Raw genomic sequence first — 247074 nt, 5'->3', positions numbered from 1 at the left:
CCATTAGGACTATAATTTTATGTTACCAAAAATAAATTATAGCCAGGCGCTGGTGGCTCATGGCTGTACTCCTAGCTACGCAGAAGGCTGAGATCTGGAGATCTGGGGATGGAAGTTCAAAGCCAGCCCAGGCAGGAAAATCTGTGAGACTCTTATCTCCAATTAATCACAGACAAAGCTGAAGTGGCACTATGGCTCAAGTGTAGAACAAAAAGGAGCTCAGGGCCAGCACCCAAGCCCAGAGGTCAAGCCCCAAGACAGGCATAAAAAAAAAATTATAGAACACACAGTTTACATGTATCATTGTATTTACTCTCAAGTTAGGCCTAGTTCACAAAAGGACATTGAATCTTCAAAGAGACAACTTCATTGTCCATATTTTAAAAAATAGTGTAGCTCTAAAATCCATATTCCAAACTTTTGACTTCTGCACATCCAATAAGTTACCAAATTCTATAAATTCAACTTCTGAAATACTGAAAAATCAGAATCTATGGTTCCCATGGCACCTGGTTTATGATATTAGCACAGCAGGTAATCATAACCCGGTGATTTCATGAAAGAGTCCTCAAATCAGGCAATATACTATGATACTATGATTTTTCCTGTTTATATCTCCAGTTCCTTGGAAATGGTAGTCACTAAATTAATAATTCCTTTATCCATTTCTCTATGAAGAAATATTGGTGATTATCTGCAAAATGGAGAAAATAGTGAAATGAACTTCTGTGCCTCTAACACTAAGCTTAAACAGTTGTTCCCACCTGATTGATTTCATTTTATGTAGAGTACTCCTACCTATTATCGCCAATTCATACCTACACACCAGGTATTTTATTTTATTTTTTATTGTGAACATACTGTACAGAGGGGTTACAATTACATGGGCAAGATAATGAGTACATTTCTTATCAAGCATTGCAGCCTCCTCCTTTGTTTACCCTTCACATCCCTTCCCAGCCTCCCCCTGCTCCCCCCTCAATCCTCCCCCCCCCCCACCAAAGTTGTAAAGTTCGTTTTCGACATGACAACTTGTACTTCTCATTGTTGCAACGGGTCCACCTGTATCCTTATTTAAACAACTTGTTTTTCCCTTTCCCCTCCACAAATTATACCGACATCAAATACAGTGAAAGCAGGGGTTATATTGTGGGGGAGGGACATACAAAGCAACAAAGAAATAATCTTATAAATGCGTTAGAAACAAATGCATAAAAAAACATTTATGGTATTCACTAAATTAATAATTCTTTTATCTATTTCTCTATGAAGAAATATTGGTAATTATCTGCAAAATGGAGAAAATAGTAAAAATGAACTGTGCATCTAACACTAAGCTTAAACAGTTATTCCACCTGATTGAATTCATTTTATTTAGAGTTCTCCTACCTATTACTGCCAATTCATACCCACACACCAGGTATTTTAAATCAAATGCAAATAACGGTCAATTTATCCAGAAATAATTCATTATATATTGCTAAAACACAGAAATTTTCTTCTTTTTTTTTAATCTTTCAGTATTGAGAATTGGACTCAGGATCTTCCCTTTGCTAGGCAGGTACCCTACCACTTGATCCATGCCTTTTTGCTGTTGTTATTTCGTTAGTATCTTGCACTTTTGCTGGAGCCAGCCTCTGACCTCCATCCTCATACGTCCACCTTTCGAGTAGCTGGAGTTACAGATATGCATCACCACACTTAGCCTAATATTCTTCTGGTTTTTTTTTTGTTTGTTTTTAGCATATGCACAATACCTAAGAACAGTTATCTAAAATTTCTTACCAACAAATAGGATTCAGATTTACCCCAGATATCTCCCAAATATTCTTATACAATTTCTTTACTCCAACCAGGATATTTTACAACTTATTTATCATATTTAGCTATTTTCTGTTTTTTAACTAATGGTTCTTGAATGGATACATGTGTGAACAAAATTCGACCTCTTTCATTTTTTCCCATAGTTCAAATTCTTCTAATTTTACAAAAACCCATTTATCTGATGCCACAACCTGCTCAAAATCTTATCTAATATCTTAGTAGTCTTTCCCAGTGAGAAGCTGATGGCTCATGCCTATCATCCTAGCTACTAAGAAGACTTAAGTTTAACTCACAGTTCAAAGCCAACCAGAGCAGAAAAGTCCATGACACTCTTATACCCAATTAACCAGCAAAAAGCTAGAAGTGGTGGTGTGGTTCAAAGTGGTAGAGCACCAGCCTACAGTGAAAAAATCAAGTAAGTGAGCAAGGCCCTAAGTTCAAGTCCCAGTAACAGCATACATAAAAAGTAATCTTTCCTTTTCTATAGCAGTTTTCATAAATGTTTCTTGCACTTTTTACAATAATTTTGTAGTTAAAATTTTGTGAATTTCCAGCTTCTTGTGTGCATCTATTGGCACCAAGCATAAGGCCTTGCTCATATTGGAAACCTTGCTCATATTATTTCTAACTGAATAGAAATAATAGGTATAAACATCCATAATAATCAAGATAAACATAAGTCTCCTATGTCTCCCTCAGCTATAGTCCAAGGACCATTGCAGAGCTTGGCCTCTTGTTAGATGCGTGTCACAGGGCAAGTTATATACTTAGGTGTCATAAAGCTTTTTAGTTCCTTTGCTTCCTAAAATAATTTTGAGAATCTGTGTTCCCCTCCCCACAAATCACAAGTTGATAACTAAGCTTTCTTTTTTTTTTTTTTTTTGCCAGTCCTGGGCCTGAACTCTGGGCCTGGGCACTGTCCCTTAGCTCTTCAGCTCAAGGCAAGTGCTCTACCACTTGAGCCACAGCTCCACTTCTGGCTTTTTCTGCTTATGTGGTGCTGAGGAATTGAACCCAGAGCCTCATGCATGCAAGGCAAGCGCTCTACCACTGAGCCACCTTCCCAGCCCGATAACTAAAGCTTTTTCATCCCATGTTCAAATACTTATAAAATGAATTTGATATTTTTTTATGTATAATAAATATACATATTTGAAAGAAAAATGGTTATGTCACATTTGTGAGCGTCTCCAAATGAAACTAAAAAAACAATGTCTTATATCGTCATTATATGAGTAAATATTATGCCAATTGGAAATTTTACCTTGTTCCTTTTTTTTCTCCTTAAACTCATATTTCCATTCACTTCTACAACAAAAATTTGTCTTATTGTATTTCTAGGCATATGTCTCTATTTGTTCATTCAGTATATTTCTCTACAAAACTATATGCACAAATTAAGTTTTTTTTAAATTCCTCTAACCATAAGGCCCATGAGTTTTAAAAAACATATATAGAATTATTTCTATTACACAATTGGTGAAAACTATATTTGAAAAATGTATGAAAATATTTGAAAAATAAAGTAGTTACATAAAACCTTTTAGAAAGATACTTCTTGGAGATGGGAGAAATAATTTTTCAATTCATTCGTGCATTTGTGAATAAGCATTGCTTTTATTAGAGAAAGACAAAGGTAAGTATCTTATTTTTTTTTCATTTACTTTTAAAAACTATGAAGCCTCAAAAGCTTTTTTCATTTAAATGTGCATTTTTTTTTCCCAAGGCATTGTCACACAATCCTTTTGTTTCTTCTGAGTTATATACCAAAAATCCCACTGGGATCTATCATCAAGCATTAATTTTAATGATTTATTGGCTGACAATTCCATTAGATCCTCCAGCAATTTTGTTGAAGGCAAACAATAGGAACCCACTTGTGTTGCAAAAGGTCTTGTTATGTGGTGATTAGGGTCATTTGTTTTTCCAAACCAATACCTTTATTTTGGCTTACCCTTTTGTGACCAGGAAGTTTCTCTCCCCTGGGGCAATGCACCAAAAGCAGATTAGCAGCTGAGGAAGAGGATTGTGTTTCTTTTTTAAATGAGAGGAGGGTTAGGGGAAAAGAAAAGGCTGGTAAAGAGAATGCACCTGCCTGGGAGACTGTGGTCTCAAGGAGATGAAATTGTAAGAAGCCCAGGAAAAGTCTCTTTGATGTCTTTACAGCTGACTGGGCCCACAGAATCCTGACAATTCTTCAGGTGTCCCCAGTGAGACACATATCCTAGTGTGCCTAAATTTACCATATCCCAGTCTCCACATCTGCAATTGGATTGTTTGGTGGATGGAATTAAATTGCATGCCACATGTAGAGCACCTAGCATTATCAGATGTATAGTAGGTGTTCAGAATAGGTTATATTCCTTCTCCACTTTTCCGTCTTGACATTATTTTTCTATACAAGTACAATTGATTGTCTTTTTTATGTCTAAAGAGCTTGTTTTTTAAAAGGTTATATGACTTAGCCAAGATACACGAAATCAATAAATGTGAGTTCAAAAATTTAATCAGGAAATGGTTTCATGTATTTTTTTGAGCTTTCAGATATTTTTTGAAGAATAAAAACATAACTAATATAGCAAACATACTTCCAGCACTCCAAATTAACAAGGATTAGCAGGTCATATTATTTGCAATCTCTCTTTTGATCAATGCAAGAATATAGTATTACAGATAAATAGTCAAGATCAGCCACTGTCTCTAGTCATACCCCTTCTTTCTCCCAAATCAACCTCTAGTCTGGCTTTGTTTGTTTTGTAATATCATGTTTAATGTTCATCTGTGGTACCATCAGTATATATCATTCTGCTACTTGTTTTTATTCACCAGTTTGACTCAATATTATAGCTTTAGACCTCTTTTTATCTCAACACCCAAAGTGTTGAGCTTTTTTATTGCAAGACATTGATTCCAGGAGACACCTCAGATACGCAAATCCACAGATGCCTGTTTCTTTTACAAACTGGCAGAGTATTTGCATATGAGCTAGGCAAGACATCTTCCTCTGTGTTGTACATCATTTCTGGATTACTTGTAATACTTAAATGCTATTTCAACAGTTATTAGGCTGCCCTGTAGTGGAAATACTGAAAGGAAAACTCTGTGGCTGGATATGTGGCTCAAGTGACAGAGCATTAGCCATGAGCAGGACAGCCAAACAAATGTCAGGCCATGAGTTCAAGCCCCAGAACCAAAAATAATCAAAAAAGAAGGAAGTTCTGTGCTCAATACAGCAACAATTTTAATCCCAATTTTTTTTCAATGTTCCGTTGATTGAATTGTCACATGTGGGAACTGTGAATACACAGTGCTGGCTACACATTTATTTATATTATCACAGCAGATTGAAAAAAAGGCCCAAGTTTCTTTCTCTTCAAGCTTTATTAAGAATGTGCAGTTTGGGTTGGAAGAGCCTAACTCAAGTGGTAAAGCACTTGCCTAGCAAACACAAGACCTTCCATTCAATCCCCAAAACAACAAAAAGTGAGAAAGAGGAGGAGAAAGAGGAAGAGGAGGGGGAAGAAAAAGAAAAAAATAATTGGCCATGTGTGGTGGCATACATATCCCTGCTACTCACAAGGTAGAGATTAGAAGATCCTGATTAAAAGCCACCCCTGGCAAAAGTAAGAGACCCTATCTCAAAAACAAGCCTAGTGTTGGTACTAGCTAATCAGGACACATTAGGTAGAAGGATTGAGACTGAAAGCCACCCCTGACAAAGTTAGCAAGGTTAGCCATAAAAGCTGAGAACTAGGGGTATGATTCAAGTGATGTGTGTGTGTGTGTGTGTGTGTGTGTGTGTGTGTGTCTGTGATTTTTACCATGTGTGAGGCCCTGGGCTTAATCCCCAGTACTAACAAGAAAAAGAATATATAGGGCTGGGAAGGTGGCTCAGTGGTAGAGTGCTTGCTGGCATGCATGAGGCCCTGGGTTCTATTCCTCAGCACCACATAAGCAGAAAAAGCTGGAAGTGGTGCTGTAGCTCAAGTGGTAGAGCCCTAGCCTTGAGCTGAAGAGCTGAGGGACAAGCACCCAGGCCCAGAGTTCAGGCCCCATGACCAGCAAAATAATAATAATGATAATAATAATAATATATAATTTGTCTTTACACATAATAAAATCTTCACAATGCATTAAAAATCCTGAGACTATCATAATGGGATCCTATATTTACATGAGTGTATACTTACCTATACTTACCTGAGTGTACGCTCTGAAAATTTAAAAAAATCTGAAGAGAGCAAGAAAGCTTTTCTTTTTTCCTTATTTATTCCCTTCAAGTGAATTGAAGATGTCTTGAAATGCTAAAGCAGATTACATAAAAATACTCTGAGGAAAAAACCATCCCTTTTAGGGAAAAAAAAAAACCCTCAGTACTGTATATTACTCCATGAGACCATTACTTGTGTAGATGGAAGTATTGGCTTTTTAAAATGGTAAATGATTTGAAAAAATTCACTTGTGACAATGAAGTCTAGCTTCGGGGCAGACCTTTACTCAGGTTTCAGCCTTCCCTGAATATTTCCTCTGACAAATATGTACTTAGGCCAAGTATGACATTTTTCCTGATTACTTACTGTTTGACATCTTTTTCTTCTCCTCTGAAGAAGCTAAATTTAGATACATTTTTAATTCTGTGTTTTAATACTGAGACAAAAGCCTCCTCTGCTCTTTGATATTTAAGAGGCTAATTTGGCAGTGCCTTTTCCTATTAGTTCACTTGCCAAATATAGCAGCAGACATGGTGTTTGATCAAAACTAGTTAATTAAACATTCTTTTCCCTCCATTAATATTTCAGTCACTCACTGTTAAAGCACAAATAGTATTGTCTAAAAAGCAATTCAAAACAAAAGCCATAAGCATACTGCCAATCTTATAGTGTAATATTCAGCCATTTTATTATTAAGTACTATAAGCCAATGAAAAATGTCAAACACTTGTTATTCCAAATGCAACTTTGACATCATAGGCTGATAAAAATTTTTCAGAACTATAGAAGCTGAGAGAGGCCAAGAGACCCACTTTGGTAGAGCCACTTCAGACTTGGAAGACAGATCCTGTCTGAGTTAATTATGTTCATGGAATCCAGGTACCATGTGCTGTCTCCCACATCTATACTTATGGTCCAAGTATGCCCTGCCTGGCTCCTCTCAGCCTGGCTTACATTTGTACTTAGAGCTGACCCAATATTAACAGCCATCAAATTCTGAAGTGTTTAGATGATTTGTATTGCTCATGGATTAATGGGCTTGTCAAAATGGAACCTACATAAAGGAAATGTATTTTTGACTTATTTTCTAGGTGGAATGATTTAGGAGTGAGAACCATTTGGGGTGATTAGACGTACATTTGGAAGTTGTATAGGAGTGTTTCTCCATGAAGTTTGCTCAGAAGCAGAAGACAGTAACTGAAATTACCATTCATTTAAGTAGTCACTTTTTCGATTATGTCTCTTCCTCAATAAATTTCTCTGCTCCATTAACTGCTAATGCAATTAGCATTTGCAAATTCAAATATAATACAAATGTAAAAGGTCTCCATTCTGAGGGTCTTTTGAAAAACAAAGTAGGAAATAATTAACAAACACTAACTTTTGTTAAGAGCCTTGACATTGTTTCAAGTGCTATAGGTAGGATTTTATATCTTTGCAATAACCTCATGGAGAAGATAATTTATTATTCGATTTTATAGTGAGGAAAGTGAAGGATCAGAAAGGTTAAGCAACTTGCCAAAGGTCACATTCCAGGCACTCTGACTGACGCCTCAATGCTTGAATCAACAGACCTTAGATGTGTTCTGCCCATTGCACATAGATTGTTGTACAGATGTTAGATGAGGATTCGCCATTAACTTATATAATCATTGGGAAACAGTTTTTAATCACAGAGCAGCAAGATTGCCTTCTTCCAGCTACTTCTTATAAGTCAGTGAATGGAGGGTCTGGAATCCTGAGAGAAACTCTAACTGGAAGTTGTCAGCCTCATTCCTGATTTTTACTGCAGCTAATGTTTAGTTCTCACCAGATGTAACCTATAGTGACTGCTCTAAATCCCATTGGAAGGTTTCTGCCTTAACTGCTGAACTGTTTCAGAGGTCTGAGAAGATTTCAGGGATAAAGATATATTCTTGTAGGCCTGTGCACATGCCTCCCTTTCCCTCCCCCCCTCCATTCTCTCTCCATCCCCACACACTTCCTCTTACATTGTCCCTCCCTCACCCCAACCCACTTTTCCACACCCACACTCTCCATTCCACATCCACTCCTCCCCACCCCACCCCACCACCTGTCAGTCCTTTGAGAACCAGACAAGGGTCTTGTCCACCACCAAACATCAGTATCCCACCTATTCACAGTTCCTTCCCAGTGTATCTTGGAGAATGGAACACTAATGACTTTGATAGCACCCAATGGCAGCTTCTCTTCTTCATTGGAGATGTGGGCTTGCTCTATTCACCATAGAGGTGGTTAAGTTCTCACGCCACCCCATGAAATGGAAAGACTAAAGTACTCCTGGCATAGATGGGCTTCATTTCCCTGGCTTTATCCTAATGGTGCCTTGAAAATGAAGCTTTCCTAAAGCTTGCTGATTCAGATCCTCCTAATGACGACCTATTTTTTTGAAGACTGTTTAGGATCCCTGAACAGTAGTGAATGGATCAAAAGTCACTAGTTTACTCACTAGTCTGCTTAATACTAGGAAGCACTCAAGTAGTACAAGGCATAGCAATATAATAGAACGCCCTTCACAAGCTTCAAGAGTAGAATAAAATCAAGACCTGCAGCCACACCCAACAAGGCCATGAATTCCTGGTCCTAGCCTCTCTCTCTTCTAACTTGGCTTCTACACATTCACCCTTCTCTCCCCATCCCTACCATTCAAGCTGTCCCAGTATTGAACACAATGTACGTGTTTCCATTATAGGGCTTGGGGCTTTTTTTCCCTCTCTATAAATCTTCCCCCTAAATCTTCACATAGCTCCTCCCATCTTCAAGATCTTTGTCAGCACCCTGTTTAAAGAGCACCTCACCCCAGGTCGCAGTCACATTAACTTCTCTCTGCATCTTCCCAGTGCCTGTCACTATCTGCACAGACATGCGCTTCCACTGGCACGTAGCTATACAAGGGATTCTTGACCCTATGATCCTCTGTGTTATCTCAAGTGCCTGGAGCAGCACCTACTACCTAGTAGGTGCTGTCTAGTTACAGTGTTGAGGATGGAACCCAGGGCCTTGCACGTACTAGGGTAAATGTTATACCACATGCCCTGTCAAATACCTATTTATTAGATGGGTAGATGATTAAATACTAACTTATTATTACTTGGATATACAAGTAAATTGCAGGTGGTAGAAGAAGGAAGAGACAAAAGGGAAAAATATTTTAAAGAAATCAGATCTAAACTAGGAGATTCATGTTAAAGTAATGCTTCATTATTTATAGATGTGACCAACCTTTGCTTAACTGTGTTTCCTTTCAATTTTCCATCAACCAATTAGAGTTTTTAAAAAGCCTAAATACATCAATGCAGATGCTATCCAAGCAAGAAAATCCTTTGAAAATGAAGAATAATTAGCCTTTCCTAGGCTTTATCTGTTGTATAAATAGCACTCTTGGCACTGGAGTCCAAACAAGTATTGAGAAATTCATAGCTAATTAGCTGTTGACTAACTCTGGCTAGTAACAATTTGTCCAAACCTCAGTCTCCCAAGCTCAGGAGGGTCTAAATGAATCAGCTCAGAATTCAAAGGCCTCCGACTCAAAGGCCTCCTGGGATCAGCAATTGAAGCCACTGAGGAAGTGGAGCAGAGGAGGACTTTGACAAATTGGAGCCTACCACCCCCAACACGCACCACGCTTCAGTGTGGGCCTGACATGGCCAGCTTTCCCCTTCTTTTTCAAGAAAAGTCAGAAATCATGCTTTTTATGTGAAACAGCCTGATTTTTAAATGTTGGCAACTAATTGAGATATTTTTAAAATACCACAGGGGCCAAATAAAACATGTCTACAGGCTGAACTTGGCTCATAGACCCCAGTCCTGGCTTTCCAACATTCCTTCCAACTTTTCAAATGCCTCTAGTCTGTGGATTTTCTTTTTAAAAAGTTGACACAAAACCTAGATAAACATTTCAAAAATGAAGATTAGAATAGAAACCATTTTGGGGTCAAAAGAAAATATTGTTTCAAGTAAAATAAATTAATATTCACTGCATACTTGAATTTTGACCAATATACTATAATATAGTTGTTTATTATTTAATTAAGCAGAAAGTGAGAAGATATTTAGAGAGAGGAGTATGCTAACTATAATGGTTTAAGGTCAGATGAAGAAATTACATAAGACATTTCTCTAGGTATGAGATTGCTGTGATTTATGTTTCATGCAAAACCTAAAATCATTCCGATCATTAACAGCAGAGTCCTCATTGTGACCCTTGAGACCATCTTAATCTCACTGGATCCAATTTTCAGTTCATTACAAAAGGGATAGTTGAAGAGCCAGCGATAGTAGTTCATGCCTATAATCCCAACCACTCAGGCATAGATTGTGAAAATCACTGTTTAAGACTAGTCTGGGAAAAATGTTAATGAGACTCTCAGCTCAATCAACAGTCTGAACATGGTGGCTAACATCTGTAATCACTGCTGTATAGGAAGCCCATGGTCTGAGGATGGTCCTGGGCAAAAACATGAGGCCCTATCTGAAAAATAGCTAAAGCAAATAAGGACTGGTGATAGCACACGTGGTAGAAAGCCTACCTAGCAGACACGAGGCCCTGACTTCAATCCCCAGGCTCATCGAGAAAAGAGAGCAAAGATGAATACCAATTAATACCAGGAATTTTTTTTATCTCCTTTACAAAAAGAACTATAATTACAGAAATGCCCGCTCACCCAACAAACATATTAAATGCATTAACTATTAGCAGATCAGTTTCTGGGGCAAACAAAGTAAGCAGTTTCATATGAACATTCCTCTGATAGGATGGGGCTGGCTTACAATTTTATGATAATGTTAAACTCATTATTGAAGTCAATTGTTTCCACATTACCAAAACATACTAATGGAATAATTTTTGTAAGCTTCATTACTGGGTAGACCATTGTAAAACACTAAATCCCTGAAAATAACAACCTAAAATAGTAACAACCTTTGATTTTAAGCTTCAAGGTTAATCCTGTGATTTTTTTTGGTCTCTTATTCAAGATATTAAGATATAAATACAGAAACAATTGCACTTAAAACAGCATGAAAAGAATAAGAGATTCTTTTATTTGTTATAAGAAATAAACTTAACAAAAAGGTATAAAGCTTGTATAAAAACATATAAAAACTAGAATCATTGTAAAGAAATTAAAGAAAGCCAGGCACTGGTGGCTCACGCCTGTAATCCTAGCTACTCAGGAGGCTGAGATCTGAGGATCACGGTTCAAAGCCAGCCCTGGCAGAAAAGTCCGTGAGACTGTTATCTCCAATAAACCACCAGAAAACCAGAAGTGGCATTGTAGCTCAAGTGCTAGAGCACTTGCCTTGAGCTGAAAAGCTGAGGGACAGCACCCAGGCCCAGAGTTCAAGCCCCACGACAGAAAAAAAAAGACCTAAATAGACGTAAAGACTGTGTTCAAGGAGAAAATATTTAATACATGGTTAAATTTATGTTTAATGTATCTACTTTGTGATTTTATATATATATACACATTGAACTACCATGCAGCTAAGTGAAATTTTTCAGCAACCTTCTTTGCAGAAAAAATAAAGCCAATCTTCAAGTGTATATGTAATTGCACGAGACCTTGACCAATCTGATAAAACAAAATAAATGGGTAGACTCATACCTCCCAATATGGAACCTTACTACGAAGCTATAATTATTGGAAGTGACTGACATAAGGATACAAATCAATGGAACAGATTCAAGAAATGAACCAAGGTACATTTACCATCAACTGATGAACATGAGTGTCAAGTCTATTCAATGGGGAAAGAGCATCTTCAACAAATGGTACTGGGACAATGGGATATTCATATGAAAAGGATAAACTAGAAGCTCAACATCCTATCATGAACAAAGAACAAACTCAAAATGGATGAATTATCTAAGAGTAAGAGCTAAAGTATAAAACTCTTACAAGAAAATACAGAAGTGAATTTTGATATTAGGTTACCAGGTGAATACCTCAGCAAAGTCAGTAAGTGTGATGGTATTCTTCCACGCTTACAGAAATTAAGGACTTCTCTACCTCAAAGACGTGATAAAATATTTGAGGCTAGCATGTTAGTTCACGCCTACAATCCCAGCACTCAGGACACAGGACACTAACACAGAACAATCACAGCCTGGGTTACACAGTGAGTGCCATGCCAGTCTGAGCTCCCAGACTCTGTATTAAAAACATAAACAAGCAAACAAAGCAGTACTTACATCAGGATGACAGAGGCTCAAGTCTATAACTAGCCACTCAGGAAGCTGAGATTTAGAGGATCACAGATTAAAACCAACCCACGTAGAAAAATCCGGTAAACTTCATCCCTAAGATTGGAGGTGTGGCTCAAGTGGTAGAGTGCCAGCCATAAGCAAGAAAGCTGAATGACAGTAAAGGCCCTGAGTTCACTACAATACTAGCGCGCACACGCACACACACACACACATAAACACACACTACATAAATGCTATACACTGTAAGAGGTGTTGTTTGAGTCTCAAATTTCGGTTTTCATCTCCATTGTCTCAGCATTTATAGTATGGTGCATATGCATTGACGAGCAAAATCATGGAAGAAAATAAGACCTAGCACAAAGAGGCATGAAAAGTGATGACGAGACTAATAACAAGGTGGCTTCGTGGATGAGGTAACACCTGGGGCCTGGGAAGGTAGCAGGATTTGGACAGGTATACTTCGTAGGAGAAATACTCTAGCTGGGTGTGGGAGTGAGGGTGGGCAGTGGGGAGCAAAGTACAAGTAGAACATGATGGTGAGAAGCACCTATTGCATTTAGGATGTATCAAGTGCACCCGTGGGCCTAGAGGTAAGAACTGAGCTATAATGAGGGCTTAAGGCAACACAACTGATTTAGATCACAGCCCAGGGAGAGGGCACTGAATGCCATGCTAAAGAGTTTAGATTTGCCTCACTAAACAAAAGAGAAATGAAAAGGTTGTTTTTTTTTTAATGAGTCAAAGAGAAGTGGAAGTTGATTACAGAAAAGAAGTACAGAAGGTACTCCAGGCAGAGCCCTGAAGACTTTTTTGTTGTTGTTGGTCGTGGGGCTTGAACTCTGGGCCTGGGCGCTGTCCCTCAGCTCTTCAGCTCAAGGCTAGCGCTCTACCACTTGAGCCACAGCACCACTTTCAGCTTTTTCTGCTTATGTGGTGCTGAGGAATCGAACCCAGGGCCTCATGCATGCAAGGCAAGCACTCTTCCACTAAGCCACCTTCCCAGTCCACTCTGAAGACTTTTTAAATTTTTAATTGTATTGTTAAGATGATGTACAGAGGGGTTACACGTTACATAAGTAAGGTAGAGATTACACTTCATGTCCCACTTGTTGCCCCCTCCCTCATTTTTCTCCCTCTTTCCCTTCTCCCCAATCCCTGCCCCAAAGTTGTACAGATCATTTCCAACATATTGTCTTGTGAGTATTGCTGTTACATAGGGTCCCACTTTTTCCTCTGTCTCAACATTTTGTTGTCCCCTTCCCTTCCCTAATTCAAATAAACATATATATAATACCCAGGATACCAAAATCAAATACAGTGACAACAGGGGATATACCATAGGGGGGAACCACAAAATAAAAAAGAAATCACATAGTACATCAAAAACAACAACGAAGAAAAACCTTTTGTGTCCATGTCTTGGAGTTCATTTCACTTAGCATTATCTCATATGGTCATATATACATAGCTATTGAGCTATTCTGCTCATCTGTTAACATTATCCTAGATGTATACTAGTTATTACAAATAAGGGACACCATGGGACCTATGCTTCTTTGGGTCTGGCATACTTCACTTAATATGATTTTTTTCTAAGTCCTTCCATTTCCTTACAAATGGAGCAGTGTCTTTCTGATGGAAGCATAGAAGACTTTTGAGCATGGGAGTTACCTTGGCAGGGCTATCTTCACCTCCTCTACCCTCCCCACACTACCTCTGTCTACCTTTGCCCTTCATTGCTTGATGGCTCCTACGTACCTCCTCAGGAGGACATCTGAACCAATGAACTGGAGAGGCTGAGGACTTCAATACTTCAGGTACAGAAGAGGCTGAAATGTTAGCACAATGGGAATTAAGAAAAGATCTAAGAAATTTCCAGATAGCTGGTCACACAGAACACAAGGAAGAATCCAAATAGCTTTAGGCTTCTCATCAAGAGATGCTACAAGAAATTCACAAATACTTAAAAGTGTGAGAGAAAACAATATTCAACCCAGAAGTCTATTCTTAGCTATACCTTTAATCAAATATGAAGTTAAAGTCTTTGCAGGTGCCAGATATGGTGGTACACATATCTGTCATACTAACATGAGGGAGGCTGAGGCAGGAAATGCACAAATTTTTTTGGGGGGGTCCAGTAGTGGGGTCTGAACTCTGGGCCTGGGCTCTGTCCCTCAGCTCTTCAGCTCAAGGCTAGTGCTCTACCACTTGGGCCACAGTGCCACTTCCAGCTTTTTCTGCTTATGTGGTGCTGAGGAATCGAACCCAGGGCCTCATGCATGCAAGGTAAGCACTCTACCACTGAGCCACCTTCCCAGCCCCACGCACAAATTTTTGAAGCCAGTTGGAATGACATAGCACAATGCTATCTCAAAACAGAACAAAACAACACAAAGCAGAACAAAAAGAAACAAAACAGAGCTTTGCAGACATCCAAGGGCTCAGAAGAAACTTTTGTGCATCTTTTTTTCCCTAAAGGCCTATGTACTGATGACAACCTATTTGTGTGAAGCAATGAAACAAAGAGAAAAATCATTTTCCCAGTAAGACATGTCCAACTGTCTAAACAGTGTTGACAATTTCTGCCTGATGTGGGAAGATACTAGTGACACTGAGACAACAGATATCTGGGTGCTATCTCTTGTGCAGTTACACTCAGGTGGGCTCTTTTCTAGTGTTTCCTGTGGTGTCTTTAAGTTTATCACTAGTTTTCATTCAAGTCTACTGGAGAATGTATTACTTTTGCTTTGCTTTCTTGGCCAACAATCTAGCTTTTCTTTAAAAATGTGATCCTTTCAATTCTTCTGTAAAGGCATGGCAAAGAAGAGAGTCAAGTATACCTCCCACAAAAGGAAGAGGGCTCAGGTACCTTTCTTAGCAACTTCTGGAGGCTATGCTCTAGCAAAACAAGGGAATAAAGACCAGGATAAGAGTGAGATTGAGAAAACTGGATCCAACATGAGTAGCACTAAGATGGCTCAACATGACAAGGGTACAGTCCACTTGAGGGACAAGCAGACTAGACTGACACAGGAAGAAAGAGGGGAAGAACTTGATAGAATATTTAATATAATAGATTAGACATTTAATATCATAGAATATTTAAGATCATAGACAATATCATCTTCTCTAAATAATAGAGGAGATGTAGAAGATTGGTAGGGGAAACAAAATCAATACACGAGATAGTGATTCCAGAAACCATATGTTCCAAGAAAAGAAGAAACAAGCATAGCACATAGTTTGGCTCCACAATGCATGCTGTAGTTGTGTAAATTCCAGTATTAGTTTTAAATGTAATTAAATGCAACATAATTATGCAGTATAGGACAGACTTTGATCTCTCTAGTGTTCATCTAGCATAACAAGAAGAAATGAGGTCTGCAACGGATAAGCCTAGAAATTCCAAGGAAATCATACTGTAAAGGAATGTGGCCATAATAACTAGAGAAAACAGCTAAAAGTATTTAAGTGGCTGTTTCTGTGCAGCTGAACTAGGGCGTGGTAAAGGGCGGGCAGTGGTTTCTCATTTTATGACCTTAAGCTGCATTAAAAAATAATATTACTATACAAATGCATAATTTTAATTATGTGATTATAAATAATCTAATAGTGGACATGCCATGCATAAAACTTAATTAGAAGGACAGTATCACAATCCTAAACAGAAATAAGGATCCGAATGAGGCTAATTAGGCAAACAAATATTTAACCAGGCTTATACAAAATCAAATTCACAAAGATCTGTTTTTCCCATTAGAAGCCTCATTAGAATGTCATCTTTTTCAGAGGAAAAGCTACTGTATTTTGTTTTTGTTTTTTTTAGTTTATTTTTTTTATTGTGAAAATACTGTACAGAGAGGTTACAATTACATGGGCAAGATAATGAGTACATTTCTTACCAAGCATTGTAGCCTCCTCCTTTGCTGTATTTTGTTCACAGCAGTATTTTCATCATCTAGCAAAGGGTCTGTCCATAGATCAACAAATATCAGTTAAGTGAATAAATCAATGTATCTTTACACCATTCTTCAAGGCCAAATTGCATTTTCCCTGATTCCTAAAATGATACTTATTTATAAATTGAATGCATCCTTAAATGACAACAGAATAATTGCCATACCACTCTTGTATCTCCTTTCCTAAAAGAAGACAGAATAAGATGAGACCCACTCAATCTTATGCAAAGCAGGACAATATTTGCCTCCGATGCCCATGTAAGATCTGTAACATTAATATGGCTACTTGAAGGTAAATGGTTATAGATGGGCTATTGAATAGACTATTTGGAACTAAGAATTTAAGGTTTCTAAGATTCCATTCTCTTTATCTTTAGCAAACAGACCTGGCTCAAATGCGTAGTTGAAAAGCCACAAACTATAATCATTACACAGGTATTTTAACAGACTTTTGTGCATAATCATTAATGTCTTAGTTGGAATTTGAGCATGCAGTATAGTTCAAGAAGTTAAGTGCCTGAGAAGTGACGTATCAAGTTCTACACTTGTCTATAAGCAGTCACAATTCTACCTCAATGTATTAGAAGATACAGAATGGATATTGGTTACTCTGTACCTAAAAACTATTGAACAAATGTTTGGTCTGAAAGCCCGTTTCCTGATACCTTGTGGAACTACAGTTTGAGTTTGAAGCAGATATTCTAGTGGTGAAGGACACAAGCAAGGCTAGTTCTTTTTGTTGCTGTTTGATTCATTTTCTTAAGATTTTTATTACTGTATATCAATTGTACAAGGTAAATTTTATTGTGGCATTTTTCTGCATATATACAAACAATGGTCCCTAACCACTCACCCCCATGCCTTCTGCTCATCCTTCTTCCCCATTCTTAAAATAATTTCAATGGATTCCATTACTCTATCTTTATGCATGCATACATACATACGTACATACATACCTACTTATAAAGTACTTTGACCATACTTACTCTCCTTTCCCCTCTCCACTAGTCCTCCTCACACACTGGTACTTCCTGCCCCAGCAAAGCCTATTTTTACTTTCTGTCATTCATTGTTTCATTTTTCATGTTAATTGTAGAAAGAAGTTCGAACATATCATTTCTCATGAGCATATATTATAATTTAGCCAGATTAACTCCCTCTATTACTTTCTTTTCCTGTCCCCTTGTCATTCAAGAGCTTACAGTGAGTTTCCTTATGCTGTCTTCTACACAGACACAATACATTTCGATGCTATTCATCCTCCATCATTCCCTTTCTTCCCCCTGCCACGGCTCCTTTTCATCCCCCCAAACAGTTCCATGTTTGCAATAATGTGTGTTTATATCTTCTGCTCTAAATTCCACAAATGTGTGAAAATGGGAGATATTTGTCTCACTCAACATGAAACATGATGATCTCCAGTTCCATCTATTTTTCTGCAAAAGACATAATTTTACGGTTCATCATCGAGTAATGCTATTACATATATCAACTATATTTTCTATGTCCATTCATCAGTTGCTGAGCATATGTGTATATATATACTTATATATATATGTGTGTGTGTGTGTGTGTGTCTTTATATATGTGTGTATGTATATGTGTGGATATATGTGTGTATGTGTGTATATCTATATAGAGAGATATAGATACATATATGGAAAATTCTGGAAAAATATATACATATATATGGAAACTTCTGGAAGATTTAGGCACACATAATTATTTTCTGAATAGGACTGTCATGCTCAGAAAATAAGAGCAAAAATTGACAAATGAGGCTGCACCAAATTAAGAAGTTTCTGCAAAGCAAAAGAAATAATCACTAGAACCAAGAGATAACCCACTGAAGAAGAGAAAAATGTTTGCCACATACTCAGTGGATAAAGGATTAATGTCCAGAAAATACAAAGGAGCTAAAACTTAAACAGTAAAAGAACAAATAATCCATTTTTTTGTTTTTAGTACTGGCATTTGAACTCAGATCTTCTTGCTAGGCCAGTACTCTAACACTTGAGCTTTTTGTTTCAGTTTTTTTTTTAAATTTTAATGATACTGCAATTTGAACTCAGGCCCTTGCACTTGCTAGGCAGGTGCTCAATCACTTGGGCCACACTCCCAGTCCTTTGGGCTTTCATTATTTTTTTCAATAGAATTTTGCTTTATACCTCGGCCAATCTGAACTTTTATCTCACTATTCACATTTCCCATGTAGCTGGGATGACAAGTGAGTGTCACTATGCCTGACTATTGGTTGAGATTGGGGGGCAATCCTCATGACCTTCCTTTACCCTGGTTGTATTAGCACTCTGATCCTCCCAATCTCCACCTGCAAAGTATCACTGTGTCCAGGTAGAGCTAGGTAATCCCAGTCCACCATTGTCATTGTTGCCCAGGTTATAGACAAAATTAATCTATGTATAATTGTTATTTTCCATAGACCTTTAAGTTTGGCATCTTACTTTAAATTGTCACCATAGGAAGATAATTTACCAAGGCAAGAAGCAAGTTGCAAAGGAGAAGTCAAGAATCATGCTAGTTTATAAGTTGGTCTGTTGACTTGATTCCCACATCTCCTTGTGTCACTTGCCCACATCGATTTCAGTGTATCCCTAGCCAGGTCCACAACACCACCACTCTCAGTAGCTTTTTACCTTTGAGAATATCAACTTCAAAGTTTTGGAGCTTTCCCTTTGCATGGGCCTGTAGCAGTTCACCCCCTTAACTCTAACCACTGGAATCTTTGAGTCACTCACTGTAGCCTGTATTATATAGTTTGGTTTCATTGCTACTTTTATATTATAAAAAGAATTTTTTTAAGAGAACAGTGCTCAAAAATGTGAGGCCATTTGTATTTTCGCAGTGCACACAAGGCATAAAATATGTTTCTCAGCATTGCAGCTGCTAAGTAACACAAATAGTTACCCAGGCTCTTAACCATTTGTTGATGCATTTCTGCATTCTTCTGATACCATTCAAAAGTTGTACTTAGCTCCTCCTTGATTTAGGTGCACTACAGGAATAAAAAGATTGTTTCTCAAGTTTCCGTACTTCTTTGCAATCAGTAATAATACCATCACAACTCCAGACATGCCAGTTAAAAACAGATAGCTATTCAGGAAGAGGTGGGGCTGCCATCTTGTTCTAAACATCAAAGCTAAGTCTCTATGGTTCACCCAATGTCAGTGCTCCTGCTATTTACTGGGGATAGAGAAATGAACCAGACATATTTGGTCCCTGCCCTAGTGGATTTCACAGTCTGGTAGGGAGAGTCAAATCATCCGTCACAACACAAAGGTAAAACAAGAAGGATCACCAAAAAAAGCAGATACAGTGAATCATATGTGATTAGAGCTATAGAAATAAACAGGATGACATGGTAATTAAGCATCACTGGGTTGGGAAGTGGTTACTATGGTGACTAGACCCTTTTCATATGGCTCAGGAAGCTTTGCCTTGAGAAGTCTGCAGTCTAGAGAAGAGGACAGAATAAATGCAGAGAGACAAATAACCTAATTATAGGTTGTGATAAAAGGAACAAAGGGACATAGGTGAGTTAGAAGGCCTCTTCCAGGAAATGCTATTTCAGCTTAGGCCTCATGGCTGAAAAGGGATCCTATAAGGTCAGAGCTGGGGAAAAGACCTTCCAAAAACTGGGGTCAACTTTGGAAAGCAGTATGGAGGTTCTTCAGAAGACTCCACATAGAGCTCCCCTATGACCCAGCAATCCCACTTTTGGGCATTTACCCAAAGGATCACAAACAAGGATATACTAAAGCTACCAGGACAACTATGTTTATTGCAGAATTATTTACCATTGCTAAGATATGAAACCAACCCAGATGCCCCTCAGTATATGAATGGATCAAGAAAATGTGGCATATATATATATATATATATATATATATATATATATATATATATAAATTCTATGCCTCCATCAGAAAGAATGACATCGCCCCATTTGTTAGGAAATGGAAAGACTTGGAAAAAATTATATTAAGTGAAATAAGCCAGGCCCAAAGAAACATAAGTCCCATGGTTTCCCTTATTTGCAATAACTAGTATATGTATAGGACAACTAGAAGAGGTCAAAACTATGTACATATGACCATATAAGATGATGCTAAGTGAAATGAACCCCAAGATAAAGATACAGTGGTATTATCTTTATTGCTGTTGTTTTTAATGTATTTATAATGTACTATGTGGTTTTTTTTTGTATGTTCTTCCCCCATGGTATAACCCCTGTTTTCACTGTATTTGATTCTAGTGCCCTAAATCTTGTATATACATTTTTCTAATTTGGGAAGGGGAAGGGAAATTTAAAAATGCTTAAATAAGGATACAGTTTGACCCACTGTAACAATGAGATGTACAAGACACTATGTTGAAAACAAACTTTACAACTTCGGCAGGGGGTGGGGAGGAAGTGGGGTTGAGGAAGGAGTTGGAGAGGTGGGGAGGGAAGGGAAGAGGTAACAATGCTAGATAGGAAATGGACTCATTACCTTACTCTTTTTAACTGTAACCCCTCTGTACAGCATTTTACAATAAAAAATATATACAAAAAGCAAACAAACTGGGGTCAAAGATTCTAAAATCTCTCAGATATTTCCGGAAAGGTCAAGATGGCTTACAGAACAAAAGGGAGTGTGGAAGGCAACAAGGTCAGAGAATAGATAAGACCTTCCTGTCCGCAGTGACTTGTGTGATTCACATTTGAAGGGCACCAAGAAAGGAAACATTTGCCTACAGCCTTCTGTCATCAGGCCGTCTGTTTTAAAATGTCTCTTCTCTGTTGATTCTTACTCGGCAAGGCATCAATGAGAAATTAGAAATGATTAAAAGCATAACACATTAGCTTCAGCTCTTAACAAGTTCCAAGATGTTCAAGTAAACGTTTGAATGTGTTAAATAAATGCGGACCTATATTCCTGTAGGTTGTTAGGGTCAAGTAAATCTAGTAAGTCCTATGGAGCCTAAGTCCATTTCCATTTCTCCCTCTAAAGTGATTAACAGAAACGGTGACTCCATTAGTTGTGTTCCTATTGCCTTCCTCCCAGTCAGTATGTAACTTACCCAAAGAAGATATGCAGTGGGTCACATTGACCTGTGCAATGTAATAGGATAAAAATAACCAACAGATAGAACTCACGACCAAGGGAAAAACATGGATAAGAAAAGAAAATGAAGCTGAAAGGAAATTAAAACAGTATGCCAAAATGCCACAGTAGATCAAAAACCTGGCTTGGGGCTTCTGAGTGGACCAGGGGATTAAGGAAACAAGTTTGTATTGTTCATAAGGTAAACCATAGGTTTTTTTTTAAAGCATTAATTCATAGTAGACAAGTGTGGAAATGTATAGCTTTTCCTGTCACGAAAAGAAGCCTGAGAGAGATTTCTTTTCTGAGTTTTATTAGATCAAAGACATTGTCCTCACTCAACTCTGTCTTATTTTGAAAGCAGTTTGATTAAGACACATTCACCTTTCATAAAACTCGCTATTTCTCAATGTCCAATTTCCTTTGTCTACTTAAAGACTTATATGAGACAGTACCTAAAATTTTGTTATCAGAAGATAGATTATCATCTTTTCTTTAGGTGGAGAGATTCATGGTGAGGGGTATTGCTCAGTGGTAGACCACTTGCTTAATGTCCTGGTTTCAATCCACAGGGCCACAAAAAGAACAGATAAAGTGATTCATAGTAGCAATCACACTTTCTCCTAGCAGAAAGTCCTACCACTATTAGTATATTTTTTCTAATTGTTGACATGACAGATTATAATATTAGTTCACTTTTATAAAATGGAGAGTGTAGGAATCAGTGAGGTTAAGCAATTTTGTTGAAGCTAGACATTTAGCTAGGGCTAGATTTCAAAGCTGGAACATTTCAGAAGCCAAACTCTGATTTGCAATTGCTTAATATGGGTTGATTTCCCCTGTTTACAGACTGCTACACTTGTAACATGTTCAGCTCACTCAATTGGAGTTCAGAAATGTGAAAAGAGTTCAGGAATTCAAACACACTTAATAGCTCTATTTGATATTGCTAAACACAGATTAAGTGTAAGTAATATAATACCCTGATGTTACAAATGAAGAAATAAGATTTTTTTGTTTATAGAATAACATATGAAAACCATGTCTCGATCCTTTAAAAAGTGGGTAGGACATTCCAGCATTCTATCACACTGATCTAGAGATCAGTTTCTCAGAACTTTGCTGATTATGGTGACGTGTTGCTCAACGAGAGCATATAGTTAGTAACTCACAAGCAGAATGTGAAATATGCAAATATTATTACAAGAGATGTTGCTATTTCCACAAAGTATATTAACAGAAGGATAACAAGAAGTCCAAAAGATTTGTAAATTCATCCTCTGTGTTTATTCAGGAGTTTTCAATTCCTTGGAAAGAATCCTTCAGATCCAAGCACAAAACCCATGGTCCTGAAACAGGACATGTCTCTCCAGATGCCAGCCAGCATAGAATAAGAACTATAGAGGAACTAGAAAGCCAAAAATACTGTCTTGAGCCATATATGAACCTAACACTGTACTGGGATCACAGAAAATGCTCTGTAATTGGATTTTGAATCTAAATATAAGGGAATGGAAAAAATAAGTTTTTCTCATTTTTCTGTACATTAAAAACAACCTTTGTTGAATACAAGTGTAGATTTTGGTAAGTTTTCACAGCCTAACCTCATCTGTGTTGTCAATCACCCATTTTCAAAGGAGAATTTTTTTAAAATTGTTTTTGTGTAGTTGATATACAGAGGGGTTATAGTTACACAAATCAGGCACAATCAGTACATCTCTTCTGAACTATTTTTCCCCTTCCATCACTCTCTCCCAAACTTTCCCTCCAATTTCCACCCATAAGATAGCCAGTTCATTTTCCACATAGTTTCTGGTGATTATCACTGTTGCATTTGTTCATCCTTGTTCCACCTTTTATGTGTCTTCCCTTACCCTCCCCCCCAAATACAAACAAAAGGAAAAGAAAACAAAAACAGCAACAATGGCAAGTAAAGAATGCCTCTAGTTTCCTTTTTTGTTTATTTCATAGAATATAATTTTATATGATCATCTGTACTAGCTATTGAGCCTTTGTCCACTACTCCTATGCTTAGCCTCCTTTGACTTCTATATGCTAATGATTAGGGTCCTATTCCTTATGACCCAGCAATTCCATTCCTGGGCATTTATCCAATGGACCATAAACCTGACCAAACTAAAGGCACCAGCAAAACCATGTTTACTGCAGCATTGTATACCATAGCCAAGATCTAGAGTCAACTTAGATGTCCCTCAGTGGATGAATGGATCAAGAGAATGTGAATATATATATATGTATATATATAATTTGTAAAGAAATGGAAAGACATAGAAAATATTATATTAAGCAAGTAAGCCAAAACCAAAGAAAAATAGGCTGAAAAAATTTTGTGGTAACTAGAATGTGCATATAAATCTACAAGTAAACACACTGAATACTCAAAACTAATAAAACTGGGACACAATGGAAAATTTTTAACAAGGGAGTGAGAAAAAATGGGTAAGACTTCCTCTTGGTCCTGTAAAGCAGAGACAGAAGACAAATGATTTAAGCAATGTGCTGAGTGCTCTAATAAAAGTGTGTAGATGGTACCTGAGAAGACAGGGAAGGAAATAGATCATTTTATACAGTGATTGTTAGTGACATTTTCATAGAGAAGAGAGATCATAAAGAATGAGATGTTGTCAAATGGAGAAGGACGGAGTTGGAACTTAGCCTATGGCAAAAAATAATATGGACAACAGCAAGTTTAGGAGAACTATAAGAGTATTGTGGGAAGTAGAGCTGTGGCTCAAGTTGAAGTGTGCTAGCCTTTAACAAAAAAATAAGCTAAGAGATAGCACCCAAGCTCCTAAATTCAAGCCCCAGGAGAAAAAGAGAGAGAGGAGAGAGGGGGGAGGGGGAGCGAGGGAGGGAGGGAGACAGACAGAGACAGAGGTAGAGACAGAGACAGACAGACAAAAAGAGAGAGACAGAGACAGACAGAATAGTATGGGGGGAGCACTGGACCATGAACACTCTTCCATTGATCCCACAATTCTCTTTGCCAAATTCTTTTCTTCTGTTCCTTTTGTAATCCCATTTCTCCTTAGAATCATTTATTCACTTTGTCTCTTCCCTCTCACTTCCATCCATTCCTCTCAATTTGTCTTCTAGATTTTCCTTTTTACTGAAACTCCCCTTCCTTTAATCTTTTATTTCTGTGTTACTTAGCTTCTAAGCAATATCCAGAATTTATTCTCTGTTCTTAGGATAATCTCTTTTCTTAGTTTCTATATTTCTAACAACCTCAAGATTCTCCTTTAGTTTCTTTCACTGGATCACCTTTTTACTAGTGCAAAGAGTGCATAAGATAACCTGTGAAAAGTGCTTAAGAAAGCTTACTTAAATAGTGAACAGTTGGTAAATATTATTTATAATTATTTCCAGTGCTCTGGTGGTATATCTTGTTCATTTTTGCAGTCCTGGTGTCAGCGACTGCCTAATCTCTAAATATTTATGCTTATCAAGGCCTATGCTTTAATACCACCTGTTTATTAATCTATCTTTAACCTTTGCATAAGTTGATCCTTTTTTCACAGCAGCCAGGGTATCTTGAAAGTCAGATATTGGCTGGTGAAGTATTGAGGATTTTTCACCTAAGACTGGTGACAGGACAAGACCATGTACTGTCCTGTCATCTTTTTTCTCAACATTGAAGTAAAGGTTCTAGCTCATGCAATAACACAAGTAAAACAAATAAAAGATATACAAATTGGAAAAAGAAAATAAAACATTTGATTTCTACATGATTGTATATAGAAAAAAAACCCTAAGAAATCTGTTTTTTAAATTAAGCAATATTGAGATATAAATTTTATATTTCTATATTTGACAATGAAAGCTGGGAAACAAACATTTGACGCACATTATTATTTATAATATCAAAAATTTCACTCAGAAAAAGATGATGAAAATGTTCATGATATATTCACTAAAAAAAAAAACATATTGCTGAAAAATTAAAGAACTAAATAGATAGGTTGATTGATTGGAAGAATCAATAGTGTCAGGATGTTATAATGTAAAACTTTATGTATTGCTTTAATTCAGTCAGACTTATAATCTCAATCAATTTGTTTTGTCGAAATTGTAAAGCTAAAGCCAGGCACCAGTAGTTCATACCTGTAATCACAGCTACTCAGGAGGCTTAGACCTCAAGACTGAGGCTCAAAGCCAATTCAAGCAGAAAAGTCCATGAGACCCTCTCTCCAAGTAAGAAGCAAAAAAAAAAACCCCAAAACTGGGCTGACTAAAATGAAAAAAAATCATCATTTTTACATACTGTATTTGAATTTCATTAAAATATAAAGACTATAAAAATAAATCTGGTCTGGAGACACATCTCCAGTGGTAGAAGTCAAGTGAGGCTCACACTTGCAATCCTAGCTACTCAGGAGCTGAGATCTGAGGATCATAGCTCAAATCCAGCCTGGGCAAGAAAGGCTGTAAGACTCATTTCCAATTAACCACCAGAAAAAGTCATAAGTTGTGCTGTGGCTCAATTGGTAGAGTGCTAGCCTTTAGCAAAAAGGAGCTCAGAGATAGTGTCCAGGTCCAGAGTTCAAGTCCCTGGACTGGCAAAGAAAAAGAAAAAGTCAAGTGAGAGCCTGAGGTCTTGAGCTCAAGCCTCAGTACCAGTAGGGAAGAAAGCAAGAAAGCAAAAAAGCAAGCAAGAAAGAAAGAAAGAAAGAAAGGGGGGAGGGAGGGAGGGAGGGAGGAAAGAGAGAAAGAGAGAAAGAAAGAAGAGAAGAGAAAGAAAAAAATCAACTCTAAAAAATTATATGAAAAAATCAAAAGGCCTACATAAAAAAATCTCACACCTGAATTCAGTATGTACTCTGAAGCTACTGTTCGGCACTGGAATAAAGACATATACAGAGATAATTGGAACAGTCCAGAGATAGCCACATACATGTATTGACAATTAGCAAAAAAGATTCAAATGTGATTTAATGGCGATAAGTCCAAGTGGAGCTGGGAACAACACAATATCCTTAGGAAAAATATAAACCCATGAGCTGCGAAGGTGGTTCAGTGGTAGAGTGCTTGCCTTGCATGCATGAGGCCATGGATTCGATTCCTCAGCACCACATAAGCAGAAAAAGCTGGAAGTGGCGCTGTGGGTCAAGTGGTAGAGTGCTAGCCTTGAGCTAAAGAGCTAAGGGACAGTGCCCAGGCCCAGAGTTCAGGACTCACAACCGACCAAAAAAATAAAAAGAAAAGAAAATTATAAACCTTGATCTCTTACTGCTTACTTAAAGCTTAATTTGAGTTGCACCATGCATTTAAATGCAAAAACTATAAAGTGTCTATAAAAGATTATGCAGGCAATTATGGTTATGACCAGGAGATAGTCAACCGTTTCTTAGATAAGACCTAGAAAGCACTGACTGTAAAAGAAAAAAAAAACTGATAAATAAAAATCACAATTGAAAATGACTTTCCTATCTACTCAGAAAGCTGAGATTTTAGAATCATGGTTCAAAGCCAGCCTTGGAAGGAAAATCCACAAGAGTGTTATCTCCAAATAACCACCAAAAAAACAGAAACGGAACTATGGCTCAAGTTGTCGAGCACTAGTATTGAACCCAAAAACTCAGGCACAGTCTCCCCCCCCCCCCCCCCGCAAAAAAAACCCAACCCAACCCAAATCAAAACCATGTTTATCACAGCATTATTTGCCATAGCTTAGGTATGGAACCAACCCAGATGTCCCTCAGTAGATGAATGGATCAAGAAAATGGCTTCTATCAGAAAGAATGACACCACCCTATTTGTTAGGAAATGGAAGGACTTGGAAAACATTATATTAAGTGAAGTAAGTCAGACCCAGAAAAACATAAGCTCCGTGGTGTCCCTTATTTGTAGTAATTAGTATACATCTAGGATAATCTTAGCAGAGGAGCAGAATAGTTCAATAGCTATGTCCATATGACCATATAAGATGATGCTAAGCAAAATGAACTCCAAGACATGGACACAAGAGGTTTTACTTCATTGTTGTTGTTTTTAATGTACTATGTGATTTCTTTATTCTGTGTTTTTCCCCCTGCATTTGTTTTTCTGTGTTTGTCCTCTGTTGTCACTGTACTTGATTGTGGTACCCTGGGTATTGCATATAAGTTTATCTGAATTTGGGAAGGAAAAGAGAACAACAAAATGGTGAGACAAAGGACAAAGGGGGAACCAATGCAACAGCGATATTCACAAGACAATATGTTGGGAATGATCTGTACAACTGGGGGGGGGGGTGGAGGAGGGAAAGATGGAGAAAATGAGGGAATGAGTAACAAGTTCAACAAGAAATGTACTGACTACCTTACTTATGCAACTGTAACCCCTCTGAACATCACCTTGACAATAAAATTAAAATTAAAAAATAAACAAGCTTCTTATGTAAAAAAGACTCTTCATTAAATGACAACATTAAGAAAATACAGGGCTGGAGGTGTGAATGGAGTGGTAGAACACCTGCCTGACCAGTGGTAAGGTCTCTTTTCAAACTCCAGTACCACCAAAAAATAAGAAGGAAGACAAAAGAAAGAGAAAAAGAACAATGATAGCATAGACTGGGGAGAAATTATTCATAAACTGACAAAGGCCAAAAGACAAAATGCCATTAGAAAAAAAATGATCTTTTTTGTTGTCAGCTTTTGTTAGAGTTTTAGAAGGGCAAAAAAGCAAGAGGACAGCATCCAGAGAAACTTTTCATTCCAATCTAAGAGGAATGAGAATACTGACTCAAGGATAAAGTCAGACAGAAAGTCTGAAAATGACATATGTGAATTATTCATAGGGAAGGATTCTTCTTTAGATCCTTGTATTCAGAGACAGTCCACATCAAATTGGCCACCATTTCCCCATTTTTCTGGAGGGGGTGCCAGTTCCAGGGCTTGAACTCAGGGCATGGGTGCTGTCCCTGAGCTTTTTTGCACAAGGCTAGTGCTCTACCACTTGAGCCACAGCCCCACCTCCAGCTTTTTTGAGTAGTTTACAGGAGATAAGAGTCTCATGGACTTTCCTGCCCAGCTTGTCTCTGGACCACGATCCTTGCTTGCTGAGGAGGTAGGATTATAGGCATAGCCACCAGCGTTCAGCTCATTTGCCAATTTTAAAGAGCAGTTCGAAAACCCCATGAACTCTCAATTTTAAGATGTATATTCCCAATAAAGTAAGGATACCTTGTGTCCTTTGCAAGGAGAATAATGAGCTCACATTTCATTTTGCCAAACTACTCAAAGTAATCCAATCCCTCCATCCCCTCCAGGACTTTAAATGAAAGTCAACTGTTGGTCTTTGAAGAAATTTAAAGAAATTATTAGAACAGCTGGAGTTTCCATCTGTTTTGGCAATCCCCCCCAAATATGGAATTATCCTACACTGTTTTATTTTACATTTTATTGATTTTGAACTACTTAAGGGGCCATCTGCTAGAGTTTCTGGAAAGAAATCAACTTGCTGTTTATAGAGAACTCCAAACTCAAAAAGAAGACTAGCTCCTCAGCTTCAGTGCGACCTGAATCCAGGACAGTATGACCCCATACTCTCAACTGACTTCAGTTGGCACTCTAGTTGGTCAAAAAATGGAGAAGTCAGCAGATGGAGAAATAAGGCACTTTTTAAAAGGTCAATAGAAGCCAGACACCAGTGACTCATGCCTGTAATCCTTCCTACTCAAGAGGCTGAGATCTGAGGTTGATGGTTCGTTCGAAGCCAACATGAACACAAGTTTGTGAGACTTTTCTCCAATTCAACTACCAAAAAGCCAGAAATGGAGCTGTGACTCAAGTAGTAGAGCACCACCCTTGAGTGAAAAAGCTGAGACAGAATCAAGGCCTTGAGTTCAAGCCCCAGTACCAACACACAGACACACATATAGACAGACAGACAGACAGACACACACACACACACACACACACACACACACAGAGGCTATCTTCTACCAGCTCCTCTGAATCACTTTCCATGTGTATCCCCTCCTCTCTGCTCTTAGTCTTTGCTAATTCTTTTCAAATTTAACACAGACATCAGTCACCAAGAGATCTCTTACAATGCTAGATATGTCTGGGGAAATGTTTCTGGATGGAATTAGCATTTAACCAGCAGGCTGAATAAAATACTTCACCCAGTCCATAGGGCCCACCAACAGGAAGGGCTGAAAATCTTTCTCAGAAAAGCACTCAGTCTGCTATCTACAGGCAGAGTGCCTACTGAGAAGCTTCAGCTGTGCTCTCAAAGCTTCTCATCTGATTAAATCAAGCCCACTCTCAGAGAATCCAGAATAATCGCTCTTGCATTAAGTCACTTGATTGAGGACATTCATCTTCTCTATGAAATAGATGCTGAGATCAGTGTTTGATTGAATAATGAGCAATTTTTGCCTAATCAAGCACACATAAAAGTGACCATTTCAGAATATAAATTGCTACAATAACTCTTGAAAAAAAGCTGACAATATATGCTAAAGCAACACACACACGTTTTCTTCAAAGTGCCCTTCCAGGTTATATGCAATAGAATTGCCAAAAGTTATATACGTTATATACAAGAGTGTTTGTTATAGCATTATTTGTACTCCTTTTAAATTGGAAACAAACCTCATCAGAATAGATAAACAAATGCTAGAGTCATTCATTGACTCTTTTTCATTTTCTTTTATTTTCCTTTTTTAAAATGGACTATCTCACATCAATGAAAAAGAACAAACTATCTGGGTACCCTATGCCATATCAATGAAAAAAGAACAGACTATCTGGGTACCAGTGGCTCACACCTGTAATCCTACTCAGGAAGCTGAGACCTGACTTTGGTTCAAAGCCAACCAGGGAAGAAAGTTGGTGAGTCTCAAATAAATGTCTAATAAACTGCCAAAAATCTGAAGTATAGATATAGCTCACGTGATAGAGGACTAGTCTTGAGTGAGGGGGGAAGAAAGAAGCTTAGAGACAAGACCCACACCCTAGGGTCAAGCTACAGGATGGCACAAAAAAAGTAAAAGAATAGACTCCTATTATATACAACATTAAGAATGAATCTCATGTGCTGGGAAGTTGGCTCAGTGGTAGAGCGCTTGCCTTGCATGCATGAGGCCCTGGGTTCGATTCCTCAGCACCACATAAGCAAAAAGAAAAAACCCGGAATTGGCGCTGTGACTCAAGTGGTAGAGCGCTAGCCTTGAGCTGAAGAGCTGAGGGACAGCGCCCAGGCCCCACGACCGGACCCCCCCCAAAAAAGAATGATTCTCATAAATATAATAAGTAGTTTAAAAAGCCATTCTCATATGAGTACACGCTATGTGATTCAAGTATATGAAGTTCAAAAACAGGCAAACTAACAATGTAAGAAATCAAGAGACTAGTTAGCTTGGAATGGAAATAATTAAGGAGAAAGAGGCACAAAGGAACATTCTGGATACTGATATTTCTTGATCTAGGTTTACAGGTATGTGTGTGTGCATGTGTGTGTGTGTGAAGCTGTGCACATATGAACTGTGCACTTTAATAAATTTGCACTTGAATCATTTTTTAGAAAATAATTTAAAATTTCAGAAAGTCACATGGAATGGATTAAGAGCAGCAAGATGACTTTGAATGCCTAATAACTGTAAACTAGAGCATGAGAGAGACGGGACCTGACAGCCCAGAGACAGACTGGGAGCAGTGGTCGACCACAAGCACTGTGTGAGTCAACCCTGAGCCACGGCAATTTCAGAAGTTCCTGTAATTTAAGCTGCTTTAGTAGAGGCATAGGCTCTGTTAGGTTTCATCTATTGGCTCTAGCCCATGGTTTTCAAATCTCCTTGAATCTTAATTCTGTCATGTAGGACCGAATGGGGTTGTAGAAGAAACTCTTAAGTAGGAAAATAGAGTAAAGCCTTGGAATCATCTATGCAATAACAATCATCCTTTTTTTCTTCTGAATAAGAATCTTTAAAGTGTGGCGCAGCACACACCTTGAGCTGAAGAGCGCAGGGACAGCACCTAGGCCCAGAGTTCAAGCCCCACGACTGACCAAAAAAAAAAAAAAAAAGAATCCATCAAATGTTTTTCTTTTTTCTTTCCTTTTCTTTTTGTGCCAGTCCTGGAGCTTGATCTGAGGGCTCGGGCATTGTCTCTAACTTTTTGTGCTCAAGGATAATACACACCTCCACTTACAGCTTTTGGGGTAGTTAACTGGAGATAGGAGTATCACAGACTTTCCTGCCTAGGGTGGTATTGAACCACAACCTTCACTTCTCAGTCTCCTGAGTAGCTAGGATTACAGTCCTGAGACACTGACACCTGGCTAATTTGTTTTCTTTGTAAGTGCATTTGAATAAAACAACCACATGCAATGCTCTCCCAAAGCTGTTAACAAACTGGGCTCCAGGGGCTCATGTCAGTAATTCTAGTGATTCAAGATGTTGAGACCTTCAGGATCACAGCTCAAACCCAGCTTGGGCAGAAAAATCCAAGAGACAGCAATTAACCAGCAAATGCTAAGCTGGTGGTGTAGCTCAAGTAGTAACATGCCAGCCATGAGCAAGCAAGCTTATCAATAGCACACAATCTGGAGTTCAGCCCGAATACCCATACACACTTAAAACAAAACGAGGGTGGATCTTTACACCAAGCGTTAAGAAGATAATGAAGGAACTTGAGACACAAAAAAGTAAGGTGAGATGTGGAAAGCATTTCAGTTGGGATACTGGAAGAGCTAGCCTAGAGAAGAAAGCATGTTCATTTGTTTCTGAAAGAAGAGCTAAACTGATAGATCAGTGTCGACAGTGAAGTGAACATGGGCTGTGCTGTGCATTAAGAAGGAAAAGTGTGATTATTCAGAGTCCTGCACAGGAAAGCCGGCTGGCTCTCTCATGGGGAGAACGTAAGCAATAGTGGTAGTCTAGACAGGGTTAAGAGGAGTCCTACTGGGTACTACCTCTTTCCAGATATGAGAAAGTAAAAAAGGACACTAAGAGAAAGGCAGGTAGAATCTTAAAAAAGGAGAAAGGAATTTTGGTTATACTTACATTTGATTTATTTCTATCCATTTACAATCTTTTGAATATCAGCAGTGAGTATGCTCATAAATATTTTAAATTATGAATAGAAGGTAAAAAAATAAAAAATAGAAGTTGGGCACCAGTGGCTAACACCTGTATTACTAGCTAATCAGGAGACTGAGATCTGAGGATCACAGTTCAAAGCCAGCCTGGGCAGGAAACTCCACGCGACTCTTTTTTTTTTTTTTTTTTTTGGTTGTGGGGCTTGAACTCTGGGCCTGGGCACTGTCCCTCAGCTCTTCAGCTCAAGGCGAGCGCTCTACCACTTGAGCTACAGCGCCACTTTCGGTTTTCTAGTGGTTTATTGGAGATAAGAGTTTCACGGACTTTCCTGCCCAGGCTGGCTTTGAACTGCGATCCTCAGATCTCAGCCTCCTGAGTAGCTAGGATTACAGGCGTGAGCCACTGGCGCCCGGCTATCCACGAGACTCTTATCTCCAATAAAGTACCAAAAAGTCAGAAGTAGAACTGTGGTTCAACTGGTAGAGGGCTAACCTTGAGCAAAAAAGCTCAGGCACAGCACCCAAGTTCAAGTCCCAGTATAAGCAATAATTGAATGAATGAATAATAAATAAATAGTAGGTAATCTTGTTACAATACCCTAAGGTGTCTCTTTATAATGGAGCTATTACCAACTCCAAAAATTAGGTTTTTAGAAGAAGAACACCAGTTTCAAATGCTGTCTAGACTCACTGGTATTAGTATGAGGTCCTCGTTTCAGAAATCTTGCCTCTGCCAAGGAGAATACCAAAGTACTTACTATAACCATTTTAATAATCTCTCTCTCCCTTTTCCTCTCTCTCTTGATTCTTTCTTTTGCAGTACTCTGGGCTTTGAACATTCCTGCATTTAAGCCGCATCCTTAGTCCATTTAAGCCATACCCTTAGTCCTTCTAGTTTTAGTTATTTTTCAGGTAGGGTCTTGTGTTTTTGCTTGGGGCCAGCCAGGACTATGATCCTCCAGCCTATACTTCCTACATAGCTAGGTCCATAGGGAAGTACCACCACACCCAGCTTATTTGCTAAAATAGATTGGCACAAGCTTTTTACTTGGACTGGCCTCAAATCATGACCGTTTCATTCTCTTATCTTCAAGTAAATGGGATTTCAAGCAAGCACTACTATATCTGGCCAAAATCCATTGTGTGTGTATGTGAGAGAGAAAGAGAGAAAGAGAGAGAGAGAGAGAGAGAGAGAGACAGAGACAGAGAGACAGAGAGAGAGAGAGAGAGAGAGAGAGAGAGAGACAGAGACAGAGACAGAGACAGAGAGAGAGACAGAGACAGAGACAGAGAGACAGAGACAGAGAGACAGAGAGACAGAGAGCGAGCAGGTATTAAGGCTTGAACTCAGGATCTGCAGCTTGCTTATGGCTGGTGTTCTAACACTTGAGCAAACCGTACCTCCAGCTCATCCTTTTCAAGTACATAGGCTTTGACTCATCCAAACTGAACTCTAGCTATGTAGAAACTGCACCAAATCTTTATGCTCACATAACATTTTTACTTAACATTTTTACTTTTACTTTAATTTAGTAGATATGACATCAAATATAAAGGATTACTTAGGTACCTTCTGGTCAATCTGACCCTGTCCAAAATGGAATGCCCATTTCATTCTATGGTTGCAAAATACTATCATAAATATCTATGACTATTAAGTACATAAAGTTGGTTAAATATGATCTCTTACTAAAGCAGCACAAAAACATTGCATAAACAAATAAACCTAGAAGCAGGCATATTTCATTTGCTTAAATAACACTAAGGAAGATACTGAAGGTGATGGTTGGCAGGCAGCAGGGAGATCATTTCAGTGATGATATGACATGATAAATTGCCTCTGCTGAATGCAATTTGCACTCCAGAAAATAACTCATCTTCTACTCCCATCATGCTGTTCTTTCTCACTGACACATGTGCAGGCTCTCATTATCTCTGGAGTCTGAGCAGGACCAAGGTTGGTCCTTTGTGGCTGTTACTCCAAAGATGCAAAACCTCTAAAAGGAAAACCACAGAGCATCACTTGCTTTTGGATAACTTCTAAAATGCAAATGCCATTGGTTATGTGTGTGTGTGTGTGTGTGTGTGTGTGTGTGTGTGTGTGTGTGTGTGTGTGTGTGTATATATATATACCTGCATTGAGAAAGCAGAAAGACCCATTGAATAATAATCTTTTGAGTTACAAACTCAAGAGGAGGCAACACCAGCCATGTTGTGACCCTATGGAAATTCCACTTGGAGTTCTAGAACTTTGCAGATGTGTGACTTTAGGAGATTCACTTAACTATTTGGTTCTTTCATAGGTATAGTAATAACAACAACAACAACAATAATAATAGGCTATCTAATGCAATACCCATCAAAATCCCAATGGTTTTCTTCAAAGAAATAGAAAAATCAATCCAAAAATTCAGATGGAATAATAAAAGACCCAGAATAGCAAAAATAATCCTTAGCCGGAAGAACAGTGCTGGAGGAATACGAATACCAAACTTCAAGCTTTATTACAAAACCATAGCAATAAAACCAGCTTGGGACTGGCATGGGGAACCAGGAGTACTTGGCACAGCAGGGCAGAGAGAGCAACAGGAAATGAGGTTAGACAAGTATTGGAGGCCAGATTGTGTAATACATTGTAACACTTGGCATGAAGTGCTGTATATGTAATAGGTATTATATCATCTTCATGGCCACCTGGCTTAAATATTGAATGGATTACCCAGAAACTAAATACAGGATGATCTTTGATGTAATCACATGAAAGATGGTGAACAAGAGGAGTAGCAGTGGAGGTTAGGAGAAATGGTCAAATGGTAGATCTTCTGATTTAGTAGATGTAGGGGAGGAAAAAAAGTGCAGAGTTCAAGAGGACTAAAGTTTTGGTGCCTGATGAAGAATATACAGGTAGAGTAGATCTAGGAGGCCAGCAATTTTGAGATATGGTATATTTGAAGTGACTATTGCATAGTCAGTCACATAGATAGGTGAAGCAGGCAGAGGCCCAAGTTGATAATGTTGTGAAAATAATGGTGAGGGGATGTACAATTCTGTAAGCATGTGAAAAACTGCTTTCATCTTACAATAAAAAGGGTACATCTTATGGTATGTGAATTATATCTCAATTTTGAAAAGATGTCAAGAAACAGAGGAGGAATTAACAACGGAGACTGAGCAGTGTTCAGAAAGGTGGTGAGAAAGCCAGGAATGGACTCTCCTGGAAGGAAATGAAAAAAAAAAAAAAAAAAACCCCAACATTTCAGTAAGTGTGTTAAATGTGGCTTGAGACTTACCTACATTGAGGATGAAGGCTGTATCCTTGCATTTAGTATCATGAAGATTACTGATAACATTGACAAGAATGGTTTCGGTGGATGGTAGGAGTGACTAGTGTGAAATGGAAAAAAAAATCTCATTGATAACTGTTGAAAAATGTTAGGGAACTAAGTCCTTATTTTAAAGAATCAGTTCTCTCTCCTGTTTTTCTGTAGAAACAGTGCTACCATAAAACCATCTAGTAGATGAAGGGATAGTTCTCCTTATAGATGTATTCTAGCGAATAAATGAAGATGGAATAATAGGGTTCTATTATTATTACCTTGAAACAGTCAATGGAGCAACCAACAGTTGCTACCATCATACAGAGACATTATCACAATTCCATGCCTCTGAATGGAACTACACACCATCACCAATTATGCAGATTTGCAAAGAAATTAAGCCAAATTTGATTAGGCTTTTACATCCACCTAGCAATGGACAGGAAATGCAGGAAGCAGAAGTATACTAAAGGATACCATAGGGATACATTCAGAAAAGTCTCAGCCTACAGAAATTTTTATAGGATAAATATCTCGTTTTTTTCCAACAAATTATACTTTACAGGATTGAAATTCTCTATAATAAAAACTTTAATAAGTGATGAAAATATAACCAGAGATGACTCTGAATGAGATGAGAAAATAGGAAGGTAATGAGTACAGGTAACTGTCTTCAGGAGCTGTAGTATAAAAGAAAAGAGAAAAATAGGGTAGTTGCTAGATAGGAAAATAAGTCAATAGATATCTTTGCTCACTGATAGGAATTATATACTATATCAGGAAAGAATTAATGATTCAGAAGAAAAGGGAGGCTTTTTTCTGTGGATTTAATTCATGACCTCATGTTTACCAGGCAAGCTCTCTACCATTTAAGCCATACTCCAGCATTTGTTTTTAACTTGACTTCATTTCTCAGATAAGGTCTCATACTTTTGCCTAGGATGACCTTCAGACTGTGATCTTACTATCTCTAATTCCTATGTAGCAGAGATTATAGAAGTATGTTACCATAATTGGTTGAGATATATTAGTGCATATTTACTGTACAAGGTGAAAGGTTTCATTTTGATACATCCATACATGCATATAATATGCTTTCATCATATTCATCCCTTCTATTTCTTATTCCTCTTTCCCCCTTTTTATACAATTGTAAATGTGTTTCATTTAGATATTTTCATATGTCCATACAACATATTTCACATTCACTCTCATGACTTTCTCTTTCTCCTTGCACCTTTGTATTTCCCCCTAAAATAATTACAAGGGAGATTTTTATGGCTATTTCCTTGAGTAGGTGAGAGGGGTGGGAATCTAGTGAACAAATGAAAGATTTGCCATTAGCTGGACGTGATCATTTCTTCCATTAGACTATATTATGTTATGATTGGACCTGCTTTCTCAACAAACTAGGAAACAAGATCATGTACTGAGAGTGAAGATTCAGGAGGAGCTGTAGGAATTTGAGGAGAGAGTAGGAAAAAGACAGTTTTTTGTTTTGTTTTTAAATTTTATTTTATTGTAAAGATTCTGTACAGAGTGGTTATGGCTGCATGAGTAAGGTGATGCGAACATTTCTTCTGGAGCATTGTTACCCCCTCCTTTGTTTTTCTCCTACTATCCTTTCCCTCCTCTACCTCCATCCATCCTCCTCCTCCCCCAAGTTGTAAAGTTCATTTCCAACATAATGTCTTGTGAATATCATTGTTGCAATTAGTCATCCTACATTTCAGCATTTTGTTATTCCCCTCCCACTCCCCAAATTAGATAAATGTATATACAAGTTGCAGGGTACCAAAATCAAGTACAGTGACCACAGGGGATATATCATAGGGGGAAGAACATATAAAGGAAACAAAAAAATCACATAGTACATTAAAACCAACAGCCGGACACCAGTGGCTCATGCTTGTAATCCTAGCTACTCAGGAGGCTGAGATCTGAGGATCATGGTTCAAGACCCGCGACTGACATAAAACAGACAACAATGATAACAACAAAGAAAGACCTCTTGTGTCCATAAGTGAAGGAAGCCAGACCCAAAGAAATATAGATCCCATGGTTTTCCTCATTTGCAATAATTAGTATACATCTAGGATAATTTTATCAGATGAGCAGAAAAGCTCAAAAGTCATGTACATATGACCATATAAGATGATGCTAAGTGAAAAAGACATTTTTGTTTTTGTTGGTTGTAAGGCTTGAACTCTGGGCCTGGGCACTGTCACTCAGCAATTCAGCTCAAGGCTAGCACTCTACCACTTGAGCCACAGCACCACTTGGAGTTTTCTGGTGGTTTATTGGAGATAAGAGTTTCATGGACTTTCTTGCCCAGGCTGGCTTTGAACCTCGATCCTCAGCTCTCAGCCTCCTGAATAGCTAGGATTACAGGCGTGAACCACCATTGCCCAGCTCGAAAAAGACATTTTTAAGGAGAGCTGGAGAATGAATGTCTAGAGGAATTGGTTGCCAGACAGTTTGAAGAACACATTTGTGGTGGGTGGTCATAAAGTGAGACCGTCATGAAGCACTGAGATTTGGGATGCTCCCTTTGTTAAATTTCAGCTGCAGGTATGCAAAGGAGTGAATGCAGTGAGGGATCATGGAATATTCACTCTGAACGGTGGAGAGAGAGGCAGCAAAGAAGTGAGGGACAATGAAAAGGTAGTCAGGGCAGTGAGATGGAAGGTTCACACAACCAAGACAGTTGGAGTTACTAGTGAGGCTGAGCTGGGCAATAGAAAATGCTAGTCTCCTGTCTGACCAATGAGACATTGAATGTTTTGGTTAAGGAAAAATTGTATAGGGTACATACCAGAGGGATGTGGAGCGTGAACAGAGAGGTTGAATGAGGGTGAATATGGTCAAAGTACTTCATATATTAGTGTGAAAACAGAGCAAGGAAACCTGTTGAAATTGTTTTTAAGAAAGTGGACAGAAGATGGGGCACAGTGATAGAGGGAATGAATCTGACCTGAGGATATTATATGTATATCTGGAAATATCACACTGAAATTCTCTTGCATAACCAATATATGCAAATAAAAGTGATTATGACAAGAAAAATTGTTTATGACCAGATCTAGGGTTTAGTCATAGAAGCAAGTAGCTAAGGTGGAACTGAGGGTAGAGCAGCCCCCTGGAAGAGAACAAATCAAGAAACAGAAAGGCCAGAGGTGGGAAGAACTTCTCCATGGACACTGAAGTAGCAATGGGTGTCTTAGAAGAGATTGTGGTTTAGGTAGCAGCAGAAGTACATGCATTTGTGACTGTTGCTGTTGTGTAGGAGACAAATGAAGGTTTGTAAGGAGGTCAGATGTCTGCCCTTCAGAGAAGACATCTCTGACCATCCTGGTTATGAATCCCTCTCTTCCTGCCCAGTCATTGTGCATGTCTTTACCCTATTTTTTTGTTTTTTCTTTATTGTGAACATACTGTACAGAGGGGTTACAATTACATGGGTAAGGTAATGAGTACATTTCTTATCAAGCATTGTTGCCTCCTCCTTTGTTTCCCCTTCCCATCCCTTCCCATCTTCTCCATCACCCCACCCCCGCCAAAGTTGTAAAGTTTGTTTTTCGACATAACGTCTTGTACATCTCATTGTTGCAATGGGTGCATCTGTATCCCTATTTAAACAACTTGTTTTTTCCCCTCTCCTCCACAAATTATCCTCAATGCACTCTACTGTTTGAAAAACATCCCTGCTACTTCGTTGATTTTTCCTTATTGTCTCTTCTGCTATAATGTAAAACTCCATGAATTTGGCTTCTCTCACATTTTATTCTCAAGACCCATATAGTGCACTTAACCATAGCTTAAAATATGAACAAAAGAGTTTTGTCACTGGTGTGCTGCATCCATAATGATAGGTCTGCTATGGGTTCATTGTCATTTAGCCCCTCTGAATCTCATGTTGAAAATTAATCTCCATTATTAGATGTGAAAACATGAGACCAGATGGGACCTTTAAGAAGGATTAGAGCTCTTCCCTCATGAATGAATTAATCCATTCATGGATTAATTGATTCATGGGTAAATGGGTTATTTCCAGAGTGGGCCTGTTATAAAAATTAGCTTGGCTAAATCTCTTATACACATTTCCTGGTTTTGGGCCATATGATACCTATGCCACCTTGGGGCCATGTGGAGCCATGTGATGCATATGCCACTATGGGGACAATGCCAGCAAAAAAGCCATCAGGTGATGTATTCCTTCAACCTTGGATCAAATCTAGGAACCAACACAAACTACTTTTGTTTATGGTATTGTGTCGTTATTAGTATCAGAAGACAGGCTAGTACAGGACCCTTTATGAGGACCTTGGAATGTTATGGAAACAGAATACCTTCAAGAAAACGATGTACCCATATCAAGTGATAGTGAGAGACACTTTGAAAGGGGTGTTTGTGAACTACGGAGAACCAGATGCTTTCCATTTCTGTAAGGTATGGTAACTTTTTTCCTTCAGGAGAATGTTGGGTGATACATGTTGAATGAATATAGAGTTCACATACTTGTTACACACACACACACACACACACACACTGAGAATATAGTTTTACTGTAGCTATACTGTAACCTTTGGCTCTACTGCAGCCTGCAAAATATTGCTGTTTATTAGGGCTCCATTTCCAACTTTTCACATCTTATTCTCTTCTCTAATACCTCCAGTCAGGCTTATAAGCTCTTCGATCTGCTGAAAGAGTTTCTGTCAAGGACATTAATTGCCTTCCTGTCCTCAATTCAACAGTCATTCCCTTGTCTCCATCCATCAGTACTCAGCAGTAGCATTAGACATATTGACAGCTCTCTCCTAAAACACTCCATTTTCTCAGTTATACCCAAAGAAACAGCTGGATCTCCTCTTTATCTCACTGGCTCCTCCTCCTCCTCCTCTATTTGATCTTTAAATGTAGTCAATAGGAGCCTCGGAGCTCAGTGCTAGGTCTTTTCTTCCTCTGCCTTCATACACTCTTTCTGCCTGTTTCCCTTGGCATTGTGTCTTCATTCCTATGGCCTCAATAACCACAACTCCCTCAACCCTGTACTGGCTCTTTCTAGGCCAGAACTCTCCCCTAAGCGTTAAAGTCCCATGTTTCCATCTGAATCTCTTCAAACTCCTAACGTCCAAAACAGAGCTCTTGTTGCTCCCAGCTCTTCACAAAACCTCATACACCTTCACTGCCATCTCTTTAAATAGCACCAGTAATTCAGTTTCTCAGATGAAAAAAAAAAATCCTGGAAGGCATCAGTGACTCCTCTGTTCTACACTCACCTCCATAGGCAAATCCTGTTAGTTTTCATAAATCTGTCCTCCTATCTTTGCATCCATCCACCCTGGGACAAGCTAATGTTTCCTCTTACCCACATGCTGTACTCATCTCCCAGCCAATCCTCCTTCAATTCTCCACATAGTAGCCAGAGAAATGGTCTTTTCTATTTCAAATTGGATTGTATCTCTCCCCCACTTCTCCCATAGTCTCACTCCTCCCTCAAACTCTGTAAACATTTCCTCATTACACAAATATGTGTATATACTATGAGCGCTTTCCCTTCCCATTTGTTGTCGCCTTTGCTTAGAGGGAGAGCATCCTTCTCTCCATGCCACCCTCAGCTTGTTGATCTGGCTAACTGTTACTTAATTTAAATGTCTGTCTTCCCATGTGAATCTTTGGCTTTAGAGGAAAGGACTTTTCCACTTTGGTTCCTCCTTCCACGTCAAGTGTCTTTCCCACAGTAGGTTCTCTGCAATAGTTCATCCTAATACCCAGAATATTCTTAACCTTTGCCTTTAAGAGTCTGACTGTTCAGCCTTCAAATCTCAAGTTAAAGGTCATCACCTCACAGATGCCAACTGAGCATGCTGTCCAAGCAAGCTGCCCAGTCACTCTGTCATGTCAACCTACTTTCCTTTTGTGCACTACATTTGCCAAGCACATGTTTTCCTCATTTGTGGCTTTGCTTTTGTTAGTCTATTGTCTATCTTCCCAGCAGGACCGCACACTCCATTTCATGTGAACAGCGCTCTTTTTATTTTATTTTTTTAAATTTTCCCACACGTTGTGAAATAGCCTCTAGATTAAAGTTGAACATTTGAATGTTAGATGAACACGCATTGAATGTGCTGAAAGAATGGACTGAGGGCTAATTCAATCAATTAGGCAAAGGACACCCTTGAAGGAGAGCAATATGGAGGTGGTAAGCCAAGTGAGAAGCCCGTGAAGCTCCACTGGGGCCCAAGATAGGTCATTAATTTTCCCCTAAGGGTTGCGGCCTATAGTCTTTCAACATGAATCACTCTGTCTCTCATGCAAAGAAGACACAGGAGTAGGTTTGTTTGTTTGTTTTAAAGAAAATGGGGTAGACCCTTCTTAGTATGAGGAGAAGCAGTAGATTCCCCACCATATGATGGGCTAAAGGGAGGAGCTAATTAATAGTGGTAGCTTCTCAGAACTTGGTGCAAGACTGATGCAAGACCTAGGCCACCAATGTTACATGAACACTCATTTCAAACAAAAGAACAGTATCAGCTAATGACTAGGCCCAGGGCAGGACTGAGCTGTTCAGAAGTCTACAGTCCTTTTGAATAGCCTCAGCTTTTCTGGAGGGCAATGAAGAGGAATACTGGCTAACAGCCCCTGCATTCCATTGCTGCCTTTCCTCAGGCTGTCTACAATCCCCCACTTCCCTGCTCATACCCCCCCCCCCCCGCCCCCACACTGCCAGCAGCAAAAACAGAAAGCCATCCAGAATCTCTGCCCATAGGAACGCATCCAACCTATTAAACAGAACTCTTCACTCCTATGAATACTAACAAGTAAACCTAAACGGAGGCCTTGCCTCTCTCTCTCTCTCTCTCTCTCTCTCTGCATCAAAATTGAGGCACAGAGCCTTCCAGCAAACGTCTCTGAAGCCCCTTTTCTTTTGTGAAAAATTGCACACTAAAGAGCTCTCTACCAAGGAGCCCCCACCAAAGTCCTCCCTTTGGTGGTAAGCCATAGCAGTTTGGAAATACCCCAAGGACTAGTAATGCCAGACTTTTTATGAACAAAGCATGAGTTCCTTCACATGTTGCCTCATTGATGGGAGTTTTGGGGGATTTGACCTTCAAATAATTCATCCCCCCAAAAAGCTGCTTGATCATTAAATACTACCAGAATATATACTAAGCTCAAACAAAAGCACCAAACACCCCAAAGTCCCACTTGCTTGCAATTTCTCATATTGTTTTTGTATGCTACACAAACAATAGAAGATGTAATTCCCACCCTTGAAAGAGTCCAGAGGGACCTGGCTACCATATGTGCAAAGGACATCTGTGTTGATAAAGAAACATGTAGTACATTTTCTCTGTACCATCTCTGGCAAAGGGCCTGAGGCTCTCAATTCTTTGATCACAAGTCATAATGACCAGGTTGCAAAACATAAAGAACAGGTTCTACTCCTCACCTAGTCATAGGGATAGAGTTCAAATTTAACTTCAGGTTCTCGGAGCAAGAAACACTACAGGTCAAAAGAGCCTCCCAATCCAAACTACCTTCTAACTGATTCAAAGCTGGGATATACAAATCTGGGGAGGAATTTACACTTGTGACTCCAGCCCTATATCTTCCTTCCTTCTTCGTAATCCATTTGATCATTCTCAACCACTCAGGCACATTAAGTTCAATCGGAAACATATACACAGACAGGAAAATGAACAACTCCTTCTCAATGTTGAGTGTTTGAGATTTTGGCAGAGCAGAAATCAGTGAGGCAATGTAAGCTCATGACTGGTGGACATTTTGTGGGAGCTCTTGACAAAAAGAAAAAAAATCAGGAAAGGAAGGAAGGAAGGAAAGAAGGAAAAAGGAAAGATAAGAGAAGCAAGAGAGAGAAAGAAAGAAAGAGAGAGAAGGGAAGGAAGGAAGGAAGGAAGGAAGGAAGGAAGGAAGGAAGGAAGGAAGAAAGGAAGAAAGGAAGGAAGGAAGGAAGGAAGAGAAAAAGAAGAGAAGCCAAGGACAAAAAAAGCAACTTGCTTAGCTGGTTATCTTTTTCTTTAGGAGCGGCCACACAATAGCTCCTTTGCAGAATGAGATTAAGGCAAATGAGAAAGCTGAAATGTGGAGCAATAGTAGGCGGTTCATGCTTTTCTAAAACCATTGACCTCCACACTCCTTCAACCGCAGCAGTCCAGAGCACATGGCAGTCATGAGATAAGAGGGAGCACCAAATCTGACATGTCCACTGCCTCCACTCTTTTCCAGCTATGCCAGGCCCACCCACAGCATAGCATAGCCCAGCTTCTAGGAACTCTTTCCCATCCATACTTGGCTGTAAGATATGGAACTAGACCATTCTTAGCTGAATGGATATAGTATACTAAACAACAGAAAAATCCACTGACAGCAACTAGAAAGAGAAGAGGCAAGACAGATAGTCCAGTCTTTTGATGTATAGAAATAGTCCTTGGGGGCTGGGAAGGTGGCTCAGTGGTTAGAGTGCTTGCCTCGCAGGCATAAGGCCCTGGGTTCGATTCATCAGCACCACATAAGCAGAAAAAGCCAGAAGTGGTGCTATGGCTCAAGTAGTAGAGCGCTTGCCTTGAGCTGAAGAGCTGAGGGACAGCGTCCAGGCCTACAGTTCAGGCCCCATGACCGACAAGAAAAATGAAAAAAGAAATAGTGCTTACATAGAGAGGAGAGTGCCACACACTGAGGATTTCTCACAAAACGAAATTTCTCCAAAGCTGAAAATATGCACCTAAAGCCCAAAGGATGTTTCTAACACTTATAGAACCTTGACACGTAAATCTTTTAGTGAGGCCACGTTGGCTCTGAAGAAATGAGAGTGTCTTTTAGGGGAATGCCTTTAGAATCTGCAGCCAATTCCTTGGAATATCCTAGTGCCTCATGTATTGTTGCTGTTGAAAATAGACCAACATTGACTATGGCAACTAAGCAGATGTTCCAACAAAGCCATACTATGCTGAGTCCAGGAAGAAGGTGAAGTAGATTTAATCGAGCATCACATAGTTGGCTCTGATATGCTTGGTAATAATCAGTGTACTTTCTTGTACCACATGTTTGCAGAGGCGGAGAGGAAATGGGCCATGGTGCTCTCAGTCATGGGAAGTCACTATGTTCCCATGCCCCTTCTAGAGGTAAGAGGAAAAGACTTCAGTACCAGGGTTGGTAAACTTTTTCCACAAGGTTCACACAATAAGATGTTTGGCCTTGTAGACCATATGGACTCTGTTAATCCACTTAACTCTGCTGTAAGCTGGCTCAAAAAAATAGCTGTAGGAGGGCTGGGAAGGTGGCTCAGTGGTAGAGCGCTTGCCTTGCATGCATGAGGCCCTGGGTTCGATTCCTCAGCACCACATAAGCCGAAAAAAAAAGCCGGAAGTGGCACTGTGGCTCAAGTGGTAGAGCATTATCCTTGAGCTGAAGAGCTGAGGGACAGTGCCCAGGCCCAGAGTTCAGGCCCTCTACCGGATCCAAAAATAATAATAATAATACACAACAAAAAATAGCTGTAGGACCGGGTGCCAGTGACTTGCATCTATAATCCTAGCTACTCAGGAGGCTGAGATCTGAGGATCACAGTTCAAAGCCAGTCCAGGCTGGAAAGTCCGTGAGACTCTTATTTCCAATAAACCACTCAGAAAACCGAAGTGGCATTGTGGCTCAAGAGATAGAGCACTAGCCTTAAGCTGAAGAGCTGAGGAACAGAACCCAGGCCCAGAGTTCAGGCCCCACAGCCGACCAAAAACAATGGCTATCGGCAATACTCAAGTTTTGCTAGATGCCACTGAAACTTGTTGCAGCCAGACACAGTGGCTCACACTTACACTTCCAGCTATTCAAGAAGCAGAAATCTAAAGGTTTGCAATTCAGGCCAACCCAAGGCAAAACATTACTGAGATCTTTATGTCAACAAGAAGCTGTGTGTAATGGGTGCACCTATAATCCCAAACTACAGAGGAGGCCATAAGTAGGAGGATAATGATCTATGACTGGCTCTGGTAAAAGTATGAGACCCTATCTGAAAAATAACTAAAGCAAAAAAGGGTTGGTGACATGGCTCAAACGGTACAGTTTTTGCCTAGCCAAACACAAGGCCCTGAGTTCAAGCCCCAGTACCATCCAACAACAACAAAAATAACAGAATCCATTTGCAGAGCTAGCTGGGACTAGATTGGTTTGGGGCAGGATTAAGTATTCAGTCTCTAGTTTTTTACCCCTGCTTTTATGTAAATCAGACACTCATCGACAGACTTCTTGTTCAACATCTCCAGACAACTTTATGGAAGGTAAAGGAGCAGCAAGCAGATGTCTCTTGGCTCCCATGATCAATTCTCCTGGACCATTCTCAGTCAAATCCCATGATGTCATCCTGAAAGGTCATAGGTCATTGACAGGGTCACATGACTCAGAGAAAAACAGGATGTTTGACACCTAAAATATTCAGAAAGGGCCAGAACTGATCTCTGCAAAAATGCTCTTATATAATGGGAAGTGAGCAGAGAAAGGAGAAAGGCTGCAGTGGGAGGGAGCGAGGGGACAGCTACGCCATAGCCAAGGCTTGTTGGGCTAGGCTCAAATGGAGAGACATCTCTGTTTGCAGCTGTCACCTTAGTGGACAGATGACTTCATTTCAGCTCCTAAATAAACAGACAATAATCTGCCACTTGGGAGGAATACCATATGGTAGATGTTTTGAAAAGTTGTAAGAAAAGCATAAAGTACTTAGGAGAAAAAAAAAACACTCGCTTTTTCAAAGCATGAAATTTGCCTAGAAAAGGAACAGGCAATTTCTTTGAAATGCCATAGTGTCCTAGAAAAATTGGAAAAGCCCCTCGGGAGTAGGGATCAAGAAAGGAATTCTTGGGCTAGGAAGGTGGCTCCTCAGCACCACATAAACAGAAAAAAAAAAAAAGCTGGAAGTGGTGCTGTGGGTCAAGTTGTAGGGTGTTCGCGTTGAGCTGAAGAGCCGAGGGACAATGCATAGGCCCAGGGTTCAAGTCCCACGACCGACAAAAGGAGGAGGAGGAGGAGGAGGAGGAGGAGGAGGAGGAGGAGGAGGAGGAGGAGGAGGAAGAGGAGGAAGAAGAGGAAGAAGAAGAAGAAGAAGAAGAAGAAGAAGAAGGAGAAGGAGAAGGAGAAGGAGAAGGAGAAGGAGAAGGAGAAGGAGAAGGAGAAGGAGAAGGAGAAGGAGAAGGAGAAGGAGAAGGAGAAGGGCATTCTCAAGGCTAGTTCACCAGGGCTGCCCTATGTTTATATACTTCTAGTGCCCCTCAAAACTACAACACATTCCCAAAGCTATCCTGTGGCCTCTGTCTTGCAGTTTAGCTTGACAAATTCAGTTTAAATTCTTCCACAGGCTGGCCTTTTGTCACACAGGTTTCTTTCTGTGGAAGGCCCATCTGCTGCCTCAAAATGCAGCTTCCTGTGCAACAGCTGTTTCCCAGCTCTTTCAAATATGCTTCAGCACCCTGCTTCTGTGAGTCCTTAGAAATTGGTTCTTATTTCTTCTGTTATATTTGCCATAGTGTAACTTGATTGGCACTATGGACTATTTCCTTTGCTACAAGGCAAGATACTTGTTGTCTGATTGACCTCTGGCTTCCCAGAGCATAGACAGTGCTGGGTTTGTGAGAAGTATTCCATACACTTTTACAGAATTAAATGCCCAAAGCCAGGGGCCATGGCTCCTGCCTGTAATCCTAGCTACTCAGGAGGCTGAGATCTGAGGATCACAACTCAAACACAGCCTGGACAGGCAAGTCTATAAGACTCTTCTCTCTGATTAACCAACAAAAAATCTGGAAGTGCAGCTGTGGCTCAAGTGATAGAGCATTTGCATTGAGCAAATAAGTTCAAGCGCCAAGATTGGTACCAAAAAAAAGAATTGACTGTCCAGTTATTCTCTTTTGCTCCTGAGCTATATTGCCTAGAAGTAATCTCAGTTAGGGCTCCAGTTTGAGATCTTTAAAACAATAGCAGCTGTACCTTCAGATTCCTCCATGGTCAACTAAGTTATTGGCATACTTTCTGTGAAGGAAACTCATCTACCAACATTTCTAGGCCAATTGCTGAGAAACTTCCAGCCATATCCTTTTTTATTTGTGTGTGTGTGTGTGTGTGTGTGTATATATACACACACATATATGTGTCTATACATATATGTATATATCTATACATACATATGTCTATATACACACATATAGTCTTAAGTAGTTGTACAAAGGAGTTGTAATTCAATATGTCAATTTATGAATGTAATACTTATTGGTCAGTGTCAACCATTCTATCATTTTCCTCCATCCCTCTCAACCCCACCCATCCCTTCCAGTTACCTGGCTCCATTTTCACATATGTACATTGATTATCATGACTTTATTCACCCATCCTTCCTCTCTCCACTTATTTGTCTTCCTTTCTCTTGAGCTTACCCGTCTCAACAACACATGCTTCAGTTTCCTTCAGCCAGCTCCTTCTTGTCCTTCAGCGCCCATCATAAATACCACCCCCCTCCTCTGAGAGACCTTCCTTCATTCCTCAGTCTTGGATAGGTATCCTCATTCCTCTGTCTTAACACTCCTATTCTTTGGTTTCCACTAATTATTGCAATGGATAAGGTGGGTTATTTTTTTGTTGTTGTTGGTTGGTTAGTTTTTGTGCCGGTACTGGGGCTTGAACTAAGGCCCTGGGTGCTCTTGCTTAACTCTTTTCCTCACAGCTGGCACTCTACCACTTGAGCCACAGCACTACTCTTGGCTTTTTGCTGGTTAATTGGAGATAAGATTTTCTTGGATTTGTGTGCTTGAGCTGGCCTCAAACCATAATCTTCAGATCTCAGATTCTTTTTTTTTTGTGTTGTTGGTCATGGGGCCTGAATTTTGGGCCTGGGCACTGTCCCTCAGCTCTTCAGCTCAAGGCTAGCACTCTACCACTTGGGCCACTGTGCCACTTCCGGCTTTTTCTGCTTATGTGGTGCTGAGGAATCGAACCCAGAGCCTCATGCATGCAAAGCAAGCACTCTATCACTGAGCCACCTTCCCAGCCCCAGATTTCAGATTTGTAAGTAGCTAGAATTACAGGCATGACCCCCTGGCACCCAGCTTGGTAAAGGTTTTACTATTTCTTTATTATCTTCTTCTCCCACTAGATGGTTAGCTTCATGAAGACAGGGATTATGCTTGTTGCTGTGTTTTTGTAGCCCTGGCCTAGCACCAGAGCTGGCATTTTGCAGACATTTAATAAATAGTTGATGAGATGGTGGAGGCTTGCTATGCAGTCTGATTAAGCTATCATCCATGGAATGCTTCACTTGGGCCCATTGCCTTCAGGCATGCAGTAAGTATTTTCTTCATCAATACCTATTTAAACATTCAGGAAGTGAGCAGGACCATGAAGTAGTATGCACCCAAATGCAGACAGATGAAAAGAGAGACACAGAAGAAAAGGAAGTCCTCAATCATCCCTGATGCATGGATCAGACATGCTCAGAAGTTGGCAGTGTTCTTGTTCCCTTCAAATATGGCCAAAGTGAGGTTCCCCACAGCTTGCTCAAAGAGGAAGACCAGAAATGCTGATCTTTAATCTGAAAGGTAGGTCTGTGTTTATTAACTCCATTTGGACATCACAAAAGGAATATATAATTCACAATGCTCCACTGTACAGAATAAATGTGCACAGTTTTATCTATCCATTTAAACATAAATAAACACATTTTTAAAAAGTGAGTCTGACTATGCTGCTGCGTGGGAGAAGCCTGGTTTGGGAGATTGTGCCCATATATGGCGCCACACACAGCTCCCAGTGGAGCCTCTGATAGTTTGGCACCTCTCAGCAAAGACCAACAGGCTGGCTTTCAGAGCCTTGTTCACAAATAACCCAAGTCTGCTGTCTCCATTTTCATCTAAACATTTGATGAATGACCTAATATCACCCTAACATTCTAGGCCTCAAAGACTCCTGAGAGGAATGCTGAGAATAACTCAAAGATACCATCATCCAAGATGCTCACTTGAGCGTCCCTGGAGAGCCCTCCAGTTCATCATAGAAGAGCAGAGATATCAGGACAAGGCTCTGGAGATGAGCTAAGATCAGAGATGGGTTGTTATTTGCTTCCTTTTCTGTCAATGCGGTGGGAGCTTAGCAAACTGTTCTTGTCAAATTTTCAAACCATATGGTCTATGTCACAATGATTCAACTCTACCATTGTAGTAGAAAAGATTTACCTAATACAGAAGTGAGTAGATGTGGTTGTATTCCAATAAAACCTTATTGATGGACACTGAAATGTAATTTTGACATTTTCATATGTCACCATTCTTTTAATTTTTTCAACCATTTTATAACGTGAAAACTGTTCTTAATGCTCAGGTGGCACAAAACAAACAGTGGGACAAATCTGGAGACCTGCAGATGTCAGGTCTGACTCCTGGTAGAAGCAGTACTGCACAGTAATCCGAAAAGGACACAGCCTCAGGCATTTGGACTCATTTGGATTTTTTCAAGTTTACTTGAGTCACTTTTGGGCTATGTGAATATATGAGTTCCATTGCTATCACAAAATACTGCAGGCTGGAAACTGGTAGAAAGACATGAGGTTTAGTTAAGTTCCAGTTTTAGAAGCTAAAGACCACAGGAAGCCTCATTAGTTTAGTCTCTGATGAGGATCTAATGGCAGATTTTAGTAGAGCAATGTGAGTGTATAGAAGAAGAAGAGGTAACATAGGGAAACAGGAAGCCAAGCAGGGGTAAGGGTTAGGCTTGTTCTTTTTATAACAGCCTCTCAAGACAACCAACTCAGGGTTCTAGTAGAATTACTTTAATCCCTTCCAAGGATAGCACTCCCAATGATCTCACATTGGGCTCTAACTTTTAAAGGTCTTACCACTTTAACATAGTCACACTGAGTCCCAAGTCTACAGTGTACGTACTTTTGGGAAACATATTCAAAATATATCCAAATCATAATAGTGACCAGGACTCGAACTCAGTACCTGATGCTTTCACTCATTGGCCAGCACTCTACTAACTGAGCCACACTTCGAACCCCAAATCAGTCAATTTTCTGAACCTCATTTTCCCCTGTGTGTGGCTATCCCTACCAGTATTGGAATGTGGATTCAAAGAGATAAATCATGAGTGATAAAGATATGGCTTAGTATTAGAGCCCATGTCTAGTACTGTAAAAAGGGAGTGGGGCACACAGTAGATAACTTATTGTTGGTACAATGAATGCATGGAGAAAAGAATTAAGAAAATCACACAGAAATGTAGTAACTGACATGTTCACTCGCCAGCCATTCAGGCTTTAGTCTCAGCTTTCTTCACTCCCAAATCTTAAGTAAAGTTTGTGTCGGTTGGTCATCAATGGTTAGGGGTGGACTTATTGCAGCTTCAGACATGCATGTCACAGGAGCTCAAAAATTGCCCTTTCTTTTGGTGGTGCTGGGATTTGACCTCAGGGCCTCATGCTTACAAGGCAAGCACCTTACTACTTACACGAATCATGTCTCCAGACCTTTTTGCTTTTAGGCTATTTTTCAGATAGAATCTAGCATTTTAACCTGGAGCCTTGACTCAGTCCTCCTACCTATGCCTCCCATGTAGCACATACAACTATGCCAAGCCTGTTTGTTGAGATGAGATCTTGGTAACTTCTTATGTAGGCCAGCCTCAAAATATGATCCTCCTGATCTCCACTTCCAAGTAGTTGGGATTAGAGGTGTGACCCACTGCGTGTGGCTCAGGACTTAATATATTTCTTGATGAATAAGAGGATGTATGTTTGTATGGATGGATGGATGGGTGAATGGATGTGAACAAATTTGTTCTACGTTAAGGAACAGATTTAAGTGAAGATAGTGTCAAATTTAATATGGCTCAACTATGGTTTTTCTACTTCATGACCGCTACAGCACTCTTATACAATCATTTTGTTTTTTACCTTTAGTACTATTCTCAATTAGTTCCATGGGGTATTCAACATTTTATTATAAAATAGGTTTTCTAGTCAATGGTTTTGCCCGCCTGTAGGCTAGTCTAAGTGCTCTGGGCATATTCAAGGTGGGTCAGGCCAGGCTGTGATACCAGGTAGACTAAATTATTAAATGCATTTTGTAAGGATTTATTTTAATACAAACGGGGTTAGAGAGAAATAGAGAAGAGAAATATTTCTTGCTCCTCATGAAAGAAATGAAAGACTCAAAATGGGAATTCCTATCTGTGACTTTTATACTTTCAGAGCTGAGAAAAAAGAAGCAGTCGTGTCGGTCTAAGCCACTCCTCATCCTTACGTAATACTTTAGGGCCAGTAAGATGTGAATGAAACCTACCACAATTCCAGGTATAAAACAGGACTTTCTTCTGTCACATCTACTTTTTATTCTTTCACTCTCTACTCATTTATGAGTAATCTCAAGATTTTACCATTAAGTGCCTCAATTTCTGGGGCTCATGATGTTGGGGGAGTCGTCCATATAAGGGGAACTTTTCTGAAAGTCTGTGGGAATATAAAAAAGGTAATGGTTGGGGGAGTATAGTTGAGGAGGTGGGAGGGAAGGGATGGTAGGGGAAAAACAAAGGAGGAGGTAACAATGCTTGATAGGAAATGCACTCATTACTTTGCTCATGTAACTGTAACCCTCCTGTACAGTATTTTCACAATAAAAACTTATCTAAAAAAAGAAGGTAATAGTCTAGCACTATCTGTTTGCCTTCTCCTGCCTTCTTCAACTAGTCCTTCAAGGAGATGCTGGCCTGCCTACCACTTGCCTCTCTAGGAGATGAAACTCCTGCACAAACACATGTTGGGGCTTTTTTGGAGCCAAATTTCTATTTGTGCACTCATCCTTAGCCTGAGGGCCATTGTTCCAGCTGCAAAGGTAAACAAGGGGTTAGCCAGAGATTCTAGCCCAACTGTTCCATGGGGGAAGCCATTCATTTTTATGTCAACAACACATGCTGTTCATCTACCCTCATAAGGAGGCTGAAGAGATTCTTGGCATGTGGATAATTTGAAGTTCCAAAGTTTCTCCAGGGTTCTGGAAAGCAAGCAAGAGAACACATGGAAAGGGAAATCATCCTGAGCTGGCTGCATTAGTCTCAGAGGCACTGAGAGCACCCCAGCTGGACCAGAGACCCCAGCAAAGCTGTCTCTGGAGCAAAGCCCCTGGAAGCTCAAGCCAAGCCTGATAGGGAATTGGTTTCTCACTCTTGCAAGGGTCCAGGAATCAGTAAGGACTTAGTACTTGGCAGTTGACTGCCAGGAAGCTTCAGTCCTGGGTGACACTGAGCATGGGGCTGTGAACTACATGAGCACTGACAAGACCCTTTGAGGCTTTCAGCTTTCCTCCTCCAGAGGAAAGCTTGACTTGGCTTCCACTACAAATACTATCAGCCACATCAGAGTGGCTTCAGAACATGCTCAGAAAATGGAAATGTTAAGGATATTTGTGGGCAGCAGGAAGGAGCCAAACATAAACAGAACATCATTTTCTCCACCACCCAATGAGCCACCTTCACAAGTTTGAAGAAGCAGAATAGGAAGTCAAGGTTCTTATGGCCCTATAGGTCCCCATAAGCTTCAGAAGTCCTCCTGGAATCTGCACTTCCGTGGCTATTTCGAACCTTGGAGATCAGAGTCAACTTTGAGCCAAGTATGGCTTCAAGAATATCTTCTGATGACCAATAGAAACAGTAACTATTACAGCTACCATTGATGGTATGTTCACTGTAGACTTGTCTAGCACAGAGTGCCCCAATAAACGTGGGCATACATGAGACTCTATTGCATTCTGATTTCGATGCCTTCATTTATCCTAGTTCTGCAACACAGACTATTTCAATTCCCTCCCACCCTCAACCAGGACGGGTCCCGCCAGCACTTAACAGGCCACTGGAGACAAAGACACTTCACAGTCATGGGTTTGCATGCCAGTCAATGGCAGGCCCAGGCATATTGCCTGGAAAACACACCAAAACACTGACAATGGCTATCTTTGGAAAGCATTTTGATCCTTTATTCTTTTCTGTTTTTAAACTGCTACATAATAATTATACAAATTTTTGAGCTAGGTATGAAATTTTGAGGCTTGGATATTTTGTATAACGATCAGATCAGAGTAATTAACATATTCATGACTTTGAACTTTAGTCGTTCCTTTGTGGTGAAAATGTCAAATTCTCTGTTCTAGCTATTGTTGGTGAGAATATGGAGAAAAATGAACCCTTGTCTCCTCTTCATGGGAGTACATATTAGTACTATATACTAATACTATATACTATATACGACTATAGAGGTTCCTCAAAAAGTTGACAATCAACATATCATATGATCCAGCAATCCCACCACTGGGTATATTACCAAAGGAAATAAAACCAGGAAGTCAAAGAGACATTTGGACTCCAATTTTATTAAAGTATCTTTGTTTCCTTGTTTCTTGTCTTTTCTTTCCTTGCTTTGTTTCTTCCTTTTTCTTTCTTAGTTTTCTTTTTTGTGCCACTACTGGGGCTTGAACTCAGGGCCTTGAGCTCAAGGCTGGTACTCTACCACTTGACCTACACCTCTATTTCTGACTTTTTGCTGGTTAATTGAAGCTAAGGCTCATGGCCTTTTCTGCCCAGGCTGCATTTGAACTGCAACCCTCAGATCTCAGCCTCTTGAGTAGTTTGATTACAGAAATGAGCCATAAGCACCTATTTCTTTGCTTCTTAGTTTAATATTATTTTTTCAATAATGAATGTGTAATTATTTGCAAACAATTTGATTTTCAAAAGTGAAGCACAGAAAGCCGGGCGCCCGAGGCTCACACCTGTAATCCTAGCTACTCAGGAGGCTGAGATCTGAAAATCATGGTTCAAAGCCAGCCTGGGCAGGAAAGTCCATGAGACTCTTATCTCCAATAAACCACTAGAAAACCAGAAGTGGCGCTGTGGCTCAAGTGGTAGAGCACTTGCCTTGAGCTGAAGAGCTCAGGGACAGTGGCCAAGCAGAGAGTTCAAGCCTCACAGCCAACCAAAAATAAAAAAGTGAAACACTTAGCAAAAGGGTGTATGTTAAATTGGCTACCACTTCCCAGGCCACTGGGGACAAACACGAACTCTTTACTCATGGGTCTGTGTGCCAGTCAATGGCAGGCTGAGGCACATTGCCTACTTCTATGACATTATGAAAAAGACAAATCTACAAAGATGTAAGACAGAACAGTGGTTGTCAGAAGCCTGGGGCCAGGGACAAGGATTACTTGAGAAAGGAAATGGGGAAAAATCTGAGAAGTTGTAATGTCCCATATGCTTGTTGTGGTAATAGGTGCATGTCTATATGTATTTTCCCAAACTCACAAAACTATGCAGTTGAAAAGATATCTTTTACTGCTTGTCACCATACTTTAGTAAGCTAGAGTTCTGAAATATAAATTTAGTCATTATACACTATATATTACACATAGATAGTGTATACAAAATGAACTATGCAACTTATGGGTAGGGATGGGAGGGAAACATGGGGCAAAAGAAAGGATGGGATAATATTGTCCAAGAAGCATTGTACTCATTGCCTGACTTACAAGAATGTTACCTCTTTGCACAACTCCTTAATAATAATTTTTAAAAGAAGAAGAAAAACATAGCCTGGGTCATTTGTCCAGTTCTATTATCTCTGGAGATTATGATGGGCTAAGAAAATAATAAAACTTCTGGATGGCCTGATATAAAAAGGAAAATTAAAGAAAGAGATAAAGGACATTTTTATATTCCTGTCAGCCTCCTAAAGTGCTACCACAGACATCAAAAGCTTTAATTCTGTTTTTTTTTGTTCTTTGTCAGTTTTCTTTTTAATTCATTTGAGAGGATTTATGTGAAAGACAACAGTTTTCCTTGGCAGTTAATGAGGTGACTTTAGTATGAAGTCAAGTATATAATTTACAACTCGAGTGATATCTTTATGAAACATTTATGTCAGCAACAACACTTCATAAAATGTTTTATTGGAAACATTGCTTGGATGGTTACAACAGGCTGTCAAAATAATCCCCCCAGACCACACACTTCACCAATTGATTATTTACCCTATTGTTTTTGCCAGTATTGTATCTGATTCAATTTGATGAGGAATAGAGAAACTGGCACACTGGTGACATCATGAAGATTGGGCTTTTCACTTCTATAGGAAAGATAACCTGAAGACTAAGAAATAACCTATGCCCAGAGCTGTCACTGTCTTCCCTGAACTACCAGCACAGATGTTGTTTTCCAAGCTCAGTTGTGCCATTTAAACATTTGTGACATGTTTTGTGCTTCAGTTAATATAGAATTGAATCATTGTCCATAGATTCTATATGTAATTGGGATAGAGTTGTTTCTCCCATCAGTTAACAATAGAGAAAGTTCTATAATGTATCAATGTGACAGAAAGAAATTATGTAGCTGGCTCCATACAAGCTGCAGCATTCCAAGGTGGTTTTAGGTTTTAATTTACCACATGAACTCTTTTGTTTCTCTGTACATGTAGCACCAAATGCATGGCACAGAAACTATACATGCAGATGCTCCCAGTTCAAATCAAGTACGCTGAAAAATCACAAAGAAATGCTGAAAACATCCAACATCTCTGCTATTGATCCTAGTAAAGGGCATAATGAAAATGTGGCATGGAGTTGTCTGCAGAAAAAACAACTTCCATCTTGGTCTATTGCATTTACAAACCAGAAATATTGAGCTCTAAAACCACACACACACACACACACACACACACACACACACACACACACACACACACACACACACACACACACATATATCCAATCACATCCTACCACAAGTCTATCTTCACCACTACATTGAATTCCTTCAAGACAAGAGCCTGTGAATTTCCAGAGCCTAGGGTAAGAAGGCCCTCAGACAAAATGAAATAAAGAAAAGGTGGAAAGAAAGAAAGGAAGAAAGAAAGAAAGGAAGGAAGAGAGAGAGAAAGAAACAGAGAGAAAGAAAGGAGGGAGGGAGGCAGGAGGGAGGGGAAAAATAGTAATTAAGTCATTGGTCTCCTATGCAAGGTGGAGCTTTGAATTCTACTTCTGACTTCTTTCCATTGGATCAGAAAGAACAGAGCTCCAATGGATAGAATACAGTGTAATTAGAATAAATTTCTGGCTCCATTCTGCCACAGACCAGACAGATTTTTGTCCTAGACTGTAATCATTGGCCAACTGTGAACTCAGACCAGCCATCTTGGAAAGTCATTATTAGACATCCAGAGAGGAAGCTAAGAACAAAAGGTGGTAGGACCTAGGTCTGGGAAGAAAAGTTCTTTTCACATTACTATCTCTTCTTGAGCTCCCTTTGTAGTGTGGGGGTTGGGATTGATTCAAGAAAATCTTGAACAGAGAGGGGAAACCTTTTCCATCCTCAATGTCTCTAAAAGTTACACATCTAACCCTACCCTCAACTGGGACAAAGTAGAGTCAATAAAGGTGTCTTTCTAGGTGAAGGGCATATCATGTATTGGAGGACTGACTTGCAGACAATATTCAGTTTTTTAGGAGGACTACTAAAATCTTTCTGAGAATGGAATACCATTGTGGTTTGACATAGAAGCAATGAAATAAATCTATGTGTTTTTTTTAAATATGGCAACTCTCTATATAATATCTTTCCCTCAAGAGAAGTAGTTCTGAAATGACTTTTCCCAACAAAACTCAGATGTCACCTTCATCTTAATATAGGTCTCTATGCTTTCTTTTATAAGTTCTACTTGTCACTTACTGGTTTCCTTCAATTGAGGCAAAATTACGTTTTCACAAAGTTTTTATCAAGGCATACTTGACAAATATCTGTCCTACCTCTTGCTATTTGGCTCAAACTTCCACCAAGTCTATAGCTCAGGCACCAATCAATGATTATAGCCAGGGAATGGCACATGAAGGGCTCAGGACACATGGTTGAATGCGGTAGGAAGTCTTGCAACAGTCTTTAGAGAAAGGCAAAGGTGAAAGATTCTCTCCTTGAATGTAAACCTCCACACCACCAGAACCTCCACAGCCAACCAGCTGTGGCTTCCTTTCCACATTTAGTATTCATTCCTTGGCCCTTGACCTTCATGGAAAATTTTAAGAACTGCACTTTAGAGATACCACAACATATATTTTCATTGCTTCTGGCCAGCCCAGTAGTAGATACACTGAGATCCAAAATGATACACTTTCAAAAGTTTCCTATTAATACCACCCATCATTCTCCCCAAACTTCTGAAGCTGTTTTTATTGTAAGAAGGGAACATAATTTATTTTCCCCTTCATGCATTGTACTTTGGTTAAAGCAATTATTTTCCCCAGACACCACCCAAAGCCAACGCGTCAGATGTTCCTAGGTTATAATGGGAGAATAGCTTCACAAGGCCTGATGTTATTCAAACATGTGTTCTTTGCCAACCTCCGCATTTGGGACTCTTCGTTTCCGTTGTTCCACCCTTCTTCTTCCATTGAGATGTCATCTTCCCTTACCTCAGTGAAGCAAATTAATTTTGTAAACATGCAATGAGACTATTGACTTCTGTAGACTGTCATTTCTTTCTAATGTAGTGGGTATAGTGACTTGAGAAAATTCCTTACACCAACAAATAATGTAGAAAGGCTAGTTAAAGGCAGATCTGTATCATAGAATTGAGGGGTCTTCTTCAGCCTCCTGATCCTTTCTGAGGCTGAGCATCTATCACCTGCACTTTTCTCCACCAAGACACCTACCATGATATATCACAGTTGCCTGAACACCTAATGGTTTCTCGGACCAGACTAAACTCTGAGACTTGCTTGGTGTAGTATCCCAAGGCACCATGCACAGTGCCTGAGGCAAAGCAGATATTCAGAACAAAATAGTAACATAAACACTATTCCTTCCCTCAAAGGCAAGTGTTAGTTTCCGATTGCGGTCATAAGAGTACCACACTTGGTAAATTTCTGTTGGTCAGAAGTCTGAAAAGGAGCTCACTGAGTTACATTTTAACTGTCTTCGTGGGCCTATGCTCCTCTGGGAAGCTCTAAGGATGATCCATTTCTTTCCTTTTCCAGCTTCTAGGGATCCTCTTTCTCTGTCTTCAAAGCCAGCATTGTTATCTTCTCTCTGAGTTTGCTTCTGTTGCCACGGCTTCTTCTCTTAACTACAGCCAAAGTAAAAGGTTCTCCAACTTTAAGGGTCTGGGTGATTAGATTGGGACCCCTGGATAATCCAGGATAACCTCCCTATTTCAAGACCATCTGATTAGCAACCTGAATTCCTTAATAGTCACTGAAAGAGAATCAGACACATCCACCCCAGGGGACCACGCAGAAGCAGGCAGGCACAGGAGAAAGATACAATTATAAGGTTTATTAGAGGAGCCACATTTCCCCCAAGAGGGAGCACATGGCCTCCGTCACCATCCAGGTAGCAGGAGGGTCTGGAGATAGGAAGTGAGGCAGATGGGAGTTCAGGTGGGTCTGGGCAGAGAGAAGGAGGGGCCAGCTGTATGGAGGGAACTCCAGGAATGGGAGGGGACCCAGGTGTGGGAGGAGCCGAGGACCAAATGTGAGCATAATACTAATAGTCACAAATTCCAGGAGTCAAGTTGGAGGGCTACATTCTCCCTACCCAAAGCAGCAGTGTGAGAGACCTTCTAGATAACAGCCTCATTCTGTTGGTCAGGCAACTGCAGTGTTCTTACTAGTTAATTGCGTTCTTCTACAGGCTGAAGCCATAGTCTAATATCTCTCTGTCTCTAGTGCCTCATCCAGGGCACTGAGCTTTGAACTCAGGGCCTCACACTAGCTAGGCAACATTCTATACTGAAGTTGTGATTCCAGTTCCTTAGTGTCTAATTGACTAGAAGTTAGCAAGGAAAATATTGACGTTTAAAGATCAATTTCTTGGTTCCCCTTACAAAATGGAACTTGGTTGAGTTTTTGTTTTGTTTTGTTTTTTGTCAGTTGTGGGGCTTGAACTCCCTGTACTCTTCAGCTCAAGGCAAGCACTCTACCACTTGCGCCACAGCACCACTTCTGGTTTTCTAGTGGCTTATTGGGGATAAGAGTCTCATGGACTTTCCTGCCCGGGTTGGCTTTGAACCATGATTCTCAGATCTCAGCCTCCTGAGTAGCTAGGATTACAGGCATGAGCTACCAACGCCCAGCTTTGGTTGAGTTTTGAGAAAGTGTTAAAAATCAAATTTATAGCATAACCAAGGTGGTCCAATTGCCATTATCTTGCTTTCTCACACAGCTATGAGATGGAACAAACAGGCAACTTCCAGTATCTGACAGAAGTCTTCCAGATTTTTCTAATGAAAAAACAGTTCAGCTCACACTCTTTTGGCCTAGTCTACATGGGAACACAGCTGTATAGGAAATTCAAAGGAACAACAAATTAGAATCATGCACTAAAGCCTCGTGATTCCCAAAGCAACTAAGATTTGAATGCTTCTCAGGGAATTTTAGTATTTAAACACACAGTGAACCACTTCAACCACTTCAGTTCCAACAAATCTGGAGAAACTAAATCTTGTTTCAAGAAATACTTGTAGTGCTTTCAATACATTTTCCTATCTCTGCAGAAGAAACAACTTGTGCAACCACCAGAAAGCACCAACAGGAAAATTATCAGACCCAGTGTCCAGCCAGGATGCAGAGGGCAAGACTCCTCAAGCTGTAATTACAATATAGCTTCCTGGTAAAGGAGAGGAGTTCTTTTGCTTGATAGAACTGGCCAGAGATTGCCAGGACTCATACAGTATAGGTTCCAGTCATGACAGCTGTAGCTAAGCCAGTTGTTGAAGTTCAATCTTCACCATGGCAACCACTTGGAAAACCTCCAATTTGCTGAACTGGAGATTCTTAAAGAAATCAGCTCAGAAGAGCTGCATGGTTTGCAAAGGGTTTGACATATTTTATTCAACTAGCACCTCATAAGCAAAACCATACAAAATACTCAGCCTTAGTTTCAAGAACCATTGGAATTCCTGTCAGAATCTTTCAACATACATCACCTCATCTGATTCTCCAACAAGAAGCCTGGCAGCTATTTGGGGCTGGAATCATAATAAGGAAACTACCAAGGTAGCTGACATGGTAATAGCTCAATAAATGTTCATTGAATCCATGAATTGTTATTGTTTTATACAGCAAGAAGCAGGCTAAGAGAGGTTTGCATGGCTTCCTTTAAGTGCCAGGTAGTAAGCAGTGCTAGGACTCTGGCTTTTTGACTGTTGGCCTACTGCTTCTCCCTTTCTAAAGACCATGGTGGCCTTCAAACTTGGCCTCAATCAAGGTCAGAAGGCCATTTCTCTCCTCATCAATGAACATTCATTGAATATCTCTAATACAAGACCTTGGCACCACACTTCTCTGCTTGGCTGGCCTTTTCAAGTCTTAATTTTAATGTGACCTCTTACACAAGGCATCTGGAATGCCTCTTCCAGCCCTACTGTGCCCCTCAGGCCCAACACATTTTATCCCATTTCCTCTTCAGCTCTTACCCCCACCTTTCATTATATCATGTGTGTGTCAATAGTCTCTGTTCCCCAGTGAGAATGTAGGCACCTGAAGACAGGATGCTGGCCCAGATTTTCTGCTGACTGTAAGCTAAAGGGCTGATGTAGATAGCAAACCACACGGAGTCAGGATGGCTTCAGGTATATTCAGAGAAGTGTGGAAAATACACTTATGGCAGTCAGAAGACTGGAGGGCTATAGGGTTGCTTAGCTTGAGGGACAGAAAGGCTCAGGGAAGACATATCAGCTCGTTTCAAGTGACTAAAGGTAGTGTACAGAAGAGGAGAGTGAGCTTGTCACAGGTCATCCAGGACCAGAAGGAGAAGAAAGTGCAGGGGAAGATTTCAAGATATCCTCATTATACTTCCAAATATATAACTGTTGAGTAAGTACTGTCTTCTCTACAAACGTTTAGGAGCTAGGGTCTATTAATTTCTCATCATAGGGATATAACAAAGTATATAGTGTTCTTATGACAATAGATATCTGACTGAAAGGCTGTTGTATGGAATGTCAATTGTGTCACTCTTCACTAAGCTTACAATGCTCCGTATCCTCACTTCTGTTTATATGGCTGATCCTGACCCTATTTTTGTTGGTGGTGGTGGTTGGTGGGGCTTGAACTCTGGGCCTGGGCGCTGTCCCTAAGCTCTTCAGCTCAAGGCGAATGCTTACCACTTGAGGCACAGCGCCACTTCTGGTTTTCTGGTGGTTAATTGGAGATAAGAATCTCATGGACTTTCCTGCCCAGGCTGGCTTTGAACTGCAATATTCAGATCTCAGCCTCCTGAGCAGCTAGGATTACAGGCATGAGCCACTGGCATATGGCAGTGACCCCCTCCCTTTTTTGTTTTATTTGCAGTGTTGAAGATTGAATCCAAAGCCTTGCCCATGCTAGGGACACTACCATGTGAGCTATACCCTACTTGATGGTGTGTTATTCTTGTTGTTGTTGTTTTTGTTGGTGGTGGTCATAGGGCTTGAACTCAGATTCTTTAGGTACTTAGAGATAAGTCTCACAGACTTTCCTGCCTAGGCTAGCTATAAAACATGATCCTCAGATCTTTGCCTCCTGAGTAGCTAAGATTACAATTATAAGCCACCAGTGCCCAGCTCTTGTTTTCTTTCTTTCTTTTTTTTTTTCTGTGGGTCATGGGGCTTGAACTCTGGGCCTGGGCGCTGTCCCTCAGCTCTTCAGCTCAAGGCCAGCGCTCTACCGCTTGAGCTACAGCACCACTTCCAGTTTTCTGGTGGTTTATTGGAGATGAGAGTCTCACAGTCTCTCCTGCCCCGGCTGGCTTTGAACTGCGATCCTCAGATCTCAGCCTCCTGAGTAGCTAGGGTTACAGGCGTGAGCCACCAGCGCCCGGCTTAATGATGATCTTGTTTGAGATTGTTGATTACCTAAAATTTGTATTACAACAACGTATTAGCAGTAAGGCAAGTAGAAAGCAGTCTTTTTGCATGAATGGGTGTCAAGAAGCCCATGATACGGCTCTATGACAACAGGACTGCCATTCAGCTGGTTTGCTGCAATCTTCATTATGGGTGGGACAATATAAAAGCTCAGCTATCTTGAAGGGATTTAAGCCAAGAGAACAGAAATACTCCGTGTGAAATCAAGTAACTGGTCAATGAGCAAGTAGCAGAACCTAGCTTTGAATCCAGGTCTGTATAATTCCAAAGCCCGGACATTTTTTTGTCAGTCTGGGTGCTGTCCCTCAGCTCTTCAGCTCAAGGCTAGCACTCTACCACTTTGAGCCACAGCACCACTTCTGTTTTTTTCTGCTTATGTGGTGCTGAGGAATCGAACCTAAGGCTTCATGCATGCAAGGCAAACACTCTACCACTGAGCTACCTTCCCAGTCCACAAACCTTGGACTTTTGAAAAACTCAACCACAAACTCTGTAGACACAAAGCCATGACTACAAACTGCCATGAAAGTTGAAAGGTTGGGAGGCAGAGTGTGGGGGAATGCTGCTAGTCAGTCTGCCTTGCCTATGAGCTAGGTAAGACACAGGAGAGCCCTGTGTCTTACCTAGAATGGGAAGACTCCCCTAAGCACGGAACCATACCTGGTAGCCAACCAGGGTGCAAAGGAACACAGTTGAAACTTCATCCCCTCCTTAGCCTGATAATAAACAGGTGGTGAGCACCAAGCCTGAAATCTGAAATTTCCTTCATCATCTTGGTTATACTCAGGATAAATTCACATGGAGTTTGCCTTTGGGAACAGTACAGCGGTTAAGAACTAGACTTTGTGGAGCTAGACTGGAATTGAGGAGCTCTGTGACTTAGCAGCTACACAACAACTTTCTGCACCTCAGATTCCTCATCTGTGAAGTGAGACATGATTAAGATTATAAACTATGTATAATATGTATATGTCAAAAATAGAAAATATGAGTTGGTTCAAGGAAAGAGTCTGCTGTGTGGAGCCACTAACCTGTGCCTCGCATGGTGCTGTGAGCAAAAAGCTGGACAGGATGACAACCAAACGCAGTGTGCAGTGTGGCTGCTGGCCATAGCCAGACAGATAGTTGCTATTAGCACACTCTAAACTTGAAAATGCCTCACGTACAAAAAAAGTTCTATCTTTAACTTAGAGAAAGGACTACTTGTGTGACTTTGCTTTCAAAGCAAACTTGGAGCTGTAGACAGAACTGACTCTCTCCATTCAATGGAACTACCATGTTCATGACATTCTCCATTACTGACCTAACAGGCTACAAATCAATGAAATGGAATTGGATGGCTTTAACTTGTATTTCTTAAGTGGTCCAATTGTGATCATCAACAAATCCATCCAACTTTACACACAAGCACCAAGACTTTGCCACCTTGGAAGTTAAGTTCTGTGGTGTTCCTATTTATTTCTTTTTAAAAATCGAAGTCTACTTCCTACCCCTACTATCACCATGTACATAGGTAGAAAAGTAAATGCAGTCAGCACTCATAAGTCCTCACTCGAATAACCAATGACTCAAATACAGTGAGTGGTTATTTGCAAGGCTATATTTTTAATGATGGATTTGCCTAAAAGAAACCACTATAACGTCTGTCCAAGTACTACAAGGGAAAACAAAAAATACATAAAGATTAAAAGTCTATTACTTTAACAGCACATTGCCAAACACGGACAACTAGGATAAATGCAAAAGACTTTTAAAAACAACTTTAAAAGATGCAACATTCAAGTCAATCAAACGTGTAGGTTCCACGAACAACAGAAAAACAGGTCCAAGAATAATTCTACTTGTGCATGATGGTAACTCAGACTGTACTTCATCAAAGTTTACTCAGATAGGTGCCTCAGTGCAATGGGTGTCTGAGCAGACATGGTTTTTTCTTCATTGCATGGAGATGTATGCATGGACTAAAGGAGAGGAAAAGTCCCAGATGCTAATGGAAGCACAGCAGGCTTCATTCCCCATTGAGAAAGTACCAAAGGCAGATTTAGTGGACTCAAGCTGTATCAGTTTCCCTAATGAAAGGTCTTACACATGCTGAAATAGATGAGTTACAGAATTTGTCATGCTAAGTATTTACAGCCATTTGTCATAAAGTGAGCTCACTAACTTGACAGAATAAAAAAGGTAATAGTTAAATTATTATATAACCTTTTACAACTTGAAGAACCTTGTGGATAAGTGATGTTGACATTCAAAACCCCCTCAAACATTAACAAGAAATTATTTACTTCATCAAGAGGCACATGTCATAGAAAACATACACTTCACAGGAGGAATTCCTGCATAGCAGGAAAGTTACTACCACTACCTAACAAATGGCTATGCCAACATTCAAGGCTACTACTATGCATCAACATTACAATTCCCTTAAAGGAGTGTTTATAAAAGCACAGAATCTTTTTGGAGAGTACATGTGTCTTTTGTCTGAAAGGATATTTTTCAATGGAAAACTGGAAAATCATATAAATAAAACAATTTTCTAATTGGGTAAGACTTAAGGCAAAGCTACTCAGACCTGGGTGTATGTATGTGGGAAGAACCTATTTAACTTCTATTTAAAGTTACCTATTTAAATTCTGAATCACTAACAGGTCAGCATCCAGATCAGAAAATATTCCCTTTCCAAGCTTTAAGTATTTTCAGCATTATAAAATAGAATCCATTTTCTTATTATGGATACGAAATGGGAAACTGCTCTGTGCTCTTCCTTGAAAACTGTAAAACAACCAAATGGCAGCTTAGGTATTGAACTGTAAAGGGGAACGTGGTAATGAAGATGATATGCCCACTGCACACAAAGGAGCCACCTTACAACAAACACTCTGGAGCACTCAGTGTCTTACCACTGCCTTTGGTGTAGTATGGGACAATCATGGATTCATAAATTAACTTTTAACATCAACTACAGACTAACAAATGATAATTAGACACAGTAAGTTTATAAATTTTACATTTTGCTCCTGTTTGGCTGCTAAAGAGCAGCAATTTAAATTGATATAAAAACTTCTGACAACAAAGCTTCCTATACAGATAAAGGACATAATCAAAACGTAAGCAGCAATTAACTTTCTTATTTAAACTCATATGGTGTAGAATATTTACATTTTTGGGAAGAGAGACCTCTGACCCCATCATCCTCTTTACTCCCTTTTTTTCCCTCTGACCCTTTTCCTTTTTGTCCCGGCTCCTCCAAAGCTAAATCAAGCTCTCTGAACTATATACACCTGTACTTTGGCTAAGCCAGCTGGATGTAATGCCTATAGTCTTAGGCTGGAAGGAAAACAGTTAAGTTCTTGGAGGTCGTTTGCCACCTTCTTTTGGACAGCAGAGTGCTGGAGTTAATGAATCTGTCCTTTTGCATCATGCGGAAAAACAGCCCACACTAAACTCCTCAACCTGAATAGGGCAAAATGAAAATGCCACTGGCTCCATGTGCCATTATGGGCCACCAGAGAAAAGGGGAAGAAAAAGATGATGGCAAAGGCAGTAGCAATCAAGTGTCCTGACAAAGGAACCTCTCCACATCTGGGTTCCCTAGGAAATGATGCTCCTTCTTCCCTCTCTTCCCTCTCTCCCCTCACCACACACACACACACACACACACACACACACACACACACACACACACACACACAAATTAATTCACATCACAAGAACTTGGTACTCTGGTTAAGTGTCAGGTAACTATAAGAAGAGTTAAGTCAATCACTTTTTATACTTTAACTGAGACATAAAACTAACAGAACACACATCACTGTGAAAGTAACTTCCTAAAACAGATCCAGCCTACACAGTGCAGCCAGCAAAACTTAAAAAGAATAGTTTGTTCACAATCTGCCTTGTACAGGAATAGTTATATTCTTCCTATGCCATATAAATGACATTTATATAGCTCACACATTCAGAGACATGCACTAGGACTTTTTAGGTAGTACAAATTTCTTCACAATCACATGTGCAAATTTTACAAACCACTAAGTGAGTATTCATAAGCTTAGGCTGGGCTGTGTCTTGTATCATCTAATGAATTTAAAGCGGGTTCAGAATCATCCATAGGAAGAACCAGGCGTGTCCCACGAATGACCAGTTCGTGGTCCCCAAAGGTAAGCTCCCGATCTAAGGGATCCTCAGAACTGTTGCCCATAAATCTCCTTGGGATACTGGAGGCTGCTGATTCAGTGCTCACAGTAGAATCTCCATATGTCAAACTGATATCACCGTCGTTGAGAATAAGATCAGAGTCATCATCTTTCAATTGCTCCTGGTTCTAAATGCAAACAAAATAAGGTTTAAGCATGGCAAAGAAATCCTAGAACCAAAGTCCGATGCAGTGGCATGTGCTGGTAAGTTCAACTACTTGGAAGGCTGACACAGGAAGACATCAAGTTCAAGGCCAGCCCAAGTGACAGAGCAAGACCCTGTCCCAAAAACAAAAGAAATTTAAGAATCATTTCCTATGGAATTGTGTGGAATTCTCTATTTAAATCTCCTTAGTGGTAGCCCACTGCTCTCAGGTTCATCTCCTCTATAATCTGCATCTTTCCCCTCGATTATCATGTGTTTGCCAGCCAGCCAGGCAGGTTCACAGCTGCCCAGACCTCTTAGGCTTTCTCTCACCTCTAGGCTCTTCCATATGCTGTCCCGCCACTCCCTTCAAGTGACTACTGCCTACATATCCTTTTCTCCTGCAATTCTTCCTTGACCTCTCAGGTCTAGGTTACGTGCCTCCTATGGGCCCTCACAGCACCCTGTCCTTGCCTGGTCCCTGTAGTAGCACCTGCCCTGACACCTGTCAGTCCGCCTTCAAGGGGCATAAGAGCCTCGGGGTCATGGGGAGGAACAGATCAATAGGGTTATTATATAGGACTAAGTGTTTCCTGGTCTGTCCACCTGACATAGTATGGAACATAAAAAATATATCAAACTCCCACTGCCTACTTGATTGTCAGGTCCACAAGCTGTGTCTAATATAAACTTTTTGTCAAGCTAGGTGTCAGTAGCTCATGCCTATAATCCTAGCTATTCAGGTGGTTGAGATCTGAGGATCATAGGTCAAAGCCAGCCTGGGCAGTAAAATCCATGAGACTGTTATCTTCAATTAATCACCAAAAAAGCTGGAAGTGGCTCAAGTGGCAGAGTGCTAGCCCTGAAAAAAACAAGCTCAGGGACAAGGCTCAGCTCCTGAGTTCAAGCCTCAGTACTGAAACAAACAAATGAAAAAACCTTTATGTCAAACAGTATTTAAAAGTTCTACAAAAGGTGAAAAAGTTGACATTTTGCTAAGTAAAAAAAGTACTTGTGCACAGAAGAGTCTGGAACGGCATCAGTAATATCTTTTTTTTTTTTTTGCCATTACCAAGACTCAAACTCACTCTTACTTGGTTTGCTTGTTCACGGGACATGTCATCAGTGGAATCACACCTTCAGCCCAGCATTTTCCTGGTGAATTGGAGGTGGAGTCTCTTATACTTTTCTGCCCTGGCTGACTTCAAATCATGATCATCCAGTCTCAGCCTCCTGAGTAACTAAAATTACAGGTGTGAGCTACTGGTGCCTAGCTTCAACATTAGAGTTGCTCATGAACTTTCTTTTCTTTCTTTTTATTTTTATTGGTGTGTATTAATTGCACACAGTGTTTCATTGTGATACTTCCAGACATTTTTATGTTTCTGTACTATTGGAAGTGTGTTGTTTAAATACACAAACACAACAAAAAAGTGATCTGAAAAATAAATCCAGCCAGACATGGTAGCTCATACCTGTGCTCTTAGCTACACAGGAGGTAGAAATCAGATACATTTCAGTTCAAGACCAGCCCAGGCATAGAGATACTCTATTTCAAACAATAGAAAGGTGGGCATGGTAGCATGCACTTGTCATCTCAGCTATTCAGGAAGCATAAAATAGAAGGATCACAGTCCAGAAAGCCTGGGGGGGACCATCTTGAAAAAATAACTAAAAGCAAAAATAGAGCTCACATGGTAGAGTATCTGACTAGAAAGTCCAAATTCCTGAGTTAAGAAAACTCTGGTACTTCCAAAGAAAGAAAGAAGAAAAACAAATCCAGTCAGGTGTGATGGTCCACTCCCACAATCCCAGCTACTTTGGAGTCAGTGATATGATTGTGTTCTGAAGCCAACCCAGACAAAATAAAATCAGTGAGATCCTATCTAAAGAATAAGTTGGGGGGCCAGGCGCCAGTGGCTCACGCCTATAATCCTACATACTCAGGAGGCTGAGATCTGAGGATCACGGTTCAAAGCCAGCCTGGGCAGGAAAGTCCATAAGACTCTTATTTCTAATAAACCACTAAAAATCAGAAGTGGCGCTGTCTCAAGCAGTAGAGCGCTCGCCTTGAGCTGAGGAGCACAGGGACAGCGCCCAAGCCCAGAGTTCAAGCCCCATGACGGACCAAAAAAAAAAAGTCAGGTATGGTGTGGTTCACATCTATAATCCCAGCTAAGAGGAAGGTGAAGGTAGAAGGATTATGGACTGAAGGTAGCTTTGGCAAAAAGTGAGACATTCATCAACTACAGTGAAAACACGGGTTATACCATGGGGGAGGGACATACAAAGCAACAAAGAAAAAGCACGTGGTACCTTATAAATATATTAGAAACAATAGCAAGAAAGAAAAAAACCACTTGTGTCCTTATCTTGGGGTTCATTTTGCTGAACATCTTATCTGACCTTTTCTGCTTGTCTCAGACATATACTAGTTATTGCAAATAAGGGAAACTATGGGACCTATGTTTCTTTGGGCCTGGCTTACTTCACTTAATATAATTTTTTCCAAGTCTTTCCATTTACTTTGCAATTTAGGTGGGGGGCTGGGAGCGGGGAGTGTTGTTGTGGAGATGGTTGGGAAAGGATGGTAGAGGAAAAACAGGAGGAGGCAACAATGCTTGATAAGAAATGTACTCATTTCTTATTGCTCATATAACTGTAGCCCCTCTGTACGGTAGTTTCACAATAAAAAACTTATTAAAAACAAGTGAGACTTTACCTGAAAATAACTAAAGTAAAAAGTGATGAGGGTGTAGTTAAACTGGTACGGACCACTTGCCTACAAACAAAAGGCCCCAAGTTCTAACCCCAGTGCCAAAAAGGCTCCAAGTTCTAACCCCAGTGCCAAAAAATGGTCTCAGAATCTTCCTAATAGAATGACCCTAAACATACACATTTAGTGTTGAGCTCAGGCCAACACACAAACAAATGAAAGGCAGCACAGAAATAGAATGACTAAAATCATCTGTAGTAAGATGAGCTGCTACTGTAGAACAGTTATCAAACGCTGTTTCAAAGGCCGTGGGCGGTAGTTATAGCTTTTCATGTATTTTCTGGTTAAGCAAACTAAGCTTAAATTCCTCCATAGGAATTTTTACATCAAAGACAAAAATTAAGCCCAAGTAAAACAAACCCAGAAGCCCATCCATAGAGCATCTAAATTCAACTTGAAGAATTCCGTTTGTGGCTAAAGCTACTTACTTCGTAGGCCTGGGGGCTGGTGAGGCACCTGGCGATGGGCCCACAGCAGGCTGGAAGGGTAGTGGTGAGAGGTGGCCCACTATGTGTGAGCAGAGGCTTCAGGTAGCTGAGCAGGCATGGTTAAGGAAGAGATGTACTCCTTTCTTAGCGCATTGAAAATAAGTCATTTCATGATAATCACTTACAATGCACCTAACACCTTGGAACCTAGCAAAACTTGTTTATACCATCATGTGATAGTAGGGAGACAGCAAATGGACACCTTACTATCTATTTCACAGATAGTGACACTGAGACTCAGGTCAATAGCCCAACTAAAGTCACAGACTTTAAGGAAATGGGGACCTATCTGCTGGTTAGATTAGTTTGATTTCAAATTGTGTGTACATTCCACTATAACATATTGCTATACTGATTTAAATAAAAGCAACAGAAATACAAGATCATTGTAAATTGGACACTGAAGGAAGTAAGGGAGAAAGTAAAGAATGATAGTGATCAGAGGGACAGTAGAATATTCCAGTAGTAGAGCACAGAAATAAAAGTGGTTTTAATCATTTGACACAGATTCTGCTGGCCTTCTAAATGTTTTACAACTTCAGTATCCATTTGATTCTTTATGATGCTATAAGGTGGAAATAAAAGTCACTCTTCAAGACATTAAGAAAATATATGTATCATGAGCTCCTCTGTCATAGATTCTCATTTCAGCATTCATTTATTCTCAAAAAAAACCCAAAAACATCTGTAGTAATACATATTAATAAAGTGTGGATCACAAGAAAAAAATTAAGGAAAAAGGAGACACATATACTAAATCCCTTATATTCTAAAAATGAGAACTGGGTTGGGGTTCCTGGTACCCGTACCAGTGATGCCTAGCATACTCAGGGCTTTAGGTTCTATTCTTGGCACTGCAGAGAGGAGACAGAGGGGAGAGAGACACAGAGAGAAATAAACTGCCAAAGACTGTCCTCAATCAAAAATGAGATAGATGAAAAAGGAAGGACCATGGTTCATGCTAGCCCAAACAGAAGAGTTCATGAGAATCCCCTTCACAATTCATAGCTGGGTACAGTGGTATATGCCCACCATGCCACACTATGAGGGAAGCTGAGATTGGGAGGATAGATGTTTCAGGCCAGCCCAGGCAGAAAAGTCTGATAAACTCTGTCTCCACAGAGGGAGGTTGGATATGGTGGTATATGCCTATGATCCAAGCAACAACCGGAAGACTAAAAATGATGGAGCTCAGGTGGGAATTGAGATCCTATTGTAAAAATAACCACTGTAGGGGCTGGGAAGGTGGCTCAGCTTGCCTTGCATGCATGAGGCCCTGGGTTCGATTCCTCAGCACCACAGAAGCAAAAAGAAAAAAGCCGGATGTGGCGCTGTGGCTCAAGTGGTAGAGTGCTAGCCTTGAACTGAAGAGCTGAGGGACAGCGCCCAGGCCCAGAGTTCAGGCCCCATGACCAGACCCCCCCCCAAAAAAATATCCAGGAAGTGGCGCTGTGGCTCAAGTGGTAGAGCACTCGCCTTGAGCTGAAGAGCTGAGGGACAGCGCCCAGGCCCAGAGTTCAAACCCCACAACCACCAAAAAAAAAAAAAAAAAAAAAAAAGCCAGTGTAAAACAGGGCTGGAAATGTGATCCAGTGGATCTTAAGTCAACCTAGTAACTGCAAGGCCCTAAGTTCAAACACCAGTATAGCATCATCATCATCATCATTCTCATATTAATAATTTCTAATTAAAGGTTAAAGTGCTCAATATAAGCATACTTTATAAACCATCTGGCCTTATAATGCCATTGAAAATGGCCAAGTCTCTGTTTAGCAGCACAGAATATTCTTAAGATCTGGCTCTATAAGAATACATTCCTTCACAGAAAACCTTACCAAAATTGTCAAAATAATAATAATAAAAAAAGAGTAAGCTGTACACCACTGGCTCATGCCTGTAATCCTAGCTACCCAGAAGCCCAAGATCTGAGTGATGACCACATTTCCTGCCATCCCGGGCAGAAACATCTTGAGAATCTTAACTAGTAAAATGACAGAGGTAGAGCTGTGGCTCAAGATATAGAGCACTACTCTTAAACAAAACAGCTAAGTGTAATGCTCAGGCCATGAGTTTGAGCCCCATACTGGCATGCATATGCATGTTCATGTGCACATACCAAAAAATAAAAATTAAAAATGAATTCTAAATAGTTAAATAAATTATTAAAGAAATAAAAATCCACTGAAGATTAAAAAAAAAAAACTTCGCATACAAAAGGCACAAGCAGATGGTATCAATGATAACATCTTCCCAGGGTTTAAAGAAATAACAGAGAGGGGAGAGGACAGGAGAGGGAGGGGGAGGGGGAAGAGAAGAAGAGAGAAAAAGAAAGGAGAGAAAGAAGAGAGGTGGAGGAGAGGAGAGAAGGGGGAAGGGAGAAGGGGGAGAGAAGAGGAGGAAGAAAGGAGGGGAGGAGAGAGGAGAGGGGAGAAGAAGGAAGAAAGGAGGGGGGAAAAGAGAGGAGAGGAGTAGAAGATGGGGAAGGGGTGAGGAGAGAGGGGCATAAGAGAGAAGGGGAGAGGAGAGGTGAGGCGAGAAGAGGAAGGGGGAGGGGAGAGGAAAAGGAGAAGGGAGGAAGGAGGAGGAAGAAGGAGGATGGAGTGGTTTGGGTGATGAGGAAGAGGAGGAAGAGGAAGAGGAATGGAGAAAGAGTGGGGGAGGGAAGGAGGAAGAAAGAGACAGAGAGAGAGGGAGGAAGGGAGGAAGACAGGTAGGCAGGCAGGCAGAGAGAAGAGACAAACATTTAAAATTGAAAGGAACTTGTGAAGAAAAGTAGTCAAGCCAATACTATACAAAAACATTTGAATTTGTCTACTATGAAGCAACACAGCATAAAGTACAAGAAAGTCCACAGACTTATAAGCCTGAGGATTTACAACAAAAACTCTATTAATTTCAGTGGGGGAAAGGATGGTACTTTGAATAGAGAGGGCTGAATCAACTAGATATTTATTCTAAAAAAGTACTTCATACTACACATAAAAATTATGATGAATCGGGCTGGGAAGGTGGCTCAGTGGTAGAGCGCTTGCCTTACATGCATGAGGCCCTGGGTTCGATTCCTCAGCACCACATAAGCAAAAAGAAAACCGGAAGTGCCACTGTGGCTCAAGTGGTAGAGCGCTAGCCTTGAGCTGAAGAGCTGAGGGACAGCGCCCAGGCCCAGAGTTCAGGCCCCATGACCGGACCCCCCCCCAAAAAAAAATTATGATGAATCAAAGACTTACAATCATGCTTTTAAAACAAACAGGGAAATATGTGCATGATTTAGGATTAAAAAAATGAAAACCTAAGCTACTGATTGGAAGAAGATACTATGCATATAATCAGCAAAAAAAAAAAAAATTAGGAATTGGTTTTAACTGTTTAATAAAGGAAAGGGGGGAGATGGGAAGGGATGGGAAGGGGAAACAAAGGAGGAGGCAACAATGCTTGAGAAGAAATGTACTCATTACTTTGCCCATGTAATTGTAACCCCTGTGTATGGTATTTTCACAATAAAAAATAAATTAAAATGGAAAAAAAAAACCTTTAACATAATAAAGGAAAGGGATGGTGGGGGGGGAAACAAAGGAGAGGGTAATAATGCTCAATAGGAAATATACTCATTACCTAGCTCATGTAACTGTAACCCCTCTGTACAGTATCTTTACAATAAATATATATATAAAAGAAAATATATATATATATAAAAGAAAAGAACTCAGTTAACTAATAGACTTAACAGATATACTTGTCCAAATATAAGAGGCTGACCAAATAGTAAGTTAGAATGGCCATGTGGACCAATCAGAAGTCCCTAAATCTGCTTACCTGAACCTGTAGGGTGATTTCTAATCACTCCAAACTCCAAATGCTTATTAATAATAGAATCATTAAAAATAAACTCCAAAATTCTGTAGTATATTTATATTATAGAACACTGCACAGCAATTAAAATGAATTAACAGGTAGAGAGTGGTGATGTATGCTAATCTAAGGCAGGAGGATTGGAGGTTCAAAGCCATCCTAGGCTATATAAAGAGTTCTAGGCCAGCCTTATCTACATAGTAAGACCTTACCTCAGAAATTTAAGAGAAATTCTGGGCACTGGTGGTTCACATATGTAATCCTAGCTACTCAGAAAGCTGAAATCTGAGGATTGTGGTTCAAAACCAGCACCATGAGACTCTTCTCTCCAAATAACCACCAGAAAACTGGAAGTGGAGCTGTGGCTCAAAGTGGTATAGTGGTAGCCTTGAGCAAAAGAAACTCAGGGACAGCACCACAAGTCCTGAGTTCAAGTCCCATGTCCAACAAAAATAAATCAAGAGGAGGGGATGGGAAGGTGGCTCAGTGGTAGAGTGCTTGCTTCACCTGCATAAGGCCCTGGGTTTGATTCCTCAGCATCACATAAAGAGAAAAAGTTGGAAGTGGAGCTGTGGTTCAAGTAATAGAGCACTAGCCTTGAGCGGAAGAGCTCAGAGATAGAGCCCAGGCCCAGAGTTCAAGCCCCATGACTGACAAAAAAAAAAAAAAAAATCAAGAGGAAAAACAAAGAAAAAAATCAGAACTTATAGACAGGATGATTCTGAGTTCAATGCCAAGCTAGACTACTTAAAAGGTTCAAAGCTATGGCTGGGAAGGTCAATCAGTGGTAGAGTGCTTGCCTTGCATGCATGAGGCCCTGGGTTTGATTCCTCAGCACCACATAAGCAGAAAAAGCCAGAAGTGGTGCTGTGGCTCAAGGGGTAGAGCACTAGCCTTGAACTGAACAGCTGAGGGACAGCACCCAAGCCGAGTTCAGGCCCACAACCGACAAAAAAGGTTCAAAGCTAGCCTAAGCTATATAGAAAGACCCTGTCTTAAAAGAATAAAAAAAATCCTGTAGAGTTTATTGACTGTTAAATCATGTAGATGCTCTTTTTCTAGTTCAATTTTCAATAAGAAATTAATTTTAATGGTGATAAAATGTTTTTCAAAAGGGATGATTTAAACAGATTATAGAATATCAAAACTTACAGTTATGAAGAAGACTTATAACAAGAAGGAAATTTGGTCACTAAAAAAAAATATATTCTGGGGCTGGGAAGGTGGCTCAGTGGTAGAGCGCTTGCCTTTCATGCATGAGGCCCTGGGTTCAATTCTCCAGCACCACATAAGCAAAAAGAAAAAAGCCAGAAGTGGCACTGTGGCTCAAGTGGTAGAGCGCTAGCCTTGAGGTGAAGAGCTGAGGGACAGTGCCCAGGCCCAGAGTTCAGGCCCACGACTGGACCCCCCTCCCCCGCAAAAAAAAAAAAATATATATATATATATATTCTCAGGAGAAGACCCTGCATAAAAGGCATCATCCTGAATATTGTAGTATTTAACAGGGTTGCAGTTTTATTTCCTTGTCATGTGTTTCCCCTAAAGCAGATCTTTTTTTAAGGACCAATAAATGCTTTCCATTGGATTCACTAAATTAGCTCCAGGACAATATATTACTAAAGGATGCTCAATAAATAAACCCATATATTAAAACAAAAATGCATGTTATTCTGGTTCTCGATTCCCTCTGCAGAGAGAGCTTATGTAACAACCAATTCCTAACTGGTTTGTACTTGTGTAAATTTCCTCCTCCACTATACTAATAGAGAGAGGGAAGAGTAAATGATTTCCCATTCTGCTTCAGGAAGGCAGCGGTTGAATCCACTGTTTCAAACTTACTCTAAGCCTTGGTGCAGAAGGCCCTGGTTTCATCCTGAACACCCTGCGTGCGCGCATGTACGCACGCGCGCGCGCGCGCGCGCGCGCACACACACACACACACACACACACACACACACACTTTCTCTCCCATCTCCCCTCTTTGCTCTAAACATCTCTCTCCCCTCTCCTTTCTCTCCCTCCCTTCTCTCCTCTCCTCTCCCCTCTTCCCTCTCAACTCTCCTCTTCCCTCTTTTCTCTCTTCTCTCCCCTCCTCTCCCTTTTCATCTCTCTCCTCTCCTCTCTTCTCTCTCCCTCCTCTCCTCTTCTCTCCTCCATCCTTTCTCCTTTCTCTCTCCTCTCCTTTCTCCCCTCCCCTCTCCTCTCCTCTCCTCTCCTCTCTCTCTCCCCCCATCTCCCCCACTCTCCTCTAAACATCTCTCTCCTCTCCCCTCTCTCCTCTCCTTTTTCCCCTCCCCCTCCTCTTTTTCTGTCTCTGTCTTTCCCTCTGTCTCTCTCTCTCTCACACACACACATACACACACAAAGAAACACACAAACCCCAGTTCCATTAAATTGCAGTGATCAGTGTTGCTACTTTCTTACCTCCCCCCGCCCTTCGCAATCAAGGATACTTATGATCAAAGTTGTACCATATCCGGAAGAGCCAAGCACTCTCTGCTTTGGTAGTTCTCCTTTCATTTTCAGGAATACCCTGCAGAGAGATGATACATAAATCAACACATATTCAAAAACATAAACAGATTTTGAGCCATTCCTTTGTGGAATCAGAAAGAGCTTTTGTAAAAGATACTAACATGGTTAATATTAGAAACAGAATGTCCTGTATATTGAAGCTTTGGAGTAAGAAGTGGAAATGTTTTTTAGACTATCTCTAAGCTTGCTAATAACTAACATCTCTACTGTCATTTAAAAGTAATGTGGAGCTAGCAATGGTGGCTCATTGTAATCCTGGTTACTGAAGGGGCTGGGATCTGAGGACCATAGTTCAAAGCCAACCCAGGTAAGAAAGTCCATAAGACTCTCACCTCCAATAACCACCAGAAAGCAGGAAGCAGAGCTGTGGCTCAAGTGGTAGAGTGCTGGTTTTGAGTGAAAAAGCTAGGGGACAATACATAGGACCTGAGTTCAAGCCTTAGTGCTTGCACACACAAAAGAAGTTAATTTGCATTCTAAATCAGAAAGATTTGTACCACCATTATAAGAGCACCTTCAATAGAGAACATCACATGAACATATGCATATTTGGGAGCTGTGAGTCTCAAAATAAAAAAAAATAACAGCACTTATGTCTACCATAATATACTTTCAAAGTAGCTACTATGTTCTTAGCACATTAGCACAATGAAAATGATAGGAAAATTCCACAGTAAGACTGACTGGCTAGGAGGAAAAACTAGCAAAACAGGAAGGCATCTTCTAAAATAGCTATGAAGCATATAAACTATGTCCTTATTGGTAACATGTTGTGGTGAGTAGTCAAGTGGTTAAGTTAGGCTATGTGGTCCAGTCCTGACTTATTGACATTAACTAGTTTGGACAAACTCCCTTCCTTCTCTATGCCTGAATTCCTTCTTACAGAAAATTTGAGCCTTAGTGAGACACACTAGATAGTATGTTGAAAATGAACTAAACAACTTGTGGGTGGAGAATGGACGGGAAAACTGGGAGACAGCAAGGGAAAGGGTGACACTGTTCAAAAAGAAATGCACTCATTATCTGGCTTATGTAAGTGGAACTCCTGTATGCATCACCTTCACAATAACAATAAAATATTTATTAAAAAACAAAACAAGGGTTGGGAAGGTGGCTTGCCTTGCATGCTTGAGGCCCTGGGTTTGATTGCTCAGCACCACATAAGCAGAAAAAAAGTCAGATGTGGCACTGTGGCTCAAGTGGTAGAGTGCTAGCCTTGAGCTGAAGAGCTGAGAGACAGTGTCCAGGCCCAGAGTTCAGGCCCTATGAATGACAATAAATAAAATAAAAAATTGAACCTTAGAGATTCCCTAAAGCCTTTTCCACTGCTAATGTTCTATGGTCCATGATGCTAAGAAGTTCAGAGTTTAGATCCCAGGTTTTGGTTCTATTCTTGTCTTCTTTAACATTTAAAACAACTTATTCTTTCCTTCAACAGGTACCAACATATACAGAAAAAGGTATTTGGGGGCACTGTATGAGCTTATAAGAACACTCTGCATTTCCTTTCACATTATTAAGTGGAGCTTTGTGTACCTCCACATTTTTTCCTCCCTCTGTCCTTATGTCATCCACAAATCCCTCCCTCTCTTCCTTTTTCCCTCCCAAGTACTTATATTGGTGCCGGGGAAGTAAGGGTCTTGTGCCATGCTAAGCAAGTGCTCTACTATTGAGCCACACACCTCCAGCTTGTGGCACACTTATCATTTTTAAAAATTTTCTGTCTTTATTTCATGTGTGTGTGTGTGTCCATGCATATGCACGTGCATATGTGTGTGTGCACATGCATGCATATGAGCACTTAAACTCAGGGCTGGACACTATCCTTTAACTTTTTCACTCAAGGCTGGCACTGAACCACTTGACCCACCGCTCTATGTCTGGCTTTTTTTGTGGGTAAAGTCTGTGTATCTCACAGACTTTCCTGCCTACGCTGGCTACTAACCTTTATCCTCAGATCTCAGCCTCTTGAATAGCTAGGATTACAGGTGTGCCCTCACTATATTAATTCCTGCATGCTCAGTCCCCTATATTGCATTCTCACGATATAGGCTCTTCTATGCTTCATACAGGATATTCGAACTTACTGAGTAAGTATAATGAAGATATTCATACAGTTTAAAGGCAGAGAGAAATGGTATTTTTCCCTTTATGACCGAACTAGTAGTCTCTTTCCCTGTCACCTCATTTTTCCTCTATAACTGACAGAGGTGATAGAGCTAACTGGTGGAGATGTACACACTGGGATCAAGCATTTGTCTGGTTAGCTGTATAACTTTCTTCTTGTCTTAATCCAGAGGTGAAGATACTGAGGAACTCTTACCCTTTGAACACTACCCTAGCTGCTAGGCATAATGGGAATTTACCCAGTCTGCTTTGCCTAGGTATTTCAAGCCAGAGAATTCTATTTTAAGGTTCCAACCACAAAGGAGGCAAGCACTTACTATCACACACACACACACACACACACACACATCATTCAACAGCTAACTAAATTAACATTGAGGGAATTTAAAACCACACCCTAAAGAAAAATACGCAAGGGTTTATTTCAGACAAGAACAAAAATTGTGCTTTGAAAGAGACACTTTGTCTTGAAACACTTAATTTCTGGAATTTCTCATCTAATATCTAGTAGTAGAAATGATGGATTCAGTGGTGCCAGGAAACCATTAAAAATGAATGGAAAACTGTGGTCACTGTAGAGAGTGTGGCCAGTTACACCATACTCCAGTGCAAAAGGCTGAATATCCTAGAGACAGCTGAGAATCTGACACATGGAAGGAAGGATGGAAAGAAATGTGGCCAAGACTAAGGCACTGGGTAGCTAAGTGCCTTCCCTAGAACTGGAGACCAGTTCAAGATTCAAAAGCTTCTAGGCAGTTCTCAAGGGCAGCTGCTGGTCATCCAACTTGAAAGTTACACAGGAAGAGCAGCTGGAGTGGGCTGACATCAGAGACAAGCCTGCATGCGCAAACCTAAGTGGAAAAAGGCTCCCTGTGCCAGAACAGTCACTTGAAAACCCAGAAGCGCTTAAGAGACTACTTGGCTCGGTGGCAAAAGTCCAGCATGGCCCACAGATAGGAAAGCTGTCAACCTTGATAAGCATATGCTGTCTAAATGTGGTTGTGTCTCTATGTAGTGGTGTGAAAAGCCAGGAATGATGTCAGCTAAAAGCTGGGGCAAATAGGACAGGATCTTAGTAGTGTCATGTAGTCTAGGAGAGACAGTTTGCTTCCCAAATGGCTGTACATTCAACAGAAATGCCAAGGACAACACAAATGCATATTTACCAAATGTTCTTGGTCTGAGTCAACACCAACCCTAAAGGAAAAACACAAAGAGTAAATGAGATTTTGAAGCCAAAATAAGTCTAGTATATACATACATATATACGTTGTCAGGCAGCTATTTCTCTCTACAGAGAAGCTGTTGGAATAGTTAATGTGTTCTTGTTTCTCTGTGCTAGTTGATGTACTTTTGTGGCTCTTATCTCTTTCCTTAGCAACAGCTTGGATTCTAAGGCAAGCAGAATAAATGATCCTATTCCTATAATCCCACTTACCAGTTTCAGTAAAATAGCATTTCTCCTCTAAATATAATTCCACTTGAAGCAGAGTCGGGGAGAACAACATTGCTCCAGTTGCTGAGTAAGAACGACTGGAAAGTTCTAGAAACAAAGGCTGACAGTGCAATTCTAAGAGGGAGTTGTGTGGTTTTGGACCTCACAGAATTCATGGCAACTTTCTGTGAGTTAGAAGGGTTCCAATTATAGCTGTTTGCACAGGCTAATGGACAAGCAGTAGCCTTAGTTTTTCATTAATTCTTCTTTTTACATCCACTCAATTCCTGCTCTGAGTATCCTAGGAAACAGCTTCATTAAGGAGCTCTGTGTGTCTCTTCTCTGACCCCTGACACTCTGGGCACTCTCTTTCTTCTACCTTCTCCCCCCTTTCTGCCCCCCTCTCCCCATTGCCTCTTTCAGCTGCTCCAGCATGGGACTTATTCTGACTCATAGTGTGTTGAGTAAAGTTTTCCAACACCAGGCTGTCCCCCACCCCTCCAGTTAGTTATCCAAACCCACAACTCACAGGGTCATTGTCTTCACAAAAGACTGCATGCAGCTGGCTGACAATCTAATCTAGAGGGTCAACTCTGAAGTCCCTTGAGTTGCATTTAAGGCTCTCCACATGCAACTGGCCACTCCTCACTCCTACCTACCTTTCCACCTTCTTCCTCTTCCTCTTCCTCTTCTTCTGAAACCCTGGTCCTCTCTGGGCCTCCATGCCTTTGCACATACCATTCGTCCCTCAGGCTGAAATATGCGGCCTCTCACTTAGCTCCTCAATAAGTTCTACAATAACTACTTTATGAGTCCTCCAACTGACTTTTCCTCTATAATTCTGTACAACTTTCTAGAGTCTCTTCATTACAATACTGAGCACAAAAGGTTCAGCATGGTAGCTCAAGACTATAGTCCTAGCTATTTTGTACATGGAGATTAGAAGGATTAGGATTCGAGGCCATCTAGACAAAAGTTGGGAAGACCTCATCTCAACAAAACAAGCATACTTCTGTGGTCCCTGCTATTCAGGAGGCCATAGGTAGAGGACTACCATGAGAGGCTGGCACCAAGCAAAAAGTAACACCATATCTGAAAAATAACCTTAAGTAAAAAGGACTAGAGATGTGACTGAAGTATTAGAGCACCTGCCTAGAAACACATGAGACTGGGCTCAAGCCCTAGTACCACGTGCATGCACACAAAAAATAGAGACATAGATATATAGAAACACATACACTTAGTGCAGTAGTTATTTAACTCTCTCTCTCTCTCCTCTCAAAAGCCTATGAGCTCCTTGAGGCAAAAGCCATATCTCAATTCATTTCTATATTCCCAGAGTCTAGCACAGTACCTGACACACAATAGGTTCTCAAGTGTTTATGAATTATTACCTACTACATGGCAGTGCTAGAAGTTATAACAGCAGGATCCCCAAAGACAAGTAACATTTAAGGGAGTAAAATGAAACAAGACCACTTTTGAAAGGCAAGGGAATCATGGCTAAATATTTGAAAAAAGATGGTCATGACCAGATTCATAATTCAAAGAAAGGATCATTTTTGCTTTGTTAAAAACAGCCTGGCACTATTTAATTCTTAGGCATGTTAGACTCTCACCCATTTATGTATCTCAAGTGACATCTAGTGGTCTTGAAGATAGTACATGTACAATACTCATAATATACCCAGAGCCAGTCTAGTGTAATAAAACAATTACAGAGTATTTATTATTTGACAGGTACTGTGCTGCTAGGTAGAGGACATAGATATAAATTAAACATGGTTCCTGGGGCTGGGAAGGTGGCCCTGGGTTCGATTGCTCAGCACCACATAAGCAGAAAAAGCTGGAAGTGGTGCTGTGGCTCAAGTCGTAAAGTGATAGCTTTGAGCTGAAGAGCTGAGGGACAGTGCCCAGGCCCAGAGTTCAGGCCCCACGACCACCAAAAAAATAGATAACTAAAAATAAACATGGTTCCTTTCCCCAAGGAGCTTACAGACCACTAGAATAGAATCTCCAAGACTTTGCTTGTCAGGGAATACTGGATTCAAATTCCCCACTGGCTTCTGCCGAGCTGTGAGAACTCATATAATGCAGCCCTGCGGACTGTAATTCTATCACCTGAAAAGGGTTGATGTATGGATTAAACACAAAAATGTATGGAGAACTTTTAAGAGTGTCTGATAGATCATGAACACTAAGTAGTTCTTATAACTACCCCATTATTACAAGGTTAATGAGGTAAGTGCTATAATGGACAATTTTATCCTTTGACAGTACTTAGGTTTGAACTCAGGGTCCCCAGCTTGCTAGACAGGGGTTAAGCCATTCCTCCAGCCCTTAAAATGTTATAATGGAGGGACACGATGTTATGCAGAGAAAGTGCTTAGAGAGAAAAGAACAGAGGGTAGGGGGAAGGCACTTGGCTATGTCAATTATTGGGAGGTAAAAGAGAAGCCCAGGCAGAGCAAAGGCTCGTAAGTGATAGGCAAATGTTCACATGCTTTGCGCAATAATGACTGACTGACTGACTCATTGCAATTCACTTGGGGTGGCCATTATTTCCAGGTGATCCCATATCTGGTTTATGGAGGTCATGCCACTACTTCCTTGTTTAATATTCCTTAAGATTCCTATTGCATTTTGAAATCCAAACTCTCTCATTATACCTTAAAAAACCCTACAGTAGGGGTCCACAAGATACAGCCCGTGGGACATCCAGTAGTGCTCCTGTTTTGGTAAGTGAAGTTCTGTTGTTGACAGCTTTGACACTACTGGGGTTTGAACTCAGGACTTCCTACTTGCTACACAAGCACTATTAATACTTGAGCCACATCCCCGGTCTGAGGCTTGGTTGGAACATAGCCTCACCAGTTGATTAACACATTGTTTATAGATGCTTTGACACTAGACCTGAGAAACTGAGACAGAGCCCACATGACCTGCAAAGCCTAAACTCTACAAGAAGAGTTTACAGAGCCTTGTCACCGAGGAGTTTGTCCAACTCATTCTTCACACTATTAATCACTATTCTCTCACTAAGTAGTCTATTGTTCTGCTTATCCAGTAGGCCAAGTCAGCTTCTGCCTCGGGGCCTTTGCACTTGCTTTTGTCTCTGCCTGGGCTACTCTTCTATATCTTCGCCCTATCTTGTCACTCTAGTTGAATAAGTTTGAGTGGAAACTCTCAAAGGAGACTGTCCCTGACTTTTTTTTTGTGCCAGTCCTGGGGCTTGAACTCAGGGCCTTGTTATGGTCCCTGAGCTTTTTTTTTTTTGCTCAAGTCTAGTGTTCTACCACTTGAGCCACAACTCCACTTCCAGGTTTTGATGGTTAATTGGAGATAAGAGTCTCACAAACTTTATTGCCCAGGCTGTCTTCAAACCACAATCCTCAGATCTTAGCCTCCTGAGTAGCTAAAATTATAGGTATGAGCCACTGCCCCCCATCCCCAGTCACTACCCTACTCTGATTGCCTTCTAAAATGATCATGTTCATTAGATTATTTACTGCTTTGTTGTCTGCCTTTTCTCAGTAAAGTATACATTTTAGGTGACCAGGGATATTTTTATTCCTACGGTCCTTCTTAAGAGCTGGGTTTCTTAACTTTGAATTACTGACATTGTGGCCCAAATAATTATTAGTTAGTTTGGAGAGATTGTCTTATGCACTAGAGAATTAGTAGCATCCCTGGCTTTTGCCTACAAAATGCCAGCAGTAGACCCCTGTCTCATTTGTGACAATCAAAAATGGATCTAAATATGCTCCCTACTAGGCAAAGGTGAACAGAATTATTTCCTGCAGAACCAAAAACAAGTTACCAACACAGGTCTGGCACTCAATAAATATTTAGTGAAGGAATGCATAAAAGGCACAATTAATCTGCGTGCCAGTAGTTCATGTCTATAACCCTAGCTACTCAGGAGGCTGAGTTCTAGAGAACTGTACTTTGAAGCTACCTCAGGCAGAAAAGTCCACAGGACTCCATCTCCAATTAACCATCAAAATGCTAGTCTGGAGATGTGACTCAAGTGGTAGACTACCAGCTGAGCAAGCAAGCAAGCTTAAGCAATGGTGAGGCCCTGAATTCAAGCTAGCATTAAAAAGGGAGCCTTGGGCTGGGAAGGTGGTTCAGTGGTAGAGTGCTTGCCTTGCATGCATGAGGCCCTGGGTTCGATTCTTCAGCACCACATAAGCAGAAAAAGCCAGAAATGGCACTGTGGCTCAAGTGCTAGAGCACTAGCCTTGAGATGAAGAGCTGAGGGACAGTGTCCAAGCCCAGAGTTCAGGCCCCATGACCAACAAAAAAAAAGTAAAAAGACAGCCTTGATAGGCACCATTGGCAAGGCTGTGAGACTCTTATCTCCAATTAGCTACCAAAAAAGCTGCAAGTGGAACTGTGGCTCAAGTGGTAAAGCACTAGCCGTAAGCAAAAAATGCCCAGGGACAATGAGTGTGTCCAGAATTCAAGCCCCAGGACCAGCACAAAAAAGGCATCCTTGTAACTCCCACAGACAGACCTTTGCAGATATTAGTTCACTAAATCCTCATCTAGGAAACAGTACTGTTACTTGTGCTACGGATGCAGAAACAGCGGCTTAAAGGACTTCCCAAAGATCACACAATTCGTTTTAAGAAAGGAGTGAGAATTTAAAGACAAAGTTAAATGTGCATGAATCATCAATTCTCAGGGCTCATAAGCATTCTCAAAATTGGACCAGACAAATTCAAGAGGGAAGAGAAGCTGAAAATACAGGCTTTGTTCACAATGAGGCCAAATCACTCCAATAAAAAAAGAAAACAACAAATAATCTAATACTGTAGGGCAATGAATATTATAAGTGGTTAACTGTGGTACAGGTAAATAAGGCCATCCAAAGAGCTCTCAAAGCTAATGACAGAAATTAAATTCTTTGCACAGAGAGCAAGTGGGTTTTTGTTTGGGTTGTTTTTAAAGAAGACATGGTAAAGCATGGACATTTTCTATGTCTTTTTGAGGGACGCAATAAGGGAAGATAAGTGATTCTTTTTAAACTAAGAATCCATTGAAGAGTATTATTCTCCTAAGTTACTACACATTTAATTTTTTTCCCCCTAGGAGAGTCCATATTTACAAGCTGTTGGGGGAAAAAAAGGAGCTTTGTGTTTCCAAAATGTCCTATTCTCTCTCCTTTTTTTGGTCAGTTGTGGGGCTTGAACTCAGGGCCTGGGCTCAAGGCTAGTACTCTACCATTTTGAGCCACAGAACCACTTCCAGTTTTCTGGTGGTTAGCTGGAGATAAAAGTCTCACACCTTTCCTTGCCCAAGAGGGCTTCAAAGCACGATCCTCAGATCTCAGCCTCCTAAGTAGCTAGGATTACAGGCGTGAGCCACTGGCACTTCGCTCTATTTTCATTTTTTGAGGTACTATGGTATAGAAAAAAATGATGATCAGAGACTCCTCTAATCACCATCTCATTGTCTGTTCAACCTTGAATGAGTAAGACTCTTCTTGAGCATCTGTTTCTTAACTTGTAAAACAAATGTATTATGATTGGGTGATCATGTTAAATACACTGAGCATGAGGCCTAGCACACAGTAGGTACTCAATAAATGCCAAGTCCTCCTTCAAGTAATAATGAAGGTTATAAGAATACTATTAGGGTTTACAGCATATATGCTGTATTATTTTTCTACCACACACAGTAATAGCATGAAAATGAACAAGAATGGAATTTGAATAGAGAAAAGAAATTATGATAGTAACAACATTCCAACTGATTCAAGGTTAGAAAAAAGGCATAATAGAATTAAAAGTGGAGGACAGATTATCTACAGTATGAAATACTGTTTTCCCTAATGAGTCGTAGATAACCTGGAAGCTTGGTAGCTTTTAACATCTATGAAGTTTTAGCCAAACACAGAAGTACAATCTACAAAGCCTCAGCAACATAGACTGCTGTATCCATGGAAACAAATGCAGAACTCTTGAGATACAAGGGAGCTTTCAAATTGAATACATTAAGTATCACACACGGCAACACTAAGACCTCATGATCTTGGCCTTCCAGCATTTGGCTAGAAACAGTAGTGATCATTAAGATAAGAAAAAAATAACTGCATCTAATATTGATTAGACATAGGGTAAATGGGACTGTCTCACAAGCTGCAGATGTATCCAACAAGATAATATGACCAAAAGCCTTAAACACATGCACATCCTTTTCACTGAACAATTTGTCTCCTACAAATGCATACTAAGGAAATAAAGTACACAGTTGGCTATACATATAAAAATGTTCATTTTTCTCACTTGGGGAAGGGAAGGGAAGTAACAAAATGCTGAAATAAGGATACAGGTTGACCCATTGTAACAATGAGATGTGCAGGACACTATGCTGAAAACGAACTTTACAACTTGGAGTAGAGGGGAGGGAGGAGTTGGGGAGGTAGGGAGGAAAGGGATGGTGGTGGAGGGAACAAAGGAGGAGGTAACAATGCTTGATTGGAAATGGACTCATTACCTTACTCACGTAACTGTAACCCCTCTGTACAGTATTTTTACAATAAAAACATATAAAAATGTTCATACTGGTAACAGTAACAAAAAAATCCTCAAATGGCAATGATAACAGCAAAAACCTAGAAACTATACAAAAGTCAGCCAATCAGGATATATGCCACCATTCAAATAATGATGTGAATATATTTACAAATGTAAATATCCATGCTATATTTTAAAAAAGAGTATTCAAGCATACTTTTAGGTTTGCCTTTTTTCTGTTAAAAAATGTATGATGTGGGCTGGGAAGATGGCTCAGTGGTAGAGTGCTTGCCTTGCATGCATGAGGCCCTGGGTTCGATTCCTCAGCACCACATAAGCAAAAAGAAAAAAGCCGGAAGTGGCGCTGTGGCTCAAGTGGTAGAGCGCTAGCCTTGAGCTGAAGAGCTGAGGGACAGCGCCCAGGCCCAGAGTTCAGACTCCACGACCGGACCCAAAAAAAAAAAAAAATGTATGATGTATATAAAAGGTCTGTAAAGCGAATCTATGAACTGTTAGTACTGGTTTCCATTTATTTTTCTTTTGAAGTTTTATTTATTTTTCTTGTACCAGAGCGTATACTTTTGAAGAGAAATAAATGAAAAATTATTGATTCACCAAAAGTTAAAATCTTGTGACTAAAAGGAAAATAAACTGAATTGATATTTAATGTTAAAATAAGGCAATGCAGGAAGCAGCGCTGTAGCTCAAGCTGTAGAGCACTCTCCTTGAGCTGAAGAGCACAGGGACAGCACCCAAGCCCAGAGTTCAAGCCCCATGACCAACAAAAAAAAAGGTATAAATAAGGCAACGCAACAGCTATACTCACAAGAAAATATGTTGGAAATGGTCTGTACGACTTGGGAGGGGTTGGGGGAAGGGTAAGTGGGAGAAACATGAGGGAGGGGGTAACAAGTTTGACAAGAAATGTACTCACTACCTTAAATGTACTCACTATTTTACTTATGTAATTGTAACCCGTCTGTACATTACCTTGACAATAAAAATTTAAAAATAAATGAAATAAGTGAGGTCACCAGCTTCTACTCACCTTATATGCAGGCATGACAACATGGCCGTGGTACCACCACCAAATACCCACACAGTAAAAAACACAATCAGAAGTGTGGTGCTGAACATCATTTGCCGTGCATAAGTGGCAGTGTCTCGAATGGCCAAAGCAAATGCCATCGCACCACGAAGGCCTACAGGGAATTGAAGGGGTAGTCAATAGTTGATACCAATGAAAGCATCATAAATTCAGAAACATAAACATCCTAAAATCTTAGGAGCAGTTAACCAAATGATACAAAAATGCAACAATCTTTCAATACTTTTTAAAATTTATTTTGTTGCAGTCGGGTGATAGTGGCTCATACTTGGAGTCCTAGCTACTCAGGAAGCTGAGATCTGAGGATTGCAGTTCAAAGCTAGCCCAAGCAGAAGAGTCTGTGAGACTATTATCTCCAAGTAACCAGAACAAAGGTAGAAATGGAAGTGTGGCTCAAGTGCTACAGTGCCACCCTTGAGCAAAAGGGCTAAGAGTCAGGCCCTGAGTTCAAACCCCAGTATGAGCACAAATTTTTTTTTTTTTCTCTCTGGAACCAGATTTTAAGAGAAATTTCTTTTTCTTTCAAAAGTAAATTCAATACAGACTCCTTGAAAAAAATTAATTTATATATAAAAGGTGTTTTGATTCATAGTTCCATGAGTTTTGTTTGAAAATGCATAGAACAATATAGCCACTACCATTATCAAGACACAAAGCAATCTCCTCTCTCCCGATTTGCCTCTGTATTACAACTTCCTAGGTTTCACTTCTTTCACTAAACTCCTGATCTATTCTTCGTTGCTTTTTTTTCTTTTTATGATACTGGGTATTGAGCCCAGGCCTTGCTCTTACTATATGCCTCCAACTCTTCAGTTTTCATCTTGCTTTTGAAAAAGGGTCTAACATTGGCTGTTGCCTGAGCTGGCCTCAAATTCTTGATCCTTCTGCCTCCAACTCCCAAGTAGCAGGCATTATAGACATGTACCATGTTCTACTTGATTGTCTTTTTGAGAATGTTTTATAAGTGAACTCACAGAGTATGTAACCTGAGAATGGCTTCTCTCACTAAGCTTGATGATTCTGATATTCAACTGGGTTGTATGGATCAATAATTTGTTTTTTAACGACAGATATCTGTATACCCTGGTTTTTCACAATATTATTCACAATGACCAAATTTTGGATTCATCCCAGGTGACCAACAACAGATGAATGGATAAAGAAAATGTGGTATATTTACTTAACCACTAAAAAGAACGCAATTATATTATTTGCTGGAAATTGGATGGAACTAGAGATCATCATGTTGAGTGAAATAAACCAGTTCCAAAATGACAAATACTCGTTTTTTTTCTCATTGTGGAAGGGAGAAATAAAACAAGACAAATCAAAACAAAATAAAAATTTTCATGGTAGTGGTTGAGCCCTGTGTGCCCTGTGCGCCGAGGGCTCTTTGCATCTGCGCGGTACATTTCGCTCCCTTTCTGCCTCCGCTGCCACCCTGGTACCTGTAAAAAGGCTTGAGGTAAGAGGGGGCAAAAATGAAGCAGGTTCTGGAGTTCACCTTGAACTACACCCACCCTGTAGAAGATGGTATCATGGATGCTGCCAATTTTGAGCAGTTTCTCCAAGAGAGAATCAAGGTGATCGGGAAAGCTGAAAATCTTGGTGGAGGAGTGGTCACCATTGAGAGAAGCAAAAGCAAGATCACTGTAACTTCTGTGGTGCCTTTCTCCAAAAGGTATTTGAAATATCTCACCAAAAAATATTTGAAGAAGAATAATCTACGTGACTGGTTACTCATAGTTGCTAACAGCAAAGAGAGTTATGAATTACGTTACTTCCAGATTAACCAGGAGGAAGAAGAGAAGGAAGAGAGGGATTAAAATTCATTTATAAGGAATATTTTGTATGAGTTCCTGAATAAAACTTGGGAGCCTCCCTCCAAAATATGCATGGTCATAAAAGGGAAAGGGAAAGGAAGGAGGTAGAACTGGGGACAAGAAAAAGTAATGGGGGAATGAATATAATCAAAGCATATGAATGTATAGAAATGTCCTGATGAAACCCCCTACTCTGTTAAATTTAATATATACCAATAAAATACAGTTTATTTTTAGTGATTAACGGTATTCTAAAAGCATGGATTTACCACAGCAGTTTTCTCTCTTTGCCTATTTAAAGGCAGACAAATGGATAATTACAGATAAAATTCCTTTAGACTTCTAAGTCTTGATGTGAGAATGTATTCATCTTTAATCCTTTTATTTTGTAAGACATAGTCCTAAACCAAAGACTTGGTGGCAGAATATTAAAAGATTCTCAAAGAAGAGAATGGGACACTGAGGATCTTCATGTAAGGAAAGATACAATTTCGGTCAAGACATTTTAGGTTCATTTATAAAGCTAGCATATGTTGTGAACAAGTTGTTTGAGTGGACAAGATAAAAAAGTTACAACTTACCAGCAAACATCATCATATGTTGAAAATTTGATCCAATCTTACTTCTTCTACCCAAATTAAGTAACAGAGACAAGGGGTAAATATTGGCAGCTCTTCCCAGGAAAATAGCAATCTAAAATTATTAATAAGTTAAGGATCATTTCTTTTTACTGTTAATATTATTTGGACTATACATTTGTGATAGGGAAAGACTAAATTATTTTTGGGAGCTAGTTTTTAACACATGGTCTCTTGATTCATCACCTAACAATTCTGTGTACTAGAACTTTCTGCAAATACAAATTTCTGATACTGTGAGCACCAGAATGTTGCTATTGTGAATGAAGTATAAATTTTATATGATTTAAACTGATTTTAAATAATCACATATGCTAGTTGCTACCAAATAGAATGGGTTGTTCTAACATATAGAAAATTAATGAATTAATGAAGAGAAATAAGCTGGGTGCCAGTGTCTCATCCCTAAGGACTATGGTTCGAGGTTAGCATGGGCAGAAAAGTCCACTAGACTCCATCTTCAAAATTAACTAGCAAAAAGCAAGGTTAGAGGTTAAGGCTCAAACAGTAAAGAATCTTGAGACCCTGAGTTCAAACTCCAGTACTCCAAAAAAATCCCTAATAACAATAAAATAGGCTACCTCATTACCATTGCCAGAGTGGATAGGAATAATAATGTTGGGTAAATCTCCCCATTCCTTCCTTAGAACACAGAATGGGGGATGCATAGCCAACTTAAAGCTTTAGAAATCCTGCAACCCTTACTGTGTCCCACTGAGTCTACACTTACAGCCTACTTCAATGGATAGGCTTAATGTGAATTCAGATGTGTTTTAACTAGAAATCAATTGTGGTATATTGTTTTCTATCTGATATCTATAGAAAGTCCTGTTTTATAATTACAAATTTACTTTCAGAGATCACAATACAGTCCCTACTCTAGTTCCTGGTAGGAATATAAAGGAAAACCTAATATTAAAAATAACATGGGCTAGGAAGGTAGCTCAGTGATAGAATGCTTTTCTCCCATGCATGAGGCCCTGGGTTTGATTCCTCAGTACCACATAAACAGAAAAAGCTGGAAGTGGTGCTGTGGCTCAAGTGGTAGACAGCTAACATTGAGCTTCAGAGCTCAGGGACAGTGCCCAGGCCCAAAGTTCAAGCCCCATGACCAACCCCCCCCCCAAAAAAAAAGATTAAAAACAAAAAAAACAAGGGATAACAAGTTTGACAAGAAATGTACTTATTACCTTATGAAACTGTAACCCCTCTATACATCACCTTGACAATAAAAAGAAGAAAAAAATGTGATTAAAAAAAGTGATAGCCTTGAGAGATAGCAATCTGTAGACTATACTAAAGGAACTGCATGTAAGAATTGTATACCAATTGGTAAAAACTGTTTCCCGGGGCTGGGAAGGTGGCTCAGTGGTAGAGCGCTTGCCTTGCATGCTCAAGGCCCTGGGTTCGATTCCTCAGCACCACATAAGCAAAAAGAAAAAAGCTAGAAGTGGCGCTGTGGCTCAAGTGGTAGAGCACTAGCCTTGAGCTGAAGAGCTGAGGGACAGTGCCCAGGCCCAGAGTTCAGGCCCCACGACCAGACCCAAAAAAAATAAAAACTGTTTCCCATGAGAATACAGACTAATAATTCTGACATTATCATATAGTCGTGTATCACATAACATTTCCGTCAAGAACAGACTACATGCCAGACACCAGTGTTTCATGCCTATAATCCTGGCTATTCAGGAAGCTGAGATCTGAGGATCATGGTTCAAAGCCAGCTCCAGCAGGAAAGTCCATGACTCTTATCTCCAATAAACCACCAGAAAACCGGAAGTGGAATTGTGGCTCAAATGGTAGATCACCAGCCTTGAGCTGAAGAGCTGATGGACAGCACCCAGGTCCAGAGTTCAAACCCCACAACTGACAAAAAAAAAAAAACCAGACTGCATCTATACCATCATTGTCCTGTAAGATTAGAACACAGCTGAAATGTGTTAGTGGTATCATAGCTATCCTAACATTACTCTTGTTTGTGATGATACTGGTATAATGAAGTACATTGTGATGCCAGCCATATAAAGACACAACACAAGCAACTATGCAGAGTACATGATACTTGGTAATAATAACAAATGCCTTGTTTGTGTATTTACTACACTGTACTTCCTTATTTTAGTGTACTTCTACTTACAAAGAAAAGTTTACCATTTCTGTTTACCATGTCTGTTAGGTAGCCATGTCAAATAACTGACCTATACTGTAAAGGCTTTTGCAAATTCTCTTCATGATGTTTATGCAATGACATCATTGGCTACATTTCTCAAACTGCATCCCTATCTTTAAATAGTGTGATTGTACACATGTACTACAACAATTACGTAAATGTTGGAATGGGAATGCACAGATCAACAAAGGAAGAACAGAATAATGCATGTGGTAATGGCTTACAGATGGAGATAATAATAAAAACCAATGTTTAGCTTAATGAAGATAAATATAGTTATATGACTTAGTAAATGCATGTATATTTTCTTGGCCTGTCACCTGAGAGGATCTAGAATCAAGGACACTCAATAGCACTGAGTGTATTTACTACACAGACCTGTGTTTCTAATACAATTCTCCATTAAATAAAACCAGGACTCCCTGCAGAGATAACTAATTCTTGTACTGAGGCAGAATACTATAAAATATACCTGATATATCTTATGTTTCCAGAAAGTAAGAATGTGCTAATAGACAAAGGTAAACCAAAAATCGGTGATGGGAGTATATCAAGGGGACACAAGACTCACTCCATTGAAAGAAGTCCCCATGGCCAAAACTGGGACTGTTTGATCAACAAAAAAATTGAAAGTTTTATAATAATCCAAAGTATAATGAGATCTGAGGATTGCAGTTCAAGCCAGGCCAAATAGGAAAGTCTGTGAGACTCTTTTCCAATTAACTACCAAAAACAAGCCTGAAATGGAGTTGTGTCTCAAGTGGTAGAATACCAGTCTTGAGTGGAAAAGCAAAGGGATAGCATCCTAGCCCTGAGTTCAAGCCTTAGTACCAGCATGCATGCATGCACGCACGTGCGCGTGCGCGCACACACACACACACACACACACAAATTCAATAAGATCTGTACTGAAAGAAGTGACTGACTAAAAAATACAAGAAACAGAGGGCTGGGAAGGTGGCTCAGTGGTAGAGCGCTTGCCTTGCATGCATGATTCCCTGGGTTCGATTCCTCAGCACCACATAAGCGAAAAAGAAAAAAGCCGGAAGTGGCACTGTGGCTCAAGTGGTAGAGCGCTAGCCTTGAGCTGAAGAGCTGAGAGACAGCGTCCAGGCCCAGAGTTCGGGCCCCACGACCGGACCAAAAAAAAAAAAATACAAGAAACAGAAAACAGATATTCTATGTAAAAATTCCAAGTAATTCTGTCCTTGATTAGGTAAAACTAAATCTCCTACTCCCCAAATGTGGGCTATATGAGGCTCCATCTTTATAAGTCCAAGAACACTGAAAGAAAAAAGTGAGTAACTTAAAATGGAAAAACCTGATAAACACTATCTCAGCTAAGTGACTGACTACAAACATTATTAACCGGTTAATAAATATGTACCCTTGATATGATATGATGGGAATGGCACTTCACTTCTCTCATGTTCCTCCCAAAGAACACAAAATCCCAATCTAATCAGGAAAAACATCGAATTCCAACTGAGGAACAAAATTCCTGGTTAGTGAGCAAGACAAGAGCAGCTAAGAAACTACTGTAGTCAAGTAACACCCAATGAAGGCATGATATCCTGGGTGGGACCTTAAACAGGAAGAGAACATTAGGGAAATCCACCACTGGTGCCTGGTACTGCCCTGATTCAATGTATCTATACAAGGTGGCACAACCATAGACCCAGGACACCCATGACAGGCACTGGCAGAGCTCAGAAAATGAAACGGTCAGTAGAAATACTTGCAAATTTGGAGAAACACATGTATGCTTTTGAAGCATACATGTAGAAGACATTTGGATATATGGCAATATTATTCATGGCTAAGATCAGTATCTGATCACCCAAATCCTCTCGAATAGCAAAAGTGATCAGAGGATTCCAAAGTTGAAGGTAGCCTAGTGGCTTTTTCAGTAAATCCCGTCACTTCCACAGCTACAGTTAAGTGAATATGAATAACAGTTAAGTGTGCTGTAGGAAATGTGCTGGCAATTTGGGGCCAGCTCATTGAAAAAAGAGAGCCAGGAGTAGAATAAAAAGACATCACTTCAGACTTCCACAATAATAAAAACAGTGAGGCTGGATCTGTAGAAGGAACAAAAACCACGTGTGCTATACTGCTTCTTCTACATCTTCAGGGAATCATCACAACACTCAAATAAATAAATAAATATTAAAAACAAGAATGCAAACAGCCGGGCATTGGTGACTCACTTCTGTAATCCTAGATACTCAAAAGGCTGAGTTCTGAGGATCACAGTTAGAAGCCAGCCTGGGCAGGAGTCCCTAATAAAGTACAAAAATAAGCCAGGTGGGGGAGCTGTGGCTCAAGTGGCAGAGCACTAGCCTTGAGCAAAAAAGCTCAGGGACAGTGCTCAGGCCTGAATTCAGACCTAGGACTGAGGGGGGGGGCAGTGGATTGATCTGCAGTTAAATAAACAAACAAACAAACAAATAATACCCAGAGCTATTAGAAAATTCAAGCCAGGCACTGGTGGCTCATGTCTGTAATAAGCTAATGAGGAAGCTAAATCTGGGGATTGTAGTTCAAAGCAGGAAAGTTCACAAGACTCATCTCCAATTAAACACACACAAAAAAAAGTCTGAAGTGGAGCTGTGACTCAAGTAGTAAGTAGAGCATTGGACTTGAGGGGAAAAAAAGCAGGCTAAGGGACAGCGCCCAGCCCTCAAATTCAAGCTCCAGCACTGACACACAAATATTCCCTGTTGTCACTATATTTGATTTTGGTACACTGGGTATGTATATTCGTTTATCTGAACTAGGGAAGGGAAGGGGAACAACAAAATGGTGAGACAAAGAACAAGTAGGGACATATGCAACAGCAATACTCACAAGACAATATGTTGGAAATGATCTGTACAACTTGGGGGGGTAGGGGAGGGGGAGGAAAAGAGGGAGAAAACGAGGGAGGGGTTAACAAGTTAGACAAGAAATGTACTCACTACCTTACTTATGTAACTGTAACCCCTCTGTATATCTTATGGAAAATAAAATTAAAATTAAAAAAGAAAACATTAATAAGGAGGGCTGGGAAGGTGGCTCAGTGGTAGAGCGCTTGCCTTGCATGCATGAGGCCCTGGGTTCAATTCCTCAGCACCACATAAGCAAAAAGAAAGAAGCCGGAAGTGAGGCTGTGGCTCAAGTGGTAGAGCGCTAGCCTTGAGCTGAAGAGCTGAGGGACAGCGCCTAGGCCCAGAATTCAGGCCCCATGACCGGACCCCCCCCAAAAAAAAAACAAAAAAAAACCCTCATTAATAAGGAAACCTTCAGAGCCTTGCTTCCCCTCTCCCACCTCTCTCTGACCACAATGTTTCTTTCCATATTTTATGTTCAACTATCTTCCATCATTCTTTCACTTACTGGGATCTCTAGGACAAACAACATTCTACTTTTTTCTCCAATGGTCAATCCTCTCTTTTCTTCACTTCCCTTATCCATGAGTTGGTAATACTCTTTCTAATACCCAACATTTGCTTTGGCCTTCTCTGTTTCATTACATCCACTCAACAGAAAACCCATACCTGGATAGACCCTATTTTCTTTTCTCCATGCATACAGCTAAGGCCTCCTGGACACAGTCACACAACAAGGCAGAGTGGCTTTCTTGTAAATACCTGCTCCTCCAACTCAAATGTGTCCCTATTTACAGCTCAGCAATGCTAGTGCATTTCCTTGGTCAATTCATTCTTCCATTCTCAGTGACTATTTTATAAATCTTGTCTTACTTTCCTCAAAATTCTTAATCATCTGTGTAAGCCACCCTCTAATGTAGTTCCTAATGATCCCTGCTTTCTAGTTATCACAATACTGGGCCGACCCTGCTCACACTGTACTATTGTATCAGGTTGGTCAATATTTCAGAAGGAATAATGAGATGTTACTTCCAAGACTAGATTGTGTGTGTGTGTGTGTGTGTGTGTATGTATGTGTGTGTGTGTGTGTGTGTATGTATGTGTGTGTGTGTGTGTGTGTATGTATGTGTGTGTGTGTGTGTGTGTGTGTGTTGGCTTCCTTGCTCACAGCTCATGCTGTATTGCCAGCCTGGCTTCATGCTAATTAATTGGAAATGGAGTCTCATGGATTTTTCTGATCCCCTCGCCCATTGTCTTATAATCTGCATCCTATTATCTCAGCCTCCTGAGTAGCTAGGATTATAGCTGTGAACCTCTAGATCCTGAGATTCAAGTTTAAAAGGACTCTGGCTTCCCTCTTGATACTCTCAGCTCACTCAATCTGGGGAAATCTATGGTGTGAACTGCTCTAATGGGAGGTAGGAATCCTCTCCTGCTGACAACCATGGGAGCAAGCCTGCAGGGGAACTTCCACACACAGCTACCTACTCAGTGTAGTGGTAGCCAACAATGCTACTACAACCTTCTGAGAGATCCTTCAGCCAGAACCACCCAACAAAGCTACTCCAGGACTCCCGTCCTTTGGATACTCCTGACCTTTGGGATGTTTGCTGTTTTAAACCTGCTGTGTTTCAAGGTAATATGTTACATGATGGATACAAATGATATACTTCTCTAATTCACTCTTAGAAGATACTTTTACCCACTACCTCACAGGTAAAAACAGAATCCAGGAGCTCCATCTTACAGATGCACCTTCTTTTCTTTTCTTTTTTTTTTTTTTTGGGGGGGGGTCCGGTCTTGGGGCCTGAACTCTGGGCCTGGGTGCTGTCCCTCAGCTCTCCAGCTCAAGGCTAGCGCTCTACCACTTGAGCCACAGCACCACTTCCGGCTTTTTTGTTTTTGCTTATGTGGTGCTGATGAATCAAACCCAGGGCTTCATGCATGCAAGGCAAGCGCTCTACCACTGAGCCACCTTCCCAGCCCGCACCTTCTTCTCTACTTGCCCTTTTCTCTTCTGTACCAACAAAACAGCTGTCTCTCCTCCCAATGAGGGCCAATTCCTCTTCACATGCTTTGGATTCCATTTCTCTCTAAATTCTCAGAGGCTTATACTACTTACTGTTTTCTTTCATATTCTCAGGTTCTTCCTTTCAATTGCGTTTTAAAGTCTCTATTCACTCATATGAAAGAGAGAGAGAAAGATGGAAGGGCTGGGAGTATGGCTCAAGTGGTATAGCACCTGTCTAGCAAGTACAAGGCCCTGAGTTCAAACCCCAGCACTACCAGAAGTTGATTCAGAGAGATGGATAGGTAGATGGATGGATAGACAGGGAGAGGGAGGGAGAAAGACAATAGAAACTGACCTCCTTACCTCATTTAAACTTCTTCTTTTTTTTTTTTTTGTTCCGGTTATGGGGCCTGAACTCTGGGCTGGGCGCTGTCCCTCAGCTCTTCAGCTCAAGGCTAGCACTGTACCACTTGAGCCACAGTGCCACTTCTGGCTTTTTTCTTTTTGCTTATGTGGTGCAGAGGAATCGAACCCAGGGCCTCAGGCATGCAAGGCAAGCGCTCTACCACTGAGCCACCTTCCCAGCCCCTAAACTTTTTTTTCCTCTAATACGATGTAGAATAAACTGCTTTTCTCCTCTTAATAAAAGAGGAGTTTGTGGTACTGGAGATGGAACATATGGTCTTGTACATACAGTGTTAATGCTATATGGCTGAGTTACATCACCAACCCTTTTTTAAAACTTTATTTTATGACAGGACCTCATTATGTTGGCCTAGAGCTTGGTATCCTCCTCTTGCCTTAGCATCACAAGTAACTGAGATTACAGGTATGCACCCATCATACCCAGTTGAGGACAAAAAATTTTATCTTTGAGGTTGGCAGAATGGTAGAGGATTTCTTTTTGTTGTTGTTGTTGGTTATGGGGCCTGAACTTTGGGCCTGGGCACTGTCCTTCAGCTCTTCAGCTCAAGGCTAATACTCCACCACTTGAGCCACAGCACCATTTCTGGCTTTTTCTGCTTATGTGGTGCTGAGGAATTGAACCCAGGGCCTCAGGCATATGAGGCAAGCATGGGGATCTCTATCATATCAATCTGTCACTTTTAAGCAATAAACAGAAACTTAAACAGCACATAATAGAAGAGAAAAAAAGTTAAAGTACTTGTTTGTTTTACCCAGAAGAAAATTTTACATAAAGGCCTTATTGTCGCCCACACTCCCAACTGTATGAAAATCTCAATTAAAAATGGCTTTTCAAAACAGAACACAAAGGATACAAATGCTCCTACCACAAATGTTGGGATAAAGACATGGTTCTGGAAAGTAAACAGCGTGAGCCCCATGTAGGAAAAGATGAAATTCTCTGCCAGGAAATTGAGAAGCTCGAACAACTGCAATGAAATCGTTATAAGTTAGTCCAGTCAATAATTTTCACAATTTGAAAACATGCGCATTACTAATACAATGAAACAGACTCTTGATATACAGAGTTTATACATGTAACTGAAAATAGGTGACTCAAAGGGATTGAATGTATGGATGTCATTTCCAGTCCTACCAAAAGAGATATAAATGTTGCGTCTTCACTCCCCTTCCCCAAATCCCTACTGTCAGTCATTCTTCCTCCTCCAAACCTGGGCAAATTTTCTTTCTTGAATGTTCCTTGTGTCCCTTGCCATTGCTTTACTTTCCACTCACCATGCTGCAAGAGGATGCTAAATGGTAAACCTGACACCCCCATTTCCCACCTCCAGCTTATTAGTCTCTCTAGAAATGACAATTTCTGTGTAATTCCCTCTCTACAAGCTAGATTATCCCATTTTACTTTATCCAGGCATAGTGCTGCAGAGCCAATCTCGTATCACTAGCTTGTTGCTGACTGCACTTTTTCTCCCGAGTCTTAGTCCACATTTAGTAAGTAATCTTTCCAATGACAGGGATTCTGTACTCAGCTCCCTTCTCAAACATTAGTAACATCAGGGGTCTGAGGCTTGATGAATGAATGAAGGCCCTCCATAGTTACATCCCTCTAGCCATGGTAGCTATCTATCCATGCTCTTTCCCACAATAGGAAGGAGAAAAAGAACCTAATCTTAGTCAGAGTCCCTTGCATTCCCCGCTTGCTAGCTATGTGGCTTTGGGCAAGTTATCTTTTCAAAGCAGAATTGGAGGGGCTTGGAATATGGCTCAGTGGTACAGTACTTGACCACCGTGTACGAAGCTGCAGAACCAATCCCCAAACTCACATACAAAAAATGCTGTGCTGGCTTACTACCCAACTATGAGGGAAAAAAAATGAAAATAAGTATACATTTTTCTTTAAATGACTTAATACACTACTATTTGTATTTACTTATTTCATGGAATAGCTATCTGTTATCTAGGTTTCCTATGTGTCTAATTCTATACTAAGCACTTTCCATGGCATTGTCTCATTTTAATCTCACCACTCCAAAGTAGGTACTATTATCTGCATCTTAAAGAGAGCAAAACTGAAGCACAGAGAAGTTGTGTGCTCTTGTCACACAACCAAAAAGTAGTGGGTAACCTGGTGGCTCACATCTTTAATCCTAGCTCCTCAGAAGGCTGAGCACTGAGGATTGCAGTGCAAAGCCAACTTGGGCAGGAAAGTCCATGAGACTCTTATCTCCAATAAACTACCGAAAAAAGCTGGAAGTTGAGCTGTGGCTCAAGTGGTAGAATGCTATCCTTGAACAAAAGAAGCTCAGGAACAGTGCTCAGGCCCCCCCCCCCAAAAAAAAAGTCAAACAAAGGATTTGAAACAATATAGAGCCTTGATTCAAATCTACTACACAGGGGTTTTCAAACTTCCTGTGCAGGGGAAGAGAGTAATTTCTTTCTTAGAGTCTCACTACATAGCAAAAGCTGGCCTTGAGCTTGTGATCCACTGGCCTCTTCCTCCTGAAGGCAGAGATTATAGGTATATGCCATCCTATCTGGACAGAGAATGAATATTTGAGGCTTTGCTGATCACAGGTCTCTGTCACAACTACCCAACTTTGCTAGCCATAGCTATACATTTAAAAATAAGTCTAGTTAATTGCCAATAAAATCTATTCATGGACATTGCAACTTGAATTCTATATAACTTTCATGGTTTACAAATTCTCCTACGCATTTCCAAATCCTTGGGATGCACCATTTCTTCTGTGATAGCATCCAGCAGCTTAAACTTCAAACTATTTCCCTGTTTCTCTGCCATTTCTCGTATGACATATGATCCCAAGCACATAATCCAGGATTTGTTATTTGTATCAGTTTTCTGTGTACATGTTTCCTATCACCAACAAGATCGAAAGCTTTTATCCTGTTGGTTTTTTTGGGTTTTTTTTGGTCCGGTCGTGGGGCCTGAACTCTGGGCCTGGACACTGTCCCTCAGCTCTTCAGCTCAAGGCCAGCACTCTACCACTTGAGCCACAGTGCCACTTCCAGCGTTTTTCTTTTTGCTTATGTGGTGCTGAGGAATCGAACCCAGGGCCTCAAGTATGCAAGGCAAGCGCTCTACCACTGAGCCACCTTCTCAGCCCTATCCTGTTGGTTTTATGCCCCTGCTTTCTCGCTAGAAAAATGCTGAAACTACAGCTGGTTTTCTTCTCTATACTCAGTGCACTGAATTCATTTGCAAAAATGATTTGTAATTTTTAATGTATCTGCTTTGATGGGAAACCTTAATTTCTTTTGGAGAGAAAGTATGGGTCATAAACTAAATTTGAGGATCCAAGACAATGTGGAAAAAAAGGAACTACTTAACTGTCCCTGCTTCAGCATTGGTCCCTTCTAGGCTCATGTCACTATTCTAATCATCTGGCAAAACTGAAAGCTACTAGTTATCGCTAGGATCCTCATCTGGAATGCATCTGTTTTCTATTTCAGATAGTACATTTTACTTGCATATTTGTTCCATTTTTCCTAAAACTGGAAAATTTTATGCTTATTTCCTTCATAATTCTTTTTAAGTACACTGCACCATTACCATTTAATACCTGGCCAATGACACAGTCCTCTGAGGTTGCTGGCAATAGTAAGCTTTGCAGGGCCTGCATGAAGACTGAAAGAAGTCAATGTTCTGTGTATGGACCAGGAGATTAATAGCTAATCTTATCTTCATTATACAACAACAGTTCTATTCAACCTAGAATGAGTTTGCAAAGCATTACTCTTTAAATTCACTGAAGAACAGGATAATACTAGAAGAGGAGGCTAACTGATTGGCTATGGGAAGCATATTAATATAGCCTCTGATTATTCTGTTAAGATAAGGTATCCCCATCAAGAGGCTTTTACCCTACTAATCTCATCCACTTGTAGAGTCAAAAGAATAGTACACTTTTCCTGAACTGGATTAAAATTTTTTCTAAGTTGAAAAAACGTGTTTTGCTGAAAGAAAAAAAATATTAATAATTATAGCTTCTCTTACCTGTTTTGTTCGGTGCTGAGATTCTGTGGACAAATTATTGTATGTATAATGTGCTTGTGTGATACCACAAAACAATACTGCAACCACACCTACAAAGACAGTAAATTTCAAGTTCCCATAGAAGGATGGTTCACAAAATTTATACTTAGGCAGATTTTACGCATAGTATTGACGTTTTCATGTACTTTGTTGACAGAAACCATTTTCACTGGAAATCTGTTTTACATTCTAACATGAGGACCTAAATCCCAAATATAACAGTATGTTCAAATATGAGGAACTGATCTACCTGTGGAGTAGCTCTCTAGGTTATTCCCTGTAAAGGTTTATAATCCAAAGAAGGAAGTCACCCACCTGTGAAACCCCAAGCTTCAGCCAAGAGGAAGGTACTCCAGGACATCAAGAAGAACAGGCCTGTCTCCAGCAACTGGAACTCCCGCAATTTAGTGAACTTTGTCACGTAGGACTGTTAAGCTTGGTAACAAGATCTCAAAAGACAGAAATGGGACTACAAAAACAATAGTTGAAGCAAGGCAATCATGAAGGGTAATAAGGCTGTCAAGCATACCTAATATAAAAGTCACAAAGTAAGCCAGACATTAGTAGCTCATGCTTGTAATCATAGCTAATCAGGAGGCTGAGACCTAAGGATCCCAGTTCAAAGCCAGTCCAGACAGAAAAATCTGAGAGACTCTTATCTCCAATTAACAGCAAAATGCCCAAAGTGGAAGTGTCACTCAAGTGGTAGAGTAGCAGCTTTGACTGAAAAAAAGCTAATGCACAACACCCAGGCTGAGTTCAAGCCCCAGTACTGGCACGTGCGCGTGCACGCACACACACACAAACACACACAGTCACAGAGTAAGAAAGCAATGAAGTTTAGAACTCTTAGAATGAGCCCCTTATTACTAAGGGATAGGCTGCAGCTGCATTCCTGTAAGTCTCATAGCTTAGCTGCTCCTTCTGTATTACAGGGATGAGATACTCTGCCAGAAAAATACCCTGCCAGTAAAAAGTAGGTAACAGGGAAAAGCAAACAGATTGGATACAAAACATGCCAATGCTATTAATTTGTGGCCCAAAGCAAGTCAGCTTCCGTAATTAGAGCAATTTTTACTTCACCTTCTAAAACATCTGTGATGTAGAGCATTCACCCCATGATGAAGCAATGGGCATTTCACTCATTTCTATTAGTTTAAAAAGCATGTATTGGGGGGTAGTTGTGGAGGAGGGAGGGAAGGGATGGTAGGGGGAAACAAAGGAGGAGGCAACAACGCTCAATAGGAAATGTACTCATTACCTTGCTCATGTAACTGTAACCCCCCTGTACAACATTTTTACAATAAATGAACAAAAAAGTATGTATTGGCTGACAGTGGGTAGAATGGTGTGTGCCAAGTTGCAACAGACCTCAGGCTAGAATCTAGTGTCACTTCAGGAACTATGTACTACCACAAAATGATGAACAAGATAAACTTCCTACCCTCAAGGCACCTGTTAATAGCAAAGAGATACCATCTGTACTGGCTACCTTCAGAACCATTTTACTGCCCTTTACGCCTCCGTTCAGCTATAAAAAGCCACAAAAAAAGTCCATACCAGTGCAAAGTTGAAGTACAAACCAAGCAAACTAAGATATTCTTAACAAAGAATCATGCATTTTTTTATATGAAAGTATTAAAAGAGGGCTGAGGCTGTGGCTAAGAAGGTATAATCCTGACTTTCATTCTCACCTACAATTCTAGTTCCTTAGTAGGCAAAGAGTAAGAGAATCATAGATCAAGTCTAGCCTGGGAAAAAGCTGATTAGATCCCATCTCACCCAACAGCTGAACACATTAGCATGTCTCTAATTCCAGCTACAACAGGAAGCTAAATAGAGAATCATGGTACAAACCAGCTGGAGCAAAAAGCAAGACTATGTCTTAAAAATAACTAGAGCAAAATGGTAGGGGTAGAGGCTTGGCTCAAACAGTACAGCCCCTGCCTAGCAAGTGTGATGCCCTAAGTTCAAATCCTGTTGCCACCAAAGTATTGAAAGATTATAGCTGGAAACTCTTTAGAGATCATCCACTCCTATTCATTTTTCCTAATGTTCCTATCCTCTAATTTCCTACATTGTAATCTAAAGAAGCAGAGTATAAAAGTTCCTATCACATTTGTATCTGCCATAATAGTGGAAGCGCTATGGAGGCAAGGACCATATATGGCTTATTTATTTTTGACATCACCTGGCATGTAACAGGAAAACAGGAAATGTTTTCTGAATGAATACAAGAATGACTTGCCCAATGTTTCTCATAGCTAGCTAATAGCAGTATCAGGACTACAATCTAGGCTCCCAGGCCAGGGCTGTGGCATAAAAAGTTTAAAATTGGGAGAAAAGGACTAAAATCCTATACACTTTCACTCAGGAACCATAATTTGTTCATGTGGCATTATAATCATATATTGTTCACAATGCAAAGTCAGCCCTGACAGGAAAGTCCATGAGACTCTCATATCCAATTAACCACCCAAAATGGAGAAGTGGAGCTGTGGCTCAAGTGGGTAGGGCATTAGTGTTGAGCAAAATAAAGCTGAGGGACAGTGCTTAGGCCCTGACTTCAAGTCCCAGGACTGGCACAAAAATAACCCCACACTCAAAGGGATACCATGACTTGCCATACAAGTTTTGGAGTATCAAGCATTATGGTACATGCCTGCTATCTCACCATTCAGGAGGCTAAGCCAAAGGGTTTGAAAGCTTGAAAGTAGCTAGATTATGCCCCCACAACAGTTTTAGGGCACTGAGCCCTATGCATAAAAAGGAAATTCTTTAATTTAGCAAAGATTATTGCTTCATATTTTCAGACCAAATACTTGGTTCTAATAATAATTCTAACATAATTCTCTTTACAGAACTAGGAGAAACTGCAGATGATAGGGTTCAACTACTTCATTGGGTTAACAGGAAAAGATAAATATAATCAAAGGATATTAAAGCAGTCACCACTCCAGTAGCAGCACCCATCGCAAAAGATCCACTGAAGATCCCAAGGAAGATCCCGATCGACTTGAACATAGCTGTAACATCAAAGGTGTGACTGTTGTCTCCAGCAGGCTGGTACGCCACTATTGAGCTACAAAAAACAGAATGTTCTTAACTCTAGGAGACAATTTTACTTTAAAAAATTATCTAGTTTAGATCATAAAGATAAAATCAGAGCAAGAGAAAAAACTCTCAAATCTTCAGATGAAGAAAATGTTACCCCAAATTCCTGGAGCATATCCAACTAGCAAGCAAACTAAGCTTTTCTTTTAATGACAATTTCAGGAGACAGAAATTTTTTTCTTCCTCCTTGAACTGTCGGGTACTATTCTTCTGTGATTCTATTGAAGAGTTACTTGTACTGAGTGCCCCAAAGCACTAACATACTAACAAACTAATGAAAAACCTTGCTTTTTCAAGAAGAGGCATTAATATAAGGAATATTGTTTAGTTCTCAACCCAGTTTTATTTTGTTTCTCTTATAGAGGAAAAATGAAGACTAAAGTACCTTTCCAACTTTTAGAATAATACAAAGGGCCAAATGCCTGCTATCTATTCACTAACTGAAATAGACTTTTATAAGAAAAAGGGCTCCAAAGGCCCTCCAAGGAATTAGAATTCACTCAATAGTACTTTGAGCATATCCAGCTGCATCCTCCACCCCAATTTTCTGAAAGAAAGTCACTCTGCATCAGACTAAGACAGGCAATTACAGAAGACACTTTTCATCTCAACCTCCCAGTCTGCAAAAGCTTCTTTTATAACAGCCACCCAAGGAAACTGACATAGCTGAGAAAATCGCTATTGCCAACTGTACTTAATATTACTAACTCTGCTCTCATTTCAGGTAATTGAGGGACCAGCATTACAAAACAAGTCCAGACTCAAAGGCATCAAGCCATGTCAATGAAAAGAAGGAAAAACACATTCCCAGGAATATAATAAATTCTCCCTATAATCACTTCAGTGCTTTCTTTTGAGTAAAAAACAGCATGTATACCAAGTTCTCCTATCTCCCAGGTTAAATTTTTAACAAATCTAAGACAAAACTAAAATTTCCTAATTTGTTTCTATTTTATTGCAGTACAGGACTAACATAAGTTTTTTATTCTGGATTGAATATTTTAAATCCTGTGTTTAAATGTTTAAAGTGCCAGAGGACCTGATATTTTTTGATAAATAAGAAATGGCTTTTACCATCAGGCCCTGAGTTCAAGCCCCAAAACGACAAAAACATTTTTTTGACATTTTGGATATTGTCATGTACAACATTTAAGTGATTAGTGTGTTTATCTCAAAAGGATCATTTCCTACTCTCCAGCAAGGCAATGGGCAATCAGGCTATGCAAACCAAAGTGATGGATGTAATGATTAACTCTAATATAAGAAAAACAAATTAAGCTACAATGTGGTATTTCTCAATTAGAAAATTACCAGGAATATTGCTATTAAGAATTAAGAAAGGGGGCTGGGAAGGTGGCTTAGTGGTAGAGTGCTTGCCTTACATGCATGAGGCCCTGGGTTCGATTCCTCAGCACCACATAAGCAAAAAGAAAAAAGCCGGAAGTGGTGCTGTGGCTCAAGTGGTAGAGCGCTAGCCTTGAGCTGAAGAGCTGAGGGACAGTGCCCAGCTCAGAGTTCAGACCCCACGACTGGACCCCCCCCCCAAAAAAAAAAGAATTAAGAAAGAAATCGTTCAAATCATTTTCTGTAAAGTTTCATTCTCTCACTCTGTTTGAGACATGTTGAAATAGGAAGAGGCAAGGGCTGTCGCTTTTTAGCACCCTTCTTCTTCATTATGTATCCATATGTATACAACAAAGCTCATACTCAAAATATTTACTTTTTCCTTTAACATTAATCAACTGCTCCTAAAGTTTGTAAGAAATGGGTCCCTTTATGAATGAAAAAACTAAGACATAAGGATTATTAGTTTACGATATGACAAAATCAGAACAGATCTTTCCAATGCAATCTCTCAGAGCAACGAAAAAGGAACATTTATTGGTAAGATGTTTAGACAGTAGAATACAGTAAGTATCTAGGATAGGGAACTGATGCTGAAAACAACTGCTTCTGCCTTATTCTTTTCACTTAGTCATGCTAGTGATCTCACCTGTATCTATATACTAGAAATCTAATGAGATTTATAGCTTCATTTTTTTTATGACCAGTAACTTTTTTTTTGGCCAGTCCTGGGGCTTGAACTCAAGGCCTGAGCTCTGTCCCTGAGCCACTCTGTACTCAAGGTTAGCACTCTACCACTTGAGCCACAGCACCACTTCCAGCTTTTTCGGTTTATGTGATACTGAGGAATCGAATGCAGGACTTCATGCATGGGTTTTGGATGACATGACATTTTGGATATTGTCATGTACAACATTTAAGTGATTAGTGTGTTTATCTCAAAAGGATCATTTCCAATTCCGCAATAAGGCAATGGGTAATCAGGCTATGCAAACCAAAGTGAGTGATGTAATGATTAACTTTAATACAAGAAACACAAATTAAGCTACAATGTGGTATTTCTCTATTAGAAAATTAGCAAGAATATTGCTAAGATTGTGAGAAAACAAGACACTCTCATAATTCTTTTTATTTGGTGTCAGTACTAGGGCTTGAATTCAGGGCCTTGCAGTCTTTGTTAGCTTTTTCTCTCAAGGCTGGTGCTCTAACACTTAAGCTACAACTCCACTTCCAGATTTTTGTTGGCTAGTTGAAGTTAAGAGTCTCTCAGCCTTATCTGCTCAAGCTAGCTTTGAACTAAGATCCTCAGATTTTAGCCTCCTAAGTAGCTAGGATTACAGTCCTGAGCCACTTGTACCCAGCTTAAAACTTCCATAATTTAGTGGTTAAAGTATAAAATAATATAATTTACCAATGTTAAATACAATTACTAATGTATTTGTTCTTTAAACCCATCAGGTCTTTTAAAACTTTATTCTATCATATATGTATACATGTAAAAACTGAAAAAAAAAGTTTAAGGTTAAATGCTGAAGCATCATTTGGGATGGCAAAAAAAAAAAAATGAAAACTCTCCAAGTATCCAGCAATCATAGACTGAGCAAATAAAGTATGGTATAGATCACAAACAGATTATTATATAGTTGCAAACAATAAGAAAATTCTCTTTTCATATAAGAATAGAGGGGTTGGCAGCCTGGCTCAGGTGGCTGAGTTCCAGCCAATAAGCAAAAGGGTCAGATACCATGTTCGAATTCTGGTCTCACACACACAATGAAAAATATGAGAAGAGGGCTGGGAAGGTGGCTCAGTGGTAGAGCGCTTGCCTTGCATGCCTGAGGCCCTGGGTTCGATTCCTCAGCACCATATAAGCAAAAAGAAAAAAGCCAGAAGTGGCACTGTGGCTCCAGTGGTAGAGTGCTAGCCTTGAGCTGAAGAGCTGAGGGACAGTGCCCAGACCCAGAGTTCAGGCCCCACAACCAGACCCCCCCAAAAAAAGAAAAATATGAGAAGAGTGCCAGAACACACCCATGTTAATTCTCTCTGTCTCTCTGTCTCTCTCATCTCTCTCTTTCTCTCTGTGTCTGTCTGTCTGTCTGTCTGTCTCTTTCTCTCTCTCTCTGTAGGCTATTCTCAAAATAAGAAATGACTGAAGCAGGAAGATGTTAAGTTTGAGGCTAGTTTGGACTACACAGCCAGACTCTGTCTCATTAAACGAAAAAGTAAAATTAAATGATGGACTGCAGATGTCCTTCAGTGGTAGAACACTTTGTTAGCCTGCACTAGTTCCTGGTTTCCACCTCTAGCACTACAAAAAAAAGATATGGTCAAAAGAAATGGAACAATGAAGCTTATTGAAATTGGCTTGAGAAGGAAGAGGGGAGGGGGCTAGAGGGAGAATGACAGAGGGGAAAGTCTGGAATACATATATGGACATGTCAAAATAAAACTCCTGAAATAAGTAACTGATTCTAATAAAACGCGGAGAAAAATGCAAATTCTCTGTAGGTGAAATCCTTCACTGAGTAATAGGGGAATATAAAATACAATGGATACACGCACGCACGTGCCCGCACGCGCGCACACACACACACAATGTCAAATTAAAGTACACTAATAGAAATACTTGCAAAAAAAGAAAAGTCAAGGGAATAAATGTGTCTCAATGAATAAGATGCCAACATTATCAGTGGAAATGTCTACATTAATTAAATATTGTGTGATTATAATACAATAAAGCATGGAAGAAAAAAGAAAGGAAAGGCAAATACATATTCATATACATGCTTACATTTGGATAAATACTTGTCTGCACATGAACCAAATATATCTAGCTCTAAGGGGCCGCAAAGTTTATAAGAATAAGAATATGACTTTTCTGTATAAATCTTTGAAAAGTTTTTATTTTTCTACTATGTGGATATATTCTCTGTTCAAAAAGTTAAATCTGGGGCTGGGAAGGTGGCTCAGTGGTAGAGTGTTTGCCTTGCATACATGAGGCCCTGGGTTCTATTCCTCAGCACCACATATGCAAAAAGAAAAAAGCCGGAAGTGGCACTGTGGCTCAAGTTGTAGAGTGCTAGCCTTGAGCTGAAGAGCTGAGGGACAGCGCCCAGGCCCAGAGTTCAGGCCTCAGGACTGGACCCCAAAATAAAAAAGTTAAATCTAATTTTAAAAATTGTTAGCTGGGAGCCAGTGGCTCATGCCTTAACTCAGCTACTTAGGAGGCTGAGATCTGTGGATTGCAGTTCGAAGCCAGCCCCAGCAGGAAAGTCTGTGAGACTCTTATTTCCAGTAAACCAGCAAAAAGCCAGTGGTAGAGAGCTAGCCTTGAACCAAAAGGGTCAGAGACAGAGCTCAGGCTTTGAGCTCAAGCCCCAAGACCAACAACAAATAAAAGAGAATGTATTTTTGCCTGATAGGGGGAATCCTTGCTCTTACTAGTGTTTCTTATTCATAATACATTTTATTTAATACATAACTTTCAGTTCCTAATATCCTCACATGTAACATTCATAATATAATAAGAAAATAAAAACTTACGAAGACAGCACTATTGCAACAGCATCATTGAGGACACTTTCACCAAAAAGAAGTGCATAGAGTTCAACATCAACTTGAAGCTCGTGAAATATGGCAAGAACAGTCACTGGAAAGTAAAAGAACCAAGAGTATTTAGACATTACAAATGTATCATATTTCTCTTCAATAGCTAAGTGGACATTACACATAAATTCATTTACTCCTTTTTCATATTTTCTTACTGTATTAAATAGGTAGTGATTGTGTCAATGTTTTTCTCTGTACATGCAACATCACTTTCTCTTAAAAACACCTGAAAAAAAAAAACACTAAGATGGCCTACATTCTTCATCTAAACGTTAAAATTTGTTTTTGTACATTTCTTTTCCATAAAGAATATAGTCAAGAATTTCTTATAGAGTAGGGAATCAATTGCTAATGAAGAATAGTATGGGAAGCATCCCCTTGTGCTGATGAAGTGTCTCAAGTGGTAGAGTGCTTACCTGGCAAGTACAGGGCCCTAAGTTCAACCTCTAGTTCCAGAAAGAAATGAAGGAAAGGGAAAGGGGAAGGAAAAAGAAAAGGGAAAGGGAAGGAAAAGAAAAGCATCTCATATAGCAAACGTATTTTTTCGTATGAAGGTAATACGGCTTGAATTCTGGGTCTAAGCCTTGTCCCTTAGATTTTTCACTCAGTTCTGATGCTCTACCATTTCAGTCACATCTCTACTTCTGACTTTTTGGTGTTTAATTGGAAATAATAGCCTTAGGAATTTCCTGCCAAGCTAGCTTCAAACCATGAGACTCAGATCTCAGCTTCCTGAGTAAGTAGTATTACAAGCATGAGCCATGGGCACCCCAGGAGCCTTACAATACTTGTATTTTATTTGCAAATTACAAGCATGTCAGTTTACCAAACACTAGGAAATGAAAACACAAGTTTAATTTCTGGCTAGGGTAAAATTTATGAACAGAATTATAGCTGTCATACATATTTAACTAAGGAAAAAGCCAACTATCAGTATATTACAATTTGAAAAAGGAAAAAAAAGGGCTGGGAAGATGGCTCCATGGTAGAGTGCTTGCCTTGCATGCATGAGGCCCTGAGTTTGATTCCTCAGCACCATATAAGCAGAAAAAGTCATAAGTGGTGCTGTGGCTCAAGTGGTAGATCACTAGCCTTGAGCTGAAGAGCTCAGGGACAGTGCCCAGGCCCAGAATTCAGGCCCCACAACCAACAAAAAGAAAAAAAACTTATTTTTAAACTGAAGCAATTATATTAGTTCTTTAAAAAAAATAAGATTGAGAAGTTGTATTATAACTTTAATCGCTGAATCACATATAGCTCACCCAGTAAAAAAAAAACCCAAGTAGAATGAAAGAGGAGAGTTTTTTTTCAAATACAAAGTATCAAAACAGAAACCTTGAATTTTAAAAGATAATTTCTACAACAAAGCACTGCAGCTGGAGAACACTGATACCAAAACTTATCAAGAGAAAGGAGAACAGGGGGTTAGAGAAATTCTGAAGAATTTTGATAATAAAACCCATGTATGGTTCAGCCTTCTAGAAAGTTAAAAAGTTAGCAAGATTGTGGGCTAAGGGTATGGCTCAAGTTTTGGAGCATTTGCCTAGCAAGTACAAGGTTCTGATTTAAAACTCCAGTACCACAAAGGAAAAAGGAAAGAAGAAAGAAAGTTGCCAGGCTTTAATCCTAACAACTCAGGAAGCTGAAATTTGAGGATCACAGTTCCAAACCAGCCCAGGCAGGAAAGTCTGTGAGACTATCTCTAATTAACTACCAAAAATCCAGACATAAAGCTATGGCTCAAGTAGTAGAGCAGTACACTTGAGCAAAAGTAGCTCAGGGACAGCACTCAGGGACAGGGCTGTGAGTTCAATCCCCAGGACAAAGAAAGAAAGAAAGAAAGAAAGAAAGAAAGAAAGAAAGAAAGAAAGAAAGAAAGAAAGAAAGAAAGAAAGAAAGAAAGAAAGAAAGAAAGAAAGAAAGAAAGAAAGAAAGGAGGGAGGGAGGGAGGGAGGGAGGGAGGGAGGGAGGGAGGGAGGGAGGGAGGGAGGGAGGGAGGGAGGGAGGGAGGAAAGAAAGAAAGAGAAAGAGAGAGAGAAAAGAGAGGGAGGGAGAGAAGGAGGGTGAGAGGGAGGGAGCAGGGAGGGAGGGAGGGAGGGAGGAAGGAAGGAAGGAAGGGAGGGAGGGAGGGAGGGAGGAAGGAAGGAAGGAAGGGAGGGAGGGAGAAGAAAAAGAAAGAGAGGGTCTGGGAAGGTGGCTCAGTGGTAGAGCGCTTGCCTTGTATGCATGAGGCCCTGGGTTCGATTCCTCAGCACCACATAAGCAAAAAGAAAAAAGCCGGAAGTGGCACTGTGGCTTAAGTGGTAGAGCCCTAGCCTTGAACTGAAGAGCTTAGGGACAGCGCCCAGGCCCAGAGTTCAGGCCTCATGACCGGACCCAAAAAAAAAAAAAAAAGAAAGAAAGAAAAGAGAAAAAAAAGAGAGAGGAGAGAGAGGGAGGAAAGGAGGGAGGGAGGATAAGAAAGAGAGAGGGAGGAGGGAGGGAAAGAGGGAGGATGGAAGGAAAGAAAGAAAAAAGAGAAAGGAGGAAGGCAGGGAGGGAGAGAGGAAGGAAGGAAGGAAGGAAGGAAGGAAGGAAGGAAGGAAGGAAGGAAGGAAGGAAGGAAGGAAGGAAGGAAAAAAAGAAAGAATGTCAGAATTGGGGCTAAAGGAGAGGTTTTAAGTGTGGTTCAAGTAATAGAGCACCTCCTTATTAAGCACAAAACCCTAAGTTGAAATCTCAATACCACCAAAAAAACAGTAGCTTTCATAATTCAAAAAATTACAACTTTCCAACTTTATCTAAGCAACTTATTTTTGATAATGTTTTATAATTTTCGATAAATGATATTCAGGCAATATCTTTACCAAAACAAAACCAGAAGGTTTAAGTAATGTAGCCAATCCAATCAACAATTTTTTTTCATAGGCTTTGAAATGTTCAGGAGCCTTCTTCCATTGAAAGAATGTAGAGCGCCGGGCGCTGGTGGCTCACGCCTGTAATCCTAGCTACTCAGGAGGCTGAGATCTGAGAATCGCGGTTCAAAGCCAGCCCAGGCAGGAGAGACCGTGAGACTCCTATCTCCAATAAACCACCAGAAAACCGGAAGTGGCGCTGTAGCTCAGGTGGTAGAGCGCTAGCCTTGAGCTGAAGAGCTGAAGGACAGCGCCCAGGCCCAGAGTTCAAGCCCCACGACCGACAAAAAAAAAAAAAAAGAAAGAATGCAGAAACAAGAGACCACCGGTTCTTCCAAAGCCCCCTTTACCTTCCTATTTATAATATGAGCAGCTACAAACAAGAGGACAGCCTTGGGAATCTTTAAGGAAGTAATCTGTCTAGTTTTTAAATGTTTTTGATTATACAAATGTCTGTCAAACAGCCCTCTGAGCCAACATTTAAACCCATCTTTCATCCAGTACAAAACACACTTTTCTCCTTTTTTCATCAAGCCCTGTATTAACCAGTTAACACAAGAATTCAAAGATAACCTTAGGACCTTACCTTTCATTGTTCTCCATGACAATTAAAGAAGATGATTAACTTACACGATTAAAAGATGAAACAGAACAACCTTCTATCAAAGTCCTAAGTAAAAGAAACTTCTGTCCTTTAAAAAACTTTAGTTAGGGGCTGGGAAGGTGGCTCAGTGGTAGAGTGCTTGCCTTGCATGCCTGAGGCCCTGGATTTGATTCCTCAGCACCACATAAGCAAAAAGAAAAAAGCCGGAAGTGGCGCTGTGGCTCAAGTGGTAGAGCGCTAGCCTTGAGCTGAAGAGCTGAGGGACAGCGCTCAGACCCAGAGTTCAGGCCCCACGATCGGACCCAAAAAAAAAAAAAAAAAACTTTAGTTAGGTGCTGTAACTGTTAACTCAATTACAGAGAACTTGCATAACATCTTTCAAGGCCTTGGGGTCCCATTCCCAACACCCAACAAGCAAGAGCTAAATAACCTTTAATCTGTTTATACCATGACCTTTTCATTACATATTTTCTCCAAATTTCTAATTTAATTATAGCCATTAACCTTAAACAATACTATATTAGAAAACTAAAATTTCAGTCAGAACAACTAATTTGACAAAACGAATTTTAAGAGATCTGATAATAAAACCACAGATTAACAACTGTGTTATTACCAAACACTTTTATGATCAAAGGGCCATTTTATTTTTGTTAGGTGTGGGGCCTGAACTCAGGGCCTAGGCTCTATCCTTCAGCTTTTCTTTTTTTTTTTTTTTTTTTGCTCAAGGCTAGCACTTCACCACTTTGAGCCACAGCTTCATTGGAGACAAAGAATTTCTTGCCTGGGCTGGCTTCAAACCATGATGATCAGGATCTCAGCCTCTTGAGTAGCTAAGAATACAAGTGTGAGCCACCAGTGCCTGGTCAGGACAATTTTTTTATTTTTATTTTTTATGGTCTTTTTTTTTTAATTGTGAAAATACCATACAAAGGGGTTACAATTACATGAGCAAGGTTATGAGTACATTTTGTATCAAGCATTGTTGCCTCCTCTTTTGTTTCCCCTTACCATCCCTTCCCATCTCCCCCGCCCTCCCCAAATTGTAAAGTTCTACATAATGTCTTGTACATCTCATTGTTGCAATGGGTCCACCTGTATCCCTATTTAAATGATTTTTTTCTCTTCCTCGCCATAAATTATATCAACATCAAATACAGTAAAAGCAGGGGTTATACCATGGGGGAGGGACATACAAAGCAACAAAGACATCATCTTATAAATATGTTAGAAACAATAGCAAGAAAGAAAAACCATTTGAGTCTTTATCTTGGGGTTCATTTTGCCTAACATCAACTTATCTGATCGTTTCTGCTTGTCTCAGACATATACTAGTTATTGCAAATAAGGGAAACCATGGGACCTATGTTTCTTTGGGCCTGGCTTACTTCACTTAATATAATTTTTTCCAAGTCTTTCCATTTCCTAACAAATGGGGCAATGTCATTCTTTCTGATGGAGGCATAGAATTCCATTGTGTATATATACCACATTTTCTTGATCCATTCATCTACTGAGGGGCACCTGGGTTGGTTCCATATCTTAGCTATGGTAAATAACGCTGCAATAAACATTGTTGTGCTGGTAGTTTTAGTATGGTCTTGTTTGTGATCATTCGAGTAAATGCCCAAAAGTGGGATTGCTGGGTCATAGGGGAGCTCTATGTGGAGTCTTTTGAGGAACCTCCGTACTGCTTTCCAAAGTGGTTGAACAAGTTTACACTCCCACCAACAATGCAATGAGGTTCCCTTCTGTCCACATCCCCTCCAGCATCTGTTGTTATTAGAGTTCTTGATTTTAGCCATTCTAACTGGGGTGAGGTGATATCTCAATGTTGTTTTGATTTGCATTTCTTTTATGGCTAGGGAGGTAGGGCACTTCTTCATGTGTCTATTGGCCATCCTTCTTTCTTCTTCAGAGAAGTTTCTCTTTAAGTCTTTAGCCCACTTATTTATTGGGCAGTTGTTTCTTTGAGGATTTGTTGTTGGGGGATTTAATTTTTTGAGTTCCAGGTATATTTTAGATATGGGACCTTTGTCCATTGTATGGGTAATGAAGATCTTCTCCCAATCCGTGGGCTTTCTATTGATCTTGCGAGCTATGTGGTCAGGACAATTTTTAATCAAAAAAGGAACATTAGACTTGTAAGATCTCAATTCAAAGCCAGTCTTGGAGAAAAGTCAAAAATCCATCTCCAAAACAATCAGCAAAATGTCAGGCTAGAGGTGTGGCTCAAGTAGAAGAACACCAGCCTAGCAAGGCCTAAAACCCTCAGTTCAAACCTTAGTAATATAAAAAAATTCACTACTATTTTTCTTAGTGTTAAATGCATGAAAATAGCTAAATATAAAACAGAAGATTTTAGAGAACTAATTTTCTAGGCATTTAAAAATGTTGCATTCATTTTAATGAATCTATAATCTAGTTTTTGTTTTGCTATGTCCAATCACTAGGGATACAGACCAAGCTAAGTTTCTGAAGAAATGATCTTAAAGCTGTCATCTAGACAACATCAATTTGTGGGCTAGTAGTAGGAAAAGGTAATGAAGAAGTTACTGAAGAAACAAATGTGTGCTTAAACCAAAAGGAAACATGAACTTTTTTCCTTCACAATTGGTAAGTACCTAATCATGGATTCTAAACCTCAACAAAACACCCACATGTGCTTTACTGCAAAACACTGCATTGAAATATTTCAGCTCCACTCATGTAAAATATACCTGGGTCAGTTGCTGATACAATGGCACCAAACAGCAGGCAATCTGTAAAGTAAAAATCTCGGGCGAGTTGTCCAGTTACTTTCATCAGCATTACACAGCCATACATTATGGACCTGTTCAATAAACACATTCCTACTTTAGAAAATATCAATGATTAAAGAAGTCTAAAGAATAAAAATATAGAGCTACTACAGCACTCTGCGACTATTCTCAAATTTAATTAAGGGCACTTAAATATGGCTAAAACCTCGGCCTTAACAAAAAGTCAAACAACTTATTACCTATGTGAATAGACTAGACTACAAAAGATCTAAAACACATTTAGGAAAACAATAATACAGAATTCAAAGAGAATTTTAAAATGTATAATTTTTAGAATTATAATTTGAAAACTAAAAAGTATTTTAAGCTTCAAAGACTTACCCAATAACAAAACAAGAAATTGCTGTTCCAAGAAAAGCATATGCTAAGATAGACCCAAGGTTCCGGAAAAAATGTCTCTGATTAAAAACAAAAAACAAAATGTTATATTAGAATATCTCAATAAAGAAAAGATTTTCTATTCTAGTGTGCCATGCTAATATTAAATGCATTATTCAGAAGAAGAAATCAGTAAGAAAAAGAATTTCTATACAGGTATAAATTTCAGCATCTAAAAACAATGAGAGAAAAGAGGAGAACTTAGGAAGAATGGCCTGTTTTTGAAATGCAAAATATTACAAAGTCCATGGAAACTTTACAATTTGTTCAAAATACATGAAATACAAAAAACACTTACCCTTTTCAGACTATAACCTGCATAAAATATGATAGGAGGAAGTAATATATTGAAAAACACTTCTGGATCAAAAGTAACCTGTTAAAATAAAGAGAAGACCTGATTATATTATCAAATTATCAAAAGATAAAAAAAATTAAATGTTAATCTGGTCAACAGAAAGAACATACTATGTTAACTTAAAATACTTCATATGAAGAGTCTATTATTTGCATGCTTTAGGTACTTGTGCCTGGGTGCTGTTCCCAAGCTTTTTTGCTCAAGGCTAGCTTTCTATTACTTGAGCCATAGCTTCACTTCCAGTTAGGAGGGGATTAATTGGACATGAGTCTCATGACTTTCCTGCCCAGGCAGGCTTCAAACCTTAAAGCTCAGTGTCTCAAGTAGCTAGGATTACAGGCGAGAGCCACCAGTGGTTGGCAATGTATTCTTTTTCCTATAAAAAATTTATGAAGGATAGCTAATGTACTATTCTTCAACCACATGACAAGGAAATAGTACCAGAATAATCAACTATAGCCTAGCACCAGAAACTCTATAAAATATTATATATAAAAAAATCTTTAGGGGCTGGGAAGGTGGCTCAGTGGTAGAGCACTTGCCTTGCATGCATGAGGCACTGGGTTCGATTCCTCAACACCACATAAGCAAAAAGAAAAAAGCCGGAAGTGGCGTTGTGGCTCAAGTGGTAGAGTGCTAGCCTTGAGCTGAAGAGCTGAGGGACAGCGCCCAGGCCCAGAGTTCAGGCCCCACGACCGGACCAAAAAAAAAAAAATCTTTAAAATAACCAGGCCCCTGTAAATCCTAGCTACTCAAGAGGCTGAGATCTGAGGATTGTGATTTGAAGCCAGCCTGGGAAGAAAAGTCCCTGAGACTCTTACATCCAATTAACTCTCTAATAACCAGAAATGGGGCTGTGGCTCAAAGTGGTAGTGCGCTAGCCTTGAGCAAAAAAGCTGAAGGACAGCACCCAGGCCCTGAGATAAAGCCCCATGATCAGAAAAAAAAAATAACAAAAATGAGAAAGTACATCTCATTGTTGCAATGTATCCACCTGTATCCCTATTTAAACAACTTGTTTTTTCCCTTCCCCTCCACAAATTATACCAACCTCAAATACAGTGAAAGCAGGGGTTATGCCATGGGGGAGGAACATACAAAGCAACGCATATTTTTGCTTTAAACAAATGAGACCCCAAAACTGGCAAAGGAAACAACCTACAGGTGATAACTCTGAAGCTAAATCACATAATGTGGTAAAACTTTCTCTACAACTAGCCCTCATAGCCCATTTATTTTAAAGAAAGGATGTCAAAAAACAGGTTTTTCTAATTTAATGTGCTATCGTAATATTATTCACTAGAAGGAATCTGTAAGAGAAAGCATTCTTGTGCAAGCATAAATTTCAGTAGCTGAAAATGATAAGGAGAGTATAGAGAAGAGCAACTGGAAGAATGGCCTGTTTCTGCTATGATAATGCAGATGTCCCTTCTGTGCATAGTGCTATAGTAGACTGTGATATAATCTCTAAGAAGATATACACATATCCAAGCTAAAATATAGCTTACTAGAACTATTAAGGAACTGAAATTTCCCACAGGTTCTGAGAACTCTTGTTCCAAAGTAAACTTTAAGGTCATAGGACATTTAGAAACTATTAAAGATGGCCAGAAACACAATCAAGTAGCTATAAAACTCTACTCCAGTCAATGTAGAAGATAGGAAATGTGAGGCAAACAGCCAATGGTGGACAAAACAATAATTGCACAAAGTGGCACTGAGAAGCTTCATGAGAGAAACTGAGTGGGACATGAGCAAGTGACTCTGGGAATGTCTGAGAGCCAGTGGACAGCAACCCAACTGCCCACATAAAGCTGTATATACAGCATATTCCAAGAGCCAAAGGCTCATGCTAAGGCTCCAAAAACTGTTCCAGATTATGAATCAGAGAAAGGTTAAGTGGTGCTCAGAACAGAAACACAATCAAGGCAAGAAATAATTCAAAGAAACATTACTGCAGTAAACCTGATTGCTGAAGTATTCTAAAATTTTAAGGACCATGTATAAATTGAAAGAAATTCATCTGTATTCTGTTTAACCCAATCCTGATTACCATTTATTACAACAACCACAAACAACAGAGTCAAACAGAAAGAGTTGTAGCACTTAGCTTCAATCAGGAGTATAGAAATGTCATTTGCCTAGAAATATTCATTTCCTTACATTATATATATTTTTTAATTTAATTTTATTTGTGAACATACTATGAACAGGTTTGACTCTAATTTTAAGGTTAAATTATTTCAAATACTAAACACTGTTCCTTCAGAGTCACTTGTTATAGTTAATACACTTTTTTAATTTTAAGATTATTTTTTAACTAAAAACTTACTGTTTAGCCTGATGTGGTAGTACATGCCTGTAATCCCAGCACTTGGGAAGTTGAGGCAGCAGGATCACAAATTTGAGAACAACCTGGACTACAAAGCAAGTTTGAGACCAGAATGGGCTACGTAGTAAGACCTTATCTTAAAAGAAAAACTTACCTTTCTAAGCATTTCATTATCTTGAACATTATTGAGTTCATGGGAACTAATCTCTCCTTTCAGCGTGTACTCATAAAATTTTCCACTAACGTTTACCAACAAAGTAGTTGGACTGGACTGCACTTCACAGCTGAGAGTCACATTGTTTACATCACTTGGAACATGAATGCCATACCGAAGTACAAGACCCATCAAAAGACCTAGAAATAAAAGAAAAATATAAATTATTCTTGGTAAACAAAGACTACTTATTTGTACCCAACATACACCTCAGGATTAATATCAGAAAAATCTCCAATGACAGTCCCTTATAGGTTAGAACAAATTTTTAGACCAAAGGAAGTTATTGTTTAAAATATTACTAAATTGGGGTGCTGGTGGCTCACATCTATAATCCTAGCTCCTCAGGAGACTGAGATCTGAGGATCAAGGTTCAAAGACAGCCCCAGCAGGAAAGCCCATAAGACTCTTACCACCAGTTAACTACGTCCAAGGAAAAGCCAGAAGTGGAGCTGCGGCTCAAGTGGTGGAGCACTAGCCTTGAGTAAAAAAGCCGAGAGAGCCGGGCACCGGTGGCTCACGCCTGTAATCCTAGCTACTCAGGAATCTGAGATCTAAGGATCACGGTTCAAAGCCAGCCCGGGCAGGAAAGTCCACGACACTCTTATCTCCAATAAACCACTAGAAAACTGGAAGTGGTGCTGTGGCTCAAGTGGTAGAGCGCTGGACTTGAGCTGAAGAGTGCAGGGATAGCACCCAAGCCCGGAGTTCAAGCCCCACGACCGACCAAAAAAAAAAAAAAAAAGACAGAAAAGAAAAAGCTCAGAAACTGTGCTCGGGTCCTGGGTTTAAGCCCCAGAAACTGCACAAAAAAATTAGTAAATTAACACATTCAAGAGTCCATCTTCAGGGTTGGGAAGGTGGCTGGGTGGTAGAGTGATTGCCTTGCATGTATGAGGCCCTGGGTTCGATTCCTGAGCACCATATAAGCAGAAAAAGCTGGAAGTGGCGCTGTGGCTCAAGTGGTAGAGCGCTAGCCTTGAGCTAAAGAGCTGAGGGACAGCACCCAGGCCCAGAGTTCAGGGCCCATGACCGACCAAAAAAAAAAGAGTCCATCTTCATGTAATCCAGTAGGATAAGAGAGAAAAACAATTAGGTAATCATTGCATTTTGAGATGAACACATTATAAATAAGTGATAGGGAAAGTAACAAGATAAAAACACACCTTTAAATTATCCGTACACAGAATAAACTCCAAGGTATACCAACAGAACAATGTAGTCATGCTAGAAAATGTGATTTTTTTTATGGCTGGAAATAATAGAACAAGCAGAAAAGGTCAAAAGCTATGTACATATGACCATGTAAGATGATGCTAAGCGAAATGAACTCCAAGATAGTGACACAAGTGGTTTTATCTTTCTTGCTATTGTTTTTAATGTATTTATAATGTACTATGTGATTTTTTTGTTTCTTTTGTATGTTCTTCCCCCACAGTATAACTGCTGTTTTCAGTGTATTTAATTACGATGCCCTACATCTTTCTAATTTGGGGAGGGGAAAGGAAATAACAAAATTCTGAAATAAGGATACAGGTTGACCCATTGTAACAATAAGATATACAAGACACTATGTTGAAAACAAACTTCACCACTTCTATGGGGGGGAGGGAGGAGTTGGGAAGGTATGAAGGGAAGGGATAGTAGGGGAAAAACAAATGAGATGGTAACAATGCTCCATAGGAAATGTACTCATTACCTTACTCATGTAACTGTAACCCCTCTGTACGGTATTTTTACAATAAAAAATATATTAAAAATAATATGGGCCCGTGATAGAGTTTTCTTGCAGGACTGCTAAGAGAAAAAGACAAATAGGTTTTTTACCTCCATCCACCATTTCAGTTAAACTTGCTTCCCAAGTTTATTCCAAAAGCACATGATGGTCAAATTATATACACTTTAAATGGAAAGCAAGTACATTATTTCAAAATGAATACTTCTACTATTAAAGCATCAGATTTAGAATTTTAAATATGTGCATCAAAATAAAAGCAAAATACAAGTCCTGACAGGAGTACTGTTAAATCAATACAGTGGATCTATTGATTTTATTTGGATCCTGTTGATATTCAAATATACAAAATATTCGAGGTTCTATAAAAGTATCAACTTCAACTATTTAATAATGGCACTACTGAGATATAATTCACATACTATACATTTTATTCTTTTTTTTACATTTTATTCTTTTAAATTATAAAATTCAGTATATTCATGAAGTTGTGTTATCAGTCACTACTAGGCCCAGAACATTTTTTCCATCACTCCAAAAAGAAACAGAACATTTTCTATTCCACAGTGAAATCTCTAGTTCTTGGCAAGCAATAACCTACTTCTTTTCTCTAGCCATTTGCCTATTCTGGGTATCTCATATAAATGTAGTTCCACCATATGTAGTGTTTTGTATTTAGATTCACTTATAGTATTTTTAAGGTTTCTCTATGTTGTAGTATATTTCAGAATTTCATTCATTTTTATCGCTAAATAACATTTCATTTTATGATTTGTCTCAACTATAAACTGAATCCAAACTGTTGAAACTTTCCTTATTGCCAAGATATACAGTGTATGACTACTAGCTCCATTTTACCTTCCTGATCTTTCATTCTGACCATTTAGAGCCATTCTTCTAGTGGAGTACTCACCTAGGTATTTCCTTAGAGTTCAGAGACAAAAACAAAATCCCTCCTTCAAGGAACTCTCAGTCCACTTAGCAAAACAGACTAAATAAGTAATCATACTACAGTATATACATGTACGCAAGGTGTTAAAAAAACAAATAGTACAAATTAGATAAAACCACATACTCCTTATTATATGTGGAAGGCTGGGAAAATTCTTATTCTAGGCATTAATAATAAAAAAAAAACAGGCTTGGAGTCTATTTTCCAGGCCCCAAAAACAATCAAACAAGAGATTCCCAGCCAAGCCTGATGGAGAGGGACATTAGGTAAACTTTCCAGAAGAATCACTTGAACACCTAATAAAAGGTAGCAAGCCATAGTAGCATTTATCCAGTCAAAAAAGAAGGCAAAAATGGCCCATTAAGGAAATCACAGGTAGATCAGTATGACTGCATTATGAGGTGATAAAGAGGTGAAGTGTGGAAGATCTGCAGAAGCTGAAACATGAAAGACTGATTGATGATGAGGAAAGGAATTTTGACTTTAATGCCCAAAGCCAAAGGAAGTTTTAGAAAGATTCTAAGCAGAAGTTTGACACCAGATTGCTATTTTAGAAGACTAGTGTAGACCATAGGGGGTTTAAATAGCCAGGTAGGAATGACAGCAAGAGAGAAGACATTTTAGAAAGTACTGTAGTTTAGAAAGACTGAGTCACTGAGTAGAATAGGCTGGGCAGGGAACAATATGAAAGGCTACCAGGAGCCTTAATGGATTTAGTAACCAAGTGGCTAAGTTGGCTTGAAAAGCAGGGCCATTCAATGAAGTAGGAACACAGAGGAATGCATTTAAAGGGGAAAGGCCAAGTTTCGTTCTGGACATGCTGTTTGATGCACCCGTGACACATGCACAGTTGAATGCGTGTGGTCTAGAGCTCAAGGAGGGTGGGAAGTCTCAATTTCAGATTGAGACCAATCATAAGATGGCTAAATTAGGTGCAAATGAGATAACCTAGAAGTAAATAAGATGGTAAAAAGACTACAGGAGGAAAAAACTACAGATACAGACTTGAGGTATTACCCATTAATAGCCAACATTGATGGGCCAATAGAGGATGAAGAACAAATGATTGAATTTAATGAAGAAAAGCCACAGGAGTTGGAAAACAGAAGAACAACTGGTGGCTAAAAATTAAGAGAGAAAAAAATCTGATTCTGTTGAAACCTATCAAATGCTGCTGCAAAGTCAAGCAAGGCAGGCATGACGAGTATCCTTTGAGTTTGGCAACAAAGAGGGAACAATTGACCTTGATAAAAGCACTTTCTGTAGAGTAGCAGGGACAGAAGCTAGACTAGGAGACAGAAGGAAGCAGAAACAAGACTGTAAAAAGCTACAGTGGATGTATAACTAATGCAACCTAATAAAAAATAAAAATAAAGTGATTTTTTAAAGCTATAGTTCTTTAGCCCACTTATTAATGGGATGGTTGTTTCTTTGAGGATTGTTTTTGGGGGTGGGTTAATTTATTGAACTCTAAATATATTTTTTATATAAAGCCCTTGTCTTGTTGTATAGCTAGTGAAGAACTTCTCCCAATCTGTGGGCTTTCTATTTATCCTGCTAGCTATGTCCTTTGCCATGCAGAAGCTCTGCAGTTTCATGCAATCCCATGTATCCAGCCTTTCTTTGATTTGTTGCATTTCTGGATCTTTATTTAGGAAGTTTCAACCTATGCCAAGGAGCTCTAGTGTATCCCCTATCCCTTCCTGTAATATTTTCAGTGTATCTGCTTTTACCTCAAGGTCTCTGGAGAGGAAATAAGAATGGCCAATAGATACATGAAGAAATGTTCAACATCTTTGGCCATAAAAGAAAGCACACCAAAACTACATTGCGATTCCACCTCACCCCAGTTAGAATGGCCATTATCAAAAAATAATAATAATAACAGATGCTGGCAGGGATGTGGTCAACAGGGAATGCTACTACACTGTTGGCGGGAATGTAAACTATTGAACAACTCTGGAAAGCAGTATGGCGGTTCCTTAAAAGATTAAATATAGAGCTCCCCTATGACCCAGCAATCCCACTCTACGCATTTACCCAAATGACCACAAACAAGGCCACACTAAAGCTACCAGCACAACTATGTTCATTCCAGCATTATTTACCATAGCTAAGATAGGGGTGCAACACAGATACCCTTCAGTAGATGAATGGATCAAGAAAACTTGGTACACACATGTACACACACAGACACACAGAAATTCTACACATCCATTAGAAAGAATATCACTGCCCCATTCATGAGAAATGGAAAAACTGAAAAAAATCCATACTAAGTGAAATCAGAATCATAGGCTCCATGGTTTCCCTCATCTGTAATAATTAGTATGCCTAGGATATTACTAGCAGAGGTACACAATAGCCCAATAGTACATATGACCATATAAAATGATGTTAATCGAAATTATCTACATGATGTGGAAACAAGAGGAATGGGTCTTTTTCTTTTTTTATAAGCATACTGTTTGCAGTTATTTCTTTTGTCTTTCTTTTTTTTTCTCCTCTGGTTTATTCCCTGTGGTTACTGTTTCTGATTTCAGTAACTTTGTCTTGTATATAAGTGTATCTGATTTGGGGAACAGAAGGGGAATCACAGAAAAGGTGGTACAAAGGGTGAATTAAGCAACAATGATACTCACTAGATACTATGTTGGAAATGAACTTTATAACTTGTGGGGGAGGAAAGCCAAGGGTGAGAGAAAGCAGGAGAAAATGAGGGGGGGAACACTGTTCAAAATGTACTCATTACCTTACTTATGTAACTATAACTCCTCTGTACATACTTTTTTTAAAAAGCTATAGTTGGTCAGGAGAGGAATGAGTGAGGATGATCTTTTTAAAGTAAGGAGTAATGATAATTGCTGAACAGTACAATGATTTCAAGTTAAAAAAATTCAACTAAGATGATATTTTAAACAAATGGTTCACATTTTAAAAACATTGATCAAGAAGCACTGTATTCATAAATTGTTTTGTTGAATGTCAACTCCTTGTACAACTACCTAAGGAAAATAAAAATAGCCAGGTGCTGGTGGCTCACACCTGTAATCTTAGCTACTCAGAAGGATTGCGGTTCAAAGCCAGCCTGGGCAGGAATGTCCGTGAATCTCTTATCTCCAATAAACCACCAGAAAACCAGAAGTGGTGCTGTAGCTCAAGTGGTAGAACACTAGCCTTGAGCTGAAGAGCTGAGGGGCAGCACTCAGGCAAGAGTTCAAGCCCCACAACCAACAATAAATAAATAAATAAATATATTAAAGGCAAAATAAAATCATACCTCTAGCCAGACACAGGTGGCTCATGTCTGGAGGCTGAGACCTGAGTATAATTGTTTGAAGTCAGCCCTGGCAGGAAATTCTATGAGACTCTTACCTCCAGTTAACTATGCCCCCCCCCCCCCCGCCAAAAAAAAAGTCAGAAATAGAACTGTGGCTCCATGATGGAGTGCCAGCATTGAGCAAAAAACTTATGGCCCTGAGTTCAAGCCCCAGGATCAACACACACACACACACACACACACACACACACAATCATACTTCTAAAGAAAACAGAATTTTAAAAATCACAACTTAGGGCTGAGAAGGTGGCTCAGTGGTTAAAGCGCTTGCCTTGCATGCCTGAGGCCCTGGGTTCAATTCCTCAGCACCACATAAGCAAAACAAAAAAAGCCGGAAGTGGCGCTGTGGCTCAAGTGGTAGAGCGCTAGCCTTGAGCTGAAGAGCTGAGGGACAGCGCCCAGGCCCAGAGTTCAGGCCCCACAACTGGACCCAAAAATAAAAAAATAAAAATAAAAAAATAAAAATCACAACTTAGCCAGGTGCCAGAGGCTCATTCTTGTATTAATAGCTACTTGGGAGGTTGAGATCAGGGGAACTGCTGATCAAGATCAACCAAAGCAGAAAAGTTCTTAAGACCTCTTCTCAACCCATATCTGGGTACAATAGGCACATGCCTATTATCCCAAGCTATATGGAATGTTGAGATGGGGAGGATTTTGGTTCCAGGCCAGCCCAAGCAGAAAAGTCATGAGACTATATCCATGAAATGAAGCTACATGTAGTGGCACATGAATGCACACATACATACAAATACACACACACACACACACACACACACACACACACACACACACACACACACACACACACACGATCCCTACAACTATGAGAAGATTGAAGTAAGCAGATTGAAGTTCAGATCCATGCTTAGGCAGAAGTTAAATCTTATCTAGAAATTATCCAGCAGAAAAAAAATGCCCTAAAGGCATGGCTGAGCACCAGCCTATCAAACACAAGACCTTGTGTTCAACTCAGTACTGCAACCTTCCCCCGCAAGAAAGTCATGTCTGAAGGTATCTTAGCCTGTGTAGACAACACAGAAGCAGCTCTTTATTATCCCACAAGACTTCTTAAGAGTTTCAGTACAAATCAGTCCCTTGTACTTACATGAAAAAAATCAAGATATCTACTACAATTACGAATAATAGCAACATAAATGTTTACTACATCCCCAAGTCTACCTATGTAAGGAACAATATCCTCTGATTCCTTTCCAGGTCAATCCTACACTGACATATCAGTCAAACATCAGCCCTGAGGAGTTTGTGTCCTCTGGCAGATTTAAAGCATACCCCGGGGAAAATAGCATAGAGAACAGAAAGATCAGAAAAAAGTCAAAAGTCATAATTCCTTTATGGAGACTTTAGATAGCAGAAAATTTAGAATTTCGTGTGAGTGTGTGTGTGTGTGTATGTGTCAGTTGTGGGGCCTGAACTCGGGGCCTGGGCTCTGTCCCTCACATTTCAGCTGAAGGCTAGAGCTCTACCACTTGAGCCACAGCACCACTTCCAGCTTTTTCTGTTCATGTGGTGCTGAGGAATCCAACCCGGGGCCTCATGCACAGGAGGCAAGCACTCTACCATTGAACCACCTTCCCAGTCCATGGAATTTCTGTGAAAATAGCTGACAGGTCAAGTAAATCCGAGCGTAGAGAAAGGTCAATTCTTAATCACAGAATTAAAGCAATGCTCAACAAAGTGAAAGGACACAAAAATAATACTTTGTGAGAAGGATAAAGCAGAAATTGCTAGCCTGTAACACACAGAGACACAGAAAATGCATGAATTTGTAAATTAATACTACCCAGCAACATTACAACACAAAGGATTACAACAGAAAGAGATATCTTTCAAAAAACACCATGAGGAAAATGACCTATGTAAATCATGGGAAGTGATAGGAGAAGGAAACTGGGAGAAAGTGAAGGAAGGGGTGACACTATCCAAAAAAATAAATGTACATACTGGGCACTGGCGACTCATGCCTGCAATCCTAGCTACCCAGTAGGCTGAGATCTGAAGATCGAGACTCAAAGCTAGCCAGGGCAGGAAAGTCCATGAAACTTTCATCTCCAACTAACCACCAGAAAACCAGAAATAGAGCTGTAGCTCAAAGTGGTAGAGCATCAGCCTTGAACAAACGAGCTCAAGGATAGTGCCCAGGCCCTGAGTTAAAAAAAAAAAAAGCAGGGCTGGGAAGGTGGCTCAGTGGTAGAGCACTTGCCTTGCATGCATGAGGCCCTGGGTTCAATTCCTCAGCACCACATAAGCAAAAAGAAAAAAGCCAGAAGTGGCGCTGTGGCTCAAGTGGTAGAGCGCTAGCCTTGAGCTGAAGAGCTGAGGGACAGCGCCTAGGCCCAGAGTTCAGGCCCCACGACTGGACCCAAAAAAAAAGCAAACCAACAAAAAAGAAATGTACTCATTACTTGACTTACGAAGTGGCAACCCCTGGGCACACTAGCTTAGTAACAACAAAACTAAATATATATTTTAAAAAGAGACATCTACCCTTCCCTCACACTGATAACCAATTCATTCTAGAAACTCAAGACACAGGAACTCAGCCTCACCCAAAGCCTCACTATTGCCTGAGTCTTCCAGCTAGTGGAAACTGGTTTTCTCATGAACATCAGCTCAGTCTTCCTGGCAGTTACACTTACAGTCAAACAAATGAAAGGAACATCATAGGCAACAAATGTGGTCAGAATTGATAACAATTCCTACAGATTAAAAGCGTCTGTGTGCAAACATATCTGTTACTTGCTTGAAGAATAACATTCTGCCATAAAAGCTAACTTAATTTCAAGATAGTCGAGAAAGTCAAGGTTTTTACTGACGTCAGTTATGTTTTAGGTGCTAAAGAATGACTTTTGAGTCTGACTGACTGAGCTTGGCTCCTGCCTAAATTGTTACAACCTTTGTGACTTTACAATGGAAAAGTGATTAGGCCCTTGAAGAGATACTTGGAGGTCTCATGATCCTCAAGGGTTGTGTGGGAGCCACACCGAAAGCATACAATCTCAGAACAGAACCTGTAACAACCCTTCAGCTCCTTACACAGGATTTGCCTCTTCCTGCTGAAAAAAATAAAATAAAATAAAATGGAAAAAACAAGAATGTCTACTTCACAGGACTGTTATGTTTAAATGAAGTAATATTGTAAAGTGCCTAGCACAATGTCTAATACTTTGTAATGCTTTGGAATAAATACCATCTACTAAGCCACAAGACTGTATCTACTTGGTGGCAGGAACTATATCTCATTCCTGTATTTCCTATCATAGCCCATATATTACAGACATTTACTTAACAAATGGTTATTGATGAATCACATTAGTTAAGCCTACAACTAAACTAAGCAAGATTCCAAACCTTAAGGTAAAATATACTACTTCTATATGTTCTCTTTTATTCTATCTGTAAGCATACTGCACTGAATTATCACTTGTCAGAATTAACCACCTCAATTTTTTTAACCAACACCGAATAAACAAAACATGTGGGTGCACTGAGATTGTGTTTGTTGTTGTTGTTGTTGTTTTTTGTCGGTCGTGGGGATTGAACTCTGGGCTGAGATTGTGTTTGTGACTGGGACAATTAGTCTATAATGCAATCTAGAAATGGATCATATTAACAAGTAAAGTTTTGAACCTTAAGGAAGCCAGGTGCAGGTAGCGCATGCCTATAATCCTTCCTACTCAGGAGGCTGAGATCTGAGGGTCATGGTTTGAAGCCAGCCTGGCAGAAATGTTTGTGAGACTCATCTCTAATTAATCACAGGAAAAGCCAGAAGTGGAGCTGTGGCTCAAGTGGTAGAGAGCTAGCCTTGAGCACAAAAGCTGAGGGACAGTGACCAAGACCTGAGCCAGGACTAGCACAAAAAAGGATAAAGGAAAAGTTCATTTTAGCATTTTTCTAAGAGTAGTTAGCAGCTAAGCCAACATCCCTGATAGGCTTAGTCTTGGATGTGTAGGCATTTTTTCACCTGGAAGTCAAACTGAAAAACAAAGCTCTTAAAAATAATATAGTAACAAAATAGCTGTGATGGGACAGTTATTAAGAAAAAGAGAATGATAGTAACTATCAAACTTCAATTTCTATGGTAATAAAACTTTGGCTCAATCTCATCTAGTTTCAAAGTGTCTTGGGAGTGAGGAGGCCGTTTAGTCCACAATCTCCTTTGCTCATTGGACAAGCAAAAGAATGCTAAATCACCTCTGACCATATAAAATAATTTTTATCAAAATGAACTCCAGGAAATGGAAACAAGAGGTTTTATCTTTGTTAAAAATAGAACCATTTTTAAAAAATGCCAAGTCAACCCCAGATGAGCTCAAGATTTGCATTCTTGCAGTTTATATTCAACAAGAGATGCCCTTTCTTTTCCTTCACAGAACACTAACACTAAGGTACTCACTCACTTTTTATATCAGAAACTTGAGGAAATGCAATCAGTGATTCTATCTTTCTACTTTGGTTCGTGAGTTAGAGGAAGTTTGTGGTATCAGCTACCAAAGAACAAGTTTTTTCAGGGCAATTCGAAGTCTCTATTTGATTTTTTTAATGTTGTTTTGACAGTTCAGTTGATTGAGCAGTTAAAAGAATTGTTCTGAGCCTAACCTGACAAAATGCTGTTGCAGCAGTAATAACAGTACTGCTATTGTTTATTGAGCATTTACTTAGGAGTTAAGTACAAGGCTGAAAACATTCCGTCTTCACAATAATCCTAAAATCAGTATCCCCAATATAGACAAGAGAAAAAGAAGAGAATACTTGCCTAAAATCACACATAGCTATTGGCACGGGAATCCAGGTCCAAATCTATAGGGACTTGCACTACAGCCCTTTGTTCTTACATGGCCCGAGCAAAGAACATTTTTTTTACATTATTAAAAGATTATCAAAATAAAATAAAATGTAGACATGAAAATCTATATGGCATATAAAATCCAGAAGCTCTAGTATCTGCCCCTTTGCAGAAAAAAATTGCTGACCTCTGGTCTACAGCTTTGTACCTTTAATATCACATCACATTATCTCTCCATAGGAAAGAGGTATCTGCAATCAGTTACCTTATTAAAACACCATAATACTCGATTATATTTAACTCAATCTACAGTACCATTTTAACAATTATTTATAAGTTCCATGAGGCAGGATTCCTATACTTCTTTGTATTTTATGTGCATAATACATAGTAGATGAGTCAGTAAATGTTTGTTGGCAATAGTAAACAAATCACAAACCACCAAAGAAACAAATGTATACCTTATCTAGACAATTTGCTTTTGGGAACACAATAAATGAAATGGAAAAAAAAAAAGAAATAAAAGAACCCCCTAATATGTCTGAAAACCAGGAACTAATGGTGAGCAAAGATATTTTACACACAGGCTTAGAATTGTATTACCTTACAAATGGTAAAGAAGCTCAAGCTCATGCATTTTCCTGAGATCCATAAAGATTTTCGAAGTCTGGATTTATTGGAAAGGAGTGGGGGATGGGACTATAAGAAGAACTGCCTTTTTGTGCCAAAGCTTCGCCTACCTATCTGCATGTCTCAGAGAAAAACCTCAGCAAGTTCAACAATTTAAGACTGTTCCACGGAACTGCACAGACAGGATGGTTTGTCTTCCCTCATCAACATGTCCTCACATACTGAGCAAGACAGACATCAATATGTAGCTTCTTTTCCCCTCAAGTATGGCTCAAAATGCCTGTGCTGAGCTTTGGTTTACCTTTCTCACCCTGCCACTGAAAAAATAGAAATAAATAACCTCAAGAAGAAATCATATTGATACACAAGAATCCAAGCTGTGAACTCCAAAATCAGCCAATAACCTCATGTCAAAATCCGGTCACACATACATCATATGCTTGATGCTTGTCAATTGCTTGGCTGAATTGTTCACATTATCATATGGTACCAGGCCATGTTGCTGGAAGAACCATAACTCTTCCTCATCCTTATTTCCATAAGCCTGACTTGGAAGGGTCAATCAGACATAGCCAAATCAGATTATCACAGGCACAGTACAGTAGATCAGTCATTTCAAATACTCTGCACCTTCTGTGGTCTATTTCACGTGCAGGTTTTTCGTTTGCTTGGGTTCTACAGGAATAAGGTTTTCATTTTCACCCTGGAAAGGACAAGGCATAGCAAAAGCTTGGTGATGAGTAAAGGTCGACTCTGGCTGGTTCCAAAAGAATGCCAGATGCTGGACAGTAGAAGAGTACTGCAGTTTCCGTGAACCTTAAACAAATTGATACCCAAGAGAAATAAAAAGCAGTGATGTCTTCCCTTTACCCCCCAGCTCCAGTCCAATCTGAGATACCGCACCCACTCCCTTCCCATCCTCAATGTCCGTTCTGGTCCCAATTACAGTAGGCAAAAAGGAACCCCGGTGCAGAGAAAAAGGGGGTGGGGCCAGAGGCAAAAGAAAAAGGTGAGGAATCACAGAGAAATGAGAGGGCGAGGCCGAGGAGGGAAAGAGGTGGAGAAATGGGGGAGGGCATAATTAATAAAGGGGAGTGAGGCAGAGAAACAAGTGGGATGGGTAAGGCGAGGCAAATAAAACGAAGGGCAACCAAATGTAGGCCGAGCAGGGCCAGGAAGAGGTGAAGCGGTGGCAGGCAGACAATCGGACAGTACCAGGGGGTGAAGAGGGGTCTGAAGCACTTGCCATAAATCATAGCCAGGCCAGTTTCATGCAGGAAGCGGGCCCGGCGGTGCTTGAAGAGCCAGATCGTCAGAATGGTGAGGGTGAGCAGCAGGATGAAGATGAGTAGGTTAGCACTGTCCTGCCGGTGGCTCTCTTCTGCTTGCTTCTCCGACACAATCTCTTCGTCCATGGCTCTCGTCGCTCCGCCGGCGCCGTCCGAAGCTCCAGCCCAGCCAAAGACACCCACTGCGAGGAGCAACCAGAGGGGCCTCAAGAACGGGCGGGCCCGAGGCCCGACGCCACAGCGCTGAGGAAACGGCAACCAGCAGCGTCGAGCCTGAGCCATGTCTATTTCCCCCCCCCACCCCTACCCTCCACCCCCTCCTCACCAGCAGCCACTCGCGGTCGGACCACTCCCCGAGGGCTCACGGGAAAGGGGCGGGGCCAGAAGCCGTCGGTGCACCCGCCGCCTCTGACACTCTTAAAGGAACCGCATCTCCTCTAGCTCTCCCAGATTCCTCTGCCCTTCTGCCAGCCCACCAACCAGGGAAAGACCGTCGAATTCAGCCCACTTTCTGCTGCTGCAACAATGTTAACTCAGTGTAATGAAACAGTGGCAGATTGGTCTGGGTATTTTTAGAGCTCTCGGGAGAACCGATCTTTCATAACCCATCCTAATATTGTCCCCCAGGGTCTCTTAACAGCCTAAGAAGTTGTTCTCCTTAGGGAGTGGTCTCAGTCCTCACATCTGAAATATAAATCAGATTCTCCTCGTTGTGTCGTCATTGGAAAACAGAACAACCAAGAATAGTTCATAAACAATTGACTGAAAAGCCTGGATCTATCATGGGTGTGGCTCTATATGCAGTTTTCTTTACACATTAACACTTGATACCTGTCATCTGTAAATATTTGCACAAAAAAAACATACCAACCTTGAAAAGGAGATTCAACCAGTTTGTGCTCAAATTGACCAAACCTCAAAAACAATCCCCTCCCTAAAGAAAAAGCTTTATTGTGGTCTTCCCTCTTTTTAATGGTGTCTTAAACTAAAAGTCCCCAAATAAGCAGTCATCTTTGACCCCTACTTCTCATGTGCTTTCCAGAAAGCATATTTTCTTTGTTCTCAACTTCACACAGCAGAATTTTCACAGCTCTTGCCCCCATACTTGAACTTTGCAGTGGAGAAGAGTGGGAGTCCTATTTTTCCATACTTAGATGCCTTGTTAGTTTGTGTGAACTTTATTTTCTCTAGACTTTCATTTCTACATGTATGAACTACAAATCTCAAGCTCTGGCCTGCCACTCTCCCTTCAAGCCTCTATCTTTGGGACACACATTAGAATATATCATGCAGAGGCTCCTCAGCCCTCCCAAATTAGAAATGTATTGAATTGAGGTATCTTTTCCTGCAGTGAATACTCTTCCTCAAAAGTCTACACGCCACCTTCAGTACGACTTTCAATCCAATTCCTATCATCCTGTCAAGAACTTATCAGTCTTAAAAAGATTTTTATCTCAGGTCCAGTAACCTCCCTAGCAAAACAAACAGCCCTTAGGCAGAAACATCCAGTCTCAGTAAATTTACTTCCCAGAACACAAAAGGCTCAAGGCCTATGTGCATCTGATCATAAAAAATAATATTTATCAAGATGAACTCCAGGAAATGAAAACCAAAAAAAAGCTTTAAAATAGGATTCCACTCCCAAGTTCTGTCCCCAACAGGTCACAAACTGTCATAGACAATGAATATGCCCATTCTCCATCCTCCCCTATTAATAACTGGATCTATGTACCTTTCCGAGAAATCTCACGGCTGCCTGCTCTTGCTGCCTGACTTCAGCCTAATCATATCACCCTATTCCCACAGGGCTGGGCATCAGAGAGGTAACTCCAGCTAGTAAGAGCCTTCTTGGTCTTCCCATTGCCCCTCCCCAACCTGTCCTTAAGCTCCCACAAAGCCTGAGAAAGAGCACACCTGTGGCTTTAGGTCTAACCATTCATTCCAAAACTACTGTGCTTCACAAAACCAAATGCTCACAGTTAGAAAACATATTCAAACCCAGACTCCACCTCTGTTCATGTGGCCCCAGCAATTTTGTATGCTCCTTTAACAGCTTTTTTTTCCAGTAGAACTCCAGGGGGGAATCTCATTATATAGTCCAAGCTGACACTTTCAATGTCTACAACATTTCTGTGAAGTATTGCACTACTTATCCCTTCCCCTAGAAAGATAAGCTTCTCCAAAAAGTTGCCTACATTCTAGCTTTCCCACTCCCTAAAGCTAGGATTGCCTAACTCAGACCACAGTCTCATCCTCCAGTTACAGGCTCCAGTGTTCTGGGATTGTGTGTATCACCATGCCTTCTTTCTAGCGGGTATCTTGCCAGAGCAATTCCCATGACCTGGCTCCCTACAGTTTGTATTTTTCAAACCCATCTATTGTCACATGCCTTTCATCCCACCTATGTAAAAAGCAGAGGTAGGAGGATTAAGGCCCAAGAGCAGTATAGGCAAAAATGTGAGATCCTACCCAACAAATACTAAATCAAAAAGTGCTAGGGATATGGCTCAAGCGATAGAGCACATGCCTAGAAAGTGAGAAGCTCTGAGTTCAAAACTCAGATACTGCTTGTTGCCTTCCCTTCTTGTACTTGTCAGTATGCTATGTGGAATGGCCTTACTTGTGAACAAACTACTGTTTCATCTATGGCCTTTCCATCTCCTTTATCAGTGCCTGTACTTCTCTCAGCATGTCACTTGCCAAGACATCATAAGCTATTTTAAGATCACCCAGTATATTTTGTCACAACCTTACTGTCCCCCCCCCCCGCCCCTCTCTCACACACACACACACACACACACACTCACCTCATCCCCTCTATGATGTGGCTGAAGTAGCTGGCACTTTACTCTCAACTCATATTTCTCAGCCCATTACTCCTCCACCCTTCATAGAAGATCTGTACCTTCTCCTTCCCTTGTTTTTGATAGTTAATGACTTCCCAATCACTCCCATATACCCTGTGAGTACTTGGACATTAGATTCAGTGGCTTTCCTTCTCCGGCCATCCCAACCTCTCCAGCCCATTCATTACCTTGAGTGACTTCAGAGCTCAGATAAACAACTCCTTATAATTCTAGCCTTGCTTCTTTTTTCACTGGGAAACTGAAACCATTCTGGGAAAATCCTACTGTGCCATTAACTTAAGTATACTAGCCGTGCCCACCCAGTTTTCCTACCTTCAATGGATGAAGTGTTTCCTCCTCCTTTCAGAAGCTCCACCCTCAGAAGCAGAGCTGTGACTCAAGTGGTAGAATGCCAGCACGAGGGAAAAGGAAGTGTTCAAGCCCCAGTCCTGACACAGAATCTTCTCTCTCAAACTGTACTCCAAATCCCAGAATCTCCTTTCTGTCCCTGCCAGAATCAACTCTAATTATCATCCCCTAAACTCTATAGCCACCATTTTCAGTGGCTCCTTCTCCACTGTGCCTTCCTGGTTCCCCACAAACACTTTCAAGTGTCTACAACATTTCTGTGAAGTACTACTCTACTAATCCCTTCCCCTAAAGAGATAAGCTTCTCCAAAGATTTGTCTGCATTCTTGCCTTCTCACTCCCTAAAGCTAGGATTGCTTAAGGTCAGACTATAGCCTGGAGGCCAGATGCAGCCAGTCACCTATTTTAGTATGACCTGAAGCTAAGAATGGTTTGGACATTTTTTTAAAGAATGAGAAAACAAGAAGAATATTTGAAACCTGTGAAGAACATGTGAAATCAAAATTTCAGTGGCCACCAATAAAGGAACTTACTGGACATGGCCATACCCATCTGTTTACTTATTGTCTGTGGCTGTTTTTCTGCTATATGAGCAAAGTTGAGAGGTTTTGAAAGAGACTTTGGAACCTGCAAAGCCTAAAGTACTTATTACTTGACCTTTTCCTGAAAAGGTATGACCTCTGCCTTAGTCTCAAATCAGACATTCTTCCCCAGAGGGAGCTTCTAAAGCACAAATCTGTTAATACCTGTCTCACTCCTGGTCACATGTTCTAATGTCAATTCTTATGCCTTAATCTAGCCCATAAATGGTCCCCATGGCCTGTTCCACACTGCCTCTTCACCCTTATAGCTTGTCCTTCCCCCTCCCCCAATATATTTTTCTTCAGCTATTTTGAACTCCTTCAGCTATGCTGAACCTTGTACTTCCCTGAATGCTTCTTATGATTCTGCAATATCCATATGCCTTTCTGTATATTCCCTCTGCTTGGATAGGTCTTCAATCCCTTTCTCAACGAGTTCACTTTTATCTGCCTGCCAAAATTCAGATTAAAAGTCACCAAACTTTCCAACATGCCCTCAGACTGAATTAAGGGACCTCTTCCCAAGGGTTCCTGAATCCCTTGGCAGATCTCCATCTTAATCCTCCTGAATCAATCACTATCATTAAATCAAAGCATTGTCCTAAATCAAACATATGTATGATTGCCATGTTTGTTTTACAAGGTCATAAATACTTCTAGGGCTGGAATTGGGTGTCAATTTTGTTCTTTACTAGAAATACCTAGCACAAAACTTAATCAAAAGAAGCACTCAGTAAAACTTATCTGTACCTCAATAGATAGCTCAAATGTCATTTAGTCCAAAAGAAATCTGTATGTTTGCAGATGGCATTAAATCCCCCTGGATACATGAATCCAATTCAAGGATAAACTGAAAGAAGTACAGAGGAAGTGCTCAGTAAATACCTGATAACTGAAAAGTGTAAGGTTTGCTGGAAAGGAGACTGCCTTTCCAGGTTCAGGCAGAAAAAGAGTTTATTGGGGGAGAGCAAACAGCAGGTCCTCAAGAGATGGAGGCATGTGGACACAGAACGGAAGGAAGAAGAGAAAAAGAGAGGAAGAGTGCATGGGGGACTTGTATTGAGGGAAAGGCAGGAAGCGGGACCAGAGCAGATGTGATGCCTGGGGAACCTCTCACCGTCTGAGGGAGACTTGACCAGGCTGGTTCAGGAAATGACCTCAGTGGATGAGGAAGTGACCTCAGAGCCTGGGATACTTTGCTGACTCACTCAGGTGACTGACTGACAGGTGATTACTGGTTTCAGGCATGTGAAGAGGGTGGAAGGGCTGTTCTCCTGGGCAGACCTAACAAAAAGTGTATATAAGTTTAGTCCAGTCTTTGGTTCCTTGGAAGTATTTGAGAACCATTGGATTAACTAATTTATATATTAAAGGAAAGGCAGAAAACCTGGATTTTGATCATATTGTAGAAGATCTCTACATAGGGCTTTTAATTCATTCATTTCCCTGAAGGAAATCTTCCCCATTAATTTGTCTGAAGAAAGGAGAAAAGAGAAATGCAGAGAGATAAGCAATAGAGACCAATGAGGACTTCAAAAAAGCAGTCATTTTTGTTTCATTTTTGTGCCAATCCTACAGCTTAAACTCAGGTACTAGGTGTTGTACCTGAGCTTCTCAGTGGAGAGTACTGGCCTGTTATCAACATTAATATGAAAACAGAAAGCCAAGGTTGGGTTAGATATAACAGACTAGTAGGAAATTCACGTGTAAATATCACAACAGGCAGTTGAAACTTGACTTGGCAGTTTAAGAATGAAATCAGGTCTGCCAATAGATCTGGGAGCTTTTCGCATAATCTCAAAGCTGTGAAAGCTCCTGTATTCCCAAGAAGAGAAGGTGGCAAGAGCTAAGACCTCAGACAACAGTATAGACATGTCTACTGAAATCGAACCAAAATTAGGTCACATCTAACAAGTGGAACCTAAAGGATGCAAATATTTTCACAATGTATTTCCTGAATAGACCATCCCAATGTGTTAAAAAAAAAAGTTCAACAATATTTTCAGAAGACTGAAATAAACAATCATACTCACTTCATTCAAGAAACTTAATGATTACTTGTACAGATGTGGTAATGAACTCCTAAGAGAAATATTAGTAGATCTGAAGGAGCAGAGTGATAAAAATAATCAAATGGAACAAACAATTGATGTTTGAGAAAAAACTAATGGAGTAAGATTTCTTGAGTTTGAAAAATAGCTAGAAAAGTCAATAGCAACACTGGTTAGCATGTCTTACCATGTGTTTTACCATGTGTGAGATTTTGAAATTCTCTATATACATATGTATACATATACATATAAAATATCATGAACATATAAAACCTCACTCAATTCTGACCACCACTTTATCAAATAAACACTATTATTAACCTCTTTTTAGAGAAGAGGAAACTGAAACACATTGAAATTAAATGACTTCTCCAATCTAGCAAAGATACAAAAGTAAAAGCCAAGATTTAATCTTAATCCAATACACAGCGAGTGCTTTAAACTACTATAATATAAACCATCCAGAAAATCTTAAAGATACAAATCTGTAACCACAATCTTATTTACTAAAATTAAAAAACCCAGAATACCAAAGTAGCACTTTAATGTTTTAAGAGGGATATATTTTTTTGTTTGAATTCCTTACAACAGGCACACATCAATTTTGTAGAAAAAGGTAAAGAGGGTGCAATTTCAACATTGAAAATGCTAGTTTGCCCAGAAGGTGGTAGACTTCTAGAATGTTACACTAAATATAAATAGTTTGAAGAAAGCTTTAGTACTTACAATAGGTACATCTAATGGCCAGGAATATATTCCCAGGGAAAGTCAATCTTTGAACTAGGTAGGAAAGGACAGACTGTGGCAATCAGAGAGAGAATCTATATGGGAGAGACATGGATGAGTAGTGTATGAAATTATTTATCTAGTTGAACGGCATGGAACAAAGTTTAATGAACTTGTAGACAGTTCTGGAACAACCGTGCTTTATCTTCTCAACAGATCATTCTGGGAAATGTGTTGACTCTTCACAAATAACATCTATGTGCAAATACTTTAGAGATCATTATCTCCACTTTCAGTAGTGCCCACATATTTTTTTCATCCATGGTGCATATGGAGACTGGTTTTTACTTTGGTGAAACTAAAGGCACTTCTGTGGCACTTCTGGGTTATTTAAATATTGTTTCTCATAAACTTTGACTTTTGTTCCAAGAGCACATGAAAAATGTGCTCCCTATAGTTGTACCTTGTACCTTTGAGATTAACACTAACTCTCAGAACCATGCACACATGGTTACTTATTTGAATGACCTACTCTATGATGATGAAGATATAAGCTTCATAAAAGCCTACTGCATGGGCATGTTGAGGCATATCTGTAGCCTCAGCTACTCAGAGGACTGAGGATAGATTACTTGAACCTAGAATTTTTTTCTGTCAGTCGTAGGGCCTGAACTCTGGGCCTGGGCACTGTCCCTCAGCTCTTCAGCTCAAGGCTAGCACCCTACTACTTGAGCCACAGGTACTTCCGGATTTTTCTGCTTATGTGGTGCTGAGAATTGAACCCAGAGCCTCATGAATGCAAGGCAAGCACTCTACCACTGAGCTACCTTCCAGCCCTTGAGCCTAGAATTTGAGGTTGGCCTGGACAACATGGACAACATAGCAAAGCTTTATCTACAAACAAAATCCCACTTTTTTGTGTGCTGGTCTTGGGGTCTGGGACTGTCCTTGAGCTTTTTAACTCAAATCTAGTCCTCTAGCACTTGAGCCACAGCTCCACATCCCGCGCTTTTTGGTGGTTAATTGGATATAAGAATCTCATGAATTTTCTTGCCCCTGCTGGCTTCCAACCATTATCATACTTCAGTCTCCCCAGTAGCTGGGATTACATGCTTGAGCCACAGGTGCTGGGATCAAATCCTGCTTTTTACGTGATTTTCTAGAAAATCATGAACACTAAGCTAGTGTTATTTTTTATGTTTTTATTGTAAAAATAATGTACAGAGGGGTTATAGTTACATGAGTAAGGTAATGAGTACATTTCCCACTGAGCATTGTTACCTTCTCCTTTGTTTTTCCCCTACCATCCCTTCCTTATAGGCTAGTGTTCTTGTACTCAGTAAATGGGTAAGCATTTAAGTTTTAAGTTTTTAAAAAAAATTTCTATCTTTTCTATCTCAAGGGTGGAAAAGGGTGGATAAGGAAGTACTTTCTTGCCAACTCTACAGACAATGCCTACTGTTTCTTTCTAAATATGACATTGGTAATAAATGCATTATACTGTACTTGACATTGATCATATATGACATAAAATTTTTTCTTTCACCTGTAAGAAGAAGTTGGAGAGATTCCAGATAAAAATAATGAACGTGACTAAAAGTCTGAACAGTCGAGTCCAAAATAGAAATTATGTAGGTAAAGCCAAGGAAGCATGCTGAATCTTGTATTTTGTCTTTCTTTATTTTCTTTGGTCTTTATTTTTTAAGCTTTGAAGAAATTCAAACATATAAGAATTCCACAGGGAGCCGGGAACCAGGCGCAGATGGCTCATGCCTGTAATCATAGCTACCCAGGAGGCTGAGACCTGGGGATCGCAATTCAAAGCCATCTGAGGCAGGAATGTCCACGGACCTCTTATCTCCAATTAACCACCAGAAAACTGAAAGTGGAGCTGTGGCTCGAGTGGTAGAACCTTAGCCTTTAGCTGAAGAGCTTAGGGACAGCACCCAGGCCCAGAGTTCAAGCCTCATGACTGACAACAAAAAAGAATTCCGGAGTCTATTTTGTTCATTTGATTTGTTTTTGTCGGTCATGGGTTTCTGTTGGTTAATTGGAGATAAGAGTCTCACAAACATTCCTGCCTGGGCTGGCTTTGAATCACGGTGCTCAGAGTTCAGCCTCCTGAGTAGCTAGGATTATAGGTTTGAGCCAGTACCACTTGGTCTACAGGGAGTTTTGAACTCCATTCAAAACAGTGAAAAGACTCTCTATATCTATCCTTTCAATCAACAATATATCCTTCTCACTTCATTTCCATAATCAATTAATTTGTTTGTGCCAGTACTGGGGCTTGAACTCAAAGCCTGGGCACTGTCCCTGAACTTTTTTACTCAAAGCTGGCACTTTACAATTTAAGGCACAGCGCCACTTGTTTTTGGTTGTTAATTGGAGGCGAGTCTCATGGACTTTCCTACTTAGGCTGATTTTGAACCATGATCCTCAGTTCTCAGCCTTTGGAGTAGCTATCATTCTTCAATCAACATATCCTTATCAAATCCTTAGCACATGACAGTCAATATTCTATGTAGAAAAATATGTCTAGTTGAAGTTCATTCCAGGGGAAAGAGAGATAGTAAACAATAGTAACCTGCCAAATATAATAAATAAATCACATAGTAGGTTAGAAGATTATTTAGAAACAGAACAGGCTAAGGTGATCATAAATTGGAATGCTGTAAATTTATAAGGGGGTGGTAAAGGCAGGCATCTATAAGCCAGTAAGGGTGAGCAAATAGATGCAGGTAACAGTGTTCTAATCTGGCTGAAGGGGAAAAAGTGATCATACGTTGTATTTACCTTGTGGTTGAAGTTTACAAAGCTATGCCTCTGAGCCAGGAGACACTGGATAAACCAGCACAGTTTTGGGCAAAAGGATTGTTTTGACTATGTGCATTTCAAATGCCACAGGGACCATTCACATAAAATAAATTTCCGGCTGGTAGTCGGAAATGCAGATCTGAAGCCAGATAAAGATTTGGGATTGGGATGTCGATTTGGAATAATTAGAGTTCGTTGAAATATCTTTGCTTTACGAGGAATGAACTGGTAAACTTGCCACCTGGACAGCAAAGCCAAGAGATCATGGGGAGAGTCTCTACTGAACATCTACAGTTGATTAAGTAATAAGGACAAAGGAAAATGGGGAGAGGCGATTACATTTTTATCCTGATCAGAAACAGAAACAAGCTGAAATTGCATCGTTAGCATCCATTTACTTTCTCTTCTTTCTCTTTTCTTTATCTATGTCGAGTGTCTTCACTGCAAAATAGTTCCGTTGCATTACACAAGTTGGCACAAATATTTCTCCAAGACCTTTTGAAGGTAAGGAGAAGGGGATTAACATTTAGTGAGCATCTCTTTACTGTCACTGTTCAGGACTTTAACCTCCAGATTGAAGTCCTCCTCGCTCCATCTACCCTTTTGCTTTAATAAACTTGTTTCCTTCCGCAGTGCCAGTCCCCTGACGGTGGAAGCACAGCAAAGACCTTATAGAAAATAAAAGACACAAGTGGAAGGAAAACCAGATCCAACCAACTAACTTACAAAAAAGATAACATTGAGAAAGCAAACCCGAGATCCCACAGTCTTAGACTACCTTCTCCGGCTCCGCCTCTAGTCTTTCCGCCAGCCACGCCCCTTCTCACGGCCCAAGCTCATTTGCTAGCGCACTTCTCCTAAGCGTCCCCATTGATCCCGCTTGGCTTCTTTCTTTAGATATCCCGTTTAGCTCCACCCCTCGAAGAGTGAACTAGTTGCGCAGACTCAGAGAGCCTTGGGGACCTTTTTCCGTGGTTTTTCCCTTCTTCCCGGCATTCTCGTTTCCGCCTTCTCGTGTCTCTTCAGTTTTTACACCCACTAACTTCGCGCCCAGGGGCTCAGTGACGCCATCTTTCTGCGCCGTGTGGACACCCGCCTGTGGATAAAGGGACAGCTCAGTCGCCCTTCTCTGTTGGGCTGCTGTTCCTAAACAAGCATGGCGCCATCTCTGTGGAAGGGACTAGTAGGCATCGGCCTCTTTGCTCTCGCCCACGCTGCCTTTTCCGCTGCGCAGCGTAAGTGCCTGGAGGACGGGAACCGCTCTCGTGTGGGACTCTGGGAGAGGTGTGTGGGCGCTCCCTTAAGGGACTGTCGGATCGAGTACCCGGAGATCTGTCATTTGAGAATTTACGTTTGGGGTGATTCAGAAAAGCAGTGCAGGAAACGTGGTGGAAGATTTGGAGTTTGGCAGGTGTGGGGCACCCGAGATTTCAGAAATCATTGGCTGTCGGTGTTTGAGACAGGCTTCTATATGTCTGAGAGGCCAGGACAAAGGAAGTCATATCGATTAGACAATATGTGTGATTGACAGTTTTGACTATTGCCTGACGACAACTGGGTGGATAACATCTTGGGCATTTCTGGGCTCTCCAGGAGACAACCGATTGCTTCGAGAATGAATGTGATATGGGAAAAGAGCACTGAATGGGGAATCTGAGGCCTGGTTGTTAAATATTTACTTAATGGCTAAATCAGTGTAACTTTGGGCAAAAGCTATGTGCTACACTGCATCATACAATTCAGTGTTGGGTCACTGGTTGAAGTTGCTTTGTTCTTACGTGTTAGATGTACAGTAATACTATGCCAAGAGTAATAAGCTACTGACGAAACAAGTGAGTCAAAGAATAATCATAATACAATAGTATAGATGTTGTGTTCAAAGTATATAAGGATGCACAGGGAGCAGATATTTGGGACAAACGGGGTTATGGAAACTACCGTTCTGCTTTGCTGTTCTGAGTGGTCAACAGACCAGCATCTTAATTATCACCTGGGAGCTTATTAGAAGACAGTTAAGCCCCACCTCAGAACTATTGAATCAGAATCTGCGTTTTAATAAGATCCCCAGGTGATTTGCATGCACATTAGTTTTTGAAGCATTGTCCTGGAGGAGATTAGGACACACTGGAGTACTGTTATTTTCTCCAATAAACTGTACAATGATACAGTCATATAGCAAGGGAGGTCCTTGGAGATCACTGAAATCCACCTCTTTCATTTTGTGTCATGTGGTTTATTATTTTTTTACATGTCCTTATATATGTATAGACCTTTAGGCATAACCTCTCTTTTTTTACATACTCTCTTTTAAGTATCAGTTCACAGATCAAAACCATTTGTGTATTTTAAATCCATAGCATGTTAAATTAGGGATTGTTCATGTTCATCTACAGTTAGGATTAGTATTTTTATGTGTCAAGTAGTGAGCCTGTCTTGTGGATTTGTTACTATAGTGAGACCTCTTTGTAATGCTCATTGGCAATTGACTAATTTTATCTTTGATACTAATTATGTCACGTCCGATTGTGGCATTAGATAGCAATATATGGTGTTTTGGAATGCTCATTTTTTAAATGACCTTTGTTATAATAGTGCACTAATCATGTAGTAAGTTGATTAATTCTCACATCATTTCCATTTTACTGCAGCAGAAGTTCAGGCAATGAAAAGATACCATACTTCTTTGATTTTAAGACACATGCCTCTTCTCTTGCTCTGATATTTTAACATTCTAAAATTGAAAGGTTAGAGTTAGAGAGTCACTGAGATACGTCTTGATGAGATTCAGTAACTTATGGTAAATAGAAGAGTTGGCTTTATGTTTAAGGTTTATATCCTGGACCATATCCTGGTCCTTTTCCTTTATCCCTTGTAGCCTCCTGAGGTTACGGTGGCAATACAGTTATAATTAAATAGTAAAAATAAAAAGGCAGAAATTGATGCTCTAGATTCCACCACTACCCAGCATTATATTGAGAGAAATGCTTCCATACCAGTGTTATTGTAATTTCACACTGTAATGGCAGTGCTCTTCAGAATTGAAATTTTCTGTATGCTTATTAATTTTTAAAGAGTTGTAATTTTTTTGACAACTCAATGAAAGAAAGAGTTTCAAAGTTACTAGTCTTTCTGTACTATTTTTCTGTCCTGGGGCTTGAACTCAGGGCCTGAGTGCTGTCCCTGAGCTTTGGTGATCAAGACTAGCTCTCTACCACATGACCCACAGTGCCACTTCTAGCTTTTTCTGAGTATATTGGAGATAACAGTCTCCAAACTTTCCTGCCCAGGCTGGGTCCCAACCACGATCCTCAGATCTTAGCCTCCTGGGTAGGATTGGCATGAGCCACCAGCATCCAGCTTGTACTAAATACATTCATTGCTATTTCTACTACTTCATACTTGCCCATCTATTTTAATTCTTACCCTGTATACAAATCAGGTCATGATGACAATAAAATAGTTCATAGAGGTAAGACTGCCTTAGAAGGTAGAGGTTTTGAGGAATCTGGGGTTTACATTACTTCATGTAGTGTACAGTTCACTGCTTGTTTGGTATATTGATTTGCTTGCATTTTAAGAAAGGAAAAATGGACTAAAATTTCCTTAATGGTATGCTTCTGGTTTATAGATCGTTCATATATGCGATTAACAGAAAAGGAAGATGAATCACTGCCAATAGATGTAAGTTGGTCATTTATCTTTCATTAAAATATTTTTAAGTAGCCATTTGGAATATGGTAATTCTTTTAATGGTTTTCTCAACATTTTTCAAATATAAAATAACATCTATTCTTTATTGGTAAAACCTAACAATTTTGAAATCTTAAAAACATTTGGTTTGACTTTTATAACTGTTGAAAGACTTTCTAGAAGTTCCTCTGTCCACAGTAAAAGATGGAACTAAAAGGCTAATGATTTGACTTCCATTTTTTTGTTGAGGGGTAAAGTTGAAAACAAGCAAAGCAAATAGTACATTGTTTATGGTTACAAATAGATGATAAAAAAGCTAAATAAAACACTATAGTATTTTAAAGCTAAAATAAGACCAATTCTAACTTTCCTACAATAATCTTTTTCCTTTTTTTCTTTTTCTTTTCTTTATCAGTTATGGAGCTAAAAATCAGGGTCTGGGCATTGTCCCTGATTTATTTCTGCTCTACCACTTTAAGCCACAGTGCTTAATTGGAGATAAGAGTCCCATGGACTTTCCTGCCTGGGCTGGCTTTGAACCGTGATCCTCAGATCTTAGCTTCCTGAGTAGCTAGGATTACAGACATGAGCCTCTTGAGCCCAGCTTTACTGTTATCTTTGTTAGACAGAATCATATCTTTGTAGACAGAATCATAGCTTGTAGATCATTTTTACTATAGTTGTTTATAATTAAGTTGTGGTAGATAAACCAGTTCCCTTGTTACCTTGTGAACACACATAAATACTCACATATACTATTTATTTTAAATTACTTGTATGTGATTACAAATTGGAATTTTTTTCTAGTACTGGGGCTTGAACTCAGTGCTTGGGCACTGTCCCTGAGCCTCTTTGTGCTCAAGGCTAGTGCTCTACCACTTGATCCACAGCACCACTTCCAGCTTTTTCTGAGTAGTTGGAGATAAGAATCTCCTGGGGGGGGGAATCTTTTAAATAGGGATACAGGTGGACCCATTGCAACAATGAGATGTACAAGTCTTTATGTTGAAAACGAACTTTACAACTTTGGTGGGGGGGGGTATTAGGGGGGGATTGGGTGGGGCAGGGGGAGGATGGGAAGGGATGGGAAGGGGAAACAAAGGAGGAGGCTAGAATGCTTGATAAGAAATGAACTCATTATCTTGCCCATGTAATAGTAACCCCTCTGTTCAGTATTTTCACAATTAAAAAAAAAAAAAGAATCTTCTGGGCTTGCTTTGAACTAAAGTCCTCAGATCTCAGCCTCCTGAGTAGCTAGGATTATAGATGTGAGCCACTAGTGTCCAGCTTACAAATTGGAAATTAAAAAAAAAAATTATTGTGAAAATACCGTACAGAGGGGTTACAATTACATGAGAAGGTAATGAGTACATTGTTGCCTCCTCAATTGTTTCCCTTTACCAACCCTTCCCATCTTCACCCCTACCAACCTCCCCCGCCCCTGAAATTTTTTAAAGTTAAAAAAATCACAATCTAGAAAATATGCCTTAATTCCACATTTGTTAATTTCAAATATTTGAATTATTGGTTGCAAAACAGAAGTTTTTGACAAAGAATTGACAAGGTTGGTATTATCTGATAAATCTGCACATTCCACAGTCATTGTTTCCACTCCTATTTACTGGAAGATACAAAAGAATATTGATACTGATATTGTATAAATAACACAAAACAAGCCTCAGACCTAGCATCAGTAGAATGGATAAATTGTTTTGTTTTGTTTTGCTTTGTTCTGTTTTGTTTGTGCTGGTCCTGGCCTTGAACTCATGGACTAGGCTCTGTTCCTGTGCATTTTTATTCAAAGCTAGCACTCTACCACTTGAACCACATCTCCATTTCCAGCTTTTTGGTGGTTAACTGGAGACAAGAGTCTTACAGATCTTCCTGTCCAGGTTGGCTTTGAATTGTGTAATCAGATCTCAGCTTCCTTAGTAGCTAAGATTACAGATGTGAGCTATTGATACTCAACATTTTTGTTTTTATGCCAGTACCAGGGCTTGTACTCAGGGCCTTGTGGGCTTGCTCAACTTTTTTGCTTGATACTTGCCTACAGTCTCAACTTTTCTTGCTGGTTAAATGGAGATGGAGTCTCACTTTTCTGAGCAAGCTGGCTTTGAAACTAAAATTTCCAAGTCTCAGTCTTTGAGTAGCTAGCATTACAGACATGACCACTGGTACAGGGGCTTTTTTTTTTAAATGTGAACTTTTATTTTTGTATTTTCATATAAAGGATGAACAGACTAATTATATGCTATTACAAGGCTAAATCTCAAACATGATTAAGATAGTTATATATGGTACACTTGAGTACATTATAAATAAAGTTCAAAGGGAAGAAAAGTAAGTACCTGTTTTAGCAGTTCATATACTATTGGGAGATTGTAAAGAAAAACAAGGAACGGATTAATGCCCAACTGGGGACGATGATTAACTTTGAGAAGGAAGGTAAAGAATCAGAGACACGTGGGACTTGAAAGGTTCTGGAAAGCTAAGAGTGTCTCATGCCTGTAATCTCAGCACGTGGGAGGCTGAGGAAAGGTGATTATGAATTTGAGGCTAGTCTGGGTTACTTAGTGAGTTCTAGACCAGCCAGGCTTACTTATACCCTGTCCTAAAAGAAAACAAAACAAATTGGAACTAGAAGTGGTCAATTTCTTTTCTTTTTTGTTGGTCATGGGGTTTGAACTCTGGGTCTGGGCACTGTCTCTGAGCTCTTCACCTCAAGGCTAGCGCTGTACCACTTGAGCCACAGCACCACTTCCGTTTTTCTGGTGCTTAATTGGAGGTAAGATTCTCAAGGACTTTACTGCCTCAGCCTTCAGAAGAGCTAGGATTACAGGCGTGGCACCTGGTTTAGAAGTAGTCAGTTTTGGGCTGGGAAGGTGGCTCAGTGGTAGAGCGCTTGCCTTGCATGCCTGAGGCCCTGGGTTCGATTCCTCAGCACCACATAAGCAAAAAGAAAAAAGCCCCACGACTGGACCCCCCCCTCCAAAAACAAAGTAGTCAATTTCTTAAGCTTGATGATAGTTAAGTGCTGTCTTTGCATTTATTTATTTAAAAAATTGTACCCAAATGTTTTGTTTACTCTGATATTAAACAGTTACACAGAAAAAAATCTGTAGTTGCTCCAAGAAGCAGTTATAATTTGATAATTGAGTTCTTTGCATTTATTTATTTAAAAAATTGTACCCAAATGTTTTGTTTACTCTGATATTAAACAGTTACACAGAAAAAAATCTGTAGTTGCTCCAAGAAGCAGTTATAATTTGATAATTGAGTTCTTAATAATTTGATGTTGCTTCTTTGAGCCTGTTGCTAAATTCACTTATTTAAGCATCAGAAGTATTGGTATGGTTAAGAGATTTTATTGTGTTCTAGTGAAAATCATTTCAAGTGAGAATTGGCTCTTTGATGAATGACATTGAGATGGCTACTTGTTAGTGACCACATAAGGGTAGGGTATTGTAAAATTTCTGTTTATTATTTGTGTGCTATTTGGTAATCTTAATCTTTATACTCACAGATAGTTCTTCAGACTCTTCTGGCCTTTGCAGTTACCTGTTATGGTATAGTTCATATTGCAGGGGAGTTTAAAGACATGGATGCTACTTCAGAACTAAAAAATAAGTAAGTTTTTTCCCTTTTCAGAGACATGTAATTTTATAGGGATTTGCTTTGCTTACATAATATACAATATGTGTTTTCTGGTTGGTTTTGATTTTACATTTTGAGTATACTGTTTGAGTAATGAGGTAAAAATATTGAGGTAGTGATATAATTGAACACCTAATAATTGGTATTAAATTAAGATATTAGCTTATGGTACCTCCTAGTAGTTTAAAATGATTCATTGGGTGGATAGATGGTTAGAGATAGATAAATGAAAAGCTAATCCCTTAAAAGTTTTAGCCATGCTCCTTTTTGCCCTATCCTTTTTCCCTTCCTTCCTCCCTTCCTCCTTCCTTTCCTGTTCTCTCTCTTCCTTCCCTGTCTCCTCTTCTCTCTTTCTTTTCCCCTCTTTCCCTCTCTCTTCCTTTCCTTTCTACTTTTATTCTCTTGTCAGAACACTTAATCTTTAGAAAACTTTTTTTCCTGTTTCCTCTGTTTTGTGACGTAAGCTCTCCCCACAGGCTGTGTGTGTGTGTGTGTGTGTGTGTGTGTGTGTGTGTGTGTGTGTGTGTGTGTGTGTGTTTAAAAACAATGGCTAGGTTAAAGAATACTTCTTACTCTGCTTCCCTTTTTTGCTCCCATGTTTTTTCTAAGCTGTCTTCACAAGCTTTGTTTGCTTTCCTTTCCTGTATTTTTACTTTAGCTTTGTTAAGTTCCATCTCTGAACTTTAGTCACCCTTCTGATTCTGGACCTGACAGCTGTTTACAGTATTTCCTTAGGATTCACAGTAAACATTTATGTGTTAGTGGAAATCCACTTTTATTTTACCTCATTATTATAATTTTATTTTATTATATTTATTTTTGTCGGTAGTGGGGCTTGAATTTTGGGCCTGGGCACTGTTACTGAATGCTTCAGCTCAAGGTGAGCACTCTACCCCTTGAGCCACAGGACCACTTCTGGTTTTCTGGTCGTTAACTGGAGATGAGTCTCATGGCCTTTGCTGTCCGTGATGGCTTTGAACCGTGATCATCAGATCTCAGCCTCCTGAGTAGCTACTCTGATTACAGGCACCCGGCTATTATTATCATTTTAAATGGTACACTTCAGGCCCCCTTGCTTTATGTGGGAGTTATGATTGGGTGGTTAGGTAGACTGGCTTTGAGATTTAAGTTTTTAACAAAGGAAGGGTTCTCCTGTTCTTGGGGGGAAATAATACTTAAAACCTAACACTAAAGATTGTACATGTACTGACATGTAGTGAACTTCTTTTTAGACTATATAGATTTCTCTAAGAAGGAAGAAAGGATAATACAGTGTCATCACTGCTTTTATAAAGCGTCTACCAAAAGTTCTAGGCAAGGGGCCAGTAAAAGAAAGAAATAAAGCAGAATGGTGTCAAAAATAACAAAATATATAAGCATGTAGAGAGGGCCAAAAGGAGTTTTTTGTTGTTGTTGAACTTGAAAGATTCTCGGGAAAAATGATCAGATGGCTTGAATAGTAAGGGCCAATGAAAATAATCACAGGTGCAATCTGTACTGACTTAAAATTTTTTATTTAAGTAGTTGTACAAAGGAGGTGCCATTTGACAAAGACGTTTATGAATATAATGCATCTTGATCGGTATCATCCCCTTCAATATTCTCACCCCCCTGCAATCCACCCCTTCCCTTACTTTTCTTAATTTTGTGGTATATATGATGAATTCTTGACTGCATTCTCCTCCCTCTGTTTCTCTCTTCATTTTGTCTACACCTCTTCCCTTGGCCCTACCTCCCCTCTTGCATGTACCCATTTTCTGATGCTGATTTATTTGGGCTTTGACCTAGTCTTTCTAAAAGACTCTACTGTTTGAGCTCTCCATAGAGTATACTGGCTTTTGAAAGATTGGCTTAAACTGCTGTTTGATTTTCAGAGTTGATTGAACTTGAGCTGATATTTCTGTTATTATTGATAGGCATCCCACAAGGATTGACTGAATGAAAAAGAAATCTAAGAACTTTATTCTGGCTTCCCAGGTTTCTTTATTTTCCTTCTATAGTAAAAAACATGCAGTACTGTATGATTATCAGTTGTACTCTGATTTCATGTATTTACACTTTCTTGAAAATATAACCCATAGCAAATTCACAGTTCATTTAGAAGCCTACTTATTTTCAAATAGGCTTTCATAAAGGTTTATCTAAAATTAATGCTTTTTTTCCTTTTAAGGACATTTGATACCTTAAGGAATCACCCATCCTTTTATGTATTTAATCACCGTGGTCGAGTACTGTTCCGGCCTTCGGATACAACAAATCCTTCAAACCAAGATGCATTGTCCTCTAACACATCATTGAAGTTACGAAAACTCGAATCACTGCGCCGTTAAGATTTTTAAAAATTAAATTACAGAACAGGACACAGTTGAACAGTGGAGTTGGGGGTATAAAACACTCCTCTCATCAGTATTTATATTGATTTTTTTCAGATCTGGTTTTAAGAAGTCTATGGCCCTTGTTTGTACATTGGTTATCCAGTCATTAATGGAATATAAATTATCTGTGAAATGAATCTTTGATCTTTCATATAGAGAATTTTTTTCATTTAAACCAATTTACATCTTTTGTAAAAGTCACTGTTTTGAAAACATTTTCATGGAAAATAGTAGTTTTTGTGATTATTTATTTTCTTAGATTTTTTTTCTTTTGCACTACAGTTTTTAGAAATCCTTTAGGAAATACTGTGTGACTACTGCATTTTGCAACACAAGAGACATTAAAATGGTCTTATCAAATAAACTTCCCTGATGAGACCAAAGTGGTGACTTTGCAGCCCTAAAAAGTGGCTCTGCTTTAGCTTTAGCAGATACTTGACAGTTTTTACTTTATTCATGACTTCTCACCCCACTCACTCCCATATACTTTCTACTATCAGCTGTCTTGTTTGATTACTCCTGAGAGTTTGTGTGCAGTGAGCAATTTTTGTGTCAAAAATTCTGTCCTGATGTATTTTATAGGCTCAACTTGCTGCAAAGCTAATTGGAGTTCTCTTCCATTAGCCACAAAAATGTTTAGGTTATGTAATGAAGAGTAGTTGAAGATAGACCAAAAATGATTTCATTATCTTGCCTGTGGAAAAGAATAGTAGTCATTAAGAATAACCAACTACTTACCTTTAGCAAGTTTCATTTATTCAAATTCTGTTAGTTTATTTCGTACTTTACTAGTGAAATAGTGAAAATGAAGGAATATTTTCAGTAATCTAAAGGCAGACTCAAAGGAAATTTAGATCTAAATAGTTGGAACTCATATGCTTAAGTTTTTAGAAAATTAAGGTCACTGGAGAAATTTATTTGTAGCTTCTGACAGAATTGTGTCTTTATGGTGCTGAAAGTGAGGATGAGAATAGAGTTTAATTTTTTTTCAGAAACAGAAATATTGCTCTTAGGGAAATTTGGCTTTCTCTATGTGCTAAAAAAAACCCACAGGAAGCTTATTATTTTCTTGGTAGAGAATATTAGCTTTTGTTAAATTACACAAGTATAAAAACGTTGCTTTTCTTGAATTGTAAAGTTGTAAAGGGAATAACTATTATGCAGGTATCAAAATGAAATGCACTTTAGGCAAGGGTCTGAAGATATTATACTTTATTTTTTGAAACAGGGCATCACAATCAAGTTACCCTTACACCTGATGGTATTTTGTCCCATTGAAAATGAATTTCCTCTCTTCTACTTGGTAATACACAGTTCCAAAGGATGTTATTACTTTGTCATTGATTTTTATTCTGTGCAACTTTTCTGTTTCATGAGAGCAAAGTTTGGAATCTGTTGATTACCTGAAATAATTTAGAAATGCATTAAAAATGTGAAGTCAAGGGTTCAAGTGATAATAAAAAAAAGTAGAATGAGAGAAACAAGCTGACTGTATTAAGCTTGTCAACTGTTTCCTTTCATGTGATTTGATTTGGGAGATCCCCTTATTTTCTTCTCTTTTGGGGCTGTCTTCTTTTCCTAATACATTTTCATAACATTGCTGCTGAAAAATAAATTATATATCTTGTAATTCACTACCCACTTAAAGGGTGTTTATAAAGTTGTGTGACAATATCTATTAAATTAGGATATTCCTTAATCCCCAAAAGACTGTGTACTTTGTAGCGGTCACCTCATTTCTTCTTGATGCCCACCCACCCCCCACCCTAGTCAATCATGCATCTATTTTTTTTTGTTGGTTGTAGGTCTTGAACTCTGGGCCTGAGCACTGTCCCTCAGCTCTTCAGCTCAAGGCTAGTGCTCTACCACTTGAGCCACAACGCCACTTCTGGTTTTCTGGGTGGCTTATAGGAGATAAAAGTCTCATGGACTTTCCTGCCCGGGATGGCTTTGAGCTGCAGTCCTCAGATCCCAGCCTTCTGAGTAGCTAGGATTAAAGGCATGAGCCACTGGCTCCCAGGTCATCCATCTATTTTTATGGCCTTTTAATATAATAAATTCAGACAGTTCCAGTCTTTTGTGACTGGCTTCTTAAATAGGATTTTCTTTGTGTAGTGATAAGTTCTCATTGTAAGAACTCACTGTTGTGAAAGGAATTAGCAAAGGGCCAGGAGTATAATTCACTGATAGAGCACTTTCCTAGTATGTTCAGGGCCTTGGGTTTATCTCTAGCCCAAAAGAAAAGAGAAAGAAAAGACAAGTGGATTTAAGGATAGATATTTCTCAGTTAATTTTATATTGAATAGTTTTTTTTCTTGTAGTCAAGCATCCATGATATACTGCACCATATAAAATTTGGCTAGTCTCTAGAATGGATATTGAAATCTATCTTTGCAAGCTCAGTCAGGAAAATCCTGCTAAAATGAGGCTAAATAATTTGGCAAATAATCAACAGCAGCTTACATGTATGTTTACCTTTGCTAACAGCTTGTGTACGTTGGGCCAGGTGAGTTCTCCCAATTATTTTTAAAATTTAGAGAATTTGTACTATATTTTCCAAGTATGTACCATAGGTACATTGTAACAGTGCTAAATGTATTAAAAATAGAATTTTATTCATAGTTCTATGAGATAATTCATTATTACCCACAATATTTGGAAAATGTAGTGATGTGAGCTAGTTAAGTCTGCAGTGAACTGTAATTTCAGTGACATTCAGAAGTATGTACCAGTCAAAGTTTTCTAGAATACAGGAAGACACATTTCTTAATAACCAGGGAACCAGTCAAATATAACTATAAGTTAACGACCCAGCTGCACAAAATGCAAGTGGGTGAACTGGAGACTAGTATGCTCTGTAACTCCCTATAATTGTTTCCTAAGCATTGTGGCTTATTTTTGAATGGCATGCTAGCATCTTCCTGGTTGTATGTGGCCTGTTTCCATGATGTATTGAGTAGTGTTGTTTGTTGTGAGCATCAATGCCTGTAACACCAAGCTAAACACATATTTTGGATCTGTTTCCTCTCCTTAAATGACCTTACCCTGTCTAATAAATAAATAATTGTCTCACCCTGTTTTTGGCAGTGTTTTCTTTTGTTTGCTTTTTACTTTTAATCTCCTTTCTTCTGCTTTTCTGTTTCCAGAAAAATGTAAGAGCTGATTTTATGAATGTATTTTTTCTAGTGCGATGCTGTTTTACTAAATTAAATGGATATTTAATGTAAAGTTTTAATGCAACTTTGTTTTTATAAACAAAATACATTGTATAGTGCCATTTATAAATAACCAAAGGCCCCTTAGTATATAAGAATTGGTCCTTGAGCATCAGTGTCTAATCATTACATCACAACTTGTTTTATAGCAAGACAAATAGGTCACTTTATAGTGAATAGAAAAATCATGATTACAGCATCAAGGGGCAAATCTAACGTTTAGTGAAAATACAAGGTTGAGTTCTACTTTGTAAAATTGGCACTTCCAACAATGTTAAAAAATACCCAATATAAAAATCTACCCAGGAGAATCTCAAAATAATCTGCTAATCAAGTGTTTTTAATAGGTTGAAAGATATGTACATGTAGAAAAAGGATCAGGTCTTTACAAAAAGGCATGAAATTAAAATTTTTGCCTTCTTTCAGTGGTAACCTATCTTGTAATTCTTTTTTTTTTTTTGGTCGGTCATGGGGCTTGAATTCAGGGCCTGGGCGCTGTCCCTCAGCTCTTCAGCTTGAGGCTAGCGCTCTACCACTTAAGCCACAGCGCCACTTCCAGTTTTCTGGTGGTTTATTGGAGATAAGAATCTCCCGACTTTCCTGCCCAGGCTGGCTTTGAACCGCGATCCTCAGATCTCAGCCTCCTGAGTAGCTAGGATCACAGGCGTGAGACACCAGTGTCCGGCCCTCTTGTAATTCTTTTTTTTTTTTTGGGGGGGGGGGGGTCCGGTCGTGGGGCCTGATCTCTGGGCCTGGACGCTGTCCCTCGGCTCTTCAGCTCAAGGCTAGCGCTGTACCACTTGAGCCACAGTGCCACTTCCGGCTTTTTTCTTATGTGGTGCTGAGGAATCGAACCCAGGGCCTCAGGCATGCAAGGCAAGTGCTCTACCACTGAGCCACCTTCCCAGCCCTCTCTTGTAATTCTTATATGAAACAAATTTTGTTTACTAGCAAATATGTACTTAAATTCACATTAATGGAAATCAGTATATATATATGCATAGACACACAAATACATGCATACATTGCTGCTTTTTTCTCCTTATATTTTATGAGATCTTTATCAGTTAAAAGTCTCATTCTTTTTAGCGATTGCTTTTCTAATGTGTTATAAATGTTTAAACATACTAATGGATTATTTCAGTATTTTACTAAGTAAGTGATTACAGTGGGCATACATGTAGTGAGGTGATGTTTACAGAGTTAATTGCTACTATAATTGTTGGAATGTTGGATCAAAGGGTATTTTCATTATCAGTTCAGGAGCCAAACTTTCATACATATACCTTGTTGCCATATATAATGTATGAGAGTGATATTACCAGACCCACACCTCTACTGGGTGCTAAACTGTTTCAGTTTAATTGTCTGAAAGTGAATAAACAGTATCTTGCTTCAGAAAAGTTAATGCATTTTAATAGATTTTTATGACTATTGGTTACTGATATTTTCTGTAACTTTTTTCTGTAAAGTTAATCATTTTAATGGAATAGATTTTTATGTCTACTGGTTACTGATATTTTCTTTGGGCATGTTCTCTTTTCAATGATTTGCCTTTTGATTTCACCTTTTTTTATAAGCTAAGAAAATTGGTTCACTGTCATTTGTTCATAATATTTTTCTGGGTTTTTGTTTACTTTGCAAACTTACCAGTTTTTATAGTTTGAGATTTTTGAGTTACTTAGAAAGCTCCCTTCCCATGGCTTAGCACACTCCTTCCCCTTCCCATAGTTTAGTATTCTTCTTTCTTAGGCAACTCTAGGCCCATTTAGTAAAGGCAGTAAATAATCAGCCCCCAACCCCCCTTTATCTTGGGATGGCACTTTGGGGCAGCCACCACCATATAAGGCAGCAAGAGCCCCTTAGAGTGACCTTCAGGTCTGGGCAGTTGCAGGACCCTTTATTACTATTTGGGCAGCAGCCATAAAGCCTAGTCCACCATGATGAAGCCCCTGGCCCTCACGTCCACACCAAGGTCTCTGCCTCCTAACGCCTTCTAGCCTCAGTAGATTATATAGCTCGCCTAGACAATAGCCAGCATTTCTCACTTCTCTCTTGTGACAAGGGGTCTTGCCAGTCTTTTTTTTGGGGGGGGGGTTTCCGGTCAAGGGGCCTGAACTCTGGGCCTGGGTGCTGTCCCTCAGCTCTTTACCACTTGAGCCACAGCACCACTTCCGGCTTTTTTTCTTTTTGCTTATGTGGTGCTGAGGAATTGAACCCAGGGCTTCAGGCATGCAAGGCAAGCACTCTACCACTGAGCCACCTCCCTAGACCCCTTGCCAGTCTCTTTACTGGCAATAAACCTTTTCTTTGTTCTTGGTACCTGGATGTCTGTGTGGTTTTCTAGCAAAATCTAATAAACTCCTAAGACTTTAACATTTAAGAGTAAATTAAATGTATTTTTCCAGTACTTTCAAAATTTTGCTTCTTAAAGTTAAAAAAATTCCAGTTCTGGAGCTTGAACTCAGGGCCTTGTACTCTTGCTCTGCTTCTTTGCTCACAGTTGGTACTCTACCATTTGAGCCACTCAGACATGTCCACCTTTTTTTACTGGTTAATTGGAGATAATAGTTTTGACTATTCTGCCTAGACTGGGTATTCATTGAGACTCTCAGATATCAGCTTCCTGAGAAGCTAATATAATAGTCATGAGCCACTAGTACCCAGTTCTCTTTTTAACCTTTAAATTTTTGGTTCATTTGAGATGTGTTTAGATAGTAGAAATGAAGTAAGGAATTAGTCTTTTTCCTACCCAGATAGGTATATGGCTATTCCAACCCATTTGTTAGTTTTTTCCCAAAGTAATTGGAAGAGACAGTCTCACTCATATTGAAGTACCACATACATGCACGTGTATGTGTGTGTGTGTCTGTGTGTGTGTGTGTGTGTGTGTCTGTAATTGAGATCTATTTCTAGGGCCTGCAATTACTTGCAAAAAAGTTCATATTTATTGTAAATTATACATTATAGATTTTTGGTTGGTTTTGGAATCCTGGGGACCAAACAGGATCTCAAGCGTGGAAGACAAATAGTGTACCACTCAAACCACATTTTCAGCCCTACATTCCCGTGTTTGGCATTGCTAATTCATACCTCGTCCTGTTTCAGGTTTATTTTGTAGTCATTCTTTCATGTTCCTTTTCTAGACAACCTTACATTTGTCCAAATTCATAATCATATTCATTTTCTTCAATTTCCTACAGAAATAGTTCATTATCCCTAACATTTTGCCACTGTTGCTTTTTGCTGTCTCCAAATATGCCTTCCCCCATCTTTAATTATTTGAGCTGAGTTGTAAACTTTTATAACATCTCTAAATATGTCAACATCCCTCTCCTGTGTGATGACATTCTCCTTTATTCACAATACCATTCTCAAAATGAATCATCCAATATTATTCTTTTTTTTTTGGGGGGTGGCCCAGCCGTGAGGCCTGAACTCTGGGCCTGGGCACTGTCCCTCAGCTCTTCAGCTCAAGGCTAGTGCTCTACCACTTGAGCCACAGCACCACTTCGGCTTTTTTCTTTTTGCTTATGTGGTGCTGAGGAATCGAACCCAGGGCCTCAGGCATGCAAGGCAAGTGCTCTACCACTGAGCCACCTTCCCAGCCCTCCAATATTATTCTATATTAAGATTTGTCCATGTGTTCCCCAAATAATTTCTATGACTGCTGCTTCAAAGTTAATAGATTGACATTGATTATTGTATCTTTCTAGTGTCACCTTCACAGTCAAGCTACCTTTTTTTTTTTTTTTTTTTTAAATAAGGTACCTTTTACTTTTTTTTTTTGTCGGTTGTGGGGCTTGAACTCTGGGCCTGGGCGCTGTCCCTCAGCTCTTCAGCTCAAGGCAAGTGCTCTACCACTTGAGTTACAGCGCCACTTCCGGTTTTCTGGTGGTTTATTGGAGATAGGAGTCTCACGGTCTCTCCTGCCCGGGCTGGCTTTGAACCCAGATCCTCAGATCTCAGCCTCCTGAGTAGCTAGGATTATAGGCGTGAGCCACCAGTGCCCGGCTACTTTTTTTTTTTAGTGATACTGATATGCCATGCCTGCATCCATTTTACTTTACTTTTTTTTTTAAGATACAGACTTTCCATTTTACATAGGGTGGCCTCAGACCACAATCCTGTAGTTAGACCTGCAGATGTGCTCAAGAATACCTAGCTTCTTTGAGGTGGAATCTTAATTTTTTGTCATACAGGAAACAACACTTCCAGAATGATGAAATAGGAACTTGGGAAACCACCTTATTGAATAAAAGCAGCTGCCCACAAACAGGTCCCTGCCAGCACCTTTCAGACAGGAAATCCCTCAGTGTAGAATTGAATAGAAGCTGAGACACCAGGAGCTTCACATTTATTTGATTTTACAGAGAGTGTGACTAATATTTCCTCTTAAGAAGAAACCACGCGTTTGGGTCAGTGACTTTCCTAAGAAACACTGTGAATGCCCCTTTTGAGTAATATAGCATGCAGATGGAATATCTTGCCAGCTCCACTTTACACCTTCGTCTCACTGAGGGAAAAAGAAGGGGCTCTGGTTCCTTTAAAGGTCCTACCCACACAACAGCTGTAGATACCATGAAGGGCTTTACCTATGGAAAACCACTTGGTTACATTCCAGCCTTAGACCTGTGGTAGTTTTCACAACAGAAAACTCATAGATGGAAAGTCAGACAACAGTGTGTGGTGAGAGCCAGGCTTCCTGCTGGTCCACTAGCCTCCTGCACGTCTAGTTCTGGGTATGCTCAGACCCAGCCTCCAGGGCCAGTGCCTAGACTCCATGACCCCTTCATCCTCAAACAATAATGTATTGAACATGGAAGAGATGCTGATCCCTATACCTTCTGCCACAGACCCCTAAAATGCGCATGTGCAGCCTCATTTCCACTCAGGAGGCGGGCCCTAGAATGTCCCACCCGAGGCAAGACGTGCCACCATCCCGCCATTTTGGAAGTGCTTGTGGACTGTCTCCAGGTCAGTATTCCAGCTCTGGGAAGGTGGAGGAACTGAGAGGGTGAGTGGGGGCGAGAACCTGCCTCCTGGGAGGAGGGTCTTACCCAGTCCTAAGATATCTGCCTCAAATATTGCTAGTCAGCATAGGGAAATTTGTGGTAGTTCTGTGATGGCAATACCCGGATGTTCACTCAGGAAGGGAGAAGCTTTTGCATGGGCCCTCATGGGCCCTGTTATGCTGTGTCGGTTGAAGGGCTGTGGTCTCAGGGCATTAGTTTTGACAGCCTACTAATCTAATGGTACCCCCAGTGGGACTCTTTGGTGTTGGCAGGACCTTAGGCCCCTAGTTTTGGTCACAAGGTTCTGGTATCTGGTCTCTCCTGGGCAGGTCTCTCCTCCACTATTGCATTTTGGTACTGCAGGTTGTCTTAACCATTGATCACTGAGGTAGGTCACTGCACTGGTCATAATAGAATATTGGCCACACCTCTTTGGCATGCTGGGGTTCAGATCGCCTCCTTTTTATAGGGGCAGCTGCATATAGGAGGACCACCATGATTCTTCTCCCAGAGCCAAGTGAGCCAGGGACTCAACTTTCCAGGTCATGTCAACATTTTAGTGGAAGTTTCCAGTTGAATGAGGCACTGTAACTTAGAGGGCAGGTGGCTTGCTTGGAACCTCATCTCAAGCTCAGCACCGAGGTGGCTTGCATGGCCACTGTTTCCCTGCACACTCTATTTAACATTTCTGCAAAGGCCCTGGACACTTCTTTGTTAATAGGGATTCAGCAACAAGGAGAACTCCCAGTTGCACTCTTGACTTGCAGGCAGGTATTGCCTAGTCAGGTATTACTCACTCGGCATCTGCACTTAAAATTCTCTGATGTCTGATTTTTTTTTTTTTTTTGGATATGTGGTGAAGTGGACATCAAAGACTATGCCTAGCCATGCAGAAACGCTAGCATTTGAGCCACATCCAAGACTTTACTGATGCTTGTACCTTAGTTGTTTTTCAGAGAGGTCTTGCATATTTCTGGGGCCAGCTGAGGAATGAGATCCTCCTACCATGCCCTTCAGGGAAGTGATACAACCCATGATCATGGGTTGGGATATGGTCTGGCCAACTTTTTATCCCAGCTGGCTCCAACCACGATTCTTTTGCTCTGTGCCTACTCACAATCTGGGGTTCTAAGCCTGAACCAGTGGGGAAGGACTGTTTTTATAAATGTCATTTGCATCAGTTTTGTTGACATTTTCTACTATACAAATTGGATAGGGTGGGGTAGTATAAGACTATAATCCCATATACTCAGGAGGTACAGATCTGAAAGGTTGCAATTCCAGGCCACCTGGGGAAAAATATAACAGAGACTTCATATCAACAAATAAATTGGATGTGGCAGAGTACACTTGGCACTTTAGTGAGGAGGGGAGACCTGAACAGACTCATGGCAGTGAGAGCCAAACCCTGAGCTAAAAACTAAGACTCTATCTGAAAAATAACTGAAGCTAATAAAGGATTGGTGACTTGGCTCAAGAGATAGAACACCTGCCTAGTAACTACCAGGCCCTGAATCTGAACTCCACTAATGTCAAATAAAAATGGTTGAGGTTTCACATGGATTCTAGATTCCCATTCTATATTTATACCTACAAAAAGTAGAGAATTCTGTAGAACTTCAGCAGTTTTCTGTTTTGCTTTCATACTATCATAAGAAAGACCTCTAATTTGACAGAAATGCTGGTTTACTAAATGAAGGCACACTTGTTGATTAGGGTTTTTTTATCTTCCAAAACTTTTGCCTACCCTTAATCTATGAAGAAAATACCCAAAGTATCATATTTTTCCATGAAGTAAGAATCAAGGCATCATTTTTCCTGGTGTGTAATGCAGCAGGTTAACATAAAGGACCATACTTGTCACAATGATTTTCTGGCTTGGTGGTTACACATTTAGCTGTTTTATATTTCTCTACTTGTTTCCAGTATCTCTGTTGTGTTGCAGTAGTATGTTTGTCTGTCCTGGTTCTGGTGCCTATGATTTGCACTTTTTTTCCCTTATACAATCAATCTTATGTCTGGTGGTTATTGTTAGGTCTGCTCTGAAAACCAGCCTCCCTTGTCTACCCCCCCCTCCCCGCTTTGTGAAGGACAGAAGGTAGCCTTACCAGAAATCACCACCCGAAACTGGTAATTACCTATAACTATGAATCATCTGACTGCCAATCACCTGACTGTGAATCAGCAAAAAAGGCAATGAGGTCACTTCCACATCCACTGCTGGCAAATCTCTTCCTTGCCTTTCCCTATGTAATCTTTGCCATTAGTTCTCTGCTCTGCACATTTAGATCTGCTGCAAGCCAGTAGTTTGGTCTTCCATTAAACATTTCTGCCTGAACTGCATGGTGGTCTCCTTTCAGCAACCCTTACAGTTATAATCTATTGTTTTTATTTATCTGTTGTTGTTGTTGTTGTTACCTGTTTGGATTTCCTAAGCCCTTTAACTTCTGTAATATTGATTTTCAGGCTGCCAATCTTCAAATAAATTTAACATGATGAGATTGCAAACCAGATTGCTAAAATCATTCTGAGGTGGGGTGGAGGGCTGACTAGAGTGAGTTCAGTAAGGATTCTTCCCACCCTAAAAAAGAAGAATATCCCTCCTCATTTGCCGCCATGGCTTCTGTTTCTCTGCATACTGGCTTACGTATTTCACAAAGAGCTGTAGCACTGCTTTCATTTCATTCACACTAATGTTTCAATATTTGGCTTGATTTTTAATGGTAATTTAGACTTTGTTTTCTAAGGATTATTATTACATGCACAAATGCAGCTTGTTTATGATTAACTGCCCCTAGGTCTGGAAACTTGGCAAGATAATTTATCAACCTGAGTTCACTGATACAATTTGAGTAGTGTATCTACACAGGCTCTTCATGTATGAAAAATCAAAATTTAGTATTCTTTCCATCCTTTATAATTTTATCTGTCCCTGGACATGCTGGGCTTTTAGTGCACCAAAACATGGTTATAGAGGAGACATTCTTAGGGAAACATGTTCCTTGGTATTTCACTTGTTCACCTGTTTCACATTTGTCATAGATTTTTCTTTCCAAAATTTTCTTTTGAACCCATGCCAGTAGCTCATGTCTGTTGTCATAGTTCCTCTAAATACCAAGATAAGGACAATTATGTTTTGAAGCAGAAAGTTCTGGGATACTCCATCATGAAAATAGCAAGCACAAAATCTGGCTAGAAATACAACTTAAGTGGTTGCTAGGGAGTGTTGAGAGTCCTGCAAATGTAAGTTTTTTAGTTCAAAGCACAGTACTAACAAACAAAAAATTATCTTCCAAATTTATTTTTAGAAACTTGAAGCAGTTTCCTGTTAGCCAAGCTGTTGATCTATTTAAAGAACAAATCTGAGTTCAACTGCAATTCATCCCTAAAAAGGGTAGTGTTAACTGGGAGAGAATGAGGGGAAGGGTGACATTGTCCAAAAAGAAATGTACTCATTACCTAACTTATGTAATGGTAACTCCTCTGTATATGACCTTTATAATAACAAAAAAATTTAAAGAGTGGTGTTAGGATAGAAATAGAGGGGGTGAGATTGAATGGAATACATGTGTGGAAAATTCTCAGAGACCACTTACTAGTATAAAAACTGAGTGTGCTATTGAGAAAAATTTTAAAGAATAGTGTTACTTTCCTTGCATCTATGTTGTGTGTGTGGATGTGGTTAAGTGGACTTATCTGTGAATGTGAATCTAGGCTTGCTCTCCTTCATTCAACTCGATCATAACTTCATGTATATGGTTGTGTATGTATGTATGTTTTTGTTTTTGTTGGTCGTGGAGCCTGAGCTCTGGGCCTGGGCGCTGTCCCTCAGCTCTTCAGCTCAAGGCTAGCGCTCTATCACTTGAGCCACAGTACCATTTTTGGCTTTTTCTGCTTATGTGGTGCTGAGGAATCAAATCCAGGGCCTCATGCATGGGAGGCAAGCATACTACCACTGAGCCACCTTCCCAGCCCCTGTATGTATGTATGTATGTATTTATTGTCAATTTTGAGGCTTGAACTCAGGGCCTGAGAGCTGTCTCTGAGCTTCTTTATGCTCAAGGCTAGTGCGCTACCACTTGAGCCACAGTGCCACTTGAGTGGTTAATTGGAGATAAGAGTCTCACAGGGATTTTTCTGCCCAGGTTGGCTTCAAACTGCAATCTTCAGATCTCAGCCTCCTGAGTAGTTAGGATTACAGGCATGAGTGCCTGGCTATTTATGTATGTATGTATGTATGTATGTATGTATTTTGTTGATTGTGGGGTTTGAACTCAGGGCCTGGACACTGTTCCTGAGGTTTTTTGCTCAAGGCTAGTGCTCTACGCTTTGATCCATAACACCAGTTCTGGTTTTCTTAAGGTTTATTGGAGGTGGCTGACTCTGAACTGTAATCAGAAGATCCCAGCTTCCTGAGTAGCTGGGATTATAGGCATGAGCCACCAGCACCTGGCTATTTATGTATTTATTTATTTATTTGTTTTTGATCATACTGGTGTTTGAACCCAGGGCCTTCCCTTGAGCCATGTGCCTTCTACTTCTCCTATGCTAGGCATTAGTCATCTTATTTAAGCAGTCTACTTTACCCCAGAGCATAGTTAGGCAACACTATGCCATTTTTTGTTTGAGTTGAGGATCCTAGGTACATTTTTTCCCAGATCTGCATCAATTGGAATCCTCCCAAACTCAGCCTCCTGAGTAATTAGTATTATATACTTGGGCATGAAAAAAAAATAGCTTTTTTTTCTACATCTACCTTTTGATTTTTTGTTAATCTTTTTAAAAATGATGTTTGTCTCTATTTTCAAGATATATCATCACTCATTATGAAATTTTCTTTTTTTTTCTGCCTGTCCTGGGACTTGAATTCAAGGCCTGGGCACTGTCCCTAAGCTTTTTTACCTCAAGGCTTGCACTCTCCTACATGAGTCATAGATCCAGCTCCAGCTTTTTGCTACTTAATAGGAAATATCAATTTTATGGACTTTCCTGTTAATAGGAAATGAGAGTCTTATAGACTTTACTTTCCAGGCTGACATCAAACCATGATCCTCAGAGGAGGCTAGGATTACAGTCATGAGCCACCAATGCCCAGCTTGGAATTTTCTTATATGTTCACGTTCATTTATATTGAATTTATAATATAGGGGCCAAATAGGCGTTTTTCCCCCTATTTTACAAGAGTTAGTGTAGATCTGAATATTTCTAAAGCCCTTAGTAGAAGTCTTCTAGAAAGAAAAGTTTCAGGCAGGCACTGGCAGTTCACACCTGTAATCCTAGGTACTTAGGAGCCTGAGATCTGAGGATAGTGGTTCTAAGCCAGCCTAGGCAAGAAAGTCTCTGAGACATATCTCCAGTTAATCACAGAAAAAGGTGGAAGTGGCACTGTGGCTCAAGTGGTAGAGCACTACCCTTTAGCAAAAAGGAGCTAAGGGACAGTGCCTGGGCCCAGAGTTTGAGCCCCAGGACTAGCAGAGAGAGAAAGAAAGAGAGATAGAGAGGAGGGGAGAGAGAGAGAGAGAGAGAGAGAGAGAGAGAGAGAGAGAGGTTTCTATTTCTGCTTGGAATTTTAGATTATAGTATATGTTTTGTTTTTTTAAATAATTTTTTGTTTTGATTAATTCAATACATAAATTTCACAGTATTGTGAGATAGTGATAGCTAATGTCACAAACACATTTTAACCTTTATGAGGCAAATTGTCATTATTGTGGTCTATAAAGTTTGTATGAATTCTATGAGCTTTGACAGTACTACTATTTCTTCCACATCAGGTGATATATATATTTCTTTCCTTTTGTTTAGTATAAGCTGGTCCCTCTTTCCCTCTCATTCCCTCCCTCCAAATCACTGCCCTTGAGTTGCTTAGTTCATTTTCATAAATGTCCAGTGCAGCTGGTTGCCCCTCTGTTGTATGTTTTCTCGTTTCCTTCTGATTCTGTGTCCTCCTCCTAGCTTTCATCAAATATTGCACATGTTTGTACCATATACTTGGTCAAGAACATGGGGTCATTTAGTAATGATTCAACAAAATGAGTGGCAGTCCTTTGTTTCTCGAGTCCTGTTTACTTTGTCATATCTCCTTGCATTTTGGATTTAACATCCACACACCAGGGAGACTATGTGCCATTTGTCTCCTTGCTCTTGGCTTACCTTGCTCAAAATGATTTGTTCTAGTTCCATCCATTTCCCTGTGATTGCTATTATTTTGTCCTTTCTAATGGCTGCATAATATTCCATTGTATATAGGTACCACAATTTTTTTTTTGTCGGTCGTGGGGCTTGAACTCTGGGCCTGGGCGCTGTCCCTCAGCTCTTCAGCTCAAGGCGAGCACTCTACCACTTGAGCTACAGTGCCACTTCCGGTTTTCTGGTGGTTTATTGGAGATAGGAGTCTCACGGTCTCTCCTGCCCGGGCTGGCTTTGAACCGCGATTCTCAGATCTCAGCCTCCTGAGTAGCTAGGATTACAGGCGTGAGCCACCAGCACCTGGCAGGTACCACAATTTTTGATCCATTCATCTGTAGTGGGGCATCTGGGTTGTTTCCTTATCTTAGCTATTGTGAACAGTGCTGCAATGAACATGGAGGTGCATGTGTCCTTGTATCCTGGTTCCTTTTGCTCAGGGTAGATGCCTAGGAGTGGTATGGCTGGGTGATAGGGGTGGTCTGTATTTAGGTTTCTCAGGTACCTCTAGATTGCTTTCCAAAGTAGTTGTATTAGTGTACATTCCCACCAGCAGTGCAGTAGGGTCCTCTTTCTCTGCATCCCCTCCAGCATTTGTCATTGGCTGAATTTAGGATGTGGGCCATTCTTACTGGGCTGGGGTAAGATGGTATTTCAGTGTTTGCATTTCCTTTACAGTCATGGCTGATGAACATTTTCTCATGTGTTTCTTTGTTATTTTAACCTCTTCTTCTGAGAAGTCTCTATAGTTCCCTTGCCCATTTAGTAATTTGTTTGTTAGATTTGGGAGGCAATAGTTTCTTGAGTTCCCTGTATATAGTGGATATTAGGCCTATGTCTGATACATTGTTGATAAATATCTTTTCCCAATGAGTTAGCTGTCTTTCTAGTTTGGTTGCTATGTCTTTAGCTATGCAGGAAAATTTTAAGATGCATATATATATATATATATATATATATATATATATATATTTGTGAAAATACCGTACAAAGGGGTTACAATTACATGGGCAAGGTACATTTCTTATCAAGCATTGTTACCTCCTCCTTTGTTTCCCCTTCTCATCCTTTCCCATCTCCCCCGTCCCTCCCCCCCACCCCGTGCCAGTCCCTCCCCATCACTCCCCCATGATACAACTCCTGTTTTCACTGTATTTGATGTTGGTATAATTTGTGGAGAGGAAAGGAAAAAATAAATTGTTTAAATAAGGATACAAGTGGACACACTGCAACAATGAGATGTGTAGAAACTTTTTAAATAGTTCCATTTTTCAAGTCTGTCTCCAATTTGTTCTGACCCTGGGATTTTGTTCAGGAAATTCCTACCTGTGCCTTTTAAGTTCAGGTAGGTCTCTTACTCTGTCCCACAGTAGTTTCAGAGTTTCAGATTTGATATTAAGGTCTTTAATCCATTTTGAGTTGATGTTAGTTCATGGTGACAGGCTGGGTCCACTTTTAGTTTTCTGCATGTGGCCACCCTATTTTCCCAGCACCAATAGTTGAAGAGGCTAAGCTTCTTCCACTGTATGTCTTTCGCTCCTTTGTTGAATATCAGCTGACTGTAAGTATGTGGTTTTATTTCTGGATCATCTAATCTGTTCCATTGGTCTTCAGGTCTATTTTTGTGCCAATACCAAGCTGACTTTGTTACTTTGGCTCTATAGTAGAGCTTGAAATCCAGTATTGTGATCCCTCCCTCATTGTTTCTTTTGCCTAGAATTGCTTTGGCTATTCTAGGTCTTTTGTTGTTCCATATCAATTTTTGGAGTGTTTTCTCTATTTCCATAAAATACATCATTGGGATTTTAATGAGACTTGCATTGAATTTGTATATAAATTTTGGCAGTATGGCCATTTTTACTATATTAATTCTGCCTATCCAAGAACATGGAAGGTCTTTCCATTTCCTGGTGTCCTCTACAATTTCTTTCTTTAGGCTTTTATAGTTTTCATTAAATAGTTCCTTTACATCTTTGGTTAGGTTAAACCCTAGATATTTTATTTTTTCGAGGTTATTGTGATGGGGGTTGTTTCCTTGATTTCCTTTTCTGCTTGTACCTTGTTGGTGTAAAGAAAGGAAACTGATCTTTGTGGGTTTATTTTGTATCCTGCTCTTTGCCAAAGTGGTTTATAAGCTTTAAGGGTTTGAGGGTGGAGTTTTGGGGATTGTTAAGGTATAATATCATGTCATCTGCAAAAAGGGATAGTTTAACTTCTTCCTTCCCTATGTGGATCCCTTTAATGTCTTTTTTTTTTTTTTTGCCTTATTGCTCTGGCTAAGGATTCCAGAACTATATTGAAGAGGAGTGGAGAGAGTGGACATCCTTGCCTTGTTCCTGTTTTTAAGAGAATTGGTTGTAGTTTTTCCCAGTTAAGTATAATATTGGCTATTCGTCTGTCAATAAAAGCCATACATGACAGACTAATAGCCAATATTATAATACTGTTTTAAGGAATTTTCCTTCTATTCCTGTTTTCTCTGAGCTTTTAACATAAACAAGTTTTGTATTTTATCAAAAGCCTTTTCCGTGTCAATGAAGATAATCGTGTGGTTCTTGAACTTGAATCTGTTGATATGATGGATTACATTTATTGATTTACATATGTTAAACCATCCCTGAATCTTTGGGATTGAGCATACTTGATCGTAATGTATGTTTTTTTATATGTTTCTGGATTTTGTTAGCTAAAATTTTATTGAGGAGTTTTGCATCTGTATTCATCAAGGAGATTGGTCTGTAGTTCTCTTTTTTGTTTGGTCTTTGCCTGTTTTGGAGATGAGTGTGATACTGGCTTCATAGAATGAGTTTGGAATTGCTCCTTCTATTTCTATTTCTCAGAGGAGCTTCAGGAGTATGGGTATTAATTCCTCTTTAAAGGTCTTATAGAATTCCATAGTGAATCCATCTGGTCCTGGGCTTTATCCTTGTTGGAAGACTTCTGATTGTTTCCTCTATCTCATTGTAAGTTATTGGTTTATTTAATTGATTTATTTCTTCTTGGTTCAGTTTGGGCAATTTGTATTTCTCCAAAAATCCATACATTTCTGCTAGGTTTTCCTTCCATAGTGAGTATAGACTCTAGAAATAGTTCTTTATAATTGTTTGGATGTTGGGTATTTGTTATAATTTTCGCCGTGGCATCCCTGATCTTACTGATTTGGGTCTCCTCTCTTCTTCTTCTTTTTTTTTTTTACTTAATCCTGCCAGAGGTTTTTAAGTTTTATTTATTTTTTTATAAAGCTTTTAGCTTTATTAATTTTATTTATAGTTTCCCTGGTCTCTAGCTCCTTAATTTCAGCTCTTACTTTGGTTATCTAGCTCCATCTAGTAACTTTTTTTGCTATTTTCTTGCTTTTCTAGAAGTTTTAGTTGTATCATGAGATTATTTACTTGGTCTGTCTCTATTTTTTTTTTTTTTTGTCGGTCATAGGGCTTGAACTCTGCCGGGACACTGTCCCTCAGCTCTTCAGCTCAAGGCTAGCTCTCTACCACTTGAGCCACAGTGCCACTTCTGGTTTTCTGGTGGTTAATTGGAGATAAGAGTCTCACGGACTTTCCTGCCTGGGCTGGCTTTGAACTGTGATCCTTAGATCTCAACCTCCTGAGTGGCTAGGATTACAGACGTGAGCCACTGATGCCTGGCTTGTCTATGTTTTCTTGATGTGTGCACTGAGAGCAATAAATTTTCCCCTCAGGACTGCTTTTGCCATGTCCCCCAGGTTTCTTTTTGATATATATTCATTTTCATTGAATTGTAGGAACTTTTAAATTTCTTCTGTGACCCAAGTATTTCTCAGAAGTATGCTGTTTAATTTCCATATGTTTGAGTAATTTCTAAACTTTGCTTTGTTATTGAGAGCTAGCTTGATTCCACTATGGTTGGAGAGAATACAGGGGATTATGTCGATCCTCTTGTATTTGCTTAAATTCCTTGTATGAACTATGATATGATCTGTTTTGAAGAAAGGTCCATGGGCTGCTGAGTAGAATGTGTACTGGGTTGTTGTTGGGTGGAAAACTCGGTAGATGTCAATTAAGTCCGCTTGAGATATGGCATAATTTAATTTGGAGGTTTCTTTGCCAGTCCTCTGGTTGGTAGAACTGTCCTTTGGTGAGAGTGCAGTATTAAAGTCTCCTAGTATTATTGTATTTGGATCTATTTTTTCCTGTAAGTATGAGAGTATTTGCTTAACATATTTGTGTGCACCAATGTTTAGAGAGTATAAATTGATAATCATGACATCTCCTTGGATTGTTCCCTGTATTAATATGTAGTGTTCTTGACTTTATATATTGATTTTAATGAAAAATTTATGTTGTCAGATATCAGGATGGTGATTCTTGCCTTCTTGCTGGGAGTATTTGCATGGTAGATCTTCCTCCATCCCTTCACTGAGTTTGTTTTTATAATTGGCTATGAGATAGGTCTCTTGAAGACAAATGAATGGATCTTGTTTTCTGATGGAATCTTCAGTTCTTTTTTTGGGTCCGGTCGTGGGGCCTGAACTCTGGGCCTGGTTGCTGTCCCTCAGCTCTTCAGCTCAAGGCTAGCGCTCTACTGCTTGAGCCACAGCACCACTTCTGGCTTTTTTTTCTGCTTATGTGGTGCTGAGGAATCAAACCCAGGGCCTCATGCATGCAAGGCAAGCGCTCTACCACTGAGCCACCTTCCCAGCCCAAGTTCTTTTTCTTTTGATTGGTGAATTGAGACCATTAATATTTATGGTAATTATAGGGAGGTGAATTGTGTTTCCTGTCATTTTCCTGCTTTCCTAAGTTTTTCTTCTTTTCTTTCCTCCTCTGCTTACTAAGTTGATCTAGTGATATCTGTCTGTTGTGGATCCCGGTTCTTGATTACTTTCTTTAGATTGTAATCCGTCCCTTAATATTCTTTGTAGTGCTGCTTATTATGAATTCATTTAATTTTTCTTTACTATTAAAAATTTTAGTTTCTCTGTCGACTGTGAATGCTAGCTTCACTGGATATACCAGTGTCAGTTGGTAGTTAATTGTTCTCAGGGTTCAGATGGTACTTTCCCAGGGTTTCCTTGCATTCAGTGCCTGTGTGGAGAGATCTGCAGTGATTCTGATTTTTTCCTATTGTAGTATAGCTCTTTCTTTGCTTTTGCTATGTGCAACATTGTTTCATTTTTAAGATCTACTATTTTTACTATACTGTGCCTAGAATTGTTCCTTTTGGAATCTTGCTTGTTAGGTGTACTCTATGCTTCTGTTATGTAGGTAAGATTTTTCTCCTTTAAGACTGGGGAAATAGGGGCTGGGAAGGTGGCTCAGTGGTAGAATGCTTGCTTCACAAGCATGAGGCCATGGGTTCGATTCTTCAGCACCACATAAGCAGAAAAGGCCAGAAGTGGTGTTGTGGCTCAAGTGGTAGAGTGCTAACCTTGAGCTGAAGAGCTGACAATGCCCAGTCCCAGAGTTCAGGCTCCACAACTGACCAAAAAAAAAAAAAGACTGGGGAAATTTTCAGTGATAATCTTATTGAATAAGTGTTGCATTCCTTTATTCTGTTATTCCTCACTTTCGTCTACCCCATTTTATATGAAGGTTAATTTCTTGGCACTGTATGCTTGTTCTTGGACTTCCCTTTGGCATATTTTGAGTGTTTTTTTCCATATCTGTAACTTTTTTTCCAGTTGCCGAATTTTGTCTTCAGTACCTGATATTCTGTTTTCCATTTCATTCACTGTTAACTATGGCTTCCATTGTGGTTTGCATGGAGGAAGTTGACCCAGTTAAGATTTCTATGTCAATTCTCAGAGTATTAATCTCATGTTTTAGCGAGGTTTGTACTGTATTTATTATTTTTTTATATTTTTTTTTGTTTTTGTTTTTTTTGTTTGTCAGCCATAGTGCTTGAACTCTGGGTTTGGGCACTGTCCCTCAGCTCTACAGCTCAAGGCCAGCGCTCTTAACACTTGAGCCACAGCACCACTTTCGGTTTTTGAGTGGTTTATTGGAGATAAGAATCTCATAGACTTTCCTACCTGGGCTGGCTTTGAATCATGATACTCAGATCTCAGCCTCCTGAGTAGCTAGGATTACAGGTATGAGCCACAGGCCCCTGGCTTGCATCTATTCTTGAATGTCTCTTTTTTGAAATTCTGAATCTCTTGATAAGTCATTTCTTTGTTTTTTAAATTTCGGATCCATTTTTTGCTTTAATTCTTGAATCATTGCCTCTATCATCTCTTGGGTGTAGTGTTTGTCTTCCATTTCTTTTTTGCTTTCACTGGAGTTCTTCCCTGGGTGGCTGCTGGCCTTTGGGATGGTTTGCTTCCTTGGCTGTTGATAAATCTTATAATTTTTCACTGTGATTTTTTTTTTTTGGGTCTGGTCGTGGGGCCTGAACTCTGGGCCTGGTCGCTGTCCCTCAGCTCTTCAGCTCAAGGCTAGCGCTCTACCACTTGAGCCACAGCACCATTTCTGGTTTTTTTCTTTTTGCTTATGTGGTGCTGAGGAATCGAACCCAGAGCCTCATGCATGCAAGGCAAGCGCTCTACCACTGAGCCACCTTCCCAGCCCTTTACTGTGATTTTTGCATGGGGATTCAGGGATTATTGGAGACTGATCCCAAACTCTGTTTTGGTCAATAGGTGGCTGCCTTTGGTTGGTTCTGGCTTGGTTCCTGGATCAACTGATGAAGCTTGCTCTTGGTCCTGGGCTGGCTAAGAGAGTCTTTACCCGGTCTCAGTTCTGATTGGGAGGGGCGGACCTCCAGCTGCTAGTCTGATCCTCATAGGGCTCACTCTTGTTAGATTCTTTTGGGCAGACACACTCTACCCTCTGCTGAGGCATGTGCTCAGTTCCTGACTTCAGTCAGGACAGGTGGATTAGATAGCTCAGTCTCCCAGTCCCTGGGCCTGGCCCAGGCTCCTGGTTCCCAGCCCAGGACACACTGGTTGGGCTCTGGTGGGACCTGGGCTATTGGGTTTCCTGCCTGGGACACCCAAGTCCGACTTCTTCCACTGCTGACTGCTATGGTCCACAGGCACTGTTCCTGGTTTGAGCATTCAAGCTCCCTTCCCTCTTGGTTAAGTCTGTCAGGCTGGGTGTGCTCCATTGGTTGCTGGGGCACTTGCACAGTTCCTATATTCAATGGGACTTGTGGCCCAGGTGGCTGGGGATTACCGCCAGCACTGGTCTCCTGTGGGGGAGGTGGGAGGGTCCCCTGTGGGGTACTCACTTATCCTGGAACTAGTTGGGGGCTGTCCAGCAGTGCTGCAGCAGATTGCTGTTTCTGTGCTTTGTAGGTTGCTGGTCACCTCCACGCTCTGTGTTCCTTTGGGACGATTGTGGGCAGGGCCAGGTGGTGGTGGTAGCTCTGGGTCTGTGTTTCATGGCCTCTGCTTCTGTCAGGGTCAGTGCTGTGGGCGTTTTTTTTGCGCTGGCCTTCTACCAACTGCTGTGGTTCTGGGGTCCCTGGTGGCTGTGGCACTGTGAAAGAAAGGACACTTGTGGCTTTGGGGACCCCAGCAGCTCTTGAGCAGCTTGATGCAGAGCCATGATGCTGGTGAGGGGTGAGGGAAGGGTCTTTGTGTAGGTTCTGAGCTCTGAGGTTTCTGTCTCTGTTTATAATCACCGGGTCTGGCACTGGCACCGGCACTGGCACTGGCACTTTGTGAATCTTTTGCGCTGCTTTTCTGCAATGGACCACTGTGGCTCAGGGGTCCCCAGTGGCCCCGGGCTGGGCCACTTGGACAGTTTGGCACAGATCTATGCCACTAGCAAGGGGTAGGGGAAGGGTCTTCACACTTTTTCATCTTTATGTAAGTTCTGATGTATTTTTCTTGCTTTCACTTCCTATATTTCTCGGGGTATTCGCCTTTTTCCTGTTGTTGGTCTCTTGAGGAAACTGAACATTGGAACTCAAACTCCCTATTTGGTTGGAGAGAGCTGTGGCGTTTCCCTACTGTTCCGTCACCATCTTGGTCCCCCCTTCATATGTTTTGTTTTAATAAGAATAAACTCATCACCAGGCACCAGTGGTTAATGCCTGTAATCTCCACTACTCAAAAGGCTGGCCTGCCTTCAAACCACAGTCCTCAGATCTCAGCCTTCCTGAGTAGCTAGGATTGCAAGTGTGAGCTGCTAGTGCCCAGCTATCACTTTCTTCTTTATGGCTGAACAAAACTATTTTCTGTAGTTTTGGACCATCTCTCTTGTTTCTCTCTCTCTCTTTCTTTCTCTCTCTCTCTCTCTCTCCTCTCAGTTGTGGAGCTTGAACTCATGGCCTGTGAGCTGTCCTTGAGCCTCTTTGTGCTCAGGGCTAGTGCTTGAACCACTTCTGATTTTTGAGTGGTTAGTTGGAGAGAAGAGTCTCACGAGGACTTTTCTGCCTGGGCTGGCTTTGAACCACGATACTCAGATCTTAGCCTCCTAAGTTGGTATGGTTACAGGTGTAAGCCACAGGCACCCAATTTATCTTGTATTCTCTTACATAGTAATTACAAACGTTGGGAGAAGCACCTTGACTTGCTCTGTCATATTTTGCATGTCTTTATGATTTGCTGAATGTTCAATAATGTAGCCATATAGAAGAAACTTTTCTTGTCCTTTTTTTTGCCAGTCCTGGAGCTTGAACTCAGGACCTGGTCACTGTCTCTGAGCTTCTTTTGCCCAGGCTAGCACTCTACCACTTGAGCCACAGTGCCACTTCGGGCTTTTTCCATTTATGTGGTACAGAGGAATCAAACCCAGTACTTCATGCACGGTAGGCAAGCACTCTAGCGCTAAGCTACATTCCCAGCCCTTTTCTTATCCTTTATCATCTTAACCTGGAAGCTTTCAGTCCTGTTTCCAGGTTGTGAAACTTGAATGTTATCATGAATGGAATATTGTCATGGCTATTTCCAGGAAACAATGGCTGATGAAGCAAGTAAGAATCTGGGAAGACCTGAAACTGAAGAGAACCCAGCAAATGAAGACATGTTTATTCCACCACCAGCTAAGAGGAAGTGCACTGAAGTTCTTCCATCCAAGAATGAACTAGCAAATGAGGGAGAATCCCGTACTGAGACCTTGGCCAAGAAAGAGAAAGAAGGTAATTACATATTTAATGGGTGGACAGATACCTGCATGTCTGTAAGGGGAAAGAACCTCTCTGGTTTTTTGTTTTTGTTTTTTGTCGGTCATGGAGGCTGAACTCTGGGCCTGGGCACTGTCCCTCAGCTCTTCAGCTCAAGGCTAGTGCTCTACCACTTGAGCCACAGCGCCACTTCCGGCTTTTTTCTGCTTATGTGGTACTGAGGAGTTGAACCTAGGGCCTCATTCATGCGAAGCAAGCACTCTACCACTGAGCCAATTTTCTAGCCTGAAAGAACCTCTCTGAAATGAAGAAAGTCTTGGGAATTGCTATGAGCATAAAGAACTTCCTATAGGTGGGATCGAGGCAGTTTTTACACAGGAAACCAATGGATTTCTCTTCAGCCCATGGTCAACTTCTCATACTTTACCTTCTCCCATCATCAGCTTTCCTGCCTGGTGTCATACACGGGATCCTGCCTCTTCATTCACACAACATTTGTGGACAAGAATAACAGTCTAAGCTGACATAGCTTTTTGTTCTCAGCAGACTTTGGTCCAGTTTTCCACTGACCCCTCTGTGGCAACTTTCTAGGACTTCAATTCTACTTTTTTCCCCCTTAATGGTAAATATGTATTATGATCTTTTTCTGCCTTTCCCTTTTTATTTTCCTCTAATATAATTGTAAAAATTTCTAAACCACACATTTTTCTGTACTTCCTAGTGTACTCTGGCTTGATGTATCATCAGTTAGTTCCAAAACTTCTTGATCAAACTACTTTCTTTTTTTTTTTGGGTCCAGTCGTGGAACCTGACCTCTGGGCCTGAGCACGGTCCCTCAGCTCTTCAGCTCAAGGTTAGCGCTCTATCACTTGAGCCACAGAGCCACTTCTGGCTTTTTTCTTTTTGCTTATGTGGTGCTGAGGAATCGAACCCAGGGCCTCAGGCATGCAAGGCAAGCGCTCTACCATTGAGCCACCTTCCCAGCCCGATCAAACTACTTTCAATTCCTGCTTCTCTTTTACATGTATTCTCTCAAACTTTAACCATAATGTCATAAGCAAGTATTTAGACCAAGACTCTCCAGGCTATTCTGAAACAATCTTTCATGTCCTAAGCACTCTGATTGCCACCTGAGACTAAATAAGCTGTGTACCTCCTGGACCACTATTCTTTATTCACCCTTCTCTCTTTCCCTCTGAACTTCACTCTGTAGGCATTGTTTTTTGGTCCTGTGATCCTTACCCCATTCTGACTAAAGCCAGTTGTATTTCCCCTTGGACTCTGTTTAAAGGATACCTCTAAGAAGGGATTGTCACTATCAGGAAGCTGTAGACATTCTCTACATTGCTTTGTTTACATCTCTGCTTGAGTGTTAATCAGCATGAGTCCAGCTATGTGGTTCCTGTGTGACTTCACCCACCACGACAGTGTATACTTCATAAGGGTACATGGGCAGCACCTGTTGGTATTGCTCACTGCTGATGTCCAAAATATTTTTTTTAATTCACTTTGTTGTTATTACAAAGGTGATACACAGAGGGATTACAGTTATATAAGTCAGGTAATGAATACATTTCCTTTCATACAATGTCATCCCTTTTCTCTATCCCAGGTCCTTCCTCCCATCTCCACCTGCAAGTTGTATAGTTTACTTTCAAAACAGCGTCCAGTTAGCACCACTGCTGCACATTTTCACTCTTTTCCCCTTGAGTTATGTGCCTCCCCTCCCAAAGATAGACAAATGAACAATTAGAAAGAAAATAAAACAGAAATAACAACAAAGAAAAAACCCTCTTTGTTTCTATTTCTTGGAGGTCATTTTGAGATATATTATTCTATATGCTCAGAGGCACATAAGTGTTGTGCCTTTGTGTTTCTCTAAGTAATTGATGAAAAGCTGGAAGTGGAGCTGTGGCTCAAGTAGGAGACCACCAGCCTTGAGTGAAAAAGCTAAGGGACAGTTCCCAGGCTCCGAGTTCAAGCTCCAGTACCAGTATACCCATACAAAAGAGTAGACCACTGTTTTGTGGTTGGGACTGTGATGCTATTTCCAGGGTTGCCATTGTCTCATTCACACAAGGATTCCTAGCAAAGGGAAGCTATCCCTGAACAATGCCCTCATCAGCCATGTGAAAACTCGTGGCCAATAGCAATGTGGACTGGCAGGGTGGCCTTTGCAGTGGGTTGAGCTCTACCTGAATGACAGCTTGAGTCATGTGGACTCCATGGTCTTGGACAAGACACTTTTTCTTTCTGGCTACCAGCTCTTCATCCATAAAATGGTTAGAACTAGATTATCCTTTTAAACCCAAATTTTATGATGTTCAAGGCAGTTGGATCTCCTTATCTATGAAGGCTAGAGAAGGACACAGGTTCCTCTGGGACTAAGCTTCTGTTGGCAATTGCCACCCATGATATCCCGGGTTTGAGCATGCAGGTTCGAGGCCAAGTCCTTCCAAGTGGGATACACTTGTTTCTCCATCTTCTACAGACCAAACAGAGTTTCCACAGGTGTCCCCAAAAGGCCTTGTTCTGCTCTTCACATGTGGAGGAAATGGCAGAGCAGAGACAGGGATATCCAACTTCTTACAGAGTACCTGAAGCTTCAGACATGTTCAAGTGACATAGAGGCATCAGATTGAAGTGAAAAGCACCCAACTTTGACACAGAAGGGTAGCATAAGCTGAATCACTTCCATGGGATTTTGTGTGATATTGTACGATTTACAGGCATCTAGATACAATGTGATATTTTCTGCATGAAAATTTTGTCGAGACAGTTAATTACAGATTCCAGGAATTTGTGAAAGGATAATTAATGATGTTTTGTCCACCTTGCTTTCTGCATAGATTCTTGGAGCCAGAAGTTATCAGGGGAATTTATTTTATTATGTGTATTAATGCCAGCTATCAAACATGAGGGTTTTCTCTTGTAAGCCCTCATCTTCTGAAATAAATTATCCCATGAGGTGTACCCTGAGATGCATGAGGTGGCATGAAATCCTCCCACCTACAGCTCACCATTTGGTTTGCAGTTGCTGCTGTTAGCCACCATGGCTATGAGCATCTCATGGAAGAAGGTGAGGGCTCACATGAAGGATCTTTATGGAAACATCTTCCATCAAAGCTTATGCAGTTGACAGGAGGCAGTGTTCCCCCAAGTCCACTGTATTCTGTGTGTGAACACTCTCCTGGTAGCAGTGGAGATGGTGGTAACACAGTTGGTGTAGAGGATGTGAACAACAGCCTCTGTCCAAGTAACATCAAAGATTTACCAGCTATGGTGCTTGATTCCTTGTTAGCAGGATACAAGGAAATCAAAGGTAATATAAAATGTGAACTCACTAAGGAAATTGAGATGTTCGGATAAAGTAAGTAGGGGAAGAATGGCTCATGATGAACTGGAGAAGATGGCCACAGTGCCACTTCCAGTTTTTGACTGGTTGACTGGGGACTTTTCTGCCCAGGCTGGCTTCAAACCACAATCCTCACATCTCAGTTTCCTGAGTAGCTGAGATTACAGGTGTGAGCCACTGGTGCCCAGCTAGATTTGCATTGTTTACGCAATTTGTTTTGGTTCTTTTGCACTGTGACTAACATGTTTCATAGATTTCTTTCATCCTTGCAATTCTAATCTTATTTGATCACTGTTAGACTTTCCAGATTAATATAGGGCAGTATCTGAACTGAAGGATTTAAAATACACACACATACAGACACACACACATACACAAAAACATGTTTGTATATACACTCACAGAACACGTAACATTCTGTCGTGATTCATACTTACTAAGGGAGGCCTATAGTAAGATTGACTTCTTTCTTCATTTTTGAGAACCACTGACATGTTTTTTTTGTCTTTTTAGAATATGAAAAAATCTTTCAAGTATTTGATAAAGAACCGGGAACTCTAGAAATGACAAGAGAACTTTTTGAAAATGCCATCAAGGAAGCAATAAGGTGGGTGGTAATGGAAACTGTCCATTTTCTTTCAGTAACCTGCCCTTGCAGGGCCAAGAGTAGGTATGTACAGAGCTCTGCTCTCCTCAGTCCCTAGCTCTACTCATTGTTTTTTTTTTTTGTTTTTTTTTTGGTTGGTCGTGGGGCTTGAACTCTGGGCTTGGGCGCTGTCCTTGTGCTCTTCGGCTCAAGGCGAGCACTCTACCGCTTGAGCCACAGCACCACTTCCGGTTTTCTAGCAGTTTATTGGAGATAAGAGTCTCACAAACTTTCCTGCCCAGGCTGGCTTTGAACCACGATCCTCAGATCTCAGCCTCCTGAGTACTTAGGATTACAGGCGTGAGCCACCGACGCCCGGCTTGCTCTACTCATTGTTAAGTAATGTTTCTTAGTGTCCTATCAGCCTGACTTAGCTTTCCAGCCCAATCAGCCCTCTGGTATCTCTGAAGTTTGAGCTGAGCAGAGCATTAATCCTTAGCTGAAAGCCTTTGTCCTTGGTTGTGTGACATTACAGTGTGGACACAGTACTTATTCATAGGCAGTGTTCTTCCTGTTCTGTCTTCCACAGCTTCCTAAGTCATTGATTCTTTTGTCATATTTTATTTGATTATCCTTCTCTTTATTTTCAGATTCAAATGCTGAGATTTAATTCAGCACTCTGAGAAGATATTGAAACAACTGAACAACGACCTCAACAGATAATTTGAAGCCTTAAACATGTAGTTCTGTTATGACATTGATCAGTATGATGGGAGAAGTAGTTTGCTGTGTTAGAGATGGTAACAGGTTAATGCTGAAGTCTCTTAGCTTGTGTTAGTTAAGAGAATTGCATTCTGGAAGTTAAGAAAAAGAAGTGAAACCTTTGTTGTGAATTTCTATTAATAAAAGCTGCTTTGGACCTATGTGTTTGATTTGAATATATAGCTTATTGTGTTGTGTTCTTTTGTTTTCCACCTGTATCAGTGGTATTATTTTGTTATTGGTTGATCCTATTACCATCCTGTTCTCTGCAGTAGATGTGAAAGTCAAGGGTGGTATGCATAACAGTCTTTTTTAGGATTGTCCATTTTCATTTTATTCTTTTTTGCTAGTATTTCTTGAGATAAGTTTTTCCCTATGTACCCCCAGATACTGTGTAGTCCCAGATAACATGAACCCCTGATGATGCATTTGCCTCAGGCTCTTAAGTGCTGTAATGAAAGGTCTGGCAGCCCATCACTGGCTTCAGGATCCATTTCATATCCCCATGGCCCCGAGATAGACTTCAGCAGGACAGGTTGCTTGACATGGCACCATGGGATTATTCACACACTCTTTACTGAAGAGTCTGGATCATGAAATGTCTTCTGAATTGTCTTGCTGAAAATTTCCCTTTATCAAAAAAGTCAAGAGTTCAGAGAAGGGTTCCAAACACTCCAGGCATGTTATTGCTCAGTTCTTGTACTGACTCCCGGTTTCCTTTGGGCAAGATTTTATTGTAGACCATTTTGTTGATGAGATTTTCAATTTCCACACAGATGCAGTTGGGTTTTTTGTTTGTTGTTTGTGACTTGGGCCCACTTGGAAGGTCAGGCTTGCATGCAAGGTGCTATGGAGCCCAAGCTGGCTCTGAATTCATCATCTTTTTGCCTCAGCCTCTGACTGTTACATTAAGGACATACATTAACATGCCTTATCCAACTGAGTGGTGGTCTTTGTTTGCTTTATTGGTGTTTTCTTTTGGAGACAGTACTCAGGATTTCATGCTTTGTAGGTGGGGCCTCACCACTTGAGTCATGCCTACAGTCAATTTTGAGCCACCTTCCCAGCATTGGCCTTGGTTATTTTCTTTGTAAGATATCCTTTAATACTTGGTTTGTCTGGGTGTTATCCTCCTACTGAACTTCCACATATCACTGGGCATGATAGAGCCACTTTTGCCCACTCATTGTGCTATCAGTCTTATCTGAGAAAACAAGCATGTCACCATGCTCAAACCCTGAATCCATTTCTCTATTGAAACAATGACCAGTGATATTATAACCATAATTTACTAAGAATGGATGCAAATTTTGCTATTGGATGTGGACAAATAATGTTGAAAATCATCCAAATTACCCCTTCTTGCTGAAGATGTTAAACGAATATGGAAGAATCAGATCCATATAGCACATATTAAGAAAGAGCATTTCCCCCTCCTACATTGTTACATGAAGCCCAGAGCACTGATGCCACAAGGTAGAACAAGCTGTAGGCGTAGTCCAAGTGGTAGAGTACCTGTCTAGCAAGCATAAAGCTAGATCAGACCCCAGTACTGACAAGGCTAAGACTAACAGTGATGCTTCAAACAAGCCACTGTTTGAGATAGCATTTCAGGATAGTGGGGAGCATGACAAGTTAGTTCCACAATGTTAGCCTGAGTCTATTACTGTACTTCATTCCCTGACATAGAGTGCCATGTTTAGAAGTGATGTAATGTGGGGTACTATTGTGGAAGACATGCTCCTTCCTGAGACTGCAAATGGTTGTCCCAAACATGGTAATGAAAATTTAAATCCACAATGAGTATTTATTCAACTGAAAACAGAAGTGCCTTTTCTCTCATGGAAGCAGACCAAATCAGCCTACTACCTGGATCTCATTAAATACCCTAGGATATAGTACCAAACACAGGGTTGAGTGTGTGTATGTCTATACTTGTGATGGATTGGACAGTTGGCTGTAACTATGGCAGCCTCGATGTTAGTTCCTGGCTTATGCATAACCTCTTTCCCTAACTCCATGACCTTGATATAGCATTATTGATTGGGAGAAAGAGATGAACCTATGAAGGTTTGGAGTTCCAAGGTGATTCATGTTATCTGTGATGATATAAGAAGTTAATGGTGACCTCAGTACTACAACCTGTCAATAGCTAGTAAACTGACCAGCAGTTTTTTTTAAACAAAAAAACTCTTCTTAATACATCTTACATTGTCTTTCTTCTCTTTTCATTTTCTTCCCTTTCCAAAATTTCTTTTTCCTTTTTGTCTCCCTCATTCTTTTGTCATCTCTTGACTTCTGTTCTATTGTTACTGTTTTCTTTTTTCCTTTTCCTTTATTTTCTTCACTTTACACTTTCATATCTTTTCCTTTCCCTTTCCTTTTTCCATTTAAGCTTTTACTTTCTTTTTCTTTTTTATTCTGTGCTGTACTGGAACAGGTAAGCAACCCACATTCTTTAATTGTATAGAAATATACATCAGTGTTCGCTTCGGCAACACATATACTATAACTGGAACGATACAGAGAAGATTAGCATGACCCCTGCATAAGGATGACACGCAAATTCGTGAAACGTTCCATATTTTTTTATTAAGTGAAGTAAGCCAGGCCCAAAGAAACATAGGTCCCATGGTTTCCCTTATTTGCAATAACTAGTATATGTCTGAGACAAGCAGAAAAGGTAAGCGATTGTTTCTTTTTTTTTTTTTTTTTTTGGGTCCGGTCGTGGGGCCTGAACTCTGGGCCTGGGCACTGTCCCTCAGCTCTTCAGCTCAAGGCTAGCACTCTACCACTTGAGCCACAGCACCACTTCCGGCTTTTTTCTTTTTGCTTATGTGGTGCTGAGGAATCAAACCCAGGGCCTCAGGCATGTAAGGCAAGCGCTCTACCACTGAGCCAACTTCCCAGCCTCATGCGATTGTTTCTAACACATTTATAAGATTCTTTCTTTGTTGCTTTGTATGTCCCTCCCCCACAGTATAACCCCTGGTTTCACTGTATTTGATGTTGTTATAATTTGTGGAGGGGAAGGGAAAAAACAAATCGTTTAAATAGGGATACATGTGGACCCATTGCAACAATGAGACATACAAGTCGTATGTCGAAAACGAACTTTACAACTCTGGTGGGGGGGGAGGAGGGCTGGGTGGGGGGGAGGATGGGATGGGAAGGGGAAACAAAGGAGGAGGCTACAATGCTTGATAAGAAATGTACTCTTGCACATATAATTGTAACCCCTTTGTACAGTATTTTCACAATAAGAAAAGAAAAAAAAGAAAAAGAAATATACATCATTCTGGGCTTGGAAAGCAGATTCTATTTTACTTGTTTCCAGAGACAGGTCCTACATAGGATACATAAAGACAGAGACACAAAAAGGGATTTACTTAGGGAAGTAGCTCATTTGACTCTTGTGGATGAAAAGACTCATAAGAGCACCTATGCTAGATGCATGCCTATGAAGGACAGTAGTATGACCCATACCAGACACAGTAAAGGCAGAGAAATCAATGGTGTAACTCACTTCTAGATCAAGGACACAGGGTTGGGCACGTATTAGGTGCACTATACTGGGTTGGATTCAAAGCTCAACTTGGAGGACTTTAAAAAATTTTTTTAAACAGAAATTTCACTGGTGATGAACTTCCTCAGTTTGTGTTTAGCTTTGCTTCTGAAGAACAGTTGTGACACACAACACTCTTGATGGACAGAATTTGTTTTACTTCCTATCATGCCACTTTGCCCTGCTACAAAAGTTTCCTTTGGGAAGTCTGAAGATCATTTAATTGCAAAACACCTTTGCTCACTACTAGTGTTACCTTTGCACCTCTAGCTTGCTGAGATTATTTGTAAATGCAAGTCCACATTATGATTCAGAATAGATTTAAGCTGCCTCTGAAGGTGTTTTTTATTTAATCCAATATTGGGCTTTCCGATAATTGAAAGCAGTTCTCCTGGCTTTGGTTAACATAGTGTCATCATCATCCCCCTTCCTTTTATTGCTATAACAAGTTATCACAACATTTGTAGTTTAAAACAGCACAACAGGAGGATTGCTTGGATCTGGACATTTGTGGGCAGCAGGGTAATCTAGACAACCCCAGGCTTATATGTTAGAAAATAAATACATGAAAAAAAACCTGTTCAAAAATTGACACTGTGGTAGCAATAGCCTCAAGAGTGTTCATTCAATAAAATTAGGATCATACAGGAAGAGCTGGAAGCTTTGAAGCCTAAAGATTTTTCCCTATCTTACCCGTGTGCTCTGTTTTGATGTAATCTTGAATGTAGTAACTTCACCCTAGGACAGCTTAACCATGGACATCCTACCAATTACTGGAAGGATTACCCTGGTTAGAGCTCTGCTCAGAATTCTACCCCAAACCATCACCATTTGTCAAGTATTACAAGACCCTAAAACACCGTTGCAATTGCTGTTCCAGAATAACACTGTCATGGATCAACTGGCCACAAACGCTTCCATCCTGCTGGCAACTATCGGCCAGGAAATCCTACTGTACAGGCTTGAATAGAAGCTGAGGCTACAGGAGGCTCATTTTGTTTGATTTTTCAGGGAGTGTGGCTATTATTTCCCCGTAGGGAATGAAACAAACTGTAGGGTTTGTTCCGAAAATTACCTACGCAAGGCTGTGAAAGCTTTTCCAGCAAATATTTGTTGCTGAAGTTTATCACTTTTTTCCAGTCCTGGGGACTGAACTCAGGGCCTGGGTTCAAGGCTAGCACTCTACCCTTTGACCACTTCTAGCTTTTTCTGGAGATAAGAGTCTCACAGATGTTCCTGTCTGGGCTGGCTTCAAACTGTGATCCTCAGATCTCAGCTTCCTGAATATCTAGGCTTACAGGTGTGAACCACTGGCACCTGGCTATCACATGGTTTTGATATCCACTAAGATCATCAGTGTACCTTTCGGGAAATATAGCATGCATAATGGTCTTTTCCCCAACTCATTTACCCTCCTTTATCTTGCTGAGTTTAAAAGAAAGGATCTCTGGTTCCTTTAAAAAGTCCCACCCTATATTAATTAGGCTGTGGGTGCCACAGAGGGTTTTGCCCATGATAGGTGCAAGAGCCCTATCATTTAGCTATAACATGGATTTAGACCTGACTTGTCACAACAGAAAACTCCTGAATGGAGTGCCAGGCAAAGTGAGTGGCTTGAGCCAGACTACCTGGGTCTTTGAGCTGGGACAACTGTCATACTAGTCACTAATCTCTTGCACATGAGACTCTCACTGCATAGCCTTAGCTTCTTCCAGGTTGACTAAGGCCAGTAGATGCTACTGGCTAGAGCTTAGGTTCATGACCCCTCCATTCTCAGTTATGTATTAAAGAGCTCCAGGAGAGGCACCTGCCCTGCACTTCCACCCCAGACCCATAGAGGGCAGACGTGCAGTCCCACGTGTACCCTGGAGACAGTCCTAGAAAGTCTCACTGGCTACGCAGTTCCCCATTACCCCGCCATTTTCGAAGTGCGATGTGTACTGCCCAACCGTTTTAGAAGTGTTCGTGGGCTCCAAACTTCAGGTCAGTATTTAAGCCTTGGGGAGGTTAAGGGTGGCAGAAGCTGCTCCCTGGGGGGGGGGGGCACTGTCCCTATGATGTGTCTGTTTCAAATATTCCTATTCAGGGGTCCTACTTGTATCAGTATTTGTGACAGTTATGTATTGGCAATATTTGGATGTTCCCTCCACAGAGGAGAAGGGTTTCCCATGCGCCCTGGGTTTTGTTTGTGTCGTGGGGGCTGAGGGGCTGTGGTCGGGGGCTGGGCTCAGTTCTCTTAGGGCTTTCAGGAGTGATGCTCTGGTTTGTGGGGGGATGCCTTCTTTGAGGTTTCAGAGCATGGGGGGAGGGAGGCAAGGCACAGTTCTGCAAATATTCCCGCCATTGGGACTCTTCCTCCATATTGGCGGCTCCTCAGGCCCCTAGCTTCCGTCACGTGGTTTTTGGTATCCAGCAATGCCTGGGAAGTGGGCGTGGCTCCTCCACCATTACATTTTGGCACTAGAAGGATGTCTTAAGCACTAACCTTGCTGTCTTCACCTTGATCATAGTGAATTTTGACAATGCTTCTTTGGTTTGCTAGGGTTTGGACAACTGCTTTTTTAGAAGGGCAGCCACTTAGAGGAGAACCATTAAGGTCTTCTACCAGAGCTGTATCAGCCGGGAACTGAATTTCAAGGTTGTGTCTAGACCTTAGTAGAAAAATTTTGCTGAATGAAGCACTGCTGCTTGGGTGGGAAGACGGGAAGGAGTTGTCACAGGTGGTTTGATTGAGGCATGGTCTCGCATTGACTCTAAAGTGGAGACTTCCTGTTTTGCATGGCCTCAGCCACCGGTCAGGTTTTCTCCAGCATTTCTGCAATAGAGCTGGGTACCTATTTTGAATCACATGGAGAACTTCCAGCATCACCCCTGACTTGTAAGCAGGTACTGCCTAGCCACTGTCCCTGAACTTGCAGTTCTCTAATGTCTCTGTCGATCTTTTGGCTATTTTACATGTTTTTTTTCTTTTTTGATAGAAGGTGAAATGGAATTCAGAGTCTGGAGTTAACCATGTGAATACTCTAGGATTTAAAGCACATACGAGACAATTTCTCTGATGTATATCTGCTAGTACTTTTCCAAAAGCTTTTAAAAAAGTTGTTATAAAGGTGCTATACTGAGAGGTTAAAATTACTTGTCAGGTAATGAGTCGATTCCTTTTTAGACAATGTCACCTCTTCACTCTCTCCCAATTTTTCCTTCCTATCCTCACCCATAAATTGTATAGTTCATTTCCAACAGTGTCTATGAACACCACTGCTGCATTGCTTCATTCTTTGTCCTTCCATTTCTGTGCTACTCTTACCCTCCCAAAGACAGCCAAATGAGCAAACAAAACAAAAAGAAAAGAAAAACAATAACAAAGAGAAAACTTCATTTCCATTTCTTTCAGTTCATTTCAGTAAATAATGTTTTATATGATCTGGGACACATAGATATTTCACCTTTCTGTTCCTCCCCTAATATCCTCCTTTGGCTCACTATGTATGAAGGTGTAGAGACCTGTATAATTTATTATGTCCTGATGTTTTTTAGATACAGCTTCCACATATGAGGAAAATCATGTACCAGTTGTGGTACATGAACTTGGTTTACGTCACTTAACATGATAGTTAACATGTCCCTGAAAATAGCATGTTCTTTCTAATGGCTGTGTAAACTTTCATTGTGTATGGGTACCACATTTTTTGATCTACTCACCTATTGTAGGAGTGGCACCCCTATCTTGCAAGCAAGTATTGTGTAGTCATCCATCACTCCTGTTATGCCTGCACTTGCAATTCTGTGATGTCTCTTGAAACTGATGATCTTCTGGCTATTTTCCCAGTTTTTTTTCTTTTATGATAGAAGGTGAAGTGAAATTCAAAGTCTGGAGCTGACCATGTGGGTACTCTAGAATTTGAACCACATCCAGGACAATTTCTCTGATGTATATCTCTTAGTACTTGTTCAGATGGGTTTTAACATTTTCCTAGGGTCCAGTGAGGAATAATGAGATCCTTCCATTTATGTCTTTTGGTAAGTGGATTGTGAATTCCTTCATGATTATTGATTAGGATGTGGTCTGGCCTCTTTACATCAAATTTATAATAAATAAAAAATGTAGTCTGGCTAACTTTTTATCCCAGCTGGCTCCATTCTTCTGCTCTGTGCCTATACATAATCTGGGATTTCAGGCCTGAACTAGTGGGAAAGGATTAGCTTTTAAAATACATTTGCATACTTGCACCAGAATCAACTTCCAATGGATCAAAGACCTCGAGGTAAAAGCAGATACCTTGAAAATATTACAAGAAGAAATAGAAACACTAGGACTCCTTGGCACAGGTTGAAACTTTCTTAATAAAGATCCAGAAACACAACAAATCAAGGAAAGGCTGGATAAATGTATTACATAAAACTGCAGAGCTTCTGCACAGCAAAGGACATGGCTAGCAAAATATATTGAAACCCCACAGACTGGTAGATCTTCACCACATACAACAGACAAGGGTCTCATATCTAAAATATACCAACAGCTCAAGAAATTAAATTCCCCCAAAACAAACCCCCAAAGAAACACTACCTATTAAAAAGGAAATACGAATAGCCAAGAGACACATGAAAAATTGCTCAACATCTCTGGCTATTAGAGAAATGCAAATCAAAGCAACATTGAGATTCCACCTTACACTATTTAGAATGGCCATAATCAAGAAATCTAACAACAGATGCTGGTGGGGATGTGACTAAAGGGGAACACCATTACACTGTTGGTGTGAGTGAAAACTGTTCAACACCTCTGGAAAGCAGAGTGAAGAAGGTTCCTCAAAAAACTACACATAGAGTTCCCCTATTACTCAGCAATCCTATGTCCACAAACAAAACCACACTAAACCCACCAGTATGACCATGTTTATCACAGCATTATTTATCATAGCCAAGATATGGAACCAACCAAAATGCCCCTTGGTAGATGAATGGATCCAGAAAATGTTGTACATAAACACAATGGAATTCTGTGCTTCTATCAGAAAGAATAACATTGCTCCATTCATAAGGAAATGGAAAGACTTAGAAAAAATTATATTAAGTGAAGTAAGCCAGACACAAAGAAAAGCAGGTCGAATGATCTCCCTCTTTTGTAAGAACTAGAATATGCAGAAGATATTCTTAAAGGGATCTCAAGAACCCAACTGCTTAGTGCAAGGGACTATATCAAATGAAGCATATTAACATGAACTCCAATTTATGGAAACGAGGCTCTGTATATAGTGACCTGTATATAGTGTGTACTTTTTTCTCTATTATTTTTTTCTTTCTTCATTTCTCTTAGCTTTTTGTGCCTTGTGTTTTGCATAATAGATTATGCAATATGTGAAAAAAAAGGAAATCAGAAACAGCAGAACAACAGATAAACCACAGCAACATTGATACTCACTTGACACTGTGGGATATGAACATTACAACTTGGTGGCGGGGGGGAGGGAGGAGGGTAGGGAGAGGTAAGTGGGAGATAAAGAAGGATGGGGTAATGGTGATAAGAAACCCAAGTGTACTTACTGTCTTACCTATGTAACTAATGCCCCAGCTCATCACATTTTCAATTAAAAAATAAAAAAATGCTATTTGCATCAATTTTGTTGCCATTTATAATACACAAATTGAGTAGGGTATGATTGTACATGACCCTAAAGCCGCCTACTCAGGAGGCAGAGATCTGAAAGGTTGCAGTTCCAGACCAGCTGGGATGAAATATTAGGGAGACTTCATATGAGCAAATAAATTGGATGTGACCCAGTAAGTTAGGAGGGAGTCCTAGATAGACTCATGGCAGTGAGAGCCCAGCCCTGAGCTAAAACCTAGACTCTATCTGAAAAATAACTGAAGCTAACAAAGGACTGGTGACTTGGGTCAGCATTAGAGCACCTGACTAGCAAGTGCCAGACCCTGAATCCAAACTTCAGTACCATCAAATAAAAATGGCTGGTTAGCTGGGTGCTGGTGGCTCACACCTGTAATCCTAGCTACTCAGAAGGATGAGATCTGAGGATCAAGGTTCAAAGCCAGCCAGGCAGGAAAGTCCGTGAGACTCATTTTCTGAGCCACTCAGAAAACTGGAAGTGGCATTGTGGCTCAAGTGGTAGAGCGCTAGCTTTGACCTGAAGAGCTGAAGGACAGTGCCCAGGCCCAGAGTAAAAGTCCCATGACAGACACACACACACAAAAGAAAAGTTGGTAGTTTCACCTGCATTCTAGATTTCATTTCTATATTTACACCTATAAAAAGTAAAGAATTCTGTAGAACTTCTATGTTTTGTTTTGCTTTCATACTAAGAGAGACCACAAATTTGATAGAAATTCACAGTTTAAAGGGGACACACTTGATTCTTGGGGATTTTATTCTCTTCAAAAAAATCGCCTCCCAAATATGTTAGCATTTTCCATGAAGTAAGAGTCAAGGAATCATTTTTCCTGGTATGTGCAGTAGTGTAAAGGACCATCCTTCCCTCAGTGATTTTCTAGCCTGGAGGTCATAAATTTAGCTATTTGATATTTCTGCATTTGTTTCCAGGATCTCTGTTCTGTTGTATTCACCTGTCTTGGCTCCAGTGCCATATGATTTACATTTCTTTTCCTTACACATTCAATCAATATCTGGTGGTATAAAGTCTTTTTTAAAATTAAGGACTGCTTGGCTTTCCTAAGCCCTTTAACTTTGATAATTTAGATTTTCAGGTTGTCAACGTCCAAAAAAGTTTAACACGGTGGGATTACAAACCAAATTGCTAAAAGCGTCTGGGGTGGTCTGGAGGACTGACTCAAATGATTCTTTTGACTCATAGGAAAACAGTATTCCTCCTCCTTTTTCACCAGGGCTTCTGTTTCTCTGTGTGATGATTTATGCCTTTTATGCAAGGTTGTAGCTCAGCTCTCACTCCATTCACTTAGGAGCGTTTCAACATTTGTGCTTTATTTTCAGTGGTAATTTAGGCTTTATTTTCTAGAGATCTGTCATTCCTCTATAGAAATGTAGGTTGTTTATGATTACTCACCTGAAGTCCAGAAACTTGTCAATATCATTTGCTGACTGAATTGATTGACAATCATTTGAGTAGTACATCTTCCCAGAATGTTTAGGTTTAAAAAAATTAAAAGTTTTATTTGTGTTTTTTTAAACCAATATATTTTAACATTTCTTTGGCCCTCCTTTACTTTCAGGATGCCCAACACTCTTTTGAATAGGTATCGTGTGTCTTTGACTTTTTTTTTTTCAGATTTGAGAGCCATGGTTTAAGATATTTCATTTGTTAACTTCCATCTTCTTCATAGTGGTTTTAAATTTTTTAGTCGGTTTTGTGACTGGGACTGATGTCTATAATCTTTACTACTCAAGGGGCCATGATCTAAAAGCTTTACTTTAAAAACCAACCCAGCTATAAAACTCTTAGACAGTACATCTCTAAAACAAACAGAATAAAGAAGGGCTAGATGTATCTCTTAGGTGTTAGGGCCCAAGCTGACCAATCAAGGGAATCAAGGAGAAGGCTCTGAGTTTAAGCCATTGCCCTGGGAAACAAAAACATTGTCTTTCAAGCTTTTCTCTACAAGCTTGACCCATTTGGCTTTCATCCAAAATGCTGACCATTTTAAAGCATAAATACAAGTTCATCAGTAACCCAATTTTAAAAAGAATTGTGTTTGGGGAAGAAAATGATGACATTTGCACATATGTATACCCTTCTTCCCTTGCTACTTTGGCCTCTACATCCCAAATTACTTTACTTTATTACGGATCCTTTTATTTCCTCTCAATTCTGCATAGGGGTGGGGAGAAGACATTCAGTATTTGGTTTCTGAAACTGACTTATTTCACTTAACCTGAGAATTTCCACTTCCATACATTTTCTGAACAACACCAAAACTTACTCCTTTATAGCTGAGTAAGCATATAATTGCCACATTTTTTAGACCAATCATCTGCATGCTCTTACAGAGGCGTCTTCTTGCCCTTTTCTGCAACAGTTTCTGTGTTTATATTATTTCTTTTTTGTTTTAAAAAATATTTTAAGTTTTTATATTATTATAAAGGAGATATACAGAGGGGTTAAAGTTACATAAATCAGGTAATGAATGCATTTCTTTGTAGTGTCACCGCATACCACACTGTCTCCCAGTCTTTCCCTCCCATTCCCACACACAAATTTTCAACAAAGTATCTAATGAGTACCACTCCTGCATTTCTTTACCCTTTGTTCCTCCTATCATTTCTTTTCTGTTACTTTTTTTTACAGTTTGATACCTTCTCTCTTTCTCTCCCAGTTTTTCCCTTACATCTCCACCCACAAGTTGTGTAGTTCATTTTCAACAGCGTCGAGTGAGTATCATCGCTGCATTTGTTCCCTCTTTGTTAAATGATTTAAAACAGGCAGCTACAAGGGGAAAACTTTATATTCACCTTCTTGCCCTGGAAACTTTTAGTTCTGTTTGCAGTTCTATACTGGGTGAATTTTGTTATATTTTCATCACTATTTTCCAGGAAAGAATGGCTGATAAGGCAGCTGAGAATTCTGAAAGATCTAAAAGAAAAATGAACCCAGTTGAAGACACCTTGGATCCTTCACCACCACCTAAGAAGAGATACACTAAAGGCCTTACATTCAAGAAGAAAGCAACTGAGGAGAAAGAATCCCATCTTGAGGACTTATCCAAGAAAAAAGTGGCAGGTAATTATGTTTTTGGGGGTGGGAAGGCACCTGCAAGTGTGCAAGGGATGGAAACCAATCTGAAATGATTAGAAGAGTTGAGGGTAACTGCAAGCATAAAAAGCTTCTTTGCAGGTGGGACAGGGGCAGCTTTCACAAAGGATGTCTGTGTAGTCTCCTTGCTCATACCTCACCTTCCCTTAACATCAGCTCTCCTGCTTGGTGTTACAGAGTGGATCCTGCCTCGTGATTCATACCTCCCGCACAATTTCTGTGGACAGGGACCACACTCTGAATAGATGTTGACATTCAATTTTCAGCAATGTCTGTCTCAGTTGTGCATTCCTTCTTCTGTATGTGCTCTAGGACTTCCATTTTCCCTATCTCTTCCCCATATTATTGAGTGCATGTTTTCACGTTTTTCTGCCTTTTCCTTTCTGTTCCCCTCAAACCCAATTGCAACAATTTCCAGTTCATATTTTTTTTTCTCAATTTCTAGCCCAATATGGCATTATGTATCTCCAGTCAGTTTTTACAATTCTTTCCTGATCAATATGCTTCCTCTTCCTATCCCTATCCTGACTGCACTCTCCCATCCTGTTGTCACTATGAAGAAATAAGGAAGTAATTAGATCATGCCACATCAGACCATGCCAAAAAACAGTTCTCCATGCTTCTAAGTACTCTGTATACTACCTGAGTGCATATTATGGTCCACAGGCTTCTGTCTACATTTTATCCTGGACATATCCATCTCTCTCTCTTTGTCTGTGAATTTCACAGTGTTCCCTGTTTGCTTCCTAGGCCTCACCAAATCCTGTCATACTCCTCTTCATTTAGTCAGGCCATCTTGGTCTCCCTCTTATGATCTGCTTCATACCTTTCAGTAGGTCCTGTCAATGAGCTTTTATTTTTTATTTCTTTATTGTGATTAAGTGATTACATAAATTTCACAGTATTGTGGGATAGTGATACCTAGCTAAAGTCACAAACACATTTTAACCTTCACAAGGACAACTGTCATTATCATGGTCTATAAAGCTTATGAACTCTACAAACTCTGACAATGAAACTATTTCTTCCAAATTGGATAATATGTACATTTCTTTACTTTTGCTGAGGAATGAGCTTTTCTGTATGTAAATTGTGTCAGGGAGACAGTCATGTATGAGATGTTTCTGGGAAAGTTCACTTCCTATTTATCTTGCTTACCTAGGTTTCTACATACATGCATGGGACAAGCGGACACGAGGAACTTTTATTGTGCTCTGTTTCTGGGGAAAAATTTGTCAAGCATGAGATTTCCCTGTGGAAATCCACCTTGTTCTGAAACAAACCACCTTAGCTTGTAAGGAACAGTCATGTGCTTGTTGTGGGGGATGAAGCCTTGCAATGCAGCCTGCAATGTAGATGTCAGGTGTTCCTATTAGGCAGGATACCAATGATCAAACACACCTTGTGTAAAAGTAAGGGGCTATGTGAATGCTATTATGTTCATCAAAGTTTATGTTCATCAGAGTGGAACAACCAGTGCCACTTCACCTACTCAACTGGATTTTGTGTCTGAAAACTCCCTTTATGTCAGTGGGGGCAGGCCTGCTTGTCAATCCTGGTGGTAACATAGTTGGAGCAAGAGATAATGAACAATGACCCCTCCACAGGTGATAGCAAAGTCAAAGCAATGCCTTCATCAACTGTGGTGTCCAGTGTGAAGCCAGCAGACCCTGAGGTAATCGTTACTGATACTGATCGTGAGGTCAGTAAGGAAATTGACATCTTGGGAGAAGGTAAGTGTATGTTTGGAGCATGGCTTCTGCTGAAGTGTTGACTTTCACTCTGATCCCTTGTTCTGCCCATTGTGGCTGCTGTCCTGGGCCTCACCAAATCCTGTCACTCTCCCTCTGCACTTGCTCAGGCCATCTCTCTCTCACTCTCTCTTCTTTACATACAGTCTGCTTAGAAAACACCTCCAACAAGCTCTTTCACTCCCTGACATCTGTGGATAGCATTCTACTACCCCCTTTCCTATCTCTTCTTGCCTTTTCACCAACATGAGTCCAGCTATACGTGTGCTGTCCTTCACTTTGCACTTTTACTGACTTGTCCTCCACTCCATGACAGTTAAGCTAGATATAAATGAGGAGCAATTTCTTGTCTTGTTCATTCCTTATCTCAGCTTTAGTCCTTGTCCCAGGAACAGCAGAACATGTATAAATGACATAGAGGTGTCAGACTTAGTAAAGGCACTACACTTTGACAGAGAATGGAAATAGAAGCAGAATAATCTACATCATGGGACTTTTAGTAATGGAGTGCACATACTAGGCACATGGATATTATGTGAGATTTGAGCTTTTCTTCCTTTCTTTTCTCTTGAGACCAGGACTCGAATTTAGCATCTGTTCTGATGCTTTTGCTCAGTGGCTATTTGATCTGTCACCTGAGACATGCCTCTAACCCCAGATTTGTGCTTTATGTAAATTGTTTTGAGGAGACAAGTACCCACGAATGAAATGTTTCTGGGAAAAGTTTACTCCTGTTTGTCCTGTTCACCTTGGTTTCTGTGTATAGGTATGGTACCAGAGGTCAGGAGGGCTTTTTTGTACTCTATGTGTGGAGAGAAACTTGTCAAGATTTCCCTGTGGATAAGTCTCTTGCTCTGAAATAAATCACTTTAGCTTAAGAGCATTATGATGTCCATGTGGGTTGACAAGACCTTCAGCCTCATAGCTCAGCCTCTCAACTTGGATTGTAGATGCTACTGTCAACCATAATGCCAATAAACACACGTTGTAGAGAGATCAGGGCCTCTCTGAAGCCTCTTTGTCAAAATATGTTACATGAATTCTTGTACTGTAACAGAAACAGCACTTCTCCTACTCTACTGCGTTGTTTGTCTGAGGATTTGAGTGATATCAGTAGGGGAGAGCTTTTTGTCAATCCCAGTGGTGATTCTATGTAAGGAAGAGATATTAGCGGTGATCTCTCTACAGGTGACCACAAAGCTGAAGCAATGCGTGCACCATTTGTGGTGCCTGATTCCTTATCAGGAGGCTCTGAGGAAAATGATGATCTGAGACGTGAGCTCAAGAATGAAATTCAAAAGTTGGGACAAGGTATGTATGTGTGAGGGTGTGATGGCTACTGATAAACACTTGGAGCATCTGTGTCATTTTATGATGTAAAGATAGCTTCTAAAAACCTTGAAAGAGGTCTTCAGTGCCCGAGTTGGCTTGTTCAAACAATTTATTATGGTTTCTCTTTACTATGATAAGTAAAAAAGCAGACAATTTTTTTCTTTTTTATTCTCATCTCGCTTGGTTCTTGTTTACAAGAGATTACAAATTACTAATTGAGCATTATCTGAAGCATTTAAGTCACACCATCACACACATGCTCAGGCTTGCAGACACATTGGCAAGCACATCCAGTCATGTACACACACACACACACACACACACACACACAAACACACACACACACACAGAGTAACTGTATGCCCATAATTACTGAAAGAGGCTTTCAGTAATCAGGATTTGTGTTTTTTAATTTCCTCTTTTGGGAGAAACACTGAAAGACTATTTTATTTTCAGGATATAAAAGAATTGTCCAATTGCTTGATGAATTTCAAGGACCGCTGGAACTAAGGAAAGAAGTTGTTGAATATGTCCTCAAGGAGTTAAGAAGGTTAGTTGCAATAGGCCTGACCATCTTGTTTTAGTAACTTGATGCACATAATACCTGAGGTGAAAGGTGGAAATGAGCCCCAGCCCTAACCTTTTTCATAAGTATCCCTCACTCATACTTGAGGCTAACTCCACTGAATTTATGTGGGTATCACATGAGCCTCTGTTTTCTTCTCCCACTCAGTCTCACTGCAGTGTGAGCAGAGTGGGATATTGATCTTCAGTTGACCAACTTTGTCTTTGCTGTGTAACTTATTTTGTGGACACACTATTTTTAAGTGAGTGATGAGCTCCCTTCCCATTTTCCACAGTGCCTCCCAAGTTATAGTATCTCTGGTGGTCTTTTGTTTGTTTCTTGCTCAGTGATGCTTCATGCTTTAGGATAGTAGTTAACAAAAGATAAGAGGCTTCATTTTAGCTCCTGGGTACAAAGTTGTTAAAAAAATAGAATGTGAAGACACATTGAGTTATAGACCAAGAAAATTTATTAGTAAACGAAAGCTAAGGAAAAATAGATTGTACATGACTTAGACATGGGTACAGTCACATCACATAACAGATACAATGAATATTTTAATGTAAGTATTTATGGTGCAAAACTAGGTTGTGATTTGGCCTCAAATTCACTTTAGAAAAAGTGCTCCCCTTTGTTCTGACACCTAGCATATTCTCTCATCCCTGTGACATAGTTTTATCAATTAAGTTCAAAGATAAAGAAATCTTTTCTGTTAAAATTGAGTCACTGTTATAGTTGAGATTATCCTCTAAACATGAAACATTGATGTCTATGCCTTTTTTCCAGACAAAAGAGTAATTTAGTCCCACACTCTTTTCAAAACAGGTGTCTATTCTTAGGATAAGTATTTTTCATAGCCAATACATTTTGTACCCAATAAAATTACTTATTAAAAATGAATGTCGAGTGTCTTTTAAAAATAATTGTTTGCTTGTTCGATCTTGGAGTATGCTAATCAGCTGAGCAATCAGGCAAGGTCAGAGGGACAGAGCAATGCAATTCTCTTATGTTTTTTAAATTAATTTACTTTATTGTTATTATAGAGGTCATGTACAGAGGGATTACAATTTCATGAGTCAGGTAATGAGTACATTTTCTTTTGTACAGTGTTTTCTGTTCACTTACTCTCTCCCAGTCCCTCTCTCCCATCTCTATCCACAAGTTGTATAGTTTGCGTTCACCAGTGTCCAGTGAGTTCCACTACTGCACTTTTTCACCCTTTTCCCCTCAAGTTCTGTACCCTCTACCCAACCCTCCTGAAAAATATACACTTGAATATACCATACATAAGGAAAAGAAGACAAACTCATCACAAAATAAAAATATAAAAAATTAAAAGGAAAACAAGAGAGGTCTCTTGTTTCCATACCTTGGTGTTCGTGTGGGGGGGGGTGTAATTTTTATGTTAATATGAAGAGGCACGAAGGCATTGTGGTTTTGTGTTTCTTTCTGAAGAGTAGCCTCTTTTGGTCTCACTGTATGTACTCACATAGAATCCTGTATATCAGGGGCTGGGAAGGTGACTCAGTGGTAGAGCGCTTGCCTTGCATGCATGTGGCCCTGGGTTCGATTCCTCAGCACCACATAAGCAAAAAGAAAAAAGTTGGAAGTGGCGCTGTGGCTCAAGTGGTAGAGCACTAGCCTTGAGCTGAAGAGCTTAGGGACAGCGCCCAGACCCAGAGTTCAAGCCCCACAACTGGAAAAAAATAAAATAAAAATAAAAAAGAATCCTGTATATCAATTCTCTTGTTTTTTAAGTGAAAGTTACAGATATGAGAGAACATAAGGCTTAAGACGAAAATATTACTTAAGTGCTTTCCATTGATACAAAGTTTGTCTCTGAATTCTTGAATGCTGTTTCCCAGGCCTCATTTTCACTGATATATCCTTACTTATAATGACCTGTCTTTATTTTCAGGTTCAGAACCCATGACTTCATTAAGCACCTTGAAAGGACACTGAGAAAAATCAACAAGCGCATCAACAGGAATAAAGAAACTGCAAGTGTAAAATCCTCTCACGAGAGTGCTCAGTAAGAGGAAAGAAGCAGCTTGATATGTTCAAGAATATAGCATACTAAGTTTTATAGAAGGTGTTAGTTAAGAAAATTGGTTTCTATAGTTAAAAGAAAATGAGTAAGTAGAGTGGAGCTTTCGAATGTTATGAATTTCTATTAATAAAAGTTGGGCTATGACCCTGTTGGTTTGCTTTGAAAAGACAGCTTGCCGTTGGTGTGTTTATTTGTTCATTCCCTTGGGATCCTTTGTGTTACTACCTCATCTGGGAAACCGTATTACTGTCCTCTTCTTTGCAACAAATTGTCCAATCATAGCTGGCATTTAAAATTGCCTTATTCATTTCATTTTTTCTTCTTATTGTTGGGGAAAAGTTCTCACCCTGTATATCCACAGTGACCCTGAACTCACTGTTTAGCCCAGGCTTCCCTGAACCTTGTGATCCTCATGTCTTCTCTAGTGTGGAAATAATATATTTGTGCCACTATGCAAAGCCTCTCTACCTACTTCTTTTCCCCATTGTCCTGAGATAGCCCTCTAAAAGGCATGGTGCTTAACCTGGCACCATTGGGTGTCTAAGACTTTTTGTATTAGGGGGTTGAAGGATGACACCATGGCTGATTGGGTTATCAAATTCTCCATTAACTTAGTCAGAAAACTCAAATGTTCAAAGGAGGGCTCTGACACTCCAGGCACAGTTTTTCCCAACCTGTGTATTCTGCATTCTTGTTTCCTAGAGTTCTAGGACTCATGTCCTCAACCTGTGTGGAAACCCATGTCCCCATGATTGCCTATCAAAAACTCAATTCGTCTATGTTAAAATTGCAGTTTTCACATGGATGTTGTTAATTTTTTTTTTTGCCAATCCTGAGGCTTGAACTCAGGACTTGTGCACTGTCTCTGTGCTTCTTTTGCTCAAGGCCAGCACTCTACAACTTGAGCCACAGCACCTCTTCTGGCCTTTTCTGTTTATGTGGTACTGAAGAATTGAACCCAGGGCTTTATGCATGCTGGGTAAGCACTCTATCCCTAAGCCACATTCCCAAGCCCTGTAATTTTTTTTTGAGACTTATGCTTTCTATGGAAACCAGGCTGGCATGGATGTTGTTGTGGATCCCACTCTGGCTCTGAACTGGAAATCTTCCTGCCTTAGCCTCCAAATTCTGTGCTTATGTGTGTGTCCTCTCATGCCTGGCTCTACCTGACTACTGTTTTTATTGGTTTTTGTGTTTTTGCTGTTATTTTTTTTGTTGTTAACACTGGTGATTGTTCTCATGTACTCTTCCTTGACAAGATGGTACTTCAGCACTCTAGTGACACTTAGCTCTTCATTATATTGGTTATTTTCAAGGTGAGCTCTAAAGATTTGTTGATTTCATGTTTAACTGGTGTACACATGTTTTGCGTATTTTTCACAGTGGTGATTTCTTCATGTACTGTTATTTTCATGTTTCTGTTGTAGAGTAAGCTTTCATTTAGTAATCTCGATGGCATCACCTTCCCCAGCACATTGCATTTAAGAGTCAGTTGCCAAGTTTTGTAGTTTCACTTTTTTTTTCTCTGTCAGTCGTGGGGCTTGAACTCTGGGTTTGGGCGCTGTCCCTGCGCTCTTCAGCTCAAGGCGAGTGCTCTACCACTTGAGCCACAGCGCTACTTCTGGTTTTCTATTGGTTTATTGGAGATAAGAGTCTCACGGACTTTCCTGCTCGTCTGGCTTTGAACCGTGATCCTCCAGGCCTCCTGAGTAGCTAGGATTACAGGTGTGAGCCACAGATGCCCCGCTTGGTTTTTCCATTGAATAGCACAGAATGTATTTTATAAAAACGTGATTAACTGCTGGATAACGAATTCCTGTTATGGAGTGTGTGTGCGTGTGGAGGGGGGGTCCTGGACTTGGAACACAGGGCCTGGGCACTGCCCCTGCTGTAGCTCATTGTAAAGCACATGTTTACAAGGTCCTAGATAACAGTATCTCCAGCAAGAACAAAACAGACCTCCTACTTTTAAATAGACACAGTGTAAGAAAACTGAACTATGAGATTATCAGGATAAAGTAAGGGCAGAACGTGATCTCAACAGATTTTATTCAGGAGTGAGATCTGGGAAGAACAACTTGTCTTCAGCATGGCTGAAGGGGAAATAGTGCACCTCCCTTACAATGAGTGCTCCTTAAATATGAGGCAGAAAGAATGAAGTCAGCAGTGTGTGTGTGGAAATAAATGGCAACGGGGTTAGATGGAGGCGGGTGGATAAACAATGTTATTTTGACTGAGGAGTTTCAAAGTCTCAACAGCCTCTGTGTTAGTCAAGGGCAAAGACGTAGTCTGGGTCTCAGGATTTCATTGGTGTCAATCCACATCAGTTTATGATAACTCTTAAGTTTTGGATTGCTCTAATTTTCCTCTTCCAAAATTATTTCAACAGATTTAATTGTTCTATATTCCTATCACAAAGAATCTACCCTGACTCTCTATTTCTTTCATCCTCCTTGTTAGCCCAACTTCTTCTGGCTAGAACCTACTACCTGTTTTTAGAGTTTTTTCAATTTTGTGTAATTCTTTAAGTTTTTAAATAGTGATAAAGAGTGATAAAGCGGTGCAAGTGAATGACACCTCACTGGACTTACTTTGGATATATTGACTTTTAAGTGTATCATGTAGCCGGGCGCTGGTGGCTCACACCTGTAATCCTACCTACTCAGGAGGCTGAGCTCTGAGGATCTCGGTTCAAAGCCAGCCCGGGCAGGAGAGACCATGAGACTCCTATCTCCAATAAACCACCAGAAAACCGGAAGTGGCGCTGTAGCTCAAGTGGTAGAGCGCTCGCCTTGAGCTGAAGAGCTGAGGGACAGCGCCCAGGCCCAGAGTTCAAGCCCCACAACCGACAAAAAAAAAAAAAAAAGTGTATCATGTAAGAAAAAGCACATCTAGAATGGGTTAGTAGGTCTATAAACTCGAGGGAGCTTAAAAACCATTGGTAAAGATGATTAAAAGATAATTTTCCAGAGTGGTAACATCAATTAGTAGCCCAATCATTTATGGTAATGAGCAGGAGGATCATTTGAGTTGGGTTTTTATAGACAGCCTAAGCAAAACAGAATCCCAGCTTCATGGGTCAGAAAATAAATGTTCAGAAATTAATGAAATAGTAGCAAGAAGTCTCTCCACAATAAAATTAGGCAAGTCACTGAAGATATACTAAACGTTATGCTTTATACCTTTCCCTATTCTCATCAAATATGCTCCACTCCAAAGGAACTTTGAAACCAGGAACCTCAACTGAGAGTAACAGAACTGCGAGCATCCTATTAGTCACTTCAGTGCATACCTGGTTGGGTTTCTAGCATCCTCCAAATTCTACTTCTGCATTGTCTTCTCTATTTGCCAGTCAGTACAAGGTCCTGAAAAGCACTTGTCTCTGGACTTCTCCAGAAAAAAAAATGCTTTGACCTGTGTTAGGTTTTTAAAAAGAGGTAGCCGAGTAAAAACTGCACCAGCACGCACGTGGTATTCAGGTAAGGGGGAGGTTTATTCAGTAGACCTACTGGGACCAGGCAAGGTTGGCACTCCACGTGGCTGAGAAAGGCCTGGGAATGAGAGAGAGCTGGGAAAGAGAGGAAAGAGCTAGAAAAGAGCAGAGAGAGGGGTAAGAACAGTAGCACTCACGTGGTATTCAGGTAAGGGGTAGGTTTATTCAGTAGACCTGCTGGGACCAGGCAAGGTTGGCACTCCACGTGGCTGAGAAAGGGAGAGGAAAGAGCTAGAGCAGAGAGAGAGAGCAGACAGAGCTAGAAAAGAAGAGCAAGAGCAAGAGCTAGAAACGAACAGAGAGAGAAAGAGAGAGCGTCTGGGCCTGGGCTAGGCCTTATGTAGGGTATGGGTGGGGAAAGGTGTGGCCACATCAAATTCAGATGTGACCTCAGCGGATGCAGATGTGACCTCTTCCAGGTGTCTCAGTTGCCTAGGTAACGCAGGTACTGGGTGGAGACTTTGCTGCGAGGAGGGTGGAGTCTGCTTGCCATCCAGGAGCGGACCTTACAACCTGCTGAACACAAATACCTCCAGTCCTTCATGCATCTGGCAGCCAGCAACCACTGCATTACAGACTTGAATAGAAGCAATTTCCAAGGATCTCTTGGATTTGTTTGATTTTTACAATGGGTGGGACTAATATTTCTCCACCAGTAATAATCACAAACTGTGGGGTTTGGGAGGAGACTTTTGTAAGACTGACTCTCGCTTTTCCCCAGGAATAGTTGCTATGGGAATTTGTCATATGGTAGGGGTATTCATTTGGACCATCAGTGCATCTTTCATGTTACCAGCAGATAGGTTGCATTTGATGCTATTTCTAGCTCATGCCAATGTTTTGCTGAGGAAAAGGAAAGGGACTGGTTCCTTTAAAAGGTGTAGCCACAGGTGGACCATGGATAGCACCCAGGACTTTAGGCTTTCTGGATCAGGGTCCTACTGGGTGTTCTTATCAACAAGCAAGATTGTCATTGGCAGTTGTCCCCAGGAAAAAAAAATGCCTGAATGATGCATGTGACCAAATGAGTGGTGGAGGCCAGGGTTTCCTTGGGTCATCAGCTTCCCAGCACATCAGGCTCTGTATGCACACAACCCCTGGCTTCTCCAGAGGGGGCACAGGTGCCATTGCCAGGGTCAAGTAGGTGCTGCTGGCCAGTAGCTAGGTCCCATGATCCCTCCATCCTTGGACGATAATATATCAAAGACCTCTGGGACTTAGCTACTCAGGAGGCTGAGCTCTGAGGATTGCGGTTCAAAGACAGCAAAGTCCATAAGACTGTTATTTCAAAAAAGCCAGACATAGCATTGTGGCTCAGATGGTAGAAAGCTAGCCTTGGGCTAAAAGAAACTCATGGACAGTGCCCAGGTCCTGAGTTCAAGCCCCAGGACAGGCAAAAAAAAAAAAAAAGAAAAGCTGTCTGGGACAAATCTTCCCTGCAATTCCACCCCAGGCCACAGAAGGCGCACGCGTGCAGTCTCATCTGCACCCTAGAGGCAGTTCTAGAAAATCCCTCTGCATATGATGCACGCTGCTGTCCCGCCATTTTGGGAGCGAGGCCCACCACTGCCCCGCCATTTTGGGAGTGAGGTGGGTGCTACCCCGCCATTTTGGGAGTGTCACACAGCGCTACTCTGCCATTTTGGAAGTGGCATGTGCAACTACCCTGCCATTTTGGAATTGAGGCGTGCTGCTACCACACCATATTGGCAGTGAGGCACGCTATTGCCTACCATTTTCGAAGAGAGGCACGCCGCTGCCCACCATTTTGAGAGTGAGGCAGGCTCCTGCCCCGCCATTTTGAGAGTGAGGTGGCCGCTGCCCGCCATTTTGGAGGTGAGGCACGCCGCTGCCCGCCATTTTGGAGCTGGGCGCCGTCTCTACTTCAGGTCTGCATTTGGGCTCTAGATAAGACCAGCACTGCCCCCAACATCGGTGTCCATTATTCCCCGTTCTCCTGAGTGGCTTCTACTCCCTGGGTGCTCTGGGGCCGCAGCATCTGGAGGTTTGCTCGCTGGGGCGGAAGGCTTCCCCTTGGGCCCTTTGCCGGGTTCTGTGGGGCCGGGCGGCGGGTGCTCGGGGCTCAGGTTGGAGTCCACGCTTTTCTGTGTTTGGGTCTTTTCCAAGCTGCAAGTCGGCCTGGGGAAGACACATTGGTGTGTGTGTGTGTGTGTGTGTGTGTGGCGGGGGGGGGGGGGGGAGGAGGGGGTCGTCACGTGGACAGACTGTCCCGTCAGGGCTGTGCACAACTCCAGGCACCGTTTTCCTGGTTCCTTGGATCTTCTAGACGATTTCAGGACTATGGCTTCCTTTGTGCACAGTAAAGTGGGCTGCTTCCCCACTTGAGTGGGTATGAGGGTTAGAGAACGGGGTAGGGAAAGGGAGCGGGTGTGAGGGAGGAGGAGGGTGGGGAGGAGGAGGAGAAGAGGGGTGCAGAGGGGTCCCTGAGGAAGCTTCTGCGTTTCCTTTGCTTAACACCTGTGTGAATATTCCCAGCTCTGTCCCATGCTGACACAGGGCAGCGGTGGCAGGGAGCGTGAAGAGGGAAGGGGATGGGGAGGAGAAGGGAAGTGGGGAGGGGTCTCTGAGGATTCTCACCACATTTTCTCTGTTCACCACTAGTGTGTATATTTCTGGCCCTGTTCCCTGCTGACACTGAGTAGCAGGGTCTGTTTCTAGAGGGGCACCCGCCTTGGATGGGACCCATATGGGTCTCTTGGGACAAGCCCCTGTAGTAGGGGCCTCGTTGTAGGTGATTATGTGTTTCAGAGGAACAATCTAGATGAGTGCAGGTCCTCCACTTAGGGGAAAATGGGGTCGTTTCTGACCTGGAAATCGGCCTCAGCCCTTTCTTGCATGCTGGCCTCAGCAACAGTGGAACTTTTCCTGGGTGCTGCTCTGTGCAGGATTGCTGCCATAGCTGTGGCTGTGGATCTGGATGTCACAATATGAAACACTTCTTATTGTACCCCAGACTCACAACCCAAGGCTAGATGCTTAGCTGTCATTCTCGCTGGAGATGCACTAGCGTATTTCTGATGACTCAGGAAACTGTGGACGCTTGGATATTTTCAGTAGAATTCTTGACTGGGAATTTACTATGCAGGTATTTTACCACTGAGTCACAGTTTCCCTTTTTTTTTCTTATTTTTTCAGAAGACTTCTTACACTTTTTCTTGAGCTAGCTTGAGATGGAGTACCTCCTAAAATGGATCTCTACTGACATTGTCACTGTGATTATATTTTGACATGAGCCCAGCTAAATTGTGTTCCAGCTGGCTCCAGCCATGATTCTGCTCTGTGTCTTTACTACCTAACATTACAGGCCTGAACCTCTATGAAACTGCTATCTTTGCGATTGCTTGTAGAAGTTTCCTGATGTTTTGTATTTTTTAAGTTATCTGATATTTTTATTATTATTATTATAAACGTTATGCACATAGGGGTTACAGTTACATGTCAGGTAAACTACATTTCTTTTTGGAAAATGTCACACCATCCCTTGCTCTCTCCCAGTTTTTCCCTCCCATCCTCACCCATAATTTCTATAGTTCACTTTTAACATGGTGTCCAGTGTGGATCATTACTGCATTTGTTCACCTATTGTCCTTCCATTTCTGTGCCTCTTCTTACATATAAACAAAACAAAAAGGAAAAAAAAAAACAAAATTCTTGCTTCTATTTCCTGGGGTTCATTTCAACAAATATTATTTTGTATGATCAGGTGCCATAGCCATTGTGCCTTTCATTTCCTCTCCTAAGAGTATCCTTTGGTCTCACTGTGAGTGAAGACCTGGACACCTGTATGTCCTGGTATTTTAGATATATCTTCTGCATATGATAAAAAAGTATCATTTGTCTCTCTTAGCCTGGCTTACCTCACGTAACATGATTTGTTCTAGGTCCATCCATTTCCTGCAAATAACATAATAGTATTCTTTTTAATGACTTTGTAAAATTCTATTGTGTATAGGGATCACATTTTTTGGATCCACTCATCTATTGTAGGGCATCTGGGCTGTTTCCACAACTCAACTATTGTGAGTAGTGCAGCAATAAACATGGATGTGCAAGTAAGTGTCTTTATGGTATCCTGGCTTGTACTTTTCTATTCCTAGGTTCTCCAGAGTTTTGAACACAAGTGGATATTGGATTTTGTTGAAGGCTTTTTCTACATCTTTTGAGATGATCATGTGTTTCTTGTCCTTGGCTCTGTTGATGTGATGTGTTACATTTACTGATTTATGTATGTTAAACCAGCCTTGCATCTCTGGGATGAAATGTACTTGATCATAATGTATGATTTTGTTGGAGTACTTGCTGAATTTAGTTGACCAATATTTTATTGAAAAGCTTTGAATCTGTATTCAGAAAGATTGTTCTGTAGTTCTTTTTTTTTGTTGGATCCCTACCTGGTTTAGACATGGAATGATGGAAATTTGTATTATATAGATAGATGTAAAGAGTGGTACAGGACCCTAATCCGACCTACTTTGAAGGATTTCACTTTTCAGGCCAGCTGGGAGGAAGACCATTTCAACAAATAAGTTGGATGTGGTTGAGGGCACTTGACATCTTAGGAAGCAAATGTTTGTAGACTAATGAAAGAGAGAGGTCAGCCCTGTTCTATAAAGAAGACCCTATCTGAAAAAAAATCACTAAAGGGAAGCAAAGAAAAGAGGAATTGGCTAAATTGATAATGTACCTTCCTTACAACATCCAGTTCCTGAATCCAAACCACAGCACTGCTGGGTCAGGTGCTGGTGGCTCACACCTGTAATCCTAGCCACTTAGGAGGCTGGAATCTGGGGATTGTGGTTTGAATTCAGCCCAGGTAGAAAAGTCTCTGTGAGACTCTTATCTCCAGTTAACCACTCAAAAACTGGAAGTGGTGCTGTGGTCAAGTAGTAGAGCACTAGTCTTGAGCACAAAAAAGCTCAAGGACAGTGCCCAGGCCCTGAGTTCAAGTCCCACAACCAACAAAAATAGTTTGTAGTTGTACATTTATTCTGGATTCCTATCCTGAATTTATACTTATAACAAAATTGAACATTTGAAATATCTTCTGTGATTCTGTTTTGCATTCCAACTATCTTAAGAGAATCCTTCAATGAGACAAATTCTCAGTTTAACTAATGAGGCTACATTTGGAGGTTAGCTGTTGTATTTTCTTAATTTTTTTGGCCTATCCTAGGGTCATGAAGAGAATATCATAATAAGTATTCTAGTTCTACTATCAAGTAAGAATCAAGATGATATTTGTGTAGTTTTTTCCTTGACTGTCCTTTCCAAAATGATTTTCTGGTCTGTAGGTGATAAATCTAGCAATCTTGTTTCCATATTCTGTCCTGTTGCATTGGGGTATTCACCTTTCTGGACTCCAGTGTCATATTATTTCCATTATTTGGGCTTTTGCACTCAATCTCATATCTGGTAGTCAAGTAGTGTGTGTAAATGTGGGTTTTTAAATTGAAGATTACCTGTGTTTCCTAAGCCCTTTGACTTCTGTACTCTTGATCATCAAGTTGCCAATGTTAAAATGTAACCTGATAGAATCATAAACTGAGTTGCTAAATGTAGTCTGTTCTATAGTAGGGGATGACCATACTGACTTGTAGTTTTTTTGCCAGTCCTGGGTCTTGAACTCAGGGCATGGGTGCTGTCCCTAAGCTTCTTTTGTTCAAGGCTGGGACTCTACCACTTGAGCCACAGTGCCACTTCCAGATATTTCAGAATAGTTTGAAGATGAGTCTCATGGACTTTTCTGCCCAGGCTGACTTCCAATTGTGATCCTCAGATATCAGCCTCCTGAGTAGCTAGGATTAGAGGCAGGAGCCACTGGTGCCCAGCTGATGGTACTGAGTTATAATAAAACCCTTTCTATCATTCAGGAAAAGATTATTTCTCCTTACTGACGATAGAAGTCTTGGGGTTCCCTGAGTAATTGTTTTTGTGTTTCAAAGGGGACTTAGGCCCATCTTTCATACCACTTACTCCTATGTTTTCAAGGCTTGGGTATGGTACCATTTCCAGTGGTAATTTGAATATCATTTTCCACTGATTTTTTGTTATTATGTAGAAATACAGGTGGGTTATAGTTACTATCCCTAGGTTAAAAAATGGGGCTACATGGGCTGGGAATGTGGCTCAGTGGTACAGTGCTTGTCCTGCATGCATGAGGCCCTGGGTTCAATTCCTCAGCACAACATAAACAGAAAAAGCCGAAGTGGCACTGTGGCTTAACTGGTAGAGTGCTAGCCTTGAGCTGAAGAGCTGAGGGACAGAGCCCAGACCCATTAAAGCCCCACAATCAGTGGGTTTATTTACTTTTATAGCCATCTGTCTATATATGTTCTCTATGAAAAATAAGAATTGTAGTTTTTCCTTCCAGCCTCTACATTTTTATATTTATCTGGTCTTGCTTAGTTTTTAGAATGCCCAATACATTGTTGAATAGATGGTAGCCATCCTTGTCCTCTTTACAGATTTTGGGAGAAAGCTTCCTATTTAAGCTGTAAATTTCACATTTGCAGGTGGGTGCCAGTGGCTCACATCTCTAATCCTAGTCTCTAACTCAGGAAGCTGAGATTTGAGGATCATGGCTCAAAGCCAACCTGGATAAGAAAGTCTGTGAGACTCTGATCTCCATTAAAAAAAGAAAAGAGGAGGAGGAGGGGGAGGAGAAGGCACTGTGGCTAAGTGGTAGAGTGCTAGTCTTGAGCTGAAGAGCTGAGGGACAGCACCAGTGCCCAGAGTTCAAGCCCAGGGATCAGGGGGGGAAAAAGGAAATTTTCAGGGAAATGGATGGAACTAGAACAAGTGTTAAGTGAGGTTAGCCAAGCTCAGAGAGACAGAGGGCACATGTCTTCTCTAATATGCAAAAAATTACATCTAAAATACACTGAGATAAAATAAATTATACTCACACAGTGAAACCAAAAGAGGATACTTATAGGAGAGAATAAAAAAGATGAAATGCCTAATCACCTCTTCATACTCATAAAAAATAATATATTACTGAAACAAAGTTCAAGAAATGGAAATGAGACTTTTTTTTCTCTTTTTTAGTTTTTGATAATTCTGTCTTCTTTGTTTGTTTTTGTCGGTTGTGGGGCTTGAACTCTGGACTTTGGCACTGTCCATGCGATCTTCAGCTGAAGGCGAGAGTTCTACCGTGTGGGCTACAGTGCCACTTCTGGTTTTCTAGTGGTTTATTGGAGATAAGAGTATCATAGCCTTTCCTGCCGAGCTGGCTTTGAACCATGATCCTCAGATCTTAGCCTCCTGAGTACCTAGGATTACAGGCGTGAGCCAACAGTACCCGGCTTAATTCTGTCTTCTTTACCTTATGTATGGAGTATTCATGAGAACATCTTCAGAAGAGTTCTGGGGAGCGTACAGAATTTGAGGGAAAAGAGGTGAACAAGTGTAGCAGTGGAGCTCACTGGACATTGATGAAATGAACTGTACAATCTGTAGGTGGAGATGGGAGGGAGAGACCAGGAGAAAATGAGGGAACAGAAGACACTGTATGAAAGGAAATATATTCAATATCTGACTCATGTAATTGTAATCCCTCTGTAAGTCACCTCTATAATAAAAATAAAGTTAAAAAACTGATATTAGCCACAAGCTTTCATTTTTTTGGTCCCAGATTTAGTGACTCACGCACATAATCATAGCTATTCAGAAGAATGACGTCAGGATGAATGTGGTTTCAAACTATGCCTGACAGAAAAGTTCCCATTATTTCCATTTCCAAAATAATGATAAAAGCAATCCTGGAATCAAAACTTTGCCAAAGTCAAGCAAACAAGCCAAAGGGAATGTGAGTACCTGACCTCAAATCCCAGTATCTCCCAAGAGAAAAACAAAATTGTATTTCATCTTTTTGTTTGAAACCGGAGACAGTTTTCTGTTATCCAATTTTTAAACATTTTAAAGCATTAAAGGAATTGAGAGGTTGAGCCGTAACTCATCTTTAAAATGGATAACATTATTTTCCTACATTTTTTCTCGATGTGGTTATCATTGATTATTCTTCAAGTGTTATACCACCCTGTTACCTGAACCTTGAATTCCACCATAACATATATATGGATTATTTATTTATGCATATATTTTTGGTGGTACTAACTTTTTTTTTGGGTCCAGTTGTGGGGCCTAAACTCTGGGCATGGGCACTGTCCCTCAGCTTTTCAGCTCAAGGCTAGTGCTCTACCACTTGAGCCATAGTGCCACTTCCGGATTTTTCTACTTATGTGGTGCTGAGGAATCGAACCCAAGGCCTCAGGCATGCAAGGCGAGAGATCTATCACTGAACCACCTTCCCAGCCCCATGGTACTAACTTTTTAACCTAGAGCCTCCCTCTTGCTAGGCAGGGGATCTATCTCATAAACTCTACCTACAGACCTTTTTCCCCTTTACTTTCTGAATAAGGTCTTGGTTTTTTTTGACAGATAACCCAGAATTCAAGCTTCTTTTTTAAACTCACCGCCTTAGTGATTTTTTTAGGCATGATTCTGCCTAGCTATTTATTGTTTGAGGTGGGATATCATGAACTTTTTGCCCCGACTGGCCTCATATTTTCTGGAACTCAACTTCCAATTTAGTTAGGATGACATACATCAGCTGCTGCAAGAATCTTTTCTATCTACCTACCTTTTGCTTTTTGCTCGCTGATGTTTTACATGATATATATATATATATATATATATATATATATATATATATGTATATATGTATGTGTGTGTGTGTGTATATATATATATATATATATATGCATGTCTGTATTCCCAAGGGATCATAGCCCATAACGATCTTTTCATTTAAAACCCTTGTTTATATGCTGGTATCAGGTTTATGTTTGTTTCATAAGTGAGTTATCAACCAGTGCTTTTTTTTTTAATTTTAGGAAACAATTTGTTAATGGCTCATGTTTCTCATGTTCTTTTTCTTCGTGTGTGTGTGTGCGTGTGTGTGCGTGTGTGTGTGTGCACACATGCATGCCTGCACAGGGTCTTAACCTCAGGGTCTCTAGCTCTTATTAGGCTTTTTTCCTCACTATTTACAATATACCACTCAGATGTCAGCATCCTGACATAGGAATACAGCACTTGACTAAGTTCCAGCTTTTCGCATACTTCCTGGACATTAAGTACCATCACTGCCATTCTCTTATGTAGAATCAATAAACTTTCAGAAGAGTGCCCTTCTCCTGGTCTGGCACACTTGATGTTTCTATACATTCCTGACTGTTCAGTGATTCACCATCTCATTCACCATCATTCCCTGGAAGCTTTTGGTCCTGTTTGCAGTTTCATGGTTGTAGAAGTTTTTCATAAATGGAATATGTCCATTGGTGTTTTCTAGGAAATAATGGCTGACAATGGAGGTGCAAATTCTGAAAGGCCTAAGAGGGAAATTAACCCAGATAAAGATATCATGGGTCCTCCACCAATACCTAAGAGGAGGTATACTAAGGCTGTTAAATCTAAGATTTCATTGAGAGAGGAAGAATCCAAACTTGAGACTGTCACCAAGGCAAAAGGAGAAGGTAATTGTATCTTTGCTGGGTGAGCAATCACGTGTATGTATTCACATGGATAGAAATGCACCTGAAATAAAAATTTTGAGAGTTTCTGTGAGCATAAAGTGTTGCCCGCAGGTGAGATAGAGACAGTTTTTACACAGTTAAGGCCTTTTAGCCCCTGGTCACTTTCTCTTGTTCATTACCCCATCAACAACTCTTCTGGCTGGTTGAGTATAGAGGATCTTGCCTCTCCTCTCCCAGACTGTGGATATGACCCATAGTCTGAACTGACATTGCCATTCATTTCTCAGCTGTGTTAGACCCCGTTTTCCACTCTTTCCTCTGTGGCATCTTTCTAGGAGTTCCGTTCTCCTTGTTTCTTTTTGGTAAATGACTAGCTTCTTTTTTCCTTTCTCTATTCCCTGGAATGTAATTATAATAATTCCTAAATCACATGTTTTTTCCTCTGTACCTTTCTAGCCAAATCTGGCATGATTTATCATGAGTTGATTCCAGTGATTCTTTTCTGATTAGTCTGCTTTCAATTCCTGCCTTTGTCTTACGTGTAATTCAGCCTGTCACCAGAATGATGAAACAAGCCAGCAAATGGACATGCCACTCTAGGCTGTGCTGAAGAGAATCCTGAATGCCCCAAGCAATTAGAATGCCAACTGAAGGCTTACTAGGTTCCACATGCTAGGTATGTCCTGGACCCACCACTTTCTCTACACTAATCCTGGAAGCTTCCTTTTCCCTTCTTTATCACCCTGTTGTCCCAGGTTATTTTAATTCTGGCTTCTGCCTTGCCCTTCACTGCATCCTATCACCATTCCTCTCCCTGTGCTTAAGCCAGTTCTGTCTCCATCTTGGCACTACTTAAAGGACAATTACCAGAAAGCCCTGACACCAGTTCACAACTGTAGACTTTCATTCTACTCCTTTTCACATCCCTTCGTGCTTCTTCACCAGCACAATTCCACATGTGAATGTGCAGCTGCCTCTTGGGCATTTGTTATTTGACCTACTCTCCATGACAATGTAAGCTACACAAGTGAAGCGGTTATTCTTAACTGTCTTAATAATTATTACCCCAGCATCTGATGAAGTACCAGGAACATCAAGAAATGTGCAGATGACAGAGAACTATCTCACTTAAGAGTCAAAAGTACCCTATTTTGACACAGAAATGAATCAGGAGCAGAATCATCTACATTACTGATTTTGTGTGATGGTTTATAAGTATCAGGCACTTGGACATCATGTGAGATTTGAGCTTTTCTGCTTGGAAAATGTGTCAAAAAGTAGCCGGGTGCCGTTGGCTCACGCCTGTAATCCTAGCTACTCAGGAGGCTGAAACCTGAGGATCACGGTTCAAAGCCAGCCTGGGCAAGACAGTCCATGAGACTCTTATCTCTAATAAACCACCAGAAAACTGGAAGTGGCACTGTGCCTCAAGTGGTAGAGTGCTAGATTTGTTTTACTGTGTGTTGAAGTCTAATTGTCAAGCATGTGATCTCTCTTTAGGTAAATATCCTGGTCTGTAGTAAATCATTTTATCAGGAAGGAAGCACATGGATGTGTTTGTGGCATGAGGAAATCCTTCCACCGCAGCTCAGCTTGTGAACTTGTTTTTCAGGTGCTGCTGTCAGTCAAGACTCCAGTGAGCAGCCTATGGAGAAAGGTCAGGGCCCACTTGTAATCTCCTTGAGAAAAAGTATTCCATCACAGCTTAAGGAGATGGCAGGAGGCAGTGCTTGTCCCAGTCCACTGAGTTCTGTGTGTGAAGACTCCCCTGGTTGCAGTAGAGATTGGCCACTTCTCAAACCCAGTGGTAACACAGTTGGACAAGTTAAAAGGATCGAATTCTTTACAGGTGACAAAAAATTGAAACAGTGACTGCACTGTATGTGGTGGATGATTTGATGACAGAAGGTCCTGAAGTAGTAAATGCTGATACGGAATGTGAGATCATGAAGAAAGATCATGTATTAAAAGAAAGTAAATTAGGGAATAATAGCTAGTGATAAAACTGGGGTAACTTATTTTATCATGTTAGATAGCTGACAACTATATGAGGAGAGGCACTCTTCCAGAATTGCATTATTTTATGTAACAGGATGGTTCCTCTTTACTGGGATTAAAGAGTCTTGATAGACACTTTTTCTGTCTTTACATTCTTAAGGTTTTTTTCTGATTATTATTGAATATCTCAGTTGAAGTAATTAAATCTGTTATTTTCTGTGTCTCTGTTTATATCACACTGTAATGTTCTCTACAGTATGATGAATAGTTAGGCAGGTATGCACCATAGTTAATTTTTTGAGAACCATTGAGGGATTTTTTTTTGTCTCGTTAGGACATCAAACTTTCTTACAGTTGATTCAGGAAGTTGAATATATGAAAGGAAGAATAAAATTTGCTGAATACACCATCAGTGAAACAATAAAGGTGAGTGGCAATTCAGTCTGTCCATTTTCTTTAGCCACCAGGCTCGTGCAGGGCCAGGACCAAGGTGTTGAAAACAGACCCTGCTTCAAGTTTTTCGATCCTTGGCCTTCACTCATGGTTAATTAAGGCTGAGTGAACTGTTTGTGTTCTAAGCCTGACCTTGCTTTCTGGGTCCACTCATCTGCCTCACTGTAGTTTGAGATTATCTGAGTATTTATCCTCAGTTGACAGTCCTTGCCTTTACTCTTGTGATTTTTTTTTTTTAATTTAATTTAATTTTATTTGTGAACATACTGTACAGAGGAGTTACAGTTACATGGGCAGGATAATGTGTACATTTCTTACCAAGCATTGCAGCCTCCTCCTTTGTTTATCCTTCACATCCCTTCCCAGCCTCCCCCCTCCCCCCCTAATCCCAATCCTTCTCCTTCCTCCCTCCCCCCAGCCCCCCCCCCCCCCCACCAACATTGTAAAGTTCGTTTTGGACATGACAACTTGTACTTCTCATTGTTGCAACAGGTCCACCTGTATCCTTAAACAACTGGTTTTTCCCCATCTCCTCCACAAGTTATACTGACATCAAATATAGTGAAAGCAAGGGTTATACTGTGGGGGAGGGACATACAAAGCAACAAAGAGATAATCTTATAAATGTGTTAGAAACACATGCATGAAAGAAAAAAACATTAAAATACACATCTAAGGGTTCATTTTCCTGACATCACATTATCTGACCTTTTCCGCTTGACTCATACATATACTAGATATTACAAATAAGGGAAACCATGGGACCTACGTTTCTTTGGGCCTGGCTTACTTCACTTAATATAATTTTTTCCAAGTTTTTCCATTTCCTAACAAATGGGGCAATGTCATTCTTTCTGATGGAGGCATAGAATTCCATTGTGTATATATACCACATTTTCTTGATCCATTCATCTACTGAGGGGCATCTGGGTTGGTTCCATATCTTAGCTATGGTAAATAATGCTGCAATAAACATAGTTGTGCTGGTAGCTTTAGTGTGGTCTTGTTTGTAAACATTAGGGTAAATGCCCAAAAGTGGGATTGCTGGGTCATAGGGGAGCTCTATGTGGAGTCTTTTGAGGAACCTCCATACTGCTTTCCAAAGTGGTTGAACAAGTTTACATTCCCACCAACAATGAATTAAGGTTCCTTTCTGTCCACATCCCCTCCAGCATCTGTTGTTGTTAGAGTTCTTGATTTTTGCCGTTCTCACTGGAGTGAGGTGATATCTCAATGTTGTTTTGATTTGCATTTCTTTTATGGCTAGGGATGTTGAACATTTCTTCATGTGTCTATTGGCCATCCTTCTTTCTTCTTCAGAGAAGTTTCTCTTTAAGTCTTTCGCCCACTTATTTATTGGGCAGTTGTTTCTTTGAGGATTTGTTGTTGGGGGGTTTAATTTTTTGAGTTCCAAGTATATTTTAGATATGAGACCCTTGTCCGTTGTATGGCTAGTAAAGATCTTCTCCCAATCCGTGGGCTTTCTATTGATCTTGCTAGCTATGTCATTTGCCCTGCAGAAGCTCTGCAACTTTATGCAATCCCATTTGTCCAACATTTCTTTGATTTGTTGTGTTTCCAGGTCTCTATTCAGAAAATTTCGGCCTGAGCCAAGGAGACCTAGGGTTTCTCCTATTCCATCCTGTAATGTTTTCAGAGTGTCTGCTTTGAGTTCAAGGTCTTTGATCCATTTGGAGTTGATTCTGGTGCAGGGTGATATATAAGGATCTAGCTTAAGTTTTCTACATGTAGTTAACCAATTTTGCCAGCACCATTTACTGAAGAGGTTGTCTTTCTTCCATTCTATTGTTTTAGCTCCCTTATCGAAGATTAGATGGCTATAGGTCTGTGGGTTCATTTCTGGGTTTTCAATTCTATTCCATTGGTCCTGAGGTCTGTTCTTATGCCAATACCAAGCTGTTTTGATTACTATGGCTTTATAGTAGAGTTTGAAGTTTGGTATTGATATTCCTCCAGCAGTGTTCTTTCCTTTCAGGAGCGTTTTTGCTATTCGGGGTCTTTTATTGTTCCATATGAATTTTTGGATTGCCTCTTCTATTTCCTTGAAGAATGAGGGTGGAATTTTGATAGGTATTGCGTTGAATTTGTAGATAGCCTTGGGAAGTATTGCCATTTTCACGATGTTAATCTTTCCAATCCAGGAGCATGGGAGGTTTTGCCATTTTTTAAGTTCTGTGTTGATTTCCTTTTTCAAGATTTTAAAGTTTTCATCATAGAGGTCCTTCACTTCTTTAGTTAAGTTAATTCCTAGGTATTTTATTTTTTGTGGGGCTATTACAAATGGAGTTGCTTTCCTAATTTCAGCCACACTTTTCTCATTGTTGGCATACAGAAAAGCCATTGATTTTTGGGGGTTAATTTTATACCCTGCTACTTTGCCAAAGTTTTGAATCAGCTTGAGTAATTTGGGAGTGGAGTCTATGGGATTCTTTAAATACAAGATCATGTCATCTGCAAAGAGGGAGAGTTTTATTTCTTCTTTCCCTATTTGGATCCCCTTTATGTCTGCATCTTGTCTTATACTCTTGTGATTTTTAATATGTGTACAACCTCACCACATCAACATGAGTGCTGATCTCTGTTTCCCATCTCCCACAGTGCCCACTGGGACATTGTTTCTTTGCTAGTCTTGTGTTTAATGACTGGTCTCTATATTCAGGATCAAAATCATGATTTAATTTAGCATTTTGAGAAATCACTGAAAAAAAATCAATATCTGTCTCAACAATCCCCAAACAAATAATCTTGTTATGATCTAGGAACAAGTTACAAGCAAGAAATAGTTTTCTGTTAGAGAACGTAGCAGGATAATGCTAAAGTCTAGTAGCATGTGTTAAGAGCATTACCTTCCAAAGGTTTATAATGTTATGAATCTCTATTAGTAAAAGATGTACAGTTCACACATTATTTATTGAATTGTCTGTGTTATTCCATGTCCTGAATGATTTGAGCCACTTAAAAATTTATAAGCTCAGGTGTTCAACGAAGGGGTTGCTGAGCAGTCCAGTATTGCTCAGCTTTTGTACCGAATACCAGTTGTTTTTGAGACAATGATCATTAATGGAGACTTTTGTAAATCGTTTTTCTAGTGATTTCTTATGAGTAACTCAATACCTAATGTATCCACATAGGATACATTAGTCAATAGTGAGTATTTTTAGTTTGTTGAGACTAGGTCTTGCTATGTAGCCTAGGCTGGCTGAGAAGTTATTATTGTAACCTAGGCTGTCTCTGAACTCTTTATCTTTCTGACACAGCATCTGAATGATGGAATTATAACCCTGATCCACCAGTTCTGACCACAAATAAGTTTTCTGGAGTGGGGGCTGGTTACTGCTAAGGATTTACCTCTCTCATTTTTCTCCTACTTTTCCTCCCCGAATGCCCCCTCCAACTTGTAAAGTTCATTCCCAACATGTTCTCTTGTGAGTATCGCTGTTACATTGGTTCACCCTTTGTTCTTTTTCTTTATTGTGAAAATACCTTACAGAGGGGTATCAACCTTTGTTCTTTATCTTACCATTTTGTTGTTCCTCTTCCCTTCCATAATTCAGATAAACATATAAAATACACAGGATACCAAAATCGAATACAGTGACAATAAGAGATAAACCATAGGGGGGAAAAAGATAAGAGAAAAAAGAAATAACTTTACATAGGACATCCACATAGGACATTAAAAAACAACAACAAAGAAAACCTTCTTGTTTCCATATCTTCGAGTTCATTTTGCTTAACATCATCTCATATGGTTATATTGTACATAGCTACTGAGCAGATACCCTGAAAACATTAAAAACATTAAAAAAAATTAAAAGCACATACCCTGAAAACATTACAGGAAACACTAAGGCTTCTTGGCACAGGTTGAAGTTTTCTTAGTAAAGAGCCAGAAACAAAAAATCAGAGGAAGGCTGGATAAATGGGATTGTATGAAACTGCAGAGCTTCTGCATGGCAAAGGACATAGCTAGCAAGATCAATAGAAAGCTCACAGATTGGGAGATCTTCACTGACCATACAACAGAAAAATAACTCATATCTAAAATATCCTTGGAACTCAAAAAATTAAATACCCCCCCAAACAAATCCTCAAAGACAACCACCTCATTAGTAAGTGGGCTAAAGACTAAAGGAGAGATTTCTCTGAAGAGGAAATAAGAATGACCAATGGACACCTAAGAAATGCTCAACATCTCTGGCCCTAAATGTAAATCAAACCAACACTGAGATTCCACCTCACTCCAGTTAGAAGGGCCAGTATCAAAAAATATAATAACCAAAGCTGGAGGACATGTGGCCAAAAGGGAATAGTACTACACAGTTGATGGGAATATAAACTTGTTCATCCACTCTGGAAAGCAGTGTGGAGGCTCCTCAAAAGACTAAACAGAGTTCCCCTATGACCCAGCAATCCTACTCCTGGGCATTTACCCAAATGACCACAAAAAAAAGGCCATACTAAAACTAACATCCTAACCATGTTCATTGCAGCAGCGTTTACCATAGCTAAGATAAGGAACCAACCCAGATGCCCCTCAGTAGATGAATGGATGGAGAAAATGTGGTATATATACACAATGGAATTGTATACTTCCATCAGAAAGAATGACATAACCCCATTGGTAAGGAAATGGAAAGACATGGAAAAAATATATTAAGCAAAGCAAGTCAGGTCCATAGAAATGTAGGTTTCATGTTTTCCCTTCATTTGTAATAACTAGAATATGTCTTATGATATTTTTAGGAGGGGATCACCATAGACTAATTGGTAAGTTCATAGGACCATATATAATGAAGTGTATCAAAATGAACTCCAAGAATTGGAAACGAGGTTCTTATTATATCTTGTATGCAGTTCTACTTTTTTTCTGTTTTAGGGAATGACAGAAACAGCAGGTCAAAGGATGAACTAATGCAACAGTGACATTCACTAGTCACTACATTGGACATGAACTTTACAACAGGGTGGGGAAAGGGGAGTGGCTAATGGTAACCTGGAGAAAATGAGGAAGTGGCAGTGTTTAAAAATCAATGCCCTGGGGCTGGGAAGGTGGCTCAGTGGTAGAGTGCTTGCCTTGCGTGCCTGAGGCCCTGGGTTCGATTCCTCAGCACCACATAAGCAAAAAGAAAAAAGCCGGAAGTGGCGCTGTGACTCAAGTGGTAGAGCGCTAGCCTTGAGCTGAAGAGCTGAGGGACAGTGCCCAGGCCCAGAGTTCAGGCCCCACAACTGGACCCCCCCAAAAAAAGAAAAAAAAATCAATGCCCTAAAAAAAATGAATGCACTTATTACGTTTTGCAATTGTAACCCTCTTGGGCATCACCTTTACAATAAAAAGTTACAAAAAGATTAATGTAATTTGGGAAGATGTGAGAACTTTAAAGCCCTGTGGGGACTTGTGACTGGCTGCAAGGAGTGTCACTTGTGTTTGAATGATACCATTGGAAAATTCTGGTTGTGTTTATGAGTGTTGGATCTTCTGTGATAATCTTGTCAAAAGAAAGTAGGTATTAAGCTGGGCGCTGGTGGCTCACACCTGTAATCCTAGCTACTAAGTAGGCTGAGATCTGAGGATCACGGTTCAAAGCCAGCCCGGGCAGGAAAGTCTGTGAGATTCTTATCTCCAATAAACCACTAGAAAACCGGAAGTGGCACTGTGGCTCAAGCAGTAGAGCACTGGCCTTGAGCTGAAGAGCACAGGGACAGCGCCCAAGCCCAGAGTTCAAGCCCCACGATCGACCAAAAAAGAAAAAAAAAAGAAAGGTATTTCTGTATATGTCTAAGTGATTTCTGGCATCCTGGGTCTGATACCAAAAATACTACCTCAGTACTAGTAATTTTCTGTTATCTACCTCTTGAAATTGCTCTTTGTCTCTCCACTGCCCCACTCCTTTCGATAGTCCTAGGTCATTCTGAACTTACAAAGTGGACATTGATAGAGACAGGGTCAGTTTTACCATTTGTGTGGTTAAACTTTCCTCACCCCATAAGTGCAGTACACAACCAGTGCCTTGGTTGACCCAGAATCTGCTGGTTGGAACTGGAAGCATACTAATTTTTAGACATTTCTCTTTCTAGAATCAGCATGTTATATTTAATATCTTCTCTTGTACTTTAATTGCAGTATCACAATTGGTGATACAATATTTTCCTCATACATACTTGCATTTTTAAAAATTTGGATTCCTTTTTAGATAAAAGTAAAGTTCTTAGCTGGGCACTGGTGGCTCATGCCTGTAATCCTAGCTTCCTAGGAGGCTGAGATCTGGGGATTGTGATTCAAAGCCAGCCCAGGTCTCCAATTAATCACCAGTAAGCTGAAAGTGGCGCTGTGGCTCAATTGGTAGAGTGCTAGCCTTGAGCTGAAGAGCCGAGGGACAGTGCCCAGCCCCTGAGTTCAAGCCCCATGACTGACAAATCAAACCAGTCAATCAATAAATAAAAATTAAGTTCTTGCTTGGCTAAGGTCCAACAAGTGGGTCAAGTAATGCTTGTGCCTCAGCCTCTGGAGCAGCTGGAAACTGGTCAATATCAATGAACCAAGCTCTCAGTTTAATTGATTTAAAAATGGCATTTGATTTTGGAGGTTTCCTTTTTTGGTAATAAACATGGTAGTTTGATTGAATTCTAGGTAGAGAACATAGTCTCTAAGAAAATAAATATTTCCACAGTTAAAGATTATGGCTAAGGTTTGCATTTAGGCTTTAATTTATATATTGCTTGTTTGGCATAGATTTCTATTTAAGATCATAACTCAGGCTTTTTCCCCTTAAGTCTATCAGTGTATATCAGTTGCACATTATAATGGGTTTCATTATCTCATTTCCACATAAGCCTGTCATTCTGACCTTCCTTACCCATTTCCTCTTGTAAAACCCTAATAATTCCCTTTTAACTTGCATGTCTTTGTGCTTCCCTGAAATTTTACACATATGAGAGAATATTTAGCATTTGTTTGGGGACAGTGGCTTATTTCACAGATGGAAATGTACATTTCCATCCTTTTCCTAATGATATAATTTCTCCTCCTTTACATCTGAACAAAACTCTTTTGTATAAATTTGCCACATCTTCTGGACCGTCACTCTGAATTCTGTTATACTGGGTTTAAGAACTTAGAGGAGTAACCTTACCTTGCTCTTCTATATTTTGTATAAGTCTGGATTCCTGAAGGCTCAATGATGCAGTCAAATGAAGGAAACTTGCCATTGATTGCTTTAGCCTTGAAATTTTCAGTCCAGTTTCCAATTTTGTAGTTTAATACTATCCTGAATGGAATATGCCTATCACTATTTTCTAGGAATTGATGGCTTATGAAGCAAGTAAGAATTCAGCAAGGCCTGAAAATGAAAAGTATCCAGTGAGTGTAGTCATGGATCGTCTATCATCACCTAAGCATCTATCAGCAGGAGAAGGAGGATCCTTTCTTGAGACCACAACTGATGGGAAGGGAAAAGGTAATCATATCTTTTGTCAGTAGACATACACCTGCATATCTGCCAGGGGAAAGAAACTTCTGTGATTTGGAGATCATTTTCCTGCATGTGGAACAGAAACTGTTTTTACTCATGAAGCCAGTGCAGTCCTCATTAGCCCATGGTCATCATCTGTTCATACTTCACCTTCCCAGATCATGAGCTTTCCTGGAAAAATAGTTGATGTCCTGCCTCCTTGTTAAAACAAAATCTATTGTAGATAAGACCCACAGTGTAAGTGGACATTGTTTTTCATTTCCCATCAGTATTGATCCATTTGTCTATTCTCTTCTTTGTCCTAACATTCTAGTATTTCCGTTCTAATTTTTTCTTTCCTTATTGGTAAATACCCATCTTGGTCCTTTCCTCTTTCACTTTCTATTTCCTTTGAATGTAAATGTAATAATTTCCAAATCACACTTTGTTCTATTTTCTAATTCACTCTGGTATGACATCACCAGTTAGCTGCAAGTTAGCTGATCTTTTCTGATCAGATTGATTTTAATTCCTGCTTCTCTCAACTGTGTACTCTCTGTAAGTCTGCAACCAGGATGATGAAACAAGCATTTAAACCCTGACACTCCAGACTCTGCTGAGAACAGTCTTCCATGCCACAAACATTCTCATCTTTCCACTGTGTGTGAATTCCTCATGCATGACAGTCAGTGTACACTTCATAAGGGTAAATGAGCGATATCTCTCTGGTTGCTTACTGCTGATCTCTAGCTTCTACTTGGTTGCCTAGAACTTCAGACATGTATAAAACGACATAGAGCTATGAAGCACCCTACATAGACACAGAGGGAGTATGAGCTGAATCATTTCTTTTTTTTTTTTTTTTTTTCTTGCTGTTTTCCCCCTTTATTTTTTTTTTAATTTTATTTTATTGTAAAGCTACTATACAGAGGGTTACAGTTACATGAGTGAGGTAATGAGTACACTTCCTCTTGAACATTGTTACCCCCTCCATTGTTTTCCCCCTACCATCCCCTCCCTCCCTCCCTTCCCCGAGGTTCTTTTTTTTTTGATTGTGATTAAATGATTACATAATTTCAAAGTCACAAGTTCATTCTAACTTCCGTGGAGCAAATTGAGCTGAATCATTTCTATGGAATTTAGGTTATTGTAATACAAATATCAGATGATGAATACCATATGAGAGTTAAGCTTTTCTGCATGCAAATTGTGTCAAGTTGATAGCTAACTACAGATTCTAGGGATCTATAAAGGGTTGATTTTTATTTGTCCTGTCCACCTAGGTTTCTGTATGGCATTCATGGAGTTGGAGGGCATCAGGAGGATTTATTATAAGATGTGTGCTGAGATCAACTTTCAAGCATGAGCTTTTTCTCTTGAAAACCCTTATCCTCTGAAATCACTTTATCCATGAAGAGCAACCCATGTGCATGTGGTGCCGTGAAACCCTCTCATCTCACAGCTTATCCTCTCCATTTGTTTTTCAGATGTGAATAGCAGTGAAGATGATTATGAGCAGCACACGGAGGAAGGTGAGGGTCCACATGAAGTTCCTTGTGGAAAAAATCTACTACCAAAGCTTATGCAGGTGGCTTATGCAGGAGGTTGTGCTTCCCCCAGCCCACTGAATTCTTCATGTCAACACTCCTTTGGTAGCAGTGAAAATGAGTTGCTTCTGAACCCTGGTAATAACACAGTTCAGGAAGGGGATATGAGCAGCTGTTTCTCTATAGGTGACCCCAAAGTTGAAATAATGACTATACCAGCTATGGTACCTGATTCCTTGCCAGCAAGCCCAAAAGTTGATATAAAACGTGAGCTAATAAAGGAAATTCAGAAGTTGAAGAGATGGAAATGTGGTCAAATAAGGGTTATGTGACCAGCTGGTTCAGAAAGGGAAGTCTTTGACAGATTTATATTTTTACAGTTTATGTTTATTCCTCTTTACTGTGACTAATGTGTCCCATGATTTTTCTTGTCCTTTAAATTCTAATTTTACTTCATCATTGTTAAAATTTCCTTATTCGTATAGGGTAGTTCTGAAATGAACTTTTAAAAACATACACACAACACACGCACAAACATAATATTATACACATACAAACTCACACTGTGTAACTTTCTGCCATGATTCATACTGGTACAGGTCTGCAACAAAATTAATTTCTTCGTTTTTGAGAACCACTGAAAGGTTTTTGTTTTTTCAGAATATAAAAATATCTTTCAGTTGCTTGACAAAGGGCAAGGACTTCTGGAGGTGACAAAAGAACTCTTTGAAATGCTATCAATGAAGCATTAAGTTGGGGGGCATAGGAACTGTCAGTTTTCTTTTAGTAACCTAGTGCTTGTAGGTCCAGGAGTGGAGGTACACAAATGCCCTTTCTCTGAGGTTTCTAACCCCTGGCTTTTAGTCATAGTTAAGTCTGAGTCTTGTGATGTTTCTGCTGGTGTCTTCTGAGCCTGACAGCTTTACAGACCCAAACTGTCACTTTGTATCCTTGAAATCTGAGCTTAGCAGGGCTTCAATTCTCAGCTAACAGTCCTTGATTGTTCTGACATTTACAGTGTGGGCTCACATTACTTTCTCAAAAGTGGTATTCTTCCTGCTCCACATTACCTAATGCTTCCCAAGTCATTGGTTGTTTGGGTGTCTTTTATTTGCTGATCCTTCTCTTTATTTTCAGATGCTGATAATTCAGAACCTTGAGAAGATAATGAAGAAAATACACAAGTTCCCACAAATAAAAAGAAGCTCTGTACATAAAATCTTGTTATTACATTGATCAGTAAGATCCCAGAAGTACTTTGTTGTATTAGAGAAGATGGTAGGCTAATGCTGAAGCCACTTTGCAGGTGTTAAGAGAATTTCATTCCAGAGTCTTAAGAAAAAGAAGTGGAACCTTTGTTGTGAATTTCTATTAAAAATTGCTTTGGCCCTGTGTGTTTCATATGGCTTTTTGTGTGTTTTCTTGTTTCCCCACCTGTTTGGGGGAAGTTATTATCTAATTGGGTAGTCAGTCCTATTGCCCTTCTGGTCTTTGCAGCAGATGTCATGGATGGTGTGTATAACAGTCTTTATTAGAAATGCATATTTTGTGTTAGTATTTCTTGAGACAAGGTCTGTCTGTATATCTACAGTGATCTAAAACTCACTTCATGCACCCATCTAGACTTGAGCTTCTAATGCACTTGCCTCAAGCCCTTCAGTGCTGGAATTAGAAGTGTGGGCTACCACAGCTGGTTTCCCTATCCATTTTGTACTCCTGTTATGTCAGCCCTAAACATGACATGATGCCTGGTATGGCACTATGGGATTGTTCACAACCAATTTACTGAAAATTACAGGGCATTAAATATCATGTCTGAATTGCCTAGATGAAAATTTCCTTCACTGTTATTGCAAGTCAGGAGTTCAGAGAAGGGCTCCAGGCATGTTTTTATTCAGCCCTTTATCTTAATTTCAGTTTCCTTTGGGCGAAAGATCATGAATGTGGACTCTTGTAATAAGCCATTTTGCCTATGATTGCCAGGTAAGCATCTCAATTTTTTTTTTATTGTGAAAATACCTTACAGAGGAGTTATAATTACATGGGCAAGATAATGAGTACATTTATTATCAAGCATTGTAGCCTCCTTTGTTTCCCCTTCCCGTCTCTTCCCATCCTCCCCCCCTTCCCCCCGCCCCTCACCCAAACCACCCAATCCTCCCCCCACCCCCCACCCCCGCAAGAAAGTTGTAAAGTTCGTTTTGGACATAATGACTTGTACATCTCATTGTTGCAATGGGTCCACCTGTATCCCTATTTAAACAATTTGTTTTTCCCCTTCCCCTCCACAAATTATACCGACATCAGTGAAAGCAGGGGTTATACTGTGGGGGAAGGACATACAAAGCAACAAAGAAATAATCTTATAAATGTGTTAGAAACAATGGCATGAAAGAAAAAAAACATTTGAATACATACTTAGGGTTCATTTCCCTAACATCACCTTATCTGACCTTTTCTGCTTGACTTAGACATATACTAGATATTGCAAATAAGGGAAACCATGGGACCTATGTTTCTTTGGGCCTGGCTTACTTCACTTAATATAATTTTTTCCAAGCCTTTCCATTTCCTAACAAATGGGGTAATGTCATTCTTTCTGATGGAGGCATAGAATTTCATTGTGTATATATACCACATTTTCTTGATCCATTAATCTACTGAGGGGCATCTGGGTTGGTTCCATATCTTACCTATATTAAGTAATGCTGCAATAAACATAGTCGTGCTGGTAGCTTTAGTGTGGTCTTGTTTGTAACCATTTGGGTAAATGCCCAAAAGTGGGATTGCTGGGTCATAAGGGAGCTCTATGTGGAGTCTTTTGAGGAAGCTCCATACTACTTTCCAAAGTGGTTGAACAAGTTTACACTCCCACCAACAATGAAGTAAGGTGCTCTTCTGTCCATATCCCCTCCAGCATCTGTTGTTATTAGAGTTCTTGATTTTAGCCATTCTAACTGGAGTGAGGTGGTATCTCAAAGTTGTTTTGATTTGCATTTCTTTTATGGCTAGGGAGGTTGAGCATTTCTTCATGTGTCTATTGGCCATCCTTCTTTCCTCTTCAGAGAAGTTTCTCTTCAAGTCTTTAGCCCACTTATTTAGTCGGCAGTTGTTTCTTTGAGGATTTGTTGTTGGGGGATTTAATTTTTTGAGTTCCAAGTATATTTTAGATATGAGACCCTTGTCCGTTGTATGGCTAGTGAAGATCTTCTCCCAATCCGTGGGCTTTCTATTGATCTTGCTAGCTATGTCCTTTGCCATGCAGAAGCTCTGCAATTTCATGCAATCCCATTTGTCCAACCTTCCTTTGATTTGTTGTATTTCTGGGTCTCTATTAAAATTTCAGCCTGAGCCAAGGAGACCTAGTGTTTCTCCTATACCATCCTGTAATGTTTTAAGAGTGTCTGCTTTGACTTCGAGGTCTTTGATCCATTTGGAGTTGATTCTGGTGCAGGATGATAGATAAGGATCTACCTTTCCTTTTCTACAAGTCGTTAACCAATTTTGCCAGCACCATTTACTGAAGAGGCTGTCTTTCTTCCATGCTATTGTTTTAGCTCCCTTATCAAAGATTAGATGGCTATAGGTCTGTAGGTTCATTTCTAGGTTTTCAATTCTATTCCATTGGTCCTGAGGTCTGTTCTTGTGCCAGTACCAAGCTGTTTTGATTACTATGGCTTTATAGTAGAATTTGAAATTTGGTATTGATATTCCTCCAGCAGTGTTCTTTCTGTTGAGGATCGTTTTTGCTATTCAGGGTCTTTTATTGTTCCATATGAATTTTTGGATTGCCTCTTCAATTTCCTTGAAGAATGAGGTTGGAATTTTGATAGGTATCGCACTGAATTTGTAGATAGACTTGGGAAGTATTGCCATTTTCATGATTTTGATCTTTCCAATCCAGGAGCATGGGAGTTTTTGCCACTTACTAAGTTCTGTTTTGATTTCCTTTTTAAAGTTTTCATCATAGAGGTCCTTCACTTCTTTGGTTAAGTTAATTCCTAGGTATTTTATTTTTTGTGGGGCTATTACGAATGGAGTTGCTTTCCTAATTTCAGCCACACTTTTCTCATTGTTGGCATACAGAAAAGCCATTGATTTTTGAGGATTAATTTTATACCCTGCTACTTTGCCAGAGTTTTGAATCAGCTTGAGTAATTTGGGAGTGGAGTCTATGGGATTCTTTAAATACAAGATCATGTCATCTGCAAAGAGGGAGAGTTTTACTTCTACTTTCCCTATTTGGAACCCCTCTGTTTGCATCTTGTCTTATTGCAGTAGCTAGGCATTCTAATACTAGATTGAAGAGAAGTGGAGAGAGTGGACATCCTTGTCTTGTTCCTGAGTTAAGAGGAAATGGCTTTAGTATAATAAGTATAAGTATAATACTGGCTGTAGGTTTGTCATATACAGCCTTTATTGTATTGAGGAATGTTCCATGGATTCCTAATTTTTCCAAAACCTTCATCATAAAGAAGTGTTGGATCTTGTCAAATGCTTTTTCTGCATCTATTGAAATAACCATGTGGTTCTTATCCTTGCTCCTGTTGATGTGATGAATTATATTAATTGATTTGCGTATATTGAACCAGCTTTGCATCCCTGAAATGAATCCTGTTTGATCACGATGTATGATTTTTTGGATGGATTGTTGAAGTCGATTGGCCAAAATTTTGTTGAGAAGTTTTGCATCAATATTCATCAAAGAAATGGATCTATAGTTCTCTTTCTTTGATGAGTCCCTGCCTGGTTTTGGGGTGAGGGCTATGATGGCTTCATAGAATGTGTTTGGTAGTGAATTTTCTCTTTCAATTTCATTGAAGAGTTGGAGGAGTATTGGTGTGAGCTCTGCTTTGAATGCCTTGTAGAATTCTGCTGTAAAACCATTTGGTCTTAGATGGGAGGTCTCTTATTGCTGTTTCTATTTCAATGCTTGATATGGGCCTGTTAAGATGGTTTAACTCATCTTGGTTTAGTTTTGGCATGTCAATATTTGTTAGGAAAAGGTTCATTTCTGCCAACTTCTCAAACTTATTAGCATAAAGTTTTGAGAAGTATTCCCTTATAATGTTCTGAATCTTGGTTGTTTCTGTGGTGATGTTTCCATTCTCATCTCTGAGTTTATTTATTTGGGTGTGTTCTCTTCTTTTTCTGATAAGATTTGCTAAGGGTCTGTCAATTTTGTTAATTTTTTCGAAGAACCAACTCTTTGTTTTGTTGATTCTATAGTTTTTTTTATTCTAATTCATTTAATTCTGATTTAATTTTAATTATTTCTTTCTGTCTACTCGATTGGGGTTTATCTTGCTGCTATTTTTAAAGGAGGTTCAGATGTCCCATTAAATTGTTGGTTTCAGATCTCTCCAATTTGTTGATGTAGGAACTCAGAGCTATAAACTTGCCCCTGAGTACTGCCTTTGCTGTGTCCCAGAGGAGCTGGTAATTTGTGTGCTCATTTTTGTTGAATAGCATGAACATTTGAATTTCCTTTCTCATCTCCTCCATGACCCATTCGTGATTCAGCAGTGTGTTGTTCAGCCTCCATGTGTTACCGGACTTTCTTTGGTGACTTTTGGTGTTGAGTTCTAATTTTATTCCCTTGTGGTCTGAGAGAATGCAAGGTATAACTTCAATGTTTCTGAATTTGGACAAGTTGGCTTTGTGGCCTAAAATGTGGTCCATTTTAGAAAATGTTCCTTTGTGCTGCTGAGAAAAACGTGTATTCTGATGCTGCTGGGTGAAATACTCAGTAGATGTCTGTTAAATCTAGTTGATCTATGCAGCTGTTTAGATCTGCGGTTTCTCTGTTGAGTTTTTGCCGAGCTGATCTATCTAGTGGGGAAAGTGGTGTGTTAAAATCCCCAACAATTAATGTCTTTGCATCTATATGGGATTTGAGGGAAAGTAGTGTTTCTTGGATAAATTTGGTTGCTCCGTTGTTTGGCGAATAGATATCCTCCTGAAGGAGAGATCCCTTAATTAGTATGTAGCGACCTTCTTTATCTCTTCTCATGAATTTTAATTTGAAGTCTATTTTATCTGATATTAGGATTGCAACTCCTGTCTGTTTATGGGGGCCATTTGCTTGGTAGATTTTGTTACAGCTTTTAACATTGAAAATGTGTTTGTTTTTATGGGCAAGATGTGACTCCTGAAGGCAGCAGATAGAAGGATCTTGCTTTTTAATCCAACTAGACAGTCTATGTTGCTTAATTGGAGAGGCAAGCCCGTTAATGTTGAGAGATAGGACTGAGAGGTATTTGGGAGTTCCTGCCACTTAATCCAACTTCTTGGGGGCAGCAGCTACTGGGTTCTTCCTATGGTTCTTGGATTCTCAGTTTGGGTGCGGTTTCTTGACCTTTATTGTGGTCTTGTTGGTTTTCTATGTGTAGGACATCTTTAAGAATCTTTTGTAGGGCTGGTTTGGTGAAGATAAATTGTTTCAACTTTTCTTTGCTATGGAAGGTTTTTATTTGTCCTTCAGTTATGAAGGAGAGTTTAGCTGGGTACAGTATTCCTGGTTGATTGTTGTTTGTCTTTAAGGCATGGCATACATCATTCCAGGCTCTTCTTCCTTTAATTGTCTCTGCTGAGAAATCTGAGGTGATTCTAATTGGTTTCCCTTTATAGGTGATTGGTCTTTTCTCCTTGACAGCTTTAAGGATCTTTTCCTTGGTCTGAATTGATCCTGTGTGGATTATAATGTGATGGTGGGATGTCCTATTCTGGTCTGGTCTATTTGGAGTTCTAAAAGCTTCTTGTATCTGAATAGGCCTATATTTTTGCATGTTTGGGAAGTTCTCTGCTAGGGTCCTGTTAAACAAATTTCCTAGACCATTAACTTCTGTTTCTAGGTGCTCCTCTATACCCATTATCCTCAGATTAGGCCTTCTGATGTTGTCTTCCAAGTGTTGAATAGATTTATCATATTTCTTGGACTTGTCTTGGATGGTTGTATGTTCTTTCTCTATAATATCTAGGCTGTCTTCAATCCCCAAGATTCTATCTTCTGCATGGTCTAACCTGCTGTCAAGACTTTCTACTTTGTTTTTGATTTCTTTTCCTTCTAATTGGTCAGCTTTGATGGCTTCAAATTCTTTGTTGAAGCTTTGTTTTAGATCTTGTATGAGCTTCTTTACTTCCTTAATTTGGTGTTCAGTGTTTATTCTCAAATCACTTAGTTGATTGGTTATGGTTTCCTTGGACTCCCATTCCTTCTGTTGGGTTCCATTCAGCATTCCCTTTGTGATCTCTCTGACTTCCTTCAGCTCTTTGTTAATGAATTCCTTGAATGCCTTTAGTGATCTTTGTGTATTCTCATCCTGCTCTCTCAATTCCTGTATTACTCTTTGCTTAGCTTCCTCACGTTCACGCCATTCCTGCCTTTCTCTTTGAGTGTTCTCAAGCTGCTCATGCAATTCTTGTATCAGTTTTTGAGTAGCTTCCTCATGCTCATGATATTCCTGTATTAACCTTTGGTTTGCCTCCTCTCTCTCCCTATCACGCTCATACAGATTCTTTTGTACGTTTTCAATCCTTTCCTGTATTAACCTTTGGTTTGCCTACTCTCTCTATCATGCTCATACAGAGTCCTTTGTATGTTTTCAATCTTTTCATTTACCATGTTTGCCATCAGTGTTTGTAGAGCTATTTGAGAACTCTCCTCTGGGTTATTCATTATCTGTTCTGTCCCCTGATTATCATGAGTGGGAGTTGAGATACCCAGACTTGCCATTTTTCTTGTGTTTTTCTGGCTTACTCTACCCATTTGGGATGAAAGTAACACCACTTTTGTGCTAGAATACTATCTTAAGCCAAGCATCAGCTAAAGTCTATAGTTGCACAGTCAAAAGTCTGCAGGTAAAATCTAGTTCAACAGTTATATCTATTCAACATCAAACAACTATATATTAATGGGCTACGAACTGCAAAGAAGAATTTGGCAAACCAGAAATTATTAGGTTTAGGGAGAGATGTGGGTAAAAATAGGAATAGAGAAATGTGGGAAGGCACAAGGAGAGTTTACTTAACTAAATGCTAATCTCAAAGCGGGAAATAGGTTGGATAGGATGAAAGTAGAGAGAGAGAAAAAAGAAGAAAAAGAAAGAAAAAAGAGACAAGAAAAAATAGAAAAGCAAAAATTAATAAAAAGTGTAATGCTTAAAAATTATGGAAATTTGAAAGCAAAATATACAGAGAAGAACGTGGATATAATGAGAGAAGGGCATGGATATAAAGGAGACATGAAAAACTTAAAAATAAAAATACTTAAAATATATAGGGATGAAGAGGTAATACTATTAAGGAATTTAAGTCTAAGAGGTTTTGAACTGAGTAATAAATTTCTGGATTAAGTGTGTACACAATGGGGGATAAGGTCTAATAATTGACTATGGGTATATCTGAGGATGTGCAGCACAGCAATTAAGTCACACAAAGAAGAAGGAAAGAAGAAAAGGTGAAAAGAGTGAGAAAGAAAGAAAAAAGATCAGAAGTTCATTAGAGCTAAACAAAAAAAACAAAAAAACTAATTTTTTTTATTGTGAAAATATTATACAGAGGAGTTACAATTACATGGGCAAGATAATGAGTACATTTCTTATCAAGCATTGTAGCCTCCTCCTTTGTTTCCCCTTCCCATCTGCCTCTCACCACCCCCCAATCCTCCCTGCTCCCGCCCACGCACGAAAGTTGTAAAGTTCGTTTTCGACATAACGACTTGTACATCTCATTGTTGCAATGGGTCCACCTGTACCCCTATTTAAGCGATTTGTTTTTCCCCTTCCCCTCCACAAATTATACCGACATCAAATACAATGAAAGCAGGGGTTATACTGTGGGGGAGAGACATACAAGCAACAAAGGAATAATCTTATGAATGTGTTAGAAACAATCGCATGAAAGAAAAAATCTCATTTGAATACGTACTTAGGGTTCATTTCCCTAACATCACCTTATCTGACCTTTTCTGCTTGACTCAGACATATACTAGATATTGCAAATAAAAAAAAGAATGAAAGAAAAACACACACACATATACCCCTAAAATAAAAATTATAAGAGGAAGAAAAAAAAGTTACTAGCAAACAAGTTTTTTAAAAAGGTAAAAATTTTAAAAAGTTTTAGAAAAAAATTTTTTTATAAAAGGTACAAAAAAGAAAAAAAAAGTTCTTGGATTCTTTTTGGGAGGGGTGGGAAGATCCTGTATCTCCCTTGTGTCCGTAACCAGGCTCTTGTTGGAGTCTCTGGTGTGCTCGTGGTGTTTGATTTTCCTGTGGCTTGGTTGGTTTCTTAAGTCAGTTTGTTTGAGCAGGCAGAAAAATGCTCTGCTTTACCCAGGATTTTGTGATCCTCCTCCCAGGCTAGTTCAATGGGAGGGAGATCTGCTTTGAGTATCCCAAAAGAGGGAGATGGCTGTTTCCTGAAGTTTGGAGATGCTGTGATGAGGCTAAGTTCTGGGTAGAGTTGAGGGCTTTCAGCAAACAGTAGCTTTCCCCTGAGGAGTTAGATTTTGAGAGACTCACAGAGCCCAGCCTAGAGCCACTCTCTGGGTTTATGTTTACTGAATTTCAATTGATTGTCAAGGCTGCTAAAGGGAGGGGCAGCCTCTGGCTCTGTTTACCCAGTGAAGAAAGCCACTCCTGGGGCTGGCAGCCTGAGCTGGGTGACTTTTCCCTGGGTGGAGCTGAGTCTGGCAGGTCAGGTTAGGTTCTGGTGACCTCCTAAATGTCTCTAGTTTTCTTCCAAGGCCTGAGTTGGAGCTAGCAGCTCAGCCAGGCCTGTGTCAGTATCAAAGATGGAGATCTCAGGTAGTGGGTGGGTGGGGGGTGGCCTTCCCTCCTCTGCCTCCTGAGAAGGAGTGAGGACGTCAGGCTTCTACTCATGTCAAGTCTTGGTTCCTGGGTTGTCTCTGGTCTTCGAACTGCAGGATGAAGATGTCTGCTCCTTGTCAGTTCTTGCTGCTGTTGAGTAGAATCCGCTAGCTCACCGCGTCTGGCTCCTTCATCCCGGACTCACTGTGTTGCAGGTATGGCAGCTACGGCCGCGCCGCCACCACTGCTGCCGCAGTGGCGGCTGCTAGCAAGTGCTCAAATCTGTCTCCTTGCCTGGATTTTCCCTCTCTGGCCTCTCTGTACTGTGATGGCACACTTGGTGTGATTCTCTGGCTTAGGAGTGTTCACTGGAACACTAAAACTGCTTTCTATGCGAGAGCTTGTTTAGCCTCCAGCTTCTCCTCCGCCATCTTCCCGGAACTCCCAAGCGTCTCAATTTTTATACAAATATAGTTGCTTTTGTTTTTTTGGTTACCGGTTGTGGGGTTTGAACTCAGAGCCTGGGCACTGTCCTTGAGCCTCTTTGTGCTCAAGGCTAGCACTCTACCACTTGAGCTGCAGTGCCACCTCCAGTTTTTGAGTGGTTAATTGGAGATAAGAGTATCATGGGGACTTTTCTGCTCAAGCTGGCTTTGAACCACAATCCTCAGATCTTAGCCTCCAGAGTAGCTAGGATAACAGGTGTGTGCCACCAGCACCCCACTAATTGCTTGCTGTTTTGGGATTTAGTCCTTGAAGGAAGGCCAGATTGGAAGAAGCTATGGAGCCCATGCTATCTCTGTATTTGCCTTATTTCTGCCTCTGAATGTGATGTTAATGGCATAAACATGCTTCATTCAATTGGGTGATACTTTTTTTTGACATTTTTTTTATTGTGAAAATACCGTACAGAGGAGTTACAATTACATGGGCAAGATACATGTACATGTACATGAGTACATTTCTTATCAAGCATTGTTACCTCCTCCTTTGTTTCCCCTTCCTATCCCTTTTCCATCTCCCCCCCATCACCCCCCCTCCCCCTGCCAAAGTTTTAAAGTTCGTTTTTCGACTTAACAACTTGTACCTCTCATTGTTGCAATGGGTCCACCTGTATCCCTATTTAAACGACTTGTTTTTTCCCTTCCTCTCCACAAATTATACCAACATCAATACAGTGAAAGTAGGGGTTATATCGTGGGGGAGAGACATACAAAGCAACAAAGAAATCATCTTATAAATATGTTAGAAACAATTGCATGAAAGAAAAATCATTTGAATATTTATCTTGGGGTTCATTTCACCTAACATCAACGTATCTGACCTTTTCTGCTTGTCTCAGACACACTAGTTATTGCAAATAAGGGAAACCATGGGGCCTATGTTTATGGACATTATTTTTAATCAACAAACACTAATTGTATATCATTGTATACAGTATAAATTTGTAGTGTAGAATGATTAAATCAGTTGCCTCACTTCATCTTTATTTTGAATTATGGACTTGAGTTTACTGTCATAGCTGTTTTGTAATGTGTGAATCATTGTCATCATGGGTGATACTTTTTGCTTGTTTTGTTTGGGTGTTTTCTTTGGTGTTCTGTCTTTGGCTATATTGGAGATAGTACTGAGGGCTTCATACTTGTTAGACAGGGCCACTTTAGCCATGTCTAAAACCAGTTTTGGAATTGGTTATTTTTCAGTAAGATCTGGCTTTTTTTTTTTGGTCGGTCATGGAGCTTGAACTCTGGGCCTGATGCTGTCCCTCAGCAATTGAGGCTAGCGCTCTACCACTTGAGCCACAGTACCACTTCTGATTTTCTGGTGGTCAGTTGGAGATGAGTCTCACGGACTTTCTTCGCCTGGGCTGGCATTGAACAACAATCCTCAGATCTCAGCCTCTTGAGTAGCTAGGATTCCAGGCTTGAGCTACCTGCGCCCATCTCAGTAAGAGCTTTAATGCTTGGCTTTCACTGGTCACTGGGCATGACAGGTACATTCCATTTTTGCCCAGTCATTGTGCTTTTACTCTGGCTGAGAAAGCACTGTGCTATCATGCCCAGCTCTTGAATTAACTTCCGTTTTGAAATAAAAACCTATGAGCCCATAACCAAAAATTACTAGGAATGAACACAAAGTTTGGCTTCTGGATATGGAAAAATAAGTGTGAAAGTAATCCAGCACATACTTTTTTACTGAAGATGTGAACTGGGTTATAGAGGGAGTAGTTCCATGTAGCACATGTTAACGAATGGAATTGGCACCTCCCATACTTTTTCAATGAAGCTTAGAGAGCTGATACCAGCTAAAGGTAGATGGAGTTGTGTCTCAAGAGATGGAGCACCTGCCAAGCAAGCATAAGGCCTTGAGTTCAGACCCCACTACTGACAAATGTAGCAAAACTACCAGTGAAGCTTTCAACAATTATACCATTCTTTGATTCAGCATTGCAGGATGTGAGTAACATAAGTTGGTGACAAAGTGTTCATAAGAGTCTGTGATTCATTTCCCAAAAGTGCGCCCTGCTGAAAACTGATGTAGTATGGGATACCCTGGTGGAAATCTAGCATAGTGGATATCTACTATAAAGTATGTTTACCTAATAAAATTAGGAGTCATAATAGAACAGCAGTAATCCTTGAGGACTTACAAGTAGCCTTTTTCTCACTCATGCTCTGACCCAAAGTAATCTTGAAGCCAGCATCTTTACTCTATGGTAGCTTAACAGTAAGCCTCAGATTAACCATTGAACAGGGTATTTGGCTGGGACTTCCCTCAAAGCATACCCTTATCGTTATTTCTCTCCATTACAAGGCCCTGAAAACTCTTTACAAGATCTAATCCAGAGTAACACTATCATCAAAATTCTGGCCACCAACAGCTTGATCCTAGTCAGCACCTGTCAGCCAAGAAAACCCATACTGTAAGCGTAAGCATGAATGGAAGGTGATATCCTAGGAAACTGGGATTCTCCTAATTTTATAGGGAGTATGGCTATTTTATCCCTAGGAGTAAAAGGGAACATGAGTTTGAGCCAGAGACTTAGTGTAAGAAATGTGATGTGGAAGCTTTTTTTCCCCTGAGAATAATTGTTTCTAGGTTTAGTCACCAGGTTTTGTAACCCATTAAGGCTATCATTGCACATTTTTTTGTTACTATGAATGGAAGTTTGCAATTCCTACCAACTCCAATTCACCATTCTTTGTTTTGCTGAGAAAAGGATAGGGAGTCTTGTCCCTTTAAACATAAGGGCCACAAGAGGGCTAGGGATGTCACCCACAGAATTTTTGCAGACTGAAAGTTCAATTCAGACTAAGACTTGACTGACTGTCACAACAGAAAATACTTGGATGAGACACCAGGCACATTTAGTGACAGGAGTCAGATTCCTACATGTCTCTTGACTGGACCAGTAGTTGTGCTGGCCATCAATCTCCTGTTCATCTAGCTCTGGGTATATAAAACCTCCAGTCTAGCCAGGTGCTGGTGCTCACGCTTGTAATCCTAGCTACTCAGGAGGCTGAAATGTGAGGATCAAAGCCAGCCTTGCAGGAATGTCCATGAAACTCTTATCTCCAATAAACCACCAGAAAACCGGAAGTGGTGCTGTGGCTCAAGTGGTAGAGCGCTAGCCTTGAGCCAAAGAGCTGAGGGACAGCACCCAGGACCAGAGTTCAAGCCCCACAACCAAAAAACCCCCCAAAACAAAAATCCCTCCAGCTTATGTAGGTCAGGTGTGGATAGACAGCTACTAGACAGTTTCTAGTTTCCATGAAACCATCCTCTCTCAACACTGAATCAATGAGCCCCAGGAGACAGCTGGCCTGCACTTCCACCCCACACCACTAGAGGATGCACGCGTACAGCGCCTCCCTGGAGGCGGGTTCTAGAAAGTCCCTCTGGAAACAGGCACACAGGTAGAGGCCATTTTGAAAACGACTTGTACAGTTAAACGGTCCTTTTGGAGGCGTCTCAGACTTCTATCTCTAGGTCAGAATTTCAGCACTGGGGAGAGGGAGGGGGCAGAGCTTTGTTTACTGGTTGAAACGTCTCTCTTAATGTTATTATCGGTAAAGATGAGGTCTTACTTCTTGGTAAATTTGAGGCGGCATTGTGGCGGCAACAACTAGATGGTCACTCCAAGGCGGGGTGGGGGGGCCTGTTGGTTCGCTTAGGCCCTGTCTTGTTTGTGCTGTGGATTTGAGGGGCTAGGCCTGGGGAACTGTGCTCAGTTCTCAGAGAGTTTTTCATGAGTGACGCTCTGTTACTAGGACGGCACCTTCTTTGGCTGCTCAGTAGATTGTTGGGGGAAGGATATGTCAATATTGTGTTTGATATCAGACGTCAACATCCAAGTCTCTTCCCTGCTTGTACTTTCTTAGTCATTGTAGGGGGAAAGTGGCTTCTGAGGAACACGTACACTCCTGGGTAGTGACTGCTTAGGCACTGCTGGATTTTGGTATTAAAGAGTGTTTGGAGAGTTGACTTCAGAGTCTCTGTCCAGATAATAATGAATCTTTGGCCCCAGCTCCTTGGAATGATGGGCTGAAGAGTGTAGTTTTTAAAAGAGGCAACTGTATAGGAGAAGAACCCTATGTTTCTTCTACCAGAGTTATGTCAGCCAGGGATAGGATTTTCAGGATTATGTTTACATCTTAGTAGAATATTTTAGGTAAATGAGGTACTACAGCTTGGAAAGGCAGATGGCTTGGTTGGGGTCCAGGTCTCAGGTTCAGGGGACTTACCCTGGCTTTCTTGGCCTCAGCCATAAGACAGTTCTTCCCTGGGCACTCAATCTAGTATTTTTGCAATGGCACTGGGCACCTGTTTGTTAATCTGTATTCAGCAACATGGAGAACTTATAGTTGCGCTCCTGACTTGCAAGCATATGCTTCATAGTCAGCTGTCACTCTTGCTGTGACTGCAATCCTCTGCTGACTTAAGGAACTGTGGATTTTTTAAAACCCTTTTCTGGATTTTTTAAACTCTCTTTTATGGATTTAGCTGAAATCATAGCTTAGAATTTGCTTTCACTTAGATTTTTTCCATAGTGATTTTTTTCAGAAGGGGTCTTTCATTGTTGCTAGGAACAACTGGGTCCTAGGTCCTTCTACCTATGCCTCTCAGTGAAATGCCATGAATTCCACCATAATTATTGTTTGACATGGAGTTTGGAGAAAGTTTTGTCCCAGTATGCTCCAACCATGATTTTTTTTTTTTTTTTTGGTCGATTGTGGGGCTTGAACTCTGGACTTGGGCGCTGTTCCTGCGCTCTTCAGCTTAAGGCCAGTGCTCTACCGCTTGAGCCACAGCGCCACTTCCGGTTTTCTAGTGGCTTATTGGACGTAAGAGTCTCATGGACTTTCTTGCCACGCTGGCTTTGAACCACGATCCTCATATTTCAGCCTCTTGAGTAGCTAGGATTACAGGCTTGAGCCACCGGCACCTGGCTCAACCATGATTCTTCTACTCTATGTCTACTCAAAATCTGAGATTCCAGGCCTAGAACAGTGTGGAAGCATTGCTTTAAAATTGCTTGTATAAGTTTTGTCATTTTGTGTTGCAAATTGGATAGTGTGGGGTAGGATGGAACAAGACTATAATCCAACCTACTGGGGAAGCAGAGATCTGAAGGGGTGCAGTTCCAGGCCATCTGGGGCAAATTGTTAAGACGATTCCTTATAAAGAAATAAATTGGGGGGCTGGGAAGGTGGCTCAGTAGAGCACTTGCCTTGCATGCATGGGGCCCTGGGTTCAATTCCCTAGCACCACATAAGCAAAAAGAAAAAAGCCAGAAGTGGCGCTGTAGCTTAAGTGGTAGAGCGCTAGCCTTGAGCTGGAGAGCTGAGGGACAACACCTAGGCCCAGAGTTCAGGCCCCACAACTGGACCCCAAAAAAAGAAAAAAAAAAGAAATAAATTGGATGGGGCAGAATATATCTGACATTTTAGTTTAGGAGGGAGACCTAGACAGACTCAGGGCAGTGAGAGATCAGCCCTGAGCTAAATCTAAGACCCTATCTGATAAATAAATAAAGGTAAAAATGGCCAGGTGACTTGACTCAATTGCTAGAATACCTGTCTAGCAATTGCCATTCCCTGATCCCAATCTTAATGCTCCCAAATAAAAATTATATCTTTTTCATGTAGTATGGATTCCCATACTACATTTACATGTATAAAAATAGAAAATATTGAGGATTTTCTACAATTGCCTATTTTTCTACTAATGAGGCTATATTTATGTATAGGGCATTTATTCTCTTAAAAAATTGGCCCATTCTAAATCCACAAAGATAATATCCTACTATTATTGTTCTCCCACTAAATAAGAGTGAATGTATAATTATGCCTTGTGTATTTGATAAAGAAAAGGAACCATCCTTTCTGCAGTGATTTTCTGGTCTAGAGGTCACAAATATAGCTGTTTTGTATTTCTGTATTTGTTTCCATTTCTGTCCTGTTGTACTGGTGTATTCACCTCTCCTGGATCCAGTGCCAAATGGTTTACATTACTTTTCCTTTTATACTCAATCTGACATCTGTCAATATATGTGCTAACTATGTTGCTTTTATTGAAGACTGTTTGGGTTTCTTAAGTCCTTTGACTTCTGTAGTGTTGATTATTAGGCTATCAAGTTTAAAAGGGTGATATTGTAAGCTAGATAGTTAAAATCATTTTTGCGTGGGGTGGGAAAATGATCATAGTTTTTCTTTTTACTATTAAGGCTGATTAATGGTTTATATGTTTTACACAGAACTATAAGTCAGCTTTCATTTTATTCACTTCTATATTTCAACATTTGAGTTTCATTTTCAGTGGTTATTTAGCTTTTATTTTCTAGGAATTTGTGTTTATTTCACGGAAATGCTGGTGGGTTATGATTATTGTCCCTAGGTCCAGAAACTTACTAACCTATATGGACTGATAGCTTTTTGACTGTGAAATTTTAAATTTTTAGTTTTTCTTCCCTAATCAATATACCTTTACATTTGTCTGGCCCTTTTTCACTTTCAGGGCATCCACCCAATACGTTCTTAAATAGATAGAAACTGTCCTTTTCTTTTTTCCAGACTTGGGGGTAAATGTGTTGGAATTTCACCTGTACCTTAGATCTTTGTCATAGCTTATTTTTAAAAGTTGTTTTGGCTTATGTGGCTGAGGTTCATGTCTATAGTAGTCAGAAGGCCAGAAATTTAGGTTCAAAGCCAAGCCAATATTAAAATGTCCACCCATTCATCTCTAAACCAACCAGGAAAAAGAAGGGCTAGAAGTATCTCAGGTCATAGAGCTGCAGCTGATCACATAAGCCAATCGAGAAGGAGGTCCTTGCACAGGGCAACAAAAATTATCTTTCAGTTTTTTCTATAGAAACTTGATGCATTTACCTTTTATCCAAGATGCTGATCATTCTAAAGCATTAACAGAAGTTGAACAGTAACCCAATTTTAAACACGTTTTTTTTTTCTTTTTTTTTTTGGTCCGGTCGTGGGGCCTGAACTCTGGGCCTGGGCGCTGTCCCTCAACTCTTCAGCTCAAGGCTAGCGCTCTACCATTTGAACCACAGCGCCACTTCCGGTTTTTTTCTTTTTGCTTATGTGGTGCTGAGGAATCGAACCCAGGGCCTCAGGCATGCAAGGCAAGCGCTCTACCACTGAGCTACCTTCCCAGCCCCAAACACAATTGTTTTTTTAAAGAGGGAGAATGGTGGAAGGGCTGACACTAATCTTTTTATTTTTAATTGTTTTTGTGTAGTTGATATACAGAGGGGTTACATTTACATGGATCAGGTACAATCAGTACAATTCTTTTTGAACCACTTTTCCCCTTCCGTCACTCTACCTCAATCTTTCCCTCCCATCTCCACCCATAAGATATTCAGTTTATTTTCCACATAGTGTCTAGTATCACTGTTGTATTTGTTCATCCTTATCCCACCCTTTATGTACCCTTCCTTACCCTCCCAAATTTAAACAAAGTAACAAACAATACACAAGGAAAACAGAACAAAACAGCAACAATGCTAAGATATGGAATCAATATAGATGTCCCTCAGTGGATGAATGAATCAGAAAGAATGATATTGTACCATTTGTAAGGAAATGGAAAGACTTGGGAAATATTATATTAAGTGAAGTAAGCCAGAACCAAAGAAATATAGGCTGCAGTTTCCCTCATTTATGGTAACTCAAATGTGCCTATAAATCTACAAGTAAACACACTGAATGACCAAAAATAAATAAATAAGCCTGGGACATGATAAATTATATAGGACCCTAATCATTAACATACAGAGGCCAAAGGAGGCTAAGCATAGGAGTAGTGGACAAAGGCTCAATAAATATGGGCAGGTGTCCATATAAAATAATATTCTGTGAAATGAACTCCAAAACGAGGAAACAAGAAACACTATATTTTACTCTTAAAGTGACATCTTAAATGAAAACCCTTGTTTACAATTACATAAATACAATAATAATAAAAACAGATAAAACGGTTGTGTTCTTTTCAATGCATTTTGTAGATGTAGTTAACTGACTACTTCAAATGTTGAATGAGCTTTGGCTTCCTTGTTTTGATCTTTACCATAACATACTTGTTTTGGTCTTTACCACAACAGTTTGTTTATTTGTTCATTTGTTTTTCATGGTGCTGGTGGTTTTTTTTCTTCCTTTTCTTCTTCTTTTTTTTTTGGTTGGTCATGGGGCTTGAACTCTGGCCTGAACGCTGTCCCTCAACTCTTCAGCTCAAGGCAAGCACTCTACCACTTGAGCCACAGTGCCACTTCGGGTTTTCTGAATGGTTTATTGGAGGTAAGAGTCTCACGGAGTTTCTGCCCAGGGTAGCTTTGAACCGTGATCCTCAGATCTCAGCCTGCTGAATAGTTAGGATTACATGCGTGAGCCACCGGTGCCCAGTGGTTTTTTTATTCTGTTGATTGCTTTTTCCTTTTCCTTTTTTGTGCCAGTTCTGGACATTGAAGCCTGGGGCCTCCTGTTCATCTCAGCTTTTCACTTATTGCTATTGCTTTACCATTTCATCATGCTTTAACTTTCCAGCTTCTTGCTTGTTAATGTGTGAGTTACTCTAAATTCTCTACCTGGCCTGGCTTTAAATCTTTTTTTTCTAGATTGATACTGTTTTTCTAACAGTGTTTTATTTACTATACTGATTTGAAAGCTGTTGGGTTTTTTGTTATTGTTTTTTGTCGGTTGTGGGGCTCGAACTCTGGGCCTGGGCGCTGTCCCTCAGCTCTTCAGCTTAAGGCGAGCGCTCTACCGCTTGAACCACAGAGCCACTTCCTGGCTTTAAATCTTGATCCTCATATTTCAGACACCTAATTAGGATTATAGGTGTCTGGTCTACTATTGGTGTTTTAATTCAGAGCCTTTTTACCAGTCAGGTGCTTTGCCACTTGAGCCCTAACACTAGTCCTTTTCCCTTTTTGTCATTTTTCCAGTAAGTTCTTACTTTTTGTCTGGAGTAACGTAAACCGATTCTTTTAATTTTTTTTTTTTAGCATTTTATTGTAAATATGCTGTACAGAGAGGTTACAGTTACATGAGTAAGGTAATGAGTACATTTCTTGTTGAGCCTTGTTACCCCCTCCTTTGTTTTTCTCCTACTGTCCCTTCCCTTCCCTTCCCTTCCCGAAGTTGTAAAGTTCGTTCCCAGCATAGTGTCTTGTGAGTATCATTGTTGCAATGGGTCATTCTGTGTCCTTGTTTCAGTGTTTTGTTATTCCCCTTCCCTTGCTCAAATTAAATAAATGTATATACAAGATGCAGGGTACCAAAATTAAATACACTGACAACAGAGGATATATTTAAGCTTTCTGCTTTAGCTGAGAAGAAAGCTGACATTACCATCCCACTTTTTACTGGTTGAAATGGTAAACTTTTGTCCAGACTAGCCTTTGCCCTCCATCTTCCCTCTCAGCCTTCCAAGTTAAGATTCTAAATTTGAGCCCTGACAGAGTTGTGTTTTGGTGTTTTGTTATACCTGTGGTCCTTTTTCTCTGTTTATTTTGCCAGTCTATTATTGTCAGTCATGGGGATTGAACTCCAGGCACTATCCCTGAGCTCTTTTGCTCAAGACTAGTGCCCTATTACTTTAAGCCCCAGTGCTACTTCCAGTTTTCTGGTGGTTAATTGCAGATAAGAGTCTCATGGGCTTTCCTGCCCTGGCTGACTTTGAATTATAATTCTTACATCTCAGCCTTGTAAGTAGCTAGAATTACAACACCAGACATGTTTGCTAATCTTTTATTTAGGATTTCCTATTTTCAGTTATGATCATGTTGCATAGTTGTCTTCTACTTTAATTTCTTTGGTATATGTTTTCATTAAGTTCATATTTATGTCATTCAATGTGTGGAGGAACTAATTCATTTTCAACATTTTAGGAAGCAATTTGCCTAAGAGTCTCAACTCTTCATGGAAGTTTCATTTTTAGTTTGATACTTCAGATGTGCAAATATTTTATTTTCATCAGAATAAACCTGTCTATTCTGGTCAATACCAAGATGCTCTTCTTCTTTGTAGCTGAATAAAATTACAAACTCTGTATTTGCCACATTTTCTGGAAAACCCATCTGCATTCTCTTATGGAAGACGTGAACTTTCAAGCGATTCCTCTTGCCTTGCTGTGTCAAATTTTATGTGTTTCTATGATTTACCTACTTTTCAGTGATGCAGCCACTCAGAGGAATCTTCTAAGTCTCTGTCTTGTTCTAGATAATTTCATTTGATTTCTACTTTTATGAAGGTGACATTTTGTAATGAATGGTGTCCATTATTATTTTCCAAGAAATTATGTCTGATGAAGTACCTGAAAATTCTGAAAGGAAAAAAAGCAAAATGAACCCAGTTGAAGAAGGCTCGGATTCTGTACCATCATCTAAGAAGAGATGTACTAAAGCCCTTACATCCATGAAGAAAGTAACCAAAAAGGAAGAATCCCATCCTAAGGCCTTAGTCAAAAAAACCAGGAAAGGTAACCATGTTTTTTGGGGGAGTGGGCAGTCACTTGCATGTGTACAAGGGAAGGAAGCTCCTCTGAATTGATGAAAAATGTTGACGGTAACTGCAAGCATAAAGATCTTCCTGCAGGTGGAACAGGGGCAGCTTTCAGACAAAATACTGGTAGAGTCTTCTTGCTCATACCTGACCTTCCCCCAACATCAGTTCTCCTGCTTGGTGTTACAGAGGATCCTGCCTCATTACTCATACATCCCACACAATTTCTATGGACACAATTTCTATGCTCACAATCTGAGCAAATATTAACATTCATTTTGCAGCAATGTTTGGCCCAGTTGTGCACTCCTTTCCTTCCTCTGCTCTCTAGGACTTCAATTCTCCTTGTTTCTTCTCAATATTGTTGAATGCCTGTTTCCATGTTTTTCTGCATTTTCCTTTCTATTCCTCTCCAACCCAATTGCAACAATTTCCAATTTATGAATTTTCTCTATTTCTAGCCCACTATAGCATTATGTATCCCCAATCAGTTCCTACAGTTCTTTCCTGATCAGTATACTTCCTCTTCCTACACCAGTTGTGACTGCACTCTCCCATCCTGTTGCCACAATGAAGAAAGAATCAGGTAATTAGACCATGCCACACCAGACAATGCCAAAAAACAGTTCTCTGTGCTTCCAAATACTTTGTACACTACCTGACTACACACTGTGGTACACAGACCATCCACCTCCTAAACCCATGCTTCTGTCTATATCCTATCCTGGACACCTTCTCTTTCTCTTTGCCTCTGAATTTAACTCTGAATTCTGTTACTCTCCCTCTGCATTTGGTCAGGATAGCCTGGTCTCTCCCTTATTATGATCTGCTTTATACCTTTCAGCAGGACCTGTGGATGATCTTTTATGTGTATAAATTGTGTCAGGGAGATAGTCACATATGAGATGTTTCTGGGAAAGTTCACTACATACGTGCATTGTACAAGAGGACGTGAGGAGCTTTTATTGTGCTCTGTTTCTGGAGAAAAATTTGTCAAGCATGAGACTTCCCTGTGGAAATTCCCTTTGCTTAGAAATAAATCACATTAGCTTGTAAGGAGCAGTCATGTGCATGTGTGTAGATGAAGCCCTCCTACCTTGCAATGTAGCCTGCAATGTGGATGTCAGGTGCTCCTATTAGACAGGATACCAATGATCAAACACACCTTGTGTAGAAGTAAGGGGCTATGTGAATGCTATTATGCCTATCAAAGTTCATGATGTGGCAAACCAGTGCTTCAACTGCTCGACTGGATTTTGTATCTGAAAACCCCCTTTATGTCAGTGGGGGCAGGCCTGCTTGCCAATCCTGGTAGTAGCATAGTTGGAGCAAGAGATCTGAACAATGACCTCTCCATAGGTGACAGCAAAGTCAAAGCAATGCCTTCATCAACTGTGGTGTCAAGTGTGAAGCCAGCAGAACTCGAGGTAATCGTTGTTAGTACTGATCCTGAGGTCAGTGAGGAAATTCACATCTTGGAAGAAGGTAAGTTGTGTCAGGGTGATAATTCATCATGTTTCAGATGTTTCTGGGAAAGTTCACTTCCTATTTCTCCTCTTCACCTGTTCTGCATACATACATGACACCAGGTACTATGAGGAACTTTCATTGTGTTTTGTATCAAAAGAAAATTTCTTATGAGATTTCCTTGTGGACAAACCTCTTGCTTTAAAATAAATCACTTTAGCTTATGAAGAGAACTCAGATGTCCATGTGGGTGGATAAAACCCATTTATCTCAAAGCCTAGCCTCTCCATTTGGATTTCTGGTGTTCCTATCAGCCAGGATATCAATGAACAACAACTTGTGGAGAAGTCAGGGGCTATGTTAAAGCTATTATGTCACAACGGGTTCCCTCAAAGGTTATGATGTCTCATGCCCAGTGCTTCCCCCTACTTGACTGGATTTTGTGTCTGAAAACTCCCTTTATGTCAGTGGGGGCAGGCCTGCTTGTCAATCCTGGTGGTAACATAGTTGGAACAAGAGATAATGAACAATGACCCCTCCACAGGTGATAGCAAAGTCAAAGCAATGCCTTCATCAACTGTGGTGTCCAGTATGAAGCCAGCAGACCCTGAGGTAATCGTTACTGATACTGATCGTGAGGTCAGTAAGGAAATTGACATCTTGGGAGAAGGTAAGTGTATGTTTGGAGCATGGCTTCTGGAAAATACTGAAGTGCTGACTTTCACTCTAATCCCTTGTTCTGCCCATTGTGGCTGCTGTCCTGGGCCTCACCAAATCCTGTCACTCTCGCTCTGCACTGGCTCAGGCTCTCTCTCTCTCTCTCTCTCTCTCTCTCTCTCTCTCTCTCTCTCTCTCTCTCTCTCTTCTTTACATACAATCTGCTTAGAAAACACCTCCAACAAGCTCTTTCACTCCCTGACATCTGTGGATAGCATTCTACTACCCCCTTTCCTATCTCTTCTTGCCTCTTCACCAACATGAGTCCAGCTATACGTGTGCTGTCCTTCACTTTGCACTTTTACTGACTTGTCCTCCACTCCATGACAGTTAGGCTAGATATAAATAAGGAGCAATTTCTTGTCTTGTTCATTCCTGATCCCTGCTTTAGTCCTTGTCCCAGAAACAGCAGAACATGTATAAATGACATAGAGGTGTCAGACTTAGTAAAGGCACTACACTTTGACAGAGAATGGAAATAGAAGCAGAATAATCTACATCATAGGACTTTTAGTAATGGAGTGCACATACTAGGCACATGGATATTATGTGAGATTTGAGCTTTTCTTCTTTATTTTTCTCTTGAGACCAGGACTCAAATTTAGCATCTGTTCTGATGCTTTTGCTCAGTGGCTATTTGATCTGTCACCCGAGACATGCCTCTAACCCCAGATTTGTGTTTTATGTAATTTGTATTGAGGAGACAAGTAATCACGAATGAAATGTTTCTTGGAAAGTTTACTCCTATTTGTCCTTTTCCCCTCAGTTTCTGAGTCCAAGTATGGTACCAGAGGCCAGGAGGAGGGTTTTTTTTGTACCCTAGGTACAACACTATATTTCAACACTATATTTCCCTGTGGATAACTTTCTTGCTTGGAAATAAATCACTTTAAGTTAAAAGAGCATTTGGGTGTCCATGTGGGTTGACAATACCTTCAGCCTCATAGCTCAGCCTCTCAGTTTGGATTCTAGATGCTACTGTCACCCATAATGCCAATAAACATATCTTGTGGAGAGACAAGGTTATGCCCAGTGCTTCCCCTACTCCACTGGATGCCCAATGCTTCCCCTATTCCACTCTCCTTTGTTAATGGGGCACTCAATCCTCGCAGTAACAAATTTGGAGGAAGAGATATGAACTGTGACCTCTCTACAGATGACTTCATAGTGGAAGAAGTGCCTTCAACATCTGTGGTGCCCTGTTTGAAGCTAATTGGATCTAAGGTATTCAGTGCCGATACTAATCGTGAGCTCAGTAAGGAAATTGAGAACTTGGGAGAAGGTAAGTGTACATTGGGTAGATGGCTACTGATAAAAAATACTTGGGTGGCTAGATGCCAGTGGCTCACACCTGTAATCCTAGCTACTCAGGAGGCTGAGATCTGAGGATCATGGTTCAAAGCCAACTCAGGCAGGAAAGTCAATGAACCTCCTATCTCCAATAAACCACCAGAAAATCGGAAGTGGCACGGTAGCTCAAGTGGTAGAATGTTTACCTTGAGCTGAAGAGCTGAGGGACAGCCCCCAGGCCTAGAGTTCAAGCCCCACAACCAACCAAAAAATACCTGAGTGCCTGTGCCTTTTTATGATGTAAGATACTTTCCAAAAACTTGGAAAAAGGAATCGTTGCCACAGTTGCATTTTGTGATGTATAATGGTTCCTGTGTATAAAGTTAAAAAATGGACACCTTATCATTCTAAACTTCCTTATTGAGGTTACTACTTGCATATGGGACAATATCTCAATTTAAGCTTTAACACACAGACAAGCAAGTATCTAGCCATTTACTTATAAGCATACACACACAGATATACACACACGGATATACCATGTAACATTGTATGCCATGATACATAATCACTGAACTAGATATTCAGCAAAATTGACATGTGTTTCTTCTTTATTTTTTACAATCTATGGGGGATTACTTTTCTCTAGGATATGAAAGAGTCTTCCAGTTGCTTGATGAAATGCAAGGAACTCTGGAATTTAAGAAAGAACTCGTTGAATATGCTATCAAGGAGGTGAAAAGGTGA

General features: G+C 40.1%; 2 protein-coding genes, 1 long non-coding RNA gene and 1 other non-coding gene across 6 annotated transcripts; 3 read left to right on the top strand and 1 right to left on the bottom strand.

Annotated features, from left to right (window-relative positions):
• Positions 1 to 38992: 38992 nt before the first annotated feature.
• Positions 38993 to 45294, top strand: LOC122123115. The gene is made up of 3 exons (XR_006150321.1): positions 38993 to 39002; positions 39889 to 39895; positions 45216 to 45294. It is a non-coding gene; the product is annotated as an uncharacterized LOC122123115 (long non-coding RNA).
• Positions 45295 to 64205: 18911 nt separating this feature from the next.
• On the bottom strand, positions 64206 to 132571 carry Slc9a6 (solute carrier family 9 member A6). Of its 2 annotated transcripts, XM_042697508.1 has the most exons (17): positions 132546 to 132571; positions 132178 to 132402; positions 119408 to 119607; positions 116862 to 116939; positions 116507 to 116583; positions 116084 to 116196; positions 109800 to 109905; positions 104739 to 104880; positions 102114 to 102219; positions 101760 to 101848; positions 98599 to 98712; positions 90211 to 90322; positions 87747 to 87900; positions 79906 to 79936; positions 76531 to 76610; positions 70169 to 70274; positions 64206 to 66947 (listed from the first exon to the last, which is right to left on the bottom strand). In XM_042697508.1, the coding sequence occupies exons 2-17, from the start codon at positions 132344 to 132346 to the stop codon at positions 66675 to 66677; spliced, it is 1950 nt and encodes a 649-aa protein (XP_042553442.1). In that variant the 5' UTR covers positions 132347 to 132402; positions 132546 to 132571; the 3' UTR covers positions 64206 to 66674. The 2 variants fall into 2 exon arrangements, with proteins under 2 accessions (XP_042553442.1, XP_042553441.1); XM_042697507.1 differs by lacking the exon at positions 132546 to 132571 and having other exon boundaries at positions 132178 to 132507.
• A 9992-nt stretch (positions 132572 to 142563) lies between these two features.
• Positions 142564 to 152813, top strand: Mmgt1 (membrane magnesium transporter 1). Of its 2 annotated transcripts, XR_006150320.1 has the most exons (5): positions 142564 to 142845; positions 145239 to 145291; positions 148824 to 148927; positions 151125 to 152120; positions 152153 to 152813. XR_006150320.1 is itself a non-coding variant. In XM_042697509.1 (4 exons), exons 1-4 carry the CDS (start codon positions 142767 to 142769, stop codon positions 151282 to 151284), a joined length of 396 nt encoding a protein of 131 aa, XP_042553443.1. In that variant the 5' UTR covers positions 142564 to 142766; the 3' UTR covers positions 151285 to 152813. The 2 variants fall into 2 exon arrangements, 1 of the variants encoding a protein (XP_042553443.1); XM_042697509.1 differs by having other exon boundaries at positions 151125 to 152813.
• Positions 152814 to 181981: 29168 nt separating this feature from the next.
• On the top strand, positions 181982 to 182088 carry LOC122123140. The gene has a single exon (XR_006150325.1). It is a non-coding gene; the product is annotated as a U6 spliceosomal RNA (small nuclear RNA).
• The last annotated feature ends 64986 nt before the right edge of the window (positions 182089 to 247074 follow it).

This window comes from Dipodomys spectabilis, unplaced genomic scaffold (assembly GCF_019054845.1).
Source record: "Dipodomys spectabilis isolate Male_0828 unplaced genomic scaffold, ASM1905484v1 ptg000221l, whole genome shotgun sequence".
NCBI lineage: Eukaryota > Metazoa > Chordata > Mammalia > Rodentia > Heteromyidae > Dipodomys > Dipodomys spectabilis.
Note: the sequence above shows the minus strand (reverse complement) of the source record. Positions and strands in the feature narration are given on the sequence as shown.

What these genes read in the sequence shown, in the direction of transcription:
- Slc9a6 (XM_042697507.1), bottom strand. Translation starts at nt 132,502, where the DNA reads ATGGCTCAGGCTCGACGCTGCTGGTTGCCGTTTCCTCAGCGCTGTGGC. An exon ending in ATAATGAAATGCTTAGAAAG is followed by an intron (nt 116,940 to 119,407) that starts GTAAGTTTTTCT and finishes TTATTTTAACAG; the next exon opens with GTTACTTTTGATCCAGAAGT. An exon ending in CTCAGCACCGAACAAAACAG is followed by an intron (nt 98,713 to 101,759) that starts GTAAGAGAAGCT and finishes ATTTCATTGCAG; the next exon opens with TTGTTCGAGCTTCTCAATTT.
- Mmgt1 (XM_042697509.1), top strand. Translation starts at nt 142,767, where the DNA reads ATGGCGCCATCTCTGTGGAAGGGACTAGTAGGCATCGGCCTCTTTGCT. An exon ending in TGCCTTTTCCGCTGCGCAGC is followed by an intron (nt 142,846 to 145,238) that starts GTAAGTGCCTGG and finishes TCTGGTTTATAG; the next exon opens with ATCGTTCATATATGCGATTA. An exon ending in ATGAATCACTGCCAATAGAT is followed by an intron (nt 145,292 to 148,823) that starts GTAAGTTGGTCA and finishes TTATACTCACAG; the next exon opens with ATAGTTCTTCAGACTCTTCT.